General features: G+C 42.5%; 5 protein-coding genes and 1 non-coding gene across 13 annotated transcripts in view; 2 read left to right on the top strand and 4 right to left on the bottom strand.

The window, feature by feature from the left end:
* Positions 1-16,551: 16,551 nt before the first annotated feature.
* Trnak-cuu (transfer RNA lysine (anticodon CUU)) lies at positions 16,552-16,624 on the bottom strand. The gene has a single exon. It is a non-coding gene; the product is annotated as a tRNA-Lys (tRNA).
* Positions 16,625-19,711: 3,087 nt separating this feature from the next.
* On the top strand, positions 19,712-58,410 carry Nphp3 (nephrocystin 3). Its single transcript, XM_042281531.2, has 27 exons — positions 19,712-20,146; positions 21,652-21,777; positions 22,722-22,872; positions 25,384-25,536; positions 27,564-27,697; positions 30,728-30,888; positions 31,797-31,953; positions 32,605-32,679; positions 34,185-34,358; positions 36,683-36,786; positions 37,200-37,314; positions 38,816-38,959; positions 39,398-39,495; positions 41,109-41,211; positions 41,969-42,051; positions 42,989-43,127; positions 44,474-44,638; positions 46,630-46,724; positions 47,458-47,580; positions 48,782-48,968; positions 49,131-49,372; positions 50,459-50,534; positions 52,140-52,267; positions 53,071-53,311; positions 54,579-54,704; positions 55,234-55,349; positions 56,293-58,410. The coding sequence occupies exons 1-27, from the start codon at positions 19,766-19,768 to the stop codon at positions 56,471-56,473; spliced, it is 3,978 nt and encodes a 1,325-aa protein (XP_042137465.2). The 5' UTR covers positions 19,712-19,765; the 3' UTR covers positions 56,474-58,410.
* Positions 58,411-59,881: 1,471 nt separating this feature from the next.
* Uba5 (ubiquitin like modifier activating enzyme 5) lies at positions 59,882-76,403 on the bottom strand. 4 transcript variants are annotated; one of them, XM_006983606.4, is made up of 12 exons: positions 76,091-76,403; positions 73,679-73,724; positions 73,475-73,564; positions 70,721-70,830; positions 69,665-69,751; positions 68,510-68,594; positions 67,620-67,724; positions 67,343-67,470; positions 63,380-63,515; positions 63,061-63,139; positions 62,555-62,661; positions 59,882-61,036 (listed from the first exon to the last, which is right to left on the bottom strand). In XM_006983606.4, the coding sequence occupies exons 1-12, from the start codon at positions 76,231-76,233 to the stop codon at positions 60,953-60,955; spliced, it is 1,200 nt and encodes a 399-aa protein (XP_006983668.3). In that variant the 5' UTR covers positions 76,234-76,403; the 3' UTR covers positions 59,882-60,952. The 4 variants fall into 4 exon arrangements, with proteins under 4 accessions (XP_006983668.3, XP_042137468.1, XP_076433058.1 ...); XM_042281533.2 differs by having other exon boundaries at positions 60,841-61,033; positions 76,091-76,377; XM_042281534.2 differs by lacking the exon at positions 76,091-76,403 and having other exon boundaries at positions 73,480-73,564.
* Positions 76,404-76,426: 23 nt separating this feature from the next.
* Positions 76,427-149,306, top strand: Acad11 (acyl-CoA dehydrogenase family member 11). Its single transcript, XM_076576941.1, has 20 exons — positions 76,427-77,169; positions 83,543-83,642; positions 85,917-86,042; positions 86,578-86,739; positions 88,608-88,772; positions 97,016-97,157; positions 97,502-97,623; positions 99,137-99,243; positions 100,394-100,520; positions 107,999-108,076; positions 109,165-109,303; positions 113,596-113,703; positions 115,600-115,698; positions 134,005-134,071; positions 135,053-135,138; positions 135,879-135,950; positions 136,770-136,924; positions 143,257-143,373; positions 144,187-144,296; positions 148,625-149,306. Exons 1-20 carry the CDS (start codon positions 77,027-77,029, stop codon positions 148,737-148,739), a joined length of 2,340 nt encoding a protein of 779 aa, XP_076433056.1. The 5' UTR covers positions 76,427-77,026; the 3' UTR covers positions 148,740-149,306.
* Positions 116,627-136,508, bottom strand: Ackr4 (atypical chemokine receptor 4). Its single transcript, XM_076576944.1, has 4 exons — positions 136,371-136,508; positions 121,629-121,824; positions 121,140-121,402; positions 116,627-118,233 (listed from the first exon to the last, which is right to left on the bottom strand). Exon 4 carries the CDS (start codon positions 118,222-118,224, stop codon positions 117,172-117,174), a length of 1,053 nt encoding a protein of 350 aa, XP_076433059.1. The 5' UTR covers positions 118,225-118,233; positions 121,140-121,402; positions 121,629-121,824; positions 136,371-136,508; the 3' UTR covers positions 116,627-117,171.
* Positions 149,307-176,384: 27,078 nt separating the features above from the next.
* Positions 176,385-288,358, bottom strand: part of Dnajc13 (DnaJ heat shock protein family (Hsp40) member C13) — a 118,038-nt gene continuing 6,064 nt past the window's right edge. Inside the window, exons 1-56 of one of the 5 annotated variants that reach the window (XR_013052916.1) lie at positions 265,173-265,310; positions 261,432-261,507; positions 260,522-260,671; positions 260,052-260,093; positions 256,218-256,418; positions 254,106-254,312; positions 253,916-254,011; positions 253,117-253,208; positions 251,967-252,133; positions 251,776-251,855; positions 251,519-251,688; positions 250,981-251,080; positions 249,175-249,282; positions 247,910-248,065; positions 247,084-247,140; positions 244,821-244,942; positions 243,503-243,578; positions 243,208-243,303; positions 242,088-242,231; positions 238,684-238,766; positions 236,909-237,062; positions 230,157-230,260; positions 229,913-230,072; positions 228,408-228,470; positions 227,630-227,731; positions 225,769-225,873; positions 224,518-224,720; positions 223,353-223,437; positions 220,224-220,378; positions 219,683-219,728; positions 217,253-217,407; positions 215,561-215,762; positions 213,171-213,286; positions 211,735-211,813; positions 210,042-210,177; positions 207,932-208,116; positions 207,464-207,538; positions 206,675-206,794; positions 205,792-205,971; positions 204,824-204,991; positions 202,199-202,312; positions 201,156-201,272; positions 199,854-200,031; positions 197,640-197,731; positions 196,192-196,291; positions 193,930-194,004; positions 193,476-193,588; positions 190,110-190,279; positions 189,946-189,988; positions 189,382-189,555; positions 188,330-188,509; positions 187,952-188,092; positions 185,866-186,009; positions 181,702-181,801; positions 178,116-178,224; positions 176,385-177,255 (exon numbers count right to left, since the gene is read on the bottom strand). Coding sequence is in view for 4 of the 5 variants with exons in the window: in XM_076576945.1 (XP_076433060.1) it covers positions 177,149-177,255; positions 181,702-181,801; positions 185,866-186,009; positions 187,952-188,092; positions 188,330-188,509; positions 189,382-189,555; positions 189,946-189,988; positions 190,110-190,279; positions 193,476-193,588; positions 193,930-194,004; positions 196,192-196,291; positions 197,640-197,731; positions 199,854-200,031; positions 201,156-201,272; positions 202,199-202,312; positions 204,824-204,991; positions 205,792-205,971; positions 206,675-206,794; positions 207,464-207,538; positions 207,932-208,116; positions 210,042-210,177; positions 211,735-211,813; positions 213,171-213,286; positions 215,561-215,762; positions 217,253-217,407; positions 219,683-219,728; positions 220,224-220,378; positions 223,353-223,437; positions 224,518-224,720; positions 225,769-225,873; positions 227,630-227,731; positions 228,408-228,470; positions 229,913-230,072; positions 230,157-230,260; positions 236,909-237,062; positions 238,684-238,766; positions 239,287-239,301; positions 242,088-242,231; positions 243,208-243,303; positions 243,503-243,578; positions 244,821-244,942; positions 247,084-247,140; positions 247,910-248,065; positions 249,175-249,282; positions 250,981-251,080; positions 251,519-251,688; positions 251,776-251,855; positions 251,967-252,133; positions 253,117-253,208; positions 253,916-254,011; positions 254,106-254,312; positions 256,218-256,418; positions 260,052-260,093; positions 260,522-260,671; positions 261,432-261,507; positions 265,173-265,267 (6,774 nt within the window). In the remaining variant the exon portion in view is untranslated. Of the gene's footprint in view, positions 177,256-178,115; positions 178,225-181,701; positions 181,802-185,865; positions 186,010-187,951; positions 188,093-188,329; positions 188,510-189,381; positions 189,556-189,945; positions 189,989-190,109; positions 190,280-193,475; positions 193,589-193,929; positions 194,005-196,191; positions 196,292-197,639; positions 197,732-199,853; positions 200,032-201,155; positions 201,273-202,198; positions 202,313-204,823; positions 204,992-205,791; positions 205,972-206,674; positions 206,795-207,463; positions 207,539-207,931; positions 208,117-210,041; positions 210,178-211,734; positions 211,814-213,170; positions 213,287-215,560; positions 215,763-217,252; positions 217,408-219,682; positions 219,729-220,223; positions 220,379-223,352; positions 223,438-224,517; positions 224,721-225,768; positions 225,874-227,629; positions 227,732-228,407; positions 228,471-229,912; positions 230,073-230,156; positions 230,261-236,908; positions 237,063-238,683; positions 238,767-239,286; positions 239,302-242,087; positions 242,232-243,207; positions 243,304-243,502; positions 243,579-244,820; positions 244,943-247,083; positions 247,141-247,909; positions 248,066-249,174; positions 249,283-250,980; positions 251,081-251,518; positions 251,689-251,775; positions 251,856-251,966; positions 252,134-253,116; positions 253,209-253,915; positions 254,012-254,105; positions 254,313-256,217; positions 256,419-260,051; positions 260,094-260,521; positions 260,672-261,431; positions 261,508-265,172; positions 265,311-275,292; positions 275,374-288,358 lie in introns of those variants that run through there. The other 4 variants (XM_006983611.4, XM_076576945.1, XM_016002167.3 and 1 more) reach the window with 4 other exon arrangements.

Below are 288,358 nucleotides of genomic sequence, written 5' to 3' on the forward strand. Positions count from 1 at the left end.
ATAAATAAAACCTGATTGGCCATGGCTAGGCAGGAGGTAATGGGCAGGACTAACAGAGAGGAGAAATAAAAGAACAGGAAGACGGAAGGACTCACTGCCTGCCAGCCGCCCGCCAGAACAAGCAGCATGTGAAGATGCCCGGTAAGCCACGAGCCATGTGGCAGGGTATAGATTTATAGAAATGGGTTAATTTAAGCTATAAGAACGGTTAGCAAGAAGCTTGCCACGGCCATACAGTTTATAAAGCAATATAAGTCTCTGTGTTTACTTGGTTGGGTCTGAGTGGCTGTGGGACTGGTGGGTGACAAAGATTTGTCCTGACTGTGGGCATGGCAGGAAAACTCAAGCTACATATACCCTTCATCATCTCCTTATAGTCTCTGGCACAAATACCATCAACCTGGGAATTAAGGCTTCAGTAGCAAATCTGGAGTTGACACAATTTAGTCTTTAACAGCATGGCCATCCAAATAGATCCATTTGTCAAAACTGTACAGTTAAGGTTTGTTTTTCAACATTTATAAATTATATCTTAAAATTTTTGTAAAAAATAGCAATTGAGGATTAGAGATTGGATTTAAGACTATATAAAATAATTATTAATTGAAATAAAATTCAAATAGTGAATGAGTTGTAGCTTGGGTGATGTGGAAGGATTCGTTATAATACCTACTCTGTCTATTATACTACATTCTATTTACTTTACATATGTTTGAGATTCTTTTAAAATAAAAGGTTTAATAATAAAAGAAAAATATCATGCATGGTAAACAATGCTTTCTTGGTAGAGACAACAATTCTGTGTGGCATTCTCCTAAATTAAGATCAACCTCAGCTCTGCCTGTAGAGAACGTCTCAGGCAGGGCACCTTCTGAGATCGGCTTATGTATTGATGGATTTTTCTATTGCTGGTGTGAAACCCATGACCAAGGCAACTTAAGAAGAGTCTATCTGGGGTCACAGTTTCAGAGGGCTAGAGTTCATGATTGTGGAGGGAAGAGAGGGCATCAGGAACAGGAAGCTGAGGGCTCACACCTTGAACCACAAGTACAAAACAGAATAAATTCAAAACAACATGAGTCTTTAAACTCCCAAAGCCCACCTCCAGTGACACACTTCCCCCAATAAGGCCACACCTCTTAAGCCTCCACAACAGCACCACCACCTAGGAACCAAGTGTTCAAATGCCTGAGACAATGGAGGACATCACATTTAAACTGCAGCTTACTTCTCAGGGATGGATTCATCATATGGAGGTATTATAACCATTTATAAGGTATACATTCAGGTTACCCTTCCTGTGATAAGCTACTTGTCATTACTTTTTACCCTTATAATTTAACTTTTACTTGTGGAGGTAAGATTCTATGGGCCAAGGTAGCAATCATCTTCCAGCAGAATTTTTAATGGAAGTCTTTTGATTTAGTGGGTTTTCTGAAAGATTAATATGCTTAAGAAGATAGATGACAATGTGGAGAATGTTATGAAATGAAAAGACTATTTCAATGAATTAAATTAAAATTCTAGTACAGTGAGCAAATATAACTAAATGAGTAAATTCAATATATGAATTCAATAGATTATTCTAAAGACAAGTAAAATAAATATTGCCAGAGCAAAGAGAGTTCATTATTAAATATTCAGACTGTAGAACAATCTTAAAATTCTTGCAGAGAAAAAAAATGAGACAAATAAAATAGAGTAAAAAGGTCACACATATATTTAACCAAAGAACTAGAAGAAGGAGAGGTAGGGAGTGTAGTGAAAAACAGTATGTGAAGAGGGATTGGCTGAGAATTTGCAAAAATCGTCAAGCTGAAATATCAAACCAAATTCCAAGCAAGATGCCCATAGTCTGAAAGTGAGAGCTAACAAGAAAATTTTTTTTTAAAAAGCACCCAAGAGAAAAAAAAAGAAGCATTTAGCTTCAGGGACTCAGCAGCAAGACTTAGGGATGCCTATCAAACAGAAGTGATGAAAATTATGGGACTGAGACTTAGCCTGTTTAAAATAATAAGGAAGGGAAGAAAAAGAGAACTGCCAGCCTAGACTTCTACAGTCAGCGAAAACATGCTCCAGGAAAAAAAGTGAAATAAAGAGAATTTAAGGCCAACAAAAGTGGATGTGTAGACGTTCACTGAAATGCTACAGGTACACAGATTTTCAGGTACACCAAAATGGCCCCAAATGAAGCAGGGAAATGTTGAAAAAAAAAAAAAAAAGGAACAACCACACAAAGAGGGGTTGGCCATAAATATGAATGAGTCTTGACACATAAAGATGATTATAGCATAGGACTTAACATTATTACAGAGCTGAGACGTATCACAGCAAAAGCAAGCACACACACACACACACACCAATGGAAGTGGGGTAAAGGAAGGTTACCTTTTCAAGTTCTATCATTGCTGAGAAGAGCTCAAATGTTGGTAGCTCATGGTACACTCACACAAGCCATGGACACATGATGAGATGACTGGGGGAACAACGGAGGAAAACAGGAGTGTGCAGTGAGCTAGCATAGAGAGGTAAAGTGATAGTTTAACACTGATGGCTGATCTAGAGGAAACCAAAGTGCTGTGATGGCTAGTGTTGTCAGTGTGACAGAATTTAAGATCACCTGGGAAATAAGTCTCTCAGAATACCTGTAGGGGATTATCTTGATTGTTTTATTTGAAGTATGAAGATGTGCGCATTCTAGGCAGTCCCATTCCCTTTGTGGGATTCTGAATTGGATAGGTAGAGAGCTGATAGAGAGCTGAGCAGCTGCTCTCTGTCTCTCAGCTGTGGATACAATGTGTCCGGCTGCTATGGATACAATGTGTCCGGCTGCTTTACCTGCTGCCTCGACTTCCTTCCTGACACAATGGACTGTACCTTGAACTGTGAGTTAAAATAAAACATTTCTCCTTTAAGTTGCTTCTTGTCAAGATACTTTACCACAACACCAAGAAATTAAACTAAGATTTATTTATTATTAACTTTTTTCTTTTCCTTTTAAACAGAAGCAGAACTCTAGAATTTTTAGATGTATGCATGAGAGAGGAAAGGGAGAGAGCAGTTAGTGTTGATAACAAATTTCAAATATATTAATGTATTGACTTATGTAAACATTGTATTTAAATCCAGGAAGCCACAGAAGAGAAATTACCCAAGTTATAACTTTTTGATAGAGCTCATAAAATGTGGGAAATATTTCTAAGAAAAGAAAAGGAATTTCAGAAACATAGCTGGTTCTGGGAAAGCCAATTTTCTCCTAAAAGCCAAACCTTCAGAATAATTTAATGTTGTCAGGACCACAAAATTACTTTTCAAGCAATGATGGGAAGCCTGAAGTTTTATTTCTTAAGGTAAAGATGGATCTAATTTACTCAAAGGATGTTTGTTTCTAACCCAAGGAAAGAGGACTTGATAACGTGCGTCTGTCCTCTGAGGCTTCACTGTAGCCATGTTCTATGACACTGTACTAGAATTAAAATTGTCTATGTATTAGTAATTGAATCTCCTAGTATAGAGTTCAAAAGCAAGGTTTCACTTTAATCTATCAAAATCTCTTAGAGAGAGTTATATCCCTCCCTCCCTTGACGTGACTGGAAGTAGCTGGCATCCCAGATGTTCCACGCACCGAAAGTTCAAGGTAATTGAAAGTGTTCTGACGAAGGGCCACTAGTGTATTTTTAGAGGAAGCATAGCCAGGGAAGGTGGGTCACACCTATAACCACAGCATCGAGAAGGCTGAGACAAGGGCATTGCTGCAAGTCTGAAGCCAGACTGGGTAAGACAGTGAGTTCCACGCCAGTCTGGGCTGCAGAGTGAGAGCCTGTCTCAGAAATCCTTTACAGCAGAAAACGAACAATCCTGCGTGAGAAACGGCCTGCCCCAGAAGGAAAAACAAGGAAAGATTTTAAGTGAATCGAAGTATCTCCTGGGGTGAGTCTGCTCTTCTCTTGTCGGTTTTTTGTTTGTTTTGGTTTCATTGTTTAATTCCCCCTCCATCCACTGGAGTCTGGTTGACTACCCTTAAAGAAAACTGACTCTCCTGCCCTAGAAGCCTTAGAAGGCATCAGTCATCAATGGCTTCTCAGTCGGAGGGGAGGGGGGGGTAAGGCCTTCCCCATCACTGCTGAAATGGTGATTGCCTTGATTCTTGCTGTCAATCCCAGCTCCGTGAGTTCATGAGCCCAGAAGGCAGTTTTACCCCCATCCTCCTTGACCTCTGGCTCTAAAGATCTTTCTGCCCCATCGTCCACTCCCCTAAAAGAGAATTATGGGTAATCACGAAGGATGGAAAGTAACCTGTGTGAGGTGTAGAATAAGGCCAGGGCAGTGAACTTGAATCTCCAAAACTCATTCTGGAGACCGGAAATCTCATGAATGTGCTTGAGTGGGTCTTACGAGATCCTATTGATAGGTCACAAATGGAGGTAAGTTACTAGATTTGAGGGGAAAGACTATGGCTGCTACTTGGGGGGACATATTAGAAGATAGGCTTTTGCCAGGTATAATGTGAGTGTAAGTGGATGTTTTGTGGAAGAAGGCACTGGACAAGGAGCAAGATAAGAACAAAGAGAGGGATGAAGTTCAGTAGGGGGCTGGATTCAAATATCACCTATCCACACACAGCAGCTGACCTCACAGCTAAAGATAGAACCATACAAAGCCCAGAGCTGGGAAGTGCAGGGGGCACAGTTTGGGGGAGAGTTCAGAGTCCCACTGAGTAGATGAAACTTTAATTATAGGTAATAAAAAGAGATTAAGCAAACTATTCCCTATGTGTTTTTACAACCTGTAATTTTGTGCTATCAATTAATGCTTCTTCAAGGCGAAAACCGGATTCTATTCTGGTCATGTTTCCTCCACCGTAGAACATAACCTTGCCTTCCACTTTCAGGGTGGTGTTTGTGTGTGGGCAGGGAGTGTTGCGTTTTCATTTTGTATATAGGTTTCTGAGGGTTCATTTTGTAGCCCAGGCTGGTCTTCTACTCAGGATCCTCCTGCCTCAGCTCCCAGAGCACTGGGCTCCACACAGGCACACACCTTCACCATAGCCTGGTTTGGGGTACCTCCTTGTTGTTTGCCTGGTTTGGTTTCTACTGGATTCGGTTTGGTAACTAATTCTGGTATTCGTTGTTACCTTTTTGTCATTGCTGTTGTGACCAAGTACTGAAAAGAAGCAACTCAAGGAGGAAGGGCTTATTTTGTGCCAGGATTTAAGAAGGGATGCATGGAATCATGGGAAAAGCAGCTGGTCCAAGAAGCAGAAAGCAGTTAGGAAGTAGATCCATGCTGTGAAAATCTCAAAGTCTCCCAGTAACCCATTTCCTCCTGCAAGTCTCCACCTCCTCAAGTTTGACAACCTTCAGAAACAGCAGCTCCTCCTGAGACTGTCCAAACCCGTGAGCCTTTGAAGACAGTTCACACTCAAACCACAATAAACAGTAATGTCTACTAAAGTGATGTTTGGAGGCAACTCAGATGCTACCAAAAAGAAACTGGAGAAAACACAAAAAAGTGGACAGTCATCCTGTGTTTACAGGAATTAACAGTTACAATGTTCATAATGACAAAAAGCAATCTGCAAATATTATATGATCCCATTAACACTCCACTGACTCCTCACACAAGTAGAAGGGGGTGGGGAATCCTAAGAGCCATGTCATACCACAGAAGACCCCCAAAGCCAAAGCTATCTTAAATGGAAAGACCAAAGCTGGAGGCATCATGCAAATGGATTTCAAAATCTGCCATGAGGCTAGAGTAATCAAGGCAAGAAGATGCTGGCATAAAAATAGGGATGTAGACAAATGGAACAGAATGGAAAGCCCAGAAATAAACCCATGAGTTTGCAGTCCTGGCTACTGACAAAGGTGCCAGGAACACACAGTAGGGAGAAGGCAATCTCTTCCAGAATGGAGCTGGGGAAACTAGATGGCAGCATGCAGAAGTAATGAGATTGGATCCTGCCACACCACAGGTACAGAAATCAGCTGGAAAGGGGTAAAGACTCAAATACAAGCACTGAAGCCGTACATCAGTGAGGAAAGGGAGGAAAGCTCCTCGATGCTGCTCTGGGCACTACTTTTCAGGCAAGGCACAGGAAACAAAAACAAACGGAGACCAAGAGGTTACCATTACCACCGTTAAGGTTTCTGCAGAGCAAAGGAGGCCATGAAGAGAGTGAATCCAGCAGCTAGGGAGAGACTGCATGTGCAAACTCTGCATCTGCAAGAGGTTAATGTCCTGAATATACATGGAAGCCAACTCAACAGCAAGATAACAAATCGCCTGCTTTTAAAACGGGCAATAAACCTAAGCAGATAGTTCTCAGAAGAAGACCGACATCCGAGAGGTGTGTAACAAATGTTCCACATCACTAATCAATAGGGAAAGCCAGCAGAGAGCAGTGCAGGAGCCTCTCACATCTGCTGGGCTAACTGCTGCTGAAAAGATGACAGACAAGTGTCGGCAAGGTTGTGGAGAAAAGGAAGTGCTCACACACTGCTAGTGGGATGCAAATTAGTGTTCCCATCATGGAACCCGGTGCTGAGGTTGCTCAAAACATTAAAAATAGAATGACCAGATGATCCAGTCATCCAACTATTGTGTGTATACCCAAAGGAAATGAAATCAGTATGTCAGAGAGACAGCTGTATGTCCATCTGATGACATTATTAATAACAGCCATGAAATAGAATCAGCCTGGGTATCCAAACAGAAGGACAAGTACCACATGATCTCACATGTGGGATCTGAAAAAGAACTAAAGGAGAAGTCACAAAGTGGAGAGAAGAATGGCCTCATGAATGTGGAATCATGGGCAGGGATTAGAGAGCCACTGGTCAATGGATACCAATTTTCCGTTAAGCTGGAGTAATAAATTCAAGAGACCTATTATGTTATGATGACTATAATTAGCAATGTGTTATATGCTTGAAAATTGCTAATAGATTACAAGTATTCTCAAAACAGAAAATTTATGTATATATGTTAATTAAATATATATAGCCATTCCATAACATATACATATATCAAGATAGCATGCTGGGCAAAATTAATATGCACAATTTTTATTTGTCAGCTAAAGATTAAGAAAAAGAAGGCAAGCTGGATGGGGTTGGTACACAACTCTAATCTCAGCACTTAGGAGGCAGAGGCAGGCAGATAGATATCTGTGAGTTCAACACCAGTCTAGTCTACAGCCTGGTTGGAGTTCCAGGACAGTCAGGGCTATGCAGAGAAATCCTTTCTCAAAAGGAAAGAAGGAAGGAAGGAAGGAAGGAAGGAAGGAAGGAAGGAAGGAAGGAAGGAAGGAAGGAAGGAAGGAAGGAAGGAAAAGAAAAATGATGTTTGCTGCCTTTTAACCTCAGAATTCAACAGACCCATCTCTGCAGAATGGTCATTCTTGTGTTCAAAATAGAATAGCCAGAACCAGTGAAGAGATGCTATTTTAGGATGCTGTTGTCTAAGTGAGAGATGCAGATACTCCAGGGTTCTGTCAAAGGGGCTGAATCCTAGTAGACTGCCAATCAAGGCATCTCTCAGTCTTCTGAAGATGCAATACATGTCAGTGTTGTCTCTTTCTCATTAGGGTTCCCTGGCTATGTTACATAGAGAAATGTATAGAGCTAAATGCAACTGGGTTTGGGGGTGGATGCTTGTTTTTGGTTTTGCTCTGTGCATTTTCAAGGAACAAACTAGAATCAATTCAAAGTTCCTGGTTTGGCTATCTACAATTGCCATGAAGTGAACTATTATTGTTCCTATTTTCAGAGGAAGAAATGGAAAGATGAGAAGCCAAATGACACACATACAGAACTTGCTAGAATCTATGCCCCAGAAACTGTAGGACAACTTGTTCCCTGTCCTGTCCTCCATGTCTCCTCCCTGGAGCACACCTATGGGGTGTGCCCACTCTGACCTATGGCTGTAGGTGTCCTCATTTTTAAAAAATTTATTCTGTTCTATTTTAATTAAACAGGGTCACATGGGATACCAGCCAGTCTTGAACTCACTCTCTACAGACAAACTCCTGGGAAGAAGCTGTTTGCATAGGCTGATGAGTGGTAAACTTTCATGGCTATGGGGAGTTTGGGATGTTCCAATAGCCTACTTGCCACTCCTTTTGACAGCTCCCCAAATATCCTTTCCTTGCCCACCTTTGTATCAGACCTAACATTCTAAGAAACAGATAGAAACTTTCGGCATCTATTAACAAAACTCCATTGCTGTGGGATGGTCTGTATGTCAAATGTGTTGCTCTGATTGGTCAATAAATAAAACACTGATTGGCCAGTGGCCAGGCAGGAAGTGTAGGCAGGACTAACAGAGAGAATTGAGAGAACAGGAAGGCGGAGGGAGACACTGCCAGCTGCCAACATGACAAGCAGCATGTGAAGATGCCAGTAAGCCATGAGCCATGTGGCAAGGTATATTTATAGAAATGGATTAATTTAAGATGTAAGAACTAGATAGCTAGAAGCCTGAGCCATTAGGCCAGACAGTTTAAATAATATAATCATCTGTGTGTTTATTTTATAAGTGGGCTGTTGGACTGCTGGGGCTTGGCGTGACCCGGAGAGAAAACTCCAGCTACACTCCATTTCCCCATCCATGGAAGGGCTAAGAATGCTATCAGATACCATCTGAGGCCTACAGTTGAGATTCCTCTGCCTGGTGTAACTGCCCACTTTATGCTTCCACCAAGGTATTTTTTTTAAAAATGCCTCAACTTAGAGCTTCTTTGTTCTGTCACTGTTAAAACTCCAGGAAACTAATTCCACTTTGGAATGCTGCATTTGGGAAGACCTAAATGTATGTCCTGGGCCATGGTCATTCCTATTCGACTCTGGCATAAACCACCTTTTATTTCCTTTGAGGTTGAGTTCTGTTTTGTGTGTCAACAGGAGCCAAAGGGGACCCTTACCTCCTGATCCACCTCTCGGATACTGGGATCACAGGTGTGTACCACCACGTCCAGCTCCGTGAAGATCCCCTTCAAGGAGCCCATCAGGCAGCAAACCTGGACAAGGAGCTGACTGAGATGTCACCCCAAGGGCAGATGCAGTGCTGGGTTCACAGAGTCAGTCCGTGGAGAACATGCATCTGTGCAATACGTACAGGGATGGTGCTCCAGTGGTTTTCACTCTGCACTTTCTGTCCAGAGTATTTATTCAGTTCTGTGCTGAGTCAGCCACGGGCTACTTGCTTAACTTGGTTTTCCTGGAAATATGCTGAAAGTACTAAGTAGTTCTGTTGGGTTGGGGTGACGGCTCGTGAGTCAAGTGCTTGCTGTGTGAACACAAGGGCCTAACTCCCATCCCCAGCACCCATGGTAAAGCTGAGTATGGCAGTGCACCTGTGATCCCAGCCCAGAGGCAAGAGGATCCCCAGGACTGGCTAGCCAGCCCGTCTAACCAAATTAGCAAGCTTTAGATTTAGTGGAGAACCTTATCTCAAAAAAGAAGGTAGACCTGGAGCACATCTTCATTATCCATTCTTCTGCTGGAGGATATCTTGGCTGGTTCCTTTTCCTTGCTGTTGTAAATAGAGCTAAAGTAAACCATGGGCTTGTACTGCTTGGGATGTCTTTGGGGTATACCATTCAAAAACACTGTAATGACATCTAATACCTTGTATGCTGATTTTTTAAATTAAACTAAGGTGGTGCATGATTCAAGGAAGATGCCTGCCATCAACTCTGGCCTCTGCATGTACCCACAAACTCATATGCTCACACAGAGAAAAAGGTTCTTAAATTGACTATCCAACACATAACACATATTAAAAACAAAATCTATCAATTCATGATAATAAGTATTAAAATTTTATATCAATCCAACATGTGGACCAATGTAATCGAATTACAGACCCTGACATTAATCCACACACCTATGAACACCTGATTTTTAACAAAGAAGCCAAAACTATACCATGTAAAAAAGAAAGTATTTTCAACAAATGGTGCTGGCATAACTGGTTATCAACATGTAGAAGATTGCAAATAGATCCATATCTGTTGCCATGCACAAAACTCAAGTCCAAGTGGATCAAAGACCTCAACATAAATCCAGTTACACTGAACTTGATAGAAGAGAAAGTAGGAAGTAGTCTTGAATGCATTGGTACAGGAGACAACTTCCTAAATATAATACCAGTAGCACAGACAGAGAGCAACAATTAATAAATGGGACCTCCTAAAACTGCGAAACTTTTGTAAGGCAAAAGACACAGTCAATAAGACAAAACAACAGCCTACAGAATGGGAAAATATCTTCACCAACCCCACATCTGACAGAAGGCTGATCTCTAAAATATATAAAGAATTCAAGAAACTAGACATCAAAATACTGAACAATTCAATTTAAAAAGTGGGCTACAGAGTTAAACAGAGAATTCTCAACAGAAGAATCTCAAATGGCTTAAAGACATTTAAAGAATTGCTCAACATCCTTAGTCATCAGAGAAATGCAAATCAAAATGACTTTGAGATACCATCTTACACTTGTCAGAATGGCTATGATCAAAAACACTGATGACAGTTTATGTTGGAGAGGATGTGGAGCAAGGGGAACACTCCTCCACTGTTGGTGGGAGTGCAAACTTGTACAGCCACTTTGGAAATCAGTATGGCAGTTTCTCAAAAAATTGGGAATCAATCTACCTCAAGACCCAGCTATACCACTCTTGGGCATATACCCAAGGAATGCTCAAGCATACCACAAGGACATTTGTTCAACTATGTTCATAGCAGTATTATTCATAATAGCCAGAACCTGTAAACAATCTAGATGCCCCTCAACTGAAGAATATATAAAGAAAATGTGGCACATATGCACAATGGAGTACTACTCAGCAGTAAAAATAAACAATGATATTATGAAATTTGCAGGCAAATGGATGGAACTAGAAAATACCAACCTAAGTGAGGTAACCCAGACTCAGGACAAACATGGTATGTACTCACTCATAAGTGGATACTAAATGTAAAGCAAAGGATAACCAGACTGCAACCCACAGCTCCAGGGAGGCTAGCTATGAGACCCTCCAAGGGACTCATGAATTGCCCAACGAAGAAGAAATAGATGAGATCTATATGAGCAAGCCGGGAGTGAGGGAAGGTAATGGAGGGCAAGGGATGGGGGATAAGAACATAGGGGAATGGGAGGTTCAAGCTGAAACAGGGACAGAGTGGGAGAGCAAGGAAAAAGATACCATAATAAATGAAGACATCATGGGAATAGAGAAAAACAGAGTGCTAGGGAAGTTCCCAGGAATCCACAACAAAAACTCCACTTTAGACTACTGGCAATAGTCGAAGAGGGTGCCTGAACTGGCCTACTCCAGTTATCAGATGGGTGAATACCCTAACTGACATCATAGAGCCCTCATCCAATGACTGACGGAAGCAGATGCAGAGATCCACAGCCGGGTGCCAGGCAGAGCTCCAGGAGTCCAATCGGTGAGAGAGAGGAAGGATTCTATAAGCAAGGGACATTGAGATAGGAAAACGTACAGAGATGGCCAGCCAAACTAGTGGAAACCCATGAACTGTGGACCAATAGCTGAGGATGCCCCATGGTACTGAACTAGGCCCTCTGGATAGGCAAGACAGTTGTTTAGCTTGAACTGTTTAGGGGGCCCCCAGGCAGTGGGATCAGGATCTGTCCCTGGTACATGAGCCAACTTTTTGGAGCCCAGTGCCTATGGTGGGACACCTTGCACAGCCTTGGTGCAGGGAAGAGGGGCTTGGACTTGCCTCAACTGAATGTACCAGGCTCTGCTGACTCCCCATGAGAGACCTTGCCTTGGAGGAGGTGAGAATGGGGGATGGGTTGGGGGGAAGGCTGGGGGGCGGGAGGAGGGAGGAGGGGGGACCTGTGGTTGGTATGTAAAATGAATAAAAGGTTTCTTAATAAAAAAAAATTATAGCCATGAATAGAGACTACCTAAATGATAAATCCTCTTTTTGTTAAACTCAACCATTTTAACACACACATTACTTGTGAAGAGATTCAATTCTTGTTTGTCTATTGCAGACAGGACGTCAGCCAACTCTTAGTATTGTACAGTGCTACCTGGTGGCTTCTCCTTCTCCTTGACTGTTTTCTTCGATCACCTCCCTCTGAAGAAGACGGAAAACAGGCTAGGTTGTGCTGATGTAGAAGACATCCCCAACACCAGCCTTTGTACAGACATCTCTCCCTTTCCCCATCCTCCTTGAGACAAGGTCTCATGAAGCCCTATATTCACCCTTAGGATGTGAAATTACAGGCAGCCGACACCACACCCAGTTTTTGAGGTGTGGGGATCAAGCTCAGGGCTCACGAGGGCTAAGTCAGCACTTAATCAACTGAGCAATTCCCAGCCCCAAATGAGCCCTTTCTTGAGAGTGCCTATAACCAGAACCTAAGCTTTCCACTTGGATCTTTTCTATTTTGTGGTAGTTATTCAGATACTGAGAATACAATACTATGCCAAGGCAGGCCTCATCTACAGCTCCCTAAAAGAGACAGTTAACTTTATTTGGGGCTTAATAGTTCCTTCAGTCAAAAGGAGGGTTTTGTTTTGTTTTGATTTGATTTAGTAAATTTGATGTATGTTGAAAACTCAAGTATTAACCAGTGCCTCAAACAGTTCTGAAAGCCACCCAGGCTTGAGGAATGTTCCTCTCTGCAGGTCAGGACTCAAGCTCAGCTCCAAGCTTAACCCACCCAGCCACTTGTGATTGCACATAAAGCTTTATTGGAATATAACCGTGCTTTCCTTTTGTGTATCAGGTAGGCCCATTTTGTGATATAATGATGAAACTTAATAATTATGGCAGAGACCATATGACTCTAGAGGACTTAAATATTTCATATCTATTTTTAAAAAGCCCTGCTCTTGTCTGTTTCTTACCTACTTGCAGAGTCATGTTATTATTCCTGATGGAAGCTAAGTGCATCAATGTAGTCATTAGTGACTAAAACACCACCCTCTCTGGATCCTTCACAGTCACCTTCACATCAGAAAGATGATCTTTCTGAAGCATGTGATTTACCAGCCAAGTTGCTTTTTCCTAAGTTATACTGCCACCTACTGGTAGAAGTGTGAAATCACCGATAGATGAACAAATCTTCTATTAATGCCCCAAATTAGAGTCTGGCTTATGGACTTTGTAATAAGGGGCCTCACTTCCGTAAATGAAAAAAAAACTAAAGTGATTAAATGATAAGTTTTTCTAAGCTGTTTCTCCAGAAATACTCCATTGTAGCATTTCCTGACCATGAGGCACTTATTCCAAGGTGATGTGAACATTGGTGATAAAGACAGGCACCTCTCTTTAAGGTTCAAGTGAAATGCTATTGAAGACATAAAAATTTCAGATCCATTCCCTATCTCAAGCTGATGAAAGGAAATAATAGTTGGAGAGGAGAGATGCTAACTAAAGGGGACAGTGCACATGTTAGCAATAAGAAGGCAGACAGCAGAGATGAAACCATTGTTTTTCTGCCTGGACTACCTACCGACTAAAATGCTCTATGAAGCTTTTAAGAAGCAATGATGTACAGACCCCATTCCTTGGAGGTCCTGACCTAATGGGTCTGGGTTGAGGCCTGGACATCAGTTTTCTTTTTTTCAAGTTCTCCAAGTGATTTTAAACGGTAGCAAGGCTGAGTCCTTTCTCCTCTAGAGCAGTGTGTCTCAAATGATAGGACATATTCCAGGCATCATGTTTCCCTGTTCTTATCCTGCAGAGGACAATTCATAAGCTCTGTGGTGGCCGCTGGGTAGCAGATCCCTACTGAGCTTCAAAGCAATGGTGTGGGTGACACCTGGGGACTATCCTACTAAAATCATAAGGACTTAAGTCATTCCTAGCCACACTTTTATACAATCTCATGGTGCTGAGCTTGTAAGTAGGTGTGTATCACCTGAGAGATAACTGAACATGAAGATTGAAGGGTCCAGTCTCAGAAACCCAGTCTCTCTCCATTTCTAACAAGTACCCCCAAGTAATTCATTCACCATCTTTCTCTTTTTTTTTCTTCTTTCTGTTTTTTTCTCCCTCCTCTCCTTCTCCTTCATGTGGGTGTGATAGTCTTACGCTGTACTCAGGCTGGCCTAGAACTCATGGCAATCTTCCTACCTCAGCCTCCTTACCGCTCGGACTTCAATCCTAGGCCACAACACACAGCTGTCCCAAGAAATTTCAAAATCCAGAATCTGAGAACCAGATACAGAGCATCACTTTTTCTGAGTCGTGTTTTGAAGAGTGGCATCACTGCCTGTTAATATGACATCCTGTGCAAATCAAATGAAAGCATTTTTTTTTCTTCTTCAGGTGTGAGAACAAATTATTCCAAAAGTTCGAGGCTCGAAGGAAAATCAGTTTCCTTATATTCCTGACTTCCTGGATTGTGAGTGGCTCTGCTCACTGTGGGGTGTACTGAAGTCACTTGGCACCCAGATAGTAAGTGGGCTGCTCCAAACTGGGAAGGGTGGCTGGAAGTCTGCGCCCAACTGAGACTGCCACCAGCACAGGAACTCGCCAGCATGGCAGCCTTTTTATAGACTCCCAGAGAGTTCCAGGATACTATAAATGGAGTGGCCATTCTCCTGGAGACTCATCTTAGAAATGGTAACAAGGTCACTTCTACTACGGTTTATTGGTCAAAGCAATGGCAGTCTCATGTGGCCCCATGAAGACTCCCATATGCTGCCCACCATGTGCTGCACTTTGGGGCTAACACTCTGATGTTGCTTGCAATTCTTCATAATTTTTGAACAAAGGTGTGACATTCCCTCTTTGGCACTTGGTCCCACACATGTAGCCCTCCTTGTCTTAAACGGTATCTTTCAATGGGCGAAGAATTAAAAATGTCTGTAGGCAAGGCAGGTATGGTGAAGCACATCTGTAATCTAAGCACATTGGAAGTGTCCAGTGGAGGAAGTGAGTTGAAGACCAGGCTGGGCTACGAAGTGAAACCCAGTCTCAGAGTGCCGCCTCATAAGCTATCTTTTTAATTACACTGTGGCAAACACTTGTAAGTCAAGGAACAATTTTCAGGAGTCAGTTCTCTACCTCGATGATGTGAGTCTCGGGAACTGAACTCAGGCCATCTCTCTCAGCAGCAAGAGCCTTTGCCATGCCTCTGTCCCCAGAGCATCTAGCTGCAATCAGTCACAGGCCACCTGCCAGAAATTTTACTCCTCACTGTATCTTTATGTTCAATGTTACACTTCAAAATGCAGAGTAAGGTAGGTAGGTTCTGTTAAGCATTAAGAAAAAGAACAGATTATTAAATTGAGATTGGGATATATATATATATATATATATATATATATATATATATATATATGTTTTTCGAGACAGGGTTTCCATGTGTAGCTTTGTGCCTTTTCCTGGAACTAACTCGGTAACCCAGGCTGGCCTCGAACTCACAGAGATCCACCTGGCTCTGCCTCCCAAGTGCTGGGATTACAGGCATGCGCCACCACTGCCTGGCTAGATTGGGCTATATTTTTGCCATGCCTTAGGATTAATAAACATGGTGGAAATCTACTACCCTATCATACCGGGTCCCTGCTAGCCCCCTGCACATGGTCACCTTTGGCTTGCTCACTGGGTTTGCCCATTTTGACATTGATCAGTGCTTATCCAAGGTCAACATGAATATATATATATATATATATATATATATATAGTTACTTGATGAGAAAGACGATGTCTTTGTCATTGTCTCCATAGATGCAGACAGCTTCAGGGTCTCGGCAAACCTAGATTTCTGTTTGAAGAATCTACAAAGCCACTTGACCGTATTTAAAGATCACAGTGACAACTACTCTAGTCCATGAGCTCCGGGAGAACTGAGGTCCTAATAGGTCTTTTCAGATTTGGAGGACTATAGACAGAGGAGACAGAAAGTAGTAAGGTGGGGCTGAGAGAGGATCCCTTTTGGACAGAGGAACAGAAGAGGTAGAAGGTGACTGGTGGCTGCTTCCTGATTTTATGATTGTTCCGGTTTTTACCCTGATATCTGACTCCCAATTTTTTATTGATAAAGATTAATTAAATTAATGCTTCAGCTCACAGGTTGAGAGAATAGCCCCTCATGTCAGGAAGGCAAGAATGCTGTCCACATTGCATCTATGGCCAGGAAACAGAGAGAGATGGACCCCGATGATCCAGTTGCTTTCTCCTGTGCACTCCTTCTGGGGCCCCAGAGGGTGGAATGGTAGTTAGTGCCCACATTCACCTGTAGTGGGTAGTCATTCCAGCTTTGATCTGGAAGTCCCAACCCCCACTGAGGCTTCGGCAACTGTCACGCCTACAAGGCAGGGCCAAGGGAGACACCTGGAGACCCGAGATCTGGATGGGCCAGCGCTCTCTCTGTTCCTGGACCCTTGATGGTGGAGGTTGACTGAGCAGAGCTCCAGAGAACACTGCTGGACTGTGATACACCTTCCCCAGACCCCACGACCTACCTATCCCTTTTTTGTAAGTTACCCACTAAATAAATCTTCCTTTTAACTACGTGGAGTGGCCTTAATAATTTCACCAATATCTGGCGCCCAATGTGGGGCTCGAACCCACAACCCTGAGATTAAGAGTCTCATGCTCTACCGACTGAGCTAGCCGGGCCTTGGTGGTGAGAGCACTGAATCCTAACCACTAGACCACCAGGGATGGTGTCAGAAATGGGATTCAAACCCACGCCTGCTGGCCATCCCGCTCCCGCCATCTCAACTCCAGCCAGCTGCGGTCAACCAAGATCACCAGCATTCACCTGTTGTCAGTTCAACCTCTCTGGAAAATGCCCTTACATACATGCCAGAGGTGTGCCTCCTAGACGATTCAGAATCCTGTCAAGTTGACAGAGGAGATCAACCTTCACAAATGTAGGTGCAACTTACGCAGAATGGAGTTAGGAAAACGGTACTTGCAGAGTAGGCAGTGATTGTTGAAACTGTTGGCATGGGGGTGAACTTCAACAGGTATGCTTATCCAGCATTCTGGACACTGTCAGAGAAGAAAGCTAGATTTTGAAGAAATGGGAGTTAGCAACCTTGTCGGTGGCAGAAGGAAAGTGGTCCAACAAAGGTGAAGTACATGTCAAACAGGATGATGAAGGCAAAGTAGGGACTGGTTGATTTGGGCTCTAAGCAGGATCTGAACTCTCACAGTGCCATCAATTAGTGTAGTTCTTTTCTGTCATTTGTTGGAGGAGGTGGGTGAGGGCTAGTATGTAGGCACACTCATAGATGTCTTCAGCTGAGCCACATTCCAAACATGAACACTTTCAAATGAATTGTCTAGAAGATGGGACAGAGGCATGGGACAAATCAGTTGTGTTTGCCTAGCATGTCTAAAGCACTGGGTCTGATCCCCAGCCCTGCACAGAGCAGTCATGGTGTCACCTAGCTGTAATCGCAGCACCTGGGAGGTGGAGGCAGGAGGATCAGAAGTTTAAGGTCATCCTTAGCTACAAAGAAAGATTGAGAGCAGACTGGGCTACAGGAGACCCTGTCTTAAAAAGAAAAGGAAGGAAGGAAAAAGAGAAGAAATCTAGAGAACGGTCTTTAAATCTCTGGTTTATGTTGATGGAACTGACATCAGAAATTAGCAACTAAAAAAGATTTGAGAATGTAGGGAATTCTTTGGGTACTAATGATAGAGGAAATGTTTCCCCTTAGAAATCTCATGGTACTACCTGGAGAAATTAATATGTAATCCTTCAACTCAGAAGAATACCAAGGCCAGCAGAATATCTAAGGAGTCAGAGCCAAGATGACCAGCTACTTTGTTGGAAGGAGTTCAGAATCAGCTGTTCATAGGTTAGAATGGACCAGCATTCCCAGAGTTCTTTGGAGGAAAGGCTATTTGCTATGTGGTAGATGGGATGAATGAAGAATTTCACCCTTCAGCTGCTGAAAATGCTGTTAGCAGACCATTCTCAGCCATCAGTCTCCACCAGCTAAAGAGAGCAGCTGAGTATGAAGTCCTAGCCCCCAAACCAACTCAGGACAACTCTACAGGGCCATCCCAGCCTTTCAACTCTGTGCAGGGATCACTGAGGTCCTTGTTGGGAATGCAGCACAATGCAACCTCTCCTCCGGTCCAGTCTCACCATTTCCCTTCCCTTGCCCCAGGTGCCAACCCGAGCACTCCCTTGTAGATATCTTGTATGGTTATTTCTGCTTTCCAAGAAACCCGACAGTGCCTGTGGATCAAATGGGACCCTATGATCAAGTGAGCCACCAAAAACATGCATAGGTCAGTTCAAGGGCTCTGCATGGACAGATGCTTAAAACGCCACTAGACTCCTTGCAGGGGGGAGGGGTGCGGCGGGGGTGGGGTGGGGTGGGAGTAAGCAAGAGCTGCAATAAAATTGTATCACCCTTGGACAAAGGGACTTCCAGTAACGAGAAAATGGCAGATTGGAGAGAGTGGCTGTCATTTGGAAGAATTGCAATACTTCCTAGGAAGGAAAGGACAAGTATAAAGAGCACCAGCGCCCAGCTCACAACAGTGTCAGTCAAAGCCATTTCTGCCCTTTTTGTCCCGTCTAACCTTGGGCACCAGTCTGGGGTGGGTAGGAAGACAAGTTGGCAGACCAAGGGCAACCTGGAACAGAATCTAAAATGATAGCAAGTGTTCCCTTCCTGCAAACGCTATAATTATAATTTCCTTTCGTCTGGTATACGGTCCCCAGCGTTTCAGTAGCCAGGCGTTATAAAACCTGAGCTTATCAAAGGATGGTCCCCCGTGGTCTCAGGTGGTGACACTTTATAGTTCTTTCTTGGCTGGCATTATTTATTACACGCATACTGAGAGACACACTAGGCACTGAACTGCCTCTAGAGAGGAGCCCCCCTAGCCAGGCACAGCAGAGACAGCAGCGGTGGAGCAGGGGTAGGTGTGTGGAGCGATCTAGTTCTCACAGAGGAAGCGAAGTAGCTCCCTTCTCGCTTTTAGGCTAGGGCCTCCTCTGGAGTCCTCCCTTCTGGATGTCCCCGAGTATAGCTCCTCTCCTGGTCCCGCCCCAAGCTCTCAGGCCTGCCAGCTCCCGTCCGTGGTACCCACTCCGCTCTTCCCCATTCTCCTTTCTTGCAGCCCTCCCTCGATCCGCCCCTCTCTCCAGGCCCCAGCTCTCCCATAAAAGCTCTAGCCGAGCTTGACCAGCCTTGCTCCTGAAACCTGGCTCCGCCCTCTGGGTGCCGCTCTTTACCCCTGGCCACGCCCCCTCTAGATGTCACGCCAGGACCCTCTCTCCGACTCTTGACTCTGCACCCCTGCCACATTACTCCCCACTTGCCCGGTCATGCCCCCCAAACCTGGCCCCACCCCTTCCCTGGGCCCCGTTCTTCTCACCGGACCACGCCTCCTCTCACTGCCACGTCCCACCCCTCTCCAGACTAGGTCTCCTCCTGTAGCTGCATCATGCCCTACTTGTTTGTTCACACCCCTAAGATCTGGCTCCGCCCCTTCCTGGACGCCCGCTCTTCGACACCACGCCCCCTCTCCTTGCCACGCTCCGCCCCTCTCCTCTTCTCGCCAGGCCCCACTCACGAATGCTCGGCTCCCCTCCCCAGCCCCCCGCCCTCCCCACCCCACCAGCTCGGCCACGCCCCAAAGGCTAGGCCCCGCCCCTCATGGCCCCGCCCTTGGCTCCTGGTCACACCCCTCTCGCCGCGCTCCGCCCTGCTGGCCAGGCCCCGCCCTCCTTGCTCCACCTCCTCCCGGGACCCAGCAAGCTATCCGCCGCGGCGGCCCGTGGGCATCATGGGGACAGCCTCGTCGCTGGTGAGTCCCGCTGGCGGGGAGGTGATCGAGGACACGTACGGGGCAGGCGGCGGCGAGGCCTGCGAGATCCCGGTGGAGGTGAAGCCCAAGGCCCGCCTGCTGCGCAGCTCGTTCCGCAAGGGAGTGGGAGCCGGGCCCGGGTCGCTGCCTCGCGCGGCGGGCGGCGGCGGGCTGCTGGGAGCCAGCTTCAAGTCCACCGGCTCGTCCGTGCCAGAGCTGGAGTACGCGGCAGCCGAGTTCGAGCGGCTCAAGAAGGAGTATGAGATCTTCCGGGTCAGCAAGAACCAGGAGTTGCTGTCCATGGGTCGCCGAGAGGCCAAGCTGGACACCGAGAACAAGCGGCTGCGGGCGGAGCTGCAGGTAATGCGGGACCGCGCATCCTGAGCGGGAAGCGCTGGGGAAACTGAGACCCGGGTTGCCACTCAGCCGCTTGGTGGCACCACCATCCTGCACCAGCTACAAACCAAGTTGTTTTCCAAGTTGGACAGAAGCTGTTCCTCGTTTATGAGGAATCATTATTTGAGTCCAAACTAATTTCTTATCAGCATATCCCCCCTTTCAATTTCCAGTTCATTCATTTAGACACCTTGACTCAATCAACCCACCTCCTGAAGCCGCAAATGCCACACTGTGGTGAAACTTCACACAACTACTCCCAGTTTAACACATCTCCAAGATGGAGCTGTTGGCTCAGTTTTTTGTGACGTCCTGCAGATCTGGGTTTTAATGATATGATAGGAATTTTTCTGGAAACCTGATTTCACCGTTTTTTAACTGCTGTGGTTGAAACCCGTCCTTGAGATTACTCAGTTCCCTTAGTCCATTTGGTGAATCGACTCAACATTATTGTAGTGCTTTTCTAGGTCTTCTAACATATCGGCTTTAATTCCTTCAGATAGTACAAAATTTCTCAGAGCCAGAAGTCTGGAACTCTATGCCAGGGGCTCGGAGCCTCTCTGATGGTCATTTGTTTATTCCTTTCTGTTCCGTGGGAGAACTCTCTGACAGCCCAAGAGCTCCAGGACCCATCGAAGGAGAAATTAGATAAACAGCACAGACTTATTTATGTAAAAGAACGCTCCTTCCTTCTAGTCCGGCATCACTTCCATCAGGTTTTACAGAGCTATCAGCATATTATCTGGGAAGATGTTCCTACCAGCTCCCTGCTACCCTCACTTTCTACTGGTTGTCCAATGCCCTTGCCCTTGCATTTCCCACGTCTGATTTCATGTGTGCACCACTGCCCATTGAGAGCCATGTGAGACAGCAGGTAGAAAGGGGCAAGATGAAGAAGCCAGCACAGAGAGGGCTGACAGACACACAGTCACAGATTACTGCTCAGCAATCCCAATTCTTTGCATAACCTGTTGTTCCTTTCTTACCTGCATAGTCTTGAGAAAACTCTCCCACATTTATCTCACTCAGCCATGTTGACATTTACTGGAGGCCAGCCATGGATCCAGCCTGAATGGCTCAGGGGACAGTAAAATGATTAATATATAATGCCAAGGAGCACAGAAACTTTCTTAGTTAATTATTCTTCAAGCTAAGCCTTACAAATTGCATTTCTTATTCTCTTACAAAGCCTGAGGCTTAGAAAATTTTGGGAACTGGTGCAGTATTTCAAAGAAAAAGTGTTAATTTCCATTAAAAGCTCATTTGCTGAAGAACCTATTTGATAGGATCCAAACATGTTTGCATTTTTTCTATTTTACCTGAATAAAATGACAACATAGACCTGCTTGATAACTGATAAAATAGTGAGTAGAGTATTAAAAACCCTAACATGTGTAGCATATATATCAGAATTTAAAATGTGGATGAAAGTCTGTTTTTGTTAAGAAATAACAGATGAATTATTCCAGGCACTTCAGAAAACTTATCAGAAGATACTTCGGGAAAAAGAGGGTGCATTGGAAGCAAAATACCAAGCCATGGAGAGAGCAGTTACATTTGAACATGACAGAGACAGAGTTAAAAGGCAATTCAAGGTAAGTTCCTTATATTTCTATCCCCCTCCAAGTGTCACCGATTAAAAACTATTTTTAAAAAAGTTCATTTGAGCCAGATGTGGTGGCCCAAGCCTTTAATCCCAGCACTCAGGAGGCAGAGACAGACAGATCTCGATGAGTTCAAGGCCAGCCTGGTCTACATAATGAGAGGTTGTCTTGAAAAACACAACAGAAAAAAAAGTTCATCTGATATCATGATAAATAGAGATCAATTAAGTAACACACCTGAAGGTCCTGAGAGCTAGAGGAGAAAGCATTTCATGTTTTAGGTTAGATGTTGTTTATTTGATGGAGAGATGTGAAAGTGAACGTTTTCGGTGAGATATTGAAAGATAAAAGGATGGATCTTTTTCATTTTTATTTTTAATTGTGTGTGTGTGTGTGTTTGTGTGTGTGTGTGTGTGTGTGTGTGTGTGTGTGTGTGTGTGTGTGTGTGTGTAGGCACACATGAATGCAGTGCCTGTGGAGGCTAGAGTTGTAGGATCCCTTGGAGCTGGCTGGAGTCACAGGTCATTGGGAGCCACCCAACATGAATGCTAGGAATCAAAACTCAGGTTTTCTGCAAAAACAGTATGTATGTACTCTTCACCTCGGTACCCTCTCTCCTACCTCTAAGACGTGTTTCTTCATGAGATGAAGCGTTTGGAAATGTTTGGAGATATTCTGTTCTGTATTTGGTATGAGGGAAACAAATTTGTTAGATGTCACACAAGACACACGTCCATGCTGCTAGACTTCCAGTGGGTTCAACTGTGAAATAATAAGAGAAAGGTCTGGAGATATCATCTCAGAGGAGACTGAGAACCAGATGAACATTGACTTTATTAATCAGTGGATCCCCCCCCCCCCGCCCCCGAGAAAGTTGGTGACACAACTTTGTGATTATGAAAAAAGCCTCAAAATTAAATTCTATGTTTTAAAAGATTTTTAGGGAGACCAAAGAAAATGAGATACAGGACTTACTGAGGGCCAAGCGAGAGCTGGAAAGCAAACTCCAGAGGCTGCAGGCTCAGGGCATCCAAGTTTTTGACCCTGGGGAGTCTGATTCGGATGACAACTGTACGGATGTCACAGGTAAATGCATTTCATGTCATCTTACCCTCTCTGCAGAGCCGTAGTGATGCTCAGAAATTTTCATTCTCTGTGAGCAGGATTAGTGCCTGCGCTGCTCTTACAACTAGAAGAGACCTTCCAGTGTCTCTCTTAGCTGTTAGGATCTCCTGTCCTTGAAGTGTGTGATATTGTAGGCTAGGCTTCCTCTGGTCATCATTCTCTGCCAACCATCCTAGACCATGGTGTGCACATGCACGCTCTCTTTCCACACTCCTACCCCCACCCAAGGCACCCACTGCAGGTCACATCACATTTTCCCCAAAGGAAAGAAGAAAGGAGAGCATGTGAGTTTCTTTTCTTGTTGCTATGACAAAATGCCTGGCAACAGACTACTTAAATAGGAAGGTCTTGTTCCCACTCACAGTTCAAGGGCCACAGCCTATTGCTGCAAGAATGTCCCAGCACCAAGAGCGTGAGGCAGCTGATCCCGTTGCATTCATAGTTAGGGAACCCAGAGCGGTGAATCCTGCACTCAGCTTGCTTTCTCCTTTCCTGAAGTTTGGGACCCCCAGCCAGTAGGCATGGTACAGCCCACATTTAGGGTCGGTCTTGCCACCTCATTTAACCCAGTCTAGATGATCCCTCTCAGATATGCCCAGAGGTTTGTCTCTTTAGTGATTCTAAATCCTGTCAAATAAGCAATCAATTAACCATGCAGGCCTGTAAAGTGGCTCCAGGGTGTAGAGGCACTATCACTGGGGCCTGATGACCTGAGTTCTATGCCGGGGTCCCACAAGGTTGCAGGAAAGAACTGACTCCTGAAGCTGTCCTCTGACCTCTACACATGTGCCATGACATGTGCATTCCTGCGTGCAGGCACATACACACACACACACACACACACACACAGAGAGAGAGAGAGAGAGAGAGAGAGAGAGAGAGAGAGAGAGAGAGAGAGAGAGAGAGATTTGAAAAACTATTTTTAAAAAAACTATTAAAAAAACTATTTTAGCATCACAAGTAGACACCTTGCTTTTCCTGAAAGTACAACCTGAGATAGAGTCTCCTCTGCTCAAATGCCCCTGGCCAAAGCCAGCCCTAGCAAGATTGGAAAGTTGGAAAGTATCATCAATAGCCAGGCAGGCGTGTGTCCAACTTAAGTGTGAAGGGGGGGTGGGGTATGCATACTGGAATTATTTTCTCTGCAGATTATTTTCCATACAGTGATGGATTCTTTGCAACTTTGTGTAATGTGTATTTCACTGTTTCCAATGTAGTTTTGTGAGTCACTCAAAAAGTTTCAGTTTTATATAGGCATATAAAACATTTTTTCTAGCAAGAAAGAAAAGCCTGAAATCACAGGATTGAAGGCATGTTCCATGGTTCAAGAAAGTATTAATCAACTGTGATTAGTATGAGGTAAAAAAAAAAAAAAAAAGCTTTCTGTAGGTGTAAGGAGAAAATGTTGCGGTCCTCTTGTTTATAAGGGTGGTAGTATAGTCTTACAAAGGGATGCATTTGGGAGTAAGATACAGCAACTGGCAGTTCCTGCCTAATTTTCATTTTATTCCCATTGGTTGTGATCAGCATTTTGAGAAACAGATGCAGTGATCCCAACTGGCCCAGAACAGCTGAGAAAGTGCCTCCTGCTGTCACATTAGACTTACTGATTGCTTCCATATTGGCTTGTTCAAATGTACAATGTATCAAGGCTACTGTAATTATCTTGGCAAGTTAACAGAACCAAGTCAATGCTCCTTTCTTGGTCTTTCTCATTGGTACATTGATTTAAACCCGAAGGACACAAGCTATCAGTGCCCTGTTGACAGTCTACCTTCAGAATCCCTTCACAAGCCCAGCATGGTGGCATACACCATTAATCTCAGCACTCAGGAGACAGAGGCAGGTCGATCTATGTGTGTTTGAAATCAGCCTGGTCTACATAGTGGGTTCCAGGACTACATCTTGGGGGAGGGGGGGAGGAGGGGAAATCCCTTTACATTTTAACTGATGTGTAAATGTCCAATTGCAAGTTGATTTTTAGAATTGTTTCTGGAATTTTTAAACCGCCTCTTTAATTTATTTCTTTTGTGTATATGTATGTGGGTATGCATGTGTGTGCATGTGGGTGGGGTGCGTGTGTGGAGGTCCAAGGACAGCCTGTAAGAATCAGTTCTCTCCTTTGGCCAATTGCACTCCAGGCATTGGACTCAAGTCCTCAGGTTTGCTGGCAAGTGCCTTTGCGTCCTGAGCCACCTCACTGGCCCTACACTGCCTCTTACTAAAATTCCTTTGTTTATTTTTCTTTTCTTTTTTCCTATTTTAATCTTTTCTTTGAATTTGAGATAATAACCTGAATTGTGTTAACCAGAATGGCAGTGCTTTGCCAAAAGTCGAAAACCATTATTTGAATGCTTATTTGATTTATAAATAGAATATCTTGACATGAGAAACTCTATTTGACATATGCAGTGAGTTTTTAAATATTTAGTAACTTGGTTCTTCTGAAATTCCAATTCCTTGTTGCAACAGCTACTGGAACCCAATGTGAATACTGGCCCAGCAGAGCCTTGGGAAGCGAGCCGTCCATAGGCAGCATGATCCAGCTCCAGCAGTCCTTCCGAGGCCCTGAATTCGCCCACAGTTCTATAGATGTGGAAGGACCCTTCGCAAACATCAACCGAGGTAACCGGTCCCTTGCCTGATGGTTGTGACTGTTCATATTCTAGAATCTTGTACACATAGCATTGGTGTTCTGGCACATTCCATTGGCAAGCCAGCATGCACAGAGGCTGCAACTGACCCAGCGGAGGTTCCATACTTTTCCTCAGGATAACACGGTCCTCCTACCATCCTGGCCACCCCGGTTCTAGCAACTGTGCTATTCTCAGAATTCACAGTTGCTTTTGGTGAGCCACAGGGCTAGGATGTAGCTTAACTGAGAAGCAATATTTTTATATTGTGTTCTTGTCAGATATTTCTTAATATTATACGTCCCAGGGGCTCAGGAGAGAGAACTACTAACAGCGAGGACTATTTTTGGGAAATAGAATCTCAGCACACAGAACTCTATAGTCCACTTGCTTTAATTCCTCTGGCATAACCACCTGTTTACACAGCCTCATTTCTGTTCTCGTGCCTAGCTTCTTTCTTGCCTGGTTTCTCTCTATATTTATCTACTGCTCCCTCTAAGTTCTATCTTAATTCTCTCATCTTAATTCTGCCTCATCTAGGTCCTTTTCATCTTGTTCTTACCCATCTAGTACTTTCCCATCTGACTCTTCCTCATCTTCCATCTTGTCTACACGTATTCTCTGGTCAAAATCCTCCTTCTCCTTCCTTGTTCTCTATCTCTCTGTCCTCTCAAGTTCTTACCCATCTAGTTCTTCCATTTTCTTTTCTCTTCTCCGTTCTCCCGTGCCCTGGGAGGCACGGTATACATACGTACAGTAATCCCTTGACAGTACAAAGCCAGGCTTCCAGGGTCAAACAGAGGGGTGATAAGAATCACATAGAGGGGCAATAACGATTAATTATCATTTGCAACCCAAAAGGGAAGTGACCAATGGGGAATGAATTAAATAAAGGCTAAATTTGGATAATGTCTAAGAAGAGGGATCTTATGTGCTCGACTATAATCTTAAATGTGATTGGCAGAAAATGTTAAGAATCTATAAGTCGCTAGGTCAATGGGAGAAAATAAAACTGCCTTCTTTTTTCCTGTGGCTCCTATCCAAGTTATCTGCCGTTTTTCTGCAGGGTGGGGGAAATTGTGCTCAGTTGCTAGGCAACCAGTGTACTGCTAGATGCCTCTGGTGATAGTTAGAGATCTGGAACTAGAGGTAAGGTTTGGGAAAGGAGGAAGTTAAGCTTAATTGGCACATCCATCAGGCCTTCTCAAACAGGCACCTGGATGATTAAGTCTGTTCTTAGAGAGTACAGAGGTATCTCTGATAAGGTACTTTCCTCCATCTGGGGATGGACCTGGCCGGATGCTGTTAATGACGATAATTACAGGGAGGCTTGAACTGGGGTTCTGGCTGTGCATAGCTGTCAGCACAGAAGGTTTTCTAAATATTCCTTTAGTAGAGGGAAAATAGTGCCCAATAAATGATGGAAAAGCTACAATAGCACACAAGAAACTCATAGCAGGAAATGGCTGATAATCAAAAGCCAAATATCACCATGGCTCCTTGAGCCTCAGCCTGACCTCTGGAAGGCCCTTGGCTACTTCCAGGTATTAGCTTTGTCATAATCAGCTGAAATCCTACTTTGTATATTTTTGTGGCTTGCAGCAATATTTCATATTTTTTCCTTCCCACTAATAGCATAAAACTAGTTTTCATTTTACACCATTCTTAAACTCTCTTTTTTAGCCTCATTGGAGTTCAAGAATGAGAAGGCAAAATGGCATCACCTTGGGAATGCGGGCTCCCTTCCAATGGCTCACAAAAAATAGAACTGGAGTCACTACCCTGGGGATCCATTGTTCTCCAGGGGGGACCACTGGCATTCATTTCCTCAATCCCAGAGGAGAATATAAGGCTAGAAATTAATTACCTTCTAATAGGTTATTCTAGCTTTGTTAGTATTAACACATGACAGCAGGTTCTAGTCTATGTCTGTTATTTTTTTTTCACACTTACTTGGAATTACTTTGTCAGTTGTATTCTGATAAATTTTTCATCAATTTATGGAAATTTTATTTCCAGATGACTGGGATACTGCTGTGGCTGGCTTATTGCAGGTCACCCCCTTGTTCTCACACTCTCTGTGGAGTCACTCCGTCAGATGTTACCTCATCTACACAGATGAAACCCAGCCTGAAATGGAACTTTTCCTTAAGGTGAGACTATTCATACATTGTGTGTTCACTCCTTGAGAATACAAAGTCTGGGGCTGGAGAGATGGCTCAGCAGTTAAGAGCTCTGGCTGCTCTTGCAGAGGACTCGGGGTTGTTTCCAGCACCTACACAGAGACTCACAACTGGCTATAATTCTGGTTCCAGGGCATTGGATGCCCTCTTCTGGCCTCTGTGGGTACCAGGCAAGCACATAGTGCACATACACACATGCAGGTGAGCACCCACATGTATAAAATAAAAATAAATAAATCTTTTAGGAAAAGAAAATACAAGTTAGTAGCTGAGGTAGTGGCATATATCTGTAACCTCAGCACTCAGGAGACATAGGCAGGAGGACTACAGTGAGTTGGAGGCTAGCCTGGACTATATGGTGAGATTCTATCTCAAAACAAAATACAAATTAATATTATATTCAGAATATAATTGCATTTAAACTAAGTAGCTCGCCACCTATGAGATTATCCAGGAAACATTAGGCTTTGCTTATGATGCACTTTGGTTCAGTATTTTCGGTGTAAAGGCAGACATTGTGTGAAGGCTTCTAGTTTTTATTTAATTTACTAGTAAAACAAGGACAAGAGCAAAGGCATGAAGATGAAATTAAGATGTTGGAACTTTCTGGCTTTTTTCCTCATTTACATTTAATTTTATACTTAAAATATATCATTAACATTCCAATATCTTAGTGATATACTCCTTTAATCCCAGAACTCCAGAAGCAGAGGCAGGCATGTGGTGGTATTCTAATTGTACTGAAATGTGATTTTGATTGTATGTTAATAAATAAAGTTGCCCGGGGGTCAGAGCTATTAGAGCCATAGCAAGAGTGTGGCGGTGGTGGCACACTCCTTTAATCCCATAGATCTCTGTGTGTTCAGGGATACAGCCAGCATTGGAGACATATGCCTTTAAGACCTAGGGGGCTGTACATTCAGACAGTGATGAGGCAGTCACGTGTTTGGGTTTACAACCAATGAGAAGGCAGAACAAAATACTATAAATAGACGAACAGACAGGAAATAGGTCTCTTTTCGGGAAGCTGGGACACCGCAGGCGGAAGGGTGAGATTTTAGCTCTGAGCTCTGACCTCTCGGCTTTCTCTTTTACATTGTTTCTGTGTTTCTTATTTAATAAGACGGTTAGTTACATCTACACAGGCAGATCTCTGTGAGTTCAAGGCCAGCCTAGTCTACAGAGTAAGTTCTAGGACAGCCAGGGATACAGAGAGAAACCCTGTCTCAAAAGAAAAGAAAGAAAGAAAGAAGGAAAGAAGGAAAGAAAGAAAGAAAGAAAGAAAGAAAGAAAGAAAGAAAGAAAGAAAGAAAGAAAGAAAGAAAGAAAGAAAGAAAGAAAAGATGCCATGTAAAAGTACATATAGTTAAGAATTTATAGATATACATATATGGTTTATATAAATAAAAATATAGTTAAGAATTAAGTATTAAAATGACCTTTTCATATTTCATTAGCTATTCTTTTCAATGTTTGGGTCCTTCATTGGTCTTATCTGATTCAATTGCTGTCCTTAAAGCTGTTTCAGATAATACCAAAGTTTAATCTTTATCACGACTTTGAACCTCTCAAGGCAACCCATAGAATTATTTTAAAGTAAAATTAGGACTCAGTGAGTTACTGCCTGTGGCCATTTCTGGTTTGCTACCTGATTTCAATTTCATATGGTCTAGAGCTAAGATTTAATTTTACATCTTAAATCAGTGGCTCTCAGCTTTCCTAATGCCACCATCCTTTAATACAGTTCTTCGTGTTGTGGGGACCCCCAACCATAAAATAATTTTTGTTGCTACTTTATAGCTGTAATTTTACTACTTTTATGAATCATGATATAAATATTTCTGGAGATAGGTTTGTCAAAGGGGTCTTGACCCACAGGTTGAGAACCAGTGTTTTGAATTATTGGAAAAAGGAAATATAAGATTATTTTGTTACGTGAACATTATATGAAATCTACACTTTAGTATCAATAAATAAGTGTTATTAGAACATCCCCAGGCTTGTATGCATGTGTGTGTGTGTGTGTGTGTGTGTGTGTGTGTGTGTGTGTGTGAGAGAGAGAGAGAGAGAGAGAGAGAGAGAGAGAGAGAGAGAGAGAGAGAGCGAGAGCTATGACTGCAGTTAATTGGGACAGAAACCAAATAGATTTAAAAGGTTCCTGCTAAAACAGATGAATTATTAAACATTATTAATTTTGAAAAATATTTGCCACCTGACCTTGTGTAGGAGAACTCTGTCTCCACTGTCTCAAGTGCATTTTAAACACATCTGCATGCCCTAGGATAAACCTGCTTTAAATTCACGGTCTGCAGTTTGTTAATAGATTTATTTAGTGTTCCTTTGTGATATCACTCAGCCTTGGTAAAATTGTAGAATATCTTAAAGCTCATAGCTTCCATCTAGTAGTTGGATATAAGTTACTACCAAAGACAAATGGGCTTCTCCCTAATTACTTACATAAAAATCATCATTATTTAGTAATATACTTTATCATAGACCAATATTTTTTCATTAAGATTTTTAATTTTTTTTATTCTCCTGGAAATGATATTGTACTTTTTATGCTAGGCAAGACTACTATCATTGAAGCTACATTCCCTAGCTCAAAGCACCATATTTCCCATGCACACTCACACACACACACACACACACACACACACACACACATTTGGATCCTTTAAAACAAGAAAGCAAATGATTCATGATAAAAATAATAGCAAGAAATACCAAATCAAACTAGCCTAATACTTTCTTCTATTGTTTAATTATGAAATAAATCATTTCCTGAGCTAGAAAATAGTCATGATGTTAAGCTGTTGTTTTTTGTTCTAGAGAGAAATTTACTTCTGTTCTATAAGATTTTCTTTAAAATGTGATTTTTTTGTATTAGAATACTTCTTATAGAGGCTTTTCTAAACATGTCTTTTAAGTAATAAGATTCTTTCTATCCCTCTCATAGTTAAATATATCATATTTTTATATATTTTAATTTCTTTTTAGGACCATTCACCTAAACTTAAAAGAATGTGCGAGGCAATGGGATATTTTTTCCATGCTGTTTATTTTCCAATAGATGTTGAAAATCAGTACCTCACTGTAAGAAAATGGGAACTCGAGAAGAGTTCTTTAGTTATTTTATTCCTTCACTCAACGTTACCAAGGTAAGCTGAAAAAAAAAAACTCTAATTTACCATTCACATTAGCTGTAAAGAGATCACTGCCAATGAACTTCAAAGATAAGTCCTACTTCTGTTCTCATAGTCAATAAACAGTGTGTGAAACCTACTACATTTTATAACTCCTCACACTCAAATAAAAATGTAAAGTTTTGTATCATTAGATGTATCAGCATCACTAATATAAAATTTGTTTGGGGCAGAAGTCGGCAACAGTGGCCCAGTATTAGCTTTTGTAAATAAAATTTTATTGGAACACAGTCACAGTCACTGATTTGTGTAAATTTTTTCAGTAGCTGCTTTCATACTATAACGGCAAAATGGAGTTTTTACAACAGAAACTCTATGTCCTCCACAGCCTAAAATGTTTATGGTCTGACTTTACAGCACAAAGCTGGAGGCTTCTCACTTCGGCCCACAGTAAACCTTGTTGTTTTCTTTCTTTGGATACAATTTGAGAGACATAAAGTTTCAATGTGAATATAATTATGTTAATGAATCTTACCTGTTGGTTTTTTTTTTTAATCAATCAAATATAGATGGTGTAGATATAGATAATAGACAAAATGGGCTTCCTGGAATGTTAACTATTCTGCCTAGCCCTGTTGTCTGACTGGATTTGAGCCTTGCAGGGCATTAGTTGTCTTGACTTTAACTGTGTGACATCTCCAGTTCTACCACTTTCCATACAGATCACAGACACACAGACACACACACAGACACACACAGACACACACACACACACACACACACTCACTCACACTGAAAGCTTTTCTTCCTCTGTAGCTGGGCCCTTGTCACTGTGGTAAAGCCCATTTGGGTACTTAGACTGGTCACTAAGTATCTGCTGCCACAGTGCAGTATAACCCAAGAGATGACAATTTCCAATCTAGTTTTTTACTGGAAGACTGTGAAGAAGCCTTTCTGCAAAACCCAGAAGGAAAACCACGATTAATCTACCATCGTTCAGAGGATGGGAAAGTCACTTCCGACTCTGTCCAGCAGTTTCTGGATCAAGTTTCTGACCTAAGCAAGACCAACAAAGCCAAGGTAAAACACCAAGATATGTCAAGGCGTTCATGGCAGAGGTAAAGCCAGAGCCAGGGGCTGGATGAGCATGGGAAAGGAAGCCAGGTGTCCGGAGAGGGGACATAAAGGAGGGTGGCCCAATGAGGTCAGTCCTGAAAAACCTCAGAAACTGTTTTAAGGACCTGACCTTTTCCCTTGAGGTGGCACTAGGGATGTCAAGTCCTGGTGTGGACCTCTGTCAACGATTTCCTTTTTTTTTTTTTTTTTTTTTTTTGGAGAATAATAGAGTAGTTCAGAGGTAGCGGGCAGTTTGAGATCTGGTGAGATGAGAGGCACAGGGGCTCCTAACCCTAGGGATAGAGTTGAGATGAGGCAGGCCCCGGAAAGTATACATTGTTCACGCTGAGCAAGCCTTTTAACTTGTCTGGGTTTCCTCTTCTGAACAGCAAGGTTGCAATATTGTATCTTTCTTGTAAGGAGCTTGCTGGGATAGAAGAGTGAAAATGTTAAAAGGCTTGCTGCTGCTCCTCTTCCTTCCCCCTTCTCCCTCCCCCTCCCCAACCCCCTGCCCCCTCCCCCTCCCCCAGCCCCTGCCCCCTCTCCCTCCCCCTCCCCCATCCCATTGCAGCTGTTACTTTGTTTCCATGTTATTATTGAGTCCTTTTCCCCCAGATCATCCATCACTCAGGGGATCCAGCGGAGGGCGTGTATAAAACTTACATCACTGTGGAAAAGATTATTAAACAGGTAAATATGCTTTTCTCTGTAAGCTTTCATCTAAAATAGCCGGATAGTATTTTTTTTAGTAAAACATAGTAAATAATAGTAAAAAATAGTTAAATAAAAAAAAGTTTTTCAGACAAAACTACTTTTGTGTCATTTTTGAGATTAGTACCCCAGGAGAGGCCATTGTTCTGTTGGGAGTTGGTCCTGGGGTGAGACCCTGGTATTGTCAGGATGTGCCTGGCAGAGCAGGCTGACTTCAACGCTTGTTAGGTGTAAAATGTATCATAAACACGAAACTCCAGAGGAGGCATTTGAGGACAAATGTGCATTTTACTCCTCAGAGAGGCTTCTCATGTCCTTTGTGTGCTTGGGTTTTTTGCATATTTGAGATTCCCCCCTCCACCTTGCTGTCCCTAACAGTAGAGAGGACACCCTTCAGGGGAATGAGAACAGATGCCATGGAGGATCTGGAGCTGGAAGTTTCTTTGAAATCACATGTATTTTTTTTTTATTACATGTGCTTTTCATAGACACTTGATATTGTGCCTGAGCTTATTCTTTACACACACAAAAAATAATTTCAGAATTGTGTCAGCAAAAATACCAATAACTAATATCTAAAGACTGCAAACACCTTTATCTCCAAGTAAAATGAACATGGTAGGAAGATCTACATAGTGAGTTCCAGGACAGCCAAGGTTACACAGAAACCCTGTCTCAAAAAACAAAAACCATCCAAAAAAGACACCAAAAAAACACCCAAAAACCAAAAAGCCAAAAAAAAGAAAAAAGAAAAGAAAAAAAAAAAGAAACTCCATCTCAGTAATCTCAGTAATTCAATCTTATTCCATATTCCTTAGGCATTAGTATAGTCTTTGAAATTATTCAGTGGTGGGGCTGAAGAGATAGCTCAGTCTATAGAACACTTGCCTCACAAGCATGAGGACCTCAGTTGGAGTCCAAGCACACACTTAAAATGATGGTATGTGCTTGTAATCCCAGCACTGGGGAAATGGAGACCGGAGGATTCCCTTTGGCTCACTAGCTAGCCAGGTCAACACAATTGGTGAGCTCTTGCTGGTGAGAGACCCTGTCACAAAGGAGGAAAAGCTGTCTTTGTCTCTTGACTCCACACTTATGAGCACGCGTGTGCGCACGAACACACACACACACACACACACACACACACATACATGCATGCACACACTTTTCTTTAAGTGATTCACTAGCCAGATATAATTACAACTATTACATGACATTTTTTCAGAAAACAAATCCCATCAGACAAATAGCACTCTGATTTTATTTTTAGTTCAGATGAATTTTTTTCTTTAGTTTTAATGATTTCCTTTTAAACTAGGATTCTTATGGTTAGAAAATTATTCTTAGAAGCATTTATAATAACTCTTGTTCTTATAAGCCTAAGTGTGGACTTGCCCCCTCAGTAGCTAAGGCCCAGCATGCTGACCCCAGCTTCAAGGTCTCTGGATTTCATTTGCTTTCCTGTCCTTGTTCCTAATACTCAGGACATCCTCGGCCTTGAGAACACAGACGTGGAGGTGAAGGATGTGGGCAGTGAGGATTCCACTCCAGAAGAAGATGATTTCGGGGATGTTCTGTGGGACATACATGATGAGCAGGAGCAGATGGAAGCCTTTCAGCAGGCTTCGAACTCAGCCCATGAACTGGGATTCGAGAAGGTAAGCTTCTGAGACGGCGGTCCAATCAAGATCAGTTGCTGGGCTGGGGATGGTACAATTGGGAAAGTTCTTCTCACATAAGCATAATGACCCAAGTTCAGATCCCGAGCACTCGTGTCAGAAGTCCAGAGTGGTGACTCACTTCTGGAACCCAAGTGTCAAGGGAGGACAGAGGCACAGGCAGAACTATGGAGCTCATTGGATGGTCAGCCTAGCTAATCAGTGAAGCTGGGCTCAAGGAGAAACCCTGTCTCAAAAAATAACGTGGGGCATGATAGCAGAAGACACCAGATGTCAGCTTCTGGCCTCCACATAAAACTGCACACACATCACACACATATACATGCACATACACACAATTAAAATAATAATAAAAATAAATTACAGCTTAAAGGTTGTCATATAAAAATTCTTTCACCTGAATATACTCAGGTTTGTGACTGTTTTACCTGCTCTCAAGGCTGATGACCCATGTGGAGATGTGCTTAGATTTGTATCCTAGGAAGACTATGTGACATTGATATATATTATAAACAATATTTCTGGGAATTGAACTCAGGACCTCTGGAAGAGCAGTCAGTGCTCTTAACCTCTGAGCCACCTCTCCAGCCCCATAAACAATATTTCTATAGATGACAGATTCATCAGCCAAGCACTCACTATGCTACCATCTGCAACTCGCCCAGATCGGGCTAGGATATGTGCTGTTAGCAAGGCCAGGCTGTCAGTTCTTCCTGTTGCAAGAATTAAAAGGCAGACGTTCAGAAAACAAACTCTGGTAGTTCATTCAGTAGGCAGCTCAGCCGTTCACTTTTGGTCTAATCAGCATTTATAAATATCTAAACAGATTAACAACCTGACATCTACTAAGAAACATATCCGAGTTAAAAAATAGTTAATAATATTACAAACTAACATACAAATCAATTTTTAAGTTTGTATGACATTATGTATTGTGGCAAGCACCATTAATGGGCTGAGCCATCTCAACTTGAGTCTACAGATGAATTTCTAAAGATTATCACAGAAGTTGACATGAGCAGATGCATTTCTATAGCTCTTAGAATTTAGGCTGTGCTTATTGCTTGATTCTGTCAAGTCTCTGGTCACTCTCGTCTTGACCTTCTGATCTGCAAAAGGAGAGCAGCTAGCGCCCTTCTCTCATAGGGCAATGTTGCAAATGTTAAGTCTGATGATGCCCCTAAAGTGGTTGTCTTAAGTGAGATACTGTCTAGAAGAAACTGAGGTCTGACACGATTTTCCCATGAGCACACATGGACCATGTAAATTTGAACCGTGGTCCATATCTGAGGCTTTTTCTTTTGCCTCAAGAAGTCTCAACATGGGGACTGTAGATCTTTAAGTGGGTTTTCTGTAGAACCACGGACCGAGTTATTGGGATAGATAGGGCAATGAATCAACAAGGCCTCCCTCTGTTCCTTCAGATGCAAGACTGCTCTGAGACACTGGGGTTCCTTGGCCGTTGATTCATGTCTAGATACAAGCAGAACAAACTGAAAACCAAGGATGGTTTCCTGCAGTTGGAGATTTTAATGCCATAAAGCCAGCCCAAAGCCCACCATAAGCTATTATGAATTTTAAGACATCATCAGCGATCAGATGTTGATAGACACAGCAACAGTAAGCTGGCTCTGGATACTCTGAAGAAGTATTGTGGCATTTTGCTTTTCTGAGCATAGCCTTCCAGGTCTGAGCTGGTTTTGCATGGCTTGGAAAGCTCTGGAAAGACAGGTTCTTGGATTTGCATGGAACTCAATTTCCTGAAGATCTCAGACAGCCTGTCTGAGCCTGGCTCTCTGGGGCAGCCTGGCAGACTGGGTAGGGGGCAGACATATGAAGCCCGAAGCCTGCTTTTGTCTGGACCCATTCTTAGTAAGCCCTAGAGACTGAGGCAGGCTCCAGAACTCCGCGTTCATTCTTCTGATGAGGAAATCTAGGGTTGCTGTCTGGGCCTGCACGGCCTTCTGGGGTACGTCCTGTGGTCGAGGGGCTCCAGTGTGACTTGATGTCCTCTCTCCAGCATTTCACCAAACATCCGAGCCTCGTAAAAGCCCACCACAATCCATCCATGCTGTCCCTTACACTCTCAGTTACAGCGATGCTACATGGCCATTTCCGGCTTCAAGCATCCGTGTACAGATCAGCGCCATGCGAGTGCTGTTGGCCGGCAGCAAGATTGTTTCCTCACACACTTTTCTCTAGTGTTTCCAGAGGATGTACGGAAGTCAGGTATCCTGGTTCAATTTTGTGTTCTCAGAGGCGTGTGCAATCTTACAATATAAATCCTTTTTCTGTGTTTCTAGTATTACCAGCGCCTGGATGATCTGGTGGTGGCACCAGCCCCAATCCCACCCCTCCTGGTTTCTGGAGGACCAGGTTCTGGAAAGTCCCTCCTTTTATCAAAGTGGTATGACACAATACAATTAAAGCATTCTTTTTCACTGTCTTGTTTGTTTTGTTTTTTTAGAGCTAGGGTCTCATGAAGCACAAATTGGTCTGGTTTCAACCTCGCTGTGTAACTAAGGATGACCTTGGACTCCTGCCCTTCCTGTATCCACCTCCTCTAACAGCATACTTTTAGTTAAAAGTGAATGCCTATTTTATTAACATTTTATGTTGATTAACATCATCTTATAATTAAAATGAGGCTATTAGCTTGAAAGGTTCTAAAATAGAGTGAAATCAATAATCTTTTTTTGTTTTGATATGACTAATGTGACTAACCATGTAATTAAGGATACTGGGGCAATGTTTGATGTCTAGCTCTTTGTGTATTTGCTGTTGTGGACAGTTTATAAAAGTCCCATGTTTTTTCCTCAGGATTCGGCTACAGCAGAAGCATTTCCCTAACACGCTGATCCTGTCTCATTTTGTGGGGCGGCCCATGTCAACCAGCTCAGAGTCCTCCTTGATTATCAAGCGGCTGACTCTGAAGGTATGATACACATGTTCTGGAGCCATCTGGATATTATGCAGACTCTGAAGGTCTTGGGACTGAGATAATCATAGTAAGCAGACTTTCAGGATTGTAGGTAGAACAACACTAATGTGAAATCCAAACTACTAAAATCTGAAACTTTTTGATAGTGTGGAGATTGAACACTGGGCCTTGTACAGACAAGGCCAGCATTCTGCCACTAAGCTATGGCCTCAGCTAAAATCTGAAACTTTCTGAATATCAACATGACAATTTCTGTGGAAAATTCCATGTATGATCTGTGACGTGTCACCGTTAAAACACTGGCTCACTTTGGAAAGTTTAGAATTGCCTTCAGGCTCCTTGTAAAGGGTGTGTATGAAACATAAGTGAATTTCATATTTAGACTTCTGTTCCCAAGACCACTCATTACCATATGCAAATATTCCCCAGATCCCCCAAATCTGAAACACTTGTGTTACCACACATCTTGCATGAGGAGTACTCAGTCTATGACAGGTTATTTGGGTTTTGTGTAGGTTTAGAAAATATACTTGGGGCCGGGCGGTGGTGGCGCACGCCTTTAATCCCAGCACTTGGGAGGCAGAGCCAGGCGGATCTCTGTGAGTTCGAGGCCAGCCTGGGCTACCAAGTGAGTTCCAGGAGAGGCGCAAAGCTACACAGAGAAACCCTGTCTTGAAAAACCTAAAAAAAAAAAAGAAAATATACTTGGGTTGGGGGAGATGGTTCAGAGGTTAAGAGCGCTTTTTGCTCTTACAGAGGACCCAGGTTTGGTTCCCAGGACCCACCTCGAAGCTCATAACTATCTGTAACTCCAGTTCCAGGGGGTTTGACGCTCTCTTCTGGCCTTTGCGGGCACTGCATGCACATAGTACACATATATACACATAAAACAAATCTTTGAAAAGCAGGTATGACTTGGAGGCTGCGAAGGTGACCCAGCTGGCAAAGTGCTTACTGTGCAAGCCTAAAACCTAAGTTTGTACCCCCAGCATCCGCGCAGACACTCGGGCATGGCAGCAGGCATGTCTGTAACCGCAGCACTGGGGATGGACAGAGACAGGAGGATCCGAGGGACTTTCTGGCTACTAGCCTAGCCAGTCAGTGAACTCCAGGTTCAGTGGGAGACCGTATCTGAAAAGATAAGGGAAAGAAGCAATTGAGGAAAACACCCAACATCACCACCCTCTGGGCCCTCATATGCAAGCACACACGTACATTCACACACACATACACACACACACACACACACACACACACACACACACACACAAGCACACACACGTACACTCACACATGCACACAAGCATGCACACACACACTCACACACACATATACACATACACACACACACACACAAGTATGCACACACTAGTACTTGATCCCACCACTATGGGGAGTCAGTGTTGATATACACAGTGAGGATGGAAAGGTCTCTGTGCCATCATGGAGTATGACTGATTTGCTTTGCATGGGGTATCACCCTCTCACTCTGCAGCTGATGCAGCACTTTTGGGCTGTCTCTGCACTGACCCTGGATCCTGCTAAGCTGCTGGAAGAATTCCCACACTGGCTAGAGAAGCTTTCCGCTCGGCATCAGGGCAGCATCATCATCGTCATCGATTCCATAGATCAAGTTCAGGTTCTGCTCTCACTGTGCCTTCTATTAGTCTATCTCCTCGTAGACAGAGTACCAACAAGGATTACAGCAGGCATCCCAGTTCCATGCTGGGGGGAGGGAATGATGCTCTTCCATTTATTTCTACTTAATTTCTGGGGAAGAAGTATCTGAATTAAAAATTATATATATACAGTATGCTCACAGCCAGTAGCAACAAGTAAATCTACATGCTTAGCATAAAGTATTATTTTGAAATATTTTTAAGGCATGAACATTTCCTTAAATGTTCAGCATTCAAATTTGGTGGTAACAGTGTTTTGCCAACCTGGTTCCCAAATCAGAGTTGTATCCTTAATAATAATCAGGAAAGTGCAATGAGGATTTTATCCTATTGGAGAACTACGGGGATTCTTCTGGAATGCTGTTATTACACGTTGACTTCTGCTGTATGTTCTTTAGCAAGTGGAGAAGCACATGAAGTGGCTGATAGACCCGCTGCCAGTGAACGTCAGAGTCATTGTTTCTGTGAATGTGGAGACCTGCCCCACAGCATGGAGGTATGGCCAGGTACCTCAGAATGAGAGCTGTTTCCCAGGCAGACCAGGGAAGGCTCTTGATGTGCATCTGTGGTTTTCATGTAAATGGCAGTGAGGCTGAGGAGAGGTGCCATCTGTAGGATTGGGGGCGGGGTTAGAGTTGGGCGGGGTTAGAGCTGAGGGCGGGGTTAGAGCTGGGGGCGGGGTTAGGGCTGGGAGGGGAAGGGAAAAGGAGGAGATGGAAATGACTGAAGGTCGTCTGAACCAAGAAATGAAAGCTAATTGTGACTTCATGGGCTGAAAAAGGAGACACAGAATTGCTGTGGGATGTTAATGTATGTCCTGTGGGAGCCCTTCTTGGGTTCCTTGTGGCGTTACCCAGCAGGTTTGCATAGAGGATGATTAGGACCATGGGCCTGAGTGCAGGTGTCTGAGATGGTCTGCACTTGGCTGTACTGGGGGATGGTCTGTATGTCAAGTTGCTCTGATTGGTCAATAAATAAAACCTGATTGGTCATGGCTAGGCAGGAAGTATAGGCGGGACTAACAGAGGAGAAATAAAAGAACAGGAAGGCAGAAGGAGTCGCTGCCAGCCACCGCCAGGACAAGCAGCATGTGAAGATGCTGGTAAGCCACGAGCCACGTGGCAAGGTATAGATTTGTAGAAATGTGTTACTTTAAGATATAAGAACAGTTAACAAGAAGCCTGCCACAGCCATACAGTTTGTAAGCAATATAAGTCTCTGTGTTTACTTGGTTGGATCTGAGCGGCTGTGGGACTGGTGGGTGACAGAGATTTGTCCTGACTGTGGGCAAGGCAGGAAAACTCTAGCTACACAGAATGGGCATGTTTGGGGGCGGGGAGAGCTATTAGCTTTGCTTTTTGGGAGAGTTCAGTTTGAATCCTAAATTGTTAATCCAAGTAATGACATCTAGTATGCAGGTGAATTTGTGGGTGAGAAAAAATGCAGAGGAGGGGCGGCCTGAGAATTACAGTCTAGGGACCTGTTATTCTAGAATGCAGGTTCACTTTGATTGACAGCCCTCAGAAAAGTGATATAAGGGTTGAATTCTGTGGCAGAATTAACCTATTTATTTTTTACTCGGGGTGGAGGGGAACCTTGTAAAAGTTCTTTCCTACAAGAAAGCCTTGCCCCCCCACCACCACCCCTGCCCCAGTCATACCTCCTTAAGAAATCTGAATGCTGTGTGCACCTGCTGTATGTCAATGTGCATCTATAAGCATACATGTGTGTATGTTTGTGCTTTGTACATAAGCCTAAGATTTTTCCTATCCCAGTCAGTTGCCCTGAAGATGCTGGGCACAGAGACCATCGTGAACGTCTCCTCCTGAGCACTAAATGCCTGCATCTAGTTTAATGCAAGTCCTGAATGTAGAAGTAGAGGTGATTCCTCACTTAGCTAACATGTATGTAGCTTATGGCACTCTGCTTTGATTATCAGTAGATGTAATGATAAACCTGAGAATGAACTAAATAACAATTCCATAGGTTTATTTTATAAAGACGGCATAAAAATGACTCCTCTAATGGGTTCTAATGGGTGTTATGGTAGATTATGGTCTTCGTTATATTGTTAGAAATGTGTTTTATTTTTTCTTCTTTAACCAAAAGGTTGTGGCCTACACTGCATCTGGATCCTTTAAGCCCCAAAGATGCAAAATCCATAATAATGGCAGAGTGCTGCTCAGTAGACATGACGTTGAGCAGAGAGCAGGTGAGCTTTCCCACTTCCGGTGCTTTCTCTAGTCTCTGCCAGAAGACTTAAAATTCAATATAGGAGCTCTGTTCTCGTGAGGAAATCTGGAGTTCAGTAATTATTTTGGTAATAATTCTTCCCTTTAAAAAAAATGTGTGTGTGCTGTGCATATGTATCCATGTGTGTATGCAGGTGCATGCATGCATGTGTTTGCATGTGGAGGCTAGAGATTGGAGTCAGGTGCCAGCTCGTATTGCTCCCCATTTTATTTTTTTGACCTGGTGCTCAGCATTTGACTAAACTAGATAGCCAGCAAGCTCCAGGCCCCCGCCCATCTCTTCCATCCCACCCTACCCCTATCCCACCTCCCACGGCTGGGGTTACCGGCACACACCAGCACACCCAGCTTTTTAAATGTGGGCCCCTGGGGATCTGACTTCAGGTCCTCATGTGGCAAGCTCTTTATCCACTGAGCTACCTCCCCACCCCACCCCCATTCTGTGTTTAATGACAGAAGAAGCAATACAGATACTTTGGCATTTAGGAAGAGTGCAGAGTGTTAAGTAGGTTTTCTACAAAATGAAAAGTGTCTTTATATTGGCTGCATCTTCCTTCTGCAGCTGCGAGTCCGGCTGTAGCCAGGCTCCCTCCTTTACACCTGTGACATCAGTGATAGCAACAGTTCCTTCCGAAGGGACATCTGTGGCTTTCTCAGGAGGGATGACACCGGGCTACTTTTCTTACTTTTGTTTCTTTTGTTTGGAAACTGGTGTAGGAGAAGAAGCTGGAACAGCACTGCCGCTCGGCCGCGACCTGCAACGCCCTCTACGTCACCCTTTTCAGCAAAATGATGGCGAGGTGAGCGGCCGGGAGCCTGCTTTGGTGTTCTGCTTGGGTTCATCTTGTTCGTCTTGCTGCGGTCCACTTTCTCTGCAAAGGGAGGGTTGCTCAAAGTGGTCTCATTGCCTCGGATTTCTCCCTATTCTAATGGGACCCTCACGTGACTCACTGTTGAAGATGGAGTAATCGGGAGGGGTCTTTCACTGTCTCTGTTCTAAAGTCTACCCATAAATACTTACTTTCCATGTCAATCAGGAATCCACTTTTCATGAGCTCTGGATTGTTGGGCTCTGGTTTCCGTGTGTGTGTGTGTGTGTGTGTGTGTGTGTGTGTGTGTGTGTGTGTATCACCTATATTTACTCAGTTTATTTATTTTGCAGTATTTAAGCCTTATGCATGCTAGGTAAATGTCCTGCTTCTGAGACGGTGTCTCACTAAGTTGTGAGGCTGACCTTAAACTTATTCTATACCTTAAGCAAATCTTAAACTTGGGATGTTCCTGCCCCCTCCCCCACTCCCCGTACCGGGGGTTACACGCTTGTACCACAAGCCCTGGCTTTTCTGCTGAATTTCTTTAGTTTACTCTGGTGTTCTCAAGATCGTGGCTCCATACAATTTCAGTGTGCATGGCTATCAGTGCTTATTGTCATCCCATGTTGTGCTGCTAGGTGGCGTGCTGGAGGCCAAGAGCCAACCCTTACTCATTTTTATGTTCCACAGTGAAGATTAATTACTTGACATAACTTACCTCTCAACCCATGTTCATTGAAATGGATTAAACGGTATAATAAAATAAACCAAATGACTCCAGCAGCCCCAGAAAACTATCATTTCTCTGCATTTTTATTGAATTCCCATTATGGGTTGTAGTGGGACAATATGTTTTTATGTGCCCCGGATTCTTCACAGATATTGGCAGTCTGTGTGAACTTCGGTCTGTTCTCAATTCCCACAGTGCCCTGAGAGCAGGCAACTTAGATGAAACCCTTCCTGAGTGCCTGCAGTGTCAAGATACGGTTTCATTATACAGACTCGCTCTCCGCTCCATCCGGGAGTCCGTGCCACGTGATGTGGATAAAGAGCTGATGACACAGGTGAAGGGCGGTGTACCCACCAGGGGGCAGCTGGGGGCCTCGTGTGTCCTCTGGGTGGAAGTCCGTCCGTCTGTTTTTGTTTAACTGTGCTGTAAGCATAAGAGGAAGCTGGCTGGAGCCAGGGCTTGCTGCGCTGCATTCCTCCTGTGATCACTGAGATTTCTCTTGCCCTGGTTTCTTGTTTCTTGTGTTTTATAAGACAGGGTTGCTCTATAGCTCTGGCTGCCCTGGAGCCCAGGCTGGTCTCAAACTTGCAGCCATCCTCCTGGGCCAACCTTTCAAGTGCTGGGATTATAGGTTTGCATGGTCATGCTTGACTTTTACTCCTTTTTAAACCTGGGTTGTCTGTTTCTAACTGATCTGTACTTGTTTTTCTTTTAGGATTCATTTTAATTTTTTTTTTTTTTAATTCTGTGTAAAGCTGTGTGCCTGTTGGGGTGCACATGTGGGTGCAGTTCCCCAGGAGGCCAGAAGAGGGCTCTGGATGCCTTAAAGCTGGAGTTACATGTGGTTGTGAGCCTCCTGGTGTGGGTGCTGGGAACTGAGCGTGGGTCCTCTGGAAGATCAGCAAGTGTTTTTAACCACTGAGCTCACTCCTGGTTTTCTGTTTCTTATTGGTCTGAAGTTCTTAAATTTTCATATTGAATACAAATTATATGTCTTTTTCCCTTGTGTCTTGTCACCTATGGTGGGATTTATTTAAAATTTTACTTTGGTAGAATCAGATTTACCAACAGTTCTGGTCTGCTGTGTTTTAAAACTCTTTAAATGTCCCCTGTGTGGTGTGTGTACATGTAGTTTCCTTCAAAAACATTTTATAGTCTCTGTGTGTACGTCTTTAATTCATGTGGGTTTATTTTAGCTAATGTGAAAGAAAAATATCTACTTTTCACTTAGCCTTTTGTTATGTGGCTATCTGATTGCTATTTTTATTAAGTTAATATCTGTTCTCTTCTGACTTGGAATACTACCTGACAGATATCAAGCTCACGTGTAGTTGTGGGTCTGTTTCTAGGCTTTTCTGTTCAGTTTCACTTTTTTTCCCCCAATGATATATTGTCCTAGAACTTTAAGACAAACTTTGACAGTTTGTTGAGCAAGTTGTCTTTTTCTGTAATTTTCTGTGATTTTCTTGACTAAGGGGTGTGTGTGAATGCACTTGCCAGTTTATACATATGTGGAGGTCAGAACTTGGCATCAGGATGTCTTCCTCAGTTGCTTCTCTACTTTGTTTCTTTGAGACAAAGTTTGGATGAAAAGTTAATAAGCGTTAATGAGTTTCCGAAACTCTTGGCTGTGATTTCTGAGGCACCCTGTGGTCCCTGTGTGCTCTGTGCTCTGTCTAGGTTCTCTGCCTCATCAACGTCAGTCACAATGGTGTGAGTGAGTCGGAGCTGATGGAGCTGTATCCAGAGACGTCCTGGGCCTCCTTGACCTCCATTGTTCACAGTTTACACAAAATGTGTGTGCTGACTTACAGCTGCGGCTTGCTTAGGTTTCAACATCTGCAGGTAACTATTATTTCAAACATCTTTTTAATACAAAGGTTTTTTTTTTTAACTTGTAAGTATCACTGTAGCATTCTGTACTATATCATACTATGTTATGTTAAATGTTTCAGATGTTAACATCGGAAGCTAAAATTTAGCATTGCATTTTGTTTTCTGCAGTGACTTTAGATTGCATGTGAACTTGTCCAACACTAAGCATGTCTAGTGCCGTCAGGAGGCAGCTATTACTTCAAAGGTGATACCCAAGGTGCTTTAGTTCTAAAGATCTGCTATAAAATATTGTCTCTGTAGTTAACAATAGTGTATTGTACACATACAATTTTATTAAAAGGATCCAGACTCAGTGGCACATGCCTGCCATTATCCTAGTGAGGTAGACACAGGAGGATCAGGAGTTCAAGACTAGCCTCTGTTATATAATCTAGCCTGGGCTGTATGAGATCGTGTCTCAAAATCCACAACATTTTTTTAAGAGGAGCTAGTAATGGTGTCACAAGCCTATAATCCTGGGAGAGTGAGGCTGGAGCTTTGTAAATCTGAGGCCAGTCTAGGCTAGATAGCAAGATGCAAGTCTCAAAAAAACAAACAAAAACAAAAAACAAACAAACAAACAAACAAAAAAAAAACATGAAGCAGAATCGAATCAAAAAGGGAGTTGATCTTTCTAGGAATGCAAACCTGAGGCAAGTCTGCCTTTTACAGTCCTTCTCCCTGGCTCAGGAGCTGTCCAGCCTGGGCGAGCGCTAAGCTGGGCAGACTTTCCAGGTTCTCACAGGGCTGTGGAGAGACTGGAGACAGTCCCTGACAGCATCAGACTTGCTGTGTGGCTCATAGCTGTGAATTTTCAGAAACCATTGGCTGATAGAATCCCTAGCGTCCATGTGCCATGACTGAGTAGTGCAGGAATTCTTTCACCCCAGGGTGCTGCATCCTGTCTGCCATTGTAAAATGTCATTTCACAGCTTTGCTCCTTTGTCACTGTCTTAGTGAGGGTTTTTATTATTGTGAAGAGACAATTTGACTATGGCACCGCCCCCCACCCCCACCCCCACCCCACACACACACAATTCAGCCTTGGGCATATGTTTTAGACAAGGGCAGAAAGCAGCCACATTCTTCACCAAAATATCACAAGAACGATCTCTAGACCACATATTAATATTATTCTCCTCTGAGACCTCTTGAGCCAGCCCCCCAGAGATCAAATCACCCACAGTACCACTATATTCCATGCTCCTACCAGTATGGCCCATTAAACCCTACTTAAAGCATTCAACTGCTTTCTAGTGACACACTTCCTCCAACAAGGCCTCACCTACTCCAACAAGGCCACACCTATTCCAACAAGGCCACACCTACTCCAACAAGGCCACACCTACTCCAACAAGGCCACACCTACTCCAACAAGGCCACATCTACTCCAACAAGGCCACACCTACTCCAACAAGGCCACACCTACTCCAACAAGGCCACACCCCCAATAATGCCACTCCCTACGAGTCTATGGGGGGCCATTTTCATTCAGACCACCATAGTCCCATATGACTTGGATATAATTTACTATTAGAGTTACCTTTTCAATCCACTTTAAAAAATTTTTTTAACTTTATATTTTTCACACCATATTTCTTTGTGTAGACCAGGCTGGCCTAGAACTCACTATGCAGTCTGGAGACCTCAGACTTATTGTATAGCCCAGCCTAGGCTAAACAAATGCTCTTCCTGCTTTTGCATTTGTATGATGGATGCAGTACCACATCTAATTTTCCGGGATTTAAAACACACATACACACACACACACACACACACACACACACACACACTAATTTTTTTAATTAAATTATGCTTTGAATTCTTAATTTTTATACTGTAGGGCTATTTCTACAATATGACTATAAAAATGAAAGAATTATAAATTGCTTTTTGCAAATCCACTGTCAGATGTATAAATGACTTAAAACAGACCGGCATTCTTTTCTTTCTCTCTCCAGGCCTGGGAAACAGTGAGACTGGAGTACATGGAAGACCCCACCCTCGTTTCTTCGTATAGGCAAAAGCTAATCAACTATTTTACCTCACAGCTCAGGTATCAGAATGCTCCCTGTTCTTCCGAAACACCTGCCTTTGTATCTTGTTTCTGTCTCTTAGCTTATAAGTTCAAGTGTAAAATTCAGCTAGGTCAGGTGGCACAGACCTTAATACCAGTTACTAGGGAAACTGAGGCAGGAGGATTGCAAGTTTAAAGTCTGTCTGGACTACTGAGTGAGTTCAAGACTAGCCTAAAAATTCAGTGAGACCTTCCCTATCTCAAAATTAGAGAGAAAAAAAATTAAAGGCTGGGAAGGCAGCTCAGGGTCTACCTAATATCAAAAATAAAAATACCATTTTTTAGAAATCATGTTATGATAAAGATAAGACCTTGGATGACATTGATATAAGATCAATCTATTGTCTTTATTTTTATTCTGTTTAAATAATTAAAAATATGTGTCACACGTATGCATGCTCTCTCATACTCGCGCACATACACACACACGTACATGTACCTCTGCGTATGTATATTCATGTTCTTTGAAGGTTTTTTTTTTTTTTGCCTTCATTTAATGTTTTATCTTCTTCCTGGGGAAGAGTCTGGTCCAGAATATCAGGGATTTATCTTGAAGTGGGAATGGTAACAGTTTCTGGTATTGGCCTAGCTTTCTTGGCTTTGGATTATACTAGAGTCAGAAGTAGTAGTTAACCATGTTCTCTCCAGGGGTCTCCTGAAGCCTCTGTTGCTGAAGGTCTCACCTGTGGGGTCTCCTCTCTCCCTCCCGCAGTCAGGACCGAGTGACCTGGAGAAGTGCAGACGAGCTCCCGTGGCTTTTCCAGCAGCAGGGAAGCAAACAGAAGCTGCATGACTGCCTCCTCAATCTCTTCGTGTCTCAAAACCTCTACAAAAGGTCCGCAGCTCCTCTGGATCCTCTCCGCAGAGGGACGGATGCAAACAATGCACTGTTCTGCTTCGCAACTCTGACAAAATGGAATTGTTTTTAAGTTTCGAGTCAGAGTCGTTTCAGTAGCACCTGAAATACAGTGGGGTTGGGGTCGGGGATTCCACGACAGTGTATCAATTGTCACGGGATCTTGTTTGTCTAGGGAAAGTATGTTCTGCTTTACAACAATCAGCTGCAATGATCCCAGGGCAATTTTATGTTTATTCTTGCATTTAAGGAGATTTTAAGCCATGCAGAGAAATCAGCCCTAAAGTGAGCTTCTCGGGGCCCCCAGGTCCTTCACAAGTGTAACTTCAAACCCGATTCTGGGCTGCCAGTGAAATCTGAGCTGTGTTGATGTAAATACTGCTCTGGCTCTTCAGCATATTCTGGGTGCCTCTTTTGATATGTCTGAATCTGCTCATGGTGTAACTGCCCTTTTATTAGCACTACTTCTGACCTACTAAGCTTCAGGAAGGATGTTTGGTTTGTTTTCTACCTCACTTAGAAATTTAGAAATAGATGTATAATTTGATTTGCTTCTGAGCAGATGCTCACAAATTTTATTATTGGACCTGTTGAGCTCGGTGCCAGCTATTTGTGATATTTCCTGTGAAGTCAGATTTGCTGTGGCTTAGCATCTCTCTCATCCTCTTCAGTATTACCTGCAGATGAACACGGTTACCGCCCGCCCCCCACACGCATGTGCACACACACGCATGCATGCATGCAGAGGCAGTCACAAAGTGGATATGCTACGGGAGCCGACCTTTTTCGCTAGATTCTGCTATTCTAACTGCCACCATTTGAAATGATTTGGAGCTGAGCTGGGTTAACCTTAGCATGAAGTGTCTTGTCTACCAGGGACCCCAGTGAATCTGCCCAGAGACTAACAAGATCTTAGTGACAGCTGGCCACATTGCAAAGACCTTCCATGCTGGGCACTCACACAGCAGGATGCTGACATCCCTTTCTGTACAGACAGTGGTGAGGGGCGGGGGTCTGGGAGCAGTAGGACAGGTGACCCTGCAAGACTGGCCTCACTGTCACTCTGCTGATGGCCTCTGCATATATTTCAGTAGCTCCGTAGGAAGGAATTCAGGCATTTTCATTTGCAGTGGATTTCAAAGTGTGGTTTCCACCAAGTTAACACTGTCTGTTGGAACAGAGGACACTTCGCCGAGTTGCTGAGTTACTGGCAGTTTCTTGGCAAAGACAAAGGTGCCATGGCCACCGAGTACTTCGAGTCGCTGAAGCAGTATGGGAACTGTGAAGGCGAGGAGAACATGCTCTGCCTAGCTGACCTGTATGAAACTCTCGGCCGCTTTCTGAAGGACCTCGGCCTTCTCAGTCAGGTAACTCCAATGGATTCAAAGGCAGGGTGGCTCTCCATGTTTATGTGTTTACATGTCTCTCCTTCCCAGGAGGGGAGCTGTTTTCTCTGTGGGGCTGAGATCTGTGGTGTTCAGTCAGCAGTTTAATCACCACGTTGGTCAGCCTCTCACCTTTGTTCCCAGGCCGTGGTGCCTTTACAGAGGTCCCTAGAAATTCGGGAGACAGCCTTAGATCCAGACCACCCCAGAGTTGCCCAGTCCCTGCACCAACTGGCCAGTGTGTACGTGCAGTGGAAGAAGTTTGGGGATGCAGAGCAGCTGTATAAACAGGCCTTGGAGATCTCGGAAAACGCTTATGGTGCGGACCATCCACATGCTGCTCGTGAACTCGAGGCACTGGCAACTTTGTACCATAAACAGAATAAGTAAGTCCTCCACGCTCACACTGTGACTTCGTGAAGGGAGTGAGTGTTTCTAATGTATGTGAGTGGTAGGCTTGCTTTGGGGCTCTTTCTTTTCCTTATCCTATGCATCGTGTTAGGTGGTATTTCCTGGTCTTCAGGGAGTGCACAAAGGAAATTAGAATTCCCAGGTCTTTGGTTTTCATCAAAGATGCATGAAGGGTGGAGGATGCGCTTGGACATAATGTCGTTTGAGGTCTGAGCTCTGGCTCTTCCACCGGCCATCATTACAATGCTGAGCACATCACTACTCCAGGGACTGCGAACCATTGCCTCGTGGCCAAGTCCAGTTTGGCAAGAAGGTTTTGTTGGCTCCCAGCCACAGTTTTTATTTGCATATTATCTGTGGTCACCTCTGTGCTTCTCTGGAAGGTTTTCTTAGTCTTGACAGAGGCCACATGTTCACAACTACACACCCTTAATGGGAAACATTGGCTGTAGTGTAATAGAAAGGCTTTCAAAGGAAGGGTTCATCTCAGCAGTAGAGAACACTTGCTGAGCTTATGTGTGGCCCTCAGTGTGATCCCTGATGCCTTTTGAGTAAGGCGACACACTTTTTAAAGGCTTTTCTACCTGCTGGGCATCCACTGAGTGGCCTCTCTTCCTCTCTCAGAAATGCTTTCTCTTCCTCCACCATTAGAGAAACTTCCTCGAAAATTTTCTTTTTAACTTCTGTAAGTATTGTTTTATACTGACTTTGCCTGGATTTTTGCATTTATAGCTTACCAAACTTAGCCCGTCCAGGTAAAAGGTGCTTACTGCAAACTAAACTTTGGATTTTCATTGAGTTAGACTGCTTGAGGTTTAGACTGCATTAAGTCAGGTTAAAACAATGAAACACAAGCTTCGTAGAGGACTGTGTGGGCCTCCTTAGAGATTTTGACTGCCTGAGCCGCCCTAGACTCCTGCTGTATTTAACAGTTGGAACCACTCTGCCCTGTGTCAGGAGTGTTTGCATCTCCCCAAATCGTGACTCATGGAATATGCTCTTTCCCCTGACTCACCATTTTCCCTCCCCCCTCCCCCGCCCTTCTCTCATTTTGTTTAAAGATATGAACAAGCTGAACATTTTAGGAAAAAATCCGTTGTAATCCGTCAGCAAGCCACAAGGAGGAAAGGCAGCCTGGTAATGAAACTCCCTGTTGTCCTTTGAACTTGAGGGGAAGACAAATATCATGAGTGCATACACCTCGCATTGGAGAGTGTCAGATTTTAAGTGACTTCTAGAAAAGCACTGACTGGCATTTTGCTTTTATTTTTAATCATGGTTTGAGAGTGGTATTGTTGAACAGCCCGACCCAGAGGGCTTTTAAGTTCCAACACTCAGCGGAAGGTAGACTCAGGGAGGTGCTACTTCAGGTTACTTTGATTCTTTTCTGTAAAGAGTTAGGGAAGGGAGCTGGAGAGATGGCTCAGAGGTTAAGAGCACTGCTTGCTCTTCCAAAGGTCCTGAGTTCAATTCCCAGCAACCACATGGTGGCTCACAATCATCTGTAATGAGATCTGGCGCCCTCTTCTGGCCTGCAGGTATACATGCAGGCAGGACACTGGATACATAATAAATAAAAACATCTTTAAAAAAAAACAACTCATTATTTTCAGGGCGGTGGTGGCGCACGCCTTTAATCCCAGCACTCAGGAGGCAGAGGCAGGCGGATCTTTGTGAGTTCCAGGCCAGCCTGGTCTATAGAGCGAGATCCAGAAAAGGTGCAAAGCTACACAGAGAAACCCTGTCTCAAAAAACCAAAAAAAAAAAAAAAAAGAGTTAGGGAAGGAAATGCAGTTTAGTTAACATCTGTGAGATTCAGATGGGAACAAATTGTTTCCCTTCAGCAAACAGAAGGTTTTAAATGTTTCTTCTAAGTTTCTGATAAAAACCCAAATTAGCATGATTAGCTTAAAAGTCCCCGTCCATGGGACTGAGGAGATGGTCAGTGAGTGGTGTGCTTGCTGCATAAACATGAGGGCCTGAGCTTGGTCCCCAGCCCCCACACTGGTCAAAAACAAGACTGGCATGCTGGCACACTTGTAACCCCAGCACTGGAGAGGCAGACCCAGGAGGATCACTGGCATTTTCCTAGCCTAGCTGGTGATCCCCAGGTGCCAGTGAATGACACCATTTCTAAAAATAAGGTGGGCAGGAACTGAGGATCAACACCTGTCGTTGACACCTGGCTTTCACCTGCACGTGTGTGCACACATGCACAATTATAAAAAACTGAAAAGGACCTCCTGCTTACATGTGCATCCATGGAGTTGGTAAAGATCAGTAAACTGTTTCTAGTCTTTTTTGAAGGGCTTTGACATATGCCATACTAAAATACCTCATAATCATTCACAGACATAGTGTTTAATGAATTTGTAAGCATGATTCCATGTAGAAATAAATACACTTGCTCGTCATAAATATTATAGTCAATGTGCTTCTTCTTCTTCTTTTTTTTTTTTTTTTTTTTTTTGGTTTTTCGAGACAGGGTTTCTCTGTGTAGCTTTGTGCCTTTCCTGGAACTCGCTTGGTAGCCCAGGCTGGCCTCGAACTCACAAAGATCCGCCTGGCTCTGCCTCCCGAGTGCTGGGATTAAAGGCATGCGCCACCACCGCCCGGCTAGTCAATGTGCTTCTTAAAATAACTGACATCTCTACTAAAGAGAAAGGCTTTTGATAGGACACCAGTCGATGCTTCCAGAATCGAGGTTGGTACTCAGCGGTTGTGTTTTTTGTGTTCCTGCAGTATGGGTTTGCCCTGCTACGCAGACGGGCTCTGCAGTTAGAAGAACTCACCTTAGGCAAGGACAAGCCTGAGAATGCCCGCACCCTCAATGAACTCGGTGTCCTCTACTACCTTCAAAACAACCTGGAGTGAGTACCGTGGCGTTCATACCAAGATTAAGTATCCACCATGTCTCTGTGGTATGACCTTGTTTTATCTGTCTATCGAGTCCAAGGTTAGGGGGAAAAAGACTGAAAAAAGAACTCTGCCCGTTTCCTGTTTGATGTTATGTCCTGTTTCCTTTTCCTTCCCACGTAGCTTCCGAACCTAAGGGTTACTTGCAGCTTTCCTAATGTGGATTTTGTGTTTATGAAAAGTGAGTGTGTGTGGACATCGTACATGAGAACTCAGAGACAACTTCAGACCAAGGAGGGGCTGGTAGAAACGGTGGCCAGCTGCTGCTCCACCCTCTAGTTTGCTTGGACAGGAAAGCCTTCACACGCCTCCACCTCCACTGTCTGAAAAGCAAGTGTGTTTGGTTTCCTTAGATGTCAGAAACAGTTCGTAAATTTGAAACCAGAAAAATGCAACCCATTTTTTTTTTCATCCACTTCACTTAAGTTCCATTTACTCAGTTTTTCGGTAGTAACTCCTAAGAAACAAGGAACAGATGCCAACATCTTTCATTTGGCACAGATCTGGGCACTGTAAAGGTCGTAGGAGGCTCTTTCCAAAAATATCTGCGGAGTTTTCTTTTAGGAGAAATGGAGTAGGGAACTGAGGCCTCGTGGGCAGAAGCAAAGGGTGGAGGAAGGTGGGGGTGGGTTTGGCCTGAATCCTTCACTTTGGTGTGTCTAGGAATAAAAATGTTTTATTCTCCACATCACCAGGGCTTAGGACTCTGGTCTCTAGAGAACACATTGTTTAAGGCATTTTGGGGTTTTGTTCCTAGAACAGCAGAGCAGTTTCTGAAGCGTTCCTTGGAAATGAGGGAGCGGGTGCTGGGGCCAGATCACCCAGACTGTGCCCAGTCCCTGAATAACTTGGCAGCTCTTTGCAATGAAAAGAAGCAGTATGATAAAGCAGAAGAGCTCTATGAGCGAGCCCTGGACATCCGGAGACGAGCCTTGGCGCCTGACCACCCTTCCCTGGCCTACACAGTGAAGCATCTCGCAATCCTGTATAAGAAAACAGTAAGTCCGCCCCACCACGCCTGCGTGCTTTATAGTCTACCAGAGAAGCCATGGCTGCTGCCAGCTAGTTAGGTTATCATCTGAGGGAAGGTTATTTCAGGTGAGCTTTTTAAACAACATCATTTAATTTCTAACAAATGAGAACATGAAGATATATATATTGTTTCAGATTTAATTAAATTAAGATACTGATTTAGTTTTCTGAAAATATATTGCAGTTGCAAATCCAACAACATTGTGAATGAGTTCCTTTCAAATACAAGCCGTTTTATCAACAATTATGAATGAGATCTTTTTTATGTTACATATTTTCAAATCCCCTTACTATGCTTGATATTAACCAAAACACACCAAATCACTCAATGGTAGGGCTGCAGACAGTGTCTTATTTTTTTACAAAATTGTTGTTTTATTTCACACTTTATCTACAATTAAGTATCAGCTCTTTGCCATGGGAGTCAAGTTTGGACTTTTGTGGCAAAGCAGGCCACAGTCTGCTTTGAGCAGTCCAGCAGCGCGGCTGCCCTGGGGAGTTGTGTGGCTCCCTTGCTGGTGGTCCCGGCCCGGAAGGAAGCTCGTGGAGTAGGAAGGGGATGCGCTGTTCTTTCAGGCCAGCTCCTGGGTTAAATCACCAGGAAGCTCCAGAGGGGACTTGGCAGTTGGTGGGAAGTGGTTTTATTTTGATGCCTCCATGAGTTAAGTACAGCTGCAGATCTACACCAGGGGGCTTTTCTTTCACCGGTAACACTGGAGAGTAAATAAAGCACTTTCCAAATTATCAGACAATGGTTGTGTTCCCAACAACTTCATTTAGATAGTCTATTGGATTTTCCGTTACTTGAAAATAGGCATGACCGCTGGGCAGTGGTGGCGCACCCCTTTAATCCCAGTTCTCGGGAGGCAGAGGTAGGTGGATCTCTGTGAGTTCGAGGCCAGCCTGGGCTACATAGTGAGTTCCAGGAAAGGCACAAAGCTACACAGAGAAACCCTGTCTCAAAAAGCCAAAAAAGGAAGGAAGGAAGGAAGGAAGAAAGGAAGGAAGGAAGGAAGGAAGGAAGGAAGGAAGGAAGGAAGGAAGGAAGGAAGGAAGGAAGGAAGGGAGGAAGGGAGGGAGGAAGGGAGGGAGGAAGGAAAGAAAATAGACATGACTAGCTGTAGAAAATGCTTCTGCAACTTTATTAAATACGTTTTAATTTCTGGGGAAAACTCTGACCAGACAGTCTCTATGGCCTTCACATTTTTATTAGATTCCACTTTTGCTCTTTAGGGAAGAGTTGACAAAGCTGTACCTTTGTATGAATTGGCTGTTGAAATTCGGCAGAAATCCTTTGGCCCAAAGCACCCCAGTGTAGCTACTGCCTTAGTGAACTTGGCAGTCCTTCATAGCCAAATGGTAAGCATCTACACTCAACTGTTTACAAATGAATGATCTGAAGGTAAAAAATATGGATAAATCTGGATTAATGGTGCAATAAAGAAAATATAAGGCTATTTATCAGTTAATGCTTCCTTTTGAAGTACCTCAAACACAGCTGACATTAGATTTTTTAAGAGTTAGAGCACCAGCTGACTGCTGAGTTCAGGTTTGCTTTTCTTCTGGAGACCCCTGTCACCCCCAGGACAGTCTCGGGGCATATGCCTAAGTACCCACCAGGCCGTGAGCAGGACTGGGCTTATATTATGGATTTGGGTCAGATTAGTGTGAGGACAAGTCTAAAAGTTACAGGAGTTTCTACTTCCTCTTGTACTGCTTCTCCAGTTATAATTGTTCATAAAATAATGTTTCCTTGTATTTCTTAGGAGGATATTAAGATTTTTTAAAGAGCTGACCAAAGTAGGTCAGCTCAGGATAAAGTAGAATACATTAATAGGAATTTCATAAACAGTGTATTTAAGTGAGCACTATTACTTTTTTTAATAAGAAAAAGCACAGTGAAGCCCTGCCACTTTATGAAAGAGCATTAAAGATTTATGAAGATAGCTTGGGGCGGATGCATCCTCGAGTTGGAGAAACATTAAAAAATTTAGCTGTGCTCAGGTAAGAACTTTTCCTGTCTTCTCATCTACCCCAGTTCTATAATAAGTTTTGACCCTTCACAGAACAGCATGAAATATTTATTACTGAAAATAGTCTTTCTTGGAGGGGGAGTAGTTGCTTTGGTCTCATGTAACTTTAGATACTCAAGTGCTACTCAGAAGCAGGGTGAGGACAGCTTACTTTTTGGAGGTGTGTACTGTGCCAAAGTGAAGATGGCTTAAACTGCTAACTGCCTCTGGGGTGATAGGGCCACTTATTGACCTCAGAGCTGATGAGTTAAGTGTGTGATGAGTTTCGCTCACTCCTGTGTGTTCATCTTGGAATACAGATGATAACAACACTTGTTAGCATTTTTTACTGAGCCCATTACAACATGGTCTCAGTGGTGCACATGCAAGAGACATACTATTCCAGAGTGTAGATAGATGAGTTTGGGAACCCTGGGTAACTGGTCTACCTGAGGAGAAAGAAAGTGCAATGGGAATAGGAAATTATTTGCAACTTGTTTTTCTGTATCTTGGATTGCTATGGAATAGTCCTTCTGTACACTGTGATTGGTTTAATAAACAAGCTGACTGGCCAATAGCTGCACAGGATAAATCAGACAGGAAAGCCAAACTGAGAATGATGGGATGAGGAGGGGCAGAGTCAGAGGAGTTACAAGGAGACACAGGAAGAAGCAAGATGGACATGCTATGTTGAAAAAAGGTACCAACCCATGTGACAGAGCACAGATAAGAAATATGGGTTAATTTAAATGTAAGAGTTAGCTAGTAACAAGCCTGAGCTATCAGCCCAGCATTTACCATTAATAAAAGCCTCTATGTGGTAATTTGTAAGGAGCTGCCAGGATGAGAAAACTCAGCCTTCATTGGATAGGTATTTAAAAGGGAAAGCTGCTTCTTGATAATAACAGTGTATCTCATGTCTTTTCCTCTTAAAGCTATGAAGAAGGGAATTTTGAAAAGGCTGCTGAACTGTACAAAAGGGCAATGGAAATAAAAGAAGCTGAGACATCTCTTTTGGGTGGAAAAGCTCCTTCAAGGCAGTCATCAAGTGGAGACACGTTTATCTTTAAAACAACTCATTCTCCTAATATTTTCCTTCCCCAAGGACAAAGGTAACAGTGCCAATTTTTTACAAGAATACCTCAGGATAAAACAAACATCTGGAACATCTGAATTCAAAACCATGTTTTTAAAGAAAATCATTTTCCTACTTAGTGTTATTTAACTGGTATTTGCATGAAGTTGTATTGGATTACACTTAATTGTTGTGTCCAGTTTAAATTGATTAAATAACCCATTTCCTATGGGATGAGATCCAGGGTGTAGACGTCAGCGCTCTAATAACATGAGGAGTGGGTTGGTCTCTGCAACAAGAGCTGGCAGGAGCCCATGGCTTAAGAATTCCATGATTCTTTTGCTCCCTTGAGAGCAGCCTTAGACCTGCCATTCACTGGTCTTGTTTTCAACAGGGGTTTGACCCAGTTCTCTACCTCAAAGAAATGTTTACGAATGGTCTGAACAGTCTTCAGTGAAACAAACCAGATAGGAATTCTTGTTTTCCTTTTCCTGGGTTTGTGTGTGAGGACATGCACACACATGGGTATGCACATGTGGAGGTCAGGGGTCAGCCTTGGGTATCATTCCTCAGTTGCTGTCCACCTTGATTTTTCTTTTGAGACAGGGTCTCAGTGACCTGGTGCTCATTTAGCTAGACTGACTGGTCTTCCAGCATCCTGGTACCCTATCCACCTGACTCCACCTCCTGAAATAGGATTACAAGCCTCCAATCCTATGCCCAGCTTTCTAAAGGGGGTTCTGGAGATTGAACTTGGGTCCTTATGCTTACATGGCAAATGCTTTACCAACTGAGCTATCTCCCAGCCTCTTACTGTGTATGTGAGAGCTCAGGCTGACCATGAACTCATCATCATTCCTCCTTGGCCTCCTGGGTGCTGGGATCACAGGTGTGTGCCACCACACCTGGCTTTGCTTTCAAGTCTTCCTTTTCCCTAAGCTGATTTAGTCAGCCCACCTTTTGTGCTGTCTCCAGGGAAGTTTATTACTGTGCTGTGCTGCAGTGTCGGATGGCAGCCACAGGTGCCAGGCTCTGTACCATTCTGATCTTATTGTGGCACAGGCCTGGCCCCTAGCTACTCACAAGCTGAGGCAGGAGGTTCTCAAGGTCAGGGCGAGCCCGGCAACTTAGTGAGACCTTGTCACAAAATTAAAAAGTAGGGCTGAGGACACAGTGGTAGTATGCATCATACCCTGGGTTTAGTCCTCAGCACACAAAAAAGCCATGACAATCCCATTTCTCTCCTAAATGGTCTAAATTAATCTTTACCTCAATTAGTTGTCATTTTTATACTGAGAATTAAATATTTTTATAGATTTTATAATATTACCACATTAGTTTTTATTTGTATATTTATAGTAAAATTTTCATCAATTTTAAATCTCGTACGATCTCAATATGTATTATTATAAAGATGATATAGAAATTGTATTCCATTGTCTTAAAATAAAAGTGCAATGGCCAAGTTGCCAAGTTCTCTTTTTTGCACTCTGTACTGGGGGCTACACTTTGCATAATTATTTTAAAATAAACATTGACCGTGTTTTAGCAGACTTGACTATTGGCCAGGTTTACTCAGTAGTTTGATGAAGCTGAAGAACTCTGGTGACCGCAGGCTGTGCCCAGTGTCGTGCAAATTCCCCAGGGGATGCAGTAGCCAGCGCCATCGCCTACAGAACTTAGTCTGTGAGGCCTCACCTGAGCCACTCAGAAGCAGCCTAAGAGCTAGGTGGCCAGGGAACTCCTGAGCTTGTGAGCTTGAGAAGCGCTGCTACAATCTCGACACTGTGATTGACAGTGACTTCAATTAGACAGGAATGCACAGAAGAAGGGTTCCTCTTCCACCCTTTGGGGGAGGGTCAAGGTTCAGGAGGAAAAAAAGCTAAAATATGAGTGTAACCTATCTCTTGGGGTTTGCCCTGTAAAAGGTACAAATAACTGAATTCATGAATATATTAAATATTGATTTTACAACTCATTTATCAGAGCTCAAAATCTGATTACTTCATGATTTAATACACTGAAAGTATAGTATTAAGCTTAACACCTTAAAACAACTTTGTGATCAGTACTCTAAAAGAATCTTCAAAAAAGCATCATATTTATTCTTCTAAAATTTAGATTTGAGAACTTTACAAAAATATTTTTAAAACTTAAGGGTTAAGTGACTGAGGTGGTCACTCAATTATATATTTCAAATTAAGTATATAGTAAAATTATTTTATCTATTATTTTTATCTCATTATTTACTGTACTAACAATATGTTTGCCTTCACGAGAATGCCTAAGATAAAAGCAACTGTAACAAACATTTGTGTGTAGATCTGTAATTCAAACAGTCAAATTATGTTCATGTTAACATAGATGTGATTCTCAGATTATGTTCATGTTAACATAGTTATAAGATTTTCAAGTTACATTCATATTAACATAGATGTGATTCTTAGTTAATTATGTTCACATTAACATACCCTCCACAGCAAAATGGTAATTTTCAGACAAGTCCCTCATAAACAATTGGTAAGAGCCAAATTTTGCTATAACTTGTCCTCAGCACTTTACAGACAGGAAAATTGGAAAAACAAAAATGTGATTTGATGCAGGCAAAGTTTCTCTGACATATTCTTAAAGTCATTGCCTTTTCCTACTGGCCCACATTTGTGGGTGTCAGGGAGAATTTTCATGAGAAGAAAAATACAAAAACCTGAGCAGAAGCACAGATTGCCTTTCTGCTAACAAAAGAAACAAAATGAATGGTTTTACTGCCGTCTAGACTCTGGATTCTAGAGTCACTGTTAGAACAGTATTGGGGCTGCTGGCCTTTCTCACTAGGAGTCACAGCATCTACACATCCAGCCAAACCTCTATGTGGTAATTCATGATGCAGTGTCTTAATTCTCAGTCACTGCTGCTGCCCCTTAGTCTCTGTGGCCACAGACTATGGGGAGAGCAATATGGGATCAAAAGGTGCCTGCCACCAGATTGCATTTAGTTATTTTTGAGATGATAATCCAGTAGTTTCCAATGAAAGATATTGGGTAAGAGTGAGATACATTAGAATCCAGGACAGCCTAAGATACCAGAAAGAGCAGATCTTTAGAAGTCAGTTAATCCTATATATTATACCTTAACCAAACCTGAAAGTTCAACAATTTCAAGTAAGCCTTAGAAAATTCATGGACCAGTATTTCTCAAGAATTATTCTTAAAAAAAAAAAAAAAAAAAAAAAAAAATTCATTTAAAAATTTAAAGCATGTTTAGTGATTTGAAAAGTTATTCTCCAATCTAATACGCTAAGTTCTGTAAAAAATAGTTATAAAAATTTACCAAGGAAACATAAATATAAGTTTCAAAGTTAGGCACACACCCTTCTTGACTTGTATAAACATGAAAAAAGTCACATATAATCCTAGAATCTCAAAGCTAGTACATTAAACTTATGCCTGGAGTTGGTCTTTACAACTTTATTTTACAAGTAAGGAATGACACTTTGAACTTTACCTAGCATTTCCCAATACACACAATTTAGACATTCATAAAGTCATTTCATATCCTCAAGATAAAAATCAATAATTTATGTCATTCATCAGTTTACAATTTAAGTGGTCATAGTTGGGACATGGAAGCCTTTGCAGGGAATAAGTACTCATCATTCACTGCAGAGGTAATTTCCAGTTCTTCATTTTGCCCACTACTCAGGACAAACCTTGCTAACATCTCCCTGTTTAGGGAATCAAGGTGAAATGAAATATTCAGGAGCAGTCTATGTGATGTACATGTTCTATATGATGTACATGGTCTACATGATGTACACAGTCTACATGATGTACACGGTCTACATGATGTAGACGGTCTATATAATGTACACAGTCTATATGATGCACTGTGCTCATGCCTGTTCTTGAGTCACATGGTGACTCCAGGCACTTCTGTTACAGGAGGCAATGCCTTTTCCTTGGTCGGTGAAAATTAGAATACAATGTTTTTTCCTAAACATAGTCTGCCCATGAAGACAGCTTGCATTTATCTGTGCTTTGTCTTAAATCTTTAACTCATTTAGACATGCCAATGAAGACATTCTACTTGTATCTCACCGAGAAACATCTGAAGGGATGTTTATTCTATAGGCTGACTCTCTAACGTCACTCCTGGTCAGATCAGTACTCGTGGGTAACTGGTAGGAAGCCATTCGGACACTCAGACACTTGCTAGCCACAGCTGCCAGGGTAAAGATCTCATCCTCCATCTGTACTTACAGTCCAGGCCTCAGTCCACAGACAGGGAATTACTGTAAAGGAAATTATGGGATGGGATGGCCTCTCCTCTCTTTTCTGTAGGAGCATTACCGATTCAGTTGTAGAGGGAAGCCAGAAGCAACCACTAGTGTTCCATACAGCATGACACTCAGTGAAGATTCACATGCCAGGTAAGGCGGCCCTAGGTTTATTAGTTCTGATTCTTTTTTTAATTCCAAGGGAATAGAATGAGCACAGAAAATAAAACAAATGCCAGTCCACTGTCTACATGTTCTTCATCTTGGCCATGAGATCTTCCAAGCTTTCACCAGAATCTTCCACCATTACTTCAGAAGCAGAATCCTCCTGCTGTCAACAAAGGGGGGAAATGCAATGAAAACAGAGCCATACAAAACCACTTGTCCTTAACAGTTTGTTTTACCCATGCTCAGCATGCTTAAAAAGCTGATTTTTCTCTGATAAGTACATTTTGAAATAATTAGAGAAAATAAAGTTCTTTATATTTCCCACCAAAATTTTGTTTAGGAGGCAGCAACTTCAATATTCTTGGCATTTCTACTGAGTGTATTGTTAATGTAAAACAGCAGACCATGAAGTTATGGCATATGTATATATTGTGTGATGTGCATGCAGGTTAAGTCTATCTCCTCAAACCATTTTTTTATAATTAGAACATTCAAAAATCACTCCTTCTATCTTTCTGAACATACAACAGTGACTACCTACAGCCACCATCTACGACAGTCACCAGAGCTCAGTGTTCTAGCGAGCTGTAACAAGCCGCTGGCCAGCCTTCTCCCCCGTCCCCCTGCGCACCTTTGGGAGCACAGCTCGTCTCTCAACTTCTATCACATCAAACCTTTCAGAGTCCACATATGAGTGAGACCATGTAGTGCTTGTCCATCTGTGCCATCTGACTTTACTTAATGACTCCCAATTCCATCTGTCTTGCCACAAATGACAGGTTGTCATCCTCTTGTGGCTCAATAGTGTTCCACTGTGTGTGTGTATATCTTTTATCAGTCCGTGGGCATTTTGGCTATATATACTTCAGACATATACCCCTCCCCATGAGATTGCTGGCTCACATATATCACATGTGTCATCGTTTAGTTTTCTGAGGAGCCTCCATTCTGTTTTCAGAATAGATGAGCTAATTGACATTCCTGGTAGCAGTACATTATTACACTCCAGGCTCCCTTTCTGCACATCCTTTTCACTTGGAGTGAGATGTACCTCACTGGTGTAGACCTGCATGCCCCTGATGATTAATAATGTTCAGCAACTTTTCAATCCCTACTGTCGATCTGTATATTTTTTTGTCTGGTGGTTTCAGCCCCTGCTCTGTATGTCTTCACTTGAGAAAGTCTGTATTTCTGTAGGTTTATTCATGTGCATGCTCTTTCTCTCTCACCCACCACCCCTAACCTCCCACCTACGACCTCTGCTTCCGGGTTCTTATTATGTATCCAGGTTCACGTCAAACTTGCGTATCTCCTGCTTCAGATTCCTGTGTGCTAGGATCACAGGCACATTCCTTTTCCATCACCCTTTCCAGAAGTATTTGTAAATGGGTTTGTGGCTAGAATTATCAATATATGAAAGTAATACTTTAATTTAACCGCTATCTATTATACTTGATATATCCGTGGATTTTTAGAAGTCTCTACTTTCTCAGTTTCCAATGAGCTGTGCCTGTCTCCATGCTGACACTGAATACTTCTCAGCACCTCAAGGCCGACCGCACAGATATCTAGGCAGGAAACACCTCACTAGCCTTCTGACGTAAGATGAAGCTGAAAGAAGAGAAATACATGTTTTCTTTTATCTGATATTTACATATGGGGAATCAGATCTCACAAATACCTTCTTTGGGACTGTGTATGCCACTGTAATTCCTTCGGGTAAGACGGGAATGGGACCTGAAGAGTCCTTCAGTTCCTCTTCTGAAACCTCAGACACCAGCTCAATACCTGTAGGAGTAAATGTGACCTTGTGCTCGTTCTCAAGAAGACTGTAGCATCACTTATATTTATGTGCACTCTTACACTCCCCTCCCAGAAAACACTGTGAGAATGATCTGAAGTGCTGTGTAAATTACACGCCCTCCCAGAAAACACCGTGAGAATGATCTGAAGTGCTGTGTACATTACACTCCCCCCAGAAAACACCGTGAGGATGATCTGAAGTGCTGTGTACATTACACCCCCCCAGAAAACACAGTGAGAATGATCTGAAGTGCTGTGTACATTACACTCCCCAGAAAACACAGTGAGAATGATCTGAAGTGCTGTGTCATCTTATACTCCCCCCAGAACAGAGTGTGCTTCTGGTGCGAGTCTGGCGCGAGTCGGGTGCAGGAAGGCTCCTACCCCACTCGTTGTCCTCATGTACGATCTCCTCGTCCTCCGTGGGCGCGGCCTCCGGTGGGGGCAGTGTCGCGGCCTTCTTCTGTATAAAGCAAACAGTACCAAGCATCACTACTGCTTCTCCGTTCTCTGCAGCACTCCACAAAGTGCACATTACCAAAGGCAAGGATGGGTCTTAGTTCTGAAGTATGCTCAATGAACTAACACTATAAAAACCCAGAACCCATTACATTCTATTCCAATTCTGTTTCTTTTCAAATGTACTGTCCTAGGCAGCGTGACCCTCAACTTCCCGACCGATCGATGCATCCGCTGGTTGTACCTTGTATTCTTCTTGTTGCTTCCTGCAATTCCTGTCATCACACTGAGGGTTTGGCTTCATGGACATGGTCGGGAAAAAGTCCTGCATTGCATTGTATCCAAGGTAGAAACTGACGGTGCCAAAGCGTAACAGAAACCTGAAAAAGAAAATTAAATTACTCAGGCACGGTGGTGCACACCTTTAATCCCAGCATTTGGAAGGCAGGAGCAGGAGGATCTCTGTGAGTTCCAGGCCAGCCAGGGATATATAGTGAGACCCCCATCTCAAAAGAAAAAAGAAAATAAAATTATACTTAGTAAAGAAAAAAGGGACTAGAAGTAAGTGAATTTATAAAAGAGATTTTGGAGTGGGTAATGAATTTTATAACGAATAACCTAGAAAACAGCAACTTTCTCTACCTTATTTATAAAACTTGGCTCACAGTAGCTGCTTGAATATTTGTGGAAGGAAGGAAGGAAGGAAGGGAGGGAGGGAGGGAGGGAGGGAGGGAGGGAGGGAGGGAGGGAGGGAGGAAGGAAGGAAGGAAGGAAGGAAGGAAGGAAGGAAGGAAGGAAGGAAGGAAGGAAGGAAGGAAGGAAGGAAGGAAAAGTATACTGCCTTTCATCACTGTGTAGTGAGCTATTATTTTTGACCCTCTAATAAAGATAAGCTGCTGGCAAGTAAAGTATAGCATGCTAAACTCCAAAGAAGCATACTGACTTTGGAGAACCTGCAGTATGAGAGATATGTTTTTAAACCTGAGCTAGGGGCTCAGTTCAGTGGTTAAAGTACTTGCTATGGAAGCGAGTGAGCCTGAGTCTGGATCCCCAGCACCCACATAAAACGGCAGCCATGGCATAATAAGCTTATAATCCCAGAACTGAGAGGGAGAGACGGAAGGAGACAGGTAGATCTCAGGGCCTTGCTGTACAGCCAGTGTAGCCAACATGGTGAGTCCTAGATCAGTAAGAGACCTTGTCTGAAAATAATAATAATAATAATAAAGTGGAACATATCTTGGATGCAAGGCATAGAGAAATGAAGCTGAGACTGAGCTGGAACCCTCTTCCCATTGGCTGGTTTTGCAGTGCCAGAAGGTGCTGCATAGGCTGCTGGGGAAGAAGAGGCACCAATGGCCTTATCTAGTTGAAAACCCTACATTCAATAATACCAGCCTGCCAGGCAAGATGTGCCCACGGGTGGAGTGACCGCACTACTGTCGGCAGAGGTGAGGGTGAGAACCAACCACTCTGACTGGATTTGAGGCCTGCTCCACAAGAGGGAATTCAAACTAGTACCGTAATGCAGTCAGAAACCCGTGGTTAAAGTCTTAAACCGAGGGGCCAATTAGTACTGCTGTTTCGGTAGCCTGTGGCAGCAGTCCGTCTTCTGAGTATCTAAGCTTATACCCACAGACATGCTCCCAGCCTCACGGAGAAGCCTCTCTGCAATGAACAGCAATGAACACAGACACACGGCTGCTCCAGGTGAGAGGACGATGATGGCTGAGGGCTCAGCCCTAAGCAGGCCATTTACACCACTCCACGCTGCTCAGCGACCACTGCAGAGGACAGGGAAAGGGCTACACTACTGTCTCCTGGGCAGGGCACCGCCACTGCGGTCATGACCCCACAGCAGCTGTGGCTGTTTGCAATGGGCCTACACAACTCTGGACCTATCAACGGTCCATCGGGGGTGGGAGCGGGGGATTATGGGGCACTACCCCTCGTCCCGGCTGAACCTCTGTCCCCTGGTGGGCTCTGAGGGAAGGGCAGTCATTGTCTGCAGCTGTGTGTGCCCACTGAGTGCCCACCAGACACCAGTGGACATTCCAAACCCATGGTCACACAGATGATCAAGGCTAAATTAGAGGGTCTTGGAACAACAACAAAGTCATGAACGTGAGGAGGAGATTTATAGGGGTAATATAGGGAGAAGGAAAGTAGAGAATGTGGAGAAGACGTTACAGTAATCAGAATGTACATCATACATTCATGAAACTGCCAATAATGAATTTAGCAGAAGTCATTTTAAATGTAAAGAAATACAGGAAGAGACATAGCATTGTCCTCTGCCCTTCATACATGGATGCACAGAAAAGCATACTTCATACACATGTGCATACATGCATACCCCCACACAGAGACATAAATCTGATATGTGCTACTACACCTTATTTTCAAAACTGATATATCCCACTACACACTACGTGAACTACACTAAGTCACTGATGTGAGTAGTGTCAGGGGAAATCAAAGAGCACTTCCAACACCCATCAAGTGCCATCGTGATCCTCCCTGTCAAATGCCACTCTACTGAAAAGCTGCTGTCTGGGTTGGGTTTTGACAACTCAGCATAAGCTGGATCATCTGTGAAGAGAAAACGTCCCCATCACATGGGTCTGTGGACAAGACTGTGGGGGCATTTTTGTGATTAATGATTAATGTGGGCGTGTCTGGCTCACTATTGGTGGTGACAAGCCTGGGCAGGTGGCCCTGGAATGTATTAAAAATAGGCTAAATGCCGGGCGGTGGTGGCGCACGCCTTTAATCCCAGCACTCGGGAGGCAGAGCCAGGCGGATCTCTGTGAGTTCGAGGCCAGCCTGGGCTACCAAGTGAGTTCCAGGAAAGGCGCAAAGCTACACAGAGAAACCCTGTCTCGAAAAACCAAAAAAAAAAAAAAAAAAAAAAAAAAAAAAAAAAAAAAAATAGGCTAAGTAAGCCATGGGGAGGCAAGCCAGGCAGTAGCACTTTTCCACGGCCTCTGCTTCAGTTCCTGCTCCAGGTTCCTTGAATTCCTGCCCTAACTTCCTTAATAATGGACTAAGATGTACAAGTGTAAGTCTAATAAACCCTTTCCTTCATGAGTTGCTTTTGGTGATGGTGTTTTTTGTTTGTTTGGTTGGTTTTGGTTTTTGTTTGTTTGTTTGTTTGTTTTTCGAGACAGGGTTTCTCTGTGTAGCATTGCTCCTTTCCTGGGACTCACTTGGTAGCCCAGGCTGGCCTCGAACTCACAGAGATCCGCCTGGCTCTGCCTCCAGAGTGCTGGGATTAAAGGCGTGCGCCACCACTGCCCGGCTGGTGATGGTGTTTTATCACAGCAATGGAAACCCTAACTATGGCAGCTTCTGTACAGAAGATTGTGCAGAAAACTCAGTGAGAGCGGAGGAGATGGCTCAGTGGGCAAAGCGCTTGCCATGCAAACGTGAGGACCCGAGTTCAAATCCCCAGACTCCATGCAGATACTTGACAGCTGTGCATGACTGTGACTCCAGTGCTCCTACAGCAAGGTGGGAGGAAAACAGGAGAGTCCCTGCAAACTCTTAGCTATACAAAACCTGTTTCCCTCATCTGTAGCTAGAGTTAAAACGCACATTGGCAGAGTCTCATTTTGGATAACAGAAGTGTTTTCTGGTTTGATCACATCTGAATGACTTTTAGGGAGAGCGGATGAGTAGAAGTAAGTGTGATTGTGCCTTGGTCTCCACCCACTGTCTACATCTATACAGCTTTGTCTCATTTATGTAATGCTCCCTAGAGTCACGTGTCACACATTTCAATCAGCAAAAGACCATATACGCTACAGTGGTACCATAGGGTTATCTGGTCTGCTATCTCTGAAGTGTATTGTTTTTGCACTATCTTGAAAATGCCCAGTGCCCAGTGATGCATTGTCATAATATGGCCCTCTTGTCCAGTGATGTAGGACTGGGTATACAGAGCAATGCTGTATCATTTAACAAGAGTTATTCCAAATGCAGGGTGTAACTGACATTTAAATAAACATGTATGCGTGCACGCACTCACATACACACATGAGTGTGCGCACACATAATGCTAATGAAAGTCCATGTAGGTATAATAAACATAAAAGAAAATGTTAAGATAACTACTTAGTTGACAATATCAGTCTTTGGAGTACTTCATGAAACACATTTCATCGAAAGCATACAGAATTCTTGAGAAACGTCGGCCCTCACTTACTTTAATACGTTCTGTACCAAGATCCCTGCAACTACTCCCATGGTGGTGGGGAGACTGGCCGCGCAGACGCCTTCTCGTTTCAGGGTCTTCTCATCAATGTTTGAAGCAACTACGAGCGGTGGCGCACACTACATGGAAAAGGACACACCCGTTTCAAACAGCACAGGGGGAGGATGCTCCAATGGCGTCCCGGCACACTCCCGCTCCTCTCAACTGCAGACATCAACTACGAAGATCACTGATTCTAACCGTGAAAGGGGCCCAAGACCATGCCTACCGCGAAACAAGCCGACTCTCCAGGGATCATGAGCTGGATGTGCCCGGAAACTGCATTTTCACTGACCCCAGATTCCATCCACGTCTGACCAAGTTCATTACAAGCCTTAACAGGAAAAGACAAAAACACAAAACATCACAAATCACTGGCAACCTCCTCTGTGGAAAGCAGGTGTTAGTACACAGATCCTGAGGGTTTCGGGGTCAGAGAGAAGAGCTGCAACCCTTGAGTTAGTGTTGGTACTCCAGAAGCAGAAGGTACCCATTCCTTACATCGAACCACTGCTCCCTAGATTTCTTCAGATTAACGTAAAAACTTATTTTTCTAACACTTCAGCAATACAAAAATCCTAAGAATCATTTAAAAGTGATTCAAAAGAAAAATATCTTATCTTTAGGAAATGTTTACAATTTATATATTTAATCCTAGTAAGACAAAAAGTTAAAACCAATGGTGAGCTGGTAAGATGGCTCAGTGGGTAGAGGTGCTTGCCACCAAGCCTGAGGACCTGAGTTCAATCCCTAGGTCCCACATGGTCTCATCCCACTGAGAGGACCAACTCCTGCAAGTTGCCCACAGGGATATGGTGGCAAGCGCTCGCGCGCGCGCGCACACACACACACACACACACACACACAAAGTGAATGTAATGAAAACCCAATGGTGACTAGACTACGTGTCATAAAAATATTCATTTACTTTAAAACCACACAGCAGAAACATGTGCTACTTTATACGTAAGAGAGTGAGATACTAACACGTCAGAGGCAGGGCAGACGCTCTTAGCACACATTTGAGAAGCAGGCTGTGAAGACAGGTTACACTTGGAACTGTTGTTAGCTAGAACACTCGGGTAAACCCAGGGCTGCAACCCCTTAGCCAACACTCACTGTGTTTATTGCCATCCGAGCTTCAAAGTTGTCCACACAGCTAAGAACCAGGTCAACAGCCTTCCCTTCTTCTAATCCACCATTGCTAGAGAAGGAAAGTAACCGTGTTTGAAAACAATGAGGACACAAAATACAGTTCTTTCGTCTTACGGCTTGGTGCCTGGCACCTATTGTCCCAGCACCTGAGGCTGAGGCAGGACTGTCACTGCTTCCGCCATCCAAACAGTATGAGATCCCACCTCAAAGAACAACCAAAAGCAAACCCAAGTCCCATGGCCCACACAAATCCCCCACGGTTTCTTGAAGCAAGATCTCAAACTTGTTTGTGATCCTCCTGCTTCAACCTCCCAAGTGTTGGATTCACAGGTGTTCATCACCATGCCAGTGAGACCCAAACCACACTGTAACTGAATTTTATATGTGCAGTCGGTTTCTCTCATTAAATGTTTGAACACAATTATAACACAGTGTTTGATGTTGATGACCTCATACATAGTGTTAAGCCACTTTCTGAATAGAGAATTAATGATTTCATACTAGTAAAGGAAGCATGAAGTCTGTTCACAGGGTTGTCGTCTCCCTATGGGCTCTCACAGATATTTGGTTTGGTTTGGTTCATTAGTCCTGGTGAGAGAGAAGCCAGGGACTCAGGCATGCCAAGTACATGCTCTAACTGTGAGATACATACAGCCCTATTTTATTTTATTTTTCATTGTTTTGAAAAAGGGTCTAAGTTGCCCAGGTTAGCCTCGAACTTATGATGGAATTACAGGCCTGTGCCACTGAACTCAGCAAGTTTCACTGCCTTGTTTACACTTCCCTACAAATATACACTTAATAAAGCTAATTGAATGAAATTACTTCAGGGGTCCTGGCTGTCTGAGGAAAACGATTTTCAGGGACAAAATACAGTCTAGAGATGGGACGTAAAACTGAGGGCCTCTTGTTGAACCACTATAATTTCCAGAGGGATTTATTTTTCCAATTTTATTTTTTGGAACATACATATGTTTGTGCGTAGACTACATCCTCATACATAAACATTACACAAAAATTACTTTTCCTAAAAGACGAAAAATCTGTCAGCAGATTTTCTAGCACTTGTTTAACTGAGCTGGGCATCAGGACACTGCACAAAGTATTCATAAACTGTACCTTATTCTACTCATGAAATGTTCGAAGTGGTCCACTGTGGTGATGTTGTAGTTGTGAACTTCAAACAGAACATCAGGGTTAATGCTCCTGAGAGGGGAAAGCAAATGTTACATTCTTGGTACGGCCTCTAAGGTAAGAACTGCCTGGTTGGGATTTTGTTCCGAGTCTTTGCCTTGCCATGCAGTCCTGCTTTGCCCAGTACTTGCTACGCAGTATAGGCTGACCTCAAACTTGGGCCACTCCTCACACGTGCCTCAGCTCCACGTGCTGGCATCTGCAGCAGGTGCCAGGCAGCACACGCCACTAAGAACAATTCTTTTTTTTTTTTTTTTAAAGAGTTGGTTTTTTGTTTTGTTTTGTTTTGTTTGTTTTTTCAAGACAGGGTTTCTCTGTGTAGCTTTGCGCCTTTCCTGGAACCAGGATCTTGTAGACCAGGCTGGCCTCGAACTCACAGAGATCTGCCTACCTCTGCCTCCCGAGTGCTGGGATTAAAGGTGTGCGCCACCACCGCCCAGCTAAGAACAATTCTTAAATGGTTGGGGAGAAAAATCTTTTTCAGAATATTTCACGATATGAAAATAAAATTCAGATTTCAGAGTCTAAAACTCAGGTTTTACCGGAACAAAGGTATGTATGCACCACCCTTTTGGTGTTGTCTATGGCTAGTCTCACACTGTGGCTCCACAGTTAAGCAGTGCAGTGAAGATGAAAATAAGCACACTCTTGCCCGACACATGACCCAGGACTAAGAAGTAAGAGGATTCTTTGCATAAGTGAAATAGGCATTTCATAGAGAAAAATCCAAGCCAATTTACACTTAGCTTAGCTCACAAAACAGGTACACAAAACAACAGCCTACTGTGTGGATCCCTTTACCACACTGCAGTTAACAAGATCCAGTGTGTGTGGCCCTTTACCACACTGCAGTTAACAAGATCCAGTGTGTGTGGCCCTTTACTACACTGCAGTTAACAAGATGCAGTGTGTGTGGCCCTTTACTAAACTGCAGTTAACAAGACCCCTAGGACATGGGGCCCTTTGCTACACTGCGGTTACCTCAGTGTGTTCTCGGCTGCTTGCACTTTACTCAGTCCTGCTTGATGAGGCTGGAAGAAGAGTCGATTCATGTTGGCCAGCTCCACCTTGTCATAGTCAAAGAGCAGTAACTGAAATGAAAACAGCGGTAACAGTGGTATTTCAGGGAAACATGACATTCAACTAGTGGATTTTCCATTTGATAGACTTAACGGTAGGTAGCGGAGTTGTAACATTAATTAACTCTAAGGTACCTGGTGTCGTATAGTGATTTACTAAATGTCCTGTGAGGTAAATGCCTAGCTCCTCTTATCCTCAGCTACTGACTAGGCATCGAGGGGCCTTGCTGAAGGGCGCTCAGCTAATGTGGGACTCCGGGTGCAGCAACTCTCCCCAACCCAAGGCTGTGCTGCTTCTACAGACCGGCTCAGTGAGAGGGAAGCCTGCTCCGTCTCACTGAGTGTTGCAAAAATTGTGCCAAGATCTTACTGCATTCCTTTTTCTTTTCCCTGACTCCCTTTGTATGACAGACCACACAACCAAACTGAGGCTAAACGTCATTACTCCAAAGAGAATTCTCAACCAGTTAATTTTTTCCCTCTTTCTTCTTAGGTCTGCTTCAGTGTCTGCCAATGTACACTCCTCACTTAAAATGAGTACATCACATTTCGTATCAGTAAGAACAGGTTAGATTCTATGAATCTATAGCAGTGAGATCTTATTCTTTCTTTTTCTTTTTTCTTTTTTTGCAGTGCTGGGGACTAAACCTGGGACCTAATCCATGCTAGGTCACTGTTCTACCGTCACAGGAAATGACATCAACCTTCCAGCCTGCTGCCCATCTGGAAAGCAAAGGGCTGATGTGGACTTGGTGATCCAGGGAGCTACAGATACTTGCAGAAACAAGAAATGGGCTCTGGGTCTTCTAGGCACCATTTCCCCACTAAACCTAATCATTAGCTTCTTGCTTATCTGTTTTACAGCTAGAAGAAAGACTTCCTGAAACTTAACTAAATGTTTAGTCTTAGTTTACCTGGGCATACAGTGGGATCACTGGCAGAGTTACTGAAAATGCAGGTGTCTGCATCTCACTGCCAGAATTCCTATTACCTACTACAGGTGTAACCGGACAAGAGCGGTTCTAATTGCAGTGGTCCTCGAGAATGACTGCTCATCTAGCAGCATCTGCATCACCCGAAATTATTATGGGCGAAAAGCACTTCCCCCACATTAATCTGCAGTCTATGAGAAGACAGATTCTGATTCAGTTGTCTGCGCTGCACCTTAAGTCTTCCCTCCTAGCAAACGCCCAGGAAAGGCTCCCGTGGTTCTCAGTGTTTGGTGTCTGCACTGGCAGGATTACCCGGAAACCAGTTATGACAATTTTTAGGTTTACCTGACACTACAGGATTAAAGCGACATAACTAAGGTCTGTCAGTCTGTTTTAATATGGCCACATATTCAACTTTTAACTACTGACCTCAAGCATCTCCAATATCCTCTCAATCAACCAGGTACTCAAGTCATCAGCAAGCAATATTTTGGCCTGCTTCTGTAAATCACTTCAAAGACATTAAAATTATAATAAGCATTTTAAGTATTTTGTTGGCATCATTTTTATATTAATAAGTGAGGGTCAATTTTGCAACCACTATCTTTTAATATTAACTTATTGACAAACGATATTGGAGAATGTATGTTTTATGAAAATAGCAGATAATTGTGGAAAATTTATCTAGTCAACCACTAAGTAATATCAATAGTCCTTGGCTTTATAAACCTAAGATTGTCAGATTAAATTCTGGCAGAAGGTAAGTTACTTCTCTTTTACAATTCTAGTCCATTTTTAAAAGAAAACAAAATGGGTTAAATAAAAAAAAAATCTAAAACATCCCCTAGATCAAATTCAATGCTTTCCATCCTCTGTGTGTGTTTAATTGAGCACTTAATAAGATTTTCAAGATCTGAGTGCTTCATTTGCACACTTTATCCATTTAAATGTCTTTTGTATCAAAGGGTTAAATAAGACAAAACTCTGTTTTTAAAAAACTATTGTGGGGAACCTGGAGGAGCGAAGGGAGGGGAGGCTGCAGTCAGGATGTATTGTATGAGAGAAGAATAAATAATTATAATAACTTAAAAAAATACAGTAGCCACTTGGCAGAAACTTGAGTTCCTTCAGAGCCCACGCTTCTTGAGATCAAAACATACGCCCAAGGTTGTAGCCTGTGCCTAAAAGTTGTACCCGTTCATCAGCTGTACTATCTGCAATTAGCCAACAACATAAGAGTGCAGGGCTGACTCTGACCACTCAGAGTGGGGCCCAGGAGCCCTTACATCAGGAATACAGACTCAGCAGATCCCACGGGGTGGGCTTGCCTACTTGATTTGGCACCACTATGCACCCTCCTGCAGAGGTAAAATTTCTGCCTTGCTAAAATACTACAGATCTGTGTGGTCTTTTTGGGGGGAGGGGGGCACCCCAGAACCATTTCTAACAGGTTCCATATCTAAAATAATTCAAATTACTTACACATTACACTACCCTAAACAAAAGGTCCTAAACACAATTAAATACCTTTGTTTAATTATCAATAACACGAGCCTCTGTCTGGAGAGGGATATAACTCAGCCTCGAGAAGAGCAATTTCCATAAATATAACAGAAATCACAAACCACTGACTGACTGGCTGAGCAGAAGAGTGCTAATTTGTACCTGATTCGCTCCAGGAGTGAACAGTTCCCTACTGGACAGGCAAAGAGAAATCTTTTTACCTTACCAATGCCACATCTTGTCAGCATTTCAGCAGTCACACTACCAACTCCACCAACACCCACTATGGCTACAGCGTAAGTACGGATTTTCTGTGAAACAAAGAAAGGACACATGGGCTGGTTACTACTCTCCATTTGATTTCTCACCGGAAATTATTCTCGTTTACTGAAATCGAGTTCAGAAGCTTGGGAAGGTGATCATACCTCATAGTCACTGACAATTCCCATCCGTTTCAGGGCCATCAGACGGCTTAAAGGAAAAAAAAAAAGTTTCAGAGCTTTTGCAGTCTTTTCTTCTTATTATTATTTTTTTAATGTGTATGGGTGGTTTGCCTGTATGTACGCTTATACATGCAGAACTGAAGGTACATGCAGTGCCCGCAGAGGCCAGAAGAGGGTGTCAGATCCCCTGGGACTAGAGTTATGGCAGTGACCTGCCATGTAGGTGCTGGGGATCATCCCTGGGTCCTGTGGAAGAGCAGCTAGTGCTCTTAACCACTGATCTCTCCAGCCCCAAGCTTGTAATCTTTTAGTTAACAGTGATATTTATAGACATGCACCATCAAATAAAACAATCACCAAATTCAATTATTACTAATTCAAAAGAGGAGGAATCTAGCTGGACATGGTGGCAGGCATCTGTAATCCTAGCACTCTAGACGCTGAGGCAGGAGGATTAGGAGTTCAAGACCAGTCTGCGGTACAAAGCAAATATGACTATATGACGACCTACTGATCTTAAAAGCTAACTTTTACTAGGTAAAAATAAATCACTGGGTAGGTTTAAAAATATAGATTTTCTTGTATGTAGCCTGTGAAACAGCATTTTTCTCCCTAAAGAACCTTCTTTATCCTAATGTGTAGCTAAGATCTACACCTAATGGCTTAAATGTTAAGGGTCAAAGTGAAATGTTATTATTTTCCCATGCTGTGTTAATATACAAAGAAAATGAAATAAGCTCACACTCTGTCCATAATGGATGATGTCTAGTTTTGGAAACATCTGTTGTATCCCAAGCACTTCAGCTACTGGTCCTCTGCTCTATTACCTGAGTGTGTGTGTATACATATATAAAATGTGGGTATATTAAGTTTTCATTTGTTTGTTCTTTATGGCACATGTGGATATTAGGTTGTCAGGAAAGTCAGCAGGCCTCTGGGCTGACCCCTTTCTTCCCACTTTCAACTCCATGTGATCATATCTATAAATGTACACTATTACAGTATTTTCACCTCTTGCTTTTCAGTCTTCTGAAGATTTTACTTGTAAATGTCCATCACTGCTGCACAAACATTCCTACCCCAGGAGCCTTGGCCATTTTTGGTTAGATCCTAACTGTTCACTGCTGGGTGGGTGCTTTAGAACTTTCCCTCTCCATCATCACCTCCTTTCCTCAAGGCAACGACCATGCTTTCCTTATGCCTCATCTCCTGCATGCTTTCACTTGCTCAAGCTAACTCCAGTAGTTCTCTAAACTTCTCTACAGACATTCACACTCACGAGTTTCCAACTTCATCATCTCAGAGGGTCTCTGGACCCACCACACACATTGCTCTCTTTCTGGAACTTCACCTATGTTAAACTACCCAGTTTGTAGCCACACTGCTTACAGGCTTATTGACTTACTGGGCAGAAACCTCGCCCCACTCAGATTCCTTTGTTTACTACAATCCACTTAAAGAGGCTCTAGAACGCTCACTTTTCTCACCTACAGAATGAGATGGAAATAACAGCAATCCCAGGGCTGTGGTGAGAAGAAAAACATATGGAACTTAAAGGTCTAACTGCACGCTACTGAATGCAGTCTTGTACAAAACTTGCCATGTACAACTGCTGTTTTAAGAACTTCACATAAACTGACTGCTTCAGTCTTTATAACTATGACAGAAACGGGCATTCCTATGGTCCCACTTTACAGGTAGTAACCTGAAGCAGCTTAGCAGCTGTTAGAAGTTACTGGGAAGCTGAGAAAAGAATTCACTCAGTCCTGACGCAGAAGCCTTCCCCTTAACCACACTGCTCTGCATTCTCCCTCATAAATTAGTAAGTCCTTTAGGGAGAGCAAAGGACTGCGGTGAGCAGGCCTAGTAAAGTTGATAATCAGATGTTCCTGAGCCCCCTAGTAACTACCTCTCCCTCGCCTGACAGGCCTTTCGGAAACTAGTCTATCCTTGGCAGCTTTGCATGAGATGTTATGTTCTGACAGAGCTTACTAGCAATCAGCCTTATGCAGAGCGAGGTAGAGTCAAGGGTGACAGGAAACTGGGCACAGGACAGCGGGCACAAGAGCTGCACCATATGGATGCCTGCCTTGGATTTTTTAAATAAAATTTTATTTGTCCCTGTGCAGGAAAAAGGAGTCTCACTGTACAGAGTACGCTGGTCTAGAACTCATTAAGTAGCCCAGGCTGGCCTGGAACTCGCGACACCCACCACCACCTCACCCTCCCGAATGCTGGGATGAATCGTGAGCCACCACGCTCGGCAAGGGTCATCTTCTGACTAGCACTAAGACGTGGCCTTGCCCACCTAGGAACAGGACCTCCACAGCAAGAAAGGCGCCGCAGGAGGCCGGCTGAACCCCGCGAGGGGAGCGTGGCCCTGCCAGGGATCACCTGTAGGGATTGGAGTCCACCACCTCCGCACTCATCTTCTCGATGCGGGTCCGGCCGCCCACGACCTGCCGGCTTCTCTCCCGGGCGAGTTCTCGTTCCAGCTCCTCAACCCGCTGCTGCAGCCGCTCCACCGACTCGGCCATGGCTGGGCCCCCGGCGGCCTCCGCTCCCAGCCTGGGCCGCCGCCGCCGCCGCCGCCGCCCCACGCTGCTCCGCTGGGCCCACGAAGTGCAAGCGGACTGGGCACAGCCTTCCGGATCCCGATACCCCGGCAAGAGCCTCCAGGCATCCCAGTAAGACACGTCTCCGCCACGCCCTCCGCTCTTCCGGCGCGCCGCTTCCGGTGCGCCGCCGCCCTGGCTCCCCTCGGCAAAAACACTCCTCCGAACGGTTGGCTTTCTTCTCTAGAGCCGCTAAACCAGGCCGCAGCAGGGCCAGCGTCATATGTGTCCAGATCAGGGCGACAGCGATTCTGTCTTTCTACTCTAGGAAGCCATGAGGAACACCGAGGTCTTTTCCTCCGGGACCCAAGGTCCTGGCGGACCCTCTTCTTAGCCGGACTACACGGACCTTCCGCCTGATGCGTCATTGAATCTTAAGGTGGAAGATCTCTGCGTCTTCACTCGTCCGAGTGGTGTTTGTCACCTTGTTTTTCGTTATTATTTTTATTTTTTATAAAAATCGAGGCCTCCAGCTCTGACGCTGATAGAAAATTACAAGTTGGGACCCACAGCAAGCGCTTCCGCCAGACCCCAGGTCACTAGAGTCAGCTGCCCACACGGCTTAGCAACGGCGCCCAGAGTTCACGTGATTGGCTTCCGCTAAGCCCCGCCCTGGCCACGCCTCCAAGCTCTAGTGTTTTTTTTTCCTCCCGCTGCACTTACTCTGCCCTGTCCGGGTTCCTCTTCTCTGTACCCTGTGACAGCAGTGGCAATCATGGAGATGGATGTCACCAATGATACCGTGGAAGTGCTACCCCAGCACAAGTTGGACATCAGGTGCCTGGAGGCCTACCTGAATCAGCACTTGCCTGGCTTTGGGGCAGATCCCCGGGCTGTGCTGACTGTTACCCAATACAGGTATCTACCATAGCCTTCGCCTCCACCTGGAGCAAGTCTGTGCTTGGTGCTTTTCTGCCTTTGGCCCTGGGTGGGTTTCTCATTTGCCCAGTCGCGATTTCTTTCCCTGAAAGGACGCTTCCTGTGTGGCTTGTCCTTGAATTCCGGGCTAGTCTGAATTGGGCTAGTAGAGGCACAGTGTCCATTATGCAATGCAATCTTGTTAGGACCAAAATCGTGTGCCTAACTCACTGAGATGGATGAAGCTGGACGCTTTGGGAGAAATAGATACCTTCTGTGACCTTTTCTGCTACAATCTAAAGATTATTTTCTGAAGGGCTGGTGCTATTTTGTTGAATTGACTTTAGTCGCCTGCGTCTAGGTTAATGACACCACCTGAAGTACACAGATTCAGACTCTAGCTTTCCACTTAGCCGTATTCAGCACCACATCAGGCCTAAGTTCTTGAAACAAGGGAATTAAACTGGGTGAGATGACCCTGGGGTTGCCTGTCCCCACTGACAGGTGAATTTAAGCTGATGTTTTGCAATAGATAGTTTTTCATTTTTATATGGTCCCAGTATAAACCATTTTATATGGTTCCAGTATAAAACCATTTTATATGGGTCCAGTAAACTATGTCTTTCAATCGAGGGATTTAACTGTGACATAAATCCTGAGGCCAAAGTTTCTTTCTTGTAACATTTGCCTGTTCCCATTAGTCTTGATAAGGAAATGAAGTTATGTAGGTGAAAGGGCTTAAACATTGAAATATCTGGGTAGAGGTGGAATAAGAACAGTTGACACTTCTAAAATTAATGCTTTATGCTGTAAACAGATCAAAGTTCAAATTTCAATGGTTAGTCCACATTGTGTGGAATTTGGCCAGCTTCTCCTTTGAACATCCTATCCTGCTTTCGGGTAAAGGTTATATATCTTCAGGCTACTGTGGTCCTGTGTTATTTAAAAATAATTCTAAATTACGTTGATGTTCACCAAAATCATGCTCAATAAATGAAATTAGTTGTGATACAAAAATTACTTCTGAAACCAAGCCTGGTGCTACATAGCTTTAATCCCAACACTTGGAGTCCAAGGAAGGATGATTGTGAATTTGAGGCCAGCATGGGCTATGTAGCAATCCCTGGTCTCAAAAACTATTTTCCAGGCTGGAGAAATGGCTCAGAGGTTAAGAGCACTGGCTGCTCTTCCAGAGGTCCTGAGTTCAATTCCCAGCAACCACATGGTGGCTCACAACCATCAATAGTGAGATCTGGTGCCCTCTTCTGACATACAGGCACACCGTATACAAAATTAATTAATTAATTAATCTAAAAAAAAAAACTATTTCCCCAGAAATGTTGTATAAGTTTGGTTTAGTGTATATGTATGGAAGTATGGACTCAACAGAGAAGACACATTCATTTCCTGGACAGATGAAAACATTATAAAAATTTAAAACATACTAGGCCACAAAATTATCAAAAACTCTTTTAAGCTTTGGGCCAGTGGGATGGCTTTCTGATAAAGGTCAGATAAAGGTACCTGCTGCCAAGCCTGACGCCCTGGGGTCAGTCCCTGGAAACCACTTCTTGTAGAAGGAGAGAACTGATTCCTGAAAGTTGTCCTCTGACCTCCACACATGTCCCCTTCCCATAAATAAATATAAAAAGAAAAAAGCACATGTTTTCACAATATAAGTGCAAACTTTTTTAAAAGGACAAAAACAGCCAACAAATACCATGTACAAACTAACCGGTTCATATGTTGGCGAGCCAATGACCTACATGGTAATAGTTTGTTAAGATAAGTATACACACCAGGGGGGGGGGGTGGCGCACCCCTTTAATCCCAGCACTCAGTAGGCAGAGGCAGGTGGATCTCTGTGAGTTCAAGGCCAGCCTGGGCTACAGAATGAGTTCCAGGAAAGATGCAAAGCTACACAGAGAAACCCTATCTCAAAAAAAAAAAAATTTAAAAAAAAGCTAAGTATACATTTCTATATCTTTAGCAACCATCAAAATATGACATTCAAAAAGCTCTGATAACATTTTTTAAAAACCCAATTACCTAAACACCAGTATAATAGGTGTGCAAGACCTTTGTATAGGACATGACAAAACCTTATTAGGAATTTTTTAAGAATCTTAGAAATTTAGAAATAACATACACGAACACGAAAAGTCTGTACTGTAAACTTTTGCTTTTTGTCCCAACTGATCTATAGATTCAAAGCAGTGTCAATCAAAATCCAATTTTTTTTCTCTAATTTGAGAAAAACACTAAGTTTTCTGTGAAAGACCAAAGGGTTAACAGAAACAGTCCTAAAGAAAAACAGTGGGGAATTTGAATTAAGGTGGCATATTATTAGCACACAGGTAATTAAATATATCAGTGAGCTAGAGTTCACAGAAGGCCCACATATTTATAGAACTTACACATCAGGGCTGACACTTGGCATCAGCTTGGGAGAAGTGGGAAGAGCATGGGAAAAAGACCTTTCATGAACTTGTGGTGGAATAATTATTATCCCTATGAAATGTTATTGTGTGTAAGGAAAGGACCACTCAGGCTGTGGGTCTCCCTCAGTAAATAGAGTGCCCCCTAGTGTACATGAAACTACAGGTCAATCCCCAGTGCCACATAAACCAGGAATAGTCTGTGGCGCATACCTGTAGTCCTAGTACTTGGAGACAGAGGCGATAAGATTAGAGGTTCAAAGTCACCCTTAAACAACTTCACAAAATTGTCTGCTGACCTCCTTATGCATATGGTGGCATACATGTTCACACACATCATATATATGCATGATGTGTGTGTGTGTGTGTATCCAGCATTGGTTAGGATATTAAAGACTCATTAAGGTATGAGTCACTATAACTACTGTTGACCAACCTTTGACATTATCATGTAATGTCAAGAAAATTTTATGCCAGAATATCAGGAAATCAATCTCAGAACATTCATTGTGTTGTTTGTAGTAGAAGAACTTTAAAGCACACTAATATTTATTAGTAGTAAAATGAAAGAATAAATTACTCATTTACATAGTGGACTACCATACGTCAGTGAAAAAGATTCAACCACAACTGTACATAACACATATAAAACAATGGACAGATATAGAGCATATTGCTTAAGGAGGTAAACCTCAAGAGAACAATAAGTACGAAATGCAAAACAGTTATTGAAACTGTTTTGAATTATATGGCAATTTCTTCAAGATAGAATATGGCGTTTGTCTCCAGGTAGTAGTGGCATATGCCTTTAGTCCCAGACAGACCTCTGTTAGTTCAAGGCCAGCCTGGTCGGTCTACAGAGTGAGTTCCAGGACAGGCTCCAAAGTTATACAGAGAAACCCTGTCTCAAAACAACAACAACAAAATAATATGGCTTTTGTTTGCTATAGTTATTCTGTGCCTTCTAGATTTTGTAAACGTTCTTTTTAGTTATGCAAAAATTTTAACTTTCAAATATTAAGTCACTTTGGGAATATAAAATATCATTAAACAACAATGTAAATGTAGCTTGATAGAATAAAACTTCCATCTTGTAGCCTCATGCCTAATGTGTGCCTGGCACCGGGGTTGGTCTTCTGCATTCTCCACTCTATGTGAAGCAGACAGACAATAACAAACACAATTTCTGAGTATTATCTGCAGGTTTATGTGTGGTATGGGGGTAGAAAGTGTTGAGGACAAGGCAGGCAGGCAGGCTGCCTTGAGAAGGTAGCGGTCAGCAAAGACTAGAAGAGTGTCATGGTTTGTGCTAGTGACCTTGAAAAGGCAGCTTAGTGGGAAGATGGGGACGAAAGCTTGATTGAGTGGGTTCAGTTGCAGTGGAGGGGAACAAAGGAGAGCCAGGGAAAGGCTTCATGGATAACCAACTAGCGATTAAGAACTTGTGCAAGAGAAGATTCTAGAGCAAAGACCTTGAGAAGACAAGAATGGTCTGGAATCCTACTCACAAAAGATGGGGCTGTGCATAAGTAGGGTGGAGTGTTTCCTGTCGCTGTTGGAAGGAACTCCGTGTGTAGGTACAGAAGGTCCTGCCACAGCTAAGCGGTGGGAGCTTGTGCGAGTTCACTTCTGGTTGCTTCGGCTTTCTTGTTCAAATGTGACACGGGGTGATTGTGACAATAGAACGTGGAAGAGGGTGGTCAGAGGTTTCAGAGGACAAGAGCAGTGAAGTTAGTGAGCTGAGGAAATGTGACTGCCGTGTGGGCTCGTGTCGAGGTCTGTGATCATGAATTTGAAGAGTGGATTTACTTCAGTGGATGCCGATGCTTTCCCAGGAATACTTGTTTCTAGACACACCCAGCTTTGCTAGGTCTCCAGTGGATGGCACTTATCACTCTTAAAATTATTACTTTTTATTGTGTGTGCATGTGTACAATATAATGCTGTGTACACATAGAGGTCAGAAATCAAGAACCAACTTGCAGAGTTGGTTCTGTCCTCTTACGATGTGGGTCCCAGGAATGGAACTCTGGAAGCCAGGCTCCTGGCTGACAGAAGCCAACCTATACCTACATCCCTGGAGAGAAAGATATCCTGGCTGTCAGAAGCCAAGCTATACCTAGATCACTGGAGAGAAAGGTATCCTGGCTGTCAGAAGCCAAGCTATATCTATATCCCTAAAGAGAAAGGTATCCTGGCTGTCAGAAGCCAAGCTATACCTACATCCCTGAAGAGAAAGGTCTCCTGGCTGTCGGAAGCCAGGCTATACCTACATCCCTGAAGTTTTCTCCTGCTCCAGTCAAAGTTGTTACTTCTCTGCCCCTCCAGCAAAAGAAGGTCTTCACCCAAAACTCATTCGAGGGATTTATTGGGAGGGAGAAATCCAGAGAGTGGCTGCCTCTGCCAGAGTGGAAAAAGGCAGCTGCCAACTGAACAGGTACAGAGCTTACATGGGGCTTCTTAGGGGCGGAGTTTTTCCAGGGTGAAGATTTTCAGGGTGGGAATTGGTTGGATTTCAGTCCCCCGAGCTTGGACAAGCTCAGAGATTGGCTGGATTTCATGCTCAGTTGCTCAGGGGCAGAGTGTGTTTCTTTGGCTTTCTTTCACTGGTCCTTTTTAACCTTGGGGCTCTGGTTTCGGGGCCAGGTCATATTTCTTTCTCTGGTTCTTGTTTCAAGGTCAGAGGTATTTCTTTGGCTGGCCCTTTTACTCTACCTCCTTCCCACTGAATTATCGCCTGCCTCTTGTCACTCTTTTGAGGACTGTCCCTGGATTCTTAGATCCTCCTTTGGCCTGAATGTTGTTGCATCCAAGATGGCACTTGGCCAGTTTCAGGAGGGTAACCTCTGCACCTTACTTGTTTCAGAGAGAAGATGACTCTCAGGTGGGGAACTCTACAGAGTTCTCCCCATGTCCAGTCTCCACACTGCATCCATGGGTCAGGCTGAAGCCACCCACTAAGTAACTTACCTAGCCACCCACTAGCACTGTGACCTTGCCTGGCTTCCTCCCCTCCCCAAGATCTGCCTTGCCTCTTTCTGTGTGGGTATATAATGCGAGGCGCCATTAATAAGGAAGCAAGTCATCGCTCCACACCAAGGGCTGGCCCTTTGGTCTCAGGCCTCTCAGACTGTAGAACCATGAGAAGTGAGGGTTGGCAGTTTCTAAACTACCTAGTCTGTGGTGTTTTGTTTTATTGGCATGTGTGGACTGTGACAGGCTTCTCAACCAGGGTAGGACCCACACATTTCCCCCTTGCACCTCACCTGTCCCTGCAGGGGTACAGGAGACAGAACAAACCCTCCATTCTGATGGGTTACTGCAAGGACTCTGGAGAAATTCACGATTCTCTCCTGTCTATATGTACTACTTATTTTTATTTGCTTCAAAGAGGCTAAGCATGGCATATTAGGGTCTTGTGATATTAATGGACAGCCAGGATCTTATCAAAATAACCCATCCCTAACTGCCCACCTAAACAGTAGGATTCAGTCTTCAGCAGTTTCTTTAGTACCAGATATAGTTCTTAACGGTCATTGCTATTAGCTCAGTGGTTTGTATGCTGAGGTCATCAGTGTTTTCCCACTGCTGGCTGGGTGGAGTGGGGGGGGGGGGATTTAGCCAGTGCTGTGTTGAGTTGGAAATAGTCCCCCAGTGCAGGGGGCTTCTGCATTTGTTTGCTTAGTCTCTGTTAGAACATTTCCTCTGTTAGAGGCATTTCTTCTGTTGTGTTTGTAGGGTCCTCAGGTGCCAGCAGGCTGCCCTCTATTTAGTATCACCACGGTGTCCTCCATGAGCTGCTAGGGGCACCCCTGCGCTTAACCCAGCTCTGAGATCCATTTATTTTTGTTTCTCATCTTTTCTGACATTTCAGTGGAATTTCAGGAGGAAGGAGACATGTTTATAACTGACCTTTTAAAAACCTTTTTCTCTAGATCAGGACAATCGAATCCAACCTTTTTCCTCCAGAAAGGATCTCAAGCCTATGTTCTCAGGAAGAAACCTCCGGGCTCCCTTCTTCCCAAAGCACATAAGGTATGCACAGCACACAGCAAGCAGTTCTTCCAGCACAAGTAACTGCCTCTGAAAAATACAAAGACCATTCAAACTGCATTTGAAAGTCTTCTCACCATTACTGACCAGTGGAAATGCATCCCTCTTTTAATTCAATATTCGCTTCGGCTTCACCCCTTTTGTTTGAAAAGGGATGAAATCTAGAGCTGTGTTTAAACTGTCATCCTGAACAGCACCAGGTCTCCTGGCGGACTTTATCCCTCCCTGTGGGTGTGTGATACTCACTTCTAGATGATCTTTCCCCTACATACTAAGGGCACCTGCAATGACAATCTCTACCTGCTGAGTTATTTTAATCTATTTGCTTTGGACAATGATCTTCTAATCATTCAGTGGCTAAAAAAAAGGCAAGAGTAATCGTTGTATAGTAGGCTTTAAGTTTTAGACTAATCAGGGAGAATTATAAAAAATGTTTCTTACAAATTAAGTTTTCTAATTATTTTAGAATTCTTCACTACCTAATATATACATAAACCAAGTTATCATGCTATGCCTTATAAATACATACAAACATGATTTGTCAATTTCTAAACTAAATTTCCCTGTTTGCAAAAACAGGCATTATCTTGGGATAGTTAGAGAACAGGAAAGGACATAGATCCAAGTTCAGGAGAATGTTCTAAGTACTCTGAGTGGTAGATGTTACTGTTGTAACTAAGTACCCTGCGTGTGCAGACGTTACTATAGTAACTAAGTACTCTACGTGTATAGATGTTACTATAGTAACTAAGTACCCTGTGTGTGTAGATGTTACTGTAGTCATGTACTTTTGTTAGTTTGGATTTTTGGTTTTTGAGACAGGGTTTCTCTGTATAGCCCTGGCTGTCCTGGAACTCACTCTGTAGACCAGGCTAGCCTCGAACTCACAGAGATCCCCTGCCTTTGCCTCCCGAGTGCTAGGATTAAAGGCATGTGCCACCACCACCCAGACATCTTGTGCTTTCTAGTCATTCACTGGGAAAGATCATTGTGGAGTGGATTTAATATCATAGTAATAAGAGAACACAGATTCTGACTTTCTTAGCTTTGCCATATTCCTAAAAACATGAAATAACATGGATACTTTAAAAAAAAAAAAAGTTGGGTACCTTTTGTTACATGGCATGCCTGAAGGAGAACCTCACCCTGACTAGAAATGTGTACCTCAGAAGCAGTCTTCTTTGATTCTCTTCTTGACTATATTCCACCAAACCACAGCAGAACACAGCATGCTCTCAGCCTAAGCACAGCTCCGCAGATGTAGAGTACCTCGTCTTAACTTCCTCAGCATCCCCCATGTCTGTCTGTGTTTTCACAGATGGCATGTCTGCTTTGCCGTCCAGCTTGTAATCCCCTGACTCTTTTGTCCCCAGCTCCTTACCCCCTCCCCCATTCCCTGGCACCAGGGTGGTTACCCACGTCTCTTTCAATAGCCATTGGTACTGTTGGCTGTTCTCACCCTGGGTTTAGTTAGCCCCTGCTCCATGGCTGCATTGATATCAAGGTGAGCTACATGGTTTTCCCTCCTCAGAACTGGTCAGGGACCCTTGCCTGTGGAGCAAGGCACTGTCCATGCGCACGAATCATCCTTGCTCCCATGTATCACAGCTCTGCTATAAGCCACACTCTTGGGTCTTTCTGGGCCTGCCTGTGTGTTCTGGCCGAGGATGTCACTTTTCCCCTTGTCTTCCATGGGATCCAGCTTTAATACCAATTTGCTCTAGCTGCCTGGTTCCCCCATAGTTATCTGGATCTCCACAACAGACTGCACCTGTAAGGGTCGTCATGCCCCCTCCTTGGAAGCATGCTTCTCCTTTGATGTGCAACAGGGATGGTTGGCTTTTCCAACCACCACCCACCTCGCCCAGCTCCTGCATCTGACTAGAGGAAATCCCCCCTGAGCCCCTTGGGAAGTGTGAAGGGAGATGTCAAGCCAGCAAGCAGGGGACCGCTGAGAAGAGAGGGGTGCTCTTCCACAAGACCTGTGAAGTACAGCCAGACTGTCGCCCTCATGCTACAAGAGCCGCTAGTGAGCCCCAAGTAAATGCCTGTCCTTTCACCCAGTGAAATTTGCATGCTTTGGAGCTGCCCCACTTTGTAACTGTAATGACTGAACAGGCCTCCCGCTAAGGGAACGGTTACTGTCAGCTCCGGGTTATTTATTGACACAGTTTTGTAACCGATAGCCTGAGTTGAGATTAGCTCACATGCAGTTATAAAATTTCCATGTTTCTGTTCTTTAATAATCCCATCTAGATTGACAGAGAATTCAGAGTCCAGAAAGCCTTGTTCTCCGTGGGATTCCCTGTTCCCAAGCCTCTGCTGTACTGCAGCGATGCTTCTGTCATCGGGACGGAATTTTACGTGATGGAGCACGTGCGGGTAAGTTAAGTCTTACTCAGTTGTTGCTTTGTTTTTAAATTATGGAGTTACTTATTCAGCTTATATTAGTTGAATGTTATTATAGTCAATGTTGTTTATTCAACATTTTAATACAGTTCCTTTCTAAGGGCTTACAATTTTTGTTTCAAGTACACACAATGAGGGAGGGACTAAAGTGGACAAGGAGCAAATTTAGTAAGTAGGCCTCAAACACTTGTTCTTAAACACTCCACTAGGTGTCAGTGAAGAGCTACCTACAGTGGTAGTGACCAAACAGGAAGGTGGGGACTTGGGGCGGGGGAGGCTCTTCCACACAGAAAGAGCAAACCATTGAGAGCAAATTCAAACAGTTTGTAATTTAGAGATGTGGCTAAGCAGTTTAAAGCCTTCAGGTTCATCCTGGCATGTCCTTGTATTTTGCCTTTGTATGTAGCCTCTCACACGTTTCCCAAATAAAGCTATGCCTAACATACTCTATAAAGTGTATGTTTTGTGTGTCAGCTATTTAAACCGACCATTGTGATCCCTTTGATAGGGTCGGATCTTTCGTGATTTTTCACTTCCCGGAGTTAGCCCAGCAGAACGCACAGCTATATATGTGTCTGTGATAGAAACCTTGGCGTGGCTGCACTCACTGAATGTCAAGTCACTGCAGCTGGACGGCTACGGTACTGGAGTTGGCTACTGCAAAAGACAGGTAAGCGGCCTACATTAATACATAGTTCAGGCTCCCAGAAACAATGCACCAGAAGTGACTAGTCCAAGCACACCCTGTTATTGTGTGGCTCTCTGAAGTTTTGCCATTTTAACATCATCCTTGGCAATATATATGTATGTATGTATCCAGATATATTTTTTAGCATGAAATAATGTTGTTAGTGTGTGTGTGATTGTGTTTTGAGTGGGTGCACATGTGTGTGCAGATATACATGTAAGTATGTGCACACGGATGGGGAGTGTCATACTCAGGAGCCACCCACCTTCTGTTTTAAGACAGGGCCTCTCATTGGTTGACCTGCAGCTTCCTGGTTAGTCTGGCTGGCCAGTGAGCTTCAGGGGGCCTCCTGCCTCCTTCTCAGTGCTAGAGTTCCAAGCATGTCCACCACACCTGGCTGGATTGTCTCCCTTCCTCCCTCCCTTCCTTTATTTTCTCTTCATGTAGATTCTGGTGGTCCTGCTCAGGTCCTTCTGCTTGCCCAGCAAGCCCTCCACTGGCTGAGCGTCTCCCCAGCCCTGGTTTTAGTTTTAGATAACTTCTGTCCAGTAAGACCTTCTGTTTCAGCTCACTTGGTTTACCAATGGATTTTCTACTCAGCTTTGCCTCTCTGAGTTGTGCAAAGCAAATATCTATTGAGCTTTCGTGTGCTTAATACTTATGGAATACTTTTTTTTTTGAATATCAAGAAAGCAGAAATAGATTCTTGCCCTAAAGAAACTTATGGTCATTTTTGAGAAACCCATTTATGAGCCTCATATACATGAAGCTGAGAAATGGTCTATTTCCCTGAGTTTATTACCTATTAGTAAATTGTTCATTGTTCGTCATAAGAACTGTATGTCCAGGATATGGGGATTGGCATGCCTTTGCCTGGATGGGAAAACTTATTGGAAAAGAAATAATATAGAGTGTTAGGAAAAGATGGTGCCTCTTGCAATCAAATACAAGTGAGAGCCGGCATGTGTGGGTTGCATTCCATTATGTATCCTTTGAGGGTGGGGTGGGAAGAGTCGGAGAGAATATTCACTGTGTGCTGTGTTGGGTGCTAAGTGAGCTGTAGACATTCTCTTTTTTAAATTTCTGCAAACCCCACAAGACAGGGATTATCCTCATTTTGCAGACAAGGAATCTGAAATTTTTACTGACCTAATAATACACAGGTAAATACTTAGACAAAACTCAGTCAGTGAGACACCAAAGTTGAAGACCTGTGCTCTGTTGTGCTAAACTGAGCAGACATACGTTGGACAATGGAGAGAGATGAACAGCTGAACAATGTGGTCTCATTTGTTTGAGGACTCTGAGAACAGGTGGATTTTGTTTGCTTTTCAGTCTCTGAGCAATACAAAGTCTGCTCTCCTCTACTGGGACGTTGAAAATACTCTGTGGGTGTAGGAAAGGATGTTAAATGGGAAAAGCTCTGTCTAGCCTTCATCATCCCCTTTTCAGGGAGAAATTGTGTGTGTGTGTGTGTGTGTGTGTGTGTGTGTGTGTGTGTGTGTGTGTGTGTCTATGTGTGTCTATGTGTGTCTGTATGTGTCTCTGTGTGTTGTTTGTATACATTTCTTTCTTTCATGAAGTAGTCACTGTGTGAAGACCATTCTTGACACCTCCACCAGGATTTATACTCTTGTCTGATAGAAGCCTGGGTAGAGCTAGCTGGAAAGGAACTTCAATGTTCAGGGTTTTAGGCTGGGAGCATTTCAGGCTTCTAGGAGTTTCACTTGGGGGATGTTCTGTTAAGTGATTAGGAGTCAAATGGACTTAGGCACAGATAGATTTGTTTGAGAATCACCGACTCCCACATTCTATTTTCCCGTCTATCACTTTCTCATTTATACCATCAGGTATCCACCTGGACAAAGCAGTACCAGGCTGCAGCCCATCAGGACATCCCTGCCATGGACCAGCTCTCCAAGTGGCTAATGAAGAACTTGCCACATAATGACAATGAGGAGAGCCTGATTCACGGAGACTTCAAGCTGGATAACATAGTTTTCCACCCCAAAGAGGTACTGTGAGCCAGGTTTGTGATGTGTTGTATAGGGCTGACCTGAGACTCTGGAAGGAAACTGATGTCCCCCAACTCCCACCTCCAGAGTGCTCAAGGAGCCTAGAACAGTCTGTTCCTCCCCACAGCTCATACTGTCTCTGACTCAAAGCCTCTGGAGATGAGTCCTGCAGATGTTATAGCATAGGACCCTGTCTGCCTTGGGGGTGGTCCTAATCTTCAACAGTATCACAGTCATCACTTACGCAGGGCTTGGAAGATGCCCTCATGTCAAAGATTTCAGTCTACTACCTAAAATGCTTAGCTTGCCCATATTCTAGCTCTTTCTTCTAGTTCCCTTACATTTCCTCTGAGTTCTTCTTTCCCGTGTCATGAGAATCTGTCATTTGTTTAGTATAAGCTCAGGGAGGAATCCCAGAAGCCCCCTTGAGGCTTCCACCCAAGCGTTACATGAGATTAACCTAACCTTTCCCTGTGTAAATACACAGAGTGCTTCTTTGGATAGAACCCAAACAAGTGAAGATTTATAGTTCCGTGAGTCTTACTTCCTAGAGGAGGATTTCCTTAGCTGATTAATCCTCCTGGTGTTAAGTGTTTGTAGGACTTGCATTGCTCATGTGCTGGGACTTCTTACTTCCTCTCTCCCCTTTAGAAAGAGTGCAGGGAAAAATACTATATAAATAGTATATATAGAAATATAGAAATAGAAAATACTATATATAGCATGATGGGCATAATTAAACATAGAACTGCATCAACTGAATTTTATAAACACATGTAAGCACATTTACCAGCAGGTCAGTAAAGTTTTCCTAGAAAAGCCAGCTTGGGTGTTGGGTGTGGCTGCACAGCCCCATCGTACAGTAGGGTTATAGCCTGGTAGCTGGTATAAGCTGAAGTAGCATAATTTGAAGATACAGTTAGGATACCTAGGGCATTAAGTTTAGCAGCACAGTCCACTCTAGAATGTGAGTTGCTTACCCGAGTAATGGTGTGTCTGCCCGACTGCCAAGCATGACGAGAGAGCACAGTGCCTCAGATTGCTAGCAGGAAAGATGAAATTTCAAAGTGTGGTTTATACTGAGTATAAATGGTCCCTGTGCCACGTTAAAGTCAGAAAACCATTGTCTAACCATCAGAAGTACAGTGTGCGCGCATGCGTGCGTGCGTGCGTGCGTGCGTGCGTGCATGTGTATGTGTGTGTGTGTGTGTAAAACTTTTTGTCAATGGCACTAATTTCTGAATTTAACTTTGCCAGCTTCCCACTTTATGCTTAAGAAATAGAGCAATGCTAATTTGTGCCCTGGAAAATTATAACAGTTTATACCTTAAAACAGCAGAGTCTGATCTGTCTTTAATATATGTGATTTGATGTATTGATATTTTAGAGCCTGCCTTTCAATATGCCAGAGTCCTCTGTGTTCTGTAACTCTGGGTACTTTTAGTTTTCATTTAAGGCAAGTAAGAAACAGGAAGAAGTCAAACCTTGATCCTTACAGGTTATATGTTGTTGACTAAGATAGTTAAATTTTAGAGTTAGTCCTAACATACTAAATCTGACAGTCAACTATGGGAACTACTGGATTGTTTTCCTGCTTGTGTAGTTAATCTCTGATTTTAAACCCAGTGAAAACACCAAAACGGGCATCATCTATCTTCAGACAAGCAATGTATCAAAGTATCTGGGAAAGGATTGTGTGTAAAGAGAAAGCAAGGAGGTCTGGGGGGATGGATTGTGATTCCTGAGCTCACTGCTCCCCCAGAGGTCCTGAGTTCAGTTCCCACCACCCACCTAGGGAAGCCACCAACCATCTATAATTCCAGTTCCAAGGGAGCCAACACCTTCTGGCATCTGTGGGCCCTGTACACAAGACACATATACACACACACACACACACACACACACACACTCTTCAATAAATAAATATAAAAAATAAATCTTGCTTTTTAAAAAAGAAAGCAGTAGATACAGATTTTACCTATTCATCTGCAATCCTAATTTGTTGCATGTATCATTATCTTTAATGTTTTCAGGTTATATAGTAATAAAAATATTTTCTATCAAATAATTAATAGTTATGTTGAATTCAGTCAACTTCTGCCACTAGTAAATATTATTAACTAATTCGTGGAAGTAACGTGGCGTCAGAATTCACGTCAACAAGCATTCACTTGTTACCAACTCTGTGCTCTGAGACATTCATCAGGAAGGAAATACATCCCCTAATGAGCGTAAAACACAGATGGAGAGAAAAAAATAATTGAGAAAAAGCAAGAGAACAATCTAGCCCCACGTGCCGATATATTAGTCGAGCGAACTGTACGACTAGGTATAAAAGGAGCGATCCTGAGTGAACCAGCACGAAGAGTTAAAAATAAAAACCTGGGGATGGGAGAGAGAGTTCCGCAGTTAACAGCACTGGCTGCTCGCCAGCGCCCCCTTCTGGCTTCTTCAGGTACTTCCTGTATGTGATGGCATTTAAATGCAGGCAACACACACATATAAATAAAATAAAAATTTAAAGTTTTTTTTTTTTTTTTTTTTTTTTTGGTTTTTTTCGAGACAGGGTTTCTCTGTGTAGCTTTGCGCCTTTCCTGGAGCTCACTTGGTAGCCCAGGCTGGCCTCGAACTCACAGAGATCCGCCTGCCTCTGCCTCCCGAGTGCTGGGATTAAAGGCGTGCGCCACCACGCCCGGCCCTAAAGTATTTTTTTAAAAGAATTTTAAAGCCAGGTGTGTTGACACAGCGCCTTTAATCTCAGCACTCAGGAGGTAGAGGCAGGCGGATCTCAGTGAGTTCGAGGCCAGCCTGGTCTACAAAGCAAGTTCCAGGACTGCCTGCCAGCGCTGTTAGACAGAGAAACCCTGTCCGGTGGGGGTGGGTTAAAATGGAAGGAAACAGAAGGGTAATATAGAGAGGTCCAGAGAGCCTCCGCCTGTCCCCCACATTCCGTAACATAGGTCTCAACTCACTGGGCCCGATACACAGCTGATGCCTGCTTCTTTCAGCCCCCACACCCCTCCTTTCCCCTCCCACTTCCTCCTCCTCTGCTTCCATCTTACCTTTCTGTGAGTGCCTGCCAAGCCCTATTCTTCGTGGAAACTTAAGGAACATTTGCGTCTCATAATATGCACGTCCTAAATTGTTTTGTAATGGGATGATAAATTCTGACCGAAGGCAACATGGGGAGGAAAGGGTTATTCGGCTCACGCCTTCTGACCCTTGCCCATCACTGAGGGAAAGACCTGCTTTCGCGTGCAACCCTGGACCACCTACCTGCCCTGGGGCGGCACTGCTCCCAGAGGGCTGGGCCCTCCCACATTAGTCATTAATCAGGAGGCCCCACCCCGCAAGGCTTGCCTCCAGGCCAGTCTGATGGAGACTTTCTCGGCTGAGGTTCTGTCTTCCCAGACAACCCACCCAGCACATGCACTAAAAATTTTGGAATTGGAGAGGGAATTAGAAAAGATCTTTAATTGAACTGTGATTGTTCTGTAAGGTTGAAGTTTAAAAAAAAAAACACAGTAATTTTTGTTTTGGTCATTAGAATATGATGGTTAGGACATAAAACAGAAACAGTTTTGGTGAGAAACCTTCCAGGAATGTGTGGGGTAGGTCAGAAAAAGGACATTCCTCAGCCACGCACTCTGGTTACTTTGTGCAAGGAGGCACAGTAAAGAAACTGCCAACTTGACTTCTCCATTCTTAGGGAAGGGTTTCTGTTGTGAATAAGAGAGAGGAAATATCCAGAGGCAGTTGAGAAAATCCAGAGCAGAGAGAAACAGAAACAATTTGGGTCCTTATATCACAGCAAACAAGCATTTCTCACAGTTCTGAGCTGAGGAGCCCAGGATAAGACGCAGCATCCCCTGGGTTTGCACTTGGCCTTCTTCCCTGTCCCTGTCCTCACATTGCGCAGGGGTGGGTGGGGACGATCTAGAGGATGTCCTTTTCTTCTATGAAGGCTGATCCCATCAGGAAGGCTTGTGACTCTAACTAGTAATGCCAGCCACTGGGGGTAAACCTGTGGCTCTGAGGGCTCACAGACATGCTGTCAGTTCGTGACAGTGGAAGTCTGATTTCCACATTAGACCGTCAAACTTCAATGCTGCATGGACCCCCGGCCCCTGCAGCCTCTCATGTAACCGATCAGTTGGTCATCTGAAACTGAAACGCCCTGTTATCATGCATACCATACTCTGTACTCTTTTATTTCTTTTTTTTTTTTTTTTTTTTTTTTTTTTTGTTAAAGACAGGACATTGAAATGTAGCCCAAACTAGCCTCAAACTCTAGTTGGACTTTCTTTGGACTGCCAGCTCCCAAATAATGACACGGAGACTTTTTATTAATTATAAAAGCTTGACCTTAGCCTAGGTTTGTTCCCAACTAGCTCTTACAACTTAATTTAACCCATTTCTATTAATTTATGTTCTGCCACGTGGCTCTTTACTTTTACTCCATACTGTACATCTGACTCCCTCTGTGTCTCGTTGGTGAATTCCGTGCCTCTCAGGTTCTCCCCCACCCTCCAGTTCTTCTCTCTACCCAGAAGTCCCGCCTATCCTCTCCCAGCTATTGACCCTTCCGCTCTTTATTAAACCAATCAGAAGGTGCCTTGGCAGAGACATCTTCATAGTGTACAAAAAGATTATCCCACAACAAAGCTCACCATCCTCCTGCCTCAGCCTCCTGAGTACTGGGATTATAGGTTCACACAGCTTCTATTATTTCTTTCAGTCTTTCTTCTTAGTTAGGGTTTTTATTGCTGTGAAGAGACACCATGACCATGACAACTCTTATAAAGAAAACATTTAGTTGGGGTGGCTTGCGTACAGTTTCAGAGATTCAGTCCATTTTCATCATGACAGGGAGCATGGCGGTGTGCATACAGACGTGGTGTTGGAGCTGAGAGTGTTACATCTTACAGGCAACAGGAAGTCAATTGAAAGTCACACTGAGGGGAGCTTGAGCAAAAGAGACCTCAAAGCCCGCTCCCACAGTGACACACTTCCTCCAACAAGGCCACACTCCCTAATAGTGCCGCTCCCTTTGGGGGCCATTTTCTTTCGGGCCATTTTCTTTCAACCCACCACACTTTCTTTTTTAGTTTTATTTACTGTTTGTTTGTTTGTTTGTTTGTTTGTTTGTTGAGACAGGGTTTCTCTGGGTAGCCATGGCTTTCGTGGAACTCACTCTATAAACCAGGCTGGCCTCAAATTCACAGACATCCACCTGCTTCTTCCTCCTAAGCACTGAGATTAAAGGTGTGCACCACCACCACCTGTCCCTTCTTTCTTTCTTTTTTTAAATATGTCTGAGTGTTTTGTCCAAAAGTATATCTATACCAGGCTTTTTCTTTTGGACCACCAGCCAGCTCTCCTAATCATGACACAGAGACTTGTTATTAGTTTTGAAAACTCAACCTAGCTTAAGCACATTTCTGGCTAGCTCTTTTACCTTAAATTAACTGTTTCTCTTTATCTGCCTCTTGCCTCTGGGCTTACTACCTTTCTGACCTCTGTATATCTTACTTTCGTTGCTCCTCTATGTCTGGGTGGCTAGCTTCTTGCCCAAGGGGTGTCCCTCATTCTCTCTTCCTTCTTTTCTTGTTTTTCCCTCTCAGGCCTAAATTTCTCCTCCAATTTATTCTGTCTGCCCACCAGCCCTGCCTATCTTTACTCCTGCCTAGCTGTTGGCCATTCAGCCTTTTATTAGACCAATCAGGTAGTTTAGGCAAGGTGAAACAGATGCAACACATCTTTACATAATTAAACACACATCTTTACAGCATTAAGCAAATGCAGGATAAACAAAAATGTAACACGTCTTTACATGGTTAAAGTAATATTCTGCAGCATAAACAAATGTAACACATCTTTGCCCAGTTAAAATAATATTCCACAACATATGTCTATATACCACATCTTTACCTGGTACCCACGGAGGTCAAAAAATGGTGTGGAATTCCCTGGGACTAGAGATACAGATAGTTGTGGTCTGCCATGTGGGTGCAGGAAACTGAACCTGGGTCCTCTGGAAGGGCTGCTAGTGCTCTTAACTGCTGAGCCATCTCTCCAACCCCTTCCTGTAGCTCTTTCTACCTCCTGTGAGATGCTGCAGATTTGATTGCTCCTTCTTCAGGCTCCATGATTCCTGAATGACTTCATTTGACATTTTACCCAGCAGGTTCAATGGCCACAATCTGTTATTTCAAAACTGTCTTTAGTATTTAGTTAAATCAAATATTTAGACTGAAGGTATGTGTGAGAATTAGGTTGTGTCCTAAGTATAGGATACTTAGTATTTAAACTTTTAATTTATTTATTTATTTATTTTTTTTTTTTTTTTTTTTTTTGGTTTTTCGAGACAGGGTTTCTGTGTGTAGCTTTGCGCCTTTCCTGGGACTCCCTTGGTAGTCCAGGCTGGCCTCGAACTCACAGAGATCCACCTGGCTCTGCCTCCCGAGTGCTGGGATTAAAGGCGTGCGCCACCACCGCCCGGCTTTAATTTATTTTTGCTGCATAATATTACTTGGGCTATAAGTTTATATCTTAATAAGACTTTTTTTTTCAGTGCCTCTAGATTGAACCTAGACCTGGACAAGCACATTAATGACCAATAACCTGTGTTTCCCTTTCCTTTCTTTCCTTTTTTTTTTTTTGAGACAGTATCATTTACTCTGTAACCTAGGCTCTGATTTGAATATAGATCTGTGTGGTTCAGAACCCACAAAAATAGCCACAACTCTACAATACTATGTCTTAGCTTTTCAAAAGAATCAAGGGAGTCAAACCACACGCAGAGGTGGTGGGAGGCTTGGGACATCCTGACTCACATTGCTTTCATCTGGCAATGGATCATTTGCCTCAGTCATTGTTACAATCCCCTCAGTCAGTCATAACATAGCGTGTGGAGTGACCCTTTCAGAATGCAAGCTCCATGCTGTCATGCCTCTGTATAGAATTCTCTTAATTGAGGTGTCACTCTCTGCACTTCACTGTCGGGGTTCAGGGTTGGGGTTCAGCCCTGACCTATCAAAGGGTCCCTTGAAGAGGGGAGTGAGGAATTGAGAAATAATAGGAAGAAATATAGACGTAGACAGAGAGAAAGAGACACAGGATAGCTTCGGGAGTACTCTGGGTCAATGCCCAGCACCCTGGAGTTTATTGCTAATGGGATTTTTATACACTAGCAAGGGATGAGGCAAAAGACCTCCCCCTTTCAAAATCAAAGCACAACGTACTACCAATTGTAGACCCTTCAAAACACCCGACAACCATGCCCCACGGCAAAGCATCTTGTGACTAGGCCTTGAAATATAAAACACCTGGTAACCATGCCCCTGCACCCTATTATGCAGCCTTGGAGAGCAACATAAACTCTGCCTCTCTGACCTTGAGTTAACCCATAAGTTGGAATCTTTTTGGGCTCCCACACTTCACCCTCAACCTTAGTCCCCCCTCATTTATTTATTTATTTATTTATTTATTTATTTATTTATTTGGAGACAGGATTTCTCTAACAGCTCTAGCTGTCCTGGAACTCGATCTGTAGCCCAGGCTAGACTTGAACTCACAGAGATCCCACCTTCCTCTACCTCTCAAGTGCTGGGATTAAAGGTGTGCACTACCACCCCTCAGCCAACCTTAGTCCCTTTAAGTAAACCATTGCTGTTAGCTTAGTGCATATCATTTCAACTCTGAAGATTATTTGGCAACCTTTAACTTTTTTTAAAAATATATTTGCTTATCTTGTGTGTGGTGAACTCAGGGCACACACATGCTGCGTTGTGTGTGGACAATTTGAGGGAGTCAGCTCTCTCTTGATAAGTTTATATAACTTTAAAATATTATTGCTGTAATGGTATACTTATTACATAGTTAGATTCATCACCATATGCTTGCTTATACATTAATTCTCACAATTAATCATTAGAATTTCTGCTTTACCACAGCTCCTCTGGTTGAGAAGTATGAGCTGTGTTTGCATCTGTCTGTTAGCAGAGATGTCAGGGCGGAGTGCAGAAGGATTAGCAGCCCTCGGTAGAACCAGAGACGCTGACTCTAGACAATTGAGGCTGGTTGGTTTCCATGAGATGTGCCACTGTGGGAAAGGACTACCAACTATGACCTCATGTTGCATTCTGATGAAATACCATTGTTGGATGTACTGTGTCCCCTGCTTCCTTACTCCATTTGATTTCATTTCACTGTGTCAAAGGCTTGTGTGCATCTTGTTGCAGAGTCGCGTTATAGCAGTGCTGGACTGGGAGCTTTCGACCCTCGGCCACCCTTTGTCGGACTTAGCCCACCTGTCCTTGTTTTACTTTTGGCCCAGGACACTGCCCATGTTAAACGGAGGCTCTCCCATTCAGGAGAACACAGGTACAGAGGAGCAGCTACCCAAACTGCCTTTCATATAAACTCCTCTTTATTACTGTTGGAGCCGAAGAACATAACTTTCTGGCAGTTTTATGAGGATTTTGTTCCTTAAAAACGTTTCTAACTCATCTCACTGGTTTTCTGAACTTAGCATTTCACTGTTTATAATCTTTGGCAATACACAATTTTTTGCATATATTTTTTAGGGAATCAATGTTTAGAACAGGCTTAATGATGACTGGGTTTGCACTGCATGCCATATTGTATCTTCTGTGCAATATTATGCCATTCTGAAATGTCCAATGTGGCATTTTTATTGAAGTTTATGCTGTGTGCTGTTTTTATAGGAATACCGTTGATGGAGGAACTGATTTCGATATATTGCCGTCGCAGGGAAATTGATCCTAATCTTCCTAACTGGAATTTCTTTATGGCCCTTTCTTTTTTTAAGTTGGCTGGAATAGCACAGGTAATGATTTTAAGCAAGAGCTTCATCATTTTTTACTGATGCACTATGAACGATGTTGGGGAATATTATTTTAAGAGGTGTTACTTTTGTTTATGTTGTATTTGTTTAACTCTATGAAGCTGTGTTACTGTGCCTGTCTAAAACACCTGGTGTTCTAATAAAGAGCTGAATAGTCAATGGCAAGGCAGGAGAAAGGATAGGCGGGGCTGACAGGCAGAGAGAATAAAAAGAGAAGGAGAAATCCAGGAGGGAGGGAGGGAGGGAGGGAGGGAGAGAGAGAGAGAGAGAGAGAGAGAGAGAGAGAGAGAGAGAGAGAGAGAGAGAGAGAGAGAAGGAGGAGGAGGAGGAGGAGGAGGAGGAGGACGACGACGACGACGACGACGACAACCACGATGACCCAGGGCCCAGCTACATAGCAAGCCATGGAGTAAGAAACAAAGAAAGGTGTACGGGAATAGAAAAGGAAAAGCCCAGAGGCAAAAGATAGACGGGATAATGTAAGTTAAGGAAAGCTGACAAGAAACAAGCCAAGCTAAGGCTGGGCATTTTATAAGTAAGAATAAGCATCCGTGTATTTATTTGGGAGCTGGATGGTGGGGCCCCTCAAAAGAGCCAAAAGAGCAAAAACAAACACAACACAATGTTTTCTGGTTCAAACCTTTTTATTTGGGTTCTTAGGGCCACTGTGCTCTTCCAAAAGACAAGAGTCAGAGATGAGTAACATGTAAATTTAGAATTTACAAAAAAGACTTGAACAGGAAGAAAATTTGAGGATCACATGTGTTATGATTGTTTTGTATAACAAACAAGGACAGTGAGAGAAGACACATAATGACAAAGTAGGAAGAGGTGGGAGAAAGGAGCATTGTGAGTGCCTGGTGGAAAAGCAAGCTAAAGGCCTGTGCTGAAGGCTGAAAAGTCTTCTCCCATATTTTAGTCTGGAAAGCACCCATGGCACTCACCTCTTTCCCAGAAAGTGTGTTCCCATGGCAACTCTAAACCCAGGCAAACTGACAATGAAGACGAGCCGTCACATGGGGGAGGGGGTGTATTATGTCAGAAGTACAGAAATGGAGAATTGTGAAAAAGCTGATTGGCATTCAGCTAACACTGCTCAATGAGACAGTTTTACCCAAATTGGGGGCCAAAAATGATACTAAACGTCTCATTGCCTTCTCCTGGGTTTTAGCGTTTGATTCATTTTGATAGCTCTGAAAGGAAAGCAGTCATCATTACAGATGGCGTGGCTTACAGGTTGGCTGTTTTGGCAGTGGCTGGGGTCATTTTCAATTTGGTTTGAGTGATCAGTTACACCTCTGCCTAGATTAGAGTGTCACAACTACATGATATGAGTGTGACTCTAACTCAGAGGCACATGATTACCTCTGCTTGTAAGTTTCCAGCCTCAACGGTCTGATTGACATCTTTGGCCTCAGTGAATTTAGTTCCCCACATGGATGACAAACTGGAAAGACAATAGATTTTTAATTTTCCCATGTTAATTTACTTGTAGGGAGTCTATAGAAGATACCTCTTGGGAAATAATTCATCTGCGGATAGCTTTCTGATGGCCAATACTGTTCAGCCCCTGGCAGAAACTGGATTACAACTCTCTAAAAGGTAAGGAGAGCGAAGTCTTTGGGTAACTCAGTTTACAGCCTCTCTTACTTAGGTCTCATAAGTTCTCAGAAACCCAGGAGACAGCCTGGGCTCTTCACTCTGTACTAAAATAATTATTGGGTATGATAAGATTAAAACTCTACTAAAATGGAAAATTATATCACTGCCCAGACTAGAGCTGCTAATTGCCAGTCAGGATAGTCTTCTAATAAATCACTGTATCCCTAAAAATAAGTTGACCTAAAATGTAAAGAAAATACTCATATTTATGATTAAATGTATTCTTTGCCAACTTGAATCTATAACCTTTTAAGTATATAGATCAACATGTTTCCCTATAATATTTATTACTTACACGTACCTATTTAAATATTAGATTATTTATTAACTTAGCAATACTGCTTTTTCTTTAACATTTTGCAAGTGTCTTTGAAACTCTGTCTCTCTCTATACGGGCAGCATTTCTGAGGAGTCTAGCACTTTTCCAGTCTCACCCCGTCTCTCTATAATGTGTGTTGAATGCCACCTCAGGACCATTTCCTAAGCCCCACCTCCCCCCGACACAATGTTGGGACAGTTGTTTTTCACAACGCATTTCTAGAATGCTCTGTGTAATTTTTCCAACAGAACAAGGGCCCGTTGTATTTATTTATTTATTTTCTTTTAAGGTCATCTTTAAAATGCCCTGCAGTGGTATCTGTGAAAAAAGTGTGAAGAATAGTGGTCAGATTTGTGCACACCATCCTTGTTCCTTTGTGGTTGTGACAGCTGACGTCACCAAAGCAAGCATTGATTGAGGCCATACGAGGCTTGTGTTTTCCCGAGTAGCATTCACGCTTAGTGTTCAGAATAAAGCAATTCTACATTTACTCCATACTGTAAGCAAAACAAAAAAAGCCCATGGGGCTAAGGTTGTAGCTCAACAGTACAGCAGCTGCCTGGCATGTGCAAGGCTCTGGGTTTGCTCCCTCGAGCTGCAGACAGCTAATGAAGCAGAATTCACCAACAGTAAGCCCAAACCTCCCAGATATGGCAACTCCTCCTGAGGACAGTTTTGGTTAGCTAGGGAGACTTTGCCTTGTTTTCAGAAATATATAATAATGACTCTGGACATCTTTGTAACCTCCTTTTTTTTTTTCCTTTTGTCAAGAACTTTTAGTACTGTACTGCCACAGGATGACCCTAAAAACCAGTTGTTTGCACAGACCAGGAGAGGCCAGGAAGTTCTTACCAAGGTGAAGCAGTTCATGAAACAGCACATCTTTCCTGCTGAAAAGGTGGAGTATGAAAGGACATCAGCAAGTCCTGTCTCCTGGTGGTCGGACTTTCCTCCATCCTCTCACTGCCCTTAGAGCCGAACCTCATAGACATCTAGAGCTAAAATATGCCTGAGGGTATGCACACACATCTACAGGAGTAAAATGAGGCCAGAGGGAACAGGCAGTAAGGGCCTGGAGATAGGGAGCAAAAATTACATCATGCCTTTTGCTAAGGTGGTGACCTTCAACTTTTGTTATTTTGAATGTGGATGCTTTGAGAATTTGAGAATGGCAGTCTCCCCAAATAGACATGGTTATGATCTTTGGTCTGTCATTTCAAGCCACATAAATACTACCTTTGCTTTTTCTCCTCTTGCTATAAGGGGTTACATTGAAGAAGTTCATGGATTGTAGTGAAGCAACATCCATTCAGTAAAGAAGTGTGTACTGGGCACCTATGACAGGCTGGGCACCTGGGAGCAGCTGAAAATAAGAAGACAGACGGGGTTTGTGCCTCTACAGAGAGAGAAGTGATAAAGAGAAAAGAGATGCTGTGAAGAAAGGGGAGAAGGGAGAAGCACTTTTGACAGCATGAGAGACCTGGGTGTGTGCATGGGAGGAGAGTGTAAGGGCTCGGTCCAGGCCTGGTGTGGGCTGCTGGCCTTGCACTGGTTAGTTTGTGTGATCTGTTTTTTCTTTTCCAACGTGAGTAGGTCTGCCTAAAAGTAAACAGCCAATCTCATTGTAACTGCCTGTGATTCTGAGTCTAGAGCTGTCCTAGCAGAGTCAAATGGAGAACCCCAAAGAACAAAATTCTCTCAATAATGTTCAGAAGTAAGGTGTGTTTATAGGGATGTTAGTATTATGAGTTATGTGAATAGTTGTATTGGTAAATTTGTGGAGGTGAACATTTAGCATAGAGTGGGATATTGTTTCTTCAAAAATACTGAAGTATTAATTCTAAAATTGTCACCTCTCACATCTGATGACATTGAATAGTTTGTGTTGTAGCTAATGTTTGTCCCATTTTGAGACTTAAAATTAAACTTTTGTGTATCAAAAGGAGAAAACAACTCTTTTAATTCAAGATGGTAGTCTGAATTCACCATTCCCCTTCCTCCAATTAAACTTTTAGGACAATTAAATGTTAGGACAATGGAATAAATCAGTGAAAGCAGAAAAGAGATACACCAGAAAAGCAAATGCAGATTAGATTTGGAAGACAGTAGATCATGCCGAATAGTAGATCATCATAGAGGAAGATGTAAGCAGAATGTTCCTGTCCCAACCTCCTGCTCCCAAATAACTGGCAGGTGCTTCCCAAATAATTGACTTGGAGACTTAATATAATTATAAATGCTTGGTTTGTTAACTCAGGCTTGTTACAGCTAGCTCTTACAACTTAACCCATTTCTATTAATATATATGCTGCACCAAGGCTTGTGGCTTTTACCTCCATCCCATTTTGTGTGTCCAACACATTCTTTACCTGGCTGGTGACTCTTCTGACTACCCCCTTCCTCATTCCATCATTCTCAGTTTGGCTTTCCCGCCTAACTTTATCCTGTTCAGCTATCGGCCAGTCAGCCTGTTTATTAAACCAATCATAATGAGACATATTCACCCAGTGTACAGAAGGATTATTCTACAGCAGGAAGATGCATCTTGAAAGAATTTGGAAATGAGAGTGGGCTTTTTCCATAATGGTGAAATAGGTGACTGCTGATGAGGAGAGCAAGGGGAAGAGAGAAATCAAGGTGCTTGAAGACTGATCTAGTTTCTAGGACTGATCCCCTCAACCACCCACAGCAGTGATATTTGTCCCAAACAGAAGGCTAGAGCACTACTTGAAAACAACAACAAAACACGTTGTGTTTCATGGAAACCACAGCTTCACCCGGAAGGTGAATGGGCTAGAGCAGCACCCTCTATTGTTTGGCTTTTTGTTTGTTTTGTGGGATTTGGATGGAGATCCCAGCTCACCTGTCAGTTCAACTAATCCTACGCGCTCACGCTAAAACAAAACCTGTCCGCAACGTGCCTGTGCCTGCAACCCAACCAGCCCGTGACCCTGAGGACAAGCCAAGATGGGCAGAGGGAAGCAAAGGGGTTTTCACTGTCACCCGTAAATGTGAGAGGGTGTCCCAGGGCACTGCAGCAGGGAAGGCAGGGGCCAGAGGAGGGTCATGGTGCCTCTGAACTCAGTGCCGTTCAGCTGCTAGAGTATGTGTGAAAAGTCACAGTAAGAGTAAAAACAAAACCCGACCGACTGTAGAAAGAGAAGCTTGCCCAAGCTTGTGTGGTAAAGAAAGCCACTTTGTGTTGGCAGGGCTTCCAAATCTGCGTTCCCACATCTGAGACTGTGCGCTGTTTCCTCATTCAAACACTTGTACCATCGCGTGTGTGCTTTATCCTGTAGGGTGAACTGCACAGTGCTAACCCCCAGATGGGGGGGGGTGCGACTCTGGAATGATTTGTAGAAAAGTAAATAGCTTCTCTCAACATAAAAGGGAGAAAACATTAAATTCTATTCAATGTTATTTCAGCTGAGTTGCCAAACCAAAATGGTCATGTCTAGAAAATAAGATTGTCTCATAAGCTGCAGCAGCATTTTACTATCATGTATCTTTAGCTACTAAAATTCTTGATGACTTTTTTTCCATAATTCTATGTATTTTCCAAAATGAGGAAAAATAGGTTTGGCAGGACTATTTCTGAAACTTTGGGAAACTCCTTGGATAGCCTAAAATGAACACATAACCCATATCTCTGAAGAAAAGTATGCCAAATCAGTTCTTCCTCTTGAAAATCCGTGGAGAATACTGACACTCACATGCAGGCCAGGAAGAAGCAGCACAGTGTAAGGAGCACACACAGTGTAAGGAGTGCACACACAGTGTAAGGAGTGCACACACAGTGTAAGGAGCACACACACAGTGTAAGGAGTGCACACACAGTGTAAGGAGCACACACGGTGTAAGGAGCACACACACAGTGTAAGGAGTGCACACACAGTGTAAGGAGCACACACACAGTGTAAGGAGTGCACACACAGTGTAAGGAGCACACACGGTGTAAGGAGCACACACACAGTGTAAGGAGCACACACACAGTGTAAGGAGTGCACACACAGTGTAAGGAGTGCACACACAGTGTAAGGAGTGCACACACAGTGTAAGGAGTGCACACACAGTGTAAGGAGTGCACACACAGTGTAAGGAGCACACACAGTGTAAGGAGCACACACGGTGTAAGGAGCACACACAGTGTAAGGAGCACACACAGTGTAAGGAGCACACACACAGTGTAAGGAGTGCACACACGGTGTAAGGAGCACACACACGGTGTAAGGAGCACACACACACAGTGTAAGGAGCACACACACAGTGTAAGGAGTGCACACACAGTGTAAGGAGCACACACGGTGTAAGGAGCACACACGGTGTAAGGAGCACACACACAGTGTAAGGAGTGCACACACAGTGTAAGGAGTGCACACACAGTGTAAGGAGCACACACACAGTGTAAGGAGTGCACACACAGTGTAAGGAGTGCACACACAGTGTAAGGAGCACACACACAGTGTAAGGAGTGCACACACAGTGTAAGGAGTGCACACACAGTGTAAGGAGTGCACACACAGTGTAAGGAGTGCACACACAGTGTAAGGAGCACACACACAGTGTAAGGAGTGCACACACAGTGTAAGGAGTGCACACACAGTGTAAGGAGCACACACACAGTGTAAGGAGCACACACAGTGTAAGGAGTGCACACACAGTGTAAGGAGTGCACACACAGTGTAAGGAGCACACACAGTGTAAGGAGCACACACGGTGTAAGGAGCACACACGGTGTAAGGAGCACACACGGTGTAAGGAGCACACACGGTGTAAGGAGCACACACGGTGTAAGGAGCACACACGGTGTAAGGAGCACACACGGTGTAAGGAGCACACACAGTGTAAGGAGCACACACAGTGTGAGGAGCACACACAATGTAAGGAGCACACACGGTGTAAGGAGCACACATACATTGTAAGGAGCACACACAATGTAAGGAGCACACACGGTATAAGGAGCACACATGGTGTGAGGAGCACACACGGTGTAAGGAGCACACACAGGTCATAGTGATAATGTTCCCGGAGCTTCAGGGAGTCCCTTCATGGTCACCAGATGCTATGGGTAAATGGAGGCCCCTGTGGGGTTCAGAGTCTCATTATTAAAAGACTTCTAAGAATGGACTCATGGAAGCTTGGGGGCAGTTTTATTAGACTTAAGAAGGAAGACACCCCAGGGCAGTCACATTGTAAATCTCAGCAGCTGCTCAGAGAGAAGAAAAATTGTGCCATGACACTTATGCCAGCATAGATGTCAGCCACATGATCAGACAGCCCCATGACAGGGAGGGAGACGAGAGAGCAGAGTAAGGAAATACGACATACCAGAAAAAGCATGCTTAGTTTCTGGCCAGCATCTGAAGAGAAGGAATGGGAAAAGCTAACTCAGAAAGATGGGCGGACCCAGCTGAACCTCAAGGTGGCGCAGCCCATGGGGATTTGGGCTAAGGGCAGTTAATTCTGGGAAGTAAAAATATAGTAGCTCATTAAAGGAGTAATTAATTATTCCTCCTATCCATTCAGCATGGCTTAAGATGAATCCGCCCTCCTGGGGCATGTAAACACAGGCATAATTTGATTTCTCAGAACTGTGTATCACAAAGAGGTAGTCAGAATGAGAACATCATAAACATCTTTCATAATATATTTATTACCAAACACAATAGCACTGACCTTTTATGGCAACTCTAGGAATAGAAATAATATGCAACCCCAAACAGGAAACCTTCCGATTTAACTGACTTCATGACAAACGTGGGAAGCGCTCTCCATCCTGGAGCCTTTGAAAGCACAGGTCTCTGCCTCATACAGCACTGCACTCCGGACTAGCCCTGCCTCCCCAAGAGGAACATGGTATGGCCGGGAGCATTGCATTTTGGAAGAATAGTCTACAATAACCTGGTGATACACATGAAAAGTTTTCACAATGCCCATGGCCTTTAACCCTGAAATTTCTTAGCCGAAATGTTAAAAAAGTAGTGATTCCAAGATGCTATAAGTATTTATAAGCGCATCTCTAAAATATCAGATAGTTATCATCGTGTTTGCATTGTATGTTTGGTTGTACAAATGAGAGGTGACTGTTTGGCCTGAATAGTGTTATTTAGAATTACCCATGTTGTTACTCCTTTTCACCCGTTCATGCAACTCAGATGTTTCTCCTGGAGCCGTGCGTGTGCCTTTACTAAGACTGCCGGGGCTTCTGCTGCTGCTGCTGTTTGTTTTCTGTTTGTTTTTGTTTGTTTGTTTGTTTTTTGAGAGGATAAGTAGTACCTTGCCTATGATAGTTTTATTTTGTCTTAATTCTTTGAAATTTGGCATTATATTTTGAGACAGGGCCTCCCTAATTATCTCTCTCTGGCCTCAAACTCATGACCCTCCTGCCTCAGCTTCTCGAGTGCTGGGATTATATAAATATATGTGCTACCACCACCCCCAACCAAAAGAACAGTTTGGGATATGAATTCTAGGTTGTTAATTACTTTCTCTCGGCAGTTGAAGATATTCAACCTTTACTATCTTTTTAACGTTATTCTTATATTTCTTTGCTTGTTTGGGGGTATACACATATAGAAGTCAGGTCCTAGGGATCGAACTCTGGTCATCAGACTTGGCAACAAGCACCCTTACCCTCGGAGCCCTCTCACTGCCTCTCCCATTGACTTCTAACTTCACTGTTACCATGGAAGTCAGCGCTCAACCTCTGTGAATCCATTATATCCTTTTTCCTTCTCTTGAGTTTCTGTGCTGAGTGATTTCTTTAGATCTTCCTTCCAATTTTTTTAAGTGTTCTCAGGCCATTTTTCAGCTTTCCATAGACTGACATTATCTAACTTTGGAGAGTGTGAGAAATGCCTGGGGAGCTCTTAAAGAATAGAAGCCGAGACTCACCAAAGTCATCTACAAACTGCACATCTCCATCAGTGCTGGGTCCCCAGGGGCTTCTGCTCCCACCAACCTTTGAGAAGCCATGGTAACATTTTCAAGCTTGGTTGCTAAGGTTTTTGTTCCTCTGGGTTGCAGTTCAAGTTTACTTTGTCAGTTTTACTAGCCCATGGTCATCCTTATAATTCCTTCCTTTGTTCTTGGAATCTACTGACCACAGATATTTTGTGCCGTGAATTCCATGAGCATTATTGTTGTTTTAAGGAAGCATGATTGTTTTTGTTGACCTGCTGTTTTGGTAGATTCTTGCCTGTGATGGCTGGTTTCCCGGAGAGATTAGTGATTTTTTTTTTCAGGGTAAACTGTGGGCTGAAACTTTTTTCTAAGGAGCTACGTGAGCTTTTGTACAAAGCTTGTCCCTCTAGAGGGCTGGTTTTGTTTCTGCCAGGTGCTGGCAGCTGCTGTTGCCCGAACATTGTAAACTTAATTTGGGCTTGAGGTTTGGGGGTGGCACAGGCCTGGCATCTACATGCCATGCTTAGGTGAAGGCAGGTCTCGGGTTACGACATTTCTTTTTTCTATTTCGCTGCAAACTGAGAGCTGTGGGGGCGGGGGGCTTTCTCCCCATGGTCTACCTCCAAGGGTACAGATTTTTGTGTGCTTCTCTGTTCTGTTTGTTCCTTACTGAGGTTTTGCTTCTCAGCCCTCCTGGCTTTGGTGGAATGGAAGATCTCCATGCTCCCTTTTGCTGTTTGCAGCCCCTGGCCTTATCACCTGGGTCCTGCTGATGTGGCCCACTGAAAGCCAAGGCCTCAGTCAGCAAGCTTAGCACCCATCCTGTCCCATCTGAAGGGTGAAGCTGTTTTGTTAGTTCCTTCCAGGACAACTGTGCATTTCTTAATCTATCTTTAAGTGGTAACGTTTCACCCAGCTGTTTTACTTGAAGGGTTCCTATGCCCACTGGTGTACCATGTTGCTGGAAGCAGAACACTTACATCTTAGGTATAAGATTATTGCTGTCATGAGGCTGGAGAGATGGCTCAGAGGTTAAGAGCACTGGCTGTTCTTCCAGAGGTCCTGAGTTCAATTCCCAGCAAACCACATGGTGGCTCACAACCATCTGTAATGAGCTCTGGTGCCCTCTTATGGCCTGCAGTCATACATGCTGTATACATAATAAATAAATAAAGAAAGAATTTAAAAAAAAGATTATTATTGTCTAATATTGAGGCAGCATAAGTTTTTGAGGAGCAAACATTTAGAATTTGTATTATTCTGCATTTAGTGTTAAAAAGAAACATTACTAACCAGGATAGTGACACATGCCTGTAATCCTAGTGCTTAGGCAGCTGATGCAGAATGCTAGTTCAGGCCCAGTCTGGGCTACATAGCATGACCCTGTCTCAGAGAACTACACACACATAGCACGCATGACATTGTTCATTTTGTATTAACTTGGCCTAATCATTTCCCTTTCATTGTTTTAAGGAAGTAGCAGAATACTATGCTCGAAATGGAAATGCAGAGGAAAAGTGGGGACACCCCTTAGTGATTGAAAAACTAAAGGTAAGAGAGACAAGAACGCATTCAGCATCAGGAAATGCACATGCAAGTGTTTGGGGGACCTTAATTATTGTTGTTGTAGTGTAGGTAAAGAAGAACTACAATGATAATAACTTTTTTTACTTTTCTTTATGGTCTTGGTATGTTGGTTAGGCTGGCCTCAGCTTGTGGCAATCCTCCTGCCTCTGCCTTGCCCGTATCTGGATGAAAAGCATGATAGCTCATGCTCCAGGGATAACCTTTTTTTTTTTTTCCAGGGGAGTGGTTTCAAGACAGGGTTTCTCTTTATGTAGTCCTAGCTGTCCTGGAACAGGGATAACTTCCTTAAATAAAGATTTTACAAATCTGGGTTTTAAAAAAAATCTTGGTTGGGTATGGTGGCTCACACCTGTAATCCTAGCACTTGAGAGGGGAGGTTGAGGCTGAAGGATTGCTGCAAATTTGAGGCTAGCCTGGGCTACACAGTGAGCCAGAGCTACAGTATGGGTCCCTTTTTAGATAGAAAGGAAGGGGGTGGGGAGGAAGGACAGGAAGGAGGGAGGGAGGGAGGGAGGGAGGGAGGGAGGGAGGGAGGGAGGGAGAAGGGGAGGGGAAATAAAGCCGGAGCAGGACAGTGGGATTGGAGGCTGGAACTGAACGGAAGAGCTCTCCTCATGTGTGTGCAAGGCCCTGGGTTTGTCCAGCAAGAGGCAGGGACAAAGCAGGATGTTTGTCCCCTGTCGAGTCACACTTCGTGTTTTCAGATCTTACCAGCCATGCATGGAAGGAACTGTGGCATATAACACATTTGGCAGAATTACACTTCAATTTGTGTGTGAGCTGTTGTAATCATCCTGATTGAATGAGAAGCACCAAAGTATGCAAATTTAGTTTTAGAGCCAAATCTAAGGAATCCTGGAAAGCAAGACATTTCCTTAATTATTAAGAAACTACTGACTAATGGGTTAGTAAGCATTGATTTAACACAGTGTAGAATACAATGAAATAACTCCATAAATGATTTTAAATTTCAGAAAACATTAACGCCAATATTTGTTTAAAATCAGCTACTTTGTTTGGCACTTTTTGATCCCTTGTCTATCCCCTGACAGGAAATGGCCAAAGCCGAGGGCCTGTGGAACTTGTTCTTGCCAGCTGTGAGCGGCCTCAGCCAGCTGGACTATGCCCTGATTGCCGAAGAGACAGGAAAATGCTTTTTTGCTCCAGATGTTTTTAACTGCCAAGCACCAGGTTACTACAAGCAATTTTCTCTGTTTGAACGGTGTTTAAAATCTCTTTATTATAAGCAGATTTTCCTGTGCGAAATCATTCATTTACAGATTTTACCGTAATTTTACCGCTACTCTGAACGCAATGTAAAAGTGGATTTGAGGTTCTCAGTGGGTTGCCCTTTTCATCAGCATGGTTACATTAAGAGTGCCAGCAGACAGAAGTAGCCACCAAGAGGACTGGTTATATAAACACCCCACTTCCTGACTGGGCTTGGGTATTTCTATGGCTAGCTGGAAGGGAGAGAAATTCCAGAGGTCTTTGTTAACCCCCAGTCTCTCCACTGTGCACAGCTCTTTCTCCGAAAGGCTGACATGCTTTCTGCCAGGGGCTTGCAGCCATGTTACCAGCACACTACACTTAACTGGCAGGATGTCCTATAGTGCCCGTGCTCTGGGGTCCTGGCTGCTGCCGTTCATTGTGTGGCCCCGTGTTGAGGCTCTCCCAGAAGGGCTAATGCCAGCTTGAGCAGCGGGCTACACAGGTGTAGTGGGCTTCTGGGAGAAGAGTCCAGAATGTGGCTCCATGCTAGACTTTGACTCGCTTGTCTGTAAATTCAATATAGTTCTCAGGCTTCTGATGATAGTGCCGATCCCTGGCATAGTTTCCCTCTGTCTACACCAGTTTATCAAGTTACTGCTGTCCTTCATTGTAATCCTGTGAAGAGGCTATTGTAAGAGAAACAATAGCCTTTGCTGTCTTTGCTGTCTGAAGATTTTATCCCAAATCTACGATGCTGTTATGACACACTGTACATGCTGCGTGGTTCTATAGAAAAGGAAATGAATGGCTAATCCTGAAGTTCAAATATTTTCTCCCTACTCTTCCTAATAAGACATCTTTTATATTACAACCCAATGTAATGTAGCATATATAGTTGCACACATGGATTTGTAGGTAGATGGACAAATATTCCTCTGTATGGATGAAACACAGGTCTCATGAAAATATCTTTCCTTATTACACGTGGCATTCAGATATTTCCAAGACCTAACATATTCTGTATTATTACATTTTTATTTTTATTTTTATTTTTTTATATTTCTTAAAGTCATGGTTTCTTTTTTTATTTATTTTTATTTTGTGTGCATTAGTGTTTTGCCTGCATGTGTGTCTGTGTAGGGTTGTCGGATGCCCTGGAACTGGAGTTTCAGTCAGTTGTGAGCTGCCATGTGGGTGCTGGGAATTGAACCTGGGTCCTTTGGAAGAACAGTCAGTGCTCTTAATCACCGAGCTATCTCTCTCTCTAACACCCTTGTTATTGTTGTGGTTCGAGGCTCCAAATCAACCCAAGCAGACACAAGAGGTTATGGCAAGGCAAGATTTAATGCAGGGCAGCACAGAAGAAGGTGGGAAGGGGAGGGGCTGACCGATCGGGCCGCATAACAGCCTCGGGAGCTGAACTGCTGCCCAGGACGTTAGTTGAAGCAAGTATCTAAGCACAGAAATCACAAACATTTGCTGCTAAGTTACAGTCACAGTTTTCACCAATCAGGATTTGGAGATTAGGGGCTCTCTTGAATGTTCCCTCATTGTCAACCGACATACTATGCAAGCTTTTCAACCAATCAGATTCATTTGTTCTCTCTGTTGTTAGGACCAGCCATATGTTTCTAGAGAACAAAAGATGCATACGGGTATTTCTATGGTTTAAGAAGGAGGTTGGTCAGCTATTGGGAGGTTCCCAGCTCCCCTAGGGCTTGGGATCCTGAACTTTGCTTCACCCTACAGGTGAAATGGAGTCTAAAATCAAAATGGCTGTATTAGGACAAGATGCTTTTTTTTAAAAAAAGCCTGTTCCCAACATTATGTTTTTAGAGCGTGTTAGCCATATTCTGTTAAGTGGATTCGTGGCACAGTACTGGATCATACACAGTGTGCCAAGTTGGGCTGCGGGAAGCTTGCTTGCTTGCAGCTCTGCCGTGGACGTTGCATTTCATTTGCGGAGTCACCTGTCACTGCACACTCAAGGAGGGTCTCCTAAGGTTGAAACTTCACGAGTCTGTTGGTTGTTCTGTTTAAATAATACCACAAGACAGTTGAACTTTTTAAGTAGTTTTTGAGTAAGGAATGACTAAGCTACTCTCTCAAGCAGAAAGACAGGGAAACTCAAGAAGCCAAGCGTCTCCCTTTTGTGGTAGAGCGGTTACAAAGGCCTGGGACCTTGTGTGCCAGAGCATTTTCCAGGCAGATAAACGGGGAGTTGTAACTGGTGCTAATGACATTCTTTGGGAGGCTTTTTAAGTCTCAATGATTAATTTCTACCTAGGCTTTCCAAGTAACTGCTCTTATCAAAGCTCAGAAAACATATGTAGCCTTCCAGTTTGTCTTTGTCTTCTCTCTTCAAAAAGGCACACAGTGTTGTGTATTAGAATGCTGAAAATAGCTATTTTTAATTTTCAAACCTGCCACTAAATAATTTAGGGCCTTTGAGCTGATTTTTTTTATAGTTTTTTTCCCCTAAACTGTAAATAAAAAATTGGTCGGTTTCCCAGAGTAAAACTGATAATTTTAGATTCTTCCTTTCTCTTTTAAGTAAGATCTCATGTGGCCCAGGAAGTCCTCATACTTATGTAGTCAAGGCTGATCTTGAACTCCTGATCCTTGCCTCTACCCTACTCCCAAGAACAAGTGCTAAGGTTACAGATGTGTGCCATTGTTCCCAGCTTAATTTTAAAATGTTTTAATTCTTTATTTTGTTCATAACAAGCAAAGAAAGTGAACAATTCACTCTGTTAATTGTAATTGAGGACTTCTTTTCTCCCTCACTTAAAAACAATGTGAGGTTTGTGTGGATCTACTAGGAATTTTGTGCCTCTTGATTCAGTTTGTGTCTGAACAGAGTGCAAAGCTATATTTTTTAAGGATGGTTTTGAGATTGAAAAACATTTTTATTTCTGCGTGTGCATACATATATGTGTACAAGTCTCCTGAAGGGGATGTAGAATCCCCTGGAGGTGGAGCTGCAAGCTGCTGTGAGCTGCCGGAAGTGAGTAGTGGGCACTGAACAGGGTCTTCTGCAAGAGCAGGAAGTGCCCTTAACCCTGAGCATCTCTCCAGCACTTACAAATATATCTTACTTGGTTCAGAATTGTCAGTTTCCATCAGCATTTGAGCAACCATCCTCCAAGTCACAAGAGGTGACACTGAAAATCTTTCAAGTCTCGAAAGGATTCAAGCAGAATTTTAAGAAAATTTTACAGGAATGGAAATCAGAGAAAAGCATCTAGAACATTTTGCTCACAATGAACAAAGTGTGCTTTTTCAGCTATAGAAGGTAGAGTGTATGGTGTACTAGACAGCACCCTCCAGACTGGAGTGGATCCACAAGGCTTTCTGCTTCCTTACAGGGCAGGGATTCTGATTTTCACAGAGGAATGCTGTGCACAAATTAAGACCTATTTTAGAGCACATACCTGGAAGCCCAGCACTAATGAGGCAGAGCAGGAGTTTGATGGCAGCCAGGGCTACGCAGTGAATATCTGTCTCAGAAACCAACTGAATAAACAGCAGAAACAAGCTATGAGAGGTAAACAAGAGTTGCTGTAGCTCGGAGCAAGGAGGTCTTTCAGAGTGGGCAAGTAGAGGTTCATGTAGAGAGCGTAGCTCCTGAGCAGTTTACTTACCCACAACCAGCAGACGTTCAAGAGGCCTGGCCCAAGCCAACTTGTGAGCATGAGGAACAGCATAGACACTTGGGAGCTGGGGGCCTCAATACGGAGTATCAGTTCCTCTCCAGGAACACGGGGGTCACTCCCAACCCAACATACAAGCACAGCAGGCTGGGTTTAAAACAGAAATGGCTACTTCAGTCCTAATGGAGTTAGACCTCCTTAAAGCCATGGAATGAACTGGGCGAGCACCCAAGATTCAGAACAAGTTAAATAATGGACTGAATGCCATGCATTTATGATGAATGATACAGCATGTCATCATTACACATTAAATTTAATGTACATTTCAGAATATTTGCATCAACAAACATTTTACTTAAAAAATACAGTCTGAGCCCCATAGGAGTGGCGCATGCCTTTAATACTAGCACTTGGGAGGCAGAGGCAGGCAGATGTCTACCGAGTGAATTCTAGGACAGCCAGGGTTACATAGAGAAACCTTGTCTCAGGGAAAAAAAAGAAGAAGAAGAATTAAAAGAAAAGAAAGGAAGAGAAAAAAGGTATAGTCTGTATTATCTTCATAAATGTGGATTTAGTACTGCTAGTTTTAAATGCCCAACACTTTCTTTTCCCCTGTAGACACAGGCAACATGGAGGTGTTGCACCTGTACGGCAGTGAGCAACAGAAGAAGCAGTGGCTGGAGCCGCTCCTGCGTGGAGATATCACCTCTGTATTCTGTATGACAGGTAGGAGGAGTCCCAGCCCTGTCCCCTGGGACCGTCATCCTGGGGTCATTGTGGATGGAAGAACTGCAGCAGTGTGGGGTGTAGGTCGGCTGGAGCCAACTTGGCCACGGCCAGAAATGTGTGGATTTGGAGCCTGGTTTGAAATGCTGCCATCCTTAAATGTTGAGGATAAACACTCCTGTCCTTTGGGAGGGCTCCAGATGCGTTCTGGCAGTCTACGTCAACATCGGCAGTGGGGCAATGTTTTTAAATTGTGTTGTTTCTACAATTGCTGCTCGTTGATCTTCTCCTTTGTGATATTTATATGACTATAAACTACTCAACTATCTCATAATCCTAGAAAACCGGAACTTAAACCAGTGGAAATATTGCTGAAACCACCCTGTAGAGGAGAAAGCCAGGGACACAATGATGAGAGCGGTGTTGGTCCATTTGTACATTGGAAACAGTCCTTTAAAAATTACTATAAAGACAAAAATTGCATCTCCACTTGAGTTTAGAATTAAATTCAATTTGGTTTGGTCATAATGTAAAGTTCATATTGACCTTTTGCTCACAACCAGATTTTATTTTACTTTTTGGTTAGGGATTTTCAAAACAGGGTTTCTCTGTGTAGCTCTGGTTGTCCTGGAACTTACTCTGTAGACCAGGCTGGCTCAAACTCAGAGATCGCCTGTTTCTGCCTCCTGAGTGCTGGGATTAAAAATGTGTGCCACTACCACCCAGCTAGATTTTATTGTTTTTTATATAATATACTTATATATACATATATACAATTGTTTATATAATAACAAAGTTCTCTCTATTTAAATCATCAAGAGGTGTTTGTGGAACACCTACAGAATGGTATAATGACATATTGTTTACAAAGCACCGACCTGAGGTCACAGGATAAGCTTGCCATCCCCTTTCTCTGAAAACAGCTTCTGGAGCTTTAAAAGGAATCCCTGAAGTATCCAGGACTCTCTTAAAAGAGCAGAAGAGGGGCTGGGGACACCACTCAGTCTGTAAAGTGTTTGCCACACAAGTATGTGGGTCTGAGTTCCATCCCCGAAGCCCGATGTTGTGACACATAATTGTAATCACAGCACAGAGGGGCGATTACAGAAAGATCAGTGAGGCTCACTGGCCGGCCAGGCTAGCCAGTCACCAAGTACCAGGCTAATACCAGGCCAATGCGGGACCCTGTCTCAAAAAAAAAAAAAAAAAAAAAAAAAAAAAAAAAAAAAAAAGCCAGAGGCGGAATGACCACTGAAGTTGTCTGGCTCCATACACACATGTCCCAGCATGTGAGCACACACACACACATAAACACACAAAATACTAATAAGAACAATATAGGAAGAAGGTAAAGGCTGATTGGTCCCTAATGCCATGCAGGAAACAGTGTACTGTACGGGTATTGCACAGAAAGCCTTCTAAAGACCCAAGTGTTAAGAAGATCTGAGTGTTGAAGGTGTGGCCTGGCAAACAAGCTCTCAGTAGCACTCACAGGGTGCAGGGAGAAGTTGTTAGTGAGAGTAGAGGAATCCAGCCTGCCCACAGTTAAAGCACATTCCCACTGTGGAGAGTCAAAGGCGGTGTTTTTATCAGTTTCTGGTGACTGGGGAAATGATGAGTGAGTTGTATCCCGACTCAGACATCAGCAAGGCTCCAAGGACACACTGGTCAGTACTAATCCTACGATTCATCCCTCTGTCTTCCAGTTCATATCTATTGAATGCTTACAGTGTGTATGTTAGGAAAGGACCAAGGAGAAAGGGGTAAGATGGAAAGATTGAAAAAACAGAATAAAGAGCCAGCGTGTCGCCTCTATCTCAAAGAGCTTGCCCTTCCTTGTCTACGCCTCTTTTAAAGCTGATTTCTGTCAGTTAATCAAGCCGTGTTCCTTTCTAGAGCCCGATGTCTCATCAAGTGATGCCACAAACATTGAATGTAGCATCCAGCGAGATGGAGATGGCTATATCGTTCACGGCAAGAAGTGGTGGAGCAGCGGTGAGTGTGCTCTGTGCTTCCGGTACCCCGTGGCCGGGGCAGCGCCACAGTGCCCAGGTTCTGTGCTTCCGGTACCCCGTGGCCGGGGCAGCACCACAGTGCCCAGGCTCTGTGCTTCCGGTACCCCGTGGCCCGGGCGGCGCCACAGTGCCCAGTCTCGGCTTTATAATCACAGCTTGAAACTCAGCCTCTGAAACACTATCACACTTAGAAACGGTACCCAGAGGAAAGGTAATTTGTAAGTCTGGGGTGTAGGTCAGTGGTGGTAGAACATAGGCTTAGCACGTGTCAGCAAAGAATAATAAATGTGGTCTTTATTTTATTGCCTAAAATATGCATGTTTAAATGAAAAATAAGTTTTATACTAATCAGTTCTCAGTAATAGGCCAACATACCTTGGGAAGTTCTTTAGAAAGTTATAAAATTAGACTCTAAATAACTATGATTTTTAAGGTGTGCCTCCCAAATATGCATAATGAACACAGCATGTATTTGGATGGTTTTCTTTGGTGATACCATCAAAGCAAATCGCATGTGTAGGCACTTACTGGAATGTGTAAACATCTCAGGAAAGTTTATGGGTTTGGCCTTTTTTTTTTAAGGGTTGGGAGAATTGCCATTCTTGCTTATGTCTGTAGTGATCTTTAAGAGGTCACGTAGGAAGGCAAGAAGCACCACCTCCTTCAGGCCCTATAACCCAAGGTCATGGGCAGAACAAATACCACTACATATGCCTTATAAAATCACTTATAAATTAAGAAATAGAAAAAATAGAGTAAATTTTCTTGTGATTATTTAAGCATTGGAATTTTGCAGAAAAAATATTCTTATTAAAACTTAGATCATTATAAATAATTATAAATTTTTCTTAGCACAAGTTTATTCATTGTTTTTAGATCACTTGACTCACAGCATGACGGTTTTTTTTAACCTTTTATTTTGAAGTTGCTGTTTACTCACAGGAAGTTACAAAGACAGTACAGGACGGTCCTGGGTGCTCCTTACCCAGAGACTTACCACACGGCATGGTCTCAGGTGCTCATTAGCCAAGGTTTTATATTACATAATTACAGTTGCTATCAAAATCCGGGAGTTGAAAGTCACGTGGGGCACAGCTAGATTTGAGTAGCCACCGCTGCAGTCAAGATGCGAAACAGCCCACCACCACCAAGCCTTCCTGTTTATAGCACAATGCTTTTCTGCCATGCTGTTTTCCTGTCATTAACTCGAATTTCCGCGTTTTGCCGTTTGCTGTTTACTCTCTGGCGTCTGTGTTCCTCATACCCACACCCCTTGCTCCTTCTTTGTTATACATTGCAACAACAGTCTAGTGTTGGACATTTGAGTCTCAGTGTAACACAAATAGTTTATCTGAGGAAGAAGCATCTCTCGTATGTGTGTGTGTGTGTGTGTGTGTGTGTGTGTGTGTGTGTGTGTGTGTGTGCAAGCAAAAAGCAGAGAGCAATTTTATATTTAAATGGTAAAGGAACTGGTTGGCTCTGTAGGACCCTCAGAGTCGAAAGGAAATTCCTCCACGTTCTGTCTCTGTCTTCTCCACGATCCATATTTCTTGGCCACTTTCGTGATATAGTTTTTGAAAGAGGCCCCCATGAAGACATACAGGACGGGGTTGAGGCAGCTGTGGAAGAGCGCGATACTCTCTGTGACCTGGATGGCAACATCCATGCGCTTGCTCATGGTGCAGTTGGTGATCAGCAAGAAGATAGCATCTATGGCTTGGCAGAACTTGACGATGTTGTACGGCAGCTGGGTGACAATGAAAACTACTACCACCGTGAGCAGGACCTTGAGGGGGCGAGACTTTTTAATGTTTGGCATCTTGAGGAGCGTCCTGGCAGTGATAGCATAGCACACCCCCATGATGAGGAAGGGAACCACAAAGCCGATGCAGATTTCCAGCATCTGAATGGATGCTTTCAGGGGTGTTCCTAGGTGGTGGGGAAAGATGGGAGTGCACTTTGCATTCTGATTCACAGTATAAAAAACCAGCTGGGGTATGCTCAGCAAGATGGCAGCCATCCACACACAGCAACAGATGACCCAGCAGGGTCTCCCCGCTCCTGATTGGCTGGGGGCCTTCGTGATTGCCCAGTATCTGTCAATGCTGATACAGGCCAGGAACTGCATCCCAGAGACAAAGTTTACCGTGTACAGGGCCGAAGTTACTTTGCACATCATTTTCCCTAGAATCCACCCATGAACTGCATTAACTGCCCAGAAGGGCAGCGTGACCAGAAGCAGTAAGTCTGCCACAGCCAGATTCAGGATGTACACATCTGTCTTGGTCCTCTGTTTCTTGTAATAGGCATAAATTGCCACAACTATGGAATTTCCTGCCAGTCCAGTAATAAAGGCTATCGTGAAGAAGGCGGGGAGGAAGACTTTTGCAAACTGCCTGACCTCTTCTTTGATGCAGACCGATTCAAACTGGCTGTAGTCATAAGTACCATTCGTTATGTTTTCCTCATAGTAGTATTCCATTGACTGGTTCTGCTCCAGAGCCATGGCACCAAGCTGGATGGCAGGAAGAACATAAGACACTCACTTCAGCATTGCTTAAAAAGAAGCAGCTTTGCCCAGCATGTGGTGTGTGTTTCCTCTAGAGAACAGCTTGTGGATCTCACTCTGACAACTTTAATGGGAACCACATTGACTCAATTTCTGCATCCTTTGTTCTTATGAGTCTGTAGGCAGGAACTGGCGTTTGTCCATGGCCAACAGACAATATCCTGAGGGATTCCCTTAGTTACTAAATCCTAGGTAAAGGTGAACACTTTTAAGTAAATATGAGTTGTTTTGTTTTGTGGGTTTTTTTGTTTGTATTTGTGCATGTAGTCTGCATGCATGTGTGTGTGTTTTCATGTGTGTAGGTGTGAGGGCACATGTGTGTGCATGTATCTACAGGTTGGAGTTGGCATTAGGAGTCACTAGATTACTCTCTACCTTATTTGTTGAGGTGAGGTCTCAGTTGAACCCAGAGCTCAGCGGCAGAGCTGTTCTGACTAGCCAGCATGGTCCACACATCCGTCCTCTCCCTGTTGAGTGTTGGGGCTGTAGGTGGGCTGCCGTGCCCACCCCTCATTTACATGCCTGCCAGGGATCTGAACCCTGGTCCTCACACTTTCGCAGCAAGCACTTTAACCACAGGGCCATCTACCTAGTCTGGCTTTCATAATATAAAATTTAATCAAAGAGCAGAAGAAATGTTGTAATTTTTATAAATACCTCAAGTCTTGTGGAATATATCTACAATAAATTAAAATAAGTTGTTTTGCTTTAAGAAGAAATATTTTAATTTTTTATTCTAGTGTTACTATAATTTTCATTTAAATAGATTAGCTTGGCATTTGCATAGAGAATTACTGGTTTACTTTTCTACGGGGAAGCCTCATTCAGTCAGCTTGCCTCCCAAGCCTGTTACTGCCTGTGTCCTCTGGTCCCTCTAAGCTGAGAACTGGCACTGTCCTTGACTTCTCACCTACCTGGATCCCTGTTTTCCAGTTGGTCTCTAAATTCGTTCATTCTTGCTTGCTTGCTTTATTTTTATTTGTTTTTTTGTTTTCTGAGACAGAATCTTACTCTGTAGCTCAAGTTAGTAAACCTCCTGCCTCAGCCTCCCCAGTATTGGGATTACAGGTGTGAGCCCCCACACCTGGTTTGCATATTCAGAAAACGGGTCTGGAATTTTCCTGTTCTTGCAGTCTGTGGTCTTGTGCAAACTGTGGCCCTCCTGTTTGTTCGCATGCGTGCTGGTGTACACACACACACACACACACACACACACACACACACACACACACACACACACACCCTTACTGCGCTGTCTTCCTGGCTGGAATCTGACTGCTCTTCATCCTGCTCACCAACTTTTTGTGAAAACCATCCTTAGTGCCGTCAGTATTGTACCTCTGACTTGCCAGTCTACTGCTTAGCTCTGTACCGGAAGCACTTCACTTCCCGAGAAAACTCCAACACGGGGTCCTCAGAGTGGTGTCCCAGGCTCCCTCCTGCCGCCTCTGCGCTCCCCCTCCCCACACAGTAGAGAGTCGTATGCTGAGTTGCCAGCTGTTGGTCAGCACACTCTGCTCTGATGTGCAGCTCCACCATTGTCCCTGTCCCTTTTTCCAGCACCATTTTCTGCCCTCCCCTGAAGAGTAAGTTAGTTTGGGTTTTTCCTCCCCAGAAGATTCACCCTCGATCAAGGATATGACTCCATCCTGTGGAGAAAATGTATTTCCCAGCTCTAAGTTCTCTGAAGTCTGAGCACTTTGATTTCTGGTTGTGACTGAAGCTTTTATTAGCATACCAGGTACACCCTAGCTGTTCATTAAGTATTTGTCAGGTTCTGGAGGTTTTGTCGACACATGTAAAGCTGTTATTGCAGAATGGATGGAGGATATGTTAGGAGTCTCCTGTCTCAACTCAGGAAGCACACACTGGCTAATAGCACTGCCGTGTGCCAAGACAAGCTTGCACTGAATTCACAAATATTAATATGAACATTATAATGGCTTTCAGTGTTTTTATTACCTTTTCTTTTCTAGCTTCTCTATCTTGGTTGGCCATTTTTGTCCTTCAAAGAATCGCTAGTCTTACAGAATCAGTCATTAAAACAGTATTTTCAAAACAGTACAGGAAAGAACATTCAGTTTCAAAAGAGGTCTTTGACTTGCTAGCTCATCTCTGAATGAATAACGTGAAGGTGCCGCTCAGGGAAGGTGCTCCTGAGGGAAGGTGCTCCTCAGGAAAAATGCCCCCTAGGGAAGGTGCTCCCTTAGGGAAGGTACTTCCCAGGGATTTTTCCTATCATGCAGAAAGCAAGCAGCAGCAGTCTGCAGTGACTCCTTTGTCATTAAAGGTGGTGTAGAAGCTGCAATGGAAGCCTCCTGTAGCCTCCATGGCTTCTGCATTAATTATTAACACAACATGACTTTGTTCTGTTATCACAGAAATCTTGAACTTGATGATAAAGAGCAACAGAGCCAAATAAAATATAAGGACAAGTATTTAAAAGTTGACTTCCCAACAGTATAAGAAAATCAGAATAGAAATAGAGAGTTATCTGCAGAAATTACCCTTCTGCAGATATATAGGAAGACTTTTAAGTTGTTTTCAAGACAAAAAAAAATATTTATTGTAAAGATCAGAAAGAAATGATCTGGTAAACCCTATTGGCTCCCTGACAAATCAGCAATGGTATGAAAATAATGTTTTCTTCTTGATATATCCATATTTTTACTTGAGGTTAAAATGTAGAGATATTCTTAAATAGCTATTTTGGCACATGTACATATTTAAACTCTCATGCATCAAGTCCCTCATCCCCGACTAAGATAAAAATGCAAAATCTTGTGGGCTTAAAAAAAAAATCAAAAACACATATTCAGGTCAAAAGGAGAAAATAAAAAGAAGGAACCAACCTGTCTCAGCTGGGAGAGGCGCAGTCTTGAGTGAGGAGGATTCCAAAGGACCTCTGAGTCAGGCCGCTCTTGTTTTCGCTTTTTACACCCCGCCTTTATCTTGGATCCAAGAGAGCTTTCCTGAAATGTAACCTCCGGAGTACTTGATTAAGTGCTCTGGAAAACCTTCCTGTGGAGTCCGTCCAAATTCTTAAATGTCTGGATACAGATGGAAGGAGTTCCAGCTTGGCTCCCAAACTGCAGGATTGTCAGTTTCCACTCAGCTGAGGGGGAGAAGAGAAGGTCTGCGGCTGGGCAACCTGCTCAGCCCAGAGGGGACACTGAGGGCAGCCGGGGGCCACAGGCCCGCTAGGGGAGCTGCAGAAATACTTGAGAAAGTTACTAAGAGAGAAAACTAAAACGATTTTACCAGAAAGCTATCCTTTTGAAAACCAAATTATGTAAGATGAAGCTCCAAAGTCCCCGTCAGGCACTTACAGCAGAACTTACAGTTTTCATACTCCGCACAGCACAGTTTCATGCTTGACTTAAGCAGGGTCCTGGCTCACTGTAGTCTTCTCTCTCTCTCTGGGATCCAAAGTGTGGCTTTTTCTGTGGCTTTCTCTTGTTTTTCTTAGAACCTTTTCATCAAGGGCCAAATACAAACCTTCAAAAATCCTCTGTGTGGAGAGGCTGTTTTCCCAGGCTGCCAAACAAATGCGTGTTAGAGAAGGAAGTGATGAATGTAGAATTGGTCTCCCTGCCCTATTTGAACTCGACTCACCTCACGTTTGCATAGTATCGCCTCATTTTCTCATGCAAAGCTAGCCTAGGTGCCCACCTGCAGAATTTATTTTAGACCCAAGCATTTTTGTGCTCTCAGTGATTGTTACAGCCTCTATGTTGATTCATGCAAAAAGAGACTCAGTCATATCTGCCTTCATCTTTATTTCCCCCAGTGTACGTCTGGAGGTCAAGGGAGGCAGCATCTCCTTCTACCTCACCACCTCTCTTTGAGGAAGCATCATTTGCACGCGGCTAAACCAGCTTACCACGAGATTCGTGCCATTTGCCATTTTCCGTGGCCTATGCATTCAACCATAGCCAGTTTTCAGAACTGAAGTTACTGAATGAGAAATTACTAACAGAGGCGCATAATCCGTGCTTCTGCACAGGTGCTGGTGCCCTTTGTTTTCTTTGTTAATGTTTGTGGGTATTTGGTGTATGTCTGTGTGCCACACCTGCAGTCAGATCTGCGGGAACTGGAGTTACAGTTGTGAGTTGCCATGTGGGTTTTGGGTGCAGGGAATTGAACTCTAGAAAAGCAGCCAGTGTTCCCAACTGCTGAGCCATCTCCCCAGCCCCAAGCTAGTACAGTTTTACTAGGGAGATACAAGTACATCCGTGAACAGGTAAAGGCAATGTAGGCTTAGGGATGTAGCTCAGCTGGTAAGTACAGGGTACAGGCCTAGCATGGCAGAAAGCCCTGGGTTCAATTCTTAGTCCCATGTAAACAAGGTATACTGACTCACATCTGTAATCCCATCACATGTGCTTTAGCCCATACTGGCCTGGGCTATATGAGGCCTTGTCTAAAGAAAGGGGAAATAGGGTAGGGGAAGAGAATAGGAGAAAATATATGATATGTGTACATATATACACAGTAGACTTCAGTTCTGCCATGAAGAACAAATACATTTCTGGTATTCCACGATGCTACCTGTCATGCAGTCTTAATATTGCTATATGTATGCTTAAATATATCTCCTCCATTTCCTTGTTTACCCTAAGAAACTACTTATTTTCTTATGAATTGGGTTCCTGTCTTGTGAACCAGTTGTAATTTTATAATAATCTTTACAGCTTTTGAATTAAAATAATCATTTTCTTCAAGCTTAAGCCCTCAGGACATAAAGGGCACCAGGACTGAGCTGGTGCTTCTGGCCCGGTGTGCTGAGTTCCACCGTGTGTGAGTCATGGTGAATAGAGCCCTGGCTATGTGTGCTTTTACTTCTCCAGACACAACTAGACTTAGTGGTAACGGGAAATTTGACAAGATATGAAAAGTATCTGGGTGTGGTAGCTCAGGCTTGTAATCCCAGCTCTCTGGATGTTGAAACAAGAGGATCACACGTTCAACACCCACCTAGACTACACAGCGACAGCCTGACTCAAACCGAACAGCAAATGATAGATAGATAGATAGATAGATAGATAGATAGATAGATAGATAGATAGATAGACAGACAGACAGATAGATGGTAGGTAGGTAGATAAATGGTAGATAGATAGATAGATAGATAGATAGATAGATAGATAGATAGATAGATAGATAGATAGTAGGTAGATAGATATTAGATAGGTAGATAGAGAGTAGGTAGATAGAGAGTAGGTAAGTAGATAGATAGATGATAGATAGATAGATAGATAGATAGATAGATAGATAGATAGATAGATAGATAGATAGATAGATAGATAGATAATAGGTAGATAGATAATAGGTAGATGGAGAGTAGTTAGGTAGATGATAGATGGATGGATGGATGATAGATAGATAGATAGATAGATAGATAGATAGATAGATAGATAGATAGATAGATAGATAGATAAGGAAGAGAGAAATAGTAGTCACAGGAATTGAGAGGCTGCTGGAGAAAAGCTTTACCCACTGTGGGCAACTTTCAGAGTACTTGATGTTTATTCTGTTGGGATTCCCCCCCGCCCCTTAATCTCTCTTCCATTTCTTCTTAGAATCTTTGATTCTCATTTTCTTCAAATGGACTGTAAACAATTTTCTCTTGTCTTAGCATAGCAATGCCTTTTGGTCCCCCAAATCTCTCTCTGTCTGCATCCATTTTCTGGCTCTGCTGGTGGTACTGTTTTGCCTGGTGATGGATGTATGACTAAACTATATGCTACATTGTCTGTCACCTAGAACACCATTGATGTTGGGCTGTGCTCTGAGCATTAATTAGATAACCTTAGCTCTTCTTTTTTAGTGTCCACATTACATGTTTAATTCATATTCTATGAGTTTTTAATGTCACTCTTAGCTTAAGGAAAATGCACCTTTATCTAAACTCACCATCAATGAGTTTCAGTAGAAGTAATATTTTATTGCATGTATTACCATAATTTGCCTTATTATTTCTTTGGGAAATTTATATATTTTTAGTGTTATAAACCACATTGCAGAGTGATATGTTTGTAGATAGTGTGAGAAGATGAACTTAATCTTGGGAACTTTGAAGACTATAATGAGGTGTATAGACATTATCTCTTTGTCTTCTATGCCAAAGATAGTATGATTTGCTTGTGTTGGTAATCTTGAGTCCTTCCATGTTGGTGCAGAGAAAGCTTTCATAGCCCCCTAGAGGCCTAGATTGTGGCCATAGCACAGCACATTTCCACAGTCCTCTTGCACTTCACAGTGATACTACTGCAGTGGATAGTCTCACGTCCCTGCCATTGCGTGGAGGGACAGCCATATTTACAGGATAAATAATGATGGCAGCGGTTGGGTGGGAGGGCCAGAGACTGAATGAGTCTGTAGTCTTGGTGGGTATTGCCAGGTTGTGTTCCTTAGGAATGGCTTTGCTTTGTTCTTCCCCCAGCAATATGTGGAAGTGCCCGTTTCCTTACAGCCTGACAATGGACTCGTGTGGTAACGCTTTATGTTCTCCCATGCCTCGCCAGCCCCATGTGAAGTTCTGACCATCAGCTGCTCTAAATATTCCTTTGACGTTTAACTGCAAACTGGTATTTCATCACTGCTTTGTTCTGCTTTTAATTTGGGGGACTGATAAAGTTAAATGCTGGAAAAGTCTCTTTATTTCTTATCTATTCTTTCTGTAAATTTGTCCTTTGCTTATCTTTATACTGATTCTCAGCTATTTTTAATAGTTGATATTAAAATATTTTTTAATTTTTTAAATTAAATATTAATACTGGAGATATTAAAATATTTTGTTGAAAATGTTAAAATATTTTTTTCAATTTTTTGGTATTTTCTTTTATTTCTTAATATAAAATAACTTTATTTTTTTTTTTTTTTTTTTTTTGGTTTTTCGAGACAGGGTTTCTCTGTGTAGCTTTGCGCCTTTCCTGGAGCTCACTTGGTAGCCCAGGCTGGCCTTGAACTCACAGAGATTCGCCTGGCTCTGCCTCCCGAGTGCTGGGATTAAAGGCGTGCGCCACCACCGCCCGGCCAATATAAAATAACTTTATATTGGCAAATAATTTGATCTTTTACTTTCATTTATAGTTTTGTGGGATTTTCTTTGTTGTTTTTTTTTTTGTTGTTATTCTATCTTTCTTGGTTTTTCTTTTTCTTTCTTTCTTTCTTTTCTTTTCTTTTTTTTTTTTTTTTTTTTTTTGAGACAAGGTTTCTCTGTATAGCCCTAGCTGTCCTGGAACTCACTGTGTAGACTAGGCTGGCCTTCAACTCAGAGATCCACCTGCTTCTGCCTACCAAGTGCTGGAATTAAAGGCATGTGCCACCATGCCTGGATGTTTTTTGTTTGGTTTGGATTGGGTTGGGTTTTTTGTTTGGTTGTTTTTTGTTTTTATTTTGAGGCAGGTTCTCAGGTAGCCCAGGCTGTCCTTGAACTCAGTATGTAGCCAAAGATGGAATTGAATTCATGATCCTCTGCCTCCATCAACCAAGCACTGGGATCACAGGTACACACCAGCACACTCAGCCTCATTTATAGTTTTAAATTTTAAAATTCTTATCCAAAGATCTATGAATATTATTTTTCACTGTTGTTTGTAGGATGATTCTGTAAATTTTTTGAAAACCTCAACGCTAATCTATTTGGAGTTCATTTTGATCCATTTACAGCAGCATTTAACACTTATTAAGCATCAGTCTTTCTAAGGATGGTTTAGCGTGTGTCGAGGTCTACTTTCCTATTAGAAATGGCATGAGTTCTGAGAAAACACAATGGATAATTTTCCCCTTAATCATGGTTTTGGATGATAAGCTTTTCGGAGTGGGAATTTTATTGTAAGAAGGTTCTTCACTCATAATGTTTTTATCCTAATTTGAAACATTGATATTAGAGCTGAAGCCAAAGTCAATGTAAGTGCTTTCACTCCAGCAAGTCCGTTTTGGTAGAAGAAATGGCCTCGAGACCTCTCTGGTAGCTGGCTATGCTGTGTGTGGTACCATGTGTTTACATCCCTCTCTGGATTGCTCAGATCACATACACAGCTGTCTTGATCATTCTGGCCGTCATCTTTCCTTCTGTAGGAAACTGAGCTTTGATTGAGCTCAGTTTGAAATGAGAGCCTGTGAAGTTAAGCTCATGAGCAAGCACGAAGGAGGGGACAGAATTTGTAGTCTGACTGGGTGCTGGGCTTCAACAGTCTTGCAGTACAGAGTCTGTCTGTGTCGAGAACAAACATCCTTATCTGGGGCACCTGTTTTCATTCACAAGGCCTGTGACCCCAGATATGCTGGGGTGTTCTCTGGTCTCTGCATTTCCTCTTGCCTGTCTCATTTCTGACCTTCTGTATCCTGTTCAATAACTAAAACACATAAAAGAGAGGGATTCTCTTTTCTAGAAGGGTGTTCCAGCTGCTGCCCCTACCAAGTTCTGCCTGGAGCTTGAGGAAGATGATGTATTTATGAGGATTTGCATCTCATTCTTCTGAATCAGCCAGGTTAATTGCAAAATATTTAAAGTTTTGACAATTGTGTGTTCCCCTTGACTTCCTCTACTTTAATAATCAGCAAAAGAGCCAAGTTAGCTGTTTTGTATTTTAGAATCCAAATTATTGTCCATGTGTTAATGGATGAGACAAAATTAAAGAATTGTTTGCCAGATGTTTTTAGTTTCTTTAAAATTGATCTGTGATCTATTGAGGGTTTAGATGAGGAAGTGCCTATATCTTTTTCATTCTGAAAAGCATGGTATTAGGAAACATCGGGGGAAATTCTCATTCTAAATAGTAAGGAAAGAGGGTTGTGAGTTCCAGGGGTGCTGGAGAAGATTGTGCTTGGTTATTTTATGGACACATGGTCTCATGTAGCCCAGGCTGGCCTTGAACTCAGTATGAAGCTTAGGATGACCTTGAACTTGCAATCCTTGTGTCTCTACCTCCCAAGTGCTATGATTACAGGCCTGTACCGCCACTCCCAGTTTTGTTCTATTTATTTACTTTAATGCAGAGTTGGGAGTTGAACCTAAGCTAAGCTAGCACTCTGCCCACCCCCTTGTCGCCCCCCTCAGTCCCCACTACCCCAGCCATATCTCCAGCACAGGTCGCACTTTTGAAGGCTTCAGCCTCTGATAAGATTTGCAATGAAAATCATGTCAGTGTGTCCCGATCAGCAGTGTGCTCACCGAGGAGGTAGTGTGTTGTATGGGGCATGGAGAATCAGCCTTTCAGCTTGTGGGCCTCTAGGTACTGGCTCTAACTAGAAAAATATTATTGAAGAATTCAAGAGTGAGCCATTATATTAACAAGTTTTACTCTGTAATTTCTAAGAATGAAAGCATGGCCACATGGGGCCTGGAGAGATTGCTCAGTGGTTAAGAATACAAACTGCTTTTCCAGAGGCCTGGGATTCAATTCCCATCACCCACATCTTACAACCACCTGTTCCAGGGGGATCTGACTCCTCTGGACTCTGTGGGCACCTGCACTGCAGTCATGTGCAACACACACACACACACACACACACACACACACACACACACACACACTTTAAAATAATTTTTAAAATAAAAGCATAACTTCATGTGATGCCAGAGTCTGGGCAAACAAAGCGGGGAAAGTCTCTCAGCTGAATAGTTTCAGATAAGGAATTATAGCTAAGATCCACAATGAAAGAGAGACTGCCATTTATAACAAAGGCCAGAAATATTCAAACTCCTCTTTCCTGTTGGTTCTGCTGGTCCTCTGTCTGTCACTAAGCTGAGGCCGGAGCTGATAAACAATGAAGAAAGGTTTGTTTCTGGTCATGGCTTTAGAGACTCTGCTCCATGACCAGATGGCCCTGTTGCTCTGGACCCCTGGAGCAGATACTGAGTGGCAATGGGGAGGGGTGCAGGGGTACAGGGGTGCAGGGGTATAGGGGTGCAGGGGTGCAGGAGTACAGGGGTATAGGGGTGGGCAGGGAGATAGCAGAGCAAAACACTTAGCCATAACCGTGAGGTGAACAAGGAAGAAGACGGGACTGGAGCCCCGTGGTCCCCTCTCCAGGCACATCCCACATGACTTGGTGTCTAAAGCCTACCTCCCATGGCTCCGCTGCCTCCCGTTAGTGCTCCCCCCGCCACAGTCCCTTTATTAACACAGGGGCCAGGAGAGGACGTTTACCGTTTAGACCATGGCAACGGTTGACACAGAGCAAGTGTGGTCAGCCCTGCTGTATGTGTGCGGCCAGCACTAACACAGCAGGCTGTTGAGGCAGAGCAACCGTGTTTTATTTCAGGAACCTCACATTTTTCTCATCTACACTTGGGCAAATGCTTGTCTTTTTCTTTTAATGAAAAACATGCATCCCGTTTTAACATAATAGTTTCCATTTCACTCTATTTGAAACAGTTGGATTTAGTAATAAGATAATGTTGCAAATACAATAAGTCACGTGTTTGGGGGAAAATGGGAGAGAAATCTTTGCTTAACCTATTTGTTACCAAGTAATAGTGTAACAACATCTGTTTGGCCAGTTTTGCTTTTTAAATTTCCTGTTCCAGTTAGAAGGCACCTCCCTTTCTAGTCACCCATGGAAGTCACGTGTGCACATCTGTGACTGCACGTTCGGACAGTTCCGGTGACTGTGGCTCTGGAGACGTGGAGCTGTGAGTCATGTACAGGCGAGGTGTGCCCTTGATTTGATGCCAGCCTGAGAATGAGTCGTCACTCACTTTACGCTCTCAGCCTTCTTCTCCAAGCCTTCCCGTTCATGGAGGAAAGCTATTTTGTGTTTTTAAAATCCATTTAAATATTTCCCTGGGCAGAGTGTACACATAGGATTTCTGCAATTACACAAAATTACATGTAAGTGAGGGAGTGCTCCTCTGTAACAGGAAATGATTTCCCCCACTGTTTGTGGATTTTATGTTCAGATTAAAGGAAACTTGAAAGAGAAAAATGAAAACCACATCTAGTCTCCCTCTCCTAGTTGGAATCTATAATTTGTTTATAAGATGGTAGACTTTTGTTTGCTTTCATCTTTTTTGTGGGGGAATATTGAAGAGAATCTCACCACGTAGCCCACTCTAGTTAGGAACTCAGGATCCTCCCATCTCAGCTCCCACCCCACCCCCACCAAGCGCTGGGATAGCAGGCATGTGGCACCACACCCAGCTTGGTTTTGTTAATAGTTTTTTTAAGTTCCTATTGTCTAGTTGAAATGGTAACAAAGAAGAGAAGATCTCCCAGCCCACTCATCCCCACCCCAGCACATGGCAGTGCCATGCCCTGGGGACAGCAGTGGCAGCTTTCTCATTTCCATTCTGATTCAAGCGGACCAGCTTTACCCTCATTCCCATCTATTGCAGGGTATTTGATCACACTGTGTGAAGATGCATCCTTCCTCACTGCCTAAGGCGTCTTCTGGTTGGTTTAATAAAGAGCTGAATGGCCAATAGCTAGTCAGGAAAGGATAGGTGAGACTTCTGGGGAAAGAGAGAGGAACCTGGGGAAAAATTCGAGAGGTGGGAATTGGCCAGCAAGACGCAGAGGAAGTCAGATGTACAGTATGGAGGAGAGGTAACAAGCCATGTGGCAGAATGTAGATTAATATAAACGGGTTAATTTAAGTTTTAAGAGTCAGTTGGGAACAAGCCTAAGAGAAGGCCAAGCTTTCATACTTAACAAAAAGTCTCCATGTTATTATTCGGGAGCTGACAGTCCAAAGAAAGACCTGTTAAACCCATCTACACAATCAGACAGCATCATCGACCCTCCAGTTGGAACAGTGGCAATTCGGCTGCTTGTGTTGTATCGCATTGCATTTTAGTATTATTCCAGTTTAAAAGTGTCAGCTATACATGAGCTTTAGGGCTCCACATCCTTGTGTAACAGCATCTCCTTGAGCTCCACTTTGTCATGCAAGATTATGAGTTCTTTCACTTCTTTTCTACCCTTTATCCTTTCCTTCCATTGTCCCCATGTTAACTACAGCATCTTCCTGTGCATGGCCAAGGTCACTAACACTTACTGCCCCTTACTCTCCATGACCACACTCACAGTTGACCCAGGGTGACCCTGAACTTTGAAATCCAGTACAGAGCACTCACTGCGGTCAGGACTATTCAGCATTGGTGTGAGTATCCTGCTATTCCATGCCTCTGTAGTGATGCAGTGTAAACCTCCTGGCTATTCCAAAGAGCTTTTCTACCATTGCAGTCCGTTAGTACAACTTTCCTAACACTTAAATTCATTCCGCATTATAGTTTGTCCTGTATATGGGCCATGGTTCATGTGTACACCAGATATTTTTCAGAGTTTCTAACTGCTATTTTCTAATCAAATCATTTGTTGTTATCAAGCCCCGACTTGTGCACATGCTCCTTTAATTCTGCAGACTGACTTTTGTAGGCAGAGTTTTCTTTCCCGTCAGCCAGTTCCCCAAATAACCACTCAGAGACTTATTATTAATTATAAATGCTTGACTATAGCTCAGGCTTATTGCTAACTAGCTCTTACAACTTAAATTAACCTGTTTCTATTAATCTATGTGCTGCCCCAAGGCTCGTTTACCTCATCTATGAACTTCCTATGTTGCTTCTTCTGCGTCTGGCCCAAGACTTCTCAGACTCCGCCCTTCTTCCCAGCATCCTCCTAGTGTGGCTCTCCTGCCCAATCTCTTCCTGCTCAGCTATAGACCAGTCAGCTCTTTTATTAAACCAATCAGAAGGTGCCTTGGCAAAGACACACTTTCACAGTGTACAAAAGAATTATACTATAACAGACTTTCTTTTTTGGAGACCTTTAGAAACATCAGTATTTCTTTTCCAGTCTAGACTAATTATTTTCTAGGCACATGTCAGTGTGGTTATTCTGGGATCCACATGTATCACTTTCCCTGAGATAGACTATTTTTGAATGTTTTGGCTTCCTTGTTCCTTTATTTTGCTTGAATATTTTCTTAACTCTTTGAGAAAAATATGCATGCTAGGCAAATTGTCAAATCTTACTTGTTGATGTGTATGTTTATTCTTCACTCATAAAAAACTGATAGTTTAGATAGGTATAGAATTCTGGTCATGATCTTCTTTTCATCCATTATCCCTTGCAGTTTGTGAAAAGGACCTGAAGGATCTGCCCTCCTTTCTCTCAGGTGCCTTGTTTTATTCTCTCTGAAACCATTTAGGATTTCCACATTTTATTACTGATATTTTGAAATGTTACATTTATTCATATGAGAAAAGGAGGCAACTGGTTGGGGTTTTTTCTGTTTCTGTCATTGATTATTTCCCAGGCACATTTCTTTTCTGTGTAGGATTCCATAACAAAGCTCTTGGAGCAGCTCTGAGATCCCTTTTAGGGTCGGCTCATGGCTTTGGACTCCAGCCTCCCAGTGTCAGAATGACTTCTTTTGATTTCCAGATAGTGAGTTCAGTACTTCCCTCAGTGTCAGAATGACTTCTTTTGATTTCCAGATAGTGAGTTCAGTACTTCCCTCCTCCAGCCTATCATTCTTATGAGAATACAAATCACTCTATTTCCCTAGTTAAGTCTCTGAGCACCTTCACATCCTCCTTGTCCTGTCCCTCTGCAGGACACTGGTGTCTCTCTCTAGTTCCCCGGTGTTCTTGCCCTCCCCTGTTTCCCAGGTATCATTGGAATCTCTCTTCTCTGTGACCACCAACACCCCAATCCTGCTTCACTTCCTCTGTTCCCTTTTCTCTACAGTTTTGCCTTCATTGTATTTTTACATCTTTATTTCTGTGGGAATCTCAACAGTGCTGGGAGGCAGACACTGTTCTGCCATTTTGAATCCTTCCAGACTGTTTTTAGGAAAGCTGTCAGCTCAGTTTTCATTTGTGGGTTGTTTCTGGGGTATAGTGTCCTGTTTCCCTGGTGTCTCCTCAGTTAGATTGAAATCCTGCAAGAGGTGCAGGGATGTACCCACATCATCCTGCTGCTTCTCCAGAGCCACAGTCCCAGTGTGAGGCATTTCAGACGAAAGTGCTGGTGTGAAAAGCAGACTGCCTCCAATTCCTCCCTCTCTCTGATGGCACCCTCACCTTCTCAAGCCTCCCCCCTCTAATGACACCCTCATCTTCCTAAGACCCCACCCAGGCACCATCAGTTTTCCAAGCCCTGCCTCCCCCCCCATGGCACCCTCACCTTCCAAGCCTTTTCTTCTGTTCCCTCATCTTTCTCCCATTTAGCTTCTTCTCTGCATCCTCTCCCAGTCTTCCCCAGTCTGAGGAGGTAGAGCAGCTGTTTCCCGGGACAGTCTCCCCTTGCTGTCCTGAGGCCCCCCACGGCAGCATCTCACTTCTCCTTCGTGACCCTGCTGCACATGGCAGTTCTCTCGAGATTGGTTTTGAAAGTGTTGAAACTTAACAATTTCCGGTTCACAGCCTGTCTTGCTTTGTCTCCATTCCTCCTTTTCCCCATATCATTCTGAAGTAAATCCCAGATGCCGCATCCTTTCCTTCACAGATGTTTTAGTATGTGGCTCAACAAGGGCCCTTCATAAATGTGAGCACAATACCATTAGCACACCCGAGCTACTAAAGGCTGTAACGGATCCAGTGAGTACAAATGTCCAATTGTCTAACAATTGCCACTAATACTCTCTGTTCAATGCATCAAGCTGGGATCCCTGTGAGGTCCAAAAGTCACTGTTGGTTGATATGCCTTTTAAATCCCTTCTAAATATACAGGCTGCCTCTCCATCTCCTGGAATTTTATGAATTGTTTCAACTATTTCATGTAATTTCTTACATGTCTCACTACATATTTATTTTATTCTGAATCTATTGAACTCTGTTTGTATAAAAAAAAGTCAGAAAAGAGAATCTGATCATCTGAGACTTGGTAGAGATGTGGCCGGCCATCTGACACAGTTCTTTTGTGCTATGTGATTGGAAAGCCAGTCAGTTGGGAGCTCTTTAAAGGACCAGGTATATAGAATTACAAAATCTGCTTTTGTAAGAATTACACTTATTTGCAAATGCATACAGATAAGTGTGTGTGAATGTGTGTATGTGCATTGTGTGAGGGCGTGCGTGCGTGCGTGCGTGCGTTCGTGTGTGTGTGTGTGTGTGTGTGTGTGTGTGTGTGTGTGTGTGTGTGGTATTGTAGCGCATACATGGAGGTCAGAAGACAGCTTGCAGGACCACGTTAACTCACTTTGCCAGTCTCGGCTGCACATCTGACTCATCTCATTGGCCCTTCAGTGTGCTTTTGCAAGGTCCAAAGGAGCAATTCTCACAAATCCTAAAGTGTGATAAAATAAGATTTTATATTCAAGTTAGAATAACTTTATGTTGTCTGGTTTTACCCTTAGTAAACCAATAAATAACCCCACCATCTAAAGATGGGATCAGAGCCTATAAGATATTACATCAGACTAAGAACATTTCACAGCCTTTCCAGCATGTTAATGCTTAAGTGGCATGAATGAGAGCAAGGCCTCATTTGTCTCAAGCATCACAGCTGTCTCATGTTGCTTCGACATCTGTTTTCTTTGGCACAGCAGTTTTCATTGATGGAGTCCAATCTTGTCCTTGCCTAATTCTTCTTCTTAAATGATGGACAGCATGTACAAAGTGTTATCATTGTAATGAATCAAATAATTGTCTCCCCTTTTTTGGCCAGAAATAAACTTGAAGAGAGTTGAACCTTCAGAGTGAAATGTGAAATGAGAGCTTTCTCTTTGTTCACTCTGCTCATTTTCTCCTGGTCTTAGGAGCTGGGAATCCCAAGTGTAAAATTGCAATTGTCTTGGGAAGAACGGAAGCTGCTTCTGTATCCAGGTAATAAAGCGGTTCTGATGAAGAGGGCCGTGAAAGAGTGGGTGGGTGTTCTTTCTTTTTTTTTTTTTTTAATTGGTTTTTCTCTGTGTAGCTTTGTACCTTTCCTGGAACTCACTCTGTAGCCCAGGCTGACCTTGAACTCACAGAGATCCACCTGCCTCTGCCTCCCGAGTGCTGGGATTAAAGGAGTGCGCCACCACCGCCCGGCTTTTCAGCCAGGTGTTCTTTATGTCCATTTATTCACTTAAAATGTACCATGTGGGCATCCTACCATAGTATAAGATATGCTAGTGATTAATGTTGTATATCTGCATCCCAAGTGTTTTTGCTTTCAAAATCTATCTGGGACACAATTTAGGGAGTGAAGCTGTGCCCTTAGCAAGAGCGGCTGAGGTCATTAGTAGTGCAGGCCAGTGACCTCAGTACTCAGGAGGGGATGGAGACAGGAGGCTCAGCCAAGTCCAGCCTGCTCCACACAGCACGTTCCAGGCCAGAACTTACCCAGAATTACACAGTGAGACCCAACCGGAGGAGGGGGATGAGGATAAAGTGTTCGTGAATCTCGAACGATATTTAGATAAAGTGATGATAAATTGAAATTTTCATTATTCAGTGGTAGAGATTTTGCCTGTCATGTCCAAGGCCTTGGTTCCGTCATTGGTACTGTAGAAGAGAGAGAGAGAAATAAAACTAACTGTTCGAAGTTGTCTGAAATGTGGAAGCCTTTGGACGTGCGTATTAAAGGCAATTGTCTTAAAATGTTTAATTTTGGATGGCAGCTGTCATTTACCATGGTTGAGTAGTGAGGAGCCTCGGGTCCCCTTCATTTTTGAATCATTGTTTCTCTTCCAGATCACAGCCCGGGGCAGACCGGGCTAAGTATGTGGTTCATGCGCTTACCATTCCAGTCGTCCTTACGTGTGTGAGCTCATAAGTCATTTCAGCTCTTTGTGTCCCTAATGCTGCTTTTCTTTTGTGCAGACACAAACAACACAGCATGATTCTTGTTCCAATGGACACACCTGGAGTAGAACTAATAAGGCCGTTGCCAGTGTTTGGCTACCTGGGTAAGTACTCCGTAAACAAGCCCGTGCATCGCACGCAGGAAGATGGCGCCTGTGGAAACACTAAAGGGAATCAGCAGTGCAGTTAGGAGTCCCTCAGGCCCCATCAGCTCTTCGGGGTGCTAGGGAAGGTCCGGACAGAGCAGGTAAGAAGTGGGCTGGGGCAGCACAGCATCCTGCCTCGTTGCTTATGCTGTGGAAAGGGTAGGTTGTCCTCAGGAAACAGAGCTCAGGCTCTGCCTGTCTCTGCTCTACCACTGCTATGGCTGCAGATGTCCGTAAGCATCCCTGAGATTTATGTGGGTGTTGGGGATTTGAACCCAGGTCTTCATGGCACTGGGCAGGCCCTCTACCAGCTGAGCTGCCTCCCCAGCACCTGTTTTGAATTTTTAGATTTTTTTTTTTAATCTTTTCTCCCAAACCAACTGACCTTTGGGTCACAGGTATGTACATGTGTGCCGTGGAACCTGGTCCTCCATTTCCAGAGCCTTGCGGCTTCAGATGACAGATTAAAAAACATCTATCAAATAGTTCCTGAGACCTCTTCTAACTCCATCAGTTGAGTGTGCTGTAGCATCAAGTGCTGTGGGCTGAGGTCTGAGTTCTACCCTGGAATGTCCGCAATATAATCGTCTTTGAAATGCTCCTTTCACTGGATAATTAATTATACTGTATAGCAGAGTCACTACCTATGACTTCTTTGCTCAACTCATTTTGGATTCTAAATTATTTCTGTTTTGTAGATAATGTACATGGTGGGCACTGGGAGGTCCATTTTAATCGTGTGCGAGTTCCTGCTACCAATTTAATACTTGGTGAGTATTTAACACACACACACACACACACACACACACACACACACACACACACCCCAGTAATGTGTATTCCTGTTCCCAGGTCTGCAGCTAGAAAAGATATACAGTCTTAATTTAACTTCCCATCTTATTCCAATTATCAAGGAAAATGTTCCTTTTGTATATTTTTCTTATCTAGGATAATACGGTTTTATCTGAATGTTAAATGAGAATTTTATATTTTATGTAAAACTTATACTTTATATTTTATAACAGCTGGAAACATAGCTGAATACCAACATTATCCAATTCAGAGCAACATGCTTTTTCTAAAGGCATGGTCGGGGCTCCCTACTAGTTTTAAGAAAATGTCAATACTTTCTTTGAATTCAGATCCAAGAGAGAATAAATAGAATACAAGTTTAAATGTTCACTACATGCCTGAGATGACTCCATCTTTCCATTTACTGGAAACCTCCCGAACCTTCAAAGAGTGGGTTTCCCTCTCGTTTCCCCTGACAGGCCCGGGATTACAGCGGAGGACAGACTGTCCCTCCTTGGCCTTCCCTGTCTCACTGTGTCACTCTTAGCCAGGTCCTTTCTTTTCTAGACTAGATTCCTAAGGCGGGGACGGCACTTCAGCTGTTGTGGCACTAATAAAGCAGCTGATACTTGACTCAGGGGACAGACTCCCCTACATCATAATGAACTTTGTTGCAAAATTGTCTCTTTCCTCACCAGAAAGCTGTTTATAGTAAGAGCAGCTCAGCTTTTCCTAGAATTCATGTAGCTAAAAGGGACTGGCTGGGCCGTCTTCATGTTCTCTTTGCCTTCTCACAGGTGAAGGCAGGGGGTTTGAAATTTCCCAAGGCCGCCTTGGACCCGGAAGAATCCACCACTGTATGAGAACCGTGGGTTTGGCGGAACGCATTCTGGAGATCATGTGTGAACGCGCAGTGCAGAGGGTAGCTTTCAAGAAGAAGCTGTACGAACATGTAAGAGGATCTGGAACGTCCTTGGACTTGCTGTCGCCTGCTAAGCGACTCTGACCTTAGTGAGAAGAGAGCGCATCTGTGCTGGAGAGGTTTCCTCTGTGTGAGCACAGGGTTCTCTGCTGTGGGCGTGGTCACGTCCTGCCTCTGCTGTGGGCGTGGTCACATCCTGCCTGGGACATCACAGCTCACTGAGGACTTGGGGGGATTGTCATAGAAAAAGAGCTTGCCTTGTCCTTTGGGTTTCTAGAAGGAATTAGAACACATAAGTGTAACAGATAAGTAAACGTAGAGGAAAACAGCGCATAACTCAGAAAAAGAATATTCTATAATGGATTTAAAAATGGAATGGGCTGATTCTGGAGGAAACCAGTTTACTACTTATGGAGAAACACAGAAATGGGGCCAGTGTTTGGTTGGAGGTACATGGTTTTTGATTTTCATCTATAAATTATATACTATCGAGTCTGTTATTTATCACCTGCTGTAAATATAGTTAAAACTGGCAGTCAAGCCAAGTCACGTGTGTCAGCAGAGGGAAGAGGTATGGCTGCAGACTCTGGAGAACCTTCTACAAGAAAGAGAGCCAAGTCACTGCCCTCAAGGCCCTCCTCATTTTTAAGAAAGCAAGAAAAGTTAGTATTAGGTATTTCCCCTTCCTGTTGCTCACATGCTGGTATTAGGTCTGGCTTGTGTTGACAGAAGTATTGTGTTTGCTGCACAAGTGTATCTTATTGTGTGAGTCCCCTGTACAATTGTGGCCTTCTCAGAATGCTTCACAGCAGCTTTTGTTTATTTGTTTGTTTTTTGTTTTTTCAAGACAGGGTGTCTCTGTATCACAGCTCTGGCTGTCCTGGAACTTACTCTATAGATCAGGCTGGCCTCCAACTCTTGGAGATCCGCCTGCCTCTGCCTCCGGAGTGCTGGGATTAAAGGCGTACACAAGCACCCGCAGCTTTTACTTGGGTTTTTATAGGCTGTGTTTACGTCTTGTGGAGTAGTCCCTCTTCAGTGTCGGCTCTGGGAGCAGTGCTGGTACGGATACAAATACTAATATGAGTAATAGCAGTATTGTAGCAGGGGGGGCGCTGGAAGGAGGGCACTGCAAAATACAGTGGCAGGAGTTACTTCAGGAATATTTGTGAAGTGTTTGTGCTGGCTCAGCATGGATATGGTTTGTTCACAACATTGTTCTTAAGAAGAATGCAGGCAGCCTCGTGACACCATACCCAGGAGCGGGGTGTGGGAAGCCCCTCAGTGCATAGAGAGCACTACGAGTCAGCAGTTGAGGAGCACTGTGGAAAGATGTGGGGTCATGGTGAGTATGGCCCCATTCCTGCCGAAAAGGACTTCAGAGTTGCTCATGGCATTGGCCATGACTTTCCCAGTATCTTTTCAAGCTTGTCATATAAGTGCTAGAGCAAGGTGAAGGGAGGACACCGTGGGGTGTCTAGCAGGCCCCCTGATAAAGGTGAAGGGAGGACATGGTGGGGTGTCCGGCAATGCCCTCCCTCCATAAAGGTTCTGCCCAGGTGCTTTTGGGTGGTGTGTGTGTGTGTGTGTGTGTGTGTGTGTGTGTGTGTTTTGAGGCAGAGTAGCCCTGGCTGTCCTGGAATTCACTTTGTAGACCAGGCTGGCCTTCAACTCAGTGATACGTTTGCCTCTGCCTCTGCCCACCCCCCCACCCTCTCCCCACCCCACCCCCACCCCCTAGGTGCTGGGATTAAAGACATGCACCACCACACCTGACCTGAGTGGTGTTTTAAAGTGGCACCAGGGAGGATTTCTCGCCTGTCTTTTAATATATCCTGCTATGCCAGGAAGAACTTTAAAAACATGTGTCTCCTTCTACTGGAACCTTCCATCTGGCCTGAATTAATTGTGCTGGCAGAGGCAGAAAGAGAACGTGTAGGCTTGTCACAAACAAGAATCTGCTCCAGTTCTTGTTTTCAATTTGTAAAAATGACGTTTTGTTTCCCTGAATGTGGAGACTCCTTCCAGCCGCCTCTAAATTATTCCAGCTGTAAAGTAGAATTTCATCTTAGTCAATACATTTGGCTGTTTCCTGGAGTTTTCCACTTCCACCCTTCAGTGCTTTTCAGCAAATCTGGGGTCTGAGGCGACCCAGCTGGGAACTTGACTTGGTTCTAACTAACATCGAGTCTGTTCCTGAAGTTGTGATTTCCCTGTTCTTCATCCATCACAAAGTTCATCAACTCGGGCAGCTTGCTTGAAATTCATTCTGAGCCTGTTTTTGCCTGTTAGGCCAGTCCTGACCAGAGTCCAGGGACCACAGGCCACCACCATGCTGACTCTGTGGCTGTATGTTTGAAAAGTAAGAAGGAGTAGTCAAAGTTCATTCAAAAAATCTTTTCAGTCCAGTTTGGTGGCTCACGCCTTTAATCTCAGCACTCAGGAGACAGAGCCAGGTGGATCTCTGTGAGTTTGAGGCCAGCCTGGGCTACAGAGCAAGTTCCAGGATGCCAGGGCTGTTAGAGAGAAACCATGTCTCAGAAAAGAAAAAGTTTTGTTTTTTTTTACTTTACCCAATATATGGGATATATGAAAGACATATAAAAATGGGATTAATAAGGTAGTTTGCATTTTAAAATTGAATGCACATTTTATACTTCATATTACGTTTATATTCAGATTAGACATACTTCAAATCTTAGAAGCCACATGTGGCTGAAAAAGATGACTGACCTTAAGATGACTGTGGAAGATTCACATGGCTTGAATTAAAGCTCCGTAATATGCTGATCAGGCTTAGCAAACATCATAAACAATAGTTCTGTGTTTAAAATTGGGAACCCAAAAAATTCTATTCTGATCATCTGGGATCATTTACTGTGTCCTCTGGGCTTCCATGCTGAATTATGAATGTCTGATTGCTTCTGGGATTTCTGGTGCATTCACATGGGTATATCCATGTGGTACATCATATAGTATATTCATGTAGAATTTTGTACATCCATGTGGTACATCCATATGGTACATCCATATGGTACTTATGAACCCATATTCATATACTTACCTCATCAGTTCTAAGTTCTAACAAATGAAGAAAACTCAGAATTTTCACTGAGGTAAGTGAGAAGCAAGTACTCATTTTCACTGTTTTATTTTGAGATGATTAGAGCCACACATTCAGATTTAAGATATAATACCAAAAGATCCCTTCTTCTACCCAGTTCTTTTCAGTTTTAACAGCTTGCAATGCTATAGTACCATATCAGGATGATGTTGATGTTGTCATGGATACCATTAGGCTGCAAAGTTTCCATCACCATAGACTCATTTAGGCTGTCCTTGTATGAGGCAAAATCACTTCACTCTCACCACCGTTTCTTCATTGACTCCTAGCAACCATAATCTGCTCCATTTTAAGTAATTTTTTCATCCCAGACATGGAATTATATAACATGTAAGCCTTTGGGGATTAGCTCTTTTCCTCCATCATTGTTCTTGGGAGAATCACAAAACTGTGATTCAGTAGCCAGTTGTACTACTGAGCAGCATCACTTTGTATAGCCTACTGCAGGTGAGCTATGCATCTGTGAGGGATACCTGTGGTTTTGTGGTTTTGTTTTTGGTTGCTATGAAGCTGGTATTGGGTGAATAGTAGCTCTCCATCTATCTGAGGCCCATGCCGAGAGAACAGTTCCTGGGCGATGTGGTCATTGTATGTTCAGCTCACAAGCTGTATGTAAGTGGTCTGGTTTCTGTGCATCCCCACCAGCATGTGATGGTGTCACATGTTTTCTTTATTAGGCATTCTGATTGGTTTGTAATGAAATGTCAAACTGCGTTCATTTATGTCACCCCTACAGAGACATCTTGTCATCGTTTGCCATATTCTTCCTTTAGGCTTGTCTCATGCCCATTGCCTACCTAGATAGTTTGGTGTTTTCTCATGAGTTGGTTTTACAATCTGGGTATTGTACTTAATTGCCCTGTGGTTTTCAAATATTTCCCCCCTTGGTGTTTTTTTCCATCCTCTAACAGGGTCTTCCACGGAGCGGGAGTTTTCTGACTCTCACGTGTCCTGTTGTGTTCGTGGCCCATGTCTGGGCGTCAGTCTGAGGGCCTTTGCTTTGCCCCCTCTGCACTGGAGGTTTTAGCTGACCGTTTTCCCAAGGTCTGGCCCTTTGTACTGGAGCCCAGAGCAGTTCAGTCATGATGTAAGGCCCGGGCCTTCAGAGTCCTGTTCCTCTGTTCATTTGCTCCCACATGTGTTGGAGAAGTGTCTCTCCTCCATCTAAGTGCTCTCGTGCCTCCGCAGAAGTCGGTCGGGCATGTTGGTGGTGTTAGAGTTCAGGTTTTTGTTAGGTCTGAACTCTCTGTGAGTCTTTCTCTACCAGCACTGCACATCTTTATACAAGTCATCTCGAAATAAGTTAGACTGAATCCTCTCACTTTCCTCTCCTCTTTGAATGTTCCAGCAACCCTAGTCACTTTGCTTTCCCACATAGTTTTTCTCTGAAGTTCGCGTTACCTGCCATCTGATTATGTTTGCACGACACAGCTTTTTCCTTTTTGTTTTCGCCTTTTTTGCTGGGTCATATTTCAAGAACATTTCTTCAAGACAAGAATAGACTTACCAACAGCAAATAAATACATCAAAGGAAGATCGGAAGTGCCAAGCATTAGGAGAATGCAGGCTGGGACCACAGTGAAATGTCTCTGACTAAAAGATTGCTAACAGTGCTGCCCAGTGCTTGGGAAACATCCAGAATTGTCATATCCAGCCGCGCTATAAACACTACCTAGTACAACCACTTAAGCCAACTACTTCTTGTAAATGTTAGCCAGTGGCAAACAATTCCACTTCTGGTGTTTGCTTTGAAAAAAAAAAATGAAGAACATGTACTTATCCCAAAGCCTGTATAGAAATGTTTTCAGGGGCTGGAGAGATGGCTCAGTGGTTAAGAGGACTGACTTTTCTTCCAGAGGACCAGGGTTCAATTCCCAGCAACCACATGTCAGGTCACAACGTTCTGTAATTTCAGTTCCAGGGGACCTGACACCCATGGCAAAACACCAATGCACATAAAATAAAAATAAATCAATTAGAAATGTTTACAGAAGCTCCATCAATCAGAAGCAGGTATGGCCCCGATGTCCCCTGGCAGATGAATGGGGTCAACAGACTGTGCTCATCCCTAGAATGGAGTCATCCTCAGCAACAAGCATCACTGCCAGTTAATAAACAGAAGGATTGGGTGAAATTCAAAGCATCACACTGGGTGAAAGCAGCCATTCTCCATCAAGTCCGTGCTAGATGATCTCATTACACAGCATTCCACACCCTGGGAAGGACAAAGCCATAGGGACGGCCTGTCATGGTGGGTGGGTTTAGGAATGTGGGCTTGTGAGACCAGCAGGCCGCAGCACTGGGGGTGTTGGGGGGATGAAACTGTTGTAGGTAGCACATGTGTGTTAAACTCTCAGAGCTGTTCCCACAAGCTCTTCCTGCTTGTTTGGGGGAGGGTTCTGTTTGTTCGTTATGTGTATGGATGTTTTGCCTGCATGTGTACCGGAAGAGGGCATCAGATCCCCTGGAACTGGAGTTATAGATGGCTGTAAGCTGCTATATGGATGTGGGGAACTGAACCTAGGTCCTCTGGCAAAGCACCAGCCCGTGCTCTTAACCACCAAGCCCTCTTTGCAGCCCTGGTTTTGTTGAGACAGGGTCTCATGTAGCCCAGGCTGGCCTTGAATTCCTGATTCTTCTGCCTCTACTTCCCAAGTGCTGGGGTTATAGGCACAAGGCACTTCTCCAAGCATGGGAAAGGTCATTTTTAATACATAACGTCACAATAAAGGCCTGCTGGGTCATCTTGAAATTGTGCTGAGAATGATCTAGTCTGATATAACCAACTTCTCCATTGTACATATTCAAGATGTCAATGAGGGCCTGTAATTAGTATTCACAAGGGCCACAAAGAGTAGTATGGCAATAAGACAGTCACTCAGTTCAGTCGTCTTAACGTCAGATATTAAGATATCCAAAATAGGCACCTGACACCATGTCTGACAGCCTGAGTTTGGAGATCATGGCACAAGATACACACACACACACACACACACACACACACACACACAAATTTTAAAACGCCCAAAATAAATTATTTTTCTGAGCAAGTAACACTTCTACAATCTCCTCATTTAAACTATGGTATTCCCACAGGTTTGTAGCTAGGCTGGTGTATATCAAGAGAATCAAGTCTTTGACTCAGAACTATATACAGCAAGGTTTGTGGACTACCATTGGCCTAGAAAAGGTTTATCAAATACAAGACTCCACTGACCCTTCCCTCGCTTCCCTCCAGGAGGTCGTGGCTCACTGGATTGCTAAAAGCCGCATAGCCATCGAGGAGATCCGCCTGCTGACCTTGAAAGCAGCGCACAGCATAGATACTGTGGGCAGTGCTGCAGCCAGGAAGGAGGTGAGTTACCCGCCCTCTCCACCCCTGCCCCACCAGCGGCAGTCTCCTCTGCCTCCCCACCCACTGGCTGTTGCAGGGTCTGTGCCCCCTGCAACCACCCAGATTATAGGAAGTGCCCACGTGCTTTGGCTTTCCTCTCACCGGGCTGCCCAAGAGAAGACTTTCAGGATGCAGAATGCCTCAAGAACTGTTAAAACGAGACAACAAGGGGTACGGGAGTCCTAGGCTTTCTACATACCTGGAATTGATGGTGCCCACCATTCACTCTAGCCTCGTGTCCGAAGTGTCTAGTATCTATCTGCCTTTGGCGTCGGGCTAGATGATGGGTGTGGACTGTATGGGACAATTCTCCCACATTGTAAATGTTCCATAAAGACATCTATTGCCCCCTGCCTTCACACGTATCCAGCTTCTCTGGAGTAAGCCATACTCATTTTATTTTAAAAGCCCATAAAATTTCTAAGAAGAGAAACCTGATTAACGGAGCAAAGACCATGGACTTGGTGTGAGCAGAAACATTCTGAGTATGATTTACAAGCTGCCTGAAATCCTTTTGGAAACAAGGCAACTTAGAAACAAATGTGATCTGGAAGCAAGATCTCTTTCCAGAAGGTGGCTGCTGACTGAAATACAGCTGCTCACGGTATTGCTGCAGCCTTCTGTTGGCCTCCACCACAGATCCTGTTCAGTGATGACTTGGGTGTGGGAACGTTTCCTGGTTTTACTTCACAGAGAATTACCAATTCTATCAAATCCTGGCACACTTTGCACGGTCTGAGAGAAGCACATTCTTTTCCTATCTTGCTTATGTAGATTGCAATGATCAAAGTGGCTGCCCCAAAAGCCGTCTGCAAAATAGCTGACCGGGCCATCCAGGTGCACGGAGGGGCAGGCGTTTGCCAGGATTACCCTCTGGCTAACATGTGAGTACACGTCGTTTAAGGATATTTACACTGAGCACGGGGGAGATGATTTGGTGGATAAAATGCTCTCCACGCAGGTGTGGTAGCCTGAGTTTGAATTTCAAGAACCCAGGTAAAGGTGGGTACAGTAGCACCTGTCTGTAGTTTCTACAGTGCTTCTACTTCAAGCTGGGAAGCAGAGGCAAGGGGAGCCATAGAAGGTTGCAGGCCAGTTAGCCTGGCTTACAAAACAGTGAACAAAATGGAAGGTGAGGATCAACAGCCAAGATTGTCCTCTGATCTCCACACAGGCACTATAATGTTGTTTTATCTTCACCCAGTGGCTGTGCCTTAATCTACTGCTATTTCAGCCGCAATTTTGACTCCACAGTTACCTGCCCACTTCCCTAGCAGCAGCCCAGCTGTTCAGGCTACAGCCTGGCGGGAATTCTGTTCCCACAGTCACTGGCCCTGTTGCTGCTACTCAAAGTAGCTTTAACTAAATCTCTATCATTCTATTTATCTATCTATTTATAATATCTATCTATTTATAAATAAGATTCAAGATTCAAAGGCTGGGGTGAAAACCTGTTAGCTCAGAGAGGTTGAATAACAGCTAGCTAACTTTCTCTCCTTGATGGCATCTCCCAAAAAACATGTCCACCACTCAAAATCCTTTCCTACTATTTCTGGTGCACCTCTCTTCCAGATGCCCTCTGATGCTCTTTGATTACTTTCTGTCAACTAGTTACTAACACAAGGTTAATTTTATTTAATTAACACAAATGTTAACGTGGAGTTCACAGTATGATCAAATATCCCCCAACACTATAGTGTGTGTGAGCACATCCTTATACACACACACAGACACACACCCCATACACAAAAAATTTCAAAACAAAAGGTTGGCATTAAAAATACAAAGATTGAAGTAAGTGTCGATCAAAAGATAAAATCAGGGGTTTGTAGATGTAACTAACCGTCTTATTAAATAAGAAACACAGAAACAATGTAAAAGAGAAAGCCGAGAGGTCAGAGCTCAGAGCTAAAATCTCACCCTTCTGCCTGCGGTGTCCCAGCTTCCCGAAAGAGGGCTACTTCCTGTCTGTACGCCTTTTTTATAGTATTATTGTTCTGCCTTCTCATTGGTTGTAAACCCAAACATGTGATGGCCTCGTCACTGTCTGAATGTACAGCCCCCTAGGTCTTAAAGGCATATGTCTCCAATGCTGGCTATATCCCTGAACACACAGAGATCTATGGGATTAAAGGCGTGTGCCACCACCGCCACACTCTTGCTATGGCTCTAATAGCTCTGACCCCCGGACAACTTTATTTATTAACATACAATCAAAATCACATTTCAGTACAATTAGATTACCACCACAGGGGTTTTTTTAGTTTGTTTGTTTGTTTGTTTTGTTTTTTGAGACAGGGTTTCTCTGTGTAGCTTTGTGCCTTTCCTGGAACTCGCTTTGGAGACCAGGCTGACCTTGAACTCACAGAGATCCACCTGCCTCTGCCTCCCAGGTGCTGGGATTAAAGGTGTGCACCACCACCGCCTGGCCAAAATCAGTTTTTTAATCTACAGATGCTTTGATGGTAATTGTTTAGGAAAAGAAAAAAGGCACTTCCTTTATGTCATTGAACGTGAAGTGACGTGGGTAGTTAGTGTGGCATTCAGCTCTAAGAAACAGCTGCTCATAACTGGGCTTTGTTAGCCTTTGCCTGAGGAGTACACTGAGGGCTTCTGGGCTCCAACATGGAGTTCCACCCAGAGCAGGAAGGAGGGGAGGGCCCAGAGACATGGAGGGGCCCACAGCCAGGCCCTGTGTTCACCCATGAGGAGGCAGCAGCTGAATGTGCAGCATTGGTAGCAACGACCATCTAGTGCTGGACTCTGGTTACTGGGGGACAGGATGGAAAGTTCTCTCTTCCCCGGTTGCCCTTCTCCACACAGGCACTGTGCCATGTTCTTGTCTCACTGGAGGTACCCTCTTACACACATCCATTTTTAACCTTAAAAAGAGCTAAATATGCACCACCATCTGCTGTGGATATTGTTCTATATAAATAAAACACTGGTGGCCAGTGACCAGACAGAAATGGGTTAATTTAAGATAAAAGAACAGTTAGCAAGAAGCCTGCCATGGCCATACAGTTTATAAGTGATATAAGCATCTGAGTGATTATTTTATACGTGGATTGTGGGACTGCGGGGCTTGGTGGAACCTGGAGAGAAGCCCTCCAGCAACAACCATCCTGTTGGCTGCCATGACCTTCATCGGAGCTCTTGGTTCCAGTCAGTTCAGAAACGCATCAAACCCGTAGAGTGAGAAAACAGCCCACTGGCGCCTTGGAAAGTTTGGCCTTTTTGCCAGCATGGCGGTGCATGACTGTAATTACAGTACTTGGGAGTTGGGTAGGGACAGGAAGACTCAGAGTGAGTTCCACCTGGGCTAGTGACAGGTTAGAGACCAGCCTTAGCCACATGGAGAGACCCTGCTTCAAAACCAAACAGAATATTCTGTTTTCCCGAGTTGGGGCTTTTATTTAGCAATATATTATCTAGTCACATGTATTAACTATATATACAGTAGATAATGGAGTTAATTGTGGCACTTCCACATATGTGTGTAGCCTGCAGTGATAGATGGGAGTTCTTTTTCAAATATTTATTTACATGAAATGGAATCTTGTTTATTTATTTGAGATAGAATCTCATGTAGCCCAGGCTAGCCTCAATCTCAACTTGCTCTGTAGCAAAGAAAGACCTTGAACTTCTGATGATTCTCTCATCTCTAACTCACTAGGATCACAGGCTGTGACCTCACAGCTGGCTTTTATGCGGTGCTGGGGATTAAACTTGGGGCCCTCACATGCTGTAAGTTAGCACTCTGCCAAAAGAGCTGCCTCTAACGTACGGAAGCGCTTTCTTTCACTTCTGGATGAAGACTCCCTGACACTTTGTAAGGCTGTCTGATGGTCAGGGTCCCCAGATTTTGCCTGTTTTGAGTAGCATCTATCCTTCCTTCATGAAGGCTAGCTTTGCTGGGCATTGTAATATTGTTTGGCAATTACCTCCTTTTATGACTGGAATACGTTCCTTCCTGGTCTATAGGTTTCCTACTGAGAAGTCTACTGTTAGTCTAAAAAGGACAGCCCTACATGTGGCTGGGTACTTTGCTCTGGCAGATACAATTCCTGTTTTGTCTTATATCATTGGCAGTTAAGTACAGTCTGCCATGGTGATGCCCCTTTCTGATCATGTCTATTTGAGGTCCTCTGTCTCTTTACCATTTCACTGAATGGATTTTATACCCTCTGAACTTTGCTCCCTTACCTCAGGTATTCTAAAAATGCATTCAGGGGTGTCCCCAGAGCCCTGAACTCACTCCTTCCATTGTGTGTCCTGTTTGATGGAGCAATGCAAAAGAGTTGAGCGGAACTTTCCCTGGGTTCTGTTCCCTCCTAGGCATGCAAGAGTCACAGCTCTGCTATCTGGTCCACTCCCACCACCACCACACCTCTGTGGTTTCTGCTCAGCCCCAGCCCTGTGCCTTATGCTCCCCACACTCTTGTCAGGAGCAGATGTGAGAGTGAAAAAGGGTGTCCATGTTCCTGCCTGCCCACACGCAGCATCTGGCCGGGGACCACTGACTGCTCAGGGTATACACACGCCTGCCCACACGCAGCATCTGGCCGGGGACCACTGACTGCTCAGGGTATACACACGCCTGCCCACACGCAGCATCTGGCCGGGGACCACTGACTGCTCAGGGTATACACATGCCTGTCCACACGCAGCATCTGGCCGGGGACCACTGACTGCTCAGGGTATACACACGCCTGCCCACACGCAGCATCTGGCCGGGGACCACTGACTGCTCAGGGCCCCTCACTGCTGAGGACAGGGACCAGAACTAGCAGCAGCCCTTCCTGAAGAAGCTCCTATCACCCATTTGGGATCAATGCACCTACTCTGGGGTTACTGCTCCCACTGTTGGGCTAGCCACACAGAAGGAACCCACACCCACTTCTGTCCACACCTCTGTTGGAACTGCCATAGTGTTCCCACTCTTGCAGGGTCTGTAGAGACAGTGGGTCGCTCTGATTCTGCCACCAAAGTTCTTAGTCACAGTAAAGAAGCTCCCCTCGTTAGCATCAGTTACCGTAGTCCAGAGTTATCTGCGCCTCAGGGCAGCCATCTTGAATCTTCATTTCAGAAGCCCTTGGCTTTCTCTCTTCATGTCCTTGTACTCTTTCTTTTCCTTGGTTTGGGATGAACATGGCATGACAGTATCATGTTCTTTGGTAGCTCTGTGACCCCCACTCTTTCACCCTTCTAGGTATGCCGTAATACGCACCCTGCGCTTAGCAGACGGACCTGATGAAGTCCACCTCTCCGCAATCGCCAAAATGGAGCTTCAGGACCAAGCCAGACGCTTGACAGCCAGGATGTGAGGGGAGCAGCCCTGCCCCATCCCACATCTGGAGAGACTTGAACACTTTGGTTTTTTTGAGACAGAGTTTCTCTGTGTAGTTTTGGTGCCTGTCCTGGAACTCACTCTGTAGACCAGGCTGGCCTTGAACTCACAGAGATCCATCTGCCTCTGCCTCCCAAGTGCTGGGATTCTCTTAATCAGCTCTAACACCTGTCTTCCATTTCTGCCGTGATTTGAGTAGGCTAATTATTTCACCCGTGGCAAAGATTTTAGCATCTATTTTGATTATTGGGTTTTATAATGTTAAAGATTACACAGATGTGAGGTAAATAGGAAATCCCATCACCATCATCGTTGGGTCTAGCATCTAATGGTTTAGCATTTGCTTTATGTACCTGTGATCCGTGACGAGGTAGCACTGGGAATGGTAGAGCTATTTCTGGATCGTCAGCATGAAGAGCTCTTTGCCTTGGCTTTCGGGAATTAGGCCATGCAAATAGACACCCCAGGCCCGTTTCATCTTGTCCTGAAACATATGTAGTTGTACCCCTTTTACTAGTGTTTTGGGGGTTAGTTTAGCACTTCCTTTTTTTTTTTTTTTTTTTCCATCACAGGCAATTTATTTTGTTCTATTCATTCACAGTTAATACAGAAAATACTTGGAAACATTTCCATATAATGTTTGACAACAGAAATCATCAAATAGAAATATACAATGTTGACAGGAGGCAGTACATTTATAATTTATAACCCCAAATGTATTTACAAATTAGAAATGGAAAGATCTACAAATGAAATTATGAAGGTTCACCAAAGTCATTTAATCTGTCAGTTTCTCATTCATTTTTATGTCTTCTTCCAAGAAAGACATAATGGAGGTTTTCAGTGTTCCCATGAAAAGCCTCTTCCTGACCCAGCAGGAAGCAGTTCTGGTGACAGTTCACTAGAAAATGTAGCATGTTAGGAGAACGAGGCATCAAGGCCACTCAAGTTATGAGGAAGATGCCGACGAGGATGGTCAGTAGTTGGTGCTACATCGGAGTTCTCCATGCCGCCACAGTCCTCCACGTTGAGATGTCACTGGGGCAGTGGACGAACCAAATTTTTAGTTTAAATACATATTTTCTGTTCAGTTGCTGGGAAAACTGTTAAGTATAGCTGAAAGGCTTGGGTGGGTGGATCTACTTTTTCAAGTATGAATGTTTTGAAATCTCAACACAAAGAGAAATACTTTAAATCAAAATTTGGCATCCAAATAAACACAGTAAGTGTAAAATACATACTAGATTTTGAAAACTTAACTGAAAATAATTTAAAATATCTCATGGATAATACCTTTATATATTGATCATACATTGAATTATATTTTGGAAATACTGAGTTGAATAAAAATATGCCCAAATCTTCCCTGTTTCACATTGTAATTTTTTTTTTTTTCGAGACAGGGTTTATCTGCGTAGCTTTGTGCCTTTCCTGGAGCTCACTTGGTAGCCCAGGCTGGCCTCGAACTCACAGAGATCCGCCTGGCTCTGCCTCCCGAGTGCTGGGATTAAAGGCGTGCGCCACCACCGCCTGGCCACATTGTCATTTTATGTTGTGAATACCATTGAAAAAATAGCTGGGATAGTTTTTAAATTTTCAAACCAAAGTATTTTCAGTCCTAGAAATCTTTCACCTTTTTCATCGGAAAGTGTGTTCGTGGCGTTTGACTGTGGATGGCCAAAGATGCTGTCTGTTGTGATTGAGTTTCTTCTTGGGGGTGGGTGGGGGTTGTGTAGGAGAAGCAGGGGGTCTGCCACAGGCGTGGGCTTGGAGCTGTGTCATGTGGACTTTTGCAGCTCATGTCTCTGGGCCCTCAGCTCCCTCTAATGCCTTTCCTTTAAAATACAGTGGGATCACCTTTTTAATCCTGGGGGAGTTTCCTGATGTGAGCTGCTGTGAAGCATAATATATAAATACATATAATATATAATTATAGGAAAAGCCAACTGGTCAACCTTCAATCATGGAAGCCATGTAGGAGCAACTTCAAATTTGGGAAACACAGTAAATTGTTTTGTACAGTTTCCTTGTTTGAAGTACATAGAATCTGAGAACCAAATATACCTTATTATTAATTCTTTAAAGTTTTGGTTTAAAGATATCAGGGATTATTCGTTTGTTTGGACATCTGGCCTTGAACTCCTCATCCTCCTGCCTCTACCTCCTGGGATTATGAGTTGATACCACCATGTCTGACCTTGGGGTTGTCTTCTCTTGGTTTCATTTTGTTTTTTAGCAGTCTGAATGAAGGTTCTTATATTTAAAATCTTGTGAGCACATTCTCTGTCTCTGAGGAAATGTGGCTACATAGACTGCAATTCATTTCAGTTCATCTATTGTCTTCTTGTTGCTGTCCCCAGGCAGGTCACTCCATGTGACCCACAGCTCTTTAATTTACTCAGACAAAACCACATTAAATAGAGGAGCAAGGCCAATAAGATGGCTCAGTGGGTAAAGGCACCTGCAGCCAAGCCTGGTGACCTGAATTCAGCACTGGGACCCATGTGGTGGAAGAAGGGAATCCCATACATACCCACACAACAGACACCCAGACACCCAGGCACACACAGACACACAGACACACACACACACACACACACACACACACACACACACACAGAGAGAGAGAGAGAGAGAGAGAGAGAGAGAGAGAGAGAGAACAAACAAATGCAAAAAAAATAAAAAAGAAAAGATTTTTTAAAGTGAGAAAGTCCCATTATAAAACAAGAGTGAGCTGGGCGGTGGTGGCACACGCCTTTAATCCCAGCACTCGGGAGGCAGAGCTGGGCGGATCTCTGTGAGTTCGAGGCCAGCCTGGACTACCAAGTGAGTTCCAGGAAAGGCACAAAGCTACACAGAGAAACCCTGTCTTGAAAAACCAAAATAAAATAAAATAAATAAAACAAGAGTGAGGGACCCCAGGCATGGTGGGAGAATGGACTAATGATAAGCTTGTGCACTTCAAGCCATTTCTAGGATATTACACCCACGCACAGACACCCAAGGCAGTCACCAGTAGTCATCATGGCCCTCCAAGATTTTTCCATGTGGTTGGTAGCAGACGAGGAAGAGCCTCCGATGGGAAGACATGAGCTCCATGCAGAAAGCAGACACAGTAGTCATTCTCACAACAGGACACCGAGGGATTGCTGTGTGCTCCCCGGGGAGTAGCCAGTTACGTTCCTTTGCCACACTGACTACATGTAACAGCTACAGATAAGCTGATTCCTCACCAACCTGTAGCTGTTTAAGAAGGCTTTCCCAAGGTAAGTCCACACAGGCCAGTTGGTCCCCAGTTGGGCTGTACTTCACCTGCCACAGACATGCCTATGTTTTACCAATGAGAAGTAAAATAGCTGACAAGCAGGCAAGTCCAGTGTGAGATTGTTCTCACATGTGTCTTCATTTATCATTCTCTACCTTATTTGAGACAGGGTCTCTCACTGAACCTATGACTGATCAGAGAGCTCCAGGGATCCACCACCCACCTTACCCCAGAGGTTATAGCCATACACTGTTGTATATATTTTGATCACATTCTGACAATAAAGTTTGCTTTGAATCAGAGGGCAGAGCTAGCTACTAGCTGACCAAAATTAACCATAGAGGTTTTGGAGGACTAAGGACAGCTAGAGAGACAGGAAGAGTTAGGGCAGGGCTTAGAGAGGATCTGAGTCTTTTTGGATGGAAGAATGGAAGAGATAGGAGGTCACTGGTTGCTTCGTTGCCGCTTCCCTGATCATTCAGGTTCTTACCCTGGTATCTGATTCCCGACTTTTTATTGATAAAGAATGATTAGATAAACGTAACAATACACTGCCATACCTGACTTCTTACATGTCTCATGCTTACATAACAGCACTTTACTGATCCATCGCCCCAGCCCCTAATTTTGCTATTTTAATGGACACAAGATGTGCCAACAACTACTTTTCTTCATAAACCCAATATGGTAGTCTCTAGAAAGTTCAAAAAGATAGACATTACCCAGGCCAGCTAAGGGGTTTGAACTTGTGACAGTCTTAAATAAAGGATGTCATCAAATGAAAGACAGCCATGAAAATGTCTGCTCTGAAAGATCCCATACCATTGCATCAAGCCAAGTCGCCTTGCATAGTTTCTCCATTTCACAAGTGGAAGGAGATGGTCCTCTGCAAGGCTGTGGGCCTCTGGCTTGTTTGTCCTTGGCAAGTCTTTTCACCTTCTTTTGGCCTGGGTTTCCACAGCTGCCTCCCAACTACACATGCAGTCACAGCCCAACAGCTGGCTGCTGCAACCCTCTCGAATGTGTGGCTGGCTTCCTCCGACTGAGAACTCACCCAGAGTCCTCACTTCAGCTGTCTGGGTTTCAACAGAGCTCGTCCCAAGCCTGAGACCTTCTGATCTCCACTGCCTGAACCATTCTAGCATGTTCTCTGGGCCTCCATTCCAGCACACTTGCATACCCAGGCCCTAGAGCCCTGGCTCCTGCTGCTTTCTATGTTGGGAAAGATTTACTGAGATTTTCCAGAGACCTGTTCAAAAGCCAAATGTCCTCTATTGGCCATTGTCCTGAACTGGCTTTATCATCCCTCATCTCATTAGTTCTTTTCTCCTCAGTGTTGGCTCACGCCTTTCATATCTATTTATGGTCTGTTTTCCCAAATTTATTTCACGTGTGTGTGCATGCACATGAGTGAGCGTGTGTGTGTGTGTGTGTGTGTGTGTGTGCGCGTGTGCGTGTGTGTGTGTGTGTGTGTGTGTGTGTGTGTGTGTGCATGCTTTGTGTACCTGGCATTACTACCACTTATTTATGCTCAGAGTTAGGGGTAGAGATAAGGCAGAAAGGCCACTCGGAACGTGCTGAGGCCCTGAAGAGGAGCTGCAGTCCAAGCCCCAGGCCAGGAGTGAACTTGGGCAGCTGATGTAGAATGGCTTGAGGAGGTGAAGAAAAACTAGCCCTAAGAAACAGCAAAATACCAGTGGCCAGCACAAGGGATGGCCAGGAGTCTGGGCAAGTAACCGATGAAACAAGATGTTCAGTGAGAATTAACACCCAAGGGGATATGCATTTAGCTTTTCTCTTAATATCTAATCAGCCAGAGGGGACAACAAAGAGAAACAGAACCAGTTCTGGTAATTGCTAGAATTTTCCAGTTCCCCAAATAAGCAGGATTCTGAGAAGAGTCATCCCTTGTGATCAATTGCCAATTTATGATCCTACCATATTTTTCTCCAGCGTGTCTTCCTCATGATGGCGTTTGCATGTTCCTTTTTTTTTTTTTTTTTTTTTTTTTTGAGACAGAGTTTCTCTGTATAACAGGCTGTCCTAGAACTTGTTTTGTAGAGTAGACCAGGCTGGCCTCGAACTCATAGAGATCCACCTGCCTCTGCCTCCCGAGTGCTGGGATTAAAGGCATGCGCCACCACAGCCCTACTGCATGTTCCTTTTATGGTAAACCTACTCATGCTTGAGTGTGGGCAGCTGTCAGTCTTCTTGTCCGCCTTCTCTTCATCCTGAAATACGGGCAGGTCCTCCCAGGCAGCTCCAGTGAGGGCTGGCCAGGTGGAGGACTGCCAGGCGGCGGCGTGAGACCATCCCCCTTTACTTGGGCTGATGCACCCGATGTCACTCCTCCAAATGGGGAGAAGTCGAGTTTGCAGACTCTGTCCTGTATTCCTTTTCCCTCCTCTCTCTGTACCAGCTGTGTTAGCCATCTGCGTTCTTCCAGGGTCCGGACGTTTGCTCACCTGGGGTCTTTGTTCAGCCATTTGTTTCTTTGAAAGCTCCCCCTCCCCCCCCCCCCCCCCCGCCCCAGTCCATGTGCTCTGGGATTACTCCTATCCTGCAGTTATGAGCTTCCAGCTATTCCTTCTATGGCCACCCCTCAAACTTCTAAACCCTCCCAACATATGTGCATACCATTAACCCCTCTTCTTTGGGTTTCTTAGAACTTCTTTGCATCATGTGACACACTGCATGCTTTTCTTTGATTTATTATGCCCTCCTCTTTTCCTACTAAAGAGTATCTTCTTTTTTTTGTCCCCCCACCCCAACCCCACGCCAGGATTCTGTGATGCATCCCAGGCTAGCCTCAAATTCACAGTCTTCTTGCCTCGGCCCCCCTAATACTTTGGCAGATAAAGTCCTTTGCCTGCCTGTTCCCTGGGATCTGAAAAAGAGCCTGGAACACTGAGTAGTGGGTCCCCAGTCAGTATGTATGTCACGAATACACGAGGGCTCAGCAGCTTCAAAAAGAAGGGATCCTGGGGTGTGTCATTAGCCTCTGCAGGACAAGGGCGGTGGCAGCAGGTTCATGTTTTTCTCTGGCCATCCAGACACTAGAAAGTTCTTTTTTATTATCTTTCTAGAGAGAGGGAAAGGAGAGAGAGAGAGAGAGAGAGAGAGAGAGAGAGAGAGAGAGAGAGAGAGAGAGACAGACAGAGACAGAGAGACAGAGAGAGACAGAGACAGAGAGACAGAGAGAGAGAGACAGAGACAGAGACAGAGACAGAGAGAGAATATTTCTGCACACCATAGCACACGTGTAGAAATCAGAGAATACCAGAGCTGTTTCTCTCCTACAATGTAGGTCCCAGGTTGGGGGGCTTTGTGGCAGGAACTTGCCCCACCGAGCCTTCTTCCAACCCCCAGAGCTGAACATCAGAGTTGCTTGAGGATTTTGACATACACAAAGCCCTTCCAGCCTTGATGACTGCGACAGGAGTCCACTGAAGTCAGGTCTGAGGTAGAGACTTGAATCCTGACTCTCCATTGTGTCTGTGAGGGTCTTTGACTAGGCAGAGACCGGATAATATGAGCCAAAGGAATTAGTAGGGTGGCTGTGGGACAGGAAGATGAGGCTGGGACAGGCAGGAGCCAGGTGCTGGCAGGTGGGACTAGAGCAACCACAGTAGACCAGTGGGAACCACCTCTGAGGTGGTGACCTCTATGTGCCCAATCCGCCTGAACTGTCTGTCCTTGTGTGCCTTGCTGAGATCCAAGCACAGTGCTCAGCCACATGGGTGACAGTCCCCACCAGGCTTTCTAAGAAAATAGCTTGTCTGGTACTACAGTAGGAATATAAATCACACTGCACATCTCATTTAAAATTTTAGGTGACATGGTCATGGGAAGGGGTGCCCCAGAATTCTACTCTTCCCTCTCAAACCTTTCATCCAGGCCTCAAAATTACATTTAAAAAATTTCCATTAGTCTCAATTTTCCACCCTTGATGATAAGTGTTATTTTCCTCTAGGGTAGGAAATCTTTCATGTGGAATTTTTATCTTCTTTAAAAAAAAAAGAAGAAGAAGAAGCAAAGGCCATGTTTAGCTTTTTCCTTTCATTTGCTTTTTTCCAGTGGCTCTAGTTCAAGGTAGTAAATATGTCAATGTAAGTGCTCTGAGGTCTTCCAAAGACAAGGGTAGATCTGTTTAAACTGATGTCCAGTGATTAATGTTTTGTTATTTTATCTTATCTGAGGATTTGATGGCTAGTAACAAATTAATTTAACTTATAACTTGGCGAGTGTAAAGTATCCAAGAGATTTGGGTTATTTTTTTCCCCTGCTACAGACTGAACCCAAGGCCTGGTACATGTTAGGCAATCTATCACTGAGCGACATCCCTAGCTTGGGGAACTATTTTTAAGTAGATAATTACAAAATACAGTTACTTTTGAAACATGTTTTAAAACTTGTTTAGATTCTTTTCTCATTGTGTACCTAGTGTATGGGTGTGTATGAGTATGTGGGGGTGGGTGTACATGAGTGTGGGAGCCTTAGAAGGACAGTGGCATCAGGCCTTCCAGAGCTGGTGGTCTACGTGGTTGTGAGTCATTAGACATGAGTGCTGAGATTCAAACTCGGATCCTCTGCAAGAGCAGCAAGGGATCTTAACTGATCAGCCATCTCTCTGGTCCTCTATTTTGAAATGTTAATTTTGCATTTATTTAGTTTGCTTTTAACTATTGTGCTTGGCATATTCATGAAAATCCCATAAGATAAGGAACATACAGCCATCACTTTATTCTTCCTTTTGATGAATATTGTTAAACATGAATAACACAAGTTTATTTTACTAATAAATCTAGATAGAAAAGATGCAGTCTGGGGTATATTTAATGCCAACAATTCTGAAGATAAATCATGTCTTTTGTGTATTTTGAGTTTTAGCATTGCATTTTGTTTTAACATCAAAGCCTACTCAAGAATGGTGATGGTCATTAGTGGCTGGGAGTGTCCACAGTGTCTGAATAAAAGATTGGGACCATAGAGTGTGGCATACCAAGTTTGATAGAGATTCCCCTTTCTGTTTGTCTCACAAAAAGAGAATGGTTCTTTTTGCCTACACATGATCAGTTCTCAAGAAGTCTTATGTATTTGTTTGTATGTTCTTTTATCATTATAAAAATATAACAAGAGACAAAAATCATCAAAAGAAAAAAATAGAAGATAATATAGCTAAGAGCAAAGAGAACCATAGAACCCATGACTGAACAGGAGTGCCCAGCACCCTCCCACTCCTCCACAAAGGACCTGAAGGGTTGGTGTATAGGTGCATTTGAGTGACCACGCCAGAGAACTGGAAAGCATTAATAAAGAGATCACTGCTCAGAAATAAAGAGAAGACCCAAATAAATAAAGTTACAATGGGAAAAGAAGACCCTAGAACTCACCCCCAAAAAAATAAGGGGTCATAGGAATTATTAAGAAAAGCTATTAGAAAGCCTAAAAGAGACAAACAATATTCTGTACATATATGACCCACAAATTGAGTCATGAGAACATAAAAATGCTGAATGATCACCAAAGAGACTGAATCAGCAATAAAGTTTCCCAACAATGAAACACACAAGTTTCCTGATGAATTTTGCTAAACATTTGAAGAAAAGCTAATACTAATTATTCTCAAACTATTCTAAAAACTCAAAAGGGAGAGAACCTTTTCAAACTCTGTCTGTGAGGCCAGATTTATTCTGTTAGCAAAAAGCAAAACCAAACAAGGATATAGCAAGAATGGAAGACTAGAGACTAATGGCCCTAGCAAAAATCTATGCAAAAATTCTCAACAAAATACTAGCAAATCAAAGTCAACAGCACACCAAAGGGATGATTTGCCATGATCAAGTTGGTTTCATCCCAGGATGCAAGGATGGATCAATATGTGCAGCCAACAGACCTATGACATCAACAGAAAGAAAGATAAAACTCACGGATCACCTCAATAAAAGCAGTTGATAAAATTCAGTGCCCTTGGGCTGAGGCTATGGCTCAGTTGGTAGAGTGCAGCCTAACATGCACAAAATCCTTGATTTAATCCCCAGTACTGCATGAACCAGATGTGACAGTGCATGACAGTAATAACACTGGGGGATAGAGGAAGGAAGGCCAGATGTGATGGTGCATGACAGTATTAGCACTGGAGGATAGAGGAGGAAGGCCAGATGTGATGGTGCATGGCAGTCATCCTAGCACTAGGCAGAGAGAGGAAGGAAGACCAGAAGTTCAAGGTCATTCTTGACTTTGAACTTGAGGCCAACCTGGCCTACATGATACACTGTCTCAAAAAAAAAAAAAAATTCAATACACTTCAAGTTAGGTATATCAGGACCATACCTCTACACAAATGTAGAGAACCATACCTCTACAAATATTACAAACCCGAAGTCAGATTAACCAGGGAAAAGCTAAATAATTTTTTTAAAGATTAACAAGGAAAAGTACTTATTTTCCTTTTATACAGTATAATACTGCAAGTTTTAGCTAAAGCAATTAAGCAAGAAAAAGAAATGACATATAAATAGGAAGGGAGAAAGTGAAATATCTGTTTGTACATGATATACTTCTGATATGTAAAAAAATCTAAAGTTGTAGATGGAGTTTTCTTTGGACTGCCAGCTCAAAAAACAAACAAACAAACAAGGAGACATTATTAATTACGAAACCTTAGCTTTAGCTTAGGCTTGTCCCATTATCTTTTATAATTTAAATTAACCCTTATCTTTTCATCTACATCCTTTTCTGTGGCTCAGTTACCTTTACTCTGTACTGCCCATCCTGCTTCCTCAACATCTGGCTGGTGACTCCTCCTTTCTTCTTTCCAGAGCTCTCTGTCCCCAGAAGTCCCACCTAACCTCTTCCTGCCTAGCTAATGGCCATTCAGCTCTTTATCAAACCGATCACAGTGACACATCTTCACACAGTGTAAAGTTTCCACTACAGGACTTTTAAAAATCTGTATACAAAATATAGGTGCTTTTTACATAATAAGAAATTTGATGAGTAGGCTGGGGCATGCTGGAGCATTCCTTTAAACCCAACACTTGGGAGGCAGAGGCAGAGGTAGATGGATCTCTATGAGTCTAGGCCCATCTGATCTATATACCAAGTTCCAGGCCAGCCATGGCTACATACTGAGACCCTTATAAATAAATAGTAATTTGCTGAGAAAGAAATCGTGAAAGCAGTCCCATTCCAGTTGATATATATATATATAAAACTATGGATAAAATTAAGTAAGAAAGTGAAAGATTTCTATGATGGAAATTATAAACACTGATAAGAGATACTGAAGACAACAAAGATGGAAAGACTCTGTTTATGGATTAAAAGAATTAATATTGTTAGCCTGGTGGTGGTGGCGGTGGCGGTGGCGGTGGCGGTGGCGGTGGCGGTGGCGGTGGCGGTGGCGGTGGCGGTGGCGGCGCACGCCTTTAATCCCAGCACTCGGGAGGCAGAGCCAGGCGGATCTCTGTGAATTCGAGGCCAGCCTGGGCTACCAAGTGAGTCCCAGGAAAGGCGCAAAGCTACACAGAGAAACCCTGTCTCGAAAAACCAAAAAAAAAAAAAAAAAGAATTAATATTGTCAAAATGACCATACTACTCAAGCAATCTACAGATGTGATGAAATTTGCATTGAAATACCAAATATGTTCTTCACAGAACTTGCAAAAAATAACTCTGCAATTCAGATGGAAGCACAAGAGACACCAGTCGTTAGAGCAGTCTGTGAAAAGAGCAAAGCTGGCGTGGTCACAATTCTGATCTTAAGACTTACTGTAGACCAACAGGCAGGGGAACAAGGGAGCAGGTGGGAACCGGCTGGATACGCTCACACGTCTACAGCCAACTGATTGCTGACAGTGATTCATGGCACACACACACACACACACACACACACACACAATCTGAAGGAATTCAGCCCATAGTGCTGACAAAACTAGATACGTGCAGAAGACTGATGATACTTTATTCTTATTAGTAACAAAAACTTAGTTCAAAATGGATCAGGTACCCAAATGGAAGACCTGAAACTATGGGGGGAGGGGAGGGGGACACAGCAAACACGTGAAGAATCTGGCTAGAACCACAAGCCCAAGAAGCAAGACCCACAACTGCCAGATTGAGTGACAAACTAGAAACTGGGCAACCGAGAAAACAGTCAATGGAGTGAAGACAGCCTGAGAAGTGGAGGAAATATCTGCAGTGTTCATCAGGCAGAAGGTTCCTGCAGAGGGTTTAAGGACTTGAAACAATTAACAAAAAAGTCAATGGAGAAATGGCCTACAGAAAAGAGAAATACGGCCAGCTGACAAATACATAAACAAGCTCACTGTCATTGTCTGTCAGGGAAATACAAATCAAAGTCACACACAGCAGCTGGGGAGTTGCCTGGGCAAAGAGCACATTCTGCTCTTGTAGTTTCTGAAGTTCAGTGCCCATCATCCACACCAGTAACTCCACACCACAGCCTGTAACTCCAGACCCAGGGCATCCAGCACCCTTTTCTGGACTCTATCGTCACCTACGCTCATGGGCACATATGCACACACACAGGCACACACACATACACTATACATACATGTAAAAAAAATTAAATTACAACAAGATTGTCATCTCAGCTGGGCGGTGGTGGCACATGTTTTTAATCCCAGCACTCAGGAGGCAGAGGCAGGTGGATCTCTGTGAGTTTGAAGTCAGCCTGGTCTACAGAGTGAGTTCCAGGAAAGGCACAAAGCAACACAGAGAAACCCTGTCTCGAAAAACAAACAAACAAACAAAAAATATTGTCATCTCATTCTCATTAGAATGGCTTTTCTCAAGAGATAAAATGATCAATTGAGCATGGTGGAACAGACCTGTAATTCCAGCCCTTCAGAGGCTGAGACAGGAGGATTGCTGAAAATTTGAGGTCACCCTGAGCTAGGTAGTGAGGAGTATCAGGCTAGCAAGGTAGCTGATATTGAGACAAGATATTGAGACACTTTCTGAAACAAAACAAAAAACTGAAATACTAGTGATGATGTGCAGAGAAAGGATTTTTTATGCAATATTGATAGAAATGCAAGTGAGTACAGCATTATAGAAGACAGCATGGGGTTCCTCCAAAAACTAAAAATGATGTACCACATGATCCAGCAATACCACTTCCAGGTGTGTGTGTGTGCATGAAAACCCATCATACCACAGAAAGCATACTCATGTTTATTGAGGTACTATTCATAACAGTTAAGGCATGGATTCAGCCTAGATATGTGTCACTAAATGCATGGATATTGGGAACATGTATAAACAGTATTCAGCCACAAAGGAAAAGGAAATGACATCATTTGCAGCAAAATGGATAGAAGTAGAGGACAGTCGGTTAGTGAAATAAGCAAGACAGAAAGACAGTAAGTACCACATGTCTCCTCTCATATTTGAAAGTCAAAAGTCTACCTGAATATAGAACAGTGGTTAATAAGGAATGGAAAGAGGGCAGGAGTCAAAGTAGGGAAAGGATGGTTGGATTTGATCAGTTAACAACAGAGACATCAACGAAAATATTAACGTGCAGTTTATAAGTTAATAATTGATATTAGTGCTGTATTAAAATGTAAAAATTAACTTCAATCTTATTAACTCAGTATGTCCACATATTATTCAACATAAATTAATTTGAAAATATATAAATATTTTACATTTTTCTTCAAATTCAGTATACACTTAAGTTCCTTCTCATCTAAATTATTCAAAGGAAATACTTGTTTAGCAAAAAATTAACTGCAGATTTCATAAAATTTATAATAAAAATAGGTTTGCATATCCAAGTTGTTCTGGATATTCTTAAAAGTCTCCTAAAACTTCAGCTGCTGGTTTAAATTTTTATGCACATTAATTAAAATTAAATTAGAAATTCATTTCCTCAGGCATGTACAAATGTGCATGAGTGACATGTGGCCCATGTGCAAATGCCTTTGCCTTTGGTTTGCACAGCCTGAGAGGTCGTAGTAATGTCCAGCTTGTGCTGAAATCGCTCGGTTCCAGTAAAGGACTTGTGGTATCATTAGCACGAGGGAAGTGATCAGCCAAAAGCAACAGCCCATGCTAGTCACCAAGAGTGGAGAGTGAGTTGTAGTCCTGTCACTTTTGTTTGGAAAAGGACACATTCTAACTAGAACCCATATCTTGCATCTAAGAAAGCCAAAACTCAGTTTGACAGGAAGTTGCTAAGCAGGTCTAGTTTATCAAAGACCCATCCTATGACCAAAAGCCTTCTGGAGGTCATCTAAGGGCACAGTAAGACTTGTTCATGGTGATAAGCAGCTCCAGCTACACAAAAAAGCACCTTGGCTCTGATGTCTAGAATGGAAGCGTGTGGAGTCTGTGTCTATGATGACATGGTTGACTTAGGAGCCAGAGTCCTCCCAGCTCCATGAGAGTTAGTGATGATCTTGTCATGAGAATAGAGAAAACATTTTTATAAAAGTCAGAACTGTAATCATTATTCTGAGTCCACCCTGTGGAAATGGCCTAAAATGACATTTTTGGCTTGGGGGAATTGGCCTCCAGAGGGCTTACTTTCTGTGTGGCATTCCAGCTAGTGTAAACCACACCACTTCTCATCTCTGCCTCCAAGACACCAAGTGAACTTTCTAGTATGACTAAACTGTAACCCAAGGTTGCTCTTTAGCCACGTGAAGCCCCCACAGAAGAGCAAACCACTTCTCAGGAGTGAGAATCAAATAAGCTTCCTTCACAGCCTGCCCTCACTGTGGCCTGGCTTCTGAGTCCCAGGCTGGATGAAGGGAGATGTATTGGTCTTAGCATGAAAATTCTGCTAGGACGCAGGATACAGAGGGGGCTGTCGTCTGACTTGTGAGGCACGCAGGCCCTAGACTTCTGGCAGAGTCAGGGGGATGGCATGTTAACAGTAGCTGTTGCAGTTTTGTGGGTTCTGGGGATATGGGAGGACCCAGTGTGAGTTCAGTCTTTGGAGTACGCCAGTCACTGAGATAATCCAGCTGCCCAAATTGGATATAAACCCTATGAACACTGTGGAATGCTGTAGTCAGAACTGATGGTATCTGGGCATGGTGGCAGTTTCCTTTACCACAAGTGGTATGGAGTGTATACTGCTCTGCCCCACCCCCACCCCCACCCCCGACTCCCGCTCCCAGTCAGGATTGAAGTTACAATCCGTTTGCTCTCCTTTGTGACAGGGGAAGACAGTGTAGCAGTTTCTCCATCTTGTATTCTTGCTGAGACCATTCAGGTTTAACTAGAATTCGATCTCCTTGATGGAGAATTCTATGGAAAATTGCCCAAATCTATTCTAGGAACCAGAGGTCAAGATGCCCCAGCTAACTTAACTTAGCATCTATTAAATGGCCTGATTATGAAAATCTCCCTCTTCCAGCTAACTGCTTATTTTACCTTCTGTTAAACTGCATGCTTATGCAAACCACCCCCTGCAGCTGCTGAGCTAGATAATAGGGTATGGTTTTTGCCTTTAAAAGCCCCTTGGTCTAAATGCTCAGGGCTACACTTTGGTCCCTAGTTCCAGATGACTGGAATAAAGACTTTCAATTGGCTATAAACTGTGTATGAGTAGTCATCTCTGGTGGGTTCTACATAACATTTTGGAGGCCCCAGTAAGATCCCCAGAGAGTGGATCCCAACACTTAGGGACCTCAGGACCCCCAGGAGCAGGGAAGAGTGCACCAGCTAAAGGGAACTATTGGGGTGTGCTCCCTGAGATGTTCAAGGGCTGCAGGAAAATCCTCTTGGACCAATCACTGCCAAACATTCTGAAGGTGCCCTGACAAGTCACTCAAAAGAAAAGAAAAAGTCATCTGGTCTGAACATCTCTGGAGGTAAGTTTGGGCTGAAAGAGGCACTATTTGGAGCCAGGCAATGGTGGCAAATGCCTTTAATCCTGGTGCTAGAGAGGCAGAAAACAGGCAGATCTCTGAGTTCAAGGCCATCCTGACCTACAGAGTGAGTTCCAGGACAACCAAAAAAAAGAAAAAAAAAGGCACCTTTTAGGACACAAGAGGGGAGGCCAGACACAACTGCAGATACTGTGTGTAGGATCCATGTGAGATGTCAGCAGACTCCTCTGTCTGCTCAGGTGTACGAATGTGTGGTGGCCACCCCTGGTTGTCTTTACTATGTGTCTTTCTGTATGACTCTGTCTCCTTGTGTGTTTTTATCATCTCAGTTGGTTGAAGGAACATCTAAAACGGAAGGGGGTGTGAGCTGTTCTGGAGTATTCAGTTCATTAGCCTGCTGCCCCAGAGGCAGGACATGATTTCCTGCAGGTTCATGGGCCGTGCTGGGCTGCGGCTCCTCCTAACCCCTTCTCCACTTCTTTGCTGCTCTGACACGTCTTTGTGCTATGTAGGGCTCCCACGGCCCCCCACTCAGTTCCAGACATGGAACTCCAGAGCTCAGAGTTGGTGGCCAGCACCTTTATCCCCTGAGCCCTCTCACCAGCCCCCCAAGACCTGATTTGTTGCTGTTTTTCTCCTAGAGCTCTGTCTTCTAATATTTTAACCCTAATGCCTGCTTTTATCACCCTCAGCTAACACTGCATCCGTGTCCCCTAGCTCCGACAGCAGATGTGGGATCTTAGAAGATCAATCTTGAGCATGTTTCCCCTTTATTTTTCTAGGGAGAGCCTGTTTATTTCCCAAGGCCGAGGAAAGTCAGGTCTATTTAGTAAGGAGGGGTGGGGTTGTGGGGTTGTTAGATTGGGCACCAGCTGGACACACTGCCTCCCGAGGACAGCAAGAGAACCATTGTCACGTGTGTTTCCTCTGCAGGCATCAGCATGCAGTATCAGACTGGCTGCTTCCCCGTCTACGCTCATCTCCCGCTCTGTCTGCTCCAGGCCGCCTGTATTGTGTGACTTCAGCTAGAATCAGAAGTGTATTCATTAGACCAGACTTCCAATACCAGTTCATGAGGCAGCCAAGATACCACGAAATGGGAAGGAAGCAGCTCGAGCACCACCCATGCTTGACCCTTCAGGAACTAGGGAGGTCTCTCTCCTAGTCCGTGGCCTTGGGGCTATGACTGCTTGTGCAGCGTCCTGGCGTCATTAACACCTATTCACAGGGAGCTGAGAAAGGTCTCAACCATGTCTGTCTCTTCAGACATGGCTACCAGTGCCCAGCACCGTTACCACTCATCCCACAGTGTGGCAGGAGAGTCGAGACTGGACATATCTACAAAAGAACATAAGGGGGCCGGCAAAATGGCTCAGCAGGTGACGGCACTTGCTGCCGCGCTTGATAACCTAAGTTCAGTTCCCAGGACCCACATGGTGGAAGCAGAGAACCAACTCCCACTAATTATCCTCTGACCTCCACATGCACAGTGTGGCACAGGAGCACACATGCATATAAATAAATAAAGTGCAAAAAAAGATTAGCGTAAAATAAGCCGGTTGACATTGAGACTGATGACTCCTTCCCACCAGGTCTACAGACAAGGCTCAGAGCCTGCACAAGAAAAGCCTGTGGTACACAAATGTAGGAGAGGTGGCTGCTTTGTAAATCACCTATAAAGGTTTGGTGGCCCCCAGCCTAGAGCTTTCGGGCTCCTTCCAGACAGAACTCACAAACCCACTCCCACTCACTGGAATGCCTTCCTTTTCATAATACACTGTCTCTAGTTCTCACCATGTGTCTCTGATCCAGTTCTTTGTTTTGGGATAGAAGAGTCCACAAAGCTCCCTCACAGGTGACAGTCTAACTCAGATCTGTGCCTATAACAGGATGTAGGAAAGGTCTCCCATTGGACGAATGTCCTTGGAATTCTGCCTGCTGGTACCCAAAGCACCCATCTCACAAAGAACTCCAGGCTAGCAGCTTCCAGCAAACTCAACACCACCTGTCCTTACCATGCAAACTTCTCAGAATTAACCCAGGTAAAGGTCTGATCCATGCCCCAAGATTCGACCATCAAGGCTACCAACACTACAAACCAGTGGTTGCCCTCATGTCCCAAGGACGTTCCTACTCATGACTCAAGGACTTCAGATAACAAAGCTAAAAGCTCCAAGGCCACTCCTGTTCAGACTGTGGAGCCATGCCACAGGCGCCTGGAGGGCCTGCTGTTTACTGCCTCTACTGAACAAAGGGAGACAGAGACTGGTGGGGTGTGGGGTTGGGAAGTGGGGCGCAGATAACACACCTCACAGAAAGTCATTCCCCATTTCTAAGTTGGAAATAGTCTCTGGGGCTTTTGTGGGTGGTGGCTGGAAGATTCTTGCATTTGTAACCTTGATCCCCAGGCTCAGAAAGGTTCTTTGTTCAGTGACATGTCCTTTGAAGGATTTGCAGAGCTGAGGGTGACTCTCTACCTTTCCTCGGGTTGGAGATTTTCCTTTGGTCCGACCGCCTGTGTTCCTGTTATCACAGCAATTTTGCAAGTGGGAAATGGGGGTAGGTAAAGGGAGGAGGAAGTGTTCTGAATGCCTCTCCCTGGGATAGAAGATTAGGCCAACAGTAGGCAGGTGGGTCGGCCAGGGCTTTGTTTACATTGGGCATCAAAGCCCAGCAGAGAGAGGCTGCTCCTTCCTGTGCGGTGCAGCTCCTCCCGTATAGATTTATTTTTATTTTCTCCCTGTAATTAAGAAAAAAGTGTGTGTGTGTGTCTTCCATTGAGTGTTGAATGTGTGGGGGCTAGTGACGGGAGCCATAAGCCTAAGTGACCCTTGACATGCATGCTGCCATATTTGGGCTTCTCTCCTCTTTTCCTAGATCTAGGCCTTGCTTAAGTCTCCACAGCACCAGAACCTCTTCTCACAGATACCAGAACCTCTTCTCAGAAATCAGGTGACCGAGCTGCAGTTAGGCAGCTAGGCACGAGTAGATAGATAACCCTCATAGCAACATTCCCTGCTGGCCGAACAACACATGATTAAAGTCCCCTTCCTGCTTGCACCCCCCACCCCCCCCATATATGCCTTAAGAGGAAAATAAAATTTGGGAGCTTGATCAGACATTCTGTCTTTCTCTCATTCTTTGTGTCTCTTGTCCCTCTCATTCGCCGGCCCTCTCTTCAGGTCCCCGTGGAAGACCCTGCTGGACAGGGCATGCTAGCACACACAGAGGCGAGAACTCCTGGTGTCCGTTGTCTCAGCCTGGCTGCCTTGAGACAGAGTTTCTCACGGCCCCCTGAACCAGCTATCTCAGATGGGCTGTCAGGACAAGGCACTCTCGGGATTCACCTGACTCTGCTCATTACTGTTGGCTGCCCAGGTAAGGAGTTATACAAGTACACGTAATGCTTGGCCTTCTAGAGACGTAGGGTGTGGTGGAGCGCTTCTCCAGTTGTAAGGGAACAGATAAAAGTTGCACAGATAGAGCTCAGGGGGATAGTGCAGTGGGTAAAAGCATTTGCCCTGCCAGCATGCGGACTTGAGTTCTGACCCCCAGGGCCCCGTAAAGTGAAGAAACAGCTGGGTGTGGTTGTGCATGCCTAGAGAAACGCCTACCCAGTCCAGACTTGAAAGGTACCAATGTCACTTGCATTTGTCCCTTGGGACCTAAGGAGACCCCTCTGGGTCTCACAGATCTGGGAAAGCAGTCAATCTTTCATGTGCAAGAGGGTCTATACTATGACAGATACAAACGCCCCGGCCATATGGCCATCTGGCTCTACCTACCTCAAGGACCCTAACATGAAAGCTGGAACCACAGTTAGGTGAAGAATGTCGGATCCAGATCAAAGTGCCCAGGGTAAGCCATAGAAGGAATGACTTCCCCTAAAATTTGTGATCTGCCGGTCCTCATTAATCAGCCCTTAGGATTACAGGACACGGTCGAAGATCCTGAACAGTCCCCATTCCCGTCTTCTTAGGGACATTCTGACCAAGGTTCAACGCCATGAAGTGGATGTGCCTCATCTAGGATTCCTTTCAGTTGAACTAAAGTCTTCTGTTGCTCATTGGGTCCCATTGTGCACATTCATGGCTCCCTCAGCTTCAGTCACAACTAGTTATCATCCTAGAGGACAGAGCACCAACCCTTCCCCCAACAACTTATTTCCTTTCCTTCCCAGGGACTTCTCAGTAACATCTAACCTCTGCTTTGTAGATATCACTAACACATCATCTGAAGTCTATGGAGAGAAGCATGCAGGTGGGTGTGCCACTCTCCAGAAAGCCATCAGAGAACTTAATGTCAGAAACACACTTGACCATTGCCCACTCAATGGCCATCTGGGTGGTCAGAGATATTGAGGACGGGAATAGACTTGTGGACCGTGTTCTTCTTGATCTAGAATCTTTAGAGCAGTATTTATGTATTAGGACCAAATTTACTTAACTAGCACAAGATGTTGACAAAATTAGAAGCTCTAAAGTGTTCACCAAGTGGCAATAGAGGGACCACTGTCAAACTGAAGTCTAAATCTCCAATAGCAACTCGGGTGAAGCAGCTTGGGTGACCAACATGAGCCCTGTCCTCCCCTGTCTCAAGAATCTCTCAAGTTGCAGATATATCCACGCAGAACCTCCCATTCAGGCAGTCCTATCCTTCTGGGTTCTCAAGTGAAAGGAATCAGAACTACCCAGTCTGGACAGAGTCCTGGCCATGGAATTCTGAAGGTATCATTCCCCTTGTTTCCTGTGACCACCCCCCATCTCCTATGACCCCCTCCCTCATCTCCTATGACCTCCATATCTCCTATGACCCCTTCATCTCCTATGACCTCATGTCCTATGACTCCCTCATCTCCTATTACTCCCACATCTTCTCTGACCCCTTTATCTTCTATGACCCCCTCCCTCATCTCCTATGACCCTTCATTTCCTATGATCCTTTATCTCCTAGCTTACCCTTTCATTGAGTGTATAGTGCTCATCTGATGCTCTCTTTCTCAAAAAACAAACCAAAAAACCAAAACAATAACAACAATAAAAACCAGTCTCCGATGTGCCCAGAGCTCTCTATACCTTCTAGGACTTTCTTGTTTCTGTAATAAATTCCACAGTGATGTGCATTTGTGAAGATGCAAGATGCTCCACTAGGCTGGGTCCTTCCTTCTGGGAAAGTGTTTGATGTTTTTGTCTTTTAGCCCCTTTTCAAAACTAGTGTGTTTTTCACAATCGAGTTTTTTCAGTTTGAGGGCATCCTAGGCTGGGCTTCTGTTTAACTTGTCTCTAATTTTGATATCTGTCTCTTTTTGGTTTTGCTCCATAACCAGGGGTGTGTGTGTTGCTGTTGCTGTTGTTGTGTATATATGTATATGTGGTCTTGTGTGTGCAGATGTGTCTCCGGTTACACATGCATATAGATGCTGTCTTTTTTTTTTTTTTTCAAGACAGAGTTTCTCTGTGTAGCTTCAGAGCCAGTCCTGGAACTCGCTCTGTAGACCAGGCTGGCCTTGAACTCACAGGGATCTGCCTGCCTCTGCCTCCTGAGTGCTGGAATTAAAGGCATCACCACCACTGACCAGTGGCTGCTGTCTTTCGATTGCTCTTCACTTTTAGTTCTTGAGACAGAGTCTCTTACTAACCTGGAAGCTCATCAATTTGGTTACACTAACTTGCCAATGAGCTTCAAGGATCTGTCCATCTCTGTTCCCTCATGCTAGGGTTCCAGGAGCCGCCTGCCACTCTTGTATTTGTTTGTTTGTTTGTTTGTTTAAATATAGCATTTTTATTTGTCCTTTGAGAGTTTCATGCACTCATGCCTAAATATATTTAAGCATGTCCCCCCCCCACTTCCTTCTGGAGCTCCTTATGTTCCCTCCCAAGTTTAAAAAAATGTAAAAAATAGGGGCTTGGAGAGATAGCTCAGAGGTTAAGAACACTGACTGCTCTTCCAGAGGTCCTGAGTTCAATTCCCAGCAACCACATGGTGGCTCACAACCATCTGTAATGAGATCTGGCGCCCTCTTCAGTATATATAATAAATAAATAAATTTTAAAAAAAAGGAGTTGATTTTTTAAAAAAATGTAAGAAATAACCCGACTTCGATCTATACTGCTCCTGTACAGGGTGTGAGGCCACCCTGTCATTTTCTCAGGTTCTAGAGAGCTGAACTCAGATCCTTGTGCTGGAGCAGCTGGTACTTTACCCACTGAGCCATCTCCCCAGCCTGTTTTGTTTGGAGACAGCCTCTCCCTTGAGCCCACATTAGCCTGAAACTCATAAGCCCCCTCCTCCTGGCCCAGCCTCCCTCCCGAGTCCTGGGTTACAGGGTATGTACGCTGTCACGCCTGGCTCATGTGGTAGCTTCGCTCCACTTCTTGGCAAGCTTCCCTCAACTTATCTTTCAATCGAGTGTATTTTCACAGCTGCTATATTTCTTGCTCTTTAAATTTTATATGCCCTGGGCCAGCGAGATGGCTCAGCAGGTAAAGGTGACTGCCACAAAGCCTGATTGTCTGAGTTTGATCCCTGGGACCCACTTGGTAGAAGGAAAGAATCAAGTGAAAGCTGTCCTAAGATCTCGACTTGAGTGCCATGGCACACACACACTTGTGCATATTAACACCCAAATAAATAAATACAATTTAAAAAAATTATAAACTCTGATTTTAACTTTCAGAACAAAAGAATTGTGCTTCCCAAAGTGGCATCCTGTTGTTGGGAGGATAAAAATGTTTTCCTTGGAATGATGGATTTCTTGTTCTGTGTGCTCTCTTCCTCCACTGTCTGCCCCTCTGCTCCTCCAGCAGTCCCTTCCTGTTTGGCCCCAGTCACGTTAACGCTCTCAGGCTGGAAGAATACACCTGTCAGCACTTACACCAGGGGCTTGCTGCAAAGATGTTCCATCCTGCCTAGGAAAGTCCCTGCTGCAGGAAGGGTGTGGTTATCACTCAGTTCTCTATCTACTGATAACGGCTTCTGCTCCCAGCTCTGCTGCTCGGAACTCTGACCTCGCCTTGATCCTCCCAGGGCTCCCAAGACAGGTTCAAGCTCAGTCTTAACTTTGACACTGCCTGGAACTCACTCCACTTCCTGCCTTGGGATGTTGAGAAACCTGAGAGATGCATATGAAGAGGGCTTGTGGGTCACGTAAGATAACGTATGACTGGCGTTTGAGCAAAAATTCTAATGGAAGTGACTTTCCTGCATTAAGGAAAAACTAAATATTTATAGAATTACTTCCATCTGACCTTTCCTTTTAAAGGCAAATGACTTATTCCCCCACTGTCTGACTCAAACCATGTCTTCATAAACTGTTTTCTGAAACAACAAAAAAACCCCACACATACACACAAATAAAAAAACCCGAGGGTACACGGCTCCCTTGCCTTTGTTCAGCAGCCATGGAGTGAGGCAATGTTTTTTGCCAGGACTATGCTTTTTGTACACTACCCTGAATTACTGATAACCACATAGCTCTGTGGTAGAAACCGCGTGCCTTTGCAATGTTCAAAATATGTCAACATTCTTGTGTTTGTAACCAGGCTTTCCATGAGTAGTTCTGGGACCTTCCTTTTCTCTTATACAAACAATGGCCATGTATGCATCCTCTTTTGTAAGTTCAATAGTAAAAATAATGTTTGTAACTGCTCCCCCCACTGCCTCCACACAGTGCCGTGACCTTCCTCTCCAGTCTCTGAATTAAAAAGTCAGTGGGCACCAGGGCGGTGGGGGTGCACGCCTTAATCCCAGCCCTTAGGAGGCAGAAGCAGCTGGATCTCTGTGAGTTCAAGGCCAGCCTGGTCTACAGAGTGAGTTCCAGGACAGCCAGGGCTGTTACACAGAGAAACCCTGTCTTGAAAAAACCAAAAAAAGTTAGTGGGCATCCACTAATGCAAATGTGAAGTTGTTTTCTATCTTGAATAATTATTAAACAACACAGCTAGGAAGCACAGGGGGGAAGGAATTGGAGAAGTCTCAGATGTTTCTGCTAGTGAGGGAGAGACTGTGTTCCCTGGTGTAATGGTTTAATTGTCAACCTGACACATTAGAATCACCTTGGGAGTTTCAGTGAGGGATTGTCTAAATCAGGTTGACCTATGAATATGCCTGGAGATTGTCTTAATTAAGTTGAACAATGTGGGAAGAGCCAGCCCACTGTGGAAGCATCATCCTTTAGCAGAGGGGTTCTGAATTGTATAAACACACCTGTGGGAGTTTATGAATTAGGCAGAGTAAGATTGATGGTTATAATATGCTGTGATAAATGTCGTGAACATGGTCATTCACCAAATATTGTTATCTTTTCACTTAGAGAAGTGGTTCTCAACCCTTTGGGTCGAAAGACCCTTTCACAGGGGTTGCATATCTGATATCCTCCATATCAGATATTTACATTACGATTCATAACAGTAGCCAAAGTACAGTTGTGAAGTAGCAATGAAATAGTTTTATGTTTGGGGGTCATCACAACATGAGAAACTATATTAAAGGGTTGCTGCATGAGGAAGGTTGAGAACCACTGACTTAGAGAAGTGTTGTTTAGCTTCTGTGGCATATACTAATTTGCCTGTATCACTGCTAATGTGCTTTGGTGGGAAAGCTCTGTAATACTTCAATAGTTATGAGATTATTGAGACAGTTAGTGGGTGGGTACTATACACAGTGTGGATATTCTAGCTGAGCGATGAATCCCATACAAGTGCAGGACAGAGTCGGTGGGTGGGAGACTTTACTATGTATAAATGATGCTTAATTTTTATTGTAAACTTGATGGGATCTAGAATCATCAAAGAGAAAAGCCTGTGTGGGATTTTTCAAGTTTAGGTTAATTAAAATGGGAAGGCCTGATGGAACTATGGCAGGCATCAGTCCACAGACTGGGATTCTAGACCAGACAAAAAAGATGAAAGTGAGCATCAGCACCTGTTGCTCTCTGCTTCCCAGTTTTGGACACAATGTGATTTGTGCCCTCGAACACTCAGCCAAGACAAACCCTGTCGTAAATGCTTTGGTGAATTATTTTGTCACAGAGACAAGAAAAGCAAATACTATAATACATCATATAGCTCGGGAAGACATGTAATTCAAAACTGATTTGTTTATTTCTGTAATCTTCCATTTAATATTTCTGAGTCACAGCTGATTCCAAGCGATTGAAACCACACACAGATAAGGTGGGACTGACTACTTTCTTTTTTTTTTTTATTAAGAAATTTTTTTCATTCATTTTACACACCAATCGAAGATCCCCCTCTTCCCTCCTCCAGCCCCCTCAACCTTCCCCCCAAACTCATTCCCCAATCCTCCCCACAAGGCAAGGCCTCTCATGGGGAGGCACATCTAATAGAGGCAAGTCCAAGCCCGTCCCCCTGCCTCAAGGCTGCACGGTGTCCCATCATAGGTAGTGGGCTCCAAAAGGCCCCTTCATGCACCAAGGATGGATTTTCATGCATCAGGGATGGATTCTGATTCTATCGCAAGGGGTCCCCCAAGCAGATCAAGCTACACAATTGTCACACCATGCTGAGGGCCTAGTCCAGTCCCATGCAGGCTCCACAGCCAGCCATCCAACTTTCGTAAGTTCCCACTAGTTTGGTCATCTCTGCAGGTTTCCCCATCATGATCCAGATGCACTTGCTCATAGAATCCCTCCTCTCTCTGACTGGACTCCTGCAGTTCTGCCTGGTGTTTGGCTTTGGATCTCTGCATCTGCCTCCATCAGGTATTGGAGAAAAGTTCTGTGATGACAGTTAGGGTATTCATCAATCTGATCAATGGGGCAGGCCAGTTCATTTCAGGCACCCTCTTCACTATTTCTAGTAGTCCAAGCTGGGGTCATCCTTGGGGATTCCTGACAGCTTCTCTAGCAATGGATTTCTCTCTATCCCCATGATCTCTCTCTCAATCATGGTATCTCTCTCATTGCTTTCCCACTCCATCCCTGTTCCAGCTTGACCATCCCATTCCCTTATGTTCTCACTCCCCATGCCTACCCCCCATTGCCCACCCCTCACCCCCAGTTCACTCATGGAGATCTCATCTATTTCCCTTTCCCAGGGTGATCCATGCATCCCTTTTTAGGTCTTCTTTGCTAGCTAGCTTCTCCGGAGTTGTGGGTTGTTGTCTGGTTATCCTTTGCTTTACTTCTAGTATCCACTTATGAGTGAGTACATACCATGTTTGTCCTTCAGAGTCTGGGTTACCTCACTCAGGTTGGTATTTTCTAGTTCCATCCATTTGCCTGCAAATTTTATGATGTCATAGTTTTTCTCTGCTGAGTAGTACTTCATTGTGTATATGTACCACATTTTCTTAATCCATTCCTAGGTTGTTTCCAGGTTCTGGCTATTACAAATAATACTGCTATGAACATGGCTGAGCATGTGTCCCTGTGGCATGATTGAGCATTCCTTGGGTATATGCCCAAGAATAGTATAGTTGGGTCTTGAGGAAGATTGATTCCCAATTTTCTGAGAAACCACCACACTGATTTCCAAATTGGCTTACAAGTTTGCACTCCCACCAACAGTGAAGGAGTGTTCCCCTTGCTCCACATCCTCTCCAACATAAGCTGTCTGCAGTGCTTTTGATCTTAGTCATTCTCACAGGTGTAAGATGATAGAGTCGTTTTGATTTGCATCTCCCTGATGACTAAGGATGCTGAGCAATTCCTTAAATGTCTTTCAGCCATTTGAAATTCTTCCCTTGAGAATTCTGTTTAGCTCTATAGCCCATTTTTTAATTGGATTGTTTGGTATTCTGATGTCTAGTTTCTTGAGTTCTTTATGTATTTTGGAGATCAGCCCTTTGTCAGATGGGGTTGGTGAAAATCTTTTCCCATTCTGTAGGCTGTCATTTTGTCTTATTTACTGTGTCCTTTGCCTTACATAAGTTTCTCAGTTTCAGGAGGTCCCATTTATTAATTGTTGTTCTCAGTGTCTGTGCTACTGGTGTTATATTTAGGAAGTGGTTTCCTGTGCCAGTGCATTTAAGACTACTTCCTACTTTCTCTTCTATCAGATTCAGTGTAACTGGTTTTATATTGAGGTCTTTGATCCATTTGGACTTGAGTTTTGTGCATGGCAATAGATATGGATCTATTTGCAATCTTCTACATATTGACGTCCAGTTATGCTAGCACCATTTGTTGAAGATGCTTTCTTTTTTCCATTGTATAGTTTAGCTTCTTTGTCAAAAATCAGGTGTTCATAGGTGTGTGGGTTAATGTCAGGGTCTTCAATTTGATTCAATTGGTCCACATGTCTGTTTTATAACACCAAGCTGTTTTTTATTACTATAGCTCTATAGTAGAGCTTGATGTCAGGGGTGATGTCTGCAGAGGTGGCTTTGCTGTACAGGATTCTTTTAGCTATCCTAGGTTGTTTTTCCAAAGGAATTTGAGTATTGTTCTTTTCAGGTCTGTGAAGACTTGTGAGTTCATATGTGCATCAGCCCTGCTGTCTAAAGACACCATTTCCTTGGAGGCATCCATCACCTCTATCTCTTAGAAACTTTCCTTTCCTCTTCCACATAGACCCCTGAGCCTTGATGGGAAGAATTTCATAAGGACATACACTTAGGACAGTTCTCTGAAGTCTCCCACTCTCTGCAAATTGGCCAGTTAGGGGTCTCTGTGTTAATTCCCATCTACTGTAAGAGGCAGCTTCTCTGATGGGGGCGGAGAGAGGTACTGTTTTATAGTAAGTACAGCAGTATGCCATTAGGAGTCATTTTATTGCTATGTTCCTTTAGAGAATAATAATATTAGGTTTTCCCTAGAGACCATGACCTATCTGATCTCAGGTTCTTGGCCACTTTAGGGGTGTCAGACATGGGTTCCACCTCATGGGGTAGACTTAACCCAAGCAAATTGGATGGTTACTCTTGTAACATTTGTGCCATTATTGTACCGGTATAGCCTGCAGGCAGTCTCAGTTGTAGGTTCCAGGGTTTGTAGTTGGGTAATACTGACGATTACCTTTCTCCTCCTGTAGTGTGCAGGTTCCCTTCTAGCACCATGCACGTTAGTCAGCGGGGGTAAAGCTTCTAGTTTGCCACCAACGCACCTTCTCCATGTTCGATGGCATAAGTGTTGTCTTCAGTGTTGGGCCCTATCAGGTTGTGGAGAACAACCAACAGCCTGTGATGTTTGGAGGTTTTTATGGGCTCCCTTTAGCCATTCCTGGCACTGGAGGTTTTATTTGGTGGCATAAAATATCTAGTTGTGGCTTTGTCTCCCTTATTATTTGTTGACTCCATTTAGAGTCCTACCATATATATATTTTTTAGGAAGCAAAAAGAGAAGTGGTTCTCAAGCTGTGAATTGCAACATAAAAAATAAGCATGCTGCTTTCTGGATAGGAATGAACAGAGGTGGACACAGCTGTGCATATGAACATGAGGGGGTGAGGCTGTCTCCTATTGCTCATCTTCCTCAAAAGTGAACATGTAAGAAGTTTTCAAAGGGTAAAATTATAGAACAAACGTATCTCATTAACAAAGCAGTCAATTCCCTTTATTTTTAAAATTTTATGTACACATATGAATGATTTATATAATGTACATTCAATATAGAAAGCTTTATATATTTGATAATGTATAGAACATTTCACAATTACACTAATCTCTTACATAACATCTTGACATCCATTTTCAGTTTTAAGTTTTTGCACAAGCTCCTTGTCGTTCAGTTTGGTGAAGCCTGTCATACACACCGATGTGCACCGAGCTCTCAGAGAGTTAATGGTTGAGGATCTGGTCACAGGTGGAAGGACAGAAATCTAATGTCTGACGATGGGAGGAAGACGGCCATGGAGATTCGGTGCAGGAAAGGGAAGTGCCCTTTTCTGGGGATAAATTTAGCCCAATGTCTGTAGACTGCAGTGTACAATGTCTGTAGACCACAGTCACAGTAATTAAAAAAAAAAAAAGACAGAAAACATTATAAAAACTAGGAAGAAAGTTTGTCTTTTTGATTCACAGTCTTGTAAACAGATATAAAGGAACAAAATGTGCTTACATACATCAAGAAAGAGAAATTCTTGTGTACCCATGGAGGCTGACCCAGAGTGCTTTCTCGAAACGTGATACGTCAGAATCACTGACTCTTTTCCTAAATAAAAATATATTTATAGAAAAAGGAATAACACTGTCAGGAAACCAGGAGAAAGGCAGCAGGAGTCTGTTCAACATGTTGGCTGGAGGAATGTGGACGCAGCACTGGCCTTTCAGCATTTATTGTCTCTGAGTGTTTCAAGTTTGATAGCCAAGGTCCCCTGCCTCATGGTCTACAGGAGGCGGAAGGTTAGACATGGCTGATGAGGATGTACCTGCAGTAAGGTAGCCAGCAACTCCAGGTCCTGTAAGAGAGAAAGGAAAGCAGGCACTCTGGAGATCAGTCAGGCGGACACAGGGTCCAGTGTCCAGTACAAAGCACTGGGAGACTCTGAGAATTATATGCGTAACTGCCTCAATAGGCAGTGACAGACGCAGTTCACAGCTTGCTTTTATTATATGACACAATTGGAAATAATTTCAAAATTCATGCAGTAACACCTGTGTAGAAACAGGGAGTTTCCCCTCTTTTCACACTAGGGAAATTCAATCTTACAAAAAAAAAAAAAAAAAAAAATCAAGATACTTAAAGAGCTGTTACATGGAAAAAAGAGGGAACAGATACAGGACACCATCCCCTCACCCCTTTCAGCCATCTCAAAGTGATGAACAACTGGATTCTCGACATAAGCAGCTTCTGAGAACATTCCAGTTAACCTGCTGTCACTTGGTGCAAAGAAAGGCTACTTTAAGAAGCAGCACCCAGTGAACACTGCTCACTATATAAGGTCTCTGAATAGGAAGGCTCCGGACATCCATCTCAAAGGCCAGAAGAATGCTCCAAAGAAGGTATTAGCATTTTAGTTGTGGTCTCATGTGTTCTGTGACAGACAGTCTGTCTGTCATGAAAAGGTGGCATGCGGAAACTTGTCAGCAGTCCTAAGAGTACATGGCTCTGGCCTCTGGAGCTGATTTTGAGCACCTCGGACATTTGCTTATATACCTCAGAAGCATCACACAATGGAACAAGCATCTGCAAGAGAAACTGGTGTAGCGCTACACAGGGGCAGTGTTTTGCTGAGGGAACATGGCAAATGCGTACACTGGAGGGTTAGGATGGGAAAGGCAGTGCGAGCAGCATGCATTGAGCAAAAGGTTTCTCTACCTGCTTCAGAGAGCTACACAGAAGTTAGCAAGCTGCCTGGCAGAGCGGTTCTAAAGCCCACTCCTGAGGTGAAGGGGGCTGCTGCCAGTTAGAAGGGAAGGAGAGACACCTGGGGGGAGAAAAGAAATGTAAGCAGCAAGGGAGTCGTGAGGAAGTGCACACAGCAGAGCAATTTGATGCAGGCTAAGGCAACAGGGCTGATGTAGGACAGAGGCCATCACTCACTTCCATCTCACTTCTCACCCGAGCAGCTGACTGTAGGATGGGAAATGGCTATCACACACTGTGCATGTGCTGGAGAGGCCAAGGGGGACTCTGCCTTGACTGAGCTGGACTAAAGTTAACCGGAGTGCCTGGGCACTTGGAGCCAGGTAATTTTAACACTTGTATTTTCCCTTCTTTAGGTCTTAGGGGCCTACACCATCACCTCTCACCTTCTGCTAATCATCAAACCAGGCCTCCCACAAACTGCGCAGGAGAAATACAACCAAACAAATAAACAAACAAATCAGTCCATCAGTGCAGCTCAGAGCTAAAGTACCACACTGTTCTCAACTTCAGGTAGAAGCCCCATTACCACAGACTACCAACTAGGCCCAGAGACATTGAGAAACATGAGGGACATTCTGAACTGAAAAAAATTTAGAACTTCTAGTCCAGAATCAAAGTTGTGAAATAATGGGCTTACAAAGAAGAGACCTAATTCTACTCCCATCATTCGTCTCTGGAGGGAAAGTAAACTGAGTCCCACCCAGCAAGTCTGCGATGCTCTACCAGTTCTATGCCTCTGGGTTCTGTGAAGAATGTGTTGGGCTTCCTTGGGCTGAAAAGCTGGTTGCATCTCAGAACCAGGCCCAGCACCTTGTATAAATGTGGGAAGAGCAGAGGTTCCAGGGCACATGGGAACATTATTGAAGTGTGCCAGACTTCAGAAGAATAAGACAGAAATGAACAGGGGAGCCCACTGAAGGGACATACTTGTCATGGAAAGTTCTTTATCCCCAATAGCAGCATCTAAAAGCACTGACACTCTGCCTCTTGCCAACTGTTGGATTCTTTCACTACTGATTTTCTAGGCTAAATAATTTGAAAAGTTCTACCACAAAAATGAATTTTAGGGGGCTCTGAGCTGGCTGGCACATAGCAGTTCTTGAATCTAGCAAAAAACCTAAGTAACAGGGCTCAGGATGATATACCACGATGTATCTACATCACACGAAAACTCCAGCATAGGCACTCTTAAAAAAACAGGTATCACAGAATACAAACAGGATGTCAGGATAGGCCCTGTGGAAATGGCCCTGTCATAATTATCAGCCCTATTTAATCCCACCAAGGACTTTCACATCTGATCTTGAGCATATGACCAACTGACATTTGCTCAGCAGTCAGGGAGAAGAAAATCTACCTTTATTTGTAGCTTGCTTTGAAGTAATAGTAACTTTCTCCTCAGAAAACTTTTATTTCCCTGTCTCTTAAATAATATCCACATACAATTGCCAAACACACTCAAATACTTTAGTCAGGAGGAAGGTTTGGAGTGTGTGTTTTCACAACACCTTAGTTCACTTGTGGACTAGAGAAGAGCTGGGCATAGTCTGTATCATATGAAGATTGGGTTTTAATTAAATTCTGATTAAACACAACATACACCAAAAAGTGTTTGGAAGCGCCCCCTCAACTGCAGGGTAACTCAGAAGTGGAACCTTTGAAGCACAGGTAGTCCTTTTGAAGGAGTAGAGTAAAATCAATGGGAAAATCCTCCTAAGTAACTAACATCTCAAGAGAGAACTTTCCAGTCTGATTAAGTGCCAGGAATGGAGCAGATCTAAGGCAAATGGGGCTCACAGCCCAGCCTGTCCAGTACAGACCTGCTTGTAGGCTTCAGCACTGCACAGAAGTTCCAGCCCTTTCTGAGGGAGGAGTGTCTCACCATTGCTACTTTGCTGTGCCTGTCCAGACATTTGTCCATGTCACACTGCTTCTTAGAGACCTCATTCATCCCAGGGATAGGTGAAGGAAAAGGCACAGGCAAGCTGCATCTTACTTCCTGCATGCCCCTCCCCACGTCCAGTTATCACACTAGGAAATCTAGATGCTGGTGAGCAACACAGTGATTAGGAACTCGGGATGGGGTGAGGCATCCAGGAATTCCAGGTCTCTAGGAGAAACTGCCATCTGTTCTAATCACAGAGCCCTGGCTAGAGCAGCGCTGTCAGGGACACCTGGAGCTTTTACTTGAACCTGATGAATGCTGGGTACATGGGGAACAGGGAGCATCATGTGAGGCCCCTGAAGCACAGCTCCTGACCCGCACAGCACCTTTCCTTCTACTACGACATTCTTCACCAAGAAAACCAGGCCCCACTCCCCAGTTGTACTGTACTTATACCATGAAAGTGTGGCCTGTCATACTTCAGAAACACTCTGAGGAGGCTTTTGGTGGGCACAAATTCACCCCTACCTAGATATACAGTTTTACCTGGGGGGGGGGGGACCAACACTACATTCTATGTATCTCTCCACAGAAAACAGGAGGAGGACACAACCCACAGGACCAACAGCAGAGTCCAGATGCTTAAGGATCTAGGGTTCTACTCCAAGTAATATGAGGAGTGACTGATACTAAAGTGATCCAGGAGCCACTGATATGTAAGTCGCCACAGGAAGGGAAAACAAGTGTCATGATCAAGTTGAAAATCGAAAGCAGGGAAACTGTTCTCCAAATCCTTTGGATCTGAAAATTTGAGAATCAAGTCTCCGTGATTCTTAGAGATGTCTATGAGAGGAATCAGGATTATTAAAAGAATGGATCTGTCTGGGAAGCACTTGCTGTTAACGTTTTTCTCTTTATTTATCTCCATCAGCTCTGACTAGAAAATCAGGTGGGGTTGTTATCTATTTAGATGCTACCATTTCAGGCAGGCACCAAGAGTGGCCTCCTATTCACAAGGGTAAATCCACACTGAAGATCTTCAGAAGAGGTGTTATGTTTTGCCTTCAGTACAGCAACTGAATGCTGCTGTTTCTCAGACCCAAGCCAATTATGATTTTAAATGACCGAGCAGCTGTGTGTCAAATGAGCACATGTCCTGGGCATCATGTAGTGTTTTCTGAGCCTCAGCAGTCTTATTTGTAATAGCACTGGGGTATTTTCCTCACGGGAAAGAGACTTAGCAAAACTACACTGCAAACTTGAAGAAAAAAAACTCTATACACAAGTATTTCCATCTGAAGCCTTACTCTGTTTAGACAGAAAGGGCACAAGGCTACCAGGTATCTGATACACATTCTTTTCACACATTCAAGTTAAATAAACACTTAAGCACAGACATACTGCACATAACTGCTGCTAACATACCAGATCAAAACTATGCAAAGTGCATGTTTTTTTGTCATAAACATCCAACAACACACTCCACACGCTGTCCAAGGTTAAGACAGATGCCTAATGCTTATGACATGCTCACAGCACCCCCAAAATGGTAACCAGATGCCAAGGTGATAAGAGGAATGTTATCATAAGTCTGCTCAGGGCAGGAAGAGGGCCTGTGGCTTCTGCCAGGCATCTTAAGGTCTGACTTACCTGTGAGGTATCCTGCTGTTTGAGAGTCAGAAATGAACAAATCATGTTTCTGGTCTTTGAAGGCACTCCAGACTGAAGAGCGGGACAGGATCTCATTCACCTGGGGAAGTAAAGCAACCCCTACTTAGCATGGTTATGTCAGGGACTAGTTGTGGGAAGACTGAACCAAGCAGGAAAAACAACTTCTGCGCCAGAGGCCATTGGGAAAGGACCAGGAACTAGTGTCCATCACACATGGACTCCCAGGCACTGTGCTGTGCACATCTCATGAACCAGAGCTAGGAAGGGCTGGAGGAATGATGCTGAAAACTGGAATTACAACTTTAAATCAACCTTTCAAAAGATATACTGTGTCTTGTGAGATCATGAGCAATACACATGAGAAAATAAATGAGCAGACCAAACATCGGAGTAACACATGGAAAATGGGCAAACATTCTATGAAGTACACACATACAAGAGAATTACTGTGTGTTGTGCACTAGACTGAGATGGAAGGTGAAAGTGTATAGAGACCAGCAACTGAAGAGGCCATCAGTGTTTAGATGAAGTATTTCCTGAGAACTGCTTAGGTGCAGACCCGGAGGTCACATCTCGGAGTCTCTGAGTCAAATGGAAAACTCACAGTTGGGTGTGTGACCTACAGCAGAATCAGGGCAGATCCCCTTCCAGCCTGGGCAGGAAGAGTACTGAATGGGGAGTTGAGATGGGGATGTAAGAGTTTTCTGGTTTTAGAAGGCATTGTTCCCTTTCTCCTTCTTTGGAGTAGAAGGTGGGTATTATCAGGGCCATTTGGCTAATTTCATCCCTAGAAATGCCAGTGCAGATCGAGGGGACACACGTGGCCCACAGGGAGCCTCTGCTCACCACTCAGAACACCCAGAGGTATACCAGTTAATGCTGAAGCTACATACGTGGCTTGTCTTCTGTAGCATCGCTTTAAATGATTCAAATACTGAGAGAAAGCCAGTAGCATCCAAAATGTTTCTTTTCTTGAAACATAGAAGCGTAATTTCACTAAAGAAAAGTTTAGTAAAGTATGTTTATGCACAAAAAGAATATTTGCGAACAGAAATGACCCAATCCTCCACCGAACGGATGAATGGGCAAACTGTACTGTACTGACTATACACACGATGGGAAATTTAAACATACAAAGGATTGAAAACCTTTAATATACCCCACAACATGGATGAATCTCAATGCTAAAATGAAATACATCAAACAGATAGACCTGCATGTTGAAAACAGAGTAGTGGCTGCATGGTTGGCTCTGTGGGATAAAGAGTACATTACCAGTCACAGGGGTAATAAATGTGCTCAGGAGCTAGGCAGGGTGGGATTATCACAATGCTGCTAAGGTGGGAAAGGCCAATTCAGTGTTCACTCTAGTTAACTCTATGTTATGTGTGATGGTTAGCATTATCAACTGAAAGACTCTAGACTAGTATTTTTCAACCTGTAGGTTGTGACTATTGGAAAACACATACTTCTGATGGTCTTAGGAACTGAGACACTGTTCAGTAGCAAAACTACCATTATGAAGTAGCAATGAAAATAAATGTATGGTTGGGGGTTCCTAAGACCATCATAAATTTGTGTTTTCTGATGACTGTGACCCACAGGTTTAGAACCACTGATCCAGAATAACTTGGCTATGACTGTGGGGGGGGACTGTCTAAATTGCCTTATTGAAGCAGGAAGATCTGATCTGAGCATGTGAATCTCAGTCAGGCCTTTGGAAATGGCCTGGAGGAAGAATCTGAAAGTTTGGATTAGAAAACCCTTGACTCTGAAAAGAGAGCATAATGGGATATTCTGGTGGGGGACTGGAAGACAGTGCTGAAAGAAATTAGGTACAGTTGGTGTTTGGCTCGAGCTTTTGGGGAGAACAAGGACTGTCAGAAACTGGGTCGGAGGGCATTTGTGTGATGTTTGGCCAAGAATCTGGCCTAATTCTGCCCATAAACTGAGAACTTGGGTGAAGTTTAGTTTAAAGATAATAGACTAATTTGTATGGCAGAGGAAACTCCAAAACAGGAGAACCTGCAGGCTGATGCTAAAGAGGTTAGTACCACTGAAAAGAACTTTCCCATGCTGCACTGGGACAACAGAAAAAAGTGCCCTGGGGCAAAATCCCACCTCTCAAAGGTCTATCTTGTTAAGTTTCAGAGTCATTTAAAGGAAAAGAGCCTGTACTAAAGGGGTTTCCTGTTCCTCAAAAACAACTGCCTGGAGGTATTTCTTCAGGGTCAACACACAAGCTGATGTAGCTGTGTTCCTGGGGGTGGGGCCCTCCTGAGCTGGTGGCAGAATCTGGCAGTATCATCCATGTAGTACTGGTTTTCAAGACATGAAAGAAACAAGATTTACGGTGGTCACAAGAGCACCTGAAGCCAGACAAGGTCCTTAGGTGGGAGTTGCTGAAGAGTCTCTGGGAGGCCACTACAAGAGGCTATGAGAGCAGAGGTAAGTTGCAGGGGAGCCCCTGGATCCGTGGGAAAGATGCAGGTAGAGAGGGTGGGGCTACATAAGCTCTCTGAAGCCCAGAGTATCATGCTACAAACCTCAGAGGCTGCAATGGAGCTGGGCTTTAGTACTCACTATGCTAGAAGTTTTATCTTGCTTTGTCTTGATCATTCCTCGTTAAGCCTGCTTGCTCTCTTTTGTGTCATTATATGCATGTACCTTGGTTTTACTTTTATAAAAACACACAGATAAGACACTTTAGAATTTAAAAGTGTTAAAAAAATTATTGATGACTTTACAAAGTTGGACTGAGTGTGTTTCATATAATAACATGGTCATGAGTCTCTGAGGATAAGTGGTGGAAAATTATGGCTTAAAAAATGATGTTTGCGCCGGGCGTTGGTGGCGCACGCCTTTAATCCCAGCACTCGGGAGGCAGAGCCAGGCGGATCTCTGTGAGTTCGAGGCCAGCCTGGGCTACCAAGTGAGCTCCAGGAAAGGCGCAAAGCTACACAGAGAAACCCTGTCTCAAAAAAAAAAAAACAAAAAAAACAAACAAAAAAAAAAAAATGATGTTTGCATGGCAAGTTGACAGGGGTGGAGTTTAAATGGCTAGTGTTAATTGTCAACGTGACAGAACCTAGAATCACCTGTAGACTGGCTACTGGGCATGTCTGGAAAGCTGTCTTGAGTGCCTTAACTGATGTGGGAGACCTGTTCACTGTGTGTGGCACCATCCCCTAGTGGGATCCTGGATTCCAAGTGGAAAAAGGCTTCTGAGCCGCAGCACATATTCATCTCTCTGTGCTTCCTGACTGTGAATGCAATGTGCCCAGCTACTTCAAGTTCCAACCACCCTGATTCTCAGCCATGCTGCACTTTGAACTGTGAGCCAGAGTTAGCCCTTTCCCCGAAAACTGCCAGAGTAGTTTGTCAGAGCAACAAGAAAAGAGACTGACACACTATGAGGACTTCAATAAAGAAAACCAAGGCCTCAGAAGCAACAAAATCAGAGGGGCTGGAGAGATGCTCAGTGGGTAAGGTGCCTTCTGCTGAGCCTGACAACCTGAATTCAGTCTTCAGGACCTACACAGTGTATAGAGAACAGACTCCTGCAAACTGTCCTCTGACCTCCACATATGAGTTCTGTCATGTATGTACTTATGCATGCATATGCATACACATACACACACACACACACACACACACACACACACACACACACACACACACACACACACACACCACCTTGTTAAAATGAAGTAAGTTAAGAGCTAAGATGAAAAGTCAATTCCTTAAGAGGCCTGAAATCAGCACATGTGCAGCTGAAACACATTAACACACAGCCACTCTGAAAGGGAAAAGAACTAGTACTTTCCAGACACTAATAAAGAGATGTAAAATGACATTCAGATCTTTTCAATGGCACCTGATTCTATACTAAGTGTTTCAAATTCCACCACACTAAGACTTTTACTAGTTTTCTTCTTGAAATACAGAACACACTTTCACTATGCAGAAAAAAGAATCCCCCTGTATGCCTGTTGGGCACAAGCCTGTGCTTTTTCTGCAGCTGTGAAGCAGTTATGTAGAAGTGCACTGGCCACACCTGTGAGTGGCCTTACCCATTGCCAAGACCCTGTCTCTGAACAGCCTTCTCAGTCAGGAACACAAAGGTGCTTCTCACAGACTCACCTGTTCTCCGTACTGCAGACTTCGAGTCATTGCCTTGAGAGCTTTAACAATCTGGGCCTTAGTGGCGGCAGGACTGTCTATGTTTTCAAGGCCTATGCCTTCAAGCAACTTTAAGAGGTATGGGACCAACTCTGCTTTCAGAGCCTGGAATGAAAAAAGTACTTATATGAGCACAATGTAGAAAATGTACACCAACTACTGAATTTCACCACAAGGATCATAACTACAGTAAGGCAACCTGTTCTTAGCATTTCAATGCAGATGCTGATTATTATTTTAGTATCAAACAGAAACAGCATTCTTATATAAAGTGATTTTTATTCAGTTCTACCAACCCTTCTAAATGCTATGCATCAATTATGTAATTTTCCTCACAATGAATGAAGGCAAAATTATTATTTCAGATAAGAACATAGGGGCACACAGGGAAAAGAAACACTTGTACACCACAGAGCTGGGTATACTGGAAACTGCAACTGGACCCAAGAGGGACGGAAGCAAGCTTTGAGCCACTGTAGCAGGCTGCCTCTGCTAATGGTGCCACTCCAATACACAGCAGTCTCGAAGGACTTTGCTACCTTTTGTATCTTCCCCCAACACCACTCTCTGCAGTCATCACTTAGTTAGTAGCCTGAGAGAGCGAAATAACAACATGGTATCATTTCACAGAATTCGGCAAGGTGGAAGTAACGCTGAGGTGTGTACACCCTTTCCTCCTAACAACCCAGTGAGATGAAGCTGACCTTAGAGTCACTTCGTATGAAAGGTCAGCTGGTAGGCCTGGGACCCAGAGCCATCCACAGGAGACTAGCTTGCACTAGTCAGCTCTGATTCACCACCTCCTCTACGTCCACTTTGTACCTCTGCCTGTTTACTGAAGGTGGAAGGCTGGCTTGAGGAGAAGTTGAAGGGAGAATGAAGGAGAGGCAGATGCCCAGGTACAGATGTAGAGGTGTGTCTTCAGTTTAAAGACAGCACCTGTCACTTTTCATCTGGCAGAGTTTGCCATCAAAGGCTTTGAAGACAAAAGGTTACTGAGTTTTTGATTACTTTTTGTTTTTATTTTATTTTTATGGGATACGAAGTGATGTGATGATGTGTCTGTTCAATGCATGTGGTGGCTTGAAAGAAAATGCGAGTGGCATTATTAGGAGGCGTGGCTTTTTTGGAGTAGGTGTGGTCTTTTGGAGGAAGTGTGCCACCATTGGGGTGGGCTTTGAAGTCTCCTATGCTCAAGCTACACCAAGTGTGAGACAGTTCACTTCCTGTTGCCTGCGGATCAAGATGTGCAACTTTTAGCTCCTTCTCCAGCACCATGTCTGCCTGCATGCCACCCACCATGATGACAACAGATTAAATCTCTGATAGGTAAGATAGCCCCAATTAAAGGTTTTCCTTTATAATAGTTGCCATGGTCATGGTGTCTCTTCACAGCAATAGAAATCCTAACTAAGACAATGTAAAATATCAAGCTAATTAGCAAAATTATGGCTTCAAGTATCTCTTGTGAAGAGGACATTTAAATTTATTCTTATATGTGGTACACTATCAGCTGCACTCACCACAGTGCAGCAGACGCACAAACTGAAAAACTTTCCAGCTGTGACTGACACTGCCCCACTTCCCATCCCGGCCTCTGCTAACTAACTACCCTTCTCTGCTCACAGGAGTGTGAAGGCCACCTGGGTGAAGCTCTGTGGTATTTGTATCCAGAACAAGGAAGTTCGCTTTTGCCTGAGTTGACCTTTTCCCTTTAGTGTCTGTGTACACTGGTATCTACCAAGTCCGATTTCTACTAGGTGAGTGGTCTCTGTGAAAAGAATACAAATCTCAACCTGATTCTAAAAAAACAAGGAATAAATGAACAGGACCCAAAGAGTTCGATGAAATCATTTTTACAAAGAAGCTAAGGATGAATGCAAAAAAAAAAAAAAAAAAAAAAGCAAGAAAAGTTGGTGAGATACTAACCTTTCTGTGTGTCTAATTGTAAAACAGTATTTACAAAGTCCTAAGGGCTCAGTCACAGAGTATCAATCTGTCAGGTATGTCTGCTTTCCTGAAACAGTGCTCACAGACAGTCACTTACCTGTGCCACTAATTCATTCTGCTCCTTCTGGAACATTCGATTAATTGCTTCACAGGCCAGACCAACAGTATCTGCTCGCTTTTTCATTCCGTTCATCAGTGGACCAATGGTCTCCAAAGATGCCATGGCTCGAACACACAGCTAAGAGTCCAAAAGACAAGGATACTTGTAGAGTAGAATGTCATACACGGCAAGGTAAGTTCCACAGCAACAAGATGCAATTTCAAACACACTTTTCTGGTTAAGAAGGAATAAGTTCCACCTCTACTAATCACTGAAACTGATAGGAAAAGGCACACAGCAGATGGGACCTAACACTCAAGTGTTGTCAAGGGGCCACAGATAAACTCTGGAGCTCCTGAGTGAATTCATTAATACCTCATTGTCAGACAGGGCGTGGATAACCCGAATAGCACTCTTAGGAATGGCATTGTTTCTGTGATTCATCGCCTGGATAACTTTGGGAAGATGGCCCAACGGTGGGACTTGATCTGCCAACTGAGGTTGTGCATTGAAGAGGCAAACTGTGGCCATCGTCAGTGTTTCCAGAGTCTCTCCCTGGGAAGAACAAATAAAACACCAGACCAAATAAACAATAAAGCACTGAAAAAATTCTTAAATAGTCTTAAAACAAATGTTGTTCAAAACATTTGTTGTTTGAAAATTCCAAGTACTAATACCCGCAATCCAATTCCTACATCCTAAGAGAGCAGCAGACTTTTTCTTTGATAAAAGGCACAAACCTAAGGACCTAAGAATGTGCTGTCACATCCTAAGCAGCCCTCACTGGGCCAGGTACACTGTGTTTTTATGGCAGAGGTAAAAGATAATTCCTAAATGACTATGTGACAATTTAAGACAGGGTTATATACATGCCACTGTGAGACAGCAGCAAGAATCCAAAAGAATGCAGGAGCAGTTGGTGTTTCTCCCAGTTCTATGAAAAGTACTATTACAGACCAACAACCTCTTTCCTGAAATGCTTCAATCCAGAAGTGTTTCAGATCCTAGATATTTACATAGACATTATGATACTTAAGGGTTCTGATTTTAGAGCACCTAAAACTTTTGATTTTCTGCAAAGAAATGTTTAACCTATATTTAATAGATCTGGCTACCATTACGGTCTTCCTATAGTAGATCATGGCTTGCAAAGACACATACCTCATATCATCACACGCACACACAACATGTACATTTGAATTCAAATGTAGCTGCTATTTTGATATTTTGTTTTCATGCAGTGCTGGAGATCAAACTCTGAGCCATGCACATGCTAGGTAAGCACTCTACCACTACAGACCCCCAGCCCTGGAGTTGTTATCCAAGAAGCAACCGATTCTCCCTGGTCAGCAAGGAAGAGGTTTTGGGAATGTAACTGGTATATTCAGCAAACTCTTTGAAGTGTTTTGTTGAGGACTGAGGCTTACATGCGGGTTGTTCTTCTCCAGGAGCTCGGTTAATTTTTCTAACAGTGCAATAAGAAATTCTCTGGGTTTTCTCAGCACCCAAGCTGGCTGTGCTATGAAGATTCTCAAGAAAACTCCTCCAACAGCGAGTTCACCCTCTGCTTCTCCAAATACCACAGCAAAATCTTCAGGCAACTTTAAAGAGAGGGGAAGGAATCATGCGTGAGTCATATTATCATTCCTCTGCAAAGCGGGAAATGTAAGATTGATAATGAAATCTGCACACAATAAACTACTACAAAGACAGCCGTTAGTAACAACTGTTTTAGACACAATAAAATTATAATAATTGAGATTTCCTCTTAATGGAGCTGTAGAAGACGTCATTGTCGTCATTTGGTTCTAGTGTAAGTATTCCGACTTTGACATCTGTTTGAAGCCTGGTTCCCATGGGCATACCCACATGTCTTAAGAACAGAGTAATCAACAGCTACAGGCCGACACACTGACTCAACAGGAATTAAAATACAACAACAACAACAAAAATACAAAACAAAACCCTGTAAAATAAAAAGTGTAGTTTACCTTCCAGTTCACATCAGGGTTGTCCCGTTGGTTTTTAAAGTGCCTTGGGGGTAGGGGAGAGAGGTAAGAACACTGAACTTTAGTCAAATTAGCCTTCAGAACAAGTGTTGGAGAGGGATGGGCAGGGCAGGACCACACCCGCCCTGGGACCCCTCCTTACTTACTCCAGCATCATCTCTCTCACAGTTGTTGACACCTTATCTCGGGAACTGTCATTCCAGATCAGCTCTGGGTTTTCATGAGTTCCCTCAAATATATGCACAGCAGCTTCAGGGTTGTCTCTCATGGCATCCATGAACACACTGGGCAGAAATTTCATTAACGTAATTCGAACCTAGGGGAGGAGTTCAGAGTTTTAAGGGCCACTGGAAACATCTCATTATTTACTTGCTCTTCCAGGTTTCCTAAGACAGAACAGCAGTGCAATCAGTGCTGTGGGTGAGATATAACAACAGTTCTCTAAAAGACCAGGAGAGGAAGAGATAAATCTGAGCTAATGAAAAAGGAACCTTACAAGTCTATGACCTGCCAGTTAGTTCTCTGTTCCCTACAGTGAAGAAACCCGAAAAAACTCAAGTTGAGTGTGATACTGACATTCCAGCACTCATGAGGCTGAGGCCACAGGACTGACATGAGTTCAAGGCAGCTTAGGCTATGTAGGGAGTTCCAGGCCAGCCTGAACTACAGTGTAATACACTGTCTCAAAACGGAAAGACTGATCGACGGACTAACAATATATCCTCCCAAGAAAAAAATTCAGAAGCCCTCACATGAAGTTTCCAACACTTTGTACAGGTTCGTACATGGGCAGTACAATCCTTAGCTGGATTGTTCCCCTGTCTCTCTGCCTCTATACTCCCACAAACTAACTTTTTTCACATTGCATTTTTATGTCCTGTAAGTAGTCTCTAGTGCATTTATTTTGCTCCACTGTATTTTATGGCACACTGTGTGTTTGTCTAAAAAGGGCTTTAATGAGCCGGGCGGTGGTGGCGCACGCCTTTAATCCCAGCACTCGGGAGGCAGAGCCAGGCGGATCTCTGTGAGTTCGAGGCCAGCCTGGGCTACCAAGTGAGCTCCAGGAAAGGCGCAAAGCTACGCAGAGAAACCCTGTCTCGAAAAACCAAAAAAAAAAAAAAAAAAAAAAAAAAAAAAAAAAAAAAAAAAAAAAAAAAAAAAAAAAAAAAAAAGGGCTTTAATGGTAGCTTTGAAACACTGGGGGCTGGGGTCAGCTCAGGGACAGAGGAAACTCTGGGTTCAGTCCCAAGCACAAACACCACCCCCAACACATATACCCACGAAGATCCAGTGCACAATATAAATGAAAATTAGGGAAGGAAGGCTCAAGGGTAAAGGGAAAATGAAGGCTGGAAAGACACTTTTTCCATTCATGTCAAGTGTGCTCAAATCTTGTCTTATGGAAACTCCACTTGCTAGGTATTTTCTTGGCTCCTGACACAGAGATGCTTACTCTATGACCTATACATGAAGTCAGTACACAGACACACACTACACACACACACACACACACACACAAAAAAAAAAAAAAAAAAAAAAGCCAAAAGCTCCATACAACTACTGGTCACAAATTTAGCCTCAACTTCTAACAGCCAGTGAACTAAAGCCGTGACAGTTACACACCAGGGCCCTCACAAATGACTTAATGCCAGCCCATTCATGGTCAGCCAACTATCTCAAGAGTGAAGGAAGCAATGGTGCTGAGGTCCCCACAGGAGGTATTTCCTATCCAGTGAATAACACTGTTAAATGCAGTGAACAAGACATTCCCAGGCTTAGGCTTCCTTCTGCTTGTCCTCTAGTGTGCAAAGACATCATGCCATAAAACTATTCCCTTCTACAGAGAACAAAGCCAGGAAACACGTTCCAGAAAATGGCTGAGTTCACTGCTCTTCCTGGCCATCAGCCTCCTGAGGGCAGGAATCATTCTCTTCCTGCCCATACTGGTTCCCTGTGCCCCAACCCACAACAGCACATTCTCAAAGCTCAGAAAACACACCCCAAGAAGCACTGGAAACTAAAGTAGGACTTAAAACTTTCTAACTTCCTCTCTGTGAACCTAAAGACATTTAGGTCTAGAGACAAGTTACATTGTGTCATAAACTAAGGCCACAGCCAGGCCTGAGAACAATAAAGCAAGAGTTCAGCTCTCAAGCCACACTGCCACACACCACCCCAGGCCACTCAGCCTGTTAGCTTTCCCATCACTTGTGCTTTTCAAAGTTTGAACAAAACCATCTTCTGAAAGATGTTTAGTTAGAAACCCAGTCTAGTCCTTTTCACTATTAATTAGCACATAACCTTGGCGGTGTTCTATGTGAATTTTAGGGCAGAAATGGCTGACAGGTTGAAAATTGCTTTATTACAGTCTAGGATTTGTTCTTAAAAAAAAAAAAACCAATAATTTATCTTGTAAATTATTTTAAAATATTTTAAAATATTTCACGACTTAAAGGTAAAACTGAACTGTTCTCATGAATTTGGAAGACAGGCTTCTCTGTAAGCAAACCATCACGCCACTCTCTTCCTGTAGTGCTGGGAGATCACACCCAGGGCCTTGTGTTTGCAGGGCAAGCACCCCAGCACTGAACTACACACCCACTGGCAGACACTTTTTGTAGCTCTATTTATAAGACTGTAGAAACCATCTACTGATCAGGCAGATGAGTTTCCAAGGTATCAGATTTAAGTAGATTTATGCTATTAAACTGACACAAAAGCAAACTTTAATTTTACTTAGATAATCTTAACCTACCAAGTCTTCTCCATACTGCTTCTGTAATCTAGTCTACCGGGGGCATACTAAGTTATTGGTCCTGCTGTACACAACAGTACTCTACCTATTAAGTCTCAGAGTGCTGCTCTGTTCAGCAGGGGGATGAATGGCCCATCTTTTCATTTGTAAGCAGGAGTTTGAAGTTAGAGCCTTTCCAGTGCTAAGAATTTAACCTGACCCCTGGCCTGTGTGCACACGTGACTAAAGATGTATTTATGCAGAGCAGACTTTCGCCTAACCCTCCAGTGCCATGCCTATGCTCCTCAGCTGTTCAGGGCAGGGCTGGACAGTGGCGTGGCCAACACTGCCACCTGCTGTACACCAACCCTCCACTGCAACAGTGCTGCTTCTAGGCTGCTTTCCTATGACAAGGGACAAGTTGAGCATTCGTGAGATCTCCTCCTCTGCTCCCCACGCTGGGATTACAGGCACACAAGGCCATGCCCTTCCTTTTATCAGGGTGTCGGGGATTCAAATGCAGGTCTTTCTGCTTGCACAGCTGGTGCTCTTACCCACTGAACCATCTTCCCAGGACTGCCATCTCTCTTCAAGAGAGAAATGCAGCACTCACCCTGCTCCACTCTCTTGAGCCTTCTGAGTTTCAGCACAGGCTTCCCTGACATCGAGCAACAGCCTCAGCTTCCACAGAAAAGCACTTCCTGTCCTTGCCATCCCAAACAGACATAAAATCAAATGTCATGAAATAATTACCAAAGTAACTGATATTTGTACTCACCTTTGGACCTATTAGTTTATCTGCTGTCATTTTAGCAAAAAGTTCTGCTGTCTGGGATCGAACCTGTGGATGTGTTGAATTGCAGAACATATCCAATAAATAAATCAAAGCTCCTGTGAAAGAAAGAAAAATAATCAGTGCTTATATGCAGTAAGCGACTTTTCTCATCAGCAGTTTCTATTCACTTTCCACCTAATTTCAACTCACTACATCTTATACTTTTGATCTCTCTCTCTGTCTTTCAATGAAGTCTCACTATATTGCCCAATTTGAGCCAAAGTCCTTGCCTCAAACAATCCTCTTGTCTCAGCCTTGTGTAGCTGGGAACAGGGCCACTACAACACCCAGCTAGGTGTTTTGATTTTTAGAACTCTACATCACCAGACTGTAAAGCAGCTCAAGATGAAGGACAGCACACTGAGCTAGATGGATGAGAAAGAGTTGTGTACATTACCCTTTGCCATGGCTTCTTTGATTATCTTTGTATTCGATGCCAAAGCATAGAGAGTCTCCAGAACGAGCTGACGGCCTGTAGAGCAAAAGACATATCAACCCCTTGGCTTCCATTTACAGGGCACCACCGTGTGCCAGACCCTTAGCCAGATGTTATGGTGTATCACATTCCACCCTCACGATAACCAGCAAGACAGGTACTGCTATGACTGTGCTGTGCTCAAGCTGAGGCCTGGCACATCCAGTCTAAGGTCTCACAGAGAGTTAGTGGTAGAGCTGGTTTCCTACCCATGTCTGTTTCCCTCTGAAGTGCACACTCACGACCACTATGCTATACTACCTTTCTACCTCACTGTTTCCTCCATGACCCAAATCATCACTTCCTAATATCCAGAGGACACCCTACTAGGCACCTAAGATTTCTACCTGTTGTTACTGTCTTAGGGAACTGGGGAGAAGAACAACTGTAAACTGGTGTTGCACTCCCCAGTCACAGACTTTTTTTCTCCTCAGCCAGGCTGCATGCTATCTAAGTACACTGAACTAATAATAAACTTTGCTCCTTCAGAGTCAAGTGGGAATGATAGACAAGAAGCTAAAGAAATGAAGAGTTGACAGAGAGGAGAGAGGCTGACAAGCATTGGACTGAGACTAAAACAATAATAACAGTGCTCTTTAGAAAATAAGAGTCGGCGAAAATATCTAAATGTAGCTATTTTACTTATAAGAGTAAAGTGTTGAGCTGGGCGGTGGTGGTGCACACCTTTAATTCCAGCACTCGGGAAGCAGAGGCAGGCGGATCTCTGTGAGTTCAAGGCTACCCTGGGCTACAGAGTGAGTTCCAGGAAAGGCGTAAAGCTACACAGAGAAACCCTGTCTCAAAAAACCAAAAAAAAAGTAAAGAAAAAAGTAAAGTTTTGGGTATACTATGTAAGTGAAGCAGTAATAAATTGATACTTTATCGTTTTAAAGGTTATTTATGTGTATTAATGTTTTGCCTACAAGGACATCTGTGTACTACATTTGTGCCTGGTGCCCAGAGGTCAGAAGAGAGCATCTGAAACTGGAATTGTGAGTTGTGAGCTGCCATGTGGGTGCTGGGATCTGAACCTGGGTCCTCTCCAAGAGCAGCCAGCGCTCTGAACTGCTGAGCCTATCTCTAGCTCCTAAATTTGCATTTTGAAACTACAATTTATGTCATGTTTTACTTTACCAACTAGTTTGGTTTTGCATGAAGTCTTACAAAGCTTGAAAAAGAAAAGGAAAAGCAGTTTAATCTTGTAGCTCTGACAACAATAATCTACAAATGGCTTCTTAAGGTTGCCATTTTATTGTTTTTCTTTCTTTCTTTTTTTTTTTTTAAGATAGGATTTGACAATGTAACCCTGGATGGCTTGGAACTCACAGAGATCCATCTGCTTCTGATTCCTGAGTGCTGCTATTTTAAATAGCTATTCCAAGTTTGTTATTTAGTCAAAAGAAAACACTACTCAAGAAAAGGCAACTCTACTTAATTAGATATGAAGAAACAACAAACAATAAAAGATAAGTAAAGAGGGCCCTACTTTCAAGACTGAAGAGAGGTAGAATGAAGGTCCACACAACATTCAGAAGTTAGTGAAGCTGACTAGTAATTTGTTTTGTGATTGAAGCTATACTACAACTGGCCGAAACCTCAATGACCTTCCTCCCACAAAACAATCTTAAGGCAAGAAGCAGCCCAATGACCACCTATCACAGTGGACAACTGTACTGCTTTCAAAGAAGCGGCATCACCACAGGCTGTATTCAGAATCAGGCTGCTGTATTCCACAATCACCTTGGTGGTAGTATCACCATGGGTATCAGATCAGTAGAAGATAAAGGGCAGAGGACTAAGTGCAATCACTACTACCATAAGCACAGTATCCCAGACGTAATACCCAAGTCACAGTACTCAAGATCTTTTCATTATAATACATCATGGAATACCAGTACATTTTAGTTATTCATACCAAGACTATGCTCAAACTGACATTTCTAGGTATTTTCCTTTGGTTTTAGACTTCTCTCACTTCCCAACTTTCTACTTTTATATGGGAGACAACATAATTTCATTTATACAAATAATTAGAAAAACAAATCTAATATGGTGAGTATTACTTTAAATATTCTAAAACTCAATATGAATGACACATTTCAACTTTTGTATCAACTGTGATCTGCTGTCCCTTATGAGCTATTATGCTGTGGTTTCCAAAATTCCATCTGTGCATATACCTACTTGATGGCAATGAATGTAGAAGAGCCAACAAATTGGACAAAACCATGGATTCTGCAATATTATTGACACAGTCTTGGTTGGATGTCACTATATTCACAACCTGAAAATTAATCAACAGGGTATTAAATAATTTTGATCCTAAATTAAATGAAGTGATGGTTTTATAAAAGTGACAAAAATGTTTGGAAGACAAAAAAATTTTGAGAAGAGTTTAATTTCAGAAGATTGGCTATTATTAATTCGATTGTTTGAGAAACCTTCTGTCTGACATATAATTCCTTCCAGAACTGTGGTCACTGATGAGGGGGTGGTTAGGGAGGGCTGGTCTTCACCATGGCTTTCTCTTGCTTTAGAAGTAAATGTCCTTAGCAGCTAACACAACAGACTGCTCTAGCCTCCATTATAAAGAAATTGGTGCATTTTTCTTTCAAAGAAAAGCTGCTTCAAGTCTAGCCATTGTTGTATATAGCAAAAGACTGATGCCACTTGAATCAGGTTCAGCATTCCAAAGCACTGTATCCTAGACCTAATAATGTTTGATAAAAAGGTACAAGATTTCTGAAGGAAGTAAATAGTAAAACGTGTTTTTCAATGCAAAGAACATGCTTGTTAATGCTTTCTGATGAACTTAACGACTACTATTTTATTAAGAATATGATAAAACAAAAGGTAATCTTGGGACACATTACACAGTGTTTTTTTTTTAAAAGCTATTTCTGTACCTGCTCCTGCAAGGTTGAAAGTGGTGTTTTGGGTACCAAACCATGTGCTGTAATGACAGGGCCATCTGAGGATGACTGTAAGCCCTTACTCTGAGTTGCCTGGACAAACATGACCATGATCAGGGGCTTCCTGACTCTGTCAACAGCTGCAGCCAAAACAGCATCCTGTGGGACTAATGGTGCCATTTTTTTGGGGAAAGGGCCTCCAACTTCTCTGGGACCCTTACCACCCGAGGGCTTGTGACACTCCTCCCATAACTCTTCACCAAGGGCTCTGCAAGCCTTGCCGAATGCTTATATTTGTCCTAGGTCTACAAGGAGAGGGAGCAACTGAGGGGAAAGAGGTGAGGTTGATCCTCAGGAGATGTCCTGGTCATAATCTCTTTCTGTGGGCACCAAGACAGGGAACTGCCTTCTCCTCTTGCTGATCTGTGGCTACTAAACTTTCCAGTAAAGCCTGGTCCCTAACACACTCCACATGGCACTCTACAATATACCCAGGCCCTGACACATGCCAACAACCACAGACAGAACCACCCTGAATTTGCTCTGTAGAGTTACATTCATAATTACATTAATTCAGTTTCAAAAATACATGAATTTGACCCAATAGACAAAGTGAATATAGCCTACAGACCTTCATCAACTTTAGATAATGATTACTCAATTCTCAAAGCACTGACAGTGGTAGGAGACACAACATTCCTTAGTACAAAACAGTTTTACCTCTAAAGCCAGTTGCTGCACTTGACCAGCTCCATGGACTCGGAGCAGAGAAAATATTAACTTAAAGTGCCCAGTGCATTCACATTCAGAACCTAGGGAATGAGAACAAGTAGTCATTTTATTTACAAGAGACACAGTTTAGGCCTTTGGAAACACTGTTATTTGCTGTGAAGCCTATCTCTGAACTCTGAGCAATGTCTGGAAGCAGCACAGGGTGTTAAGTGGCCAAGAACAGAGCATTCGAGTTTCTTTGGTCTGCTTACATGCCTTCCTCTAGTCCCAAGCTAAAAACAAGAACATTTTCAAATAATCAGTATAAACACAGCTCAAAAATTTTAAATAGAGGAAGGCAATTTTACTTATTACCTCTACCAGTAGTCCCCAACCTACAGCCCAAACACTGCATGAATCTCAGGACACATATGAACATAGCCCAATACAAGGTAAGCTGACTCAAAGCGTTGTGGTTTGGGGGTGGGGGTGGGGAGTAGCTCACTTATCCATTGTCATGCACGAACTTTGTAGATGATAATGCTTTGCAATGTTGAAAGATTGGACAGTTGTGTCTAGGCTTTAGGATTACTCCCTCAGCGTAATTCTATTTGGGAGAATATGGTATCATTTAGCCTTTAATTAAAACTGGGACAGAACTCTGCTGCTTGAAGACAACATCACAAACAATTTAATATGCACACACCAGGGATTCTTTGTAACAGAACAATGTTTCCATTCCTACCCACTTCAGTCCCAATTCCATACACCTGTTAGCACTCTTGTTAATCAAGCAAAACACAGAACAGAGGGTTTTGTTCAGCACACAATTCCTTCTGCTACACACCCATAAAAGAGTGCAATCCATAATTTTTTGAGGTCGTAGATGCCTTTATCCCCAAAAGCCTGAAAACATTCAATAGGCTACTTAAAAACATTTTTTTAATTTATTTTATGTGCATTGGTGTTTTGCCTGCATGTATGTCTGTGTGAGTGTGTCAGGTGCCCTGGAGCTGGAATTACAGACAGTTGTTGAGGTGCACTGTGGATGCTAGGAATTGGACCCAGGTCCTCTGGAAAAGCAGTCAGTGCTCTTAACCGCTGAGCCATCTCTGCAGCCCTTTCAATAGGCTACTTTTAAATTCAGTTTCACACCACTTCTTAATAGGTAAGAACCGTCACAACTAAGCACTGGGATGCTGAAGAGCATGGAAGGCACACAGTCCTAACAGAACTTCAGGGGTAGAACAACGCTAAGTTCCCAGTCAGGCCTGCCTTGGTTTTTTACTAGTTGCAAACCACAGACTTCCTGTGTTAAAGCTTCACTGTGCCTCGAAACACCTGTAATACATTATGATGACAACCCCAAACAATACAGAATGATGTTCTCTTTGGGTTTTAAGAGTCTTTAGTAACATCTCAATGTACCTTGTGAATGAATAATTTTCCTAATATTGCTACTGGTTATGTGAACAAAATTTTGGCAAATGCCAAAATGCCAAAAATTTTAATAGCACTTCAATATTCATTGAAGAGGGTAAATAAATACCTTAAAGAAATTTAAACTGGGGATCCAGCATCCTCACACAGACATACATGCAGGCAAAACACCAATGTATATAAAATGAATAAATAATTTAAAGAAGAAAGAAAGAAATTTAAATTTGTGAATTTGTGCTTTTAGAGTCTCCCGCTGCTGGCATAAGCTAGAAATGAAGGCCATGCGAGGGTCACTTCATTACTAGCACTATACCTACCTAGACCCAGGCAGCTAGGATGGTCATCTGGGAGTTTTTGAATGTCCTTTGAAAGACATTTAAGAGAAGAACTCTCACCCATTTTAATATTTCAATTTTTACAATACCAAAAACTTTAGACAATTTTCAAAAAATATGAGTGTCTACATGCAAATAATACTATGTTGAGGACAAAAGAGGCAAAATTTAGATCATCTAATAAATAAATCCAAGCATGTGAACACAATATGGTAATTTATACCAGCAATGTAGAAATTCACTCTAACAAATGGTGCTATTTCAGTTTGTTTTTTTCTTAAACATGAATTCTTTTAAACACAGTACCTCGACCTCTCTCCTAGCCTTAGGAGATCTCTGGAGTCAACTCCCTTTATTATGATGTCAATGTAGCACAAGAGTCAAGGGTGACTCTTCCCTGAGTCTCCACAGTAAAACGGTGCTGTGAATCAAGGGCACAACCACACACCTGGGTTGTACTTGATGACATTCCTCAGAGCCTCCAGAGCCATTTCCACTCTCGGTAAGCGGTCCCCATGCTGCTCTGACTCCACTTTTGCAGTATGTGTGATGGCCATGAACGTGTGGAGGTACTGGGCCTGAGAGCCGATGTAATCCAAGAGACTCGCAGCAAACTCTTTTGGAACCTAAGCCAAGTACACAAATATGTGAATGTGTGTGCCACTGTAATAATCTCTCTTGAAGACTCTACAGCAAAAGAAAACCCCCAGAATCTGAATGGATGTGACAAACTGTGACTACACAGCTATGCATAAAGGAGCGAGAAAATCAAACCAATCAAATTTACTACACTGTCTGAGGTCTTACACACTTTCACCAGTATCTTGGTAACATTTTACGAGTAGGATATTTGTCTCCTTTACCAATCTAAATAAGAGCGTATGTGATTTTTTATAATTAAATTGCATTTTTATAAGACAAAAATTACAGTTACAACAGAAATTCAGAAGCTAGCTTCCCAATGGTCTTTTCTAATCATTTAACTCATTTTGTTGACTAGCTAAACATATTATCCTGTGAATAATAATATACACCATAATTTAGTAAATTCCTATTTCAGGAACAAATTCTAAAATAAAGCATTACTTTTCACCCAGCTTGGTGGTAAATGTCTGTAATCTTAGTTACTTGGGAGGCTGAGGCAAGAGAAGTTTGAGTTCAAGGCCAGCCTAGGCTAGAAAGTAAGACCTTATCTCACATGTATGTGGGCACACATCCATGCACATATACAATATGATTCACTTCTCTCTTTATAAGCCACTCAACTACAAAATTTTTGCCTTTCCCCCAAAGCAGCAAATAAAAGGGACAGCTAAGAAACAAGGAGTTGTTTTATGAGCTTCATAAAACTGAATTCTTCAGCAATCTAGAGCAATGGTTCTCAACCTTCCCAACCCAATCTGCAACCCTTTAATACAGATCCTCATGTTGTGGGGACCCGAACCATACAATTATTTCATTGCTACTCCTTAACTGTAATTTTGTTACTGTTATGAATTGTAATGCAAACATCTGATAGGCAACTCCTATGAAAGGGTTATTTGACACCCCCCCACCTCCCCAAAGGGTCATGACCCACAGGTTGAGAACCACTGATCTAGATGAAGAGGCCCATACTTAGCCAGGACAACTTATAATGAACTCAGCAAACAAAGAAGTGTTGATTTTAATTTGTACAACTTGAATAAGGTAGTAGTCCTCAGTAAATATCATCAAAGACATCAAATAAAATTCAAGGGCAAACACTGACCTCTAGCTGGAAAGTTGGGACTTCATTATATACTCTAACAAAAATCTCGCCCACAATCAGTTCTTTGGCATGGTCACTGTAGACAAATTCTGCCCCATAAGTTTTGTCACAATCACCCTTTTAAAAAAGAAAAAGACGGTTAGATGTAAGAATTTAATGTCCAGTTTGTAAATCTACCCTGTTTTGTTTAACAATGCACTGAACACTTCCAAGAGGGCACATGTGGTGTGGCGTGTGTGGAATAGGCACAGTGACAGCAGAGCGTTTTACTTCTGCTAAGACTATTAGGACTCATTCTGAAGTCTCAGAAGGTCACTGGAGTGAGTCAAGAATTAGAGTTGGCAATATAAAGCAGGTCATGACACTGCTCCTCTCCCCCCTCTAGTGGACATTTAGCTTGGCCATGCTATGGGCTGGTGGTAGTTGGCTGAGAAATGAGCACATTTGGACTGGGAGTTACAAGAACATATTGAATAAAAGTGCCCAATTCTCCCGGTGCATTAATAGCTTCTCCATTAGAAGGAGGTGGGTAAGAGGAAACGTCAGTTTTGATAATGGAAGCTTTGACTGATAGGAACAGCAGTTTGTGAGCAACACTTTGGGGGCATGAAAATGATTAAACATGCTAGCTGCATGGAAGTAGTAACGTAACAATAAGAAAATCCTAAGGCAGGATTTTCAGGATGTTTTTATTATTTTTAATTACATGTGTGTGCCTGTGTGTGGGTTTGTACTGGTGAGTCAGGTGCCTTAGGAGGCAGATGTGACAGACCCTCTAGTACTGGAGTTACAGGAGTTAGGAGCTGGTCTAAGGGGTTGGGAATAAAACTCAGATCCTCTGGAAGAGCGCTGTGTACTTCCAACTGCTGAGCCATCTCTCTAACACCCTAAAGTGCTATTTTATACAACACCAGGCTATCCTTAAAATGTGCCAATGACGAGGTAGACAAAAGCTGTTGGTTTAACTGGTAAACAGCACATTTTGCTTCAAGACAGATTCCATCAGAATAAGCCACCTAAGAGCACATAAGACATTAACACACCTTTTTAATCATATTTTCTTGTTGTGACTCAAGAAATTCAAGCAGTTCTGCCCTTGTAGAGTTGTTCCACATCAAGTAAGGGCTCTCTGTGTTGCTGTTAAGCATCTTCAGAATCTAGGGAGACAATATTCCTGTTAGGTGACACTCAGGGAGCCTTGGGAAGCTTGCTAATGTCCTCTCTGCGGGGCGCTTACCCACCCCCACCCCCACCCCCACACCCCCACAGCTCCCCAGAGTTTTCCTGAGTGCGAGCAGCAGGAAATATTAGATAGAAGGATTTAGATTGTGGAGATAAACAGACAGAAAATAAAGGATCGCCTCAAGAGGGCCTGGAACCTTTTCCAACGGGCCCTGACTGTCTCTTCCCAGGGTATTTATTTATAGAGACGCCAAGGGATGGAGCAAAAGTCCTCCCCCCCACAAAGCCAAGTGCAGACCATCTCAGACACATGCACTCAGGCCCGTGGTCCTAATCATCCTCTCTATGTGGACCTGCTGGGTCAAGCCATGAGGAACCTGAAAACCGGCTCTCACAGCCCTCCATCTTGCTGTACAGGAAAACCAAGGCTACAAAAGCTGACATTATTTGTCATAGGTCTTACATCAGTAAATGTGAGACTGGGGTGAAACCTGAGCCTGATTTCAGTCAACTCCTTAATCTTTGCTCTGCTCTGTGAAAACCCAGTACCCTAAGTATCTAGTTAGCAGTAAGTGTTCCTAAATACACCTCATACTTTCTTCACATACATATGCATGAAACAAAATCTATATCTTTATGAAGCTTTCCTACTAAGGAAAATGGGGGTGGGTGGGCACAGCTTGGATTTCCTGTCCATGCCCTGACTCAGGCTGCACCTGAGGAGTTCTGCAGGCAGATGATGCTTCCGTTTGGCTCTCTTCAACTGTAAGTGTTAACACATATTCCATACCTCAAGTGTTTGAATGAAAAAAGTTTCCATTTCTCATTTCCAGAGCTCTAGGCCAGGAAGAAAGTAAAGCATGTGTGGTGTCTGAATGAGAGTGGCCCCATAGGCTCATATATTCGAATGTCTGGTTCCCAGCTGGTGGAACTGTTTGGGAAGGATTAGGAGGTGTGGTCTTGTGGAAAAGGTGTATCACTGAGGGTGGGTTTGAGGTTTTAAAAGTGCACACTAGGGCCAGTCTCACCTTCTCTCTGCCTCTGCCTTCAGATAAGGAGGTAAGCTCTGAGTGACTTCTCCAGTGCCTTGGGCCTGAAACCACCCTCCCTGGCATGGTGGTGGTGGACTAACCCTCTGAGAGTATAAGCAAGTCACAATTAAATTTTTTTTAAAGTTGTCTGGGTCATGCTACCTCTATTTCTATTACAGCAATAGAAAAGTAACTAAGACATCATGTAAGCTTCATCATCTACAAAGCCACCCAAGCCTTGCCTTCAATGGTTGTAAGACTACTCGAGAAAAATAATAAGAAACATCCTCACACTGAGAACAAGACAGTTTAAAATAAGATTTCATTAAATACAGATAGACATTATGGAAAGACTTGATTTTAAAATAAAAAAAATTTAAGGCTGTAGAAGGTAACCCTTAAATTTCTAGTATTTCTGTAGAGGATGTCTGTAGTCAACAAAAAGCATCAAACTGGAGAGCAGAAGACCCAGGGGACAAAACTGCTGACTCCTCCTTAGGGGAACTGAAACGCCCATACGAGAGCACAGTAAGCACATACAAACTATCAAGCAAGTGAGGGCTCAGACTCTAAAAGTACCTGGAACTTTAGAAGCCTGAGGACTTTTTCCTCATGAAAGTAAAAGATGACAGAAATGAAGAAGGGAGGGAAAGAGGAAAAAAAGGACCTCCATTCTACCACTCAAGGATGACCATAGCTAATATCCGGTGCAGATCCAATGATCAACTGGTTTTCTAACACCAAACATGGGGTCTAACGTGTTCATTTAAAATCTCTGTTGTTTGAGACAAGTCTCATTCTGTAGCAAGGTTGGCCTCAACTTTGTATAATCTTCTGCATGAACAACCTACATGCTGTATTAAAGCCTTGTAATGTCCCGAGGCCTCTCTTACCCAAAGCACTTGGCTCAACACCTACCTAGTGCAGCTTTACAATTTAATTCCTTATTGCTATTTTCCTAGACTGCTTCTCAATGACCCTTACCAAAAAGGATACACGTTATGATGGTACTGAAATAGTACTTATTCACCACGAACTGCTGTAAATGTATGGATGAGGGGGTGTAAGCTGTATGGATTTATTTTCAGCATTTCAACCTTGACCAAGAATAAACTATGACTTATAACAAATGTCTAAACTAACTTGGTCCCTGACTGGAGAAATCACTGCAAACTGATTATCTTGTCCTTGCCCTTTGTGATTCAAGGTTGGTAAGAATAATGGTGGGCTCTGTTGCTGAGAAACATGAAGCTAATTCTCTGTCCCAGGGGTCAGACTCTAAGGTCTATTGTCACTGCTATAAACCTACAGTACACTCAAGTTTCTTGCCTGAGAGAGCAAGCAAGTGAACATTCAATTCTCAGGTTTCTCAGAGCAATCGGTATTATCCTGTTCCTTTAGTACTTAAAAGATTTTGCACTGTTCACAAACTCGGCTTAGTGCTCTAGTCCATACCTCAGTAGCACTAGCCACAGCAAGCTTTCTGGCAATGTAGGGCGTCAGCAGGCCAGCCAAACTCTTCCTTACGGTTGGATTTTCTGGTGTTGCTTGGTCATCAGGCAAATACCCACCAAGGCGACTCAGAGCATGAACACTGAGTTTGGCAAGACTGTTGGCCACTTCCTGTTATAAAAAACAAACAAACAAACAAAACTCAACAAGACATTAAAGTAGGTATGTTTCCTTACATAAGTGACACAATTAGCTTTAAGGTGTCAATACTGTATAGAAACATTTTAATGATCAGCAAGGAAACAGCTGGCACAGGTGTACCAACATCAGCACTACAGAACCTATACATTCAAGGTTTACTTTGTTTTTAAATAGGGAAACCCTTAGTACCGACATGCTCACCTGTACCCAATGCAGTGTCTTACAGAATCACCTGGAAGTGGGGTGAAGAGGAAGAGACAGGAAGGAGACCTAACTGCTAGATGCACATGCTGGGAATATGAGCAGTGAATGACAACAAATATGAACCAAGAGATAGAAAAAAAAAACACCAAAAACTATAAAAATCAGACAAGTACAAAGGTGCTGGGAGAGCTAGTCCCAAGAGCCTGATATGTCATTATATTTCCCTACTATATAATTCTGAAATCATAAAGTTGACTGAGTAACTAAGAAAATATTACATGATTTCTGTTCCTTCAATTCCCTTGCCTTAAATCCTTCAAGCATAAATGGTTAAAATCAAAAGTGGTTGTGCATAGTAGTGCCAGCTTTAACCCCTGCACTGGAGAGCTGGGAGACAGGAAGACGGTCTGGGCTATGAAGTGATTTTGGTGTCACTCTGGGTTACATTTAAAGAACATCTTCAGGAGCAGTCAACAGCCATCTTGAAGCACAGCGTCTCTGAATGGCTCAAGCTTTGCTTCTCAATGGTTCACTAAAAGTCTACATGGGTTTGGGTTTAAAGTTACCTGCTGGTTTGTTTCTTCATTTTTCTGAATGCCACTCTCTTCCAATGTATAGTCGTAGTTAAACAGATAACCAAGCAGATGCCACAAAATTCCAGCCTGAAATAGATGTGTCTGCAACCAGAAGTCCACAGCAAAGGAACTGACGCATTCCACTGCAAGGGAGGCCACCCGTGGGATACTCTGCCAGGAAAAGAACAGAACTGACTTGCAGGGTGAAAACCACTGCCAAGGGAAAACAGCTATGGACACATGCCAGCTTAGCTATCTTTCTGTACAAAATATCTTCCAGTGTGCAGACTCAGAGAAGCAGCAGCTTTCTCAACTTTCCTATAAATGCAATAAGGAATAGCACCACTGCTAATACGATCACACCAACATCCTTGTTCCTACTAAACCCACTGAAGGCATCAAGCAGAAACAGCTGAGGAACTCGGTTCAGTTCCCAAGATCAGCACCTCCATTCTATCTATTCAACACAACAAGTCTCTTCCCAGTCAGCCATACCATCTTCAGAGCCGGCTTGTCTCGGCAGTGCCAGGTTGGGAGGAATCAGCATGTTCTTGGGGCTCGGAAGCCCTCACAGTGACCTGTGACCCATCACAGGTGTTTACCGAGTCCTGCCCTTTATTAGATTTTAGTCTCATCTCCTTCCTGCCTTAGAAACTGAGAGTCACTTCTAGCTGTGTCACTACAGTCTTACTTTGGGGGTCAGAGTCAGAATAAACCCACCATTTACAGCAATGCTTCTAGGAGAATACTTCAAAGATACAAGTACTTGACTTAGGAATAATTTTGGATAAGCCGTAGCTGTAAACCAAACCTTTGCTGTTTGAAAAGAAAACCCACACTGACTGTACCCAGAGAGGACAGGCGTGAGCTATACCTTGCCAAAATACAGCACCCGGCAGAGGTCCTTGATGATGCCAGGCATTTCTGTGATCTTCTCCCGGCACTCCTCAAACTGTGCAGCCACGCTATAGCATCTGCTTATGTGTCCACACACCTACAGACAGCACAGGAGACAGAAGCAGTCACACAGGTACTCGTGATGTAAGACACGACAGAAGACAACTCGGAACAGATGTGTGAGCGATACTTAATGTGATATGGGATGCTCCAAAATTAAACAGGACATTTTGGTTAAATTAGGAGAAATCTTAAGATTTCTTATAGATGCAAAGGCCAGCATACCATGGACAAACATGATAGCCTGGTTTTGTGCCATCACTGAGCTAAGAATAGCTTTATTTAAAAAAAAAAAAATGTGCACCTGACAGTGGTGGCACACGCCTGTAATCCCAGCACTCAGGAGGCAGAGGCAGGAGGATCTCTGTGAGTTCAAGGCCAGCCTGGTCTACAGAGCAACTTAAAGGACAGCCAGAGCTGTTACACAAAGAAACCCCCATCTTGTAAAACTAACAAACCAACCAACAAACAAAACCAAAACCCACAAAAGTGGGGGCACAGGTTACTGCAGTGAAGACATTTGGTGGTGTTCTTACAGTGTGACCAGCAGCACCAGCCTTGCATGCAGCCTGCTTGAGAACCACATCATCTGCCCCACTCTATGTTGAGAGACTCAGTAGCGTGTAGGGTGGAAGGCAGACCCATGTTTTAAGGAGCACCCCAGTTAACCTCTAAACCACCCATCTAACATAGCATTTAGCCTCACCTGCACTGACATGTCACTTAGTTTACTGGAGCGATTCAGGACAGCCACGCAGCGACTAAATGCCTCCTGTAACACCTGTCAAAGAAGTGTCCCATTAACTCTCCACTGGAACTTGAAGGGTAAAAAGCCTTTTCCAGCACGGATAGAACACATAACCTCTTAATGTTACATCTTTGGTAACTAAACACTCAACTGACATTTGTTAAATAAACAAGTAAATAAAGGGCCTCAGGGGCTCGCTGCTTTGTAAAAGCATTCCCAGAAACTGTAAGCAACATTATCTTTACCACCTCTGAACTCAGGGCTCCGACTATGCTATAGCACTACTCTGCTATAATAAGTGCTATCTGCAGGAATAAAGGAAAAGGAAAAACTGCACCAAATGCATTTGTACTGGGATCCTGGATGTCAAGAGCCAGCTAACGTGCCTGGACAAGTTAAGATAAGCCTGAGGCTTGTCCCTATTACCTCTAACCCGTTCTCTCTTCTGAGCTCTTCGGCATTGAGGGCTGAGCAGTTGACTGTGTGGAAAGCCAGCTCTGCAGCCGCAGGCAACAGAGGAGACTCTTTTGAGAAAAGGAGGTCATCTGAAGTCTCCATTGTTATAGTCCTAATTAGCATGGGGTATCCTGCATATTTATAAGGCTGTAACTCTGAAATAACAGAAAGACAGTGTTAAAGTTAAACATGACTCAGTTATGGTACCTCAAAAAATAAAACAGTCCACATATTAAACAACTCCTAATTTACCTTTCCTTTTCAGTGAACTTATGTGGTGAATTACAGTACTTCCTGCTTAATTAACAGCACTTGGCATGGACACAACTGATTGTTCAGAATATCAGCCTTCTGTCATCCATGTGACCATTGTAATTTTTCACCTGATTATATTCAGCAACACACAGCAAGTGCTCCGGAAATCACACTGTCACTGAGCACACATTTCTCTTAAGGAGTACAAGTGAGAACTGTGTGACCAGCTTCTAAGAACAGGCTTCCCGCTCTTTCTATCTTATTATTTGTTTTAAACATTTACAAATCCCGAAATATAAACTGTTACCAGAAATACTAAATTAAAAAAATGTATTAACTATTTACCTAGTTATGTTTTGGTAAGTACACTCAGAGGTGAAAGCTGTCATATATAGGTATACAAAGAGAATTTTAAAATCCGTTTGTTTTTTTAAAAACTATCAAATGAGGCAGATATGCAAATAATCATTCATGATACATATTTTTAATTTTTTATGTGGATGAGTTTCTTTGTCTGCATTTATATATCACTGTGCATGCCTGATGCCCTTCTGGCCAGAAGAGGATACTGGATGCCAGGAATCTGAGTTACAGATGTTGTAAGCTGCCATGTGGGTGCTGGAAATTGAACCTAGGTCTTGTGGATGAAAGTGCAGCCAGTGTTCTTAACCACTGAGCTGGTTCCCCAGACCCCCTCAGCCATGATATTAAGAAACTCTGTAATTTCACTTGAAATAAGAATACAGTGCTTTAAATTATACTGTTTTAAGCTGGCTTGAGAAGGAAAAAAAAGTGAACATGTATGTGTGTATGTACATATGTATGTATGTGTTTAAAAATAAATTATTAAGGGTTTTGAGTACATTTGTAACCTCATTCTTAGTTCCGGAAGCCATTTAACTAAGGTGTTTATGTACATGCTTGCTTCGAGTCATATACAAAAGTGTGTTGATTACAGCTCTCCTCAATGATCCAATTGCTAAATTCTCAGCTGCCCCCTCCAAAATTCAATTACAACGTTCTCTCATCTTAAGCTCCCCGACAACCCATGCTGTCCTCAAACCCTCACTACGCACGACTCCTCCCTTCTCTCCCCACACCATCTTACATTGTTCCCAGGCCAATACAACTGTCTGCTGTATTAAACCCAACAAAGAATTAAATATTTTCAATATAGCCTTAAATATTCTGGGATGTTAACTGCTAGGATGACTACAATGGCCCTGAAACATATGGACAACCCTGAACTCTGAAATGGCACTTCTTTCACAGAAACCAGTGAAACTATTCCAAAGGACATGGGGTCTTGAGAGAGACAGCATGAAATAGCAGATGTGAGATGGACAATCTTTTCAAGTTTCTTCTTCATTTAAAAACCCAAGCATGCTTGGTGTTCTCCACCTTCTGGGGCTGCTGGAGTCAGGTCAGGCAGTCTTTGACATGTCACTGAAGATCATTAAATAATCTTTAAATTCCTGATTCCATTTACTAACTGATATATCATTTAATATATCATTTAGTGTTTGCTGCTGAATGGCTAAACACAGAACTAACCATGTAGCACCACAGAACTGAAACATCATTTGGGAAGAAACAATGAAACCTTGTTGGCAATGCAAACCACTGAAAAGCACAGCAAAGGAAAAGGCACACAGCAGGCATGGCTCGAGACCTTCCTCTGGAAGGTGGCTGCTTTCCTTAACCAGAAACTCAATTCCCAGAGTCCTTTGCAATAACAATTCCAAATCGTTTAGAATATACTAGAGAACAAGTAACTCAGATTAGTTGTAAAATAATCTATGATCTGTCATGACAGAGGATTTACCTTCTTTATGACGGTTGAAAAGGATGCTCTGTGTTTTCAGAATTAAAATTATATTCTCTGGATCTGGCCCATCCACTATTTTTGTTGACTTGGTACATAAAAATTCATATGCTTTATTTACTTTTTCAAACATGTCCTGTATGTAACCACAGATAATTAGGTTTTAATTAGAAGTTTTCTAATTAAAATTTAAAACAAGACATTATTGGTACTTGGTTATTATAATTTACCAATTTCTTTAATTATTTTACCTTTACATTAAGGAATTCATTCCAACTGTCCTCTAGCTGGAATACTGTAAGAGGGAACTACATTTGTTTTTCCTGAATAAGTATCCAAGGATTTCAATTTTACACAAGGAAAAATATTTGCATAAAAATGTAAATATGCCATAAGTATATGTAAAAACACACAGTGCTTGTGTAGCATGCATGAAGCCCTGGGTTTCCAACTCAGCACCGAAGAAGCTGGGCATAGTGGTATGTGCTTGCAACCCCAGAAGGCAGGAGTAACAGAAATTTAAGGTCATCCTTGGCTATATGACAGCTAGAGATCAGCCTGGGATATATGAGAGCCTGTCTCAAAACAAAACAAACAAACAAGAAACACAACAAAAATCCTTTAAGTCCTCATATATACCAAAGAATGACTCAATGCAGGAAGATTATTGATAAGAACTACTGTTCATTTTATTCTTTAAAAACTTTTTTTATTACATTTTCATCTGTGTGAGGGGTCAGCTGCCGCCTCACATATGGAGATGAGCAGACAACTTGTGGGAATTAGCTCTCTTTTTTCTTCATTTTGAGTTCTGGGTTCAGTGGCAAGCACCTTCACCTGCTGATTTTATCTGAGTCCAAGCAATACTGCTTACTGAGCACTAATCCAAGCACTGTGTTAAATTCTATTATCTTATTTAATCTGTAAATTAGCTATTCCGGTGTGTACTAGTAGTGCCTTCATGAGGATCCTGCAACTCGGGAGACAATAAATGATTTTCTTCTAAATGAAACATCAGTCAGCAGCAGTATAAGCCTCACGTAAGGGCCGGACTCCTACCAGTTTCCCTATAACAGTCTTATGCAGTATCTTAATATCTGAAAAGTTAAGCCTAGCAATGTGACAAGTAATGCCAAACTTTCTATTTTATTTTTGAGATGAGTTTGAATTGCTAAGTTCATAAAACAAAGCAACAAGAACAAAAACTCATTAAACAACTCCCTTTAAATTAAGAACAAATCAAAAACAAGACAAAAAGCCAACCAGGCTTTTACTTTAAAAAAACATTTACATTCACATAAGTGGCATCCTTTCAACATCAAGTCTTCCTTGTCAGAAATACCTATGTTTCCAATTTCCTACTTTTTCTCTTAGGATGATAAGAATTTTGGGTGCCATCAGGAAAAAACACGAACATTACTTAATCTGCATGGTGATGACATACCTTAAATACAGTTTATATATAATTCTTATGATTGACAATTAAGAGTTAATTCTCAAACAGAAGTGGGTAAGGCTAGAGAATAAATCTGTCCTAAACATACTAGTCACAGGAGCAGCCCTTCCAGTAGACTGAGAGAAGAGCACCCACAGAGAAAGCACTGGCTGTGGCTAGAGGCCTGTTTATATTAGGTACACAGGATGAGGCAAGAGAACAAAATCAAGTGAGGCCCATTCCCAAGGTGGCACATACCCTTCCTTCTGGATTCTTATCGGGATGGTACTTCTGTGCGAGTCTGAAGTAAGCTTTTCTAATCTTGCTTTCATCATGCCTGGAAGAAAAGAAACTGTTTGTGAATACAGTAAGGTACATGAAAAACTACTTGCACCATCATCTAACATGATGCTGGAATATGCTCACATCTCTATGTCAGGAACTGTATTACGGATCCTGTATTTGGAATTGATCATATATTAGGTATCCAATTAAATCCAGTAAGATTTAAGTTAAGATTTTATATATATATATATTTGGTTTTCCGAGACAGGGTTTCTCTGTGTAGCTTTGTGCCTTTTCCTAGAACTCACTTGGTAGTCCAGGCTAGCCTCGAACCCACAGAGATCCGCCTGCCTCTGCCTCCCGAGTGCTGGGATTAAAGGCGTGCGCCACCACCGCCCGGCCTAAGATTCTATTTTTATGTTATCTTTATAGGTGAAGTAAAAGCTAAAAGTTCCCTAAGAAAGGTTCAACTTCTATTATAAAATTTAATTGTTTACAATATAATTTTAGTATTATTTAAAAAAAATTACAAAATTGTATCTGGGATTTGATAAACTAAGAAGTATGTTTTAAAAATCCAACAATTTGTCAAAAATGTCTAAAATGCCATTGCAAACTGTGTAATTTTAAGTTACTGTATCAGTATTAAGAAAACTTTACAAACATTTATTTTGTACTTTAAAAAATGCCTTTTGCCGGGCGGTGGTGGCGCACGCCTTTAATCCCAGCACTCGGGAGGCAGAGCCAGGCGGATCGCTGTGAGTTCGAGGCCAGCCTGGGCTACCAAGTGAGCTCCAGGAAAGGCGCAAAGCTACGCAGAGAAACCCTGTCTCGAAAAACCAAAAAAAAAAAAAAAAAAAAAAAAAAAAAAAAAAAAAAAAAAAAATGCCTTTTAAGCCATTTTCCTCTACTAGGTGTAGTCACTACAAAACTCCCCAAGGATGCAAGGATGCTCCTAATCCGCATGCAGTGTCCTGGGCACACTTCCAGCAGACCTTCCCCAAGCACAGCACACACTGTAGGAGGAAGCAGGAACCAAGCATGTGCAGGAGCACCATGTACCAGGTGCAGGAGCACCATGTACCAGGTGCAGGCTAGGCACATTGTACACAAGAGTTCAATTGATAAAATGCAATGGTCACCAACAAGATCAGAGAAACGTAATCTGGTTAGTAAATCTGTAATACGTCAAAATTGGTGACTAGTGTTCCAGATTATTCTCATGGGCCTTGTGTATCAATAAATAGGCAAAAATAAATAAATAAATAAATAAATAAATAAATAAATAAATAAATAAATAAATAAAATAAAAACCCTTTAAGATGGCTAGTTTAAATGGATTTTCATCTTTGATGTTAATGCCTGAAGCTAAAGCAGACATCTACTACTATAATACTGAAATAACTCACAGCCCCTGGCCTGCAGGCAGATTGAGCACTTCGTAAGCATCATCTATTGACATCATAGGTGGCTTCTTTTCCACTTCCTTCTTCCAAGCATCAAGGGAATCTTTCAGAAGCTTAACCTTAGAGAAAGAGGAGTAAAATCTGTATTCAGTAAAATAAAATGATTCAAAATACAATTTTAGGTTCATACAATATTTGTGCTGTATTTATTTAAATCAGCATTTCTAGGCTATCCAATTAACAGTGTACTAAAATACAAAAATCTTAACACTGATGCCAGCCAGGTTATTAGTTACAGAACTTCCTTCTGTTTAAGTTATATTTTTATTCTTCACTAACATATCTCTACTGTTAACTTTTAAAGAAACATTCATAAAACACAAGAAACCCCAAAATTAGTACAAGACACACTGTGCTAAGAAAGCAAGCACATGGTGGAGCCTTTCTTAAGGTGACCTACATATTATAACTATGCTGCACTCAAACAAATGCAAGGAACAGAGAACTCACTAGGGCTGCACAGTGAGGGGAAGACAAACGGCTAAAACTTATCACACAGCTACACGTCAAAGGAGCAGACAGTTTACACAAGTTGTCAGATCCAATGAGTTTTTTCCCTTGATACAGGCCAGGCTGGCCTTGCAACCTTCCTGCCTCAATCTTTGGAAGACAGGAAAACGGGTTCATTACTAAAGCTAACTCTTCAAAATCTGAAAAACACGCTAAAATTCTAGAAGGTCCATTCCCGAGGGAGTAAACCTCTGTGTCACTAAGCACTTACAAGTTTTCCATCCTTTCATGTAGACTCCTGTCTGAAGCAGTGCCAGGCTTGTCTGTATCTGGTCACAGCACTGTGCAGACATGTGGGACCAATGGCAAATGTCCTGGCACCTTTAGATGGTAAGTTCTGCTGAACGGGTACCAGACCTAATTCACTCCTTTCCACAGCCCCAAAGGCTCCAATCTGTTCTTCTGAATGTTAGGGAGTTATGCTTACATGAACACTCAATCTTCAGAACCTCCTTTATAGACAGCAGCTAATATTTCTATCACCTCCATTTTAGAGATGAACCCTGAGGCTTGGGCAATCAGCCAACATTCTGAATATACACATACTCCGTGACAGTCAACCTAAAACTGTCTCAGATACTGAACACCTATGTCCATGAGCTTACAATCTCCCTTAGAGATGGGCACTGGCCAGGGAATGAAACTTATCTCGGTCATAAAAAAACTAAAAATTAAGTATCTTTCAGTCTGAAATCTTTTTTTTTTTTTTTTTTTTTTTTTGTTTTTTTTCAAGACAGGTTTTCTCGTTTTGGTGCCTGTCCTGGATCTCGCTGCATAGACCAGGCTGGCCTTGAACTCGCAGAGATCCGCCTGGCTCTGCCTCCCGAGTACTGGGATTAAAGGTGTGTGTCACCACCGCCCAACTCAGTCTGAAATCTACACAAATGTATTAACTACTTAGTACATGTTGCTTAAGAAACAGAGATTTCCTCTTTCTTCCTTTCTTTGAGACAATCTCACTATTGTTTAGGCTTGCTGCAATCTTCCAGCCTGATCCTCACAAACAGTGGAGACTACAGGGATGCAGTACCGTGAATACCTAAAGAGGCTACTATCCTTCTTATCACAGGAAGAAAAGAATCCTCAAATGTTTAGAAATTGCTTTTGCAGTTTAAGAAAGTGTTGTGTAATATTGTGATTTCACTCTGAAAATAAAGCTTGCTTTGAGCCAGAAAGTGGAGCTAGCCACTAGCTCACCAAAATTAATCACAGAGGTTTGGAGGACTGTGGACAGATGGGAGACAAAGTAATAAGGTGGGGCTGAGAGAAGATCTCAGCCCTTTTGGAGGAACAGAAGAGGTAGGAAGTCATTGGTGGCTGCTCCTTTGCTTCTCTGTTCTTTCAGGTTCTTACCCTGACATCTGACTCCTGATTATTTATTGGTTTGGTAAAGAATAATGATAAACACCTAGTTTCACCTAGTGCCAAACATGGGTCGCCATTTGTAAGTGGAAGTTTCTGTCTGCAGCTGCTCTTGAATAACCACTTAGAGTCTTAGTATTATTTATAAATGCTTGGCTGATAGCTCAGGCTTATTATTAATTAGCTCTTACAACTTAAATTAACCCATTTCTATTAATCTATGTGCTGCCACGTGGCTCGTGGCTCGTGGCTTTACATGTCCTCCAGCATGTCTTGCTCCGTGTCTCCTGGTGACTCTTCTCACTCCCCCTTCTTCTTCCCAGCATTCTCTGTTTGGCTCTCTCCGCAACCTTATCCTGTCCAGCTATTGGCCAGTCAGCTTCGTTATTAAACCAATCACAGCAACATATATTCACACAGTGTAAAGAAATATTTCAGAAGAAGGAACAAACTGAACTTACTGGGTCTTTAATTGGCCAATCTGGAAACCGGAGTGTATCACAAAGTTGTTTGAGGTAATAAATATTACAAAATAGTTCATTTTCTAGCTGTGGATAATTGATAACTGGGATGGGACAATATTGATAAAGTGCTCTCGTATTGCTCTGCAGGCGAGGTGTGAAGTCAGCAAGATGGGCAGCAATCTTCTCTATCATGAGGCGCCTACAATCACAGAAGCTTCCGTTCAGGCATTCTGAAGGATTAGTTTACTTAAAGAGAAACATAGGTAATCATGCAAGAAAATTACATAACTCTTCAGAACTACTCAATTATAAAGCTTGATTAAATGTTATTGGGTATTTTAATCATACCGTGTAAATACTCAGGAGAAATTAACCTATATATAATACTTGATAATAAAGACCAAAGACGAACACCAATCCACTCAGTCATTTCTACTAAAAACCCAGCCATTACAAAGGCAGATGGTGTCTGCATGTATATCAGGTAGTAGGACAGCCAGGCACTAAGGCTTGCTACTGCCAAAGAAGCTCATTACAGGGTATTAGTTTTATCTGGCCCTAAGGTAAGCAGAACTAAATGTGGTAAGAAAAATCTTTCAGAGAGAGGAACTCAAGACAATTTAAAAAGAAAAATATTATACACAAATTACTTCTAATTTATCTATATCCCTACATATTTTTCCAACAAAAATATGACTGACACACAGAATGTCACCATTAAATATGGTGGCCAGCATAAAACAAGCCTAAAGGTCAACCTACCCCAGAAATCAATGATAATAAATAGGTGGCATGGAGAATCTAAAGTTGGCCTGAGAACTGAGTTACTCAAAGACCAAATATGCAGCTGAGAGAGCTGAGGACTTCACAGAGGCAGCCATCACCCTAGACCTATGAACATCCACAGACAGGTGAGGTATATAGTGTATCCTGCCATGTGTTTGTTTCCACAGGCTTCTCCCATGGCATACCTTTCCTTGTAATGTCAAAACCTGTTGGCTAGGGTGGTGGTTTGAAAGGAAAACAGCCTCCATAGGCCCATAGGGAGTGGCATTATTAGGAAGTGTGGCCTTGTTGGAGGAAGTGTGTCACTTTGGAGGCGGGCTTTGAGGTCTCACATGCTTAAACTATGCCCAGGGTGGCACAGTCTCCTTCTGTTGCCTGCGGATCAAGATGTGGAACTCTCAGATCCTTCTCCAGCACTATGTCTGCCAGCACACTGCCATGCTTCCTGCCACGACAATAATGGACTAAACCTCTGAAACTGTAAGCTAGCCCCAATTAAATGTTTTCCTTTGTAAGTGTTGCCGTGGTCATGGTGCCTCTTCACAGTAATAAAACCTAACTAAGATAGCTGGGAAATACTCATCAAAATTCCTGTGGGCATCTTTAGTCTGACTCATTCTATATGGGCACAGTTTGTGGAGTCGAGGCCTACTGCCAAGAATCCAGTTGTGTATTGATTGCATTGCCATTAGTGACAACAGGTCACACTCTTTTACTCTTAAAGCTATATTAACAGTCATTTATAAATTCCTATCAGAATAGAAGCTTCAGTCCTTGACAAAACCTATCAGTTAATGTGGAACATACAAAAACTAGTAAGAATGCTTCTTGCAATGAATGGAAATCAAGTCAGGTGATCAGCAGCAAACATTCCAAGCATAAACACAGCCAGAACTTATTCACCTCATCTCGCTGCTCCAGATTGCTTCCGGAGTGTCAAATTCACCTAGGAAAATCTCAGAAAACTTCTCGGGTTCATAATTCTCTAGGTAGCACACCATTGCTTCAGGTAGGATATGTCCAAGTATACTTCTCTGAAAAATATCCTGTCCTTTAGTCTTAAAAAAAAAATGGACAAAGTATAGTTAGAAACAATAAAATCACCTTTAACATCTTTGATAAATAAATTATTAGAGCATTTCAAGAAAAGAGCACCAGGCCAAATGTGGTGAGGCACCCCTTTAATCCCAGCACTCTTGCACTGAGGAAGGTGGATTTCTGTGAGTTCAAGGCCAGACAGCCAGGGTTATGTAGAGACCTTGCCTCAAAACCAACCAACCAACCAACCTGGAACAAACCACTGCTGAGCTGCAGGGGGTCAGAGGAATGCAGTGAAATGTGAAGGCAAAGGCAGAAGCGCGCCACTGGCCTTGCAGCAGCAGTCTTAACTTTCTTAGGGGTCACCTGCACCACCACACAGGGCTAAGGATAATGAGCCTGTGGCCGTGAGTAACAATGATGGTAACAAGGAAGATGCATAAAGACATATATCACCTACCTTGTCTATACCAGTCAATGCAGTTGCTACCCATTCCTACTGTTTTCAAATCCAGTAAGTCTAGCTCCTTTGAAAATTAGTGTCTGTCTGTCTCTCTCTCTCTCTCTGTGTGTGTCTATGTGTGTCTTTGTCCACTGCCAGGGCATGAAGGTCAGAGAATAACTTACAGAAATAGGCTCTCACCTTCCACCATGTAGGTAGGTCCTGGAGACTCAATTCAGACCTCCAGGTCTGGTAGCAAGCACCTTACCTGCTGAGCCATCTCACTAGTCCTTAAATCGAGATCTTAAAGAGGCTGCTCTCATGAAATGTGCATAGAACTTAAGAGGGCAGATTTCATCTCAAGTAATTACAACTAACTGGATCGAGAAGTCCAAATCTGGCTCACAATTTAACATGCCACATTTTTAAACTCATTTCTCTTAGGATTGAAATCTGGTCCTAAAGAAGGCAAATGCCTCTCTGCCTTCCACCTCGGTAAGTAACAAGTTGTTCTTTTCTAGGACAGTACTAGGGATCAAACACAAATTCAAAAGCGAGATTTTCAGATATTTGCCAACAATAGTGATAAATGTACTTGTTACACTGCTGGGTGAAAGTCTGCTGTTCTGCTTCCTAGTGTTGTATTATTTGGGACTTCCTACATACACAATTTTGCTGTAATTATTTAAAATAGTTAGGGAGAATAATTTCTAGAATATTAGTTTTCGGGTCCTGGAGGGATCTGAGAGGGTAAAGTGCTTTCAACACAAGCAGGAAGATGGATCTGGACCCCCAGAACCCACATTGGAGCTGAGCGGCAGCAGGAGCTGTAACCCAGCACTGGGATGGAGGGAGATGACAGAGCTCACTGATGAGCCAGCCCAGGTGAAACATCGGATTTCAGGTTCAGTGAGAGGTTAGACAAACATCTCAAGTTGACCTCAGGCTCCACACAGGTACACAGGAAAGCGCATGCACACAAAACCCTCTTGCCCAGCTTTGCTTTTTTTTTTTTTTTTTTAAATAAATTACCCATATACTGACGCACAGAAGTAAAAGAGAAAGGATGCCCCCCCCCAAAAAAAAACCGAATACTGTATTAAGCATCACTAGAGACACTTTCTACTCGTAACGTATGAGATGCCGCCACCACCACGTTTCCCTTCAATAGTGCCAGGCACTCTTAGGGCTGCAGTGGCTCCTCTACGAAGTCTTCACTACTGTCAAAGTGGTGCAGCAATCGTCACGTCTTAACCAGTGGTCTGCTTCGGGTAACAAAAAATTAAATGCTCTAGCAAGAGCCTAACAAATTTGAAACACCTGCTGGTAACTTTCTGACATTAAAGTCTCTTTGTAAAATACTTGACAGGTAATAAAACTTCAGGTTGATGGGCCTCCTAAATGTGATCTTTTTTTCGGCTCTCAATTTTCCTTAATGTAAGGGCGAGAACATGTGAAAACAGTGTAGTCTCAAAAAGGAAACCTGCCATCTCTTCTGCCTTGGGATCTGAACACAAGTACAGCTCCAGTCTTAATGAACCTTAAGAGATTTCAGATTACAATAACATCTCTATAAAAACTGCTAATCTAACTCTTAATTGAAGAGGGTAACATACTAAAAGCTATCAAGGAATAACTCATAGTTGTGATTTCAATGTAGGCATAATGGGCAATACTTTGATATAAAAACTCTGCTTCACCTTTTTAGGTGCAGGTACTGCAGAGAATGTGAATGAACTGTAAGTGCTCCTGCCGTCAAGTACTCCAGCCTTGTGAGCACACGCTCCTAAAGCTATCTGAGAGTGCTGAGAGAGCCCCCTCAGTGTCTGTGTGCAGGCAGGGAATGTGCTTACCTCCTCAGACTTGAAAGCCTGCTTGGTATGTGTATATTTCAAAAACCTAGAAGAAAAATAAAGTGTCTTTCAGATAGAGAAACTGATTAGGTTTTAGTGACTTTATGTTTTTAAAGACTGGACCATTAATGAATTTTAAAAAGGTTAAAAAAGAAGTTAAAAGGGCAACTCATAAATCCATATTCCCAAATTACTTTAAGGAAAGACCTGAAATGTGTTATAAAGATTTTGAAGTACGGTTATATTAAGGCTACATAGTAATATAGAAATATTCATTAAGGCAGCAAAATATAAAACTGCATGTATAGGATAAATGCATTTATATTAAATATATGTATACATATAATAAAATAAATTTCAAATACTAATTCTGGTAAACTGCCACAATTCTGAGTTCCCACCTTCTTTTCTACTTTCCAAATGTTTAGACATTTAGATAACTATTATAATGAAAAAAAGCAATGAGGTTTTATAAAAAAGTTCCCGTTAAGTGTGTCACATATAACAGGTAATTTAAGACAGGTGTTTTCCATGTTCTTACCGAGCAATGGGAAGCACGTTGGAACCTGTATACATCATGATAAAGAAAAACACTCCACTGAGATAGAGGCGAGGTAACTGTGGATTATCTTGCATAATGTGGTGTAATAAGATAGCAACCTTCTCAACAAGGATAGGGTCAAAGGTCAGTAGTAGCTGAAAAAGTAAATAAAAAACGTTTTGTTTGAGGAGTTAAACTGAAGCTATAATTTCTACATCCATGGGACTCAATAAAGTTGTACCAGACTCAAACCAACTTTAAAAAGGTTCATTCTACATTTAATGCAGATAGTAAGACACTGTTGAGAACTGATTAAAAAAAAAAAAATGAGATCAGATAAAGGCCCAAATGTGTCCAAAGCTAGTTTTGTTATGTTGTTACTGGTAAGTTGCTTGTGACAGCATCTCTGATGCACACACACACACAAGAGTGTGTGCACAGGCATGTGTTGTCTACCTGCATATGTTCGAGTATGAGGGCAAATGTGTGGGTTAACACACGTGCATGTGTCTGTGTTGCATTAGTTTCAGTTAAGCTGATATGAAAAACACCTGAAGGCTACTTAGTTGTAGAGCAGAACAAAAACCAGCCCCTAGTGAAATGGCACTGAAAAGCAGGGCTAGAAGTGTAACCCAGAGGCTGCAACAACCCCAAAGCTCTGAGAGACCACGGCTCTAGAACACTGAGGGACACCGCAGGTCACTGACTGCATCTAGGCTAATAAAGACCCGAGTAGAGCTGCTCTGAACAAATGCATGCTAAGCCAATTTAGTAAGTTTTACTTATGACTTACATAATAAAGGTGGTATTTCAATTTTCATTAAATATTTGCTTCCAAAGAATCCCAAAGCCGGGCGGTGGTGGCACACGCCTTTAATCCCAGCACTTGGGAGGCAGAGCCAGGCAGATCTCCATGAGTTCGAGGCCAGCCTGGTCTACAGAGCAAGATCCAGGAAAGGCACAAAGCTACACAGAGAAACCCTGTCTCAAAAAACAAACAAATAAACAAACAAACAAACAAAAGAATCCCAAATCTGGGGTCAATTACTACTAGTAAAAATGAAACAAGCATACAATGCAGGGTGTAATAAGCGTTATCTCCATGTGACAGACCAATAGTCTAGATTTAGGTGTGAGAAAGAAGAACTGTTTCTCTTTTAAGTTGGTGTCTTAAGTTTCTCCTGCCTCATGTCCTATCTGTTCAACAAGGCAATTGCAATGTTCCATGCTATGGCAAGTTTTAGGAAGGAAAAGTCAAGAAAAGTCATGTAGGATTTTTCTCAAATGTTAAGGGCAGCTATAGTTTGAGATTAGGTACTGGGAAATAGCAGATCTTGAGTTTTGCCTCACAGTATCAAACAAAGTATTTCAAGTTGTCACTGTGCAAGAAAACATAGGACATCTATTCACTGTGCACTATACCACTCTAAAAATTCTTAAGCTGTAGATGGTCAAACCAGTGACCATCCTACGTCAAGTAAACACAGGAATCCCTTTCTAAGCACAACATGGTGGGTGCTTGGAAAACTGCTTAAGCTACTTGTGTTCCAGCCAGAGCAAGGGCTCCTACGAGGAAAATAAGTGAAAATTACTTACAAAGAAATATTCTGAACCCAGTATAAAACATACAGAAGGATGTGTTTATTAAAAGAAGCTAAATTTAGCAGGGCATGGTGGCCCACACCTTTAATCTCAGTACTCAGTAGGCAGAGGCAGGATGATCTCTGTGAGTTCAGGGACAGCCAGATTTACATAGTGAGTTCTGGGTGGGAACATGTCTTGGGGGGACAGGCTAAATTTATCAAAAAACTTCTTTTCCTTTTCTTCAGATATTACCAGAAGTTTTGATTAGTTAAAATAGAAACCCTTCACTGACCAAGTTTCATTCTATACAGACATTTCTTAAACATTTTTCAACCATCCCTTCCTAATCCCAAATTTAATGCTGCTTGCATTTATTTTTTTCTTTTCAGTATTAGAAACCTTGGGAGAAGGTTTGGGAGATGATTTTCTGAGTACTTTATCTTCATGTTGACAGGATCCAACAAACAAAAACTCCTTTCTTTTGGTATCACCTCAGATACATAGCCACTTAATCTTCTGGGATTAGCTGATAACAGTTTAAAAAACAACTTACAGTGTACTTTCACTTAAGGGTATGAACAGAAATGTCCATGGTAAGAAAAACCATATATATAAAACATATAAACTGTCACTCTCAATTAAAACGACAAAAATGATCACAGATCATAAGGTCTATGTAGAGTTAATGGAATAATGAATGCATAGTTAGGAGGACAGAATAATAAATACACAGGAAGAAGTTTACCTAAAATCTCTGGAACCTACTTATTTGGATTTATTGCTAGTCTCAGTTATATTATAAATTGCAAAAGAACAGCATAATGCAGAAAAAGAAAAGAAATTTTAATATACCCTTAAGTATCCAAATCTATCTTTGAAGTGGTTGCTATCCATAAAACCCTCACCCGAAAACAGTCAAACCCCGAGAATGCTAGTGAGTCTGCTGTTACCTGTTAGAGAAATGAGTGTGCCCTTATCTGTAGGCTGCCAGTGTACCTTTGTGCCCCACACCAATCTGTAGTACAAAGGAGCGCACCTTTGCAGTTCCCACAGTGATGGGATTTTGAAGAATGGATTATAAATAAAATCCCTTTTGAATGATTCTGGAATCTGAAGATATCACACATTTAGGTTCCTGGATATCCAATCTTCCCCAGTACATTCAGATTAACAACTAAATGTAGAACTATGGCTAGAGATGGTTCAGCAGTTAAGAGCACAGACTGCTCTCGTAGGGGACCTGGATTTGGTTTCCAGTACCTACAAGCTGATCACAACCAGCTGTACCTCCAATTCCAGGGGACCTGATATCTACTCTTCTGGCCCCCAGGGAACCAGGCATGCACACAGTATACAGATATACACGAAAACAAAACATCATATATATAAAAATAAATCTTAAAAAAAGGATATATGAAGCAAATGTAACTTGGGGTTCAGCTTTATGAAAACGGAATGGGTTATAATGAAATAAAGACGAGGGCTTACAGTACAATAAAATAATCTCTAAAAGACTGTCTGGCGTGGTGACCAGAAGTGACCCACCTGGATGACGTGGGGAAGGCAGGTGCTGTCTGACAGCAGTCGTTTCACTCTGGGCAAAGGACGAATGATGGCATTGTCCTGATCCCTAGAAAATAGTTTCTAAGGTCAACACTGAGTAGATTGATTGGAATCTGTATGTTCAGAGCATATGACATTCTACTAGGCATGAAGCAAGTTACCTTCCTCTTTTGTAAATGAAGACTAAGCTCTCATACAGCTGGGAACATGATTAGGTATTTGGTTTAAATCTACTGGCTGTTTAATATGACTTCATTTCCTTCCATAAGATTTCCTTGAAAAACAGTACCCTAGAAGAGCCAAAGACTCTTATTTATTATTTAATTGATTAAACTTTGTGTTGTCTAACACACTGTCTGTGGATAGTCCCCCCCAAAGGCCTTATATCAAGCTCTGTCAAATAAACTGAACCTTAGTTTCATGATGGTCAGTACTTTTCAAATACAGCCTTAATGAATGCATTACTATTTCTAAATTCGACCTGTATGGTTTAGAGTTTAACCTGATTTTTTTAAAGAGAACTATGAGATGAGCACAGAGTGTTACAAGATATGTGGTTTTTTAAGTCATTTCTATCAGGTTATCTTTACAAAAGCATAAAAACAAAATGATGTGTGTGCAAATATTTTATGAAGACTGAAATATTCCAGGTAAAGGTTACAAATGTGATTGTTATAGGAAGCAAATCCTTGCCTGTAATGGTCCTATCAGGTGAGCTGTGGGCTGTCAATCATTCCATCTTCAACAGCAGGCCTGGCTAGCCCGGCAGATCAGGAGCTGGCACTCAGTACTGACATGGGCTATAGATATCTATTTCCAAACATTCCTATCTAATCCATGTAAATATTATGATTGTTACGAGTGCTAGAGTACAGCTGATAAATATCAATTATGTTAAGATTATTTGAAATCCCTCAGAAAAGGTTGTTTTCAGTTACCACATGAATATAACTTGCAAATTATTTCTTTATAACTATTTCAAAAAGTTTAAAGGTCAAAGAAGCACTATCCCAAGCCACATAGAGGACATCCTTGTTTTAAATTGCCCGAGTAATCCTTTAACATTACAGAAAACATATCTACACAATGGAGAGATCAGGATATCTGAGAGTCCCTTCTAGTCATGAAAACATCAATGAGATTGTACCTGCTTGGAAAATATCCACACATTGTGATCAACATGTTCAGTATTAAGGTAGCAAGGTCAGTTTCATTCAGAACAGCCTGCCCACTGGCTAACAGGCACCACTTAAGCTGAGGTATTGCCTGGAGAGGTCGCCATCCATCCATGCCTTGAGCCCAACATCTGGTTTTTGCATTCAACATTCCTTTGGCCCATAATTCTTGCATCTTAATTGATTGAAGGCATCATTATTACAAACACAAAATCAAATGAAATGTTTGCCAATGTTTTCTATATCAGTACAATACATAAGAAACAAAAACCCACTATGAGACAGTGATGTTTCAGCATGGCAAATATACTATGAATACACAAGATCTTGCCAACAGCATTTCAGGAACCCAAATTTGACCAATAGTGTAAGAATAACCATTTATTTGGCAAATAAAAGAGTATGCAGAACATTGGAAGGTGCACAAATGATAAACAAAATGGACAGAAACCAAATAATATAGGAGAAGGCTTGGCCCCTCATTCTGACTGAGACTGAGAGGTTGAGGATAGGACCAAACACTGTGGTAAAGGGGATGCTCTTGGCTCCTAGAATGAGCATGTACTATTCAATGATCATACTATGTGAAGCATTAGATGATATACAATTAGAATAGTAATAGTTACTATATAAAAATTCATTGAAAAAAAATCAATGCTACCTTGTAAGTGACATTCCTGTAACAAGAGGCTTGTAAGATGTGAACCATGATTTTGTAACATAGGTACATCTCTAGAACCTCAAGTCACCTAACGCTTTAGGAGGAAATGGAGTTGTATGACTACTGGTGCTAAATACAGTAATCAGTTCAAAGACACTGAATTTCTAGGGGCTAGAGAGACAGCTCTGAAGATAAGAGCACTGACTGTTTCGCCAAAGGACCTGAATTCAGTTCCCAGCACCCATATTAGGTATCTCATGACCACAGATCTCTTCAGCTCTGGGATTCAGGCCTGCTTGGGCACCTGCACACAGGTGGCATCCATTTACAGACACACACATATACACACATAAAAACAGTATCTTAAAAAAATACTGCACATCAATATGAGTACTAAAAAAGAGGGCATAAGACAGATGGCAAAGACCCGCCAGGCATGCTGCTGCACATCTGTGCTGTCAGCATCTGTCAAGGCCAGGCTACATGGTAGAGTCTGGAAGACTCGACCACTAAGAACTGTCAACAAAGCAGAGATGACAAGAAGTTCCTACACAGCACACACCTCGTGAAATCCATACGGACCACTCCTTTCTTTGTCTGCATTGCCAAAATACCACTCCTTCTCACTCTCTCTCTTCATGTCTGGAGACGCTTCAATCACATTGCTCTATGTTAAAAGAGATTTCAGTTATTTCCAAGGCAGAAATCTAAGGGGCAGAAGCCATAAACAACTTATTCAGTACCAAATTTTGGTCTGAAGTTTTTTTCTTTTAAATTCTTTCAGAAAAGGATTAAATGCCTAAGGAACAACCAAAGAAAGGTATTTCTTTGTTAATACATATATATAAATAATTTCCTAAATTAACTCATCTGTCTAATTTAAGGATATTTATATTCCCTGTAGTCATTGGTAAATTCTCATGGCACTAAAGTTTCAGTAAATGTAAATAATTACATAAAATATTATTAACCTGAAACCATGATATTCAACATATTCAAGTTTTGGGGGGGGGGAACAGGGCTTCAGTAAGCAGCTAGATCAAAATGCCAGTCCTGGCCAGTCCTGGCTTCAGCAGGTTAAGTATTTTTCCATCCTTCCCACAATGTTAAAATGAATGAGGTCTGGCCTTGAGCTGCTGCAGCGGCTGCTGCTGTTGAACAACTTAGGTTCTGCCTGAAGAAGACCTCTCTGTACATAGTGAGCCATAAGCTAGCAAAGGAACCATTTCCTAATCGACTCCTGGAACAGCTGAGTCTCAGCTTTAGTCAGCCACAGGCATCCAACTGCCCAAACATGTTCAAGGAGGGCAGAGTGGGCAGCAGTCAACTCTCTGTACTCTATCATCTATATGCCACTTCCTTTTTGACTATAAATATAAGACGCCTAAGTGGGGGCAGAGCAGCATGAACTATTTTGGGCTTAGGCGGCTGCCAACTTCGAGAATCACAGACAAAGCTAATTAAGATTAGAAAAACTAGATTTGTTATAATTTTCTCTCTTAGCAACACAGATAGTTCTTACATTTTTCTTAATGTTTTGGGAAGATAAGAGTTTTTATGTTAGTAAGTTTTGGTATACCGTGGTTTCTAAATAGTCCTGTAATCATCAGCTTTCAGTTAGAGTCAAACTGTAAATTCAGCAGAATGGCTAAGAGCACAAGCTTCCTGCAGCTAACCTGGTTCTGAGCCAGGTTACAGAGAACAGTGGCACGTGCTTATTTAGCTCTCTGCTCCTCAGTTTGTGCTGCAAATGGGGCAATGATGGAAACCACCACACAGGGCCACTGAGGGGTTTAGCGTGTAAATGTTCTCCAGAACAGTACCCGGTACACTGCAATGGTACACAATAAGCATTGTGATTATCTTTCATACCTAAAACCAGAAAATGACCCATTCTAAAATATTTAAAAGGCTTTTTGTCATAATTAAAACATCTTGAACCAGAATTTTTTTAAAAAAAATTGTATTTAAAAACACAAAACGTCAAATAAGCTAAAATCCAGATCTCTCTTTGAATCAAGCACCAGGGAAGGCCTGGTGGCTTTGTCTTGTTGTATGACGATTTGAATAGTGCCCCCAGTGGCCTTAGGGCAAAACATGTTCTTGGTGTTTGTCAATGCTGAATGTTCTAGTTACATATCCAGTGAAATCAAATGAAAGGTCACACTGCATCAAAAACAAGCCACATTAGAGAGACAGTTACTTGACCCTAAAAGACAAATGGTATGAGGAAATAACTGACTCTGGTGGTAACGACTCCTTTTGGCATGCATTCATCTCCCTGCATTGGCACTACTGTCATTACTGGAGAAATGTTTCACCAGCCATGTACATGAACCCACATGCAGACTTCAGCGACTCCTGTGATTCTGAAATTGTATCCAAAGAACACAGAGCGTGCAGGAGCTAGAAAGCAAACATACTTGCAGAGGGACTGTTGCTCGGCTCACGTGAAGATGTGCAAGAGTCAGCAAGTCCACAAGAATTCTAATGCCATTTGAGTCCATGAGATCCTTAACGTTTTTCTGAAACAAGAAAACATTTTTGCACAATCTAAAGCCTTTCTCATCAATAGTGCTGTAACCCAGCACACTCTCTAGGGCGAGCGCGCGCATGCGCGGGCGCACACACACACACACACACACACACACACACACACACACACACACACACACACACAAGGAGTTTCTTTAGAAGTGTCTGGCATGCAACTCTACTTACTTAGTATCTGTAGGGTTAAAAGGGTAAAATTATACTATAAAGAGATCATGGTCTGAGTAAGCACACTCTCCCCCAAGAAAAACAAAGCAGCATGATAAACTCTAGCCCTACAACTATCCTGCTGATCAATAAACAAGTGATTCAATAACCAGAAATAAAATATTACATTAAACAATTCTTTAATGTTGAAATTTGTGTGGTGCTGCACACACACTCAGCAAGTGCTCTACCTCTGAGTCACACCCTCCAGCACCTCCAGTCTGTTTCTGTAATGGAAAGGAAGAGGCTTCATTTAGCACCTGGAGCACCAGGGCAGGATATGCAGGAAAACAGGCAAAAACCTTCTCCTCTATATACCTGAAACCCTCAGTTTTTTCATCTAAAGAAGAAAACAGCCATCTCTGGATGATTTGACTAACAGGTTAGCTGTGCTTGGGCACATAACTTGGAATGACAGTGTATTTATACAGAAGACTGTACCTTATTAAGGATCAGCTTGTTCAGGAAGAGGATCAGCCGATCCCGTTCAAGTTTATCAGTGCACTAATAAAATAAACAACAATTTAGTCAACAGTGGATAAAACATCCCTGAGACAGCTTCACAAAAATCAACTCAGAAAAAAAATATCATCTTTGGCCGTGCGGTGGTGGCACACACCTTTAACCCCAGCACTCAGGAGGCAGAGCCAGGCAGATCTCTGAGTTCGAGACCAGCCTGGTCTACAGAGTGAGATCCAGGAAAGGTTCCAAAGCTACACAGAGAGAAACCCTGTCTCGAAACTCTCCCTTCCCCAAAAAAGTCATCTTTGAAACATTAAAGAGACAATTACAGGTATCTGCCTGCCAATTACTGTATTTCCTCAGTGTTTTACACTGTATGCAATGTTAAAGAACTTATTTAATTTCCTAAAATGGAAGATATTCTTGAGTCCTTATAGAGACTAATATAATAGCTTTTAAGGGACATAAAAAGTGAAGTAAATGAAATCCTTTGACTTGGAAAAGTTTGGTGTTTCATTAAAATGAACATAAGTGAGAAGGAAAAAACGTATTTGTTTAAAACACAAACGGTGTGTTCTACACCCTCCAGTTCTCTGGAATAGCAGTTAGGATTCTGGACTGCAAAGCAGGCATGGTGGTACATGTTCTAATCCTAGCATTTGGGAAGCTGAGACAAAAGGATCGCAAGTTCAAAGCCAGCCAGAGCTATACATTGACCCTGCAGGCAGCCTAGGCCACTTAGAAAAGATCCTAATGCTCTCTGCACCACCCACTAAAAGAACAAAGGACTCACTGCTGTTGCTCAGTTAATAGGAAGCAACAGGGTTCTGCTAGCTGTGCTGCTTGCCTCATGAACTTTCCCGCAGAGCAATGGCTCAGAGCTCACAACTGGAACAAGCATGGATGGCTGTTCTGAGAATTGGTAGGACAGTCTCTTCCATGCAGCTTGTTAATATTTAAATAATTAAAGAGAGAGGACATACTCTGCATCAAACAGATCACAGTCAAGCCCACTGTCTAAGGAGCAAATTAACAGTGCAGGCTCAAGTGTCAATGTAAATCACATAAAATAAAATACATGCTGACTTATCTCCTGGTCTTCTAAGTAACTTCACTGTCATCACACTTTAAAATTTAACATGTCAGAAGCATTTATGTTTCTAAAATGAAAATCCAAAGATACACATAAGTCTAGAAGTTACTATTTCTTTTATACACCTGATGATCTCATCATACTTCAAGTTGGCAAGTAAGCCACCAAATCTGCTCAAAATCAAAAGCTGAGGGAAAAAAAAAAAAAAACCAGCACAGACAAACTGGCATGGACAAATTTGAATTCATTTGCTATTTTCCTATGCCTCCTACTTAAACTTAGTAAGTATAACAGATATTAAAGAAAACCTCATGCAGAAAGTTACTGTGACGATGTGATCAAGCTAGTTTTGACACTACCCAACAGCAGTCTTCCCTCATGGTGTCCTTACCCTTTCTAACATCCCAATGATGTATCTTGTATCTGTGAAGGGCCCTATTTCTTCATGGCATCTGCCATAAACGATAGCAAGAGCTTGTAAACACAAACACTTCATGTTTACTTTTGGAGTGAGCAGGAAGCGATGGTAGAGCTCATTGAAAAATTCATACCTAGATTTAAAAAGAGGTTCAGTAGAAATAACCAAGAAACAAATAGCAACAACAAATCTAAAGCGACATTAAAGAGAGACTCACGATCTCTTTATTGATCCGCTTTCTTCATTCTCATCCTCCTCCAACAGCAATCTCAAGTAATAATCTCCTATTTTGATTTCCTCTGCCAGGCACTCATACTTAACCTTTATTAACAAATATAAACATCATTGAGTTTACAATAGATTTTTTTTTTCCTATTTAGAGTTTAACATTTCATTTTCCTTTTTGTTGTTGTTGTTGTTTTTTGAAACAAGGTTTCTCTGGATGTCCTGGAACTCACTCTGAAGACCAGGCTAGCCTCAAATTCAGAGAGATCTACCTACCTCTGCCTCCCATGTGTGGGATCAAAGGTATTCGTCACCACACCTGGCTGAGTTTATCATTCCTTAAAATACCAGGTAATACACTATTTGTGTGTGTATATGTGCACACATGTGTGAAGGCTAGAGGTCATCACTGGGTGTACCCTCTTGTTGGAGCCCACTAGGCAACGGTATTTTACTCTTGGGTGTATAGAGAAGGCAGTGAAATGCCACAAGGCTGCAGCGTTAGAATTGTCTCTATAGATCTCTCTCTCTCTTTCTCCCTCTCTCCTCTCTCTTTTCTATCTATAAAAAATGAGGAAGGTAGAGTACAGCAATATAATGCAAGTAAAACTTAGAAGTGTAAGGTAGTGTAGACAAAAAAATTTACTTACAGAATATTGGTTTAAATAGGTCATATATTTAGCATAAAGTGAGTCAGAGAAATGTAGGTTTAGAATATATAGGCCTTAAGCTTAAGGACATGGTAGAAAACAATAATTTAGAGTATGTTTTTCCTACTCAGAGAGCAATGTCCATGGTGGACTGTGGACGTGGGTGGCAGTTCCAGAAAGCCACCAACAACAAGAAACAGCTCCAGAGACTGCCAGCTTCAGAAAAGAGCAGCCAGGGGGTCTCGGAAGCTGAGACCCTCAAGGCATCAACGTCGTGCAGGTGGCAGATGCACGCGGCTCTACAAGCTTTCTATGGAAAGAAAGCCATAGTGAAAAATGAACAAGCTAAGCCATGAGAGAGGCTAACGACAAACAGCAGTTTGGAAAACCCTGCAGAGATGTCGCGCTGCGGGAAAGGTAAACAGCAAGGTTCTGCATCCTGTGAGATGCTATACCGTGAGAAAGACAAATGGCGGAGAAAGCCCAGCGGTTTGTGTCACCTTAGAAAAAGTCAACATCGAGCAGAGCAGCGGTGAACAGGACATGGCAGAAACCAGACTGCTTCCAGGGCTGGAGGAAAAGTGTCAGTGCCGGACAAGCAGCTGAGACGCGCTGGAAAGCACGAAGCTGTGGAGGTGAGAACAGTACTCCAGGCTGAACAGCCTGAGGCTCTGTGGGAACTGCTGAGACTGCAGCCCGAGCTCCCAGCAGTGAGACAGCCATGCAGCAGGACAGCGTATGGAGGATCCCTTGGACGGCTTGCTGAGCACTTGGACTGTCAGCAGTGCAGGTAAAGGGTTTTCCTCCCAGAGCCGGGGTTGCTGTGGGAAGGCCACAGTTTTAGCTCATGGCAGCTCAAGGAGCCTGTGTGGCTATGAGGTGAAGCTCTCTAGCCTGGTCTGGGACTGGTTATGGAGGGCTACAGACTGCAAAGCACAGCGGTAGCTGGAAGCGGGGGTTTCAGAGAGACTTATACAGAGAGAGCTATATACAGACGTAAGGGCAGCTGACAAGCCAGGCCCTGTCTACGAGCACTCAAAGGAACTTTGAGGAGTGGTACCAAAACTTTTTGAACTTTTGAACTTAAAAAGTAGAATGGACAATAATGATTTCATTACAATGGGACAGTTTAAATTTGCTTATGCATATAGAGTATCAACAGGGATGACTTATGAACTACTTATAGAACTGTTTATGTAAAAATGGAACTGGTTAAATAGAGAAGTTTTGTTCTGTTTTTAAAGAAAAGGGGGAGTGTTAATATTCCTCAGTATATTTAATTTAAAAAATATTTTCGTGTTTCTTGAGTGAATTAATGTTATGTTTTGTATAGTTCTAAATTACAGGTTGAGAGTAGGTTTGCAGGTTGAGAGTAGGCTTGTAGATATTATTATGTTAACCTATTGATATTGATGCACCATGGTTTGGTGAAGTTAAGAAAGTATTTAAGTTTAAGAGGTATACATCAGAAGTTTATCCTTTGTTAGCAAGAAATATTAAGAGTTTGCTTTAAGATGTGAGATTGAGAAAATTATAATGATGCATAGCAATATTTATATTAGAATTATGTTAACCTATTTGTCTTTAAGTTTGATGTGGTTGCATCAAGAGTATTTTCTTTTAAAATATAAAGAAGAGGGACCTGTTAGAGCCCACTTGGTTTCCTAGTGGCTGTACCCAGCAGGACTGCATGGGAGGTTGATTGGACCACGGGCCTGGGTACCAGGTGTTTGTAAGGGTCTAACAAGCAAGGGGGAGGTCTTTTGCTCCACCCCTTGGTATTGTTATAAATAGACCTTTGGAATAAAGTTCTGGGCCAGTGGATAAGGATCCAGGCCTACCCGAGTCTATCCCGTGTTTTCTCTTGCTTCTCTTCTTCTCGATTTCTAACTAAGTCTCTTATCTCTCATTCCTCAAGAGTTCCTAGGGTAAAAAAAATGTGGGGGCTGGTCCTCCACACCCCCTATAGCTCTCCATCTTAAGAATTTGCTGTCTTGTCTAGACTGGCTGTCCAGAGGGCTGTGGGTTCTGTCTGTCTCCACCTGGCCCCACCCAACAATGGAGTTACAGACACGCGCTGCCATGCTCGCACTGCCCCAGCCCCCTTATTTTGAATTTTATGTGTATGAGTATTTTGCTGGCATGTGTGTCTGTGCACATGTGTGCAGTGCCTGTGTAGGCCAGAAGAGGGCAACAAATCCCTTAGGACTGGAGGTACAGTTGGGGACAGCAGTATTAGGTGCTGGGAATCTTTGCTCATGCTTGCATGGCAGGCACTCAGCCAGGGAGCCAAGTCTCCATTGTTACTATACTGTGACTATTTCAGATAAACATTGACACCTTATGCACAGCTCTGCTCCATCAGTTTGGGTTTTCCAGCAGCACAGACTGCCCAGCTTACAAAGGCTGCTTCAGTTCATCCCTCATGTCTGGTCTAACTACCAAGACATGATATCAACATGGCAAGCACATCTTAATACCTCAGAGTCCTTCTCTGACTGTCAAATGGAAGTGATGTGTGAAGGAAAACCTCAGGACCAGGCTCTGTAAGAACATTAGGACCCTCACAATTTAGGCTGCTTATCACAAGGAAAAAGTTATAGACAACTGTAAATTTAATTCCCTGACAAATCACATTATCAAAATTCTCTATTCAAAGCCTAAAATAACTGCTTTACAAAAATGTACATTGCTATTTTATATCCACTTCCCTTTTGATTCTGAGCATTCAATTTATTCAATTTCTATTACTGAGCATCCACCTTGTGGCGGCACTATTTTAGGCACAATGTTCTACTTAGATTTAAGGCTGCTCCACGGGAGGAAGTCTATGCCTGGCATTGTGGAGTTAGCCAAGAATCCGAGGCTGGGCAGCTCACAGGCCCCAAGAGAGAGCCCATTACGATTATTTTGCTGAATGGACACGGCACCAAACTGCCTTCTAAATATATAATTTTGGGGACTGGAGAGGTGGCTCAAGGGTTAAGAACATACACTGTTCTTGTAGAAGACCTAGGTTCAGTTCCCAACACCCACATCAGGCAGTTTTCACCTTAACTCCAGTTTCAGGGGATCTCACAATTTCTTCTAGTCTCTGCAGGTACCTGCATGTACATGGTGCACATAAATTCAGGTCAGCACACACATAAACACATAAAAATTTAAAAGTCGAATAAATTTAAACACCTATCTGTATCCACAGGTTAGTACAGCTCCCAGTCCTCATCAGAGAGAATGTTATGCAGTGGAGGGTAGCTAATAGAGACTTAGAATTAGTCAAAAGCACAGAACAAGTGTCTATGGAGTTCTCAGAACTAAATGGGACATCTATATTATACTCTTTCCTCCTAAGGCTCATGCAACATTGAGCAAGAGGAAGCAGAAAGATTGTGAGAGCCAGTGGTCGAGGAGGACCAGAACAAAACAGTGTCTTCTAGACCTGACGGGACCACTGCCTCATGAATATACCACAGCTGTGGCTGCCTGCACAATGCCAAGCCAGTCAGTCACCTTACAGCATGGATCGGGAAGGGACACCTGAGCCCTTACCCCTACCTGAACTGCTATTGACAGTTGATGGCTCCAGGAGAGGCAAAAGCAGCTTCCCTCAGAGTGCAGCCCCTGGTAGGCTGATCACATTCCAATGGATGGCCCCACACCCATGCATGCATGGGCAGCACTAACTGGACTTAGAGAGGATATGAAGTTGAGAGGGGGATGTGGGAGCACATCTGGGAGGAGTGTAAGATATAGGATCCAAATATATTGTATGAAGTTCCGAAAGAACAAATAAAACTCTATCCTAGATTTATGAAAAATTGAAATACATGTATATAATTCTGGGGTGATAGTAAGTGCTATGGAGTGAAGCAGGAAAGTGGATAGGAAAGGGAATGCATAGGAACATGGGTGTAAGTACAAAGGGGACTATGCTTTAACAGCATAGATAGGAAAGGGCCATCAGATGATGACACTGAAGAAAAAACCTGAAGGAGATGAGAAAACAAATTATGAGGCTATCCAGGAGAAAGATTTCTGTTAGGCAGAAGCTAACATCAAACAGAAAGGAGGTCAGTGTAAACAGAACAAGAGTCAGAGCTGGGGAGAAGTATGAGATATGGTCTAAGTGAAAACATTTTGAGGGGTACACAGGCCCTGCTTTGTGAGTCATTTCAAGAACCCAATCTAACAGTATATGAAGTGACAAGCCACAGGCAAACCAAGGACTGAGCAGTTATATAATCCACCCACTTCTGTGTTTTATTGCAATGCTGGGAATTGAACCTAGGGCCACACACATGCCAGGCATGCACTTCAGCACTGAGCTCTACCTCCAGGACTCTGCCTGCTTATGAATCAGATGACCTTGTCACTGTGTTGGTAACAGAGTTCAGGGAGGTAAGGCTGAAAGCAGTGGTAGTGATACAGCCCCAAAGAAGGGGAGTTCTAGATAATTTCTGAAGGTCATGCGACAGGATTCGCTTGTAAAACCGACTTGTGGTATATAAGATGATTTCAATGCCTCTGACGAGAAGATAAGGAGTACCTGTTATCAAAGATCAAAAAGACTACTAGAGAAGTAGGAAGGACAAGAGCACAACTCTGAAGAGAGACTACTAATACACCCAATTTGAGGATGGACACATGTACACTGTCTAGGAAAGAAAGCCTAAGCAGGAGACAAAAACTGACCAACTTTCTGCAAATGGAAAAAAAAAATCAAAACCTTAAGATGATAAGATCATCAAGGCAACGAATATAAGTAAAAAGAGGCCCGAGAACTTATTCCCGGGTGTGCTGGCTAGTTTTATGTCAACCTGATATAAGCTGAAGTCATCTGAGAGGAGGGAATCCTCAAGTAAGAAAATGTCTCCATAAGACTGGGCTGTAGGCAAGTCTATAGGGCATTTTCTTAATTAGTGACTGATCGGGGAGGACTCAGCCCATTGTGGGTGGTACCACTGCTGGGCTGGTGGTCTTGGGTTCTATTAAAAAAGCAGGCTGCGCAAGCCATGAGGAGCAAGCCAGTAAACAGCACCCCTCCATGGCCTCTGCCACCAGCTCCTGCCTCCAGGTTCCAGTCTTGTTTGAGTTCCTGTTCTGGCTTCCTTCTATGGTGGACTATGATGTGGAAGTATTAAGCCAAATTACTCTTTCCTCCCCAACTTGCTTTTTGGTCATGGTGTTTGGTCATGTTTAGCAATAGAAACCCTAACTAAGACACAAGGCCACCTTGTGGTCATGGAGATGAGGAGAGAGGAGTAGAGAAGACTGAAAAGGAGTGGGTAGTTGAGGAAACCCAGGAGACTACAGGTGCCTTAAACCAAAGTATGGAAATTTTTTTTCAAGGAGGGATTGAGTACATTTAAATGATATAGATGTTGGGTTAAAGATCAAAGCCAGCAGGATTATGCACATGGTCAATGAATCTGTTACATTGGTTTCAATGATATACAATCACACATCACTTAGCAATGGGGATATACTCTGAGAGGCATACTGCTGGATTATCCTGCTTTTTTGCAAACAGCCCAAAGCATGCTTAATACCAAATAAGATGGTTATAATGCCACTGGCCAATATTATCTTCCATGAATAAGCAAAACAGCATTATGCAGCACATCACTGCATATATCACATACATCATACTCATATACTTAAAGACTCAAACATCAAATTATCAACCATGTACATTTTGCTTGTTTCTTTACTCTTCACATCAATTACTTTAACAAAGTAGCAAAATATAGTTGTAATCAGAATAAAATCATAATTTAAAAATCTACATTTCAATAAAGAACAAATCTAAAGTCCCCAAAATGGGGAGGGGATGACAATATGCAAAGATCAGATTTGAATGCATAAGCCAAAATTATTATTAAAACTCATGCATGATTCTCAGGTGTAATGTTGAGTTACTTATCAAAATTCATTTTTTATTTTTATATCAAACAAAGATTAGAATTTCCCACTATTATCTGTTATATTACACGGGGAAAGATAAGGATGCAGTTCTATAAGTATTTTTAAATCTTCAAAGATAGCACAAGCTTTTCTTTTTTGAGGTTACTACGCTCTGAAAACAAAGCTGTACCTCAAACTCATGGTGGTTCCAGGAGATCACACTGGCACTGCCGAGCTCTCTATCGATGTTGAACGTTCTCATTTCAGACTCAAGAGCATCCTTCAGCTCTTCTCGTGTTTTAAAATTCCAAATGAGGTTTGATCTAGCGTGGTCTTGACTAAACCTAAACACATAAACAATCAGGAAATAGTAAGAAACAAGCACCTTTCAAGATCTACCAACAGCTCTCACTGCATCTTATAATAAGCAAGGAAATCACAAGATTATTAAACTTCACCAAGAATAAATTAAAAAAACTCAGTGTTAAGCAAGTATGGTGGTATTGTGTTCCCCAAAACATTGTGCACCCTAATAAACTTATCTGGGGGTCAGAGACAGAACAGCCACTGGATACAGAGGCTAGAAAATGGTGGCACTCACACCTTTAATCCTAGCACTCTAGAGGCAGAAATCCCTGTAGATCTCTGTGAGTTCAAGGCCACATTGGAAACAGCCAGACATGGTGACACATGCCTTTAATCCCAGGGAATGATGATAGAAGGCAGAAAGATATATAAGGCATGAGGACCAGGAACTAGAAGCATTTGGCGTGGTTAAGCATTTAGGTTTTAAGCAGCACAGTTCAGCTGAGAGCCATTCAGATAAGAGGACACAGAGGCTTCCAGTATGAGGAAACAAGATCAGCTGAGAAGTTGGCCAGGTGAGGTTAGCTGTGGCTTGTTCTGCTTCTCTGATTTTCCAGCATTCACCCCAATAACTGGCCTCAGGTTTGATTTTATTAATAAGACTCTTTGAGATTCCTGCTACAAGCAAGCAGAGTAAAATGTCAATGGTAGAACCTTCTAATAAACACATAGGCATTCACTATTCAATTCTTTTATTTTGTAAGTTTATACTATTAGATAAATTTGCATGAAGTTTTGAAATGGCTATTTCAGCTTCAGTTATTCGTAGCTAATAAAAAATTCAAGTTAGAAAATAATCTCGTCAGATACCGACTTCAGAGCAACCTGTTTTGCCCTCACTGATGACCCAACGAGCCTCCGTAGGACTGTTGGAAAAATTACAACAAAAGTGGACAAAACCTCAGCTAGGGGTGGATGGATTTTACATCTGCTATTTCTTAGTCAGCAGCCCCTTTAGCAAGTGCCACTTCAGAGTTTCAAGGATAGCTTCAGGAAACAACACAAGTGAGGATTCCTGAGGAAGAAATCCAAAGCATATACTTGAAGATATCCTATGCTTGAAGTGGTATGCGATGTAAGCAGTGTGGGATGTTTTCAAACCAAATACTTTCCTTAATGAGTCAAGATAAAATCAACACGTCGTCTTCCAGACTGAGCACTCTGAGTTACCCTAAAGAAACTTCCACAAACCATGCGGCTATCTACCTGAATGTACTCCTCTAATGTGTGTCCATCAGAGGGGACTGGATCAATGTTTGGAAGGCTGTAAAGTCCACAAGGCCACTAGGATGGACATTCATTTCTTACCAATCTTCTTGGGCTTTTATCATCTACCTCTGTGAAGACTCCATTGCTAACATGGCTGAAGGTAGGTATGCAGCTAATTCTAAACCACAGGAGGTGTCCTATGTAGTCAACTCTAAGCCTTAATAAAATTCTTAAAATAACTTAAACTCCTCGGATGGCTGACTTAGCCTTAATTTTATAAGAGCATGTCTAATGGAACCAGTCTTAACAGCTACATTCTTGGGAACTACATCTGCAGCATAAGGCACTGTACCCCAATTCCTCCACGTTGGAAGAGAGGCCTCAATTTACCTGTAATAGAAGAGATCCCAATTCGCTTCTATTTTTATTCTTTGTCTTCTCTTCCGAAGAACTACTGGCTTTTGATTGATGTTCTGGAAAATAAAACAAAGAAGTACAGCTACACAGCACTCTCCACGGCCACTGAATAGACCCGTCAACCAGGCAGCAGGACATTGCCTGAGAACTGAGGAACCATGACGTCAAGCTGACAGAAGCTAACTGAGTGAAACAGTCCAGAACATTAACCATTCCAAATCATCTGCTAGCACTGGTTCTCAGAGATGCTCAATATCGACTATGTAACTGAAAATTGCTGTATCAACACCAAAGCTATGTTTACAATATCACTAGTAAAGTTTACAAGTCAAAAACTGACTTGCTTCCAACATTTACATGCAGTCAATAAAAATTCATGAAAAACATAACAAATGTAAAAATATTATATTACACCACTCCCAAAGTCAAGAGGGGCGAGCACACACTGAAGCAGCCCATGGGGAAGAAATTAGCATTACATCCAGGCAATGTAAAGTAAGACGGAAACACTAAAGCATGTCAAGACAATGCCACACGCCAGTTCAGCACTTTACACATGTAAAGGGCTTAACTCACCATATGGTTTTTGTCCTGAATTTAATTGTAAAAAGGAAAAAAAAGTAAGATGAAAAATATAAAAAGGACAATATGAAATCTAAATCTGATAAGCTGTATCTACAATACGAATTCCACAAGAAGGTCACCAGTATAAATCATCTTCACTTTACAATGGGAGAGCCACCTGTTTCCTGAAACCTGTAACTCAAGTTTTCAGCAGCTAGAGACCTCAGATCTCCCATAAACCTCTGGACCCTGTTCCCGAGATAGGTATGTAGATAAGATTTGCAATTGGAAGGTGGAGATGATCTCAAACAATCCTTGAAGGTTATCATAGCCTTGGGGGTACCTGCTCTAATTGGAACCATACATATTTTAGACATGAAAACCCTAATCCTCTATGTAACAAGCATAAAGCATGGAGTGGTGTCAATTAAAAACCTAAAGTCTACACTTCATTACTGTGGCAATTCAGATAAACTTAGAAAATAGGCATAGAATGATTAAAAATAAAATGAAGATTAAATTTGAAAAAAAAATTCTGTTTGAAATACAACTTACTAGTTATGTATGGAACTGCTTACTATAAATTTTAATTCCATACACCATCATAAAAACTAACACAAACTGAACTGAATAGGTATAAATAATTCAAACTTTGGTGTTTACAGCTAACCAATTCTTTACTTAAAACTTCCCACTGGAAATCAGAAGCATTTCTAGTGGACATGGTGGTGCCTGCCTGTAGTTCAGACTCTCAGGAGGCTGAGCTGGAGGCTGGAGAGCTAAAAGCTAAGTTCTAGTAAGGCCCAGTTTAAAAATCAAAACGCAACCTAAAGCAACAACAAAAGAGCACCTTTGTTAAATTCTCACCCTTTCATATAAATGGACAGCAGTTTAGCATGATAAAAATATAAATTTTATACCAATAAAAATAATAAATTTCTCATAAAATGTGTATACAAAATTAGGATAAGCTTAATATCATTACTAGCTAAAAAAAGAAAATCCTTAAACTGAAAAAACAAAAACATACCAAAACAACAACAAAAAAACCCAAATCAATTAGTCAACACTAACCAAGGCTGCTGCTAATCTCACACACAGCATCGTGGCAGTTGAAACTGGCCCTATAAACGTCCCATCATAAGGGATGTACTTCTCTTCAGGATTAGGCAGTCAGATTAACAAAGGCACAAGACCACTCCATCGTTTTAATGTTGTTTATTTCTATGCATGTGACAGCCATAAAACTTAACCACTGTTTCCTTCATAAATTAGTGTTAAAAACAGTATGCAGACCAAGTAATAAAAATCAGTTCATCTTCCTGACTCAAATATTTTCAATCATGGGCTCAAAATTTTAACTACCCAATGCAAATAATGGCAACAAATCAGTAAGATAGTTTTGGTATTTAAAATGCATTCTTTCTCCTCTAAATCATTGTTGTAACAGATATCCCTTTGGTAGCTAAGCAGCTATATGTTCAAGCTTATGCTGTATAAAAGTTATATATGAAATCAGATACTAAAAACTTGGCAATATGATGACATGGTAATTGTATTCATAAAGTTGAAATAATTGTTACTTTAGAAACAGGCTTAATTAGCTAGAGCCAGGAACTTGTAATTTTCAAAAACTGAAAAGTATTTAAATCATACATACATGTATTTCCACTGCTCAAATGCTCAAAGAGCAGAACTGTCATGAACAGGTATCTACACAGTGCTTTAATTATCTAGTTTGTACATCAAAGCAACTCTGTAAGGAAGAGACAGGAAGTAATGCTATTCTGCTTTTAGAAAAGAGGGGAAGTGCATTTCTGAAAAGACTGCAGCTTGAGTAGGTGGTGGGGTTCAGCTCAGACACTAGTCAGCAAGCACAACCTCGAACCTCGGTGTGCTCCATCCCTAGAAGCCCGACAGCCTGTCAGTGTTTCTTCACACTGCAGTCTTCATGCAGACAAATTAGTACTAACCGACTATGCTCAGCTTCTAAATAACTCAAGACTGATCCAAATTTCAGGTCCATACACAACATGTTTGTTCCCTTATATTTAGGCAGTCTGGCAATTCATTAGAAATCCATTTGAAAATGAAATTGAAATTATTTTCTTTGAATAAGGAAATAATCTCCCCAAACAAAGACACTGTTAGGTGTCAGCAGAAGAACTGAGAGTAAGCCAGCTCCCAAAGAGCACTCTGTTCATGCTTACCCTCTGCACCACCCATGACAGGAAGCGTGCAAGCTGCAGGGACTTAGGTGGCATGTGCCCAAAGAATGAAACGAAACTTCACATCTGACTTTGGCTCAAGGAATAGTGTCACAAAATTTAAATACATACAATGCATTAATTAAAAAACATAAATGGTATCTCCAAAATGTGTTTAGTTCTGAATAAAACCAGCCAACAAGTATACTATATTTTTATATGTGCAAGGCAAAATATGAAAATTTGAATATGTAGGAGCAAATTTAAGAGAGCAATTTTATATTATCTAACTAAAATCTTAATCATTAGTTCCCAAAACAGTAACTGAGGAAAATATGAATCAGAATTAGGTGACATTCATTTTTTTTTAAGCTTTGAGTATTCTGTTAGAAATATCTGAATGCCACACCTGTGGACTGCAATGGATCTGAATTAAGACACATTCCCTTTTTACCTCTTTTCTAAAAGTAAAAATTACATCATCCTCCTTTCCCTTTTCCTCCCTCTGAACCTTCCCACGCACAACCCCCTTGGTCTCTTTCAAACTCATAACCCCCTTTTCTGTAACTGTACATATAAACACCTTTCTCCTGAATACACACATACCTCTTTTTGAGCAATGCCCATCCTATCCCTCCAGTGCATCAACACAAGATCGACTTTTTCTTTGGCAAACTTTTCAACTTCTTTGGCAGCTTTTCCAGCTAGTCTTTGCCACTCTGGAACTTTATTAAATTTTCCATATTGATCCTGTAATGTAATATTGACATTCACTACATAACTACTTTCATACTTAAAACTATATACAGTTGGGTCATACTATTTCAAGTAAGAAAATGAAAACTATACATTAGAGTTTAGTGAAGAAACAGAAGTGAAAATTTCTGTAAGAAATTAAACTTCCTATACAAGAAACCTCAGCCTCTCCACTCATGTTTGATGATGGAAAAGAAGGTGTGAGAAACTATACAGCAACATGAGAAACACTAATGCAATTAATTCAGGGTCAGTACATCAATTCTTTTCTTTTATTTTTTTGACACAGGTTCCCACTATGTAGCCCTGGATGGCTAGGAACTCATTATGTAGACCAGAGATCTGCCTGCCTTTGCTTCCCAAGTGCTGGAATTAAAGGTGTGTGACCCCACATCAAGCTCAGACATTAATAATTAACAGAGCCACTGAAAGAGGAAAATTTACAAGTAACTTGTAGTCAGTATTTATCTCTTTTGCCAGAGTGATCAATTCTATATTCTTTATAAAATACCACATACACCTGAAATTTTTTTTTTTTTAATTTATTTTATGTGCGTTGGTATGAAGGTGTCAGGTCCCCTGGAACTAGAGTTACAGACAGTTGTGAGCTGCCATGTAGGTGCTGGGATTGAACCCGGGTCCCCTGGAAGAGCAACCAGTGCTCTTAACCACTGAGCCATCTCTCCAGCCCCATACACCTGAAATTTTTAAAGAAAACCGTTCTTGAATGTATGATCACTAAGTTGGATTAGAGAAAGACATATTATCATTCATACAATTGGACTGTGATAGTTACACAACTGTGGGCATTTTAAAAGTTAATTCGCTATATAACTTGAAACAGGTGGGTTTTATGAGACGTAACCTTCAGTACTTAAGGCAGCTCCTGTTTTCTGGGTTTTAGTCTTCCAGAGAAGAGGGTACGAAGCACTTTACCCCTAAGAGCTAGTCTGGACGGTGGTGTACTTGCCATTGCTATTTTCACATTGTCTCTGACATGCATGCGGTCCGCATCCTTCTCTGGAACTGGATCTGAGCTGTCTAGGTATGCCAACAAGCCTGGGGGCTAACAACAAAATACAAAATCCATTTTCAAAACAAAATTCAGCCATCAAAACCCAAACATGCTAACATTACATTTGGCCACTGGGGCAACTTGTGTGGATGTCCTAGAGTGCACGCCTTTTCAGTTAGGGTGTAAATAACATCATTCAGTTCTGTCTGATAGGCATAGAAAACGGCCTTCTTTTTCTCAGACGACTCACCAAAATGCGTTTCAGCAGGTTTGTGGCGGTTGTGTTATCAGCTGTCCAGAGCCCCACTAGGTGTCTGCTCAGCTGTCTGAAAAAAAGCAGACGTTGAGAAAGGTTTCTGCTTTACCCATGCTAGAACAGAAAGGAATTTTAAAGAACAAATTTCATAATTACAAGAAATATGGCTACAGAAAATAAGTCAAGTGTTAAAAACTGTCAATTTAATATACAATGTAGAAGAATTTAAGACACTATTTCAAATACTAATATTTTGGAATTTTCTCCATATTAAAGGGCTTCACTAATAGCTACACTAATTTGTTTTAAAGCACTACTCTTTTTTTAATTACACTGATTTATTGAGAGAGAGAGAGAGAGAGAGAGAGAGAGAGAGAGAGAGAGAGAGAGAGAGAGCACGAGAGAGCGCGCCCATGTGAGTGTATATGTTATAGAGTTCAGAGGACAATCTCTGGGAGTCAGTATTCACCTTTCATTGTATGGGTCTGGGAGACTTGACTCAGTTTAATAGGCTTGGTGGCCAGTGCCTTTTCCAAGTAAGCCATCTGACTGCCTTGAATTTTTATATTATGAATATGACATGGATTCTTAACCCATTTAAAGAAAGCAAAAATATATGTGCATGCACACACACCAATTAATTTGATTTGATAAAGTTATTACAAATATTGACAAAACACACATGAGGAATTTATGCTACATTTAAAGTCAAAACTGTAATTTCAGAATCAGATATGCTCTGGGTAGTTGAGAGGGCCATATATATATCAGAAGCCATAATTTAAAATGGTGGCACTCACGCAGTCTGGAGTAAATAAGGCAATTCATGTTTCTTTTCACGTAAGTGACTAGTGGAGGAAAGATGGCTAACCAAAGATCTGGAAAAGGCCTAATAGGGTGGAAATATGTTTAAGATCCTTCCCTTTCTCTTTTCTTTCTTTGTAAAGTCGAGTCCCTAACTGACCAAATTTCCTTAAAAATTAACTCTGAAAGCTTCCCATGTGGGGCTGCATGATGCAAACAGTCACAGGAAGCAACAGCCTGGGCCTATGCTGAGGATTCACAAACTTCTAGATAGCCTTCCCCAGGCTCCAGTCCCAGGACTGTGAATCAAGACTCTGACACAATGGAAAAAGGAACCAGATCCTCCCCACTCTAATCCTATCCCAAATTATCCATGAACAGGGAGGGACAATAGTCATTCCAGCATAAACCTACATGGAACACCTGTATGATCCTAATGCTCTTTTGTTTACACAATGTTGAAATGTGATCTAAATCGAAAATTAATTTATGGGGTTAAACAACTTACCTGTTTGTGAGCATGCGCTGATCTGAACTGATTGTAAACATCGCAGTGTGCAAGTGTCGGGGTAAGGCGCCCTCGCTTAGGGCAAGCTCCTGCATCTTAGTAGCAATCTCTTTGTCACCTTCCTTTGGAAAAAGGGAAAGATGGTCCCTAAAAAGCTATCTAGAACAAACTCTTCCAGCTTTATAAAACCAGACCTGCAGCTTTACACAAAGAATCAGGCAGTACACAATAAAATAAAATAAAAGCAATGTCTAGTTACACCCCCAAAACACCAGGGACTACAGCTAATGTTATTTCTTTGGAATGAACGTTAGTTTTCAGCTAAATTTACCTTATGAATTATGCTAAAAGTAGGGTGATTTCTTGAGTATTTATCAGCTAATAACAGGGACAAATGGCATAGGGAGAATAGTAATTCCTATCAAAGACATATTCAAGTCAGGCTTACTTTTGTTATTAAAGGACAGTGTGATGTAGGGGCAACTCATTGTTCCAATTCTACTTCACTTATACAGACTCATTTAGGCAACAATAACACACCAGGACTACTAGATACTGAAGATAATCAAAGAATTTTGGCTCAAAAAGAGCAATGTGATACTTAAGATACTTTTGTAAGTAAGAAAGTAAAGCACATAACACAAAAGACAAATGCATGTCTGGAACACAGCATCATGTGCACGCACATCATTTTGTTTTGTTTTGTCTGAAAGGCAGGGTCTCAGTACACAGCCCTGGTGACTTAGACCTTGCTACGTACACCAGATTAACCCCCAACTCAAAGATCCATATGTTTCTGTCTCTAGAGTGTTAGGATTAAAGGTGTGTGCCACATACTTGGGCCACATGCATCATTTTGAATAGTATACAATCTGAAGTTAAGTTCAACAAAATGCTAATGTATTTCTCAGTGATAAAATAGGTTATTTTTATTTGTTACTTGTGTTTTTTTTCCTGAATATCACAATTTTTTCAAGGTTTATGTATTGTTTATTTGCCAAGATTGTGTACAAATTATCTTTTGGAAACACGAGCTCTAATCACTGGCTATAAATTTAATGTGATATCTGTCTGTGAAGCCCAAGGTCAGGGCCTTGTTTATAAAGAATGAATGCTTGCCTCCATTATAGGAATGGCAAAATGCTGGAAGAACAGTGTCAAGAGAAGACTGACATCAGGGTTCTAACTGTGCCTGGCCGCCATAAACTCTGCAAAAGTTAAGGATGTGGTATCCATTTTTAGAACTTATCAGCTAGAGAGGGAAAATTAGACTTCAGCAGTGTGTATATACACTAACCACACACAACAGAAACAAAAGCAAACTTTGATGTTCTAACCAGTTTGACATCTACATCCTTAAAAAACATTTTTTTCTTTGCATACAACTACTTAAGGGCAAACTAATTCTTTGCTTTTCATGCATCACAACAGCCAAGTTTTGTGAACAGAATCTTACATTTTATCCGAATTGCTAGTATAACACAAAATACAGGAATTCAAAAGCCATTTAGATCAATGTCACTATAAACATTACAGAATGCAGCTGCTATTTAGTGACTATGGTTTTTCCTTTCAGAAATTTAAAGATTCAATTTTATGCAGATAGGTGTTTTTGCCTGTTCTTATCCATGCACCACATGCATGCATTGCCCACAGAAGCCAGAAGAGGGCAACAGATCCCCAGGAACTGAAATGAAAGACTGCTGTGGGAACTGAACCAGACTCTTCTCTGTAAGAGCAATCAGTGCTCTTAACTACTCAGGCATCTCCTCAGCCCATGGTTTTATCTTTTAAAGAGCAGGAGGCAAAAGCACTGAGCCTACAGAAGCAGCATCTGGTGGCTACAGTGAGTCCTGATGCCTAGAGCTTGGCAACAGCAGGAGAGGGACTTCTGTTGTCACGCACAGTGACTGTCACACACAGTGACATCCTTTTCCCATTGACGCTTCCACAGCAGATCCCTGCAGTCTCAGTACCTCAAACTCAATGCACCCACCAACATCAATGAAACGGACAGGGAAGAGTGCCGACTTTATGTCACAGCAAATAAGCAAGGTGTGAGCACAGTATCTGGAGATGCCAGAATAAATACATTTTCAGTGTGAGCTCCATGCTCAAATTCTGAATAAAGATCTAAAACTACTTGTCTTATCCAGGGAACTGAAAGTTTCCCATCAAAGATCGAATGGCAATATTGTCAACTTCAATTAAAAGAATCAACCAACATTCCAGGAACTTTAAGATTTCAAACTTATTCTCTCACCTCTATTATTGCCTTCATAACCAATCCAGCTCCCTTTACAATTGCCATGGAAGGATGCTTTAAAAATGAAGGGGAAAGCGTCAGTGAATAAAAGAATTTCATTCTGACACATTTAGCTGTTACACCTAAGGAACACACACAACTTGTGCAAGGTTATAAGCTATAAACCTAGGGAAAGCAACACACTAGGAAAACCAATTAGAAAAAGATACATCTCAAAGTCAGATCAGAGTCTAATTTTAAACAAGTTGGTTTATGTAGGCAGGAAACAGGCAACACTTGCTTGACTAACAATATATACTATAATTACCTGAGTTTGAATGATTAACATCAAGCACTAACAATACTAAAATCACAAATATATGTGCAAACACACATGTATAAATACAACAAACACTACAGCATCAGATGAAATAATAAATGCTTTCCAGTGCTTATAAACAATATGGCTAAAACTCATTAGATTATTTGGACATTTGTAAAGAAAGGGAACTTTAAGCCTACGCCCCCCTCAAAAAAGGGAAGCTTTTCACTACATCTAAAAGTATACACAACAGCAGTCAATAGCATGAGGAGAGCGAAACACCAAGAAAGCTGCAGGTTAATCATCTCTGACACAGTCATGTCCAGGCTGTACTGTCACATGGAAGCACACACACACTGTTTAACACTCTGATTCAGCTGTGGGGAGAGCTCAGTAGCAGAGTGCTTGCCGGGTACACAACACAGGCATGGCCCTGAAGTACTGATCCTGCACTGCAAGGGTGGGGAAGCAACAAGTCTTCATGCAGTCATTCAGTCAAGTGCAGTCATCAGACAAGCTCACCTGAAAGAGCTTAAAGAGGGTTCTTCCATTGGAGGCTACCATCTCTAAGAGCATATCAAACTGCTGCCCTTCGGTCGTCTCACTATATGGAGCACAGAGGGCAAAGGTAAGGAAGTCCAAGAGTGAACTAATTACTAGGGCACCAGTCCCATGATCCTGAAAGAAAGCAGCACATTGCTTAGGAACAGACACAGGGAGCTCCAGCTGCAACACAACAATGAATGACAGGTTCCTTTCTCTGAATTCTGGGTGTCAGACACAATGACTTCAATTTTTCAACGGATTCAAATTTTTATGACGTTTAAGTACTTGTTCATTAGCTAATATAGCAAATGCCTTGTTTGTCATCTTCAAAAGAAACAATTCAAATTCAGTCAAACCTTAAGAGAATAACCCAAATTTCTCAAGTATGCATTCTAACTAAAGTTAATCTGTAACTGAGTGGGGAAAAGGAAGAAAAAAAGAGAAAGGGCTGGGAACTGGCTCAGCAGTTAACTTTTTTTGGGGTGTGGGGTGTGGTAGGGGGCTCGAGACAGGGTTTCTCTCTATAGCCTTGGCTGTCCTGGAACAAGCTCTATAGACCAGGAGGGCCTTGTCCTGACAGAGATCCACCTGCCTCTACCTTCCCGAGTCCTGGGAATAAAGGCGAGCAGTTAACGTTGTTGTGCTTCCGGGCAACCTGGGTTCAGTCCCCAACACCCACATCCCACATGACGGCTAGGCTCACAACTACATTTAACTCCAGTCCCAGGGGATCTGATGACCTCGTCTGACCTCCATAGGCACTGCACCCATGTGGCACAGATATACAGGCATGCAAAACACCTACACACATTAATAAAAAATTAAAAAAAAAAAGCAATCTAACAATGCTTGTAAAACTATGGCAATGTGTTTGCGTTCACAGAATTTCTGTCCTCTAAGATGTCCAGTGCCTGAGGGACTGGTAGTCAGTTAAAGAAGATTTATTTTTAGAACAATTTATTTCATAACATTTTTTTAAAGGAAGAAAAAATTCTGATATATCATTATAAAAGTGTGAAGGCATTGTTGGTATCCTCTGTTTGTTGTATTAGCTAATAATAAAAATGAGCAATCTCCAATTGCTATATTAGCTAATAAAATGCAGGAGTATTTTGTCACTGGTGACAAAGATGAAATGTGACCATTGAGGGATGAGCTTTGTGACAAAACAAATTCATATTGTACTTCTAAAACATCTCTGTATGGCATTTCCCATGAAGAAAAGTTTAATTACAACTTACCACATGGGAATTAAATTTCTCCAACAAGTTTTCCAGAAACTTCTTTGAAGAGAGAAGAGAAGCTTTGTTTAGCTGCTCTTGTCTTAAGTCATAGTCATCATGCATGGGCTATGGATTAAAAAGAGTGAGAGTCAGAAGCAGTGGCCCGTGTTGGTGGCACAGAAAAGGCAATTACAGACAGCATTTGCTCCACACGGAAGCAATGCAAAGACTATAGCCTCTAAGTCACATGGCAGAAAGGAAACACATGATGAGAAGCAGGCAGGACGGAGTTTCTCTAGTGCCTGATTAGACCTGATAACCCCTGACAAGTAACCAAACATGCTCTTTCTATACATTACTGCACAAGCAAAGTCCTTTCCCAGTCACAGGCCTTCTCACCAAAAGGAAACAATTCCCCACCCCAGGAATTTTATAATTTAAATTTGAAATGATGAAACTTAGAATTTAAAAGCAAGTGCTAACATTAGTGAAGTGGCAAATCTTTTTTTCTCAAGGTGACTGTCCTTTGACTGAGTGCCTGCACGCTGGTCAGAAGCAGGTTTCGGACCCTGACCTATATTGGCTTGGGAAAGGTAAGGCGGGTGACTCAGCTGTGAAATAAATGAGACTGCCAGGACTAACCACAGCCAGCCATGCACACAGCCAATTCCAACACCAATGAGAACTCGGCCTGTTTCACACTAATTTTTGTTTTACGTACTAGTTTAATTCTTTAGGAGGATTATTTGGAATAGTTAAGACAATAAACTTTAATTCACTTGGGGAATAAACCCAAGGTGTTATGCAGTGGTTATGTATGTTGGTCCTCTATCACTAAGATCCCCATCCAGCTCTGCAGTGCACAAACCCGAGACACATCCCAAAGTCGGCAGCACCCCACAGCTGTCACCGAGGCAGATCTTTATCACTCAGCTTTCAGGTGCTGCTTCTTCAGCCAATGTCACTACCTGAGCTCAACATCACATTCTTCACATGACCATTAGGTCTACCAGCCTCTAACTTTTCTCTCCTCCATGTCCCACCAGAGTGGGTTTCTGAAAGCCAAACCTAGTCTTGTGACTGCTCTCTTGTTGAAAAACCTTTCAGTTATCCTTATAAGAGTATAAACCCCATTCTTTGTTCTGACAGAGAAGGCTTTTCAATGACCATCGTCTCTGCAGATACCTCTAGCTTCAAGTTTGAATTACCCACCTTTGCCCATTCCACACACACTTAAAATCATTAACTGTAGTGTCTGCTGCTTCTCATGCATGCCTTTGGACATGCCATCTTCTATGCCAGGCAAAGCCTACCCAGAACTAAGAGATACCTACTCAAGTTTTAAAATTCTGATCAAATGTGGCATCTGAGAAACACTGAGAATCCTTTTCCTCACTACCAAAGACTGCTAAATGCTGCTCCTCAGTGGTGCCATGGCCTCCACTTCACACCTCACATAGGGTCTAAGTGCTGCTCCTCAGTGGTGCCATGGCCTCCATTCACTTCACACCTCACATAGGGTCTAAGTGCTGCTCCTCAGTGGTGCCATGGCCTCCATTCACTTCACACCTCACATAGGGTCTAAGTGCTGCTCCTCAGTGGTGCCATGGCCTCCACTTCACATTACATATGTGAGTCTACCTGACTAGCCTGCTAGCAATTTGGAGAGAAGGACTGTTTCCTAACAGTTTTATTTCTAGCACACACAACATCCGTGAGTACATACAACATGCTAACATGTTAACTGAATAAACAAATGGAAATGCACAACTGTGGATGATTTATGGAAAGGAAACCCTCCAGTCAACTTGAGAGGATACTTACACACATGAGGGCACAGAGCATATCAACAGCCGCGTGGACGACGCCATTGTGGCTTCTCTTGAGTGCTTTCACCACCTTCACTCCTAGGCGCTCCCGAAACCTTCCAGAATATTTATTATTATTAAATTACAGGTCTTCCTGAGTTTTCACAGAGGCATGGCATCAGTTACATGTTCTGAATCTCACTTCTGGAATGCACTTTCCTAAACCTATTTGCTTTAACAGCAAACTTCTTTAGTGTTAATGAAAACGCAACTAATTACTCAAATTTATTAACACAAAAGTCAGTGATATTACTAAAATACAGGGCCAGTATCTAATATCAGCGCCATCTACCTTCCCTTTTCATTGCTCATGGATTAAAAACTACCAAATCACCATATATAAGTTACTAGATTTAGCCAACATAAAGAAATAAATTACTCAGCATTTTCTATTGTAATTAGTTTCAAAATACAACATGAATTGTTAGTCACAGAGACCAAACCCAGGGCCTGGACATGAAGCAGCAAGCACTGTCCCACTCTAGCTAACTTACTTTGGAAGCTGAGTGAAGGCCAGAAAACCAGCTTTGGAGGCTACAAGCCTCCTCACAGCTTGGAATTGGCTCTCGAGTTCTGCATTTGAAGCAACAACATCTCCTTCTTGGGACAACAATGCCGTGATGGCATTATTGATTAGCTTTTCCTTGTTTTCTGAGAAGAGACCCTAAGTAATGAAAAAGTAAGTAATGAGTAGCATTTCTATAGCCAAAGTCAGTTACAAGAAACAAGAGTACAATACAATGTATCTTACATCCTGTGTTACCGCATGCAGAACTCCGCTGTAGGAAATGTTAGCATTGAACCTAAAGACAGCATCTGCGAAGTTGCCATCTACAAAGAGATGAGAAGGTTCAAGGAGAGTTTAAAGCTTTGCATTCTCAGTTTTTAAATGACTGTCATGTTGCTGGGTGGAGATGCAATTACATTAAAGTAAGTACTTACTAGGAGGTGCAGCTAGAAATCTGAGGTGAAGGCTCTCAACTTCCTCGTCTATAGGCATGCTCAGTAACCCCCATCGCTGACCTTTGTGGGTCGGTGTCATCTTAACACAAACATCTCTGTTACCAGAGGCTCTTACTCCATCCAGCAAACTTGCTAACAAGGAATCTCTAAGCAAAGTTAAAAGTAAAAAGCTTTAGGTTTGATACTTAAGGGGACTCTGGGTCCGGAACGCAGCACAGGCCTTTCTGCAGGTAATGTGTTAGGGATGTACTGGGGTTCAGTGGGCAGCGTGAACTGCAGAGTTCAGCACGGACGGGCACAGTCAGAGCAGGCCTTCACCACACTGCTGCTGTATGACCTTGTATCAGGTAGATAGCACCCTGGCTTCATGTTTCTTGCTTTTGCTGTCTAAAGATTATCTTTAACAGTTTTCCTTGGGCCTAACATACAAATCACAAAATTTACTCCATTAAAATCTTTCACAATTTTGTATAAATTAAAACATTTGGACAATCATCACAATCCAGTTTTTATACATTTTGATCACCACAAAAAGTTTCTTTGTGTCTATTTGCAAAGACCTGATCACAGATGTGCTACATTTACTTTTGATTTTTAAGGAAAAGTCAACAAAGCAGAACCACACAACATGGAGTCTCCAGTGTCTTGCTTATATTGTTCATCATCTGTTTTCAAGGTTCACCCAGGTTGCTGCATATACAGGGTCTGCACTGCTGAAGAGCCATCAACTGTGTGGATACACGACATTCTGGGTACTGACTCAAGCTCATGATATATGCAGTGTGTCTAGTTTTTGGCAACTCTGAAATGTTACTATGAATGAATGTAAGTGCTCCTGTGGCTGTGTGTGACAGTTAGGATGGTCAGTGTGTCAGTACCCAGAAATCACCAATGAGACAAGCCTCATCAAGATTAGGTTAGCTTCTGGATACGCATATAAACACAGACCAGGTTAACTGAGGTCATTTAAAATATGCAGCAATACCTTTTTCCAAATTAAATAATTTCAAAATTCTAAATTATAACCATTGTTTTCTATCCCTTGCTGACCAATTTCTTTGCCCTGCACATACTATGATCACAAAATTATGAATTAAAAATAGATAAACATGCACACACAAACCCCTACCTTTCTGTTGAGGAGTATTTCCGAACTTGCCCTTTTATAAATTCAATGGTAAAAAGTTGTGGGTTTTCTGAGTCACAAACCAACGCAAATACCTAAGAAAAACAAAATTCAAACAAAAAGCTCTAATTGTAAAAACTGGGTATCATTCTTTTTCTTCTAAAGTCAATATTAAAAAATGTAACCTGCGCCAGGTGGTGGTTTGTGCATGCCTTTAATCACAGCACTTGGGAGGCAGAGCCAAGTGGATCTCTGTGAGTTCAAAGCCAGACTGGGCTACAGAGTGAGTTCCAGGAAAGGTGTCAAAGCTACACACAGAAACCCTATCTCGAAAAAAAAAAAAATAAAACAAACAAAAAATGTAACCTGCCTATAATGTCGGAATTTAAGAATTATTTTCAAGTTTCATTCAAATTTCATATGCAACTGTGGAAATAAAAGTTCATTCTTTGTATATTTGGAAGGTAAAGTTTATGATCTACATTGTTCTAAAACTAATAAATACAAAGGTTAATAAATAAATAAATACAGATTATGCCTGTTTCCCATTCACTTCTATTGTTGATTTCCAAGACAGGGGCTCATATAGACCAGGCTGGCCTTGAACTTGCTATGTAGCTAAAGCTGGCCTTGAACTCCTGATCCTCCTGCTTTAGCCTTTCAAGTGCTCCCAACCTCCCAAGTGAGCCACCATGGCAGCCTGTTTCTCATTCCTTAGGAGTGAACAAATATATTAATATAGAAATTTAATCAACTTTATCAGTAGGAAGCTGGCCCATTTAAGCGAAGAAGGCTTACTCACTTCTCCCAAGGGCTTCAAGGTCGCAATGTTATAGGTTGCTGGATCTCGTTCTACTAAACATGTTTCTGTGACTGCTAGAACTCTTTTCACAGGTTCCTTCAAACAGTAAAATGGAAATATAGTCAAAAGTTATTAAAGAAGCTGTCAAAACTCCTGAACAAATTTTTTATGTTCAACAAACATCTCTTACCGAATGTCTAGGAGATATTTTTTGGACCACAAACTCTGCCAAAGATGTGATAGACTCATCAGTGCTATATTTTCCAAAGCGAAGATTCAAATATTGCTCAAATTCTAAAGGTTCCTTCCTGATCCGCAGTGAGATCCCTATGTAGTTGCCAGCATGTTCTATTGCACTTTTGATGATCTCTTCTCTTTGCTCTGATGCAAATAAATGCTGCACAGATTTGAAATTTCTAAGTCAGGATTCAAAAAACTAAAACAGGGACCATATTTACTCAACACACATGGAAGAGATTAATATAACAATTCTAAGAAAAAAGGCAACAGAACTTAATGGAGTAAATAAGCAGTGTATTGTAGTTAAAAACAAATACTAAATTAAAACACATAGTCTGCAATACAAAGCCTTAAACCAACTCAACCAACAGAAAATACCCCACAACTTCTCAAGAGTCTGGTTATTGCCATTTGTACCAAACAGCTTGCCATCTTCCAGGGGAGAGCTCAAGCCTAGGGAGGTAGGTGGGAATTGTGGGAGAGTATTCCCTGTTTCAATCAAGGCAGCTCTGAGTTGAACTGTTTTAGACTGTGATTTTCTTGCAAAATTATGTTAAATATTTGAATGCTTATCATTATTGAACATTGTTGCTACAAACCAACTGTCAAGGCAATAAAAGGAATGTCCCAACAGTTTTACCTTATTGCTCCACCATATGGCCTAGCTAAGTAACTGTGACAGTTAGGCTGTCACATGACTGTATTAAGCACATTTCCCACCAAGAAGTCAATCATAGCAAATGTCTGCAGTCTAGGGCACAGGCAGCCTTTGGGCAGGAGACTTTGTTACTTTAAAATGAGGGGAAACATTCCTTTTCCTTTGGGCTTTCATGTTTTGTGTCTATAATCAGATATGACAAAGTATCTACCCTGTTCCTAGATCAGGGAAACCAGTATGGTACCCATCAAACAGAAAGTTTGAGACAGAAAAAGACTGACAGCACACTGCATGTTATCAATCCAATTATTTGCATGTCCACTGTTCTCTTTGCTTTCCTTTTGCTACCATCTACCCTCTTACGTGCCCAGTGATCTGGTACTGCCTTTGCTCTGCTATCTTGGGGATGGTATTTTATTCAAAGAACACTAAATTTTGGGAGAGTGTTTCCTGGCCACAAAGATGGCTACAGGAACTAACACTGTTAAGGAAATGTGCAGTGAGGCCTCTAATTGGAGAGACACTAGTGCTTACATGTGAGGTTGTAGACTTACGTTTTATTAAAGAAGACAATAACCTACAAAGATGGTCCTATCCAAACAGAACAGCTTCCATTACTAACAAACAGGATTTCAGTACTGTAAGCAGTGTCTGATGTCTCCCAGTTTCTTAGCAACTCAAAATTACAAGACAAAAGTCAAGCTGCAGTCCTCAAACTTCTAGTGACAATACATGTTTTTATTACAAACGGCTCAACAGAGGACAGAATTCCCTATAACTAAGAGATTTCTAAATTACATTTCTCAAGGAAAGCTTAGAAATTTTCAGGTATGACATGATGCTGATAAAAACTACAGCACCATTTACGGACTGCTACTAAGCAATGCATATGAGTGCATGCGCGCAAGCGCGCACACACACACACGCACATAAATGCATGTACATATTCCACATAATGTGCATGTTATTCTCCTCACTTTAGAGATAGAAAACAGATTCAACCTTAGGTATCTCTGACACTACAGCCTGCCACATTCTTGATACCACACTTCCTCCTAGAAGACATGTGAGTTATACAAGAAGTTTGCAAACAGTATTTTCTTCAAATTGGTCTATAAGCCATGTGTGTTCAAGTTTGTGTGGAAGCCAAAGGACAACCCCAGATGCTTCTCCTCAAGCACTGTCTACCTCTTTTCCTCCCCACTCCCCAGACAGGAATTCACCAAGTAGTATAGACTGACTAGCCACCAGCCTGCCTGTCTCTCCAGTGCTGGACATAGGGACTGCCACTGCCAGCTATTACTTTTGAACTGTTTTAGGTCCTCAAGTGCTTCAACTGAGTTATCTTCCCAGACTCCAGTTACATCCCTTTGAAATAAATGTCTTTTTACAAATACTACTTACCAATCTACTAAATCCTCCATAAAGTATACAAAATCCTCCTTGATAATCAGAAAGATCTACGAAGCCTTCAATATTCCTATAATCATAGGAACACAGCACTCTGTTGGTTACAGGATTTATTTGGTCAAAGCCTCCAGGAGTTACTTCCAGAATCACAGGTTTCCTTGTATCACTCCAGTGGTGCTTATAGCAGTTATATCTCTAGAGAGAAGCACAGCAGTACCTTCAGGGTGAAATTTAAGCATGCCATAGAACAAAGTTACACTGACTGTGTAGTCACTGCTGAAAAGACCAAAAATCCAAATCCAAGTAGTTTTAACAGCTACTATCCAAACTGTAAGGTTGTTAATTTTAGCTAGGGGGGTGGGGAAGGATAGCAGTGTTTATTTCATTAAGAATGTTCATACACTGAAGACATTCTTCCTTAATTAGCCAAGACCTAAGTTTACACTATGTTGTAAAAGATTTTTAAACTACCTTATATACCTATATCTCTAAGTGGAAAGAGGAAAGAAGAGGAAATCCAGCTAGCAAAAGGATGTGCTATATAGTCCCAACCACTCAAGAGGATGAGGCAGGAAAATTGCCTGGGCCCAGGAGTTCTGGAGCGTCAGAAGCAACACAGCCAGATCCTGTTTCAAAAGTTAAACAAAGCAGCAAAAAACAAAATAAACAAACAACAACAAAAAACCTACAAACCACACACACAGCATAAAGCCCGCCCCAAAAGGAGACCTTAAAATCACACATGACATACAGCCACACCCAAAAAGGAGATCTTAAACAGAAAGAGAACAAACTGTATTCAGAGGGGGTTTTCTAAGGAAAAAGATTTTGACTTTTGATTAAATTGAATTTCTGGGGAAGTCACAGTATTAAACACTCTGTATTGGCCCAGTTACATTAACATACAATTTATCTACATCCAAAAAATTTCTGAAGCCAAAATTTTACCAGTGGTATGACTTCTTTGCTTTCTTATAATCATACCACTGAAAGGTTACCTTTGAGGTCTCATCACAACAGTAAGCCAAGTGCCCTGGGGATGCTGCGATCCCTTGCAGCAAATTAGAGTATCTGGGCATCAGATGATCAACATGATCAATATCCTTTTACTATTCAGTTTTTTCTTTTTATGTTTTATTATTTAATCAGCACATAATATGTTCAGACATTTTTCAACAAAATTTGTTTTTGTGGTTCTTTCCCCATTTCTAGTTTCATTCTTCAGAAAATGTTTAATGAAGGTCACTAAACAAAATGATGTGGCACAGAAGAAAACAGATATAAGTTAAATGAAGCAGGAGACAGAGAAAAGGATAATAAGGTGCGAGCTGTGAAATGAATATCCTCCTCTACACTCCGACACCAGAGTTTTCTATCCATCTGTATGAGGAATGCACTGCACCATTCTTAAAGTAGAAAAGAACTGGTTGGCTGCTCAAGAACACTATTTTTGATACTGAGAGAAATTCTCCTGCAGGTGTTCAGCAAGGAGTAGGGCACTGCCGTCATGACCACTTCACTGACATCCATCAACAACTCAACAACATCACAGGACCAGCTCACACCTGTGCCCTCAGCACACTGTTCTATAGCTTCACACACAGAACAGGTCCATAAAAAGAATTCTGCAGAAAAGATAAAAGGATCTGTATCACTCAGGAAGATAGTCAGGGGCCTGATACTGGTTGACAAAAGGGCAGATGAGTGCCATACCTCTCCAGCAAAAAGGGCTTTGAGAGAGCACCAAATTCGTGGTGTTTACCTTTTCTTGTATGTATGCATTCCTACGCATGATGTATTCATGGGGAGGTGCATGTGGAGGTCAAAGGTCAACACTGGCTGTCTTTCTGTCTGTCTACCTTACTGTGACAGGGTCTCTCAGTGAACCTGGAGCTTACTGACTGGCTAGACGGGCTGCTCAGTGATCTCTAGGAAGCCCCTTGTCTTTACCTCTCAGTGCTGGGATTACAAGCATGCCCTTGGCTTGGCTTTCATGCACTGCGGAAGGGGGTTCTGAACTCAGGTCCTCAGGCTTGCACAGCAAGTACTGTACCCCCTGAACCATCTTCCCAGCACAATGGTGCTTTCCCATTATGTTTGCTAACACACCCAAACTCACTCTGCAGGATAGTCTCCACTTCTCTCAACTGGGAGCAGCTGTTGATGGAAATGTATCATTATATTTCCTAAAGGACTTTGAAAGACCATAATTTGAGTATAGCAAAGGTGACAGCAGGCTTACGATCAAATTCAACTTACGTAATCACCGCTTAGCCCAGTCAGCATTTGAAGTAGAGCCCCATCTTATTCTGGGGAGGTACAAGTGTCACATCCTCTATTTATACTGTTTCTACCTCTAAGTTTGACAGGTAGTAAGTGACTAAAGTTAACCGATACAAAGGGGAGATTATAGACCAGTATCAGAAGCAGCTGTCATCCAAAGAGACACAGAAAATTCACCTGAGATAATTATGACATGCACACCAAGTTGTGATTTACAGAAACCCGACAGAAGCTCCTCCATGACAATAAACAAGCAGCTCGTCAGCTGACATGAAACTATTTGAAATGGCTCCTGGGCGACCAGCCAAGAGCTAGCACTGAAATAAGCGAGGCTCTGGAAGCTTAAGCCAACAGAAAAATGTCCACAGAAAGAACCCGAGTTTAACAGGAGAAGACCAGTTCAGTCAGCACATCAGAATCCACTTCTAACTTCGGCAGAGATAGTGGTTCCCACCAGAATAGAAGGCTTTATTTTCCCTGTTAGAAAAGTAGAAACAGCCAGGCAGTGATGCAGATCTGTAATCCTCATTACCTGGAAGGCTAAGACCAGAGATCATCTGCCTGGGCTACTGAGGGAGGTCAAGGCCATCTGTGAGCATCTTACTTAGACCCTGTTTCAAACTTTAGAAACTGAGGAGTACAGGCAGAGCTTGGTGTGGAGAACGGTTAGGTTTAATCTCTAGTGCCAGGGAAAAAAGTGCAAACAAGGGTAAAACCCATTCATGGTTAAGAATTTGAATATTTCATGAGAAAAACCGAAAGTCCTCACCCCTTCTCCCCAAAGTCTCTGGTTTAATTTAAGTTTTAAGAGAGACCTGGCTGGGAACGTCAGGACTCTAAGCAGCATGACTTTCCCCAAAGCTGCTAGCATCATACTGGATTTCACTGAGTACAAGGCAGACCCAATTCAGGGGCATGCAGAAAGACAGCACTGGACCTCCCAGACCTCAGACCTTCCAGACACCAAACTGCTACCATTTCTAACAGTGCTGCTACAGTGTGGCAAGGACTGGTGTCACTGTGTGGAGTGCTGGAAGAGCACCTGAACGGCCGCACTGCTTGGAGGTTTATGTTCTGTGTAACTGAGCGTCTTGGCTGCATGTGAGCCTGTACACCATGTGTGTGTACCCATTACCGGCAGAGGTCAGAATCAGGTTATTGGAGCCCTTGGAACTTGGAACTGGAGTTTTGGTTGGTTGTAAGCTGCTATGTGGGTGCTAGGAACCAAATCCAGGTCCTCTGTGGGAGCAACAGGCACTCTCAACTGCTGAGCCAGCTCTCTAGCCCCTACACCATTTTTAACGCTCTGGTTTTTCAGTGGGTGACTTTTTTTTTTCTTATCTGACAAAAATAACTGAAATCTATTTCTTGATATTTGAGTTTCCCGTTAAACTACAATTCATCTCTTCCTCATGTTGTTAAGAGGCATTAAAGTTGTATTTCCTTTGGGTTTTACTGTAATAGGAACACATAGGTTATGGAATGATTTCTACAATGAAGGCAACATTTAATTACGTATGCACACTGATAAATGTCAAATCTTACCCTTCCTGTGATTTTTCCCTCTGCAAAGTCAGTTCTAAATCTCTGTAAGAGAAAACACAGGTAAGGAAGGCTCCCCAAACAGGTAAAAGCCACAACTCAGTAATTATGATGCTAAACTACGTTAAGAAAATTATAGTTTAATCAAGTTAATAATAAATCAAGACTGTGGGGATTTACTGATGAGCAGAATAGATTAAACATACAATGCTTTATCTTACATATACATTCAAAAGACTAACACACTATTAACTACAAACGATTTCCAGGTTTTGTTGTTTTTCCTTTTTGCTTGTTTGTATGGGAAAGACAAAGTTTCAGTGTCACGTTAAAGGTTAATAAAAATAAAAAGCAGAGGAATGGGTACAGGATCAGAGAACAGAGTGGGCACAGGGTCAGAACTCAGGACTAAATGTAACCACTTCACTTCTAGAAGCGGAGGGAGACCTAGTTTGTGACATGGGTCTTCTCACCAAAGCTTCTGTAAGCAGCTCTGTTCTGTGCTCTGTAGAAAACTTCAACGTTTCTGACTTTTTCCCACTGCCTTTACGAAACGTGAGGTTGAACTCTGTTCCTTGTCCTTTTCCAACAGGGCTGATGCTGCAAATGTCTCCATAAGGCCACTGGCAAAAAGAAAGGAAGCCTTTAACTTCTGCTCTAAGATATCAGATGCAAAGTTTGTTTTCATTTCTTTCATTCCATATTCACTGCTTAAAAGAACAATATTTTACAAATATAGGAGGTTGAGGAGTGAGGAGCAGCGCCTATAGCAATTCCACAACTCAAGTTCTCCTAAAGGTTTTTAATCACTAGAGACAACAACAACAACAAAACTGTATTGTGATTTTAATGCTATTAATATAAAGCAATTTAAGTACGTGAAAAGAATTAGGGAATTTAACATTTCACAATTGTACTCATTAAGAAAGACATAAAAAACATGCATAATTTAGAAATAGAAAAAGCTGGGCTATTGTTAAGCATGTTTATGTATCCATTTTCAATTAGTCTTCCTTTACAAACAAATCATTTTAGTTCTTTGGCAAGTCTGTGAACAACTACATGTGACATAACTAATATGCCTGAATAATAGTAACAACTTTAGAAATGGACTAATTTTATGTAAGAGATGGCTAGAAACAGTAGTAACATATATAAAAGCCATTCCTTTGAGAGCCTAGAAAGCACAAGCGCGCGTGCGCGCACACACACACACACACACACACCTTTCTTTACTTCTAGTCCTCAACACAAAGCATATGCAAACATGTATCTTCAGACTGACATTTCTCTCCTGAAGTGTTGATTTCAGCAGGTAAAATGGGCTGTAATCTTGGCTTTTAAAGATTCATATAAACCCCTAACAGCTTCTAACATAATTACCTGATTTGTTACTTCTAAGGTATTAGGATTATATGTAGTAACTGCATGAGTTCCAACTGAAAAGACTCGCTTATACCTACAAGGAAAAAGAAGCTTACATTTAGTTTTAAACAACAATTTTTTTTTTTTTAGGAAAATACATATGATACTAATATTAAATGAACATATCAATAGATAGATATGTATTGGCTGATCAATGGTGATTTTAATGTCTTAAACAGTTACCAGAATTAAAATCCACCCATCATTTATTTTAGTTGGAATTATTAATATTCCTGCATAGAAAATATGACTTCTGCACAAATGCAATGATGCTAGCACAAATTAAGCTGGTAAGGCACCAGCCAAGGACGCTGAAAGAATTCCAAATAGGACATTTTTCTTTTAACAAGACACTGCACATGGCTAATCCTTCCAAAGTATCCTTTCATCAAAACCGCAATGGGAAGGAAGGAAAGCTATGGCCTGCAACTGCTCACTACAGCACATAAGGGGGCGTTAATTCCTATTTAAGCAACTACCTGTTGCGTTTCTGGGCTGCAACCTTAAACACATAGGAAGCTTGCATCACAGGCAGGCAATTTTTCACTTCTCATTTTATTGCCTTTACTGAAAGTAACATACCCAAACAGGAAAATTCACTTAAATTATCAGTAATTCTGATGAAAAGGAGCTCATACTGATAATAAAAGTAGAAATTTAACTAGAAAAATATTTAAAAATAAAGACAGCTCTTTAGATATAAAACATTAAAATGAGCAAAACATTAGCTAGAATAAGAAAATGGAAAAAAGAAAACAAAACTAGGAATAAAAAAATTCATTACCATATACAATTAAGAAAAAAATACTTTCTGTAATAGTCTATGCTGATAAATTTCAAAATTAAGAACAATCACTGCACAGAAGAACTTCAGAAAGCTGTTAACAATGACAATATCCGAAAGAGCAGACGCAGCAGTCTCCAGAGTGAAGAAACTGACCACACCCATGCTTTAAAATCTGCAGACAAGAGTGACGGCAGCATCTTAATTCTTTGAAGGATACTGAACCCAGCAACTAAACAAGGAAAACCCAGGCACTGGTCTGTTTTTAAAGTAAGCATGAATAATAACCAAGTCACTTCTTCTTAAAATCAAAGAAGATGGTTCATTTCAGAGAAACAAATTTCAGTTAGGAAAAAAAACTATTCATGACTGGTAACTATTGAAATACTTGTATGCAATGGTATTTTAATGATAAAAATGGACACTAAGTAAATAAAATACTTTCCAGACCTCACAGCTTTTCTGCTTTTAACCAATATACTAAAAAGATGTACAGTATATTAACCAAAAGCTACTACTGGACTCAAGAGGAACACATAATGCTTCCACTAAAGACAAAGTAGCCAACTGCACTGATAATAGGCTATAATATTTGGGGGGTCTATGCCAACGCTCTGGCCACCCTCTAGAACCTGACAGTAACACCCCATTGTGACGACACCATGGAAATGTCAAGCTGGCACTGAGCTGGAAGCTTCACTCCTACTGGCTAGCCTTCACAGTGTTTGCAGGTACCATGCACTACCAAAGGAGAAAAGTCACCATCAGCCTACCCAGCTATGAACTGTGGGAGCTACAGGGATGACTGACCCAGCAAGAAGCGTCCCCTGGCACAAGAGTGGCACAATCGCCATGTGTGTAACGAACTACTTTCTGATTAGATTTAAGACCTACTCCACAACATGAAGCCCATACCTCATATCACTGTCAGGCCAAGAACCTGTGACTAAACAAGTCCTAGCCCCCAGGGGAGAACCTACTACTATTATTCTACTAGACGGGCATAGTATTAAGCTGATTCTTTAATGACTTACTGTTATACCCATAGATTAGTGCATCTCTCAGCCCTCCTCAGAGAAGTGTCTATCTGAAGAAGATGGTGATCAACAAAGGACCCACAACTGGTTAGAGTGCTAAGAGTGTGGACTGTTCAGCCCTAAACGACACATCAATATCTATATCAAACCCCCTTCTCCCAAGGCTTGGGGATCATTTTGGAACAGGGATGGAGAGAATGCAAGAACCAAAGGTAGTGAATGGCTACAAGGAAACGGTGTCTTTCAGACACAGCAGGTCCACTTCACATATGAACTCACAATTGTGACATAGACAAAACCTGTGTAAGATCAAGCCATACCAAATCCTAACATGGAGAGGAGAGAGGGGCATATAGCGCTACCCTGACCAGAAAAGCTACTGCCAATCAACAGTTTAAGAGCACAGCCCATTAATCATGCACACTTCATTGGAAGGCCACATATGCAAGAATATATGAGCAGCACCAACTGAACCTGATGAGCACTAAAAACAAACAAACAACTCAGCATATTGTATAATAATAATGCAGTTATTTCCATGTGGGCAAAACAAATGATAGGATGTGAATTTTTATCAAGAATAAAATTCATACTCTATCCACCCCCCATTTTTTAAAGTCTAAAGTAGAACAAGAAACTAAAGAATGAAACTATTTCCTTCAAACAGAACATTTCTCCCCAAGGTGAAGTAAGGGTCAGGTGACTGGTGAAGTAGGCAGGACTCCATAGCTAGTCAAAAAACTTCAAAGGATTAGTCAATTAATAGGAAGTAAAAGAAATACGAGGCTCCTAAAATTGATATTTGACCTGAAATATAAAATGAAATTAAATGTTCAATAGAAATAAATTTACAAACCTATTACTAGAATCACTTTTGAGAGTGAAAAATCAGAATCTTCATAATGCAGAAATAAGACAGCAGGGCTGTCGGGGAGGCGGCTATGGTCAAGCACTTGTGTGGTCAAGTGCTTGCCCTGTGAACACTGAGGAGTTTGGATACCAGGGAGCGCTAGGTAGGGATGGTGATCTGCCTGTAAGTCCAGCCTTGGAAGACAAAGACCAAGGTCTGCAGAGCACGCTGGCTAGGGAGATAACAGCTGGTTCTGGGTTTGACTGAGAGACCCTGGTCATTGAACAAGATGAAAGAGCATTGAAGGTTGATTTCTGGTATTAACCTCAGGCCTCCACATAAACATGAACACACACACACACACACACACACACACAGAGAGAGAGAGAGAGAGAGAGAGAGAGAGAGAGAGAGAGAGAGAGAGAGAGAGAGAGAGAGAGAGAGAGAGAGAACATTCATGCATACATACATACATGAAAAAAAACCCCACTAAGACTATAATATTGATTTCATTTTGTGGGTGAAAAGAATAGCAATAGCAATACAAAAAAAAAAAAATCCCAAGAATTAACTGCTATGTGGTTTTTTTTGAGGATCAAGTAAGAAAATGCTTTCATATCTTTCCTACCATACCAAGCCCCTAACATCTGTATTAATTTGTAACTGATGGCAGTACTTATTCCTATATTTTATGTGTCATGTGACGTCTCAATACTGTGTACATTGTGTAAAGCTCAAACGAGAATCTACGTATCTATCTTCCTGAACATTTATCATAGCTTTATGATGAAAACACTGAAAATCCTTCTATTTGAAATACGTCACTGTTCTCCTGAAACTGCCACTATGCAGCATCCCACTACGACTTGGCAGCCTCATGTGTACTACAGAGTGCCTGACACTGATGCCCTACTCCTAAGTGCCCTCATTCCTCCCCTCTTAAGCCAGAGTAAGTACCCATGTGCTTTCAACTGCCGTGAGATGGACTTCCTAAGACTCCAGCTGTGCGAGCTCCACAGAGTACCCACCTTTCTATGCCTGGCTTATTCTGATCTTCAATTCCACTCATGCCACAAATGACAATTTCATTCTTTTTATAGCTGAATGGTATTCCACTGTGCATATGTAACACACTTTATACATCTGTCAGCCGACGTGCACTTAAAATGTCCTACTTCTCGGCTCCTGTGAATAGTTCTAAAATAAGCACGAGAGTGAAGATGTTTATTTTCTTCAGAGTTGTCTCGTTTATATACCCACTAGTGGGATTCCTGTATCCTACACTAGTTCTGCTTTGACAGTTTAAACTATACTAATTTACATCCCTACCAACAATGTCTAAAGGCACCTTCTCTATCTAGCATCACCAGTACTTATCTTTAGTTTTCCTGATGATAGTCATTCTTACTAAAGTGAAATGATACCTTGTGGTTTCATTTACATTTCCCTAATGAATAGTGACAACATTTTTTTCACGTGTATGGCTATTTCTATGTCAGATTTAAAAACGTCTACTTAGGGCTTTTGTCCCCACTTCTGGCTGTTCAGTTCTTGGAGTTCCTTACATATTCTGATTATTAGCCCCTGGTTAGCAGTATAATTTGCAAATACATTCTCTTATTCCATAGCTTGTCTCTCTATTTCCTCTTGGTTTTGTAGCAGGTTTTCAGTCTGATACCTTGTGTTTATTTTGTTGTTATTTCCCATGCTTTAGAGGTCTTGTTACTCCCTTCTGCCCATCCCCCCAAATCTTGACCATTCCAATACCTTGAAATATTTGTGTTTTCTTCTCAAAGTTTTGAGTCTTTAAATTCATTTGGAGTTGGTTTTTCTAACTTGTGAGAGATGAGGGTGCAGTCTCATTTTTTCTGATTGTGTACATGCAATTTTCCCAGTAACACACACTGTAAAGGCCATCCTTCCTCAATGTATATGCTTAACATCACTACAGATACTAGGTTTACACCCAGGCTCTATTCTGCTCCACTGTTCTGTTTCTAGGCCAGTTCCATGCTACTTCAATTACTACAGCTTTGTACAATTTGAAGTCAAGAAAAGTCTTTCTTTTCCCACTGGATGGCTTTAGCAATCTGGGGTTTTGTTGCAGTTTTGTTCGAATTTGAGAATTTCTTTTTGTTTGGTGAGGAGTGTCATTGGCATTTTGGTTGTAAGCCTAGCCTTTAACGGCTGAGCCATCTCTCCAGCCTGTCATTGGCATTTTGACACAGATCATTTTGTGTCATCTTTTTGAGTAGTTCAGAGTCTCTCTGTCTCTGAACATAGTCATCTTTTTACTTCAACGTCTTTCTTCTGTTTAATTTTCACTGCAGAGACCTTTCATTGCTTTGGTTATATTTAACCCCTATTTATTTTTATTGTAGCTGTTATAAATTGCACTGCTTTCTTATTTCTGTACCTCATTTGCTTGGCATTTTCTTTGTGAGGGGATGTTTCATTTGTCAGGTGCCTGTTCTACATCCACTGAGGGGACTGTGTGGCCTGTGTGTTAAGTTTCAGGACACAGTGCACCACTAACTGCTCTGTGCATACTTGAGATGTCTCCCATGTAAGCATTGTGGAAAAGAAAGCCCTTTACTGTGCTGTTGAAGTGGGTTTGCTAATACCTAGTTGAAGAGGTTTGGCACCCATATCCACACAAGGATGTCACAGTGGTTTCAATCCCTTTGTCTCCTGTTTCATTGCCATCATTGTTCTCATGCAACTCTTGTCACTGAGATCAGTGTGGTCTTTCTGATGTGATGACAGGATTCTGTATTTTTCAACACCCTGCCTAGTCAGGTAGGCAGGAGTCATGAGAAGCTGCTGAGCACTTAGTATGGATAAATACAACTGAACTGTATGTGTAATCCAAATATAATAAATTCTGATTAGAAAAAGCCATATGGAATTAAATTACAAAAGAGACTAAACAAAGCAGAATCCATGAGAAATTCATGACAAACATAATCTAAAGGAATATAAAAATATGTACCTTTTCCCTCAAGTGAAAAATTAATACTCATTATTGACTTGACCCATGATACCTGTTTCCTTTTCATTTGGGAACTAAATATATATCTATATCTATATCTATATCTATATATATATATATACATACATATAACTATCTGAGTAAAGGGAACAGACATTTTAGTTTTCATAATTCACAGACTAGTGTAACATAGTAACTAATTTAAAAACAATTTCTACTACCTATTAGTTATACTATTTAATATTAGAAAACTAATGGCCAAAAAATAAGTTTTTTTCTCATATACCTAGATTTTTAATAGAGAAAGCTTTTATAAAATATATTTCTGCATAATTTTAATTCCTGCAAATAAAAACTGCTGTAATATCCTTAAATCTTCTAGTCTTTATAAATACTATTATCAACTTCAAAGTAACTTTTATAGCTGGGTAGTTGTGGAGCACCCCTTTAATTCCAGCACTCAGGAGGCAGAGGCAGGCAGATCTCTGAGTTTGAGGCCAGCCTAGTCTACAGAGCAAGTTCCAGGACAACCAGGGCTACACAGAGAAACCCTGTCTTGAAAAACCAACCAAACAAACAAAACAAACACAAACAAAGCCTTTTTTTATTTTTGTTTTCTCAAGACAGGGCTTCTCTGTAGAGCCCTGGCTGTCCTGGAACTTGCCTGTGGAAACAAGTTTGCTGGCCTCAAACTCAGAGATCTATCTGCCTCTGTCTCCCGAGTACTGCGATTAAAGGCATGCACCGCCGCTGCCACCACCACCTGGCAAACAAAAACCATTTTTATGTCATGATTTTCACATGTGGTCTCTTTTTCTTTACAGGGGGAACGCACATATGTCTGACCAAAACTGTTTCAGCATCATCACAGATGAGGGCCTAACACTGAGCTGGGTTCAACGACATCACAGTGAATAGGAAAAACAGTTCTCCTGAGATGCAAGAGACTTTTCAGTCACTATCAGGAAGTTCATTCCAGACCTAGGTAATTACCCTACTCAAATAATTAGAAGCATGGCTATGTCAATGCAGACAGACATCACATCAACACTGGGATATCATCATAGTGTCAAATTGCTCTGCAGAAAATTTCCATCATCTAGTTTTGTCACAGGAAAGAAAACCCAACTTTCCTATCTTATAATAAAGTTACATATAAAATAAAGGTTACTTATAAAATAATGGCTCTCAAGTGATCGAGGTCTTGCAACCTATATATACTGCTTTTTTTTAAAGGAAAGATCTCTTTTAATTGGGTGCATAGATGTGTGTCTCTGTGTGGGTTTGTATATGTGAGTGCTGGCACCTGTGGAGACAGGAGGCATCAAATCCCCTGGAGCTATGGTCAAAGGTGATTGTGAGCTGCCCATCATGGATGCTGAGATCCAACTTGGATTCTCCGCACTAGCAGTACATGAGCTATCATTCCAGTCTTGTATATTAATTTTAAAGCTTAAAATAATTCTTTCAATGGCTTCAAACAAAACAAAACAAAAACAACCAAACAGACTTATTCAGTTAGAAAAAAGTCGTTTATGTCGATGAAAGTAAGCCCCATAATATAAAGCATAACCTTTCATTATACTGTAAGAAAGGTAGCAATTAAAATTACCCACTACTAGTGCAGGGAGCTAACTTGTCTGACCTAAAAGTAACTGTCTTAATTTCCCAATTCTGTAGATACTGACAATTGGTCCTCACAAGTAAACTGGTACATACTTCCTCCAAACAGTCCAAACTCTACCTTTCAGCTTCACACAGACCTACCTCATCTAATTCTTCTCCCAGTGAGACTTTCAATATGAGTTCTCCCTGCTACACACTGGGCACTCAAGTCATTTTAGGATAGGCTTTGGGCTGCTAATTTCTCAAAACCTCTAGTATTTTCACAAAATCTAGAATTTTTTTTTTTCATTTCATTAGTAAAAAAAACCTCCAGTTCCTTGAAGTACATGTTAGACCATCCAGTATTAAAATGAAAGACAGCTGGACTAGAGAGACCCTTGTTGTTGGAAGACTGACAATGAGCACTGCAAAGCCCGTGCAGACCTCCGGGGACTTGGACCTGACTAGGGTGATGCAGGAATAAAGAATAGACACACAGACAGCTAGGAGTCGGATGGGTTTGAGCTCTCGTGCAGAGAAGCCTTGGCAGCCTGAAAGCTCGACGGATTTATTACACAAAGTGAACAGAAAGGTGGGGTTAATGAATGCAACTGGACAGGAAGTGGGTTTATTATAGAGATAAACAAGGAGGGAGGACTTATGGTACACGGTTAGATCAAAGAGACAGGTTTTCTATTCTTGGAAGGAGCTGTCTTGGTAGGGGAGAAGTCTTCAGGGATAGAAAGGTATGGTGGACAGTTTCTGCATACCATCAACACTCACACTCGGTTCCAAGGATCTGAGGCTAGGGTCCTTGACATGGAAAGCTCATATCAACAAGACACATTCACTCAGAACTCCACATAGTCAGGATTTCCTCCACTTCCTACAAGGCACTGTTGCTACAGGAGGCACCAGAGCATAACTGTTGTGTCCACCTACTCTGCAGTCACGCTGTCTGCATTCAAATACTTGATGGGCTACTCATCATGCCCTCAGATAACTAAGTGAGTTTCTTCATTTGAAAGATGTGGGTAACATATATATTTACCACATAATATAAGAATTAGAAGAAATAATGCGTCTGAGGGCTTTGAACCTATGTGCCTCCCACATAAGCAAACAACCAATCACTGCTGGCTAGTCCTATTGCTGTTTTTCTGCTAAAGGAATGAATATTAATTATTGGGTGAGGATTTTTAAATTCCAGGGAAATAAACTGATTATGATTCCATGTTTTAAATATTCCTTTACTGATCATGACTGCTTCAGGACATTAATACTTAAAACACAGAATAAAAGGAGTGGACAAATCTGTCTTTCATCTGGCTATACCATCAGAATACTCAGTTTCTGGTAAAAAATCTACTTTACCTAAAAGAGCTCATTCTCATTAAAAAGCTGTACTCCCCAGAGAAGAGAAACAACAGGTAAGAGAAACTCCAACCTCTATCCTAATAACTCAGCAAGTTGCCCTCCTCTCTTATAAGGGCACCCCATGAAATGGAGCATTTTAAAGGCCTTGGGTTCTGAGACAATCAATGGCCATAGTCTTGCTCAGATCAGATGGAACAAAATTTTGGTACACGGTAAAATATAAGACTGCCAAAAAGATGTGATCCAATTTATACTTCCAAATTCCACAGTGCCTGGTAGTAGCTACAGAGAGCTATATAGACAGAACATGAGGAGAATCAGGATGGACTCATCTGGGGCTGAGGCTTGTAGCATCAAAGCTAAGATACAAGGGAAACAAGCCCCTCAGGAGCCCTGTGGTCACTAGAACTGCTCGTTTATAAACACCAAGAAGCAAAGAAAAAGGCACCTCTTCTCTTATTCCTGAATATAAGCATAAAAAATTACCAGCTTTCACATACCTCAACCCCTCCCTCACTCCACTGCCTCTAATCATCACAACTGTCCATAATGTGGTGAGTATCTGTCACTCACTGAATTTCACAGACCAACTGCAAATTTTCCTAACATACTGTGCTTAAAATCCTGTTTGAAAACTAAAATCCCACTCAAATTTACAGCATCTGCTCTACTAACAAACATTGGAGTGACCCATAAGCATCTGTACTTGTAAATTCCATCTAAAGAGAAAAAACAGCATATCACTTTGAAGTTTTCCACAGCGGATCTGCACTTCCGCTTTAGCTGAACATCTGCACCTTCCTTCCGGCCTGAAGTGGCTTGCTTAAGCCAAAGAGGAAATCGTGTTTTCATGGAAGAAAAGTGCTTTTATTCCCTGCAATCTCCATTTTTTGCTCTCAGAAGAAACATGTAATTAAATTATACATGGACTTCCCCAGTGGGAGGAAAAAACAAGTACAGTAGAAAAATTGCTTTGCCAGCCCAGGGGTCTGTACTCACACCAACAAACCTATATTCACAGAAGCAGAAGGCAGCAGGAAGTGAGACATGATGGAACAACCCAAAGGCGCAGAAATGGGTCACACAAATAGCCCTCAGGCACAATCTGGAGGGTTATCTTTAAGTGAGAGGCACGTGAAGAGAAAGGAAAGTATGTATTCAATTTGATCGCCACAATCAGTATTCCAGATGGTAGATCTGGGATAGCAACGTGTATGGGTCTAGGATCTCTTAAAACAAGCCTCAGTTCTCAAGAAAATCACATGCAGAGTCTGTTGTATAAACACATTTCTAAAGATACGTCCATCTATCAACTAAAAATAAGTTTTGAATAATGACATTTTTATTTTTTATATTAAGACTGTTGAAGAATCCTTTAAACCTAGAATCGAACTGGTTAGAAAAGAAGTAAGTATAAGGGACTTCAGTGCTGCACAATACACACGGCCAACTGAAGAGGTCTGGGGGAAGGGGACTGAAAAGAAAACACTGCTGAAGGGAGCATTCAAGTAAGCAGAGATCTTCTGTTCCCAAATCAAGGAGTTAATACTGCCAAGGCAGCTGGACGCCCTCAAATGACAGAAACTCAATGCAACAGCATTAAAAACCCAACCACTTTTTAGTAAAATGGACAACTCACTGAAAAATTGATACACCAGTGTAAGAAATAGAGACTATTCAACATAATTTTGAAGTTGCAGCCTCATACCTCCCAGTTTCACAGGGTACAAAGTCACAGTAAATGAAACCAGCATGTTACTGATTTTAGCACAGGCAGGCATCCCACTCAATGGAATCAAATTGAGACTTCCCATTTAAGGTCAAATGACCTTTGACAAGGAGGTCAAACAACTCAATGGGGAAAGAATTTTTTTTTCAATGAGTGATTCAGGTACAAGTAGATCTTTCACATGTGGATCCTCACTTCACACTATATATAAGTTAACTCAAAATTAAAGTTATAAAGTTACAGAAGGAAGCACAGGAGTAAATCCTAACTTTATAGTAAGCAACAGCTCTAATTTCTTACAAATGACAAAAAAACACACATAACAAAAAAGGGAGACAAAGCTGGATTTCATCAACATTAAAAACTGTACTTTACAGGACAGCATCAAGACAGGAAGCATCCCTCAGAACTGGAACAATATGTGCCGATCACTTATATCTGGTACAGGATTTGTGTTTAAAGAATTCCTACAGCTCACCAATTGGAGAGACAACCTAATTGAAAATGGGTGAATGGTGTGAACAGACAGTCCATCAAAGATACAGATGCCCAAGAAGCACATGAAGAGATAGATACTCAAGCATTCCACTGTTTCTCAGAGGTTAGACATGGTGTCACTGTAAACCCCAGCAACTTCATTTCTAGGAAACATCCAAAAAAAAAAAAAAAAACAGGAAATACTGACTCCTCCAAAACCTATGCAGAATCTCCATACAAGCTTGACTCATAGGAGTAAAGAAGTAGAGACAACACAAATGCCCACTAACTTAAGAACAAACGCAATCAAAATGTGGTACAGTCATGTAACACAATAAAAAGTACTAACACAGGCTATTAACATACAGATGAACCGTGAAACATTAACTAGAAGAAGACAGCCACGAAAGACCACATTTTAACCTGTTTAATTTCTATTAGATATTCCAAATAGGTAACCCCAATGACACACAGTAGATAAGTGCCTGGCAGATGGTGGCTTCTAAAGAAAGTATTTGTTTAGTGTGTTCTAATAATAGTGATGGCACATCACAAGTTTATATATACTGGAAAACAATCAATAAATTATACATTTTTTTTGCACGGGTGAGTTTTATGGTATATAAAATGTATGTTACAGCTGTCAGGAAAACATATAATGTTTCCAGGTGTGAATGGAGAGAAGGGAACTGGGCAAAGAGAACAGAAAGACTTTAACTGTTTAAAAAAAAAAAAAAGGAAATAAAGAGATTCTCTTATGCCTTAGTCATCATTTTCTAAAAGCATTAAGAAGTTCTACAGGATCACATTACTGACAAGCTCACAAAGCAGCATCACAGTGAGCCTCCGCCCTAGAACTCAAGTACCAGTGTGCAATAAACAAACTAAAAACAGGAGCTACGTTATGATGATGATCAGAGCAATCTACTACTCACAACAACAACAGAAAACCTCAGATAATCTGAAGTCCAATTTAAAAAAACCTAGAGGTTAACACTACCTTGTGTGTATCAATTTTCTCTAACTTTGCTCAATGAAACACAAGCAAATATTCTACAGGGTAATAATTATGCTCACTAGTTTAAGTTCATAAAGCAAGATACTAATAAAAAACAAGTCTAAGCAACCAAATCTTTCAAAATTAGTGAGTTTGCTAAGGTAAGTCAGAAACACTAATGTTCAAATGTTGGCTACCCTGAGAGGCCACCACTGTTGTACTTTAAAACATCAGGAAGGAGTCACACCATACAACAGGGCCCACATAGGTTTATGGAGGGGAAGGGGAGAGAAAAGGGGCAGAGAAAGGGCAGGGACCAGTCCCTGGGGACTAGGAAGGGAAAGAGAAAGGGTTAGGGTCAGGGTTTCTGCTGCCCTCTCGCCCTGCTCCACCATGCCAGGTCCCCCTACGTGGTTCCTATAGAACCCTGGGATTGGGGACAGCCAGTCTGAGCAGCATGGCCACTCGGGTGACTGTCAGTGTGCACCCCTGCCAGCCGATGGCTCCATGGCATCCTGCTGGCCTGAGGCTCAGCTCTCACCCATTGGTCTCAGCACAGGAGCCCTGCTTGCCACTGTCACCTGAATGGGCACCCTGCTTGGTGAGTCAGGCCACAGTGGAACAAGATGTGTTATCTAGGCCTGTTCTTTGGGGAGGGAGAAAGCAGGTCTAGGCATAGGGCATGAATGACCCTCTCAGGCCTGGATTTTGTACTATCTGATAGGTCTAAGAGAAGACATTTCGTCTCATATAGGAGACCCGTAAATCCGTGATAGTAACTGGCTTTAGATAAGTAAAGAGCTCTTATCCTATGTCAAGTGTGGTGCTGGGCATATCACGAATGTTTCATTTTAATCTTTCAAACCCCTCCGCTTTCTCTCCCTTTTCTTTCTTCCTTGTCTCCTTCTTCCCTATCTTTCTCTTCATCTCTCTACTATAATAAACTCTCCACGGGGATGCAGTGCCTGGATGTGAATGACTTTCCACTTCCTACCCCCCCCCCCCCCGCCACCTACCCCCCCCATCTGGCCAGCATGTTTTCCCTCACATGTGGGGTACCCTGGCCTGGCCAGCTGGGGGTGCCCCATGTTGTGCTTTACTCATGACACAACTTAGAAAACTGTGGTCACCTGTTTGTCGGAGTTAGACACACTCAGTGTCATTATTGAGTGCTTCTCAGAATGACCACTTTTATAACAACAAAGTTCCAAGTACTGAACACTCAGTGTACTTAAGGCAAAATTTCAAAGCCTTTATTCACTCCAAATCAACTCATTTTATCTTTACAATACTCTATGGGGAAGGAATTACCATCCATCCTATAGGAAGGGAACACAAGGCCACCTTGGTCTGAATAAAACAAATACAAACATGAAATGCCATCATTTCCACTCAAGAAAAAAAAATGCAACTAAAAATTCCATTCTAATAAATAATTAAATAAATACAGTCTTTAAAACAGCTCCAAACCTCACTAGAGGCAAATGGCTGATTCATAGGCTACACTCTGGGTAATAAAGTTAGCAACACTGTAGCATAACCTGGACATGACAGCAACGCTTTCACTTGTTACTTTCCAATTTTTTAAAAAAGAAACCTCTAGCCAGGCGGTGGTGACACACACCTTTAATCCCAGCACTTGGGTGGCAAAAGCAGGTGGATCTCTTGTGAGTTCAAGGCCAGCCTAGTCTACAGATTCAGGTTCCAGGACAGCTGGATCTACACACAGAGAACCCTGTCTTGAAAAACCGAAACAAACAAACAAACAAACAAACAAACATCTAGAAAGATCAAAAGAAAAAGGAATAGCAATTCATTCCCATGTGACATGTGCATTTAAAATGCACACATAGCTTTCCAGAAAAGAAAGCCCAGCAGCACTGTTAGGTTGGGCCTCACTATTAAGGACACTGACACTGGGCTTAAAGGACACTTTATGGAAGTTAGAGAAGTAAAGTAAAGGATACTTACTTTCCCCTCCATGAGTGCTTGGTTGTGTAGAAACATGCCAGATCCTTATTTTCCCTAATTATGTTCATTTTGTGCTGAAACCTGGAAGACAAAAGTATGGATCCCCTTAATACAGTGTTATACAGTATTAATTTTTCCTGAATCTTTCACAGCAGGGGACAGTATCAGTCCCCTAGCTCTGCATTGCCACAAGGTATTTAAGAACATGGGACTGCTCAATGCTGTGTTCAGCACTGTACCACAACTGTCTCCTCAACCACTTCTTTTTCCCCAGAACCAACGGACTGTATTGCTCAGGAACAAGAGTTGGCCTCCATGAACATCCTAAGTACAAGGTTTCAGATCAGAAAATCAATCTTTACATCTAACACTGTCAACCAGTGCCTGGGCACATGGTGAGCACCTAAAATTAATTATCAAGAGTCAAATCAATTACAGGAGGTTTCTGTTGCACAGCTAAGGGCTGGCCACACTACTATCCCTTGGTATTTTAGGGAGCAGTATTTCCTAAGAACTCTCTAAATTAGGAAAGTAATACATGTCCACAATAAGAAACCCAATATGCTCACATTTCATCCTAAAATACAAAGATATACACTGTGTCCTCCCTTTTTATATTTACAGAAAAAGAAAATGAAAGGAAGGGAGGGAGGGTAGGAGGGAGGGAGGGGAAAGAGGGGGAAAGAAAGGAAAGGAAAAGAAAAGAAAAGGAAAGGAAAGAAAAGAAAAAAAGAAAAGAGAAAAGAAAAAAGAAAAGGAAAGGAAAGGAAAGGAAAGGAAAGGAAAGGAAAGGAAAGGAAAGGAAAGGAAAGGAAAGGAAAGGAAAGGAAAGAAAAGAAAAGAAAAGAAAAGAAAAGAAAAGAAAAGAAAAGAAAAGAAAAGAAAAGAAAAGAAAAATCAGGCTGGGCATAGTGGTGAACACCTTTGGTCTCATCACTCAGGAAGCAGAGGCAGGCAGATCTCTCTGTGAGTTCCAGGACAGCCAGAGCTACACAGTGAGACCCTGTCTCAAAACAAACAACCCACCCTAAGATGGTCATATACCCCCACAGAATAACCACCTTCCCGCATAGAATTAAATATTCATTGAGAAAATATTTAAGGCTCAACAGTGTTCCGTTTCCTGACCACGCTAGGACAGCACCACCCGAAGGACAGTTGTAAACTTTACTACCAGACCATCTCAAAGCAATAGAGAGACTGAAGCTGGGAGCTCAGAGACATTGACAGCAGTCTGATTAGGGGAGCCCTCTGGTTGGACACAGCAGAAAACAGATAAGGGCTGCTAGATTTGTGGGGACTCGTGCACGCAGGGAGAATGCAACTGTGCAGTACCTACTGACTGTTCTAACAGCACACAAAAGCCAGAAACCACTTATTTTATGGAAGAAGAAAAAAAAAACCACTTAAATTCAGGGAACTTTGAAAGACATATTTGGGTGACTGTTAGTGGAAGGCTGGTGCTATTCTGAGGACACAGCATAACTTACTTATACAAAAGCTAAGGAAGAATGTGGGGCCTGGTTGTTCAGCTGTGAAGTGGCCCTTTTCCTGGCCTTACTAGAAATGCATGTTAACACTTACTGTAAGGTACTTACCAAAATGTAAATAATTCAAATGGAACAATAGGAATTACAGCTTGCTTAGACTTGCTTTACATACTTCAATTCCCTTTTGAAATTAATTCAGAGACTATAAATTCACCTTCTTAAGTACATGTTTCTATTTAGTCTATTCATAAACCTTCCACAGCCATCACCAACTCAAGATCCTTTTTATCACCCCAACAAGAAACCAGCTGTCACTGGACATAGTAGTACACATCTTAAAGCCCAACACTCAAGAAGCAGACAGATCTCTGAGTTTGAGGCCAGCCTGGTCTACACAGTCGAGTTCCAAACCAGCCAAGGTGACATGGTAAGATCTTGTCTCAAACAAACAAACAAACAAAAACCCAAACAGATCTCACTGACAGTCACACCTTGGATGTCCTCCCCCAGCACGTGGCAGTGAGAAACAGACTTTCTGTCACTGTCTCCACCTATAACGGAACCTTGCCAAATGATGTTCCACTGTGTGCACAAGCATTTTGTTCATTCATCCACCGAGGGACACTTGTGTTGTTTCTACCTTCTGGTTATTATATGAGACACTGCTATGACAGGTGTGCGTGACCTGTTGTGGGAATGTCTTCATTTCCGTGAATATACACTGGAGGGGCAAAGAGACCTTCTTTCCTCCTCTTGGTTGTTAAAGCACCACCTACTGAGTTTTGACCCTCTACACAGAATGCTCTTCCCCCAGAGTCTGCAGCTGCACCATCCTCTCCTTCCAATCCATGCTCTCACGTTGACAGTAAGACCTACCTAGCCATGCTGTTTTAGACTGTTACCAGCCTCCTCTTTCTGCACTTCTCCTCTGTTAGTCCCTGCTTCCCCCACAGCACTCTTCATAGTCTGAAGCTCAGTCTGTTATCTATCTAATCCTATTAGCTCACCAACATGTCTCTGGAGCCTACGAGCGACTGACACAAAACAGTTGCACTGGACAAAGCATCTATCTGCATGAGCGAATGTAATGTGGCAATCCTGTGGGCAGTTCTAATGACCACTTAAAGCCTGATGCTCTAACAGGGGCAGTCCAAGCAAGGATCTGTCAAACCTTCGGGAATTTTGGATTCATGCTCTAAGGAATAGAAGAACACCAATTTTTGAATATTTATTATTTATCAGGAAGAAGAAATTTATCTTACAATTAACGTGCATTTTCCTACTGATGAGTATTAAGCAAATGCAGTCTGGACAGCTTGTGTGACCCTTTGCTTTGAGTTGGTGTGATACTTTGATTGAGATGGTATGACACTATGAATGGGTGTGACCCTTTGTTTGGATGAGCGTGACCCTTTGCTAAAGTAGATTCGACCATTTGCTTGAGTTGGTGTGACTTTTGTTTGAGTGGCTGTGGCACTTGATTTCTGTATTTTGCATTTGATATAACTCGAAGAGCCAGCCAAGATTTATTGAACCCATCAACATCCCTTCCTTCTTAATCATTTGCAGTAATTACTGTTGAAAAGAAACTGAGATATCTCTAAAGATTTAAAAAATAATAATAACTTAAACTACACATATAGTATAGCTTCCCCTCATCTATACCACAAATAAAGACTGGAATGAAAGAGAAAGATGAACAGAAAGGTGAATGGCTGACATTGAAGAATAGGGTTTGGATTCTTGGTTCACACTGAAGGAAACAGAGTGACTGAGTCTATACCAAAGCTCAATCTCAGACAAACTGAAAGGAAGAAACATGCTTTTGAAGAGAAACGAGTTGATATCACTAAGGACTATGAAGTAAAAAGCAGAGAAGAATTATAAGGCCTGACTGCAGACACACACTGGGAATCCCAGCACGTGGGCGGTTTAAGCTAGAGGATAACAAGAGACCAGCCTGGGCTACATAGAATTAGGGCATGAGCCATAAGGAAAAGACATGCTCCCTAACAAATCCACCAGGAAACCAAGGCAAAATAATTTTGCAATTAATGACAATAGAGATTTATGAATTCTTACAGAAAGCATCTCAAGAATGAATTCATGAGTGTCACTGACATGGGTGAATGATTCAGACCCAGGTTGGTCCATACCATTCGCAGAAGGATGAAAACATACTGGGAGAATTCTGAGGTGAGGACAGACAGAAGGTCTACTACATGCTATAAAAACAAAAGGGCTGGGGGATGGGAGCAGGGAGGAGGGGGGTCTGTGGATGGTATGTGGAGCAAGCAGAAAATTTCTTAATTAAAAAAACAAAAACCAGGCTACCAGGATTGCTCATTAAAGGGAAACTCCATTCCTGATAGAGATTAGCCTGCTGGCAGAAAAGAAAGAGGACCAAGGAAGTACTTGAATCTTACACATCAAGATTCCTATAGCTGGGACTGGAAAGATGGTTCAGAGGTTCAAAATACTTGTTCTTGAAGAGGACCTAGGTTCAATTCCCAGCATCCACATTGTGGTCACAACCATCTGTAACTCCAGCTCCAGGGGTTCCAATGACCTCTTTTGACCTCCATAGGCACCAGAAACATAAAATAAAACCAAAAACACATAAAAATAAGTAAATCTAAAAGTTAGTTTCACAATAGCTCATCATTTTCTGGGCAATATTTTAGGAGGCAACAACTGCTGCTGCTGCTGAAGTGTCTGCAAAGCCAACAAAGCAAAGGTGCTCTTTATGGAAGGGAACTGCTCCTTGGCATGAAAGGCTTGCCCTTTGGTCATGGTATACTCGGTGAGTATGTCTGTATAATAAGCAGTGAGGAAACAGGGTCCCCAGTAGTCAAGTCACCTTACAATGAGGTAAAATTAATTACACAGCAACTCTTACCAAGTACTCAGTTGTTAGTAACTAGGCTAGGCATCTACCACACATTTATGAAATTCTGTTGCTCTGATGGTTCCCATTTTGTTGACAAGAAAACTGAATTAGAGAAGTTCAATTCCATGCTAAGGTTACACAGCTAATTAAATGGTTGGATCAGGCTCTGGTCTGGTCTGCTTAACTCTGCACTCTATATACTTAATGCAAGCCTTCCTATATTCCCTCAACCTCAGGAACTCCACTTCAGCTGTGCCGTTACTCAAGCATCAGTTGACAGCACATTCCTGGGCTAATTCAAAACCTACTTCAATTATCTTTAGCTGGAAAGGATTAAATACCTGTATGAAGCAACCTTTGAAACTACAAATTCAAACAGAGAAACCAGTGAGCACAGTGAACACAGGACGAAGACTCCAAAGCTGCACTCTTCTACCACGTATGAGTAAAGCCACGGAGCACTTCCACCTACAGCTAGCTACCCTTTGAACTTTTTGCAGTGTTCCAAACAAACATGTGACAACAATCTATCCATGCATGACTTCAGGTACTCTTTGAGGAGATTTCAGAAAAAAGAGTATGTTAACTAACTTTGAGCCTTTTAAAAGTTACCAGGCTAACTGAGGTCTGAGGCTGGGACCCACTTCTCAGCAGGGTGACATTAACCTTTCTAAATTTTCAAGTTTATTTATACTCTTGGGAAAATTTCTGGTATTTTTTTTTTTTAAGACACCTTATCCAATGAGTAACAGGTAGCTGTTGCTGGAGGGCTTCTCTCCAGGTTCCACCAAGCCCCGCAGTCCCACAATCCACGTATAAAATAATCACTCAGATGCTTATATTACTTATAAACTGTATGGCCGTGGCAGGCTTCTTGCTAACTGTTCTTTTTTTTTTTTTTTTTTTTTTTTTTTGGTTTTTCGAGACAGGGTTTCTCTGTGTAGCTTTGCGCCTTTCCTGGAACTCACTTGGTAGCCCAGGCTGGCCTCGAACTCACAGAGATCCGCCTGGCTCTGCCTCCCGAGTGCTGGGATTAAAGGCGTGCGCCACCACCGCCCGGCGAAGGTTTATTTATTTATTATGTATACAGTGTTCTGCCTGCGTGTGTCCTTGCAGGCCAGAAGAGGGCACCAGATCTCATTACAGATGGTTGTGAGCCACCATGTGGCTGCTGGGAATTGAACTCAGGACCTCTGGAAGAGCAGCCAGTGCTCTTAACCTCTGAGCCATCTCTCCAGCCCCGCTAACTGTTCTTATATCTTAAATTAACCCATTTCTATAAATCTATACCTTGCCACGTGGCTGGTGGCTTACCGGCGTCTTTACATGTTGCTTGTCCTGGCGGTGGCTGCAGTGTCTCTCCCTTCTTCCTGTTTCCCCAATTCTCCTCTCTCCTTGGCCTACCTATACTTCCTGTCTGGTCACTGGCCACCAGTGTTTTATTTATATAGAGCGATATCCACAGCAGGTAGCCTGAAGACTATATTAACTCTTTCAGACTATGATCATACTTCTAAACAAAGAACTCACAAAATGCAACACTATCAATTCACAAAAAGCAGAAAAACACAAGAAATACAACCAGGTATGGTGGCACATGTGTATAATACCAGCACCTAGGAAGTTGAGCAGGAGGATCACCATAAGTGAGGCTAGCTTGGGCTACCTATTTAGTTCCAGTCCAGGCTTTAGGAAGAGAAGTGAAGAGGTTGTGCTGACTGTGTACCATTCAGGGAGAGAACTGGAAAAACTTCAAATGAACCACAGAAAATGAGTGGCAGTGAGTTGGAGATGCTCGGAGAACAGTGGTCAGGTGATTTGCCTGGGAAGACCTTGCAGCTGTGGCACTGATCCCAGAGCTGCTGGTCCGTGTACTCAGCACTACATCAGCACATATCTATCACCAAGGTAAGGATGGTAAAGTTAAATAAGTACTACTTACTGCCAAAGGTAGACATAGTAGCTATCCCTCACTGGCTGCGAGACCTTGAACACATTTCTTAGTTTCTCTGAGTTACAGCCATCTATAAAATAGGGATGAATACTTGTCCCAAAGGTGGTATGGACTAAAGGAGACAACTCAACTAGGTACTGAACTCAGAACAAAGACTTGGGAATATTAACTAGCAACTATCAGGCTTTAAATACACCACTCAAGATACACAAGTTCTTTTGTGCATTTTTGTTTGTTTCTATTTTTCAAGACAGGATTTTCTCTGTGTAACAGCTCTGGCTATCCTGGAACTTGCTCTGTAGACCAGGCTGGCCTCAAACTCATAGAGATCCACCTGCTGGGTCTCTGCAATTGCCTCCCAAGTGCTGGGATTAAAGACATGCACACACACCCACCCCAGCATCTTCCCTGCATTTCTATTTCTCTTTTATTTCCAAGTATCTACTGGCATCTGTATGCGTTACTAACCCTTCTACAATCCCATGTAGAACAACTCCACCTATCTGCTGTGTGAAGTACCTTAGTTAACTATGGTCTGAAAATGCTAAGTAGAAAATTTCAGAAACAAACAATTTACAAGTTTTAAATTGTACACTGTCTCAGTCATGTGATGAGATCTCCTAACCCCCTCTGCCCTGTTGTGCATGCTGAGGACATTAGTTACCTGGTAGCCTCTGCTACTCAAGAAACAGACAGATCTCTGAGTTTGAGGGCCTACCCCAAGGCCCTCAGCCTGTTTCTTCTGTAATGTCCTGTTTACCTAAAACGGGACATTCTTTCAGGAATGAATTTAGCTGATAGTTTTTGTTTCATTTTGTTTTTTGTTGTTGTTTTGGTTTTGGTTTTTTGAGACAGGGTTTCCCTGTGTAGCCCTGGCTATACTGGAACTCGTTCTGTAGACCAGGCTGGTTTCGAACTTGGGAGACAGAGATCCTCTCTTTGAATTTGTAGTTTCAAAAGTTACTTCATACAGGTATTTAATCCTTTCCAGCTAAAAATAATCAGACTGCTTGTCATGGTGTGGCAGTGTGCTGTTAGATATCCCTTATTTTACTTCACAATGGACCCAATACCCAGGAGTAGAGATGCTGGCAATATGGACATGCATGGCGAGCTCCCTCTAGTGAAAAGGTAATGTTCTCAATAAGAAAAGGAAACGTGCAAGCTAAGGATGCTAATGCCCATGGTGAAAAGAAACCTTTCACCCGGGGACTATGAAGGAAAAATCATGAGTTTTTGCTGTCCTATCAATGTCAAAAGCCATGGTCACACTGATAAGTGATTGGTTGAGATATGAAAGGTATGTGTGTGTCTGCATAGGAAAAACACAGCAGAGAGAGTTCAGTACTAGCAGCTGGTTTACAATTCATGGGTATCTGGGAACCTATTCCCAACGGATGAAGGAATGAATCACTGTGTGTCACCTAGAATTTCTAACTTCAAAAGTACTGGGTTCTCTTGACTTGATCAGCATTCACAATTTTTACTTAGCCATGTGAACTTTTGAGGAAAAAAGGAATTTCATGAATAAATTTAATGTCCACTCATTATCTCTTCCCTATTTTTAATATTCTCTATCTTTAAGGAGTTTAAATATAGTTGTGAATAGGTAGGAACATGTAAGCAGCCATTATTCTTTATTATTCATGAGGAAACTGCAGAATTCCTGGTATAGAGAGGCTGAAGCATCGAGCAGGTAATGTCAGTGAGAACACATGCTATAAATAACTGCCCAGCTTAAAAGGATGATAAACAGGAGAATGGGAGCCTGTCTTGCCAGCCTTCACCCACTGGGTAGTCACTTGCTAAAACTATCAGCTAAGGCCAGGCAGTGATGGCTCACACTTTCAATCCCAGCACTCAGGAGACAGAGGCAGGAGGATCTCTGTCTCCCAAGTTTGAAACCAGCCTGGTCTACATAACGAGTTCCAGCACAGCCAGGGCTACACAGGGAAACCCTGTCTCAGAAAACCAAAACCAAAACAACAAAAAACAAAATGAAACAAAAACTATCAGCTAAATTCATTCCTGAAAGAATGTCCCGTTTTAGGTAGACAGGACATTACAGAAGAAACAGGCCGAGGGCCTTGGGGTTGGCTATCTACTTCTACCCACACTGACTGACTTGTCGTTCCCAGTTCAAGGCCTCAGACCAATAATTTAAAAAGAAAAAAAAAAAAAAGTCCCATTTCAAATCCCAAGATTTACACTTGGTTTTGATGAGGGAAGAGCTTATTTGCATGTTCCCTGTAACTAAATTATGCTGAAGGTATCTCCACTGGCTGACAGGTCAGCTTCAATGGTTTTTACTCTATAGCCTGGCATATCACTACTACAACTTCTTTGTAACATCTCAGGTTATTCTTTTGATAGAAATGCAATAAAGGTTAAAAAGTCAAATTAAAATTCAGGCTTGGCAGGCATGGTGGTGCATGTTTATAATCCTGAAACTTGGGAGACTAAAGCAGGAGAATGAATTTAAGTAAGTAAAGATGAATAGCAAGACCCTGCCTCAAAACAATACAAAATAAAAAGGGTTTGGGCTGTCCTCAGGGACAGCGCATGCCCTAGGTTCAACTGTCTTGTGTTTTGGCTGGAGTCTCTCTTTTCAATGAATTCCACATTTTGTGCGTTGGAATAACAGTCATGCATTTTAATTTATTACTGGTAGTGAATGCTGGCACCCATTTACAATCATTTATGAGTAAAATTACAATGGTATGGAGGAGATACATGACTTTGACTTGAAACACACACACACAAAGACAGAGAAACAGAGAGAGAGAAAGATCAGAAGCTGAGTCTAGTGAGCAGAGCCCTACATCAAGCTGACACTAAATAAACTCAGGTTGAAGCGACTAACACAGGCGTAGCCTGAGGCAGACTACAACCAGATTGTTAAATGGAAAAGGTTGCATGCACACGTGCCTGCTTGTGTTAAATAATTTCAAAGGACTCAGTAGCTAAGGATTAATGAAAACACTACAAAATAAAATTAATGAACACAGGAATTGGAGTAAGGTTTTTCATCTGTTAAAAGCATATTATTTTTCACAACCATCTGAAAGTAATTCTTATATATATAAATAGGACAATTTGGAATGATTGGGAAGAGACTATTTTTTCCTCTTTTGAATCTATGTAATCTAAGTACAGAATTTGCTCTCAGGTAATGAATTAAAGCTTGAGTTTGTTCTGAAATGCATGAAAAATTAAGATGGAGAGACATATGGATAGAAAGAACTGTGATAAAGCAATGACAATAAGATGTTAACCTCAACATGCCAGAAGGAGGTGTGTCCGACAGAAAGTTCTTCCGACTTGGCCAACAGTGGCATGTCTACAGAATGCTGAGGAAAATCTGCGAGCATGCTTTCCTTTCCCAAAGAGACACTTTCCTCCACTGGAGTCACTGTTCAACGTTCCCTGTGTAAGCACATCTCACATGGCAGACAGTCACAGCAGCTTATCTCATGGGATCCACCACCAAGGCAGCAATTAACTAAAGGAGAATCCTTTACACTGGCTTCTTAGAAATCTAATTTTCACAACCAGATTTGAAATCTATATAAATTATATTACTAGCTTAGTACTGTTTCAAACAAAAGGTTGAAAAAAGGCTTTACCCAGATTAAAAAGCTGCATCTAAACTGTTTTAGATAAAATGTGCTATCTCTGGGGAAACCTGCCACCTGAACTTTAACCCTGCTACGTTTTGTTTTTGTTCTTTGTCAGAGTCTCATTAAGTTACCTCAGTGCCTTCAAACTCTTAAGTTAGAATCAGGTGACCCTCCGGTCTCAAGTCACCTCCATAGCCAGAACATAAAGTACTGCACTCAGGTCATTTTTTTTTTTAAATTCTTGATTCATTTTAATGTATGCCTATGTCCAAGTTAAAATATTTTCTTCAGAAAGAACAAATCAGTGTGTGCAAAGCGTATGATACCCACAATAACCTTAAAATAGCAAGAAACAGATCACTATGGTTTCACCCCATAACTTGAAGAGTTTGATCCCCTAGAGAAAAATGCTGTCACAGAATAGGGAAGCAAACAGTAACATCTATGTTCGACTGATAATCATATACCCCAATAACTGTCCAGAAGTTACAGTGTGCTATTGTATTATTTGTGACATCAGTATTAATAACCTCAGTTCTGCTCCATTCTTTCTTAAAAAGTCAATTAGGAATTTCTTCATGAAACAAAAGGAGGGAAGATATATTAGAATGCAACCCCTAAATCTGAAAGCACACTCTTAGTCTCAATGGGGAAGTACTGTACATATGTACCACAGCAGTTATTTGTGTATGCAGGTGTGCAAATGCATGTGTGTGGAGACCAAGGCCAATCTCTAGAAGTGTTCATAGAACTGGGTTTTGTTTTGTTTTTTTGGAGACAAGGTCTCTCAGTGGCCTGGACACACGTTACTCTAAGCTAGTCTGTGAGTGAGCCCAGGGATCCACTTGTACCCACCTTCCCAGTACTGAGATTATAGGTACTACCACGTCTGGCTTTCTGAAATGAGTTCTGCGAACTGAACTTGGGATCTCATGCTGTGCTGAGCTACCTCCCAACCCACCACAGCAGTTAATTTTATTGTCTTTCCTATTTAGCAACATAAATCAAATGCTGAGCTGAAAGAGATCTATTTTAATCACGCATATGTTGATTCCAACTGAGCCATCTATCCTATTTTAATCATACATATGTTGATTCCATCTGAGAAAAGTTTTCATTTCTAGATATATTTACCAATTATTTGAAAAACTAAATTTTTCATGGAAAATGTATTGTAACTTTGCCCTTTCCAAAACTGAAAAATGTATTCCATTTGAAAGAATATTCATCTTTTCAGAAATGTGTTCCATTCTTTTAAAATCTGTGCTGCTGATCATTTATGTATTCTAGTTCTGACATATTTCTCAGGCTTTCTAGACCTCAGTTCTATTTCACTGGATCTCAAAGCAGAATCTGGCTTTTGCCAGAACAACACACTCTGGAGGAGCAAGCTCTTTAGTTCAGTTAGCAGGCACTTCAAAGTTTACCTCTGCCATGGTAAGGAGGCCCTAGTCGGCGACAGAGATCTTTAGTGGCTGTTTTAACTTGTTTTCCCTTTCATCCTGCAGCCACCTAGTTTGAGTTATGTTTTACAGTCAGTACTCCATACCCAAGAAATACTACTAAAACACGGGGAGTTGATGTGGCAAAAATTTCTCTCCCACCCAATACTAAGAAACAGTAACAGCTTTCAAGTTTGTTCTTTCTGAAATGCCTATATTATTTCTACCTCTCCCACAGAGTTTATAACCTACAGAACACTTTCTATATTATCTTTAAAGAGGACTATTCCACTTTAAAAAATAAATCCAGTGACTTAAAGGTTTGGGGGAAATGAAGCTTATCTGCTCTAAGATTTGATAAATACTCAAAATACATTCTGAATCGTGACTACAAGTTTGAGGGAGAGGAATTCTACAGCAAAAATACCACAGGAACACAAATCAGAAATGCCTGTAAAAGTCTAACAATTCAGTCAAGTTGGTATAGAATTTTAGATCTATTAGAGAAAGCCTAGTCCATATAAAACCTTACTAGTTCTTTAAGTTCTGATAACTACAGTTAAAGGCAGAGCATGAGGGTAATTACTGCAAACTGCTTTAGGTGTTTTGTTTTTTTCCTGTTAGTTAAGTACAAACCAGTCCTCAGGACATTGGCTAAATACATGAGCTATTCAGGTGGTATGGTCTACGAGAAACATGACAAAACACTGCTTCTGATCCTGTTTTAGAAATCATATTTCTTCATAAGCAGCCCGTAAGTACAGTATGCAGGCTGTTGAATAAGGAGCACATGGATATAACTGAGAGTAAGTATGCCACACTAGATGCACCTTTCCACAGGTAATTCTGTCTTAAGTCACTGAAGAGCACCTTAACCATGCCCTGGCTTCAGCTGGTTGCTAAAAGGATATTCACTAAATCAGTGACTCTCTGGGAAGTTCCCATGACTATGAATCAGTTTCTATAACAAGAGGGATTATGGACTGGCATGCACTCAGCAAAAGTACTTTGCTCCAGAAGGAAAATGTGTTAAAAATACTGATTAAAATTCTCAACTAGGGGCTGGAGAAACAGCTCAGTGGTTAAGAGCATGAACTGATCATCTAGAAGACCTTACTGAGTTCAGTTCCACACATCCACATCAAGGGACTCACAACAGCCTGAAACTCCAAATCCAGGGGATCCAACACTCTCTCTGGCCTTCAGTGGGACTTCCAGTTAAGTGCACAGAAACAGACACACACAGACTTAAAAACCTGTCCTTAATGTCCAAGTGCTCATTTGCATAGAGGAAAACCTATTTATAATGAACTAGCCTCATAACCTAATTCAATTTAAATATAAATCACAAAATAAATTCTACAGGGCTTAATATACAACAATTTTCCAACACTACAGCTACCATAAATTGAGAAATTATATTTACCTTGTTCAGTTCAGGAAACAATGCTAAAAGCAATTCCACTTGTGGTATTTGAGTCACCAAGATGACAAACTTGTACCCATCCATGTTTCTGTTCCAAACTGATTCTATGCAAAGGTGCACATCTCTGACAATTTCACTGCTTACTGTGATGTGGTCATACTTATTTGTATATTGAAATGCATAAAGTCATTTCTGCTACAATGCTATTTTGATAATTTATTATTAATTTATTCCAACATGGCTG

This window comes from Peromyscus maniculatus, chromosome 7 (assembly GCF_049852395.1).
Source record: "Peromyscus maniculatus bairdii isolate BWxNUB_F1_BW_parent chromosome 7, HU_Pman_BW_mat_3.1, whole genome shotgun sequence".
Taxonomy (NCBI): domain Eukaryota; kingdom Metazoa; phylum Chordata; class Mammalia; order Rodentia; family Cricetidae; genus Peromyscus; species Peromyscus maniculatus.

Bases quoted from the DNA above. Each gene is read 5' to 3' on its own strand.
- Nphp3 (XM_042281531.2), top strand. From the start codon at position 19,766: ATGGGGACAGCCTCGTCGCTGGTGAGTCCCGCTGGCGGGGAGGTGATC. The intron at 25,537-27,563 runs GTAACCGGTCCC...TTTTATTTCCAG, and splicing joins CTTCGCAAACATCAACCGAG to ATGACTGGGATACTGCTGTG. The intron at 49,373-50,458 runs GTAAGTCCTCCA...TTTTGTTTAAAG, and splicing joins TTGTACCATAAACAGAATAA to ATATGAACAAGCTGAACATT.
- Uba5 (XM_006983606.4), bottom strand. From the start codon at position 76,233: ATGGCCGAGTCGGTGGAGCGGCTGCAGCAGCGGGTTGAGGAGCTGGAA. The intron at 73,725-76,090 runs GTGATCCCTGGC...TTTTCCTTTAAG, and splicing joins GTGGACTCCAATCCCTACAG to CCGTCTGATGGCCCTGAAAC. The intron at 70,831-73,474 runs GTAAAAAGATTT...TTTTCATTTCAG, and splicing joins CAAGATGTGGCATTGGTAAG to TTACTGCTCTTTGACTATGA.
- Acad11 (XM_076576941.1), top strand. From the start codon at position 77,027: ATGGAGATGGATGTCACCAATGATACCGTGGAAGTGCTACCCCAGCAC. The intron at 99,244-100,393 runs GTAAGGAGAGCG...CCTTTTGTCAAG, and splicing joins GGATTACAACTCTCTAAAAG to AACTTTTAGTACTGTACTGC. The intron at 109,304-113,595 runs GTTACTACAAGC...TTTCCCCTGTAG, and splicing joins TTTTAACTGCCAAGCACCAG to ACACAGGCAACATGGAGGTG.
- Ackr4 (XM_076576944.1), bottom strand. From the start codon at position 118,224: ATGGCTCTGGAGCAGAACCAGTCAATGGAATACTACTATGAGGAAAAC.